This window comes from Anser cygnoides, chromosome 14, assembly GCF_040182565.1.
Source record: "Anser cygnoides isolate HZ-2024a breed goose chromosome 14, Taihu_goose_T2T_genome, whole genome shotgun sequence".
Lineage (NCBI taxonomy): Eukaryota > Metazoa > Chordata > Aves > Anseriformes > Anatidae > Anser > Anser cygnoides.
In genome coordinates this window covers 19,036,977-19,278,502 of record NC_089886.1, presented here as the reverse complement: position 1 = coordinate 19,278,502, position 241,526 = coordinate 19,036,977, and the positions used below count along the sequence as shown (strand labels likewise).

Sequence of the window (241,526 nt, the reverse complement as noted above, 5' to 3'; positions counted from 1 at the left end):
GATTAGCTGGTTCAGACAAGCCTGCAGGCAGATCCCATTAGCACCCACTCTTCCCCCACCTTGTGAAGCCTTCGTGTGACCTGCAGGGCTGGAGCTGAGACAGGCAGAGCCTGCAGCTGCAAGCACCCACGCAGGGCCCAACGGGCTCACCCACAGAGGCCACGTAGGTAAAGACAAAATACAAATGGCTAGGCAGTGCACTGCATATGTGCCCCCTCGTCTCTTTTTCTAGGATGTTTATAACATCTATTTCCCTTACTTTTAGCAAATGTGACGATACATTACATGTCTGATAATTCTTTGGAAAGTTCCTCATCTAGTTACTAACATTTTTGTTTCTTTGAAAGCTTGTAATGAGGCCAGCTGTGTCCTGGGGTGCATCAAGAGTGGCATCGCTAGCCTGTTGAGGGAAGGGATTGTCCCACACTGGTGCAGCCTCACCTCGAGTACTGTGTGCAGTTTTGGGCACCACAACATAAGAAGGACATACAGCTATTAGAGAGCATTCAATGATGGTGAAGGGTCTGGAGGGAAAAGCATATGAGGAGCGGCTGAGATCCCTTGGTTTGTTTGGCCCAGAGCAGAGGAAGCTGAGGGGAGGCCTCATGGCGGCCTGCAGCTCCCTCATGAGGGGAGCTGAGGGGCAGGCGCTGAGCTCTGCTCTCTGGGGACAGCGACACGACCCGAGGGAACGGCATGGAGCTGGGACAGGGGAGGGTCAGGCTGGGTGTGAGGGAAAGGTTCTGCATGAAGAGGGTTGTCAGGCACTGGAACAGACTCCCCATGGCAGGCACCAAGCCTGCTGGAGTTCAAGAACTGTTTGGACAGTGCTATCAGAAGAACGGTTGATTTTTAGGTAGTGCTCTGTGGAGCCAAAAGTAGGACTCCATGATCCTCGTGGGTCCCTTCCAGCTTGGGCTATTCTATTCTATGAAGTCAAATACAACCTACAAAACCACTGCAAGGGACACTTTCTATTTTCAGCTGTGCCATGGGGGGCCTAGGCCTCCTTCTGTGAGGCTGGACTGCTCAAGACTCTCCCTTATAAATTATTAGGTCTAATTTAGCTTTTATTAATTTTGCTTTTTCCTAATTTTAATGTATACACCAAAGACACTGGCTGATTGACATGATGCTGCCCACAGCCAATCTATTAGCTGAAATCAGACTAAGTTTTGCTGGCCATCCTTCCTATTAATTCTGGTTAAGCTCTTCCATGTACAGAGAAAGCTAGGCTCCATCCAGGCAGCTCTGGCAGCAGTATTTCAATACGAAGTTACTGCATTTCAACACTAGAGAAACAGAGCCGTTTGTAGGAAGATGCATACTGCTGCTTGTGGCTACAGCTGGAATTAGGGACTGTGGTCAGCATTCGCAGAAGTATAATGGAGTTTTGGTGTAGAACAATGGCAGAAAAAGAATGAAAGAGAAGTAGAATCCAGCTCCTCTAGCTGAATAGAGAGTTTATGGTAAAGCAGCTCAACTAGAAGGATATATTTTAATGGTTTTGTGACTGTATTAACTCACAATACATCACACAGCTCTTGGGCGCAGGCAGTAGAGTCAGAAGGCAGGCAGGCTATGGTGCACCATGCGGTTCCATGCCTCAGCCTACAGGTGGGCTGACAGAGCAGGGCAGGTGAATTTACTGAAGAATAAGGAGTTGTACATACTAAGAAACATTAAATAGTGTGGGTGAAACATAACATAGGAATCTTTCCTCTCTGTTAATGTAAAAAACTAGAAAAACATGGAACTTACCAAAAAGTATAATAATAATATAATAGTATAAAAGTATAATAATATACATAGATACATACATATGTATATGTATATTAATCTTACATGTATGTATTTATATATTCCAAAGCAAAGATAGTGGAAATGCACACCATTGCTTCCAAGGTTTACAGTATTTCACGATTACTCAGCTTAAATCCTCGCAACATATAACAGCCAGGATGAGAATTATTTTCCTCCTATACAGTGTTAATTTCTTAATGTCAAATGTGATGCTTTTGACACTTATAAAAAGTACTAATTTGTAAATTAATTTATTTATAGACTTCTCTATAGAGTTCAGCACCATCAAGTCTGAATGCCCTTGAAAAGTTGCTAGGTGACAGTGTCATACCTCAGTCTGATGAACAAATGAGAGCTTGTAATGTTAATGCAGTGACTTTAACCAAACATTCTGCTTTCATTTTGATAGGTTTTTTTTTTTTAATCTTTGTAGGTTTGTTGTGAACTGCAAACAAGCTCAAATTATCCTTTTCACCAGTTATGACTTAGTTCATAACTAAATGGGTTCATAAAGTCAATGAAAATCTTTCCATGTTGTTTTTATAGAAATCAGAGCAAAGTCAAATATTTGCATAAGCAACAATATTCATAGCCCATTCCAGAAAAAGCAAAGAAACAAACAAGAATCCCACCAAACAAACGAACAACAACAACCACAAAAAACATTTTCATAATACCTAACTTGAATTGCATTTATTGACAACATTGCTAATTCCTTGTTTTCCTGCCTGCACTGGAAAAGTGGTACAAATGACCTGAAGAACATATCGTCTTTGTAATGCTCCTTCATGTTACAGAATCACAGAATCACAGAATCATCTAGGTTGGAAGAGGCCCCCAAGATCACCTAGTCCAACCTCTGACCTAACACTGACAAGTCCTCCACTAAACCATATCACTAAGCTCTACATCTAAACGTCTTTTAAAGACCTCCAGGGATGGTGACTCAACCACTTCCCTGGGCAGCCCATTCCAATGCCTAACAACCCTTTCAGTAAAGAAGTTCTTCCTAATATGCAACCTAAACCTCCCCTGGCGCAACTTTAGCCCATTCCCCCTCGTCCTGTCACCAGGCACGTGGGAGAATAGACCAACCCCCACCTCGCTACAGCCTCCTTTAAGGTATCTGTAGAGTGCGATAAGGTCGCCCCTGAGCCTCCTCTTCTCCAGGCTGAACGACCCCAGCTCCCTCAGCCGCTCCTCGTAAGACTTGTTCTCCAGACCCCTCACCAGCTTCGTTGCCCTTCACTGGACTCGCTCCAGCACCTCGTTGTCCTTCTTGTAGCGAGGGGCCCAAAACTGAACACAGTACTCGAGGTGCAGCCTCACCAGAGCCAAGTATAGGGGGATAATCACTTCCCTAGCCCTGCTGGCCACAGTGTTTCTTATACAAGCCAGGATGCTGTTGGCCTTCTTGGCCACCTGAGCACACTGCTGGCTCATATTCAGCCAACTATCAACCAATACTCCCAGGTCCTTCTCTGCCAGGCAGCTTTCCAACCACTCATCTCCCAGCCTGTAGCGCTGCTTGGGGTTGTTACGCCCCAGATGCAGGACCCAGCACTTGGCCTTGTTGAACTTCATACAGTTGGCCTCAGCCCATCGGTCCAGCCTATCCAGATCCTCCTGCAGAGCCTTCCTTCCCTCGAGCAGATCGACACACACACCTAACTTGGTGTCGTCTGCAAACTTACTGAGGGTGCACTCGATCCCCTCATCCAGATCATCGATAAAGATATTAAAAAGAACTGGCCCCAGTACTGAGCCCTGGGGGACTCCACTAGTGACCGGCCTCCAACTGGATTTGGCTCCATTCACCACAACTCTCTGGGCCTGACTACCCAGCCGGTTTCTAACCAACGTAGCGTACGTCAGTCCAAGCCCCGAGCAGCCAGTTTCTTGAGGAGAATGCTGTGGGAAATGGTGTCAAAAGCCTTACTGAAGTCAAGGTAGATCACATCCACAGCCTTTCCCTCATCCACTAAGCGCACCACTTTGTCATAGAAGGAGATCAGGTTTGTCAAGCAGGACCTGCCTTTCATAAACCCATGCTGACTGGGCCTGATCGCCTGCTTGCCCTGCAAGTGCCGCTTGATGACACTCAAGATAATCTGCTCCATGAGCTTCCCTGGCACTGAGGTCAAACTAACAGGCCTATAGTTTCCGAGGTCTACCCTCCAACCCTTCTTGTAGATGGGCGTCACATTTGCTAGCCGCCCGTTGACTGGGACCTCCCCTGATAGCCAGGACTGCTGATAAATTATGGAAAGCGGCTTGGCCAGTTCTTCTGCCAGTTCTCTCAGCACCTTTGGGTGGATCCCATCCAGCCCCATTGACTTGCATACATCTAAGTGCTGTAGCAGATCACCAACCATTTCCTCATGGATTGTGAAGGCCACAATCTGTCCCCCATCCCCTTCCACCAGCTCAGGGTACTGGGTATCCAGAGAACAACTGATCTTGCTAAAGACTGAGGCAAAGAAGGCATTAAGCACCTCAGCCTTTTCCTCATCTCTTGTCACTAAGTTTCCCCTGCATCCAGTAAAGGATGGAGATTCTCCTTAGTCCTCCTTTTGGTGTTAATCTATTTATAAAAACATTTTTTGTTATCTTTAACAGCAGTAGCCAGATTGAGCTCCAGATGAGCTTTGGCCTTTCTAATTTTGTCCCTGCACATCCTTACAACATCCTTATAATCCTTCTGAGTGGCCTGCCCTCTTTTCCAAAGATCATAAACCCTCTTTTTTTTTTCCTAAGCTCTAGCCACAACTCTCTGTTCAGCCAGGCTGGTCTTCTTCCATGCCAGCTCGTCTTTGGGCACGTGAGAACAGACCGCTCCTGAGCCATTAAGATTTCCTTTTTGAGGAGTGCCCAGCCTTCCTGGACTCCTCTGCCCTTCAGAACTGCCTCCCAAGGGACTCTGCCAACCAGTGTCCTGGACAGCTCAAAGTCTGCCCTCAATGTTGAGGAAGGCTAGTTAAAACAAGTACAGTGGACCCAAGGTCCTGCACACAAAGCAGAGGCATATGTGTGCATGTATGTGCTTGTGAACACAGGACAGGGGAGCCAACTCTGCCATCATAGTTCCTTGATCAGACCAAGCATAATTGCTCCCAGCTCCTTGCCAGGAAGTACAAATAGTACAGCTTTATGGTAGGCAAGAGGATGAAAACAGCCAACACCCTCTTATTGTTTCATATAATTTTCCTTCTTTTCATTTTTTTTCCCCTAAAACAAGCAAGCAAGCAAACAAAAAAACAATTTCCAGTTTCTTTCCTCCCTGTTTTGAAATGATGCCACAGTGACTCGAAGTGTTCACAAGGTGTTTCCATTTACGTGGGATTGGTGAGAAATGTGTTTCTAACAATTTCCCTGCAGGTAGAAACCTACCGAGCTGGGAAATGTCTCTCAGTGGGGCTTGTCTGCAGTGAAATTGTGAGTTTGAAAAGGGACTGTTGATGGGCATTCAAGGTTTTGGCTTGGCTCTCTCTAGCAATATTTTTGTGATCCAAATTGGCATTGATTCGAGCTGTGTTCCTGTGCAGGGTAAACAATAGCTTAAAGCAGCTGCTAATTAGCTCAGCTCTGTTCTGTTCTTGCTTTTCATGTCTAGATACCTCCTTCAGAAATAAGGAGCAGAAGGAAAACATCCAAGCAGAACAATCAGAAAGCAAAGAAAAGGAAACGGATGGGGATTGCAACTGAAAAATTAATGAGAGACCTCATTTCACAAAGCTTATATAAAGTTGGACTGCATCTGTGTGAGGAACAGTGACCCAGAAAGAGAAATCTGTAAAAATTCAGGGCAAGGTGCAAAAGTTGGTACCCTCTTTCCCTCTGAGGCACACCTACATTCCATTCACACACAGGGATCCCTTGCTCACGGCCACTGCAAGCTCATCTGTGAAGGTCCTACCTCGTCTTCCCCTCCCCTCCACCAGGTCCTGGCTTAGGAAGCAGCAGAGCTTGCTCTCAGTGCTCACTGGGGTTGTTGCTGAGTCCAGACTGACTTTTCTGTGGGCTCAGAAGGGCTTGGCTCACATTTATTTGGGGATATTAACCCCCCATTATGTGGCTTTTTTTTTTTTTTTCTTCCCCATCCAAGCAGAATACATACATATTTCTCATTAGCTTCTGAACAAGATGAAACACTGCTTTTGCCTGGCTGGCTGCCCGACAAGAATTCCCTTTCTGGCTTTATTTATTTATTTATTTATTTATTTATTTTCTCCAAGCGAGCAGGTAAAAAAATCTCTGTTTGTGTGTGCTAAGAGCTGCAGAAGTCTGCAGAAAGTCACTTGCTCTGAAAAAAATAAAATCAAAAAATGGCACCTAGATAGAGCTAAAAAGAATGGGGAATAGCTCTCACTACTTTACAAATGAAACCCTCAGTTAATGAGCATCTCCTTTCATAGCCAAACCCGTCAGAAAACAACCTTTTCCACCTTGCATGCCACACCTGAGATTCTCACCCCAAACACTCGCTCCTTAATGTCTGAAAAATAGGACTCTTCAATGTTTCCCTGAAGGAGAGAGGGATGTCTCCAACTGTGCCAAATCAGCACGCTCATTTGAATTTCACCCATTGTTTGCTTGCCTATTGCCTTGAGTGGAAGCTCAGGAGAATTATTTAAAATGAAGACTGGTTTCTATATTAAAAACATCTCAGGTAATACCGAGTAGTTCACTCTCTGCTATTAATAGGTCTCCAGGTATTAACACAGCACTTCTCCCTCCTGCTAATTTCTCCTGTCAATCTTTGCCTTACAGTTCAAAAAAGGGATCAAGGCATCATCTGCTATCATATACCATAAACTTTTTCTCTGAGCAGCATCATCCCTTCGCAGCCAGTCTAATTTGATTGTTTCCAAACCAGAAAGGACAGCTGTCACCCGCCTCCCCAGAACGTACTCAAAGGCTATAATCAAGAAATCTTCTCCAAGAAGTTGTTCAATGCTATGCTTATCACTCTTCAAAAGACTGTTAAGACAATAAACTAGTCAATTTACTCTAATGGACAGGTGCAATCTGAGCATTTAGTGTCTCATTAATGTTGACTGGCAATACTTAAAAGAATCTGAATGTCACGGATGTCAGCTGCTAGACTGGCAGGACATGAAGCACTGATGATAAATATTTGTACTTCTACGGGAAGCTAATTCCAGTTTATTTTTTTGAGGTGTTAACTACTGAAATTGGTAATGTTTAAAACTTACAATTTGTGAATCTGTTCAGATTTCCCTTTCAAATGATCATTAGTTCTCACAAGGAGCCACCATACCATAGCAGGGATTTCTACTGAAAAAGCTCACCTGGGTCCTCCCTACATCTGGCACCAAAATGTCCTGCTCCCTCCTGACTCCCCCACTTTTGCCAGCATCAAAATGTAAAGAGTTCTTACTCTCATGTCACTTGTGTGAGGTAGGGCAAAGGATTATGACTTCCACTTACAGACTGGGCGTGCAGCCACAGAGGCTGCCCCACACATCTTCCAAGGTATTTGTCAGCATCCCCAGCAGCACCTGCAGCTGACAAACCCCAAAGCAACACATTTATTTTCTGGATTAAGAGCTTCCCAGGGGCAGAATCAGTTGGGGGGCAGCCTCACTCAGGCTGTTTATTTGTGTGTTTTGGTTTTGTTTAAGAATGCTGTTTCATACCGACAGCATGACAGGGTTATTTGGCCCCTCCTTGGGCAGTAAGAATAAGGAAGGCTTGGGTTGCGTGCTTGAAGCAGTCTCACAAGGCCAAGGAACAGGTTGTCTGTCACCTCTTAAAGCAGAGGGGAGGGGCTGTTATACCTTCTGTTTCACAGCTAGGTCTGGAAAAATATACATTACCCCACAGTCTATTTTCTTCCTGTTTTAGCAGTACATTATCCATTTTGCTGTTGGCTCCTGTATCATTCTGACCCAGGGAACTCTACTTTAAGGGAAGAGCATCCCTAGGGACTGGCTCAGGAAAGCCTGGGCAGCCAGAAAGTGCCTTCTTAACCTCAGGACAGTGATTAAAATCTGCCCTTGAGTCAGCTCCAAGTCAGGTAACAAAACAAAAGGCCTCAAAAGGTCTGCGGAGGGATGCTCAGTAAATAAGAAAACCTCTAATAAGACCTTACTGTTGGTGGCAGGCAGGCAGTTTCCATATATAAAACTTAAGTCTTATTGAAACTTATTTAAAACCACTTAAGTACAATTTCTTTTTTTCAGGAATACAGGGGAATTGTTCAGTTTCCTCTTCCCGAATATCTGATTATTTAGCAGAGTTGAACTATCACCAGCTTAACAAAGAACGAGTTGCAAGCTAATAACAGTATTTTTGTAATAAAATCTATGTTTTGCCTTTTGTGAGCTGAAAGAATCCTTTTGATGCTGACAGGCAATTGATTAGAGCTGGGTAAACACTATTAAGCAGACAAAATATTTCTTATATCTGAGCATTTAGGGGATTCTGAATAATTTCCTATCCCTTCTCAACCTTTAAAACAATTTTTATTATTCACTGAACAGCAGAGATGAAAAAAATAAGTTGCAAATCAGTGGTTTGCCAGTAAGCCTTTGACTATCTGCTTTTTATCAAACCCAACTAACCTGCACTTTTCCTGCTTTTCTTGGGTGACTATAGCTTTCCAGTATGAGAATAAAACATTATTATATGTAACAAGCAAAGCATATCTAAAGACATACTTTCAACAAAATAGATTTCAAACTTTTGATGTTTATGGTCATTATCATGAAGGTTAATGATGATAGGAATAATAGCAAGCAATAAGTACTGAAACTTCTACAATAAAAGAGCAGGAAAATTAATCTGAAGCTTTAGTGTATTAGTGTTTATGTGAATCTATTATCCTAGCTTTTGACTAACTGCAAATTCCTTTTTTTTTTTTTCATTTTTATACCAAAAGCTTTGTATGGAAAGCTGATGGTTTGAAAATGGACTGAGCTCCTGTTAACTCTGCATCATGATAAAAATTTTGTCATAAGTCACAATGTCTGCTATGAAGTACTTGTTTTCATTTCTGTTGATACAGAAAAAAATGATCAATTTCTTTACACTGGGATGATAGAGAGATCCAGAAAATGTCAATAGTAGTGAAAGTAATTAGAAAAATTGTGAAAAATCTCAGATGTTCCCATTTCTTAGTACACGTAAGACCTATCTCTTTGCCACTGAAGGCAGTAGGAGCTTTGCGATTGATCCCAGAGGAGCAAAGATCCCAGAGGAGTGCCAGCACAGCACTCACCTCTCTGTTGTCTCTTCCAACCTGCAGTGTGAGCCTAGTATGTGCTAATAATATTGCTCTAATAAATTAGTGATTACCAATCCAAATATAAAAACGTGACCCCCATCAGTAGAAACCAAAAATGAAGGGCCACATAAGGAAAAAATCCTGTATTTTCAGATGCTGTGGTTAAAGATCTCAGAAACACATAATAAATGTAAACCTCAGATGTCTCTTAAAGATGGCCTATAGCTGATTTCCCTGTATAGCTCGTCTTCTAGTTTCTTCTGTTGCTAAGATACTAGCAGCACTGCTTTTCACTACGTCTTTGGGATTTGAAGATTTACATTCCCTTACTGCCTGTAAAAGTCTCCTCCATGTACTGCACTCATACCTTTACCTGCACCTTTCCTTTCGAAAAGATCAGGTGGAGAGTGTAGGTGAGCTTCTCCACTGACAGAAAGCCACAGACACCTGGTTACTCCATTGGAGCGCTCCTACCTTACAACCACTTACAATCTGGCCTGGTGAATATAACAGCTTTATTTAGCACTTATGGCTTTGAGGTTGTGTCACACATAACATAAACTCTTCTGTAAATGCAAATAACTTCACCTAAAGATGACAGAATTATTTTGTCTGACAGTTCTGCTTTTCAAAGTTAGCTTTAAAATTCTATGCTCAAATACCTGGTGGCCTCAGTCAAAATAATTTTGATGTCTAAGTGGTTTTGTATTTTAGTGCACTGCCATCAGTCTTGAGCCACCATGAAACCTCCAGGCTGGGGAAGTTACCTTTAGCATTTTATAAATGATGATGTCCATTTCCAGGAGAACTGAAGATGGAGTGATTTGAAAGAAATTTGTTCTTTAAAGTTCATCTCTCTTACTAAGCATGATTAAACACTATATAATTTAACATTATTTGCTGATAGAAAATCAAAGCATTTGCCCCCAGCATGCTGACATTTACAGCAGTGGAGAACATTTGCACATTTTATGCTTATAATCACAGATGAGGTATGAAATGGATTGTGATAATGCTTTGAACACCATGGAAGTCTTGTCATTTATCGTAATGTGAGGTTGCTCTGGATCCCTATCATTAGTCTGTGATACATTTCTATACAGTAGAAATAAATAAAAGCTTTACTTTGATGACTGATGGTAGATGAACCTTCAAAAGTCCAGTGAGCAGGTTCTCTTCAAGGAAGCCCCATTGTAGTTTTAATCTCATTTCTTGCACTTTTTAAAAAATTATTATTATTTAAATGAAGGCTTGGGTAGTCAAATACCTGATGTAGATTGTCTACACCTCCTTAGTGCAAAGAGATCAGGTTCTCTCTCGAGGTGCTCTCCTGTCCAACATTTCTGTGAAACTGTGAAATATCACAACTAACCAGATATGTGGAGTAATCTCAAGAAGCTGCAAACCAGTCTGATTTAAAAGTCAAATGCTCGCCTGGTGCACAAGTTGCCTTCCAAATCAGTATTAGGATTCTAAACATTTATTTGGTGTGTGCTTTGAGCTGTACTTTTTTTTTTTTTTCTTATTTAATCTAAGAGGCAAGATCTGCAAGCACAGTTGTGGCTCTGAGATGTTTTTTGGGCTGCTTACTGTAAAACTGTAACAAATTCCCATAATATATATGTTCAAAATTTTTGAGAGGTCATATTTCAACCTTTACATTACCTCTTCTCAAAACAAGATTAAAAGCAGAAACATTTTAGCCTACTACAAATTTGGGGTCATTCTTAGTCCTCCACACATCCCAAACATACACAGATGCATACTTTACCCATTTTACTCATAAAATATGCTAGACAGACACTTCAAGACATGAGAAACCTCTGAAAAATGCCTAAAAGTAGTTTAAGGACTTGGGAAGTCTCCTGAAGGCCCTAGACATGTTCATGTTCCTCCTTTGTCATTAGGATGCGCTCCTAATTTGGTACTTAGGAGTCCGTCTCCTGCTCTGTCCCATGTACGCAATAGGAAAATGACGAATGTGCTCTCCTCTTCAGATGTTCATTTAGACCATGACATTGCTGGGCATAGGCTGCCTAAACATTGTGAAAGAGGAACCATTCAGATCAAGCACATATAGATGTTTATTTTTCTTGGTAAAAGTCTTCACAATTAAAGTATTAACAAAAAAAAGATGGGCTCTAATAAAACCGCAGTTGAATCCAGCTGATTTTAAGTGAGCTCTATTGACCTGTTTGCAGCCTGCTGATTTGCATTTGTGCTTTTTTGAATAAAACTAATAAATGTACAGGAGTTTCCAAGCTGGTCTGTTTGAGGTTAAACAGAATGATAATACAATATGGAGCAATACCAGCATAAAAAAGGAAGGCACCAGCTGTGTTTGTATTCACCTTCCAATGTATTGGCTACTATTTTATTTTATTTTATTTTATTTTATTTTATTTTATTTTATTTTATTTTATTTTATTTTATTTTATTTTATTTTATTTTATTTTATTTATTTCAGTGTTCTGGAATAACAACTTGTTTCCATTTGAGTTTCTGTGGATGTTGACAGGTGCTGCATAGGCAAGGGTAGAACTCAGGTAGGCATAGCCCATCAAGAAGGAGCTGCCTCTAGGGTGCTCTCAGAGGGCAGTATTCACGGCTACGTCATGACGAATTACTACACCATGTAGGTTGACACAAGTCCCACCATGACAGACTGTGGCCTAGTGGTTTCACCCTTCCCCCAGTAAATTTTTTTGAAATATGAATGACAATACAGACTCAGCACATAGAGATAAAGGGAGTGGATGAATGCAAGTGTTGTACAAACTCAAGGATGGTGATATACACTAGCAACTAATGGGAACGTGAGCTGAGCATGAGCTCATCACGAGCACCAAAGCTATGTTTAATTTGTTTGACAGGACTCACAACAGGGCATAAGGAAAGGCACAAAAGAAGCAGCCATGTATTCTTGGTGTGGACTCGGACTCACCATCAGCTGGCCAGCGGACCAACAACCCAGCCATCAGCAGGGATGCCCCTGGTACTAACTGCCAGGAAGATTAGATTCAGCTTGAGCGTGTTGAAAACATTCTGGGGAAAACTCTTACCAGAGGGCTGGCTGGCTGGCTCACAGGAAATAGGAGTGAGTGATAATCCATGCACCCGAGTTATTAAGGTCTTAGACTCATTGAGGCCTTTAAGAATCAATTGTAAGGTCTTAAAGAGTTAATAGATTGCATCTACTGATCCAACTGCAGTAGAGAAGAATAGAACAATCCTTTTATCTTTGCTTTCCAACTATACATTTTTTCTTTTTTCTTCCCTGTTTTTACTTAATTTACGTTTAAGAGTGATTACTTAATTAGTTCTGGAATCTAAAAGAAATCTCGGATGCCCCCCCCCCACACCACTGGTGTGTCACAGATGTCCACCATCACGTGCAAAGAATGATGCCCTTGAAGACTAAAGTATCTGGTACAGCCCATATGTATAGCAGCTATTAAACCAATGCATTCAACTTCAGAGTCCAGCTTTGCTTTCCTGTTAGCTTCAAACTCTTGTAACTCCCCTGTAGGGACTGCATGCAAAGAGAACAAGATCTGAACAGCTGAAAGCATAACTGAGGTCTCTGATTCAAGTTTCTTGTCAGGGTTATCTGAAGCAGTTGAAGAGATTGTTTGTGTTTGCTGTGCTGCCCTCATGATGAAAGCAATAAACTGCAGCAGTGAAATAGCACCCAGGGTTGGCAGCAATGGGGTGTTAAATTGCTGCTCCCAAATCCCGTGGAGATCTCAGACTTAGCTTTGTGGAGTTGAACCGATGGCAACAACAAAAAAGCAGCAAATAACTTGGTTTCTGTGAAGTCAACTGCAAAACTCAGCTTCAGTGGAGCCAAAACTTGATCTTTTAGTTACAGTGATGACCATTTACAGAGCTCTGCTCACCTGTTTAAGTACAGAATAACCACACAAGTTCTTTGGGCACTAATGTGGAAAGAAACCTACAAAGTATGCCTGCAGGTGGGAGTTTATTTCAGTAGCTGCACTGGGGAAGGTGGATAACCATCATCTTCAATGCCTTCAGACAGCAGACAGCTGCCCCTCTGGTGTTTTTTGGAAAAATAACTATTCAGACTTCGTATTCAGTCTCAGTCTTGTTTATGTAGCTGAGAATTATCAGGTGTTACATTATAGGAACCAGGCAGCAAGCTCTGTTCACAGTTGTCTCATGTCCTGATAATTGCAGCAAGTTCCAATCACTGGCAATGTCAAAAGTACTTTACAGATCTTCAGTGTTATTTGGTCAGCTCTCTAAATCCCACCCTCTGCGATCATTATCTTCAAGCATCTCTTGTTTCTGCACTTATGTTTTTATTCATCAGTGCTACTCACAAGTACCTAATCATGCCATGTCCTGCCTGCAGTCACCTTATGCCTAAAGCGAATAGCTCAGTACTTGCACGCCACCTCAAACTGCAATCAAATGAATTTAAACAGTGTAGCATCAGCCAACAAAGTGGCAAAATATACATAATTCATCCTTGGGAAAAGCGGTATGTGTTTTTCTTTTCTTTTCTTTTTTTTTTTTTTTGTACTGCAGCATTGTGCACATCTATCTCTACAGAGTGTTAAAGGCTTTTTTTTTTTTTGAGATATATAAGAGAACAAAATGGATCCATCCCTCTACTTCACCTGATTAATTCTGGATTTTAGACTGAAGTTATTGCTGATATCAAATGGATATCGGTTGTAACTGTCAAGGACCACATATCCACCTTGCTACGCTAAAACAGACATGAAAAAAGTGTAGAGATAGGTGTGCATTTCTTAGTCCTTGTATTAAAACAAACAGCTCACCTCTGTTGAGAACATGATGGATGACTCTACATTGACCATTGCAAGCAGCCTGGGATTGCATGTTACTCCACCTCTATAAGAGATGTCACTTTCACCTTCAGTTTGTCACATAGGTATAGCTCTGTATAGCTCAAAGCACTGTTGCTTATTCAGCATCGTTATTACAATGTGATAGACCAAAATAAAAAAGTATGCACTGATTTCACAAAATACATCGATTTTAGTATTTTACAGTCCAAGCATATGAAACATTGAATATCACCAGAACATGTATTAAAATGCGAGACACTTGTTCTATTGTGAAGCATTCACCTTAAAACTAATGAAACATATCTTGACAGTAATACTAAATGCATCTGAAACAAAAAGCTATCTTGAAATAGATATTTAAACCAGTTAGGTCTAAATAACCCATTTAGTAAACACACTTCCTCTCTTGCAAACATACATTGGAGGGCTTGTTTTCTCACTGTAGGCTTGCATTAATTGAAAAAAATATATAGTGTTTTATATCTAGATGCCACTCCCAAAAGGGATTGATAGTGTCAGCTAATTTATCTCATGATCAAAGGGATGTGCCTGTTCACTGTCTTCCTAACACGTGACAGTTCATGATCACTGCTTACCCAAAAGCACAGGAGAGATCACACTATTTAGCAGTGAATACAGGTCTTGAACTATGGCAGTACCTGCTTCAGAGGAGGACTGGTGGCATTGTCACCCAGCAGGAGATGTATTAGGCGAGAGCTTTACAAAGCTGCAGAACCAGATGGGTTGCAGAGGCCAGGTCTTCCCTGATGCTGCCTTTGCTTCTGGTTGTTTCAGCTTTCTCCCTCCTTGGGGATCAGGGATGTGTTTCCTCTATGTTGCAAACTCTGCAGGTGAATGAATCTATTGGACCATTTTGTTATCATCTACCACACAACAGAAGTAACAGGCTGTACATCCATCTGTAAAACTATTTGAGGCATCTATTCAAATTTTGCTCCTTTCCATCTTTTGCCTGAAGTAACTATTTTTGCTTATAGCCTAGAAGCTACTTAAAGATGGACTGTTTTCCACTTTGTTCATCACTTGAAGCAGCACAGACTCCATTGCTTAGGGCTTTCAGGGACTGTTTTGATGGAGATCATAAGCAACCCTTCCTTCCTTCCCCTTCTTTCTAAAGAGGAAACCCCCTCAATTATACACTATTTCTGAATGTAAGACCAGCTGTCTAGGCAAAATGCATGGTAGAATAATTTTGCAGAAGCAGTATTAAGAAAACATGAGATTAATTCTCAGCTTTGATTTCAGGAACCTCTACAGGTCTTCCAGATGTGATTAAACATAACTTGTCTGTCCATGGCCCCTTTCCATATATGCTCAGTCCTCTTGCTTTTTGATAAACACCCTTATAGCATGGCCTAGTAGATAGAGGAGTTGTCATTGAAACATTATCTTGCCACTCCTGGGTGACAAGAGGAAGACTACTCCTCTGCTTCTGTTTTAGTGTAAGTCTCACTCCCAACAACACACCAAGTCAGACCATGTTACATTTTATTATGATAAAAAACCTTCACATTTTGTAATAAAATATATAATAAGAAACAGGCATCTTCTTTAATTTCAGATGAAACGGACCATTTTATGTAAAAACATGGCTGCGAATCATAAAGACTTGATCTTAAGTCATGTCACCCAAGGTTCATTACCAGCTAGTGAGCAAACATTTGAGCAATCTCACACCCCATTAACAATAATCTCAGCTATGCCTAATTCCCTTCATTTGTACATCATGCAAAAATCTCTTTCTAAATTGCTTTACAGCTGACAATTAATACTTTATCAATTACAGTTCTATGTGTGCTCTTGCTCTGGCTACCAGAAATCCCAGTGGTGGATATGCTACTCAGTCTTGCCTGAGTTGCTTTAAAGTAACATCTTGAGGACTCTAGTTACGGTATTGAAGCATACAGAAGGTAAATTAGTATTTGCTAAATAGGATATTAAACAAACTTCACACATTGTGATAGGTGGCAAACAGCTAAAATAACATACATATAAAAAGCTAAACACATACTTAAATCAGAACCAGTGGTAGACTCACAAAAGTATAGATGGCTTGAGTTTAAAACATGGTTAAGATTTTACCCCACATTGTGAAGAAAAACTTGGGATATGATCCTAGTAGTCAACATTTCTATAAGAAATACTAAAGTCACCTTTAATAATTGCATTGCAATAGGTAGTGGTAAGGGTGACATTTTATGGTTTTGTTTTTTTTTCCTCCTTGCACCTTGTTGCCCTGAGATAATGAAAAGGATGAACATGTTATGCATATTTTGGTCATTCTACACCATGTACTTACTGCAATGTGATTAATGAACCTTCATTAACTGCTTGTTAAAATATCTGTCATTGGGATCTCCATCAACTACTGATTGTAACTCATTGTGGGGAAGAGCATATTTATACTTGATTGAATGCAGCAACACGTTCTAGATAATGTAGGGAATGAAATGAAGAAACTGATTTCCAGATGAAAAAGCAAGGAAAATTTTAGGATTCTGGAACATAAATACTCAAATCAGACTTGTTGTATCTGTCTGCTTTTGAAGTTGAATAATTAGACTCCACTTATCCTTAAGTTATCCTGTCAGTTCTTGTAGTTCTGTATTTGCATTCTATTTCATAAACTGCTTTCTCGTTTTCTTAAAAGTATCAGGTCAGAACACTGCCTTCATAAAAACACAGAGTTTAGTGTGCAGGGAAAGCAAACTATAGACATGATATTGTTTGATATTGTTATGTGAATAAAGTCTGCATATTAAAAAATGGAACATTCTGTAGTCTCTTTCAGGTGCTGTGATTCTGCAACTACCTGTAGCACCAGGAGACTTTTTTTTTTTTCTTGGCAAGACCATAATTTTTAAATTAGCAATATCATTTTAAGACTTTGATATTAAAAGTTAGAGTAGTATGTGTTGCTCTAAAACTTGGCTTAATGTTGAATGGATTCTCTTTCTATTACCTCAATAGCAGAACAACATTGAAACATCACTAGTGCAATTATTCACTATTACCGTGAAAGAAAAATACTCCTGGATGAAAGAAAGTAATCGTGGATCTCTCGGCAACTGTGTGAAGCTTCTGTATCTTTTCTCTAATGACACAAAACCAGAAAGATCAAAAAGTCATTGAATGACAAACCCCAACGATATATGCACTTAGGAGAAGCTGCATATTAGACATCCTATTGCACTACTCCAGCAGGTTTGTAAATCCACATGCCTCTCTCCTTTTGTAGTGAGCATCATGATTAAGTATAAGTGGATTTTTTGTTTTCCCTATGCTATCTTTCTCCACATGGGCTGCACAGCAGAGATACCATATCCAGAAAATGAATCCCATTTCTGAATGCTTTTTCAGAGTGTCACTGCACTCACAGAGCGTCGATGGCTTCCATGGTTAAATTTTTCACCTTTATATTTAGTTGGTTTGCCACTGTCCTGTCCAGGAGATGTTACCCTACTGGGTACTAGGGGGCAATGACCAGTGAAAGGTCCTGCTGAAGATTCTGTAGCAGTGTATTCTTCCTCTGCCCACCTATTAAAGAAATAGTAGCCTTCTTCAGGTGTCCATTTCTTGAGAGGATTCACTTCAGAGGTGGAAAGTCCCTGACTTTCCGTGTCCCTATGAGATACAGTTGCTGCTGCTGGATGTAAAAATGGTGACAAACATAAGTGGCTGATGTTTTGGTCGAGATCATCATTAGATGCTGGTGATGCTACAGGTGCATCAGAAGTTGTTTGTTTTCTTGACCTCAGTTTCTGGATTTCAAGATCCTGTTGCTCTTTAGAAAGCTTATCTAGCTGCTGAGCTTTCAGTATCAGAGATGTTCCAAAGGTTCCTCGCAGAGCGAAAATAAAGAACCTAATGAAAGAGGAAGAGAATGGATTGTCTTAGCAGTGAGTTTCTCCCGTAATCTGCATCATATGACACAAATCCTGTTGCTAATTTTCCAGTACTCTAAAGGCATCTGATAGACACCTTATGCCTTGTAGGTGAAAGCTGGCTCCTGGATGTTAATGCAACATGTAACAACGCACTTACCTTGACCTGTATTGAGTCAACTACAAGTAAATAAATGCAAAATGAATGTTAATAGAACCATTTGATTGCTGATCAGCACAGGAAAGATACATAGAAGCTCACTGAGAGGTTCTGTATTTGTGGAGATTGAGATTATACTGCTGGAACAGACTAAAGAAGGGACCTTAATTTGATAGAAAACACACACACACAAAAAAATTAAAAACATCATCTTTGCTCAGGAAGCATTAAAAAATATGTCCAACTTGCCAATGCAGGACAGAGAACTTATATAACTATATATAGTGTGCAGTGAGTGACTACAAACCTTTGCTCCATGTCATGTCCGTCTTATCTGAAAAGCAAAGCCTTTTTCAGGCACCATTTCTAATAGGGTTTGACCTTTACATACATGGCCTTTCTAAATACTTAAAACAAACATGAAATTTGTTTTAATTTCTCTCTGAAATTGCATTAATAAAGGTGTCATCTTCACTTCTTGCTGCTAAATATATGCATAAATAAGCACGACAACATTAAAAACACTAACAAGCTAGACTACACACAGAACGGGCTTTTAAAGGAATGGACTTCTCAGGTCTACCTGCGTAAACAGGAGTGGAAAAACATGTATTTACTGTGCCCATGCTCAGGCTGCTCGAACCCAGGACTGGGAGCTGTGCTGTTGCTAGTTACAGCTGGGCAGCAGAGCACAACTACTGAGAACCCAAGGCCATCCACAGAGAAAGGAAGGAGAACTTCCCATAAACTTCCATCTTCCATCTCATAAACTGCTCTTGCTTGCTCCCACCCTTCCCTCAGCCTTGCAATGGGAGACTCAGCAACCTGTTGGGACTCTGGGCATTCCTGGCAGACCACAGTCTGCTTCCACAGATGGAGAAATATATCTGGTTTGTACGCTGAAATCCTCCACGAGGCACAGTGCTTGCCAGTGAATGATGATGAATTTCATATCCCTCTGCATCTTCTCAGACTTAGGTATTTTAGTGCCTAATGCTGTGCAGTCTGTGTCCCACTACCTAGTTCAGTGGCAATGTTCAGATGCAGATGCACACTGCAAAATGCTGCCAGACAGTGCTTCAGGACAAGCATGCATGTAGGCAGGGTGCAGGCAAACCACATGGAGCACCTGCAGTATCTCAGAAATGTCAGCTAGTGCAGGAGGCAATCGTAAAAGGAAGAACTGAGGACAGCAAGGATTTTAACAAAACCTCTTAGAAAGAAACCAGAATCTCAAGGCTCCAACTGCTTTCTAAGGGAAATGAGGAACAGGGAGTGTGGTGAGATGAACTAGCTGAAACCCAATTTTAAGTGCAGGACTATATTTAACAAAGGGTGGTTTCACCATTGCTATCATACGTTGACACAGCCAGAAACTGTCAGCCAGACATAGTAGCAGAAACTGGAGGCTGGGTATTCTTTGAACTAAGGGCTCAGCAGAAAATAATCTGAGTTACCTACATGATGGAACAGCATTTCTCCAACTTTGAAGGTATCAAGATACAAATCTGTAAGCTCACTATCCTGCTGAGGCACCACCAATCTTCACCTTGCTGAATTCCCAAGATGGAATTATGAATTCTTAACCACATATTTGATGCAGCCCTGAGTAGAAAACTCAGGGTCAAAAACGACACTGTGAATGTGGGCTGAAAGGAAGAAAAAAATCACACGGGGAAAAAAAATATCTGGAAGAACAATGCTCTGCCTAGAAGACATGAGACCTCACTGAACCACGTGTTGTTTATCCTGACCTGAAGTTACATAATCTAACATGAAATCACAAAGAAATCTCAACTCAACTGGGGCAATAAAAATAATTTGAAGAGAAATATTAGTTGGTCTTGAAAAAATACTTTTTAGACAAAGCTAAGGCTCAAATTATAATACTTAAAAGCATTTACAAAATCAGATGATGAAAATATTTTCCTAATTCTTCCAATGTCAGCGTGCTGCACTACTTCATGACAATTAGGATGAGAATGAGACTAGCAAGTTAGTCAAACAGAATCATTTATTTAATTGTCTAAGCAGAAATAAAATTTTAAAATTTTAAATTAAGTTTTAAATTTAAATTTTAAAATTGGTGCAAGTCAGACAAAGCATACCTGCTTAAAAGAATGGATGAGGTATTAAGCACCGAAGTAGTAAGGCTACTACACACGTATATGCGAACAGGATCATGTTTTTCAAACCAAATTTTCTCAGGAAACTACCAGAACAATTCTCTCTCCCCCAAATATTATTTAGTCTCAATTAAAGTTATCATTAACATACCTGATTTGTCACAAAGAGTAAAACTAAGACTCTGGATGTAGAAAAGTATTTGATATAGAGGTGTTCTTAAAGTTGGCTTAATAATACACTATAATGTACTGAAGAAATGGAATATATTTTGTAACTTTTAAATCATACAGGCGTATTTCAAAGACTAGCTTTCTAGTTTTGATCTGCTCTACTACATTGTGTTTTTCATAGTGAACATTTACGTAAAGGATTTGCAGCAGTAAACTTTGAAACACCCGAGAAAGTTTTTTCTGACTGGAAAACAAAGGCAGTATATGTATAGAGACTTATCTAGGCTTATATGACCACATAAACTAATGATTCATGAACAGGAAAACTGAACCCAGGCTTCTGACTTCCAGCCTGATTTCTGCACAACATATGTGCCTGACAAATCTCACATCTAGATACATCATTATTGTTATTTCCCTCAAACACCTACAAATTCCCCAAACGAAAACTGAGGAAAACAGTGCTTTGCACAAACCTTGGCAAGAGTGCGATGACTGGGGTAATAAGACAGAGTAAGTAGAAGGTGGGTTCTGAAAGCTGTTTCTCCATGATCCAGTAGGGGCTGGTGGGAGGGTTGCAGACCACGCAGGCAGCATTGTAGATCAGAGAGAAGATGAAGTAAATCACCACACTCCCAATCATCGTGATCCAGTGGAACAGTGTCTGTAATCACCAAGAGTACAAAATGACCATAATGCATCTGAGGCCCTGACTCTGGGTGCAGGACAGAAGGACAGAAAGAATAACTAGAAAGGAGGCATCCAATGGATCCGTGTTACTGAAGAGGGCAGCTGGAGAAATACCTGGAAATTAACTTACAAACCAACAGTGCCAGTGAACACAGTTCTTGAAGTAATATGTTCTGCTCATATACTGAAGTATATAAAAGTTGTGTACTGTCCAGTCCAAAGGCACGGTAGAAGCAAATTTTGTTTCTGTGCTCACGAAGCTATTACCCTGAGGCTAATAATAAATTCTAACATATTGTGAAATCTCATTGTAATTAAGGTAAATGATTCTGAAAGAAAACTCTATGGCTATATGGTATGTTATGTGCAGAAAAAGAAAAAAGTTATGTGAATGGGACAGACAAAACTCATACCCATGTTTTCATTTCTAGAGCCTGGTGCAAGAGGATGGTCAGGAGGGAAATGGTATTGATGGGGTTTCCAAAGGAAAACACATCTATATCGGAGTCCTTGTACATCTAGAAAACAGGCAGATAGACTGTGATGAGCCTTGACTACTCGGAAGTGATTTTTTTTCTATTTTTTTTAAAGAGGATTGGAGAATGAGAATATGAATGACCCCGTACTTACCAAATAGGGGACAAAGAAGCAAATAAGACTCTGATAGAAGGCGTCCAACATTGTAATAATGAACGTTGACAGCTTGTATATCTGTAGGAGTTTACAGATAACAGTCATTATGATGGCACACACATCTCTGATCTGTCCTGCAGAGATATTTGCTGTTTGTTTTTCTTCTGCTCAGACTACTCATTATAGCTAACTAGCCTCTCTTCACGAACAAAAGCCCCTTGAACAGCTGATTTAGAACACTTATCCCAGAACAGGCATGTGTTAACTAAAGACAGTAAGATTTCTGGGAAGATTAGCCCACTAGCTAGGGATTGTAAAGCTCAATGTCACAAATGCCTCCGTCCATACCCGAAGGGCCTCATTCCTCAGATTCTTTTTCAAACACAGATCTTCCTGGGGCTAACAGGGTTGGGCAGAATTCCTTTCTTTTAAGGTTCTTTTTTTCAGTAAAAAAAACTTATCCAGAGACCTGTGATGCCACAGCTCTGGTGGAGGAGAAACATTACAGGAGTGACAGAAGGGTGGGCTCCTGTGGTTTCAATGCAGACATAATGCCAAAGCAGCAACAATGACTTCTTCAAAATGATAAAGAACATATATGTGAGGTTCAAGAGCTCCTCCTAAGAAAAGGGATGGGAAGTCCTTCAGAGAATCCTCAAATTTTGCACTCCTTTGACTAGATTTTTCAAAACGTGACTAAACATGATGTGAACAAAAACAATTAAACCTTCTTTTTGTGGACATCAGCAAACTAGAAACCGTAAATAGATCATTTGGTTTCAGGTGAGTCTGAAACTCTTCTCTTCCCTCCCTCCTCACAAACCCAAATACCGTGGGGTATTACCAAGCAGTTACTTCAGCAGTTAAGACATACCTCTGAATTTTGCCCATTCTTGTACAACTCAGGCAAACCCAGAAGTGTTTCTGCAGAAACATCTCTATCCAGGATTCCAAAGACCAGAGGTGGCATCGAGGTGAAGAAAAGATTGAAAAAAATCATCTGCCAATAATCTATCATTGTGTTGCCTGAGAACCCACAGAAGAACTGGTACCAGAAGAGCAGGTTGACGTAGCTCTGTGGGAGAAGCAAAAACAAACCCAATGTTGTGTTACAGGCTGAACTGTCGTTCCCCATATGTGCAAAAGCACATCCCTCATGCTGATGTGATCTCTCTTTGGGTTGTGCAGGCTGTGGAACCACACATTTCCTGTGGCTTCTCCTTTATGTCCTCTTCCCTCCTCCACCGCATCGTTCCCTATTATGAAAGCTGATGTGGACCCTTCAGTTTGCAATGCATAGATAGTTTGTGATTCCCATAGTTTCATCTAAGAAATTTCTGCAGTACATTGGTTATTGACACAGTTTCCCAAGAATTCATTATTTTGGTTAAAGGTACTTTCAGTAGACATCTCGACATGTTGTTCCATAAAGCAGTATATCTTAAGGGACGGCTTCACACTGATCCACTGTGATACAGCTGCATAAAAACTCTTAGGTTACTTTAAGAAAATATAACAGAATAAGTAAACAAATTGTTCACAGCTCTGAGCAGCAGATTTTAAAATCCTTTTACAGGTTTGCTGTCAGTGTGGAATCAAAGGCCTCCTGCTCCCTAATGGCACCAGGGAGATAATAGAACAGCAGCACCCCAGTCTGGAGAGCTATTTCATATTGCAAATAAATATTCTTTGAACTCTGAAAGGATGCCCAGTTAGTAAAAAGAAAAAGAAAAGTTTCAATTTCTATTACAAATGTTAACACAGATAAGACATAATCCTTATTCAAAATTATATAAAAATATAAAATACGGATACTTTGAATTCTAAGTAAATAGTCTTTCATGCTCTGAGTATATTTCATGTCAAATTGACTTGTTTGCACAGTCTTGCAGACACTACTGCTATCAGTTTTATCCACTTTACGTTATTCTTCAATGCATATGCTCATTTGCATATACATTACATTTTTAATAAAAATGCCAGATGTGACTGCATCATTGATTGCAAGTGGCTCCTATCAAATTAAATGCAAAAAAGCAGGTTTCACTGGCAACCAGTTCTTTGTGTGTTGTCGTCTTCTGTATTCTATCACTAATAATCTGATGCTTCTAATACAAATTTTATTTTGAGACTCATGGGTATTATTAACAAAGTTTCTTGAACAACCATATAAAAAGTTACTAAACCTTCAGTCCCTTTTCCCTCCAGGATAATGTTATTTCAAAAGATGTTTAGATCCCATATTTTCCTCAATGCTTTATACAGTGCATTACTAAGAAGGAGGTAGCAAACTTGCAAAGTGCAGAAGCAGGAATTGCAGTTTCTTAAAAAAGTAAGAGAGCATAGGAAACAAAACTCAGAAAAAAAACCTGTCCTGTATTTAGCTCTTAGTAGGATGTAAGCTTCCATAATTTTAATCATCTTACCACATTTTTGTAGAAAAAGTATATCACCATCTTTGCCAGGCGAGTGTAACACCAATGTCCATGGACGAGAAGTAGTTTTTTGAGATGCTTAAATCGGGATACTGCAAAGTCACTAGCCATCACAGCCTTCAGTAAAAAGAACAGAAGTTACTTTACAATTTCTTTTTCCCCACTTTGTATGACGGAATTTGAACATGGACATTGAAACAATTTTCTACTATTGCATATTGTAGGGAAAAAAAAAAGAAGCTTTCTACAGTGGACAGACATCTTTTTCCATACTTATGAGAAAACACTAATTTGTCCACGCATGCTAATTGTTGGGTCAAACACTCCTTTTTGGCTGGTCCCCTAATTATGGGGATAATATTCTTTTCTCTGCATATTCTTTTATGACAGTAATGATGCCAACCTGCTTCTTTAAGGTGACACTCAGGCTATACAGCTGCTATGAAACTTATTAAGCAGCAAGAAATCATGTGACAAAAGAGGAGTGGAAGTAAACTGAAATGATACCTGCATGCCTTCTTGGCCAGATATTCCAATCCCAACATCAGCTGCTTGAATCATACTTACATCATTTGCACCATCACCTAGAAATGGGAAGACAGAAATGAACAATAAAGACCCAAGAAAGGGTGTTTAACATGCCTATACTAGAACTAAAAAAAAAATAATAAAAAAATATGCAGCTGTGCTGTTAAGCATGGGCTATTCTGCTGTACCATGCACCTCAGTTAGTGTAACTGATAGTCAGCATTGAGCAACCATGACCTCTAGGCTCTGATCTTGGTTGGAACATCCTCCTTCTCAGAAGACCTGGATCCACCACTAAGCCTGGCATTGGGATCAGCTGGCTGGTGGCATGGACACCCCGACACCATCCACATCTGCACTATTTTGTACATTTCTGCTCGGTCAACTTCATATGCTCAACAGCATGCTTTGCAGAATCCTACTTCACTGAACTCTCCAAATTATATGATAAATTTTACTGCAATTGACAATGTAGCAAGCCAATTTTAGGAGTTATTTTGCTCCTTTCAACTTTTAGCAACATGTTGAATAAATAACAAAATTTCTATGGAAAGAACCATCATGGTTGCCTGCAACATGGAGATTGTGAATTAGGTTAACTGGTAAAGCAAAAGAAATGAAGCAGAAGGCTGTGAGTTTATGTTTTCAACTCTAAGGCAAAGCGAGAAATTTAATACATCAGACTCTTCCTTTTCTGATATGCCTTGTTTGGTCCACATAGACGTATTTTTTAGTTTTAAATAACAAAAATCAATTCTGCAAGGATTTTACTGGGATCGCTTAACAACAGTGAGCTGGAAACTCAAAGCATTTCACATTATTTCGAGGTAAAAAGCAAAGGAGCTGGTGCTTAATGCTACTCTGGGGATAACTCTGGTTCCACCACTTGGGAAAATCTGACAGGAAAAGGGCTTTATGAAAGCACAGAACAGTAACTACTATCGACTGCTTTCCTTCCCTAAGTGAGGGGATTCCAGAGGGAACACGTACGTGTGTTTGTACTTGTGTGCTTGAAAGGGACTACTGGGAGATACTGAATGTGGAGCGTCTTTATCTTATTTAAATGGGGGGCAGACTTGCTCACTGAAAGCTGAAGGAGGACTTTCATATGGCTGTTGGTTAGGAAAGACTATTCAATGCTAGTTTTTCACTGTATGTATCTAAGAGGAGGTGTAATAAATAGCTCATACAATGTATATATTCCGTACATTTTTAAAACTCACATTGAAAGAGCCTACTGCCTATTTCTCCTGTAAAATTCAAAAGAGAGGTACCTATCGACAGGGTCATCACTTTTAGCTGCCTCCGAACGAGCTTGACCACCATGCTCTTCTGGAGGGGGGTGGAACGGCAGCACAGCACCGAGCGGCAGTGCCTCGTCAGCTCCAGGAACTTCTCCTCCAGGCCCCCCTGGAAGATGACGCTCAGCGTTCTGCCATCAATCACCAGTCCAAACTCAGGACTGGGCACCTCAGAGGCTGATAAAGATGCTGGGATAAAGTCAAAAAATTTCCTCCGTGGTTTTTCAACCTCGTAATTCTTTCTCACTTCTTCCAAGGTTAAATTCAAGAGTGATTCACAAGTTTCCTGTGAGAAAACATAAGTGGTTCTAGAAATAGTTATCTCCATCTCCCTTTACAGCACAGCACCTTACAAAGTGTATGTTTGTATAATCATGCCAGTGGGTTGAAGCCTATCAGATGAACATTGGGGAAAACTGACTGAGAAAGACACTAATTCGTCAGACTGGAGATTATTTCAATGACGACATCAAATCCTTCAGTGAAAACAACACACATTTTATCAGTTAGTTAACTGCAATAAGAAATTATTTCAAAGAAAAAAAAAGCCTCGCTTCAGGAGGATATACTTGTATTTGCAGTGCTGAGAGTTCAGAAGGAAAAAAAAAAACAACAAACTTTTTTGCTAAAGGACATTTTAAAAACTACCTATGATGTGAATGATGTGAGATATTCCAGCCTTTGCTTCCCTTGGAAATAAATTATGGTAGAGAAACAAGAGGTTCAGATTTCCAGAATTACTCAGTGACTTTGACAGTTTGGCCTTTTCTAGGTCATAAATCAGGTGCGTGTCACGGGGACACAACTAAAGCTTCATATTGCCCATCTCAGTGCTTCAAACACACGCTAAACCTTTCCTCATTAGCAAATTTGCCTCATTTTGGATGAAAGTCACCTTAGTATCACACAGAGATTTAAGAGGGGCACTTTTACCTCTCCCATACAGATCTCCTAAATTGGCACACCACTATCAAACAAAACCCAGAATGATCTAAAAGTTATTTTGCTGCCTGTTTGTACTAAAAGTCCTCTTTCTGTAGCATGGCACTGAATACCTGAGGAGCTAATCACTCCTTTTTCTACCTTTTCTGTCAGCCTTATTGAGTGATGATTCAGTTCTGAAATGTTATTTTCACATTATGTTGCATAAGGTACATGTGTAGGATGTTTGCAAGATTTAAATTACACTTCAGTGGGAGGTTCTGGAATCAAACGTACCTCTGACACCTAATAGAAAGCTGCATCAAGCCTGCACACTGAAAACCTCCAAAAAATATTGAAGCAGCAACATCTTTCTGTGAACAAAACAAAAATTGTATTGGAAATTCCAGGCTTGCATTTTTAAATGAATCCCTCCAAACTACCTACTTGTGTTGCCTCTTTCTGGAAGGTACGTAATTTCCAGCATTTCAATAAGCTGCTGGGCTCAGGGGTGGAAAGAGAGTCCTTTCCCACTGAAGCCAGCCACCATAGTTCCCTAACTGCTGTCCTTACAATTGTTTCCTCCTGGTTTTGAGCTTCACCTATTCCTCAGCACTGGAAGAGGTTGGGTAAAAATATTGGGGATGGAAGAAAAGATTGGGATTTCTTAATACGGTGCTGAAAATTGAATTGGACAGCAAAATAAAAAACAGGCAAAGACACTAAAATATTTCAATGACTTGAATTAAGAACTGTTCCATGCTCAGTACGTGGCCATGAGTGAAGATGAACATCTGACAGAAAGCAAACTTAACCATAGGTGCAAAGAAACATTGTGGTATTTCCCACCTGGATTCACTTCATTAGCTATTACCCTTTATTAACCCTCTGTCAAAGGCTTTATCTTTTGATGGATATTTAGTTTAAGGGTTAACTTTGTCAAAATTAATGGGCTTTTGTGAAAGGAGAAACCCTTTGTATTATTTGTTTTCCTTCACTGCAGCCACTTGGGGACTCTTCACAACCAGTGTCCTTGGCTTCACTTTGAAAGGGAGGGAGCTAAACGGCATTGAAATATAAAGCTAATGCCCACCAAATGACATACATTCACACAAGCACCTATATGCACGCTGTGTGCGCCTGAGTCCAGACTGACGGCCACATAGGGTGCTGTAGGTGAGCACATCTGCCTGTGTTTCCTGGAGTCTAGGTGGTTCTGCCTGTAGCATCTCTTCTCTGACAGGAACCATCTTCTAATTTCCATCCTAAATATATTCATTCTGCCTCCCGTTAAAGCAGATATGCGTATCGAATGAAATTACACATCGAAGCAAGGAATGTATTCTGTGCTGAATTCCATATCATCTTTGCATGTTTCCCTATTTCCGTGACACTAAGAGAGAGACATTTGCATAGCATATTATTCCTGTTTGGAGAACTACTAGCTGCAGACAAAAGAAGCTAGAAAGTAGGCCATCTGACTACTCTATACCACTGCCTATCAAAAGAAAAACAGTCAGTATTTTAACATTACTTAATTAATCCTCACAACAGTTTTACAGAGAAAGACAAGCTTGTAATGGGGATAAAAATGGAGGCAACTGAGACAAGTGACTTGCCTAGTCCCAAAAAGAGGCCCAGCCTTCCCCCCTCAACCTCCCATCTACCTACAGAAAGGCCCTTCTCGTGACAGTTCCCCTTACTGCTGAGTACAGGTCACAAGTGTACGCTGCAAAAAGAGAACAGAGCAGCACCCTGGTGACCTCAGGGCCACTTGGGGCTGTACAGTAAGATGGCACTGACAACAAAACAAAAAAGAGGACAGCTCAGCTGGCATTTTGGACATTAGAAATGATCAGGTATGTTGACTTTTTTCAAATGGGTTGAGCTGTAATGCCTAAACTTGCACTTCCCTAAAACTGTCTCACAAAGTCATCTGCACTGCAAGGATGCCTGGAGCAATGCCACGTGAAGCTGTTTGCTCCAGCGGACATTCCACTTTCTGAGAGCAAGGCATGGTTTCCCTGGTACCATGTTGCTTCACAGTCTGCAAAAGCCAATGTTGCTTTTTTAAAGCTTTTTTGCCTTCGCCATCCTTAATGGCATTTACCTTCTTTGAAAGTTTGTTTCTCCCGTCTGTTCAGATGGTTTCAGGAATAGCCATGGATTGCACCACAGATTGTTCACTGAATTTTGTGAGTCACAGGAGCTGACAGAGATGCCCATCAAGTGATTATTTTCATTTTGGAGTATGTTTGCTTTATCTACCACCTGACCTTCTTGTTGACTACAGAAATTCAGGGAATATCTGTGCACATCTACCACTATGTAGGCCACCATGGAGTGTCAAGAATGTGACTGCATTTTTAACCAGCCCACAGGAGCTATATTTAGGTTTCTGAGAAGGAAATGCTGCTTACACAAAAAGACACCAGGTTAAATTGTTCACACTAATAAATTTCTGATTAAGCCTAATCCTATTTGGGAACATGCAACTAGAAAGTTCTGAATTTAATTAAATCTACACCTGCATTTTATTCCAGACTGACCCATATAATACTTTCCAAATGTCTTCCTACAGATATCACCCGGATTTACAATACCACTGTAACTGAAATTTCCATTGCAAGTGAAAAAGCCAAACACCAATATTATCAAGGAATCAGGCATATAAACTGCATATTATCTTTTTCCTACAGCTCACCAGTTAGGTCATTTAAAAAAAAAAGTTTATTTTTATTTGGAAACTTGTATTTTAATTGAATAAAATTCTACATAACTGTCTTGTGTTCAAATTCATCCTGTTACATGTGGTCTAAAGAATTTATGGCCTAATGTTGCTATGTGAACATCTGGTTAGCTGTGTCTTGTGGTGAATGCAGCCTAAAGCAAATCAGTGTCAAGCTGAAAGCTGTGAAGAAAGGGAAAGACAGAAAATTCTGTGCATCCCCCTGTACTCACCTTATTTTCTGTGTTTATGGTGAAGACAGTGTCCCTTTGGTTCAGGAGCTTACAGGAATATGCAATGTTAACTGCTGTTTCCTGTTTGTCTCCTGTCAACACCCAGATCTGTATCCCAGCTTCTCGAAGAGCTGCGATAGTGTCAGGCACTCCATCTTGCAGCCGATCTTCAATCCCTGTTGCCCCTGGGCAAACAGGAAAAGACAACATGAACTAGTTTTCTTTCATTTGGAAATATTTGGAAATCATCTTGCCAGTTCTTTTTTTTTTTTAAGAAAAGGTCTTTGACTTCCAATCATGAGCTTATCAAGAATTGTGCCAAGGTATTGTCCAGCAGATAAACACATGGGCACAAAATCTGCATTTGGATTAAGACCTAAATCTGTCATCAATCAAATTCTGACTCTTCATTTTCGTTGATGCTAGAACAATGCATTTCGTTTCTCCCTAATAATCCAAAATGACAATGTACTGGCAGAGGAATTATACCATATGCATTTTTGAAGTATTGCATCAAGCCCCATCAAAGCAACCAGAAAAGATGAACTTTGACTATTTAAATGAATGCTATCGTATTGCCAAGTTAGATGCTTCACTCATCAAAGGGAGAAGAAAAGATACAGGAAGCATTCTTTTTTAAAATGTGCCAACTTATAAACAGATGGACGTAAGTCACCACCTGAATGTTACAATACTTCTTATGTCTTCCACTAGAGGTCAGTTTGAAGATGCTGTAAATGTGGTACATTAGAGATAGATATTGATTTAAGCTAAAATAACAGTTTTTGTGAAATGAAGTATGAATGCACGCAGTGCCTTAAGAGTTGGCAAAGATAACATTCTAACAAGATCTGTGTTATTTCTTATATGCTTGTGCTTATGGTATTTACTGTTATTACTCTATTTTTTTAAATAATTGCATAGATTATGAGAAACCATAACGCTAATAGCTTGCAATCACAGAAATTCAGGATAACAAAATATGGGCACAGATTGTATTCACAGAAAGATGAGAATGGGATGACTCTGAAAAACAAAGTCTTAAATACCAAAACATTTTGAAACAAAATAGAAAAGAAAGCACTGAAACCCTCTGTAATTTAACAGAATAGTATTGTTAGATACTATGGTGATGGATGATGTGCAAGTACCAAAGAGGTAAGTTTTAACATGAAATATCAACCTTTTACAAAATATAGAAAGCAAACATGACAGTGTAACAGGAGCAGGAATTCACTAGCAAGAATGAGGACAACAATTGTAGTTACTGCTTTTTATAATACAGTTCTATAACAGAAATTCCCTTGGATTTGTGCTCAAAATTGAAGTGAATATATACTGTTTTATGGGTTTATCTGAGGACAAAGATATGTGACTGAATTATGGGAACGTCATTATCTACCATGTCAGCTGAGCTGCAGTTAACAGCTGATGCACATGTTCTTTGCTCATGGCACACGAAAGTTTCGGTACACTTTTTCAAAGTTACTGCTGCTCAAAATGCAATAGAAATTGTTTAAGCACCGTCATTGGACTGTGTACACTTGCCCTGAGATTTTCAAACCTCAGAGGAAGCCTTTTTGATATAATTTAATATAAGCTGTTGTCTGTCTGATTGCCAAGAATATCACAGGAGAGCAAGTGATACTTCATGCAATGACAATTCTTATTTTAGCTACCCAGCAAGGTGAGTTTGGTCTCCAGATGCTGTGCTGTCTCCATTAACAGATCCTCTCTGTTGTCAATAGCAGCTTCTGCCTCTCGACGAAAGTTGGCCCATTTTTGAAAGTCATCCTCATTCAAGACCTGCATAACATAATTTAAAAAGAGCTCTTTTTAAATTTAAATAAGAGGAGAAGAATGCCAACATTCTGGATCACAGAGGCTTAACTCCTATCTGGGTTGATAAAGTACTGTGTTGCCTTTAAAACAACAGAAACTTTTCCATGAGAAGACTGCAGGAGCTGGTAGCAATGAGAAAAAAGAGATGTGCCTTCCTGTTTGTGGAAGCTAGGAATTAAAAACATGGCCTAGAGAAACTCTCAGTCCCACCGCCTTTATCTGGGAGTCTGTACTGGAGCACAGTTTCTGAAAGTTGCTCTGCAGGGTGTCTCACCACTTCTGCACTAAGGTATCAGGCTAAAATGCACTATCCCAGGCTGAAGGTAGGATTTTTGAAAGCTGAATGCAAAGTAAAACAGAAAGTTGGCTTTCTATGTCTTGCCTGAAATCACTGTAAAGAGAGCAAGCCAGAGCTGGCATAGGATAAACAGAAATCAATATTTTGAGGTTGATGAAGAACCCATCATTTGTTCAAACTGGATAAAAACTGCAGAAAGAGAGGAGAAAAAGACTACAAAACAATCAAAGAGATGGATAGAAAGATGGTCTGTATCTGTCTTGTCCTCTGAAGTACAGAGGATTATAACCATTTAATTTTTTCCTATAAATATATTGATATATATAGAGCAAAGCTGTAAACAACATTAGGGTAGTGCCCTCCTACCTTCTTAGCTATGCACAGAGTTCGGAGGCCATCTCGGGCATAGTAGTCCAGATGCTTCTGTGTTCTGTCTTTTATTCTTTTCCTTCTCCTCTCTGTGTAAGTGTCAGCTGTGAAATACAAGGGAAAGATTCTACATCTTAACCACAGATCACTTCAGACCTAATGACCTAAGATTAAAAAAGAATGGGCAACTGAGTGAGGATTCCATTGTAATAGCAATCTCTTTCAAAGTGTTCACTGTGTGTTGCATAAACTTAAGATTGGTAAAGGTTCTTGTTTCCTTTAAGATGATATTGCTTTTTCTTGTTGTTATTGTTGTTGTTGCTGTTGTTTTTTAATGCTACAGCACTCTTGCTGACAAGCTGAAATACCATGGTCAGGCCCGTATGAAAGTATTACTGCAGAGTACACAACCCACATGGGTTAGTGCTGTCAGTGAATGTTAATTAGCCCATTCCATATTCTCAGCACTACTCAGGTTAAACAAATACCTCAGTTCTGATCTGCAAGGATAACACTATGGAGAGCTTGTTCCTTATCTTTATACTCCTGATGCCTAGATATTATATTTCATGCAGAAGAGAGTACTGCAAACTTCTTGTGCCTCTTTGTAGGAGACACAACAGGAATAGCTCATTGGCTTATTACCTTTGCCAGAGTCTTCCAGCAAGTCCATTATAACAGAGTCAGCTCCTTTTGTGTAGACAATGACCTCCTTGGTTAGAGGGTGTCTTACCACTACAGACATCCTTTTCCTTACTGAGTCAAATCCCAAAGTGTAGAGGATATCAAAAGTCAAGAGTGTGCCTTGTGGCAACTGTACGGTCACCTGCTCAGGAGTCCGGGACACTAAAGTAAAACTGTATGCCTGGGCAGCATAGACAAGTGCTGCCTCATCTGGGCTCTCAGCCTCGTAACAGAAGTCTGTTGGCAAAGAACCGTGAGTAACAGACTTAAAAACCTCATCCAAGGAAGCACTGCCAATATCTGTGCTGCCCTTGTCCTGGAGCCCAGCGCCCCTACTGCTGTCACAGCAGTCGTTGTCCTCGTCACAGCAATCCAGCGCAGCAAGGTGCTCCCCGGTGTTCTTTGCACTGAAGCTAGCTCCTAGCTCTGAACTAGACTGAGATGATGAAAAAGACTGGCTGAGGCTTGCTAACTTCAGCCGATGAAATATCTGATGAATCTTCTCCAAGGTGATTCCTGAAGGTTTTATTGGTGGTGGGACTGTAACCTAGAAATATGAGAAAACCTTGGGTATAATATGGTTAAAAATAAATGAATGTGAGCTACAAGATACTTTCCAAAGCCTCAGTATTTCTCTTTTCTAAATGACAATAATAAAAAATGCAGCTATATTTTTTTCTCTTTAACTGTGTTAAGGGAATTCAGTAGAGGAGTCATTGGAAAATTGGCATCCGAATTTGATGGTGATTTGTGTCTCTGTTTCTGAAACAGAGATGAAATCAAGGCCCTTGTAATTCTGATAATGGCCTGAGAGATCAGAGAAAACCCTGTATATTCAACATATTTCTTACAGTAAATGTATTATTAAATCTAAAAGGAAAAGCACAGATACTGCGGTAGTCATATCTATTCATCAAACATAAAGAGCCTTGTTAGGCAGGGATATACACAGGCAGTGAAACAGTAGACATTACATAAAAGATAAAAGAACTAGAGGAGAGCTCCCATACAAAACCATTTCTCACCACCTCAGGTTTCCCTGAACAGTGCTCCGTGTTGTTATTGTAAGCATAATCAATTTCCTTTGAATACTTAGTTTAAACAAAGTTAGATTACCCTCTGTCTTGGCTCAGTAGCTGTGGAGACCACGACTGTATTGCAGATGGCAAGGGCAAGAAAAAAGTCAGTAAGGGATGTGGCAGTCTGCATATGTATAAAAGGAGAGAGATTTTCAGTCTGGAGTGCAGCTTCTCTCACTCTTCTCAGCAGCCTGCTGTCTGGAGTCACATCCTTTTCCTGTAAGAGAAATTAAGGAGAATTATTCTCATTTATAACTGTGCTCAAGGAAGAGCTCTCAACTCAATAGTCTTCTGTTGCCTCTTATTGAATTCACACCTAGAATTATGTAAGATAAATGCCTTTTGTACTTAACATCTGGGGAAAACAGATGTATTTCTAAAGGCTGCATAACTAGATTATTAGGAAGAAATGTACCTTAAAATCGAAGAAGATTTCAGAATTTTATTTCTTTTGAGATCTATCTCAAGAATAATCTATACTGTGTCCCCAAACTTTGAAACTGCTGACTAATGAATTAAAGGTCATTCCAGGTGGAAGTGGATTTGGGATCGCCCATTTCAGTGATGGAGCAGCAATGCTATTTCAACAGAGAACGCACCTTGTGTTTATAGCTTGGTTACAACAAAAAAGTGTTTTCAGAATCGTTTTGCTTTGTACCTGAAAGAGAAGCTGTCTCAAATTGCTCTTCCTCAGCTTTACAATAAACAGGTAAATGCATACGTTCTGCATTTGTTCCTGAAACAGTACTGTAATCTACTACCACACTCTCTCTAATCAAATCTAAATTCATAAGCCAAACTACTTAACAATGTTACTTATCTACAATTTAATCTGATGTAGGGCTACGGAAATATGACTTTTAATGGAAATTTCATGTTAGCAGAATTAGGTTTGGATTTAATTCAGGGCCATATTTAACTAGAGCTTCCCAATTTAAAAGACATCTTCTGTGAGCCAACACTTTTGGATGCCTTCTTTAAGGAATTGCCAAAGTGATTTAGCTGCTTTCTAGTTTATCTCAGCTACTACACTCTCCTCCTTCAATTTGGCACAGTTTTCTTAAGTTCCCTAAATATGCAACAGCTATCAATCAACCACCTTCATGGCTGTGCAGTGCTAAGCTGAATATGTTATGTTGTAACTCCTGCTTGCTAACATGAATACTGGTTCTTAAATTATCCCAATAATTGAAAATAAATCTATTGCTCATTCTGCAGCACAGAATTCAGCTGAGTTTCAAAGATAGAACCAGATAATGCGCTCTCTGCAACAGGAGGTTCTGGTTCCTCTGGCTCAGTGCTTTCATTCTTTTTTCTTTTGCATGTGGGCAAAAAATTTAAGTGCAGATGTAGTCCCTCCTCTAGCAAATTGACACATACTGAGGACAAGCCTTATTTTCAGGTATCTTCTCAGGCCTCTTAAAAGGAATCAGACATTGAAAAAGTAAATTGGTCATTCTTTAGAATCCGTTTCACAATGTCTTACTGCAGCAGCTGATAGATACCTGTGTGCCTGTTGCCTACAGTGCTCACTATTTACAGCAGTCCCAAATAGCTGAACTGGACAATTCCCATGTAGAACATATTATGTGCAGACATAACTCTCAAAACAGTGATGTTGGGAATTATATTCAATTCAAAACATTAACAATTAGAAATTCTTGTTTGCCCAGCTATTCATATAATTTCCTCATGCACTGCCACAATTAGAATGAACCTCACCAACCACAAATTACTACACATGGATCTCAGCCTCTCCTATCCGTCACCACCCCACTCAGTTTTGTTTGCACATATATATCCACAATATCTGCCTCTAACTTGTGCCAAAAATAACAACACACACATAGGCATTCCATTTCAACTGAAACTTTCTGAACTCAAAATTTTCCTCTGGAAAAACGGAAAATTGTCAGGTCAATTGTGGTCTCAGAAACAAGTTTTAAATATAAAATAATACAGAAATCAATATTTTTCTCTCTTCTTTTCACATTCAGTGAAAGCAGGGCTGACGTGAATTTCCCTATTTCTCTAGTTTCAGCCTTACGGAATACCAGCAGATAAAAGAATTCAGACAAACAAGTCTGTTCATTGACCAGCCTGAATAAAACTGAATGAATAAAACAGAAAATGAAACAAAACAGCATTGATGATAATCAATTAAATTTACCATACTTTCAATGCTATGTCAGTAAAATGCTGATGTTATAAAATGGCTACTGCAATTCAGTTGTTAAGATCTCTGTATTAGTTTGATAGCATTTCTTCTACTTGATGGTGCTAAAACCTGATGATAATTGGACAATTGAAATCTTCATGAAATATTTCTAATAGCAGGGCACTGTTTATTACAATTAAGTCTAGAAGAAAATGTGCTGTCAAGATCTTACTTCATAAGAACATCTACAGGTATACAGAATAAATGCTAATGCCCTATCTTGTTCCAAAACTGATTATCATTTTATATTTTTCCTACTCTTTTAAATTTCCCTAAGTCTTGCTGTCAACCATATCTCCGTTGTTTATAGGACATTATTTTAATTTTTCCTCTGAGAAGTTGCAGCAGCCACAACAAATCAAATTAATTTGTCTCTTTTTGAGGTACTCAAAGAAACCAGTAAGGTGCCCAATGCCACCTTCAAGGCTCTGAAGTGACCTGGTGTTCTCTTCTTTGGCTGAAGGCTGTCCTCTAGAGGGCGAGACAGACAGGATAAAAATTGGTTTCCATTTTCATAAGAGGTGTGAAAGAACAGGTGAGTCTGTTCTTTTCCCAGTTGCATTAGATATATAGACATATCCTTCTCCCTCCAGATTTCTAATAAACGTTTATGAAAGGAATAAATCAGACACCGTATTTTCTTCTCAGACTCCTTCAGAGATTTCTGAAGTAAAGACTACACTGTTCTTCTGTCCTTTCCATTCCACATAAAACCTAAAACATACACAGACATTACACTTTTTTACGATATCAGCATAATACTATAGAACTTGTCAACAATTCTCAACTACAGACTTTGGTAATAGCGTGAATATCAGTTCAAACAGATTTGTACAGCTCAGTCTAATTTTCTGAGTGTAACTGTTAATAAGTTGACCTCTATCTTTTTGTATTTGCATCTCAAGATAGCAAGATGAGTGCTAACAAAAGTTAGGAATTTGCTTTTCCATTATCCAAGACCTTGTCATGCTCTTTACCACTGAACATACTTTGACACTGAATTTTAGGGGACTGTAGCTGGACACAGGATTCATCTTATCTTATGAACTGCATAAATGACATACAAAGAGGCTCCCCAAACTCTCAGGGATCACAAGGACTACAGACAAAAATATTGGAGGGGATAAAAACAGAAGGTAAGCCCTAGGATTTAGGCTCTGCAGAAAACCTACACTATTTTATTCCAGAAAAGAAAAGCAGTGCTATTTAGTTATTCTTGTAGGATTTGCAGTCTCCAGTTTAATTAACTTTATCAAATGCCATGAATTACCCATCATCCTCATCTCAAGCTCAGAGATGCACTGAGATGAACATGTTAATTAATAAAAGCTTTTTAAATTTCAGGAAAACATCAAAACTAGTCGAGCTGAGAATGCTCTCACAAACAGGCAGGCTGAAATACATTTTGTAGCTGCGGAGCTTTCTAATTGCGGAACTGCTCAGAATACTGAGACAAAGTCTCAAACATGCTGATTTGCAGGCACAATCAATTACCACAGTACAAATGCACTTAAAATACCATATGCAACCTGGTTACCACTGATTTGCATAAGGTTGATTGACAAGAGAATTTTGTGATCACTGCACAGATAATGCTCCTTTAAAAACTGTTCACATATAAATTTGACATTAGTAAGTGATTATTGTTTGTTTGGCATAGTTATTTTCCAATTAAATTCTACATTTTGTAGGATACTATAAAGGTAACAGCCCTCCTTCTTTAAAATGCTTTTATTGGCAACAGTTCTGATATGCAGGTGCTCACAGCAGATGCTGTACTAACCCTTACCCAAAAATCACTGTCTTCTCAGCAGTGCAAAGTTCTTCAATTTTCCCATTACCTGAGGCTACCAGTTTCCATGAGTAGCTTTCATGTGGCTGGCACATCAACCCTTGGAAACTCAGCATTTATTAAGAAAAAAGCCAACAACAACAAACTGTGTAATCTCAACTGCTGGCCCTTGGACTTTGTTTATTGTAGAAAGCAGGGCATTGTTTTCTCTTGTGTTTTGATGATGAGAAGAAGCTGAGTCTCATGATTTCATAGTGAGTATCATATTTGACAATTGTTGACTGCCACTGAATACTTCAGTGCTTTTATTTAAACAGAGACATTCATCCAGAAGGGCTCTGCAAGCCTTAAATTAAGCAATATTAAATGTGTGACTCAAGACACAAAAGATGGATTTTTAATGAGAAACTTTGACTACTGAGATCCATTCAAGCCCACAATACTATCTGTATAACCATAGTTATACAGATGTTCCAGCTGTTCTTAGCAATGTACAAATGCATCAGAGAAGGTGATATAAATACCAAAGGACAGAAAACATATAGAGACAGAATTTTTTTTATATCACCATTTCATAAAAAGGAAATTGGTTTGGTAAATGAAGATACTACTGTGCATCATTTAAAAGGTATCAATATGCAGGACAATACACTGGGCAATACCTAAGTGTCTTCATTTTTACCAGGTCTTCACATTTGTCACAGAGGTTAAGCAATTTATTGGGATAGAGTTACAGCAGCTAAGGCTTTTTATTTCCAGGAGAGCAGCATAACCTCCTTCTAAAAAGCAGATGTTTCATACTAGTTCCTCAGATGATGCTTTTACAGAGGGGAAACAAGCAAACAAACAAAGGAAAACATGGCATTTTATTTCTGAAAGAAACTGAAGAGGCTTGGCAGAAAAAATATCACTGAGGAAACATATCTGGCAAGGAAGTCCTATATCACACTTCAAAAGTCAAGACCCATAAAACAAACAGATATAGAGAGGTTCTCAATACTCCATGAGGACTGGGCTGGAAAATGTGAGGACAACTGACAACCCCCCATATTCCAAGAACAGGAGGAACACTGACCAATATCTACTACAAAACAGAGAAACTGAATGAGACAAGTAGGATCTTAAAATTAACCTAAGCTTACATCAACCAAAAAAATGTCAGCAAGTCAAAAACTCTGCCAAGAAGAACAACTGCAGAAAATAAAGTTCTGAGAATCCTCTATTTATTAGAATTTCTTACAATGAAGATTTGGAAGGGTTTTTTCCAGGCGTTTAATTTTAATTGTAATTCTGATTTTGAAAGTGTTTCACCTCCTGGAGTGCATAAAAGCTTTGTCTGAAATGTCTCTTAAAAAACTTTCAAGGAGAAAAAACCAGACTGACCTTAATTAGGTTGTGTTAGATTTTGGGAAGTTTCAGATCTAAAATTCAGATGAGTCTAAGGCTTTTCTAGAAGTGCAATGAAGATGACTCAAACTTCCATGTCAGAACTCGAGGTGAGGCAGAGGCCACCGAGCTACTGAATTGGGACAAGGCTGTTCAGCATCTGTTCAACATCTCACAGGGTCTGAGAACATAATCTGATAAACCTTTCTTGCTTCATTTATATTCTCTACGTGAAAAGTGTTGGGATTTTTATTTTTTATTTTTGTCTCAAAGAAGTGCAACACTTAGCTTTTGACACACTAACAAACCATACAGAACTGCTCTGGAGAGCACAGCTTTTGCATTTGGCATGCACAGCTCATGGGTGGCTAAACTGTTTATCGGAGACAATATGTTGCAGTGCTGATAGCAAAAGTAGTTTGTGGCATTCTGAACTGTGTTCAGACTCAGACTTCAATCCCATAACCTTTTCCCAACCATCATCTTCCAGAAGGACCTATACTGCCCTTTTCTGCAAAGCCAGGCTCCAGGCTCCCATCTCTGCTCACATCCCCAACTCCTCTTGGCACAACCCCAGCCCAGCATTCCCATTGCAGTCTACCTCACCTTCCTGGCATGTCAGTGTACCAAAACAGTACAAAAAGCTCATTCCCCTCTATGCGAACTACATATCTTGTAGTTAAATGTGCCAGCTCGATCTGTTTGTACTCACAATGGTGCTGCTGAATGCCACTTGAGATCGGTTGCTGTCACGACGACCAAGTGACCTATTCCGTGTATGCCCCTGAAAATGAGCTCTAGCGCTCTGGCACCTCCTTAAGGGTCTCATGGTCCTTTGATTATAAGTGCCTGGTCTTTCAATGTTCATGGAAGGAAGTGTGAAGTGTTGAAGTTTTGCAAAATCCGCATCATCTAAATCCAACTCCTTATGGGTTTCCAGGCGCTTGGCTGTAAACAGAGAAAATAAAACATTCTCTCTTATACTGTTCTTTGCATGGCTTAGGAGTAATTCCTTGGTTAGTTACAAAAAACCTGAAATAAACTAACCCAAAGCTAAAACAACTCAAAAGCCATCATCAGAAAAACCTTCACTATCCACTTTATTTTCTGGCAACTCCCTCTCTGCAATATTTATTATTGTATGAAATCAAAAATGCATTTCAAAGTGATCAGTCATTTTTAAGGATTTCTCCTAAATGCTAAGAGCTGCACTTTGTAGTTGTCTGGAACAGGAGAAAGAAAGAAGGTAATTCACAGATTTGTTAATGCTCTCTGTCACAAAGCACAAGCATCTTTTCAGCAGCTTCTTGCCAGCTAAATTAAATCCTTTGTGCTATGTAGAGAGAGAAAGTAGCAACCAAGAAGGGGTCTGAGTAAAGATGTCCAGATTTGGCGCTGGATGCCAAAAGATTTCAGATACAGACTGCAGCTAGGGTTGACTCTAGAAGATGTAGCTGCACCTTCTTTCATATTACACAGAAGTCTATGGCAATTACTTTTGGACCCACTGAGTTTGATTAATAACTAATTTCAGTTTGTGAGCCTACAGAAGATTGCCTAGCATTTATTTAGAAATGAAAATGTTCTTTTTGCACTATCAAGAGAGTATTCAATGCAAGGCAATGGGAGGTCTGCAGAAGGAACCAGAAAACCTTTCCTATCTGTCCTCCAAATGAGTTAAAACTTCACTTTAGGAATCTCCATAACAGGAGTCCGTCACAAAATGGAGTCAAAACCACAAATTCAATCAGAAGTGTCAGTAGGTTTAAATATTATTATTTAAATTAATAAGATTTACTAGCTCAGAGAAAAAAGAAAGTTTAAAAAAGTCTCTCCTACCATTTTCCTGATGTGAAAACTCATGTCCATCAACAGTACAGCGTCGGAATACCATTTTGTTTTCTGTTAGTGTCCCAGTTTTGTCTGAGAAAATATACTGAATTTGTCCAAGATCTTCAGTAATATTTAGGGCTCTGCACTGAATGGGCAAATCTGCTTCTTCATCATAGAGGTCAATGTCATTGTGAATTAAGAAGACTTGGCCCAACTTGACTAACTCAATGGACACATAAAGAGAAATGGGGATTAAAACCTGAAAGAGTGATGAAAATCTCAGTGAGGTGTGAGACAAGTCTTATTGCTTTCTGTCAACAGTTTCCTGGCACAAGTATACTAACATTTTCAGAAAAAAACAGTTCTTCCTAGAGATGTATTGTAGGACCAAATAATAACAGTTCAATAAAAAAAAAAAAAAAGAAAAAAAGAAACCTGCACACAACAGCAATGGATAGCTAGGGACAATAAGTCACAAATTTAAGACAAAATTATTTGAACCAAATCCAGCGATGAGCTGATGAGTCTGAAATTGGATTCTTGGCTCTCTTACAAAGCACATTTTCTGGTCCAAGGTACATGCATGCCGTTCTTCCCTCCTGAAACTCTGAGATGATGCACTAGCATAGGCTAACTCTTAATGTAAAAAAGTTTCCCAAGCAATGTCTTTGCATGCAACACTTCCCATCCACTAACTTCCCTGCCATGAAATAATCCTGAATTCTTAAGGTGCACAAATGTTCTGTTTAAGTAATGAAGGATAAACCCGTAACGAATCTCTGAGCAGCTCAGAAAGTTATCTTCATATTTCATTCATATTAAAGAAATTCTGTTCACTTAAATCTCAGCAGATAAGTCAAGAAATCAGAAAAGTATGATTTTTTCCCCCACCCTATAAATTGTTCTTCACAATTAGGTTTAGTCAGACTTAAATATGAGTATCCTACTTTTAATTCATCTTATTTCCTAAACCAGCAGAGCCATACCTAGCTATTATTCCCCACCGGCAAAACAATTTTTGTTTCACTGTCTTCCTGAGATATTAAGTGGCATTCTTATTTAGGAATGATGGGCATAGGCAGAAAAAAAACCCAAACAACTGATATTTCGATGTAAGCATCCTCTTTAGTGCATATCCTAGAGATTCTGGAGCTATTTAAAGATATAATACATGTCCTTCCTATCTATAACTCTGCGACGTTTCAACATCAACAAAAAAAAATGTGTTTTGAAAGAAAAAAAAGTATATGTCGCACTTCAATGTTTTGAAACACTCTTTACAATATTTTCAAATAGGATTTAGAAGGTACTGCACAGCTATTACTTGATACTAATTTTTCATTGTTGATTATAATCAGTTATGAATAGCTTCTTCCTTGAAGGTAACAGAGAAGTGTTCGTCTTTTACCTGCAGTAGGATTATCATAGTCAAGAACAGGTAGAAACCAGCAAGAACTGGAGACAGAAAATTGCCATTCTCATCTGGGACATCATAAGGTGGATGTTCTGAGAAGCTTCCAGCCCAGACGCCATGACCTGTTGGAATACGTATGATGTTGAAATATACTGAGCAGGAAGGTGATTATTTTCATCCACCTGTCCCACAAGGCTCTTAGCTCTGTATACATCTCTTCTCACTCTACCTCTTGTTGCTGCAGGATTCCATCTCTGCCACTAGCTTTAAAAGTCCCCAGTGTTGAAGACTCCCATTCCACTTTCTAACAGAAAGTATGATAGCTTTTATAGAGAGAAGCTGAAATCTTTTTCATCCTTCCTGACCATTCTCAACTTCCACCTCTCTTTGTTAGCACATGCTTCCTATAATTCAAGCTAGGCAGCTCTTTTTTACTTTTCCTCCATTTCCCATCAGTTAAGTCACACCCCCAAACTGCTTCTTCCCCTGTACATTAAATATCAGTAGATTTCATTGCACTACTACAGCAAAGTCTCCAGTTCAGGACTTACCAACATCCCACCTGGACTATTTTACCATCTTTCATATTGCTCTTACTGACATAAACTTTGCTTAGGAATGTTACTAAATTTACATATTCAGAAACTTGACACATAGCTAGGACAAACAATCCACAGTGTATCATTCATTGCTCCTGATGCCTTTTTCCTGCCAAAAACCTCTATTAGTCCACTCTGCATACCCAGTTCTGATAAAACTTCTATTAGCATCAATTAAACAAGTGGTTGTTCTGCAGCATCTGCCTACTAAAATGCTGCCAAAGGAATTAAAATTATTTCAGCAATATTTTATGGCTAGAGACCTCAATCACAACTGAGGAAGGACGACTATAGTTGACAAGTCACTTCTTACACCCATTTTTCACTCTACGCAAGAAAAATACCGATTGATCCATGAGAAACATTTCTTCTTGTATAACAGCCTTACGTTCAGACAATGTTGCAAAGCAAGAACTCACGATAGAGCTATGGGACCATTTTATTTTTTTAACCTGAGCATATAAATTGTTTTCTTTAAATGCCGGCTTTTTCATCTGAGACTACCTTAAACCTTAAGTTAAAGGACTTTATTACTCAAGGGCCCCTACACAGAAGAAAAAGACAAGTCTCTAAATCGACATGACAGCAGCCAGGGAACAATGAAAATAAAGTCTCTCTCTCTCCCTCGCATAGAGCTTAGTTGTCAAACTGAAATCCCATTTCTGTGCCAAGAAAGCCCACTGCAACATGAAGCAGCAAAATTAAAAAAGTGATTAAGTCAGTTCTATCGTTCATCTTTTTGGATGGCCCTTACTTCTAACGGTGTTACACTGATGACTGGCTAGTGGGTCACATCACAGGCCTCTGGGGAAGGTTCACGAGAACTTGACAGGGGCACCAGATTTGACTTTGTCTCTACAAAACTAAATCAAAGCAGTAACACTAAGCAAGTTATCACTGAGATGAAATCGATTAAAAAGAACAGGGGCTTTGAACACAAATTGTTCATGGGAGCCTCTGTTATGTCTTTAAAGCAGTGACCCATTCAAAACTCAGCGGGCTTAAACTCTGGCCCTTTTCCTCAGGGTTAAGAAATCCCATTAATCCTGACCTGCCTGGGACAGACTGCAATCAGAGCTGGAGGGCAAGAGGGTGCTTACCTGCAATGAAAACAATGTTTTTGAGATCTGCAATGTAGTAAACTACTGTCAGATAACCGCAGCCCACCAAGTTACCATATTCAAGTGTGCTCACATGAAGGGAGGCACTGCAAAGCCCCCAGAAAAATGCAGACCGTTCCTAACTAAACACTTAATTCATCTCAGCCTGCTAAAGGGGCCATTGGGAAAGAAGGTAGCTGTGGAGATTGTAAACTGAATGAATTACCCATGTGCAGCTCACGGGTTGAAAATCGGATACCTCTGGCTAATATCACCCTGAATGGATTCGAGGAGAATGTCACTGAAATGAAAGTAAAGCTACATCATTTTAATTCTGTAGTTATACATGGAGAACAAACATCCATTCAGGAAGCATATCTCAATTTGTTAGCACCGATTCCTACAATGCATTAACCCAACGGCTTTCACTTGCCTGCTTTACACATATTCTGCCACAGTGGAGATGAGTCTTATGTGAAATATTTATAGCCATGGCTGAGTTTCCTTCCATCTGAATTGCTCAGATTTGACATTTTAAATTGTATATTGGAAGACCAAAGAGCCTAAAGACTCCAAAAGCATTGGGCCTTCAGCTCTAGATCTGATCTCACTCATGTCTATAAGACCAGTTTTAATCACCATATAGAAAAAACCAGTCAAATAGAAAGAAGATTTTTATCAGTGCTTCACACCTATGGCTCCAACAAGGCACATTGCGAACAGGAGTCCCACACACAAGAAAATATCCATATTCATCCGTCGCTCTATCTTGCTGCGCTTATAACGAGGACCATTGTTATTTAGCATGGCCTTGGTTTCGTGACCTTCAAAACACAAACAGATATCATATTTATGTAATATATATATTTTAAAGCATTTCACAACGTGGGAGCAAGATGCTCATGACTAATGCTAATTTAACTTTAGTTTCATTCAGTAATTTTATTGCCCATCTTCTCATTTGACTGTACATCAGAACATATGATAGACTAAATCAAGGGGTTTACAGAAGACCTCCATTATATTACAGCTTTCAGTTGTCATATACATTTTACTTCCCCAAAGACAGCAGATTCAACAGGAACAAAAGGTTTGTATCAATATTCAAATATCCCGAGATTCAAAAGCACAGATGTGCTTCTACATAACAGTCAAGTCTCCCTGAGAATAGAAGGAAAAACAACAGTAATATTGAATTTTGGTATTTTATAATCAACATGATTAAGTGCTATACTGATTCCCAAAACCTACATTTGAAAAATATTTTAAATATTTTCCATCAGCTATTTAGAAGCCACTAGGCATATTTCCTACATTAACTTAAACAGTATCTGACGTCAGATCCAGCAGTGAAAGATACTAACGTTGCTTAGTTTTTCACTATGTGGATGTTAAGTGCTAACAAAACAGTAGGACAAGAAATAATAATAAAAAAAGCATACCCAAATCATAAAACTTACTGAATTAAAATTGAGTTGGTATATTTGTAATGGAAAAAGAGGAGTTCTGTAAGAAGCTAACAAGCAAAAATTGCATTTTCTATTTTATTAATATTATCTAAACTGTGGCTCCACAATTAGCATATTTGGATACCATCTGTTGCTATATTAAATAGTATATTTTATGTTTATTCCTATAGTCCTTTCCCTGGAAAATACAGGCCATGCAGACTTGTATTTTACTATTATTTTGTGTGTGTGTTTTTTACATGTGTGTTCAGCATGTGAGAGGTACTGTTTGCCATCTATCTTTTGGCTTTTCCTAGAGAATTTTAACTGAAAGCTGGAAGTAAGGTATGATTTAATCACTCCTATTGGATTCATTCCAGCTTTACATCAAAAGTTATTAACTGAGGGAGACTGCAAGACAGAAAATTACCCTCCAGCCTTATGTTCAGGACATTCACCCAAGAGCCAGGACTCTTGGCTTCCTATTTCAATGAACATTCAATTATTTACACAACTCGGAGCTATGCCAGTGGGACCAGTTTATACCACCAGTGCTCCTCTCTTTCCAACTCATGTATATGTACACACCTGCTTATTCCACATAGGTATTCAGGATACAACTTGTGAAGCAGGAGGTGTGTGTTCACTCCCATGTAGGCAGAACTGAGAATGAAAACCAGGTCTTCCCTTCAGTGAACAAATGATCTAGCCACCGAGTTACACAGAAATGGAGAGTACTACTGCCTGCACTTCTGTTCCTCCAGCAGCTGTGCGAACCTTGTTCCTCACTTTTCTTTTATGTCCGGCTTAATAGAGTTTTTTGTGTTGAAAAAAACAAACAAAAAACATGACAAAGCCAGCTAGTCCACGCAGAAACCCTCAAACGAATGTTGATGGATTTATTTCAGCAAGAAAATGTGAGGAGCTTTATTTCCAAATTTCATCTCTGTTATTCCCTTCCACTTCAGCTGACCAACAGGAAAAGGAGTGTTCTGCACACCTCTAATAAGGATATCACTTTGCAAAAAATGTAATGTCAGAAATAAGAGAAACTACTCTTTTTTTTTCTCCTAGAGTCCTCATGGTTTTGTATGTCGTGTAAGGCAGCACCTCACCTATCACCCCACTGGTACATTATCTATCAATTTCTGGATGCTAATGGGCTCATCTAAAACTTGTTTTCATTCTGGTACTTTAGTACTTGAAAAGCATATAATTCTTGCTGCTGTCCTCATTGCAATGAGAAAACTATGTTGGCTGTTGGTCTGTAATTAGGTTTTGGTGCATTAGCGCTATTGCTTTGCGTAGAACCATTTCGGTTGCCATGAAAAGCAAAATCATACTTGGGTCAGATGAGAACTACACAGGCTAAACAATCACATTAAGTGATGGCTCGGCTCTTCACAAAGGCTTCCATTAGATAGTAAGTTTGAGGAGTAATAGGGTTATAAAAATAGAGAACGTGCCATGTTGTAATGTGACTGATCTTGGATACTCAGAAAAGGTCAGAGACCATGATTAAAAGCCAGAATATAATCAATGTCAAAGAAACCTAGAAATGAAGCAGGTACTGGCTCAAGTGAGTCTAATTTTAGAAGAAAAGGAATAAACTTTTATACTGACATTAACAATAAGATGACAACTGGAAATTGAGTTGAAGACTTACTCAGACCAATGAAATCACATCTTGAGAATCACTTTAAAACTCCCAACCTTTGCTGCTGGCAGCTTAAGCAACATTAACAGAGACCCACATTGGAATCTGTGCTGATGTTGAAAGGAGCATACTGGGAAATGACTTGACCAAAGAGAAGAAAAATAGAAATCCTTACAGAAGAAGATAAGACCTGTTAAAATGGGTCAAGAAGATGGCCATGGAAATGAACAGGGGGTTTGAACACCTCTCCTATCAAGAAAAGTTGTGAGAGTTGGTGTTAAGCTTGGAGAAGAGAAGACTCCAGGGAGATGTTATAGTATATAACAATATATATATGTAAAAAAATAAAACAATATATGTATTTTAATATATATAATACATATTATTACTATATATATACATATATAGTTATAGTTATACATGCAATATATAAAGGGAGCTTATTAGAAGATAGAGGAAGACTTTTTACCTGGGCCTGCAGTGACAGGACAAGGGGCAATAGTTTTAAACTGAAAGAGGTTGGATTTTGATTGGATGCAAGGAAGAACATTTTTTATGGTGAGGGTGGTGAGACAGAGAAGTTGTGCCCCTGAGGCATTCAAAGTTGGGTCGGATAGGACTTTGAGCATCTTGATCTAGTGAAAGATTTCCCTGCCCACAGCAGGGGGGTTGGACTAGATGATATTTAAAGGTCCCTTCCAACTCAGACCATTCTATGAATCTGTGAAGTTACTCCCATGATTCCTATAGAGACTTTATATAGTAGGTCCAAAAAAATGAGTGATATCCTCCTTTGTCTGGCACTCCTCCTTGGTCTGGCAGGCACCATCCTCATTTGTGATGTTCAGAAAGACAGGTGTTGAAAGACCTACAAGGTGAAGGCTATTTTGGAAACATCTGGGAGCTGTAGCCATTTAAAGTCTACTTCCATAGCAATGAAATAAAATGGCTGATTGTTAGGTAAAATATTATGAATTGTGGAGGTCAATGTAAGGTAAATGACTCTTGCAAAAATGGTGACTTATTTTCTCTTAGGTATCTCAGCCTTGAGGCCTTCCAGGCTGCTGGTTAGACATACAACAGGTGACATGACTTCCAGAAAGGTAAATATAACCAATAGTGATGTTAATCACTGTTTTTAACCTGACTTTTATTTCATCAACAAATAAAGAGGGCATAAGGAGTTGATACACTGGTAGTCAATAGGCTGCTTCTGGAGCAGAAGAGGGCATGGCCAACAAAGTCAATGATAAATCGTGCTCACTGAATAGAAGTGGTGGTAACATTCCAAAGGCAAAAGAAGCTGAGAAAAAAAATGAGCTGACCCACTGCTGAACCTGGCACTGCTGCGCTTGATCTGAGCACTGTCACTGTCTTGCATGGTTCATGTAGATTACTGCATGAAATGCACAGTTGTAAGGACACACACTGTCTGTGTCAGCACAAACCTGTGGGGCTGCCACCTCTTCTGTAACCTCCAGCTGCTTTTCTACTACTTCCCATGTGCTGGCACTGGCACCAGTTGGCTTTATGATGAAAACTAACCTACTTTTTTTGCTGGGTGGATCTTTAACTGCATCAGTTTCTGCCCTGAGGAGCCAATGAGACACCTCTTAGGGCAGCAGTATAGATTTTATAACCAATGAAATTATCATTATAATCAGAGCTGCAGAGCTGAGAGTTAAACTCACCTTATCAAATTTGACTTGACCAGACATTTTTGCATAAGTGTAGCAAGATACTTGACATACGCAAGGATACTGTCACTTGCCAGAGACCCAGTACAGGACTTGTTGGCTTTGGAGATGGATGAGTAACACCTTTACTTCAAAAGGTTATGTATTCTTCCCTCTGTACTACCAGTTCTTAAAATGTTAAATTGTGGTGCGATGCTAGACTACGCATATTTACTTAAGGATATTTACAAGGAAATTCTATGAATACTATAGAAAGTACTTTTTACCTGCATATATAACAATTCCTACTGCAACCTCAGTGTTTCTGATTGTACATCCACGAAGCAAAAGGCTTTCAATGTTAAAACCAATCCGTTCGTTATTTGGCTTTTCCCTAGAAAAAAAAGAAAGTAAAATAAAGCTATGTCCTTCTCTGTTCTGAAACAGTATTAAACAAAATTTCTGCATGCATGTCTAATTCAAGTTGAAACCAAGGAACTGCGAAGGCCCTACATTGCTTGTATTTCACTCAGCTTCAGTAAAGACTCCAGTAAGAAGTTACAGAGAAATTTAAGCATCTCTAAAAGCCCATTGACATTTTGTATGCATTATGATATCAATAGGATGAAATTTGGCTTTGACCTAGTACCTTACGTGATGAATTCAGTATCTCATAAATGAAACCAAGATACGTTGTGCAACCTAATTCAGTTTAAATTCTGTCAGAAAGTGGAGCAGTTTTTGCCTGCTGGTAGAAGTTCAGATGAATGTATCAGCACCCTGCAAGAGGTCTCTCTACCAACCACCGCAGGGCTTCTCATCTTTGAACCTCAGTTCACTTGAAAAGTATCTAGGCTGAGGCTTTCTTCCTCACTCTCACGCTGTTTATAAGACTTTTCATCCTGGTTGAAGATGTCCCATTACATACCAGATCCTTCTGATAGTAGAAGAGAGCAACAAAAATTTGATGGAAATTGTAAGGCCAGCACCCCATCAGGCAGGCAACTTGTTACTTCCCTCTGAAAATGAAAGCTACTTCTCATCACAGTTTTTTGTTATGCATTCTGGTAGGCTTCTCCTGAGATCTCTACAGAAACTGAGATTTTTCAGTTCAGTCACTCCAACTGGTTTTGTTATTTAAGTACCAGCATAAGAAAAGTCTTATTCCAGAATATGTATCTTTTCCTACTTTCTGTTGGATATTTAGCATTGCATTTACCAGTAAACTGCAGCGTTACTTAAATGGGGGGCAAGGTTAGGTGCTTTCTCAGGGCTATGTACAATCCTATGCCTATTTGCAGCTGCACGTGACATGACATAAAATGAGAGGAGTAAAAACGTTGAGGTGCCAAATACCTACAAGCTGGCAGAATAATAGGTTTGCTTAAAGAGTCTGCAGAGGAAGATTGTAAGGCAGCTCTGGCTTGCAGTGTTAAAGAAGGAGAAGCTCACTGCTGTAAGCTGGAGTGGAGGCGTATGATTTCCAAAGCACCTTCAAATTACAGATGCTCAGTTGTCTTCACTGGCATTTGAACATAAGGGGAGTGATGGAGTGATTACGGAGTATTTTGTGTATATGAAACCCAGGCTTTGGTGCAATGAGATTTAAGTAACCTATATGTGGAGTTCTATTAGTTAATAAATTTTAATTCAATTGTCTTTGTTAACACATTTTCAGAAATAATGCCAGAAACATCTTTCTCTGGAAATCTAGATTTAGCCTTGGTGAAATCACTTAACAGAAGCCTTCCTGCATCCCCTTGAGCAGAATTTGCTGTGGCCAGGACATGTCAGATGGACATCACCAAGTTCTTATCATTTTTAGCAGAGAGAGTTCTGTACTGCTACAGTCTTACAGCAGGGAGGTAGATGATCAATAATTTATTAAAAAAGACCAAAGAAAAAAAAATGCATTTTCCAAGGAAAATTCTTTCATCTATCCCTGAATCAGGGAGAGAAAGGTCCTCTATTGCACCAAGCAGGTGAGATAATATACATTTCCAAAAGAGATTTCTGTTATAGGCTTTCAACAGAGATTCGAAGATTTTGAAGCCAGTCCTGGGTCCTAACGGTGTGTTTTTGTGTTTTCTTGTGACATATTGCCTACATTTATATAATCTCAGTGCTCTTGTGCTGTATTACAGCAGGCTAATTGGAACGATTGCTTCGATTTAGATTATACCCAGCGGTCCTCAAAGCCAGCAACTACAGCCAGCAATCAATACAAACTTGACCTGTTTTTACGTTTTAAGATATCACAGTAGAGGGGAATGACATTGCTATTAGACACATCATTCTTACAGGGCATAAATTCTCAAGACCAGGTTAGGAACAGTCAGGGCTGATAGGCGAGGATCTGCTGGTTTACTGATGTCAGAGGATCTGGCCATTTGCAGCTATGCCAGATGCAACGCTCTCTACAGTGCCCTGGCAGAGACATTAACTATTAGTTTAGCTACTAGTAAACCTAAAAAAGTCAGGGCGTGTACAGGCATGCTGATACATTCATACAAGTTAAATTCTTTAAATTTGTTGCATGATGTGGAGAATGCATTTGGTCTGGGGCAGCAGCTTATTTCAGACAATTCCCTGGTGTGGGAATCAGCATGGATCAAGGATTATTCTGGAGAGGCCCTTGGGAAGCAGCTGCCCTGTATTCGAAAGTAAGAGAACTTTAGGACACGAGCAGTACCATACAAATTGATCTTGTAGCCTGGGAAATATCTGCTGAATTTGCTAGTATAGATTTCCCCATTATGCCTATCCCAAAATTATTTAACGAAAGAAAGAACATGAGGAACAGAGGATGCAGCTTTTTCCTCACACAATTATGTTTACATTCAAAAAAAAGCACTTTTTTTTAGACTAATGCATTGGCTCATTAGGATTTTTGGTGATGTCTTTTGCGTTCCGTCCAGAAGAAAATCCGGTTTGTTTGTTAGATCCTGGATACCCTTTCCCTGTGGCCACAAATATGAAGACATCAGAACCCATGCAGCCAGATATCTTTACACATAAAGAAGGATTTAGATTTAACATCTAGCTTAGCCTAACCCTCAGGTCAAACATAAATGCACATATATCTGAATTCTGAAAAGAGCTGAAGCCTTGTGAGAACAATTTTTATAAAACAACTGCAAATTCAATGTCAAGCCTCAGTCCTGCCTTGCCTTAAAACCCAGATTCCAGTCTACATTTTATATTGACTTCTGAGTTCAGGAATAGATAATAGCGATGTCAATCAATTTCTGCAAAATATGTTGCTTCCCTCCATATCTCCCCCAAGTGAAATATTAAAGCTAAGACACAAAATGAACTTGTGGGTTACAGATACTTACATGTACCCTTTGAATTTATTGAGATCATTGTTAGGCATTTCACAGATGATGGTGTTTTGGAAAAATTCTGGTTCAAATAAAGTATTCTGCAAAAGAAAACACACTGGGAGTGAGCATCAAATACAAAGAGTACTTGAAATGCTAAACACTAACACAAATGGGCTTGGTAAATGCACTTCACCAAACAAACAAATAAATAAATAAAAGGTAAAACCCTGCCCTTGGATTCATACACAGCCAGACGGTGCAGCCAAGAGCGAAAGCTGCCTATAGTTTTAATTTTTAAATTCTCAAATAGCACACAAATAAATTCTTTTTTTTTTTGTCAACAAAAATCTATTTCACCATAAGCAAACTTAATTGCAAAAAATAATGTAAATTTTTTTTTTCAGAAGGGCATTATCACACTATAGCAGATCTCCTTTGCTGGATTAACAAATCCTTAAATTAAATTAAAAAAATGCTGTGTATTGGACAAGACAACACAGATGCTGGTTAGTAAATGCACCTGTCTTCATTTAAGGTAAATGTAACAAAGTTCAAATTCCTTATGAAACAAAACAGTCTTCAGCCAAAAGCAAGATCAGCTGAAAATAATTTCAATGTTAATATGGATTTTGAAATATATTAGAAAAATTGCTTTACTGGTAAGGAATACATGATCACAAAATAAGAACTCGCATACTTGAATAATTTGAATACAGTCAAATAAATAAGACTAAAACAGACTAACAGCAAAACAAATAAACAAAAGTCCCAAAAGAAGGAAGGGGGGAGAAAGAGTCCTAAGTGCCAGGAGAGACAAATCAAGAAGGAGCTTCGTAGGCTAAGTGCTTACTGAAAAAGATCTGGGAGCTGAAGCAAGACACACACTTTTGCTTGATTTCCCTTACTCAAGGAAACCGGCTTGCTTTTCGGCTGCGTGAAGCAGTCCAGAAAGCTGACAACATGAAAGGTACACGATTGCCATAACTTTTTCTTTCTCAGCTGAAAAGATACAGAAGACTTTCATTTTAGATCAAGAACATGTAATAAGAATGGGATGCGAGAAACATGAAAGAGAATCATTATTGCTGTGTAATAAAAGCGTTAAGAGAATTAAAAACCACTTGAATCTAAACTCCTCCCATTAGGAGATTCAGAACTGGAAATCAGGTCTGCTGCTGTGCTTCCCTACCTTCTTCTAAAGCAAGAGAGAATTCCAGAAGTTAGACTCCTTCAGAAAATTCAAATCTTAAGAATCCTTCATTGAAATTCATAAAAGCTTTGGCAGACTGCAAGAGCAATTCCTCACAGTGCTAGTTCCCAAGTCTCTCTTTTTTTTCTTTACTGTGCTCTAATTCTTAAATTATTTTCTCTCTCCTGTTCTTCTTTTTCTGAGCAATACATAGATTTTATACATATACATACAAAATAAAATGTAAGCACAAACAAGTAGAGAATCTGATCTAAAAAATAAATTTTGGAGGAAAAATAAAAGCTTGATGATATCAGGGCATATTGTATGCCTTCTGCCCCACATGGTTGAATATTTTTACAGTCTCTTTTAAGATCATTGCTGAATCTTATTCAACTCAGTAAACTCAAGAGAAAAATCAATACTTATTTGGTTATCCTATAAATATTTGTACAACAGGAGAATGGCAAGATGCAAGAGGAATATGGAGAGCTCATTACTCATTGAACAACCTAATAGGTTTCTAGCTAGAAAGGGGTAGAGAAAGATGATTCTTCTCAACACATTTTCTTCTGATGACAAGAATTTTACTATAGAAAATTCAAGTTAGAAAATGGCTTAAAGAAAAGAAAAAAAACCAACAAAACAGCTTCCTTCATCTCTGTCTTTTAAAGTTATGTGAATTCAATATTCCTAAGCATATCCTAAACCAAAGAACTAACCTCAGTTCATACGTATTTCATTCCTCCTTAAAGAGTCACACTTTATAGATGTAATTAAATCTGAGAAGTTTTATGGAGCACTTAAATCACAAGATTAAACAAAGCTCAAAGAACAAGGAAGTAGTAGTAGACAGGCACGCTAAAACCAGCTCGTATGCTATTTAGCACACTGGGTTTTTTTAGTCAACATACTGTTTACACTAATAATTTAAAATAACAGGGTAATATAATGATTATTTGAGCTCTGACCTTCCTGAGCACTGGGTATCACCATGGTCAGAAATGCATTCCACTTTGCCTATGTAACAAGACTTCGTATGTATAAACAATTCTGGGCACACAGTTTATCTAAATAATGACTCCAAAACTTAAAAAAACAAAACAAAACAAAACAACAAAAAAACACGAACAGTTGGTCTGAAGCATAATACAGCACATGGGTGTTTTCTGATTTGAAAGAAGACTTCTTCATATTATAAACGACTGAGGCAAAAGTTTGGATTTTGTGTAACAGCACAGCCTCTAAAAGAAAAAATGGAAAACCTCATATATAAAGAATGCCCACATGAGATTGGTGCAGTAGCCAGCTGAACAATCAGCCTGTTGAACAGCCAGAACAATTCCTACCTGTAAGTGTACCTGCCTGGTGAAAGAGCAATAGTACATCAGCTGCAACAGGGAAGCAAAATCCATAAAGAAGCATACAGCCACTCTGGAAGGGCTGCACAAGCTGTCTTCCAATTTCTATGCAGAAATAATTCACTCAGTAATAGCAGCTTTTCTATGGGATGTGCTCTGACTACTTGCAGGGTGTGGATGGCTTATGCATAGGAAAGACTTGCTTCAGTAGCAAACCTGAGTACTGTGTATTGTCTCTTAGGAATCCATTGATGCAGTTTCCTGCAGGCAACTACCGTCTGAGGTAAATCTTCCCTTTTATACAGCTATCCCTGTCCAAGAATAACAGAGAGCTTTTGGGACAAAGTGCTGCCTTCTGCCCAGGGCATTAGCAGTAACAGCAAAAAATTTTTGCAGGTGTGTTGAAGAAACCAGCCCATCAAAACTGCTGCACTTTGTGGCTGCAGCTGCGGTGCAAACGGGCTCAGACCAACCCCTGTCTGCATGGGCTGCATTTTCAGTAGACTTACCTGGCCAGAGAACCCCATCACGACTCGTCGTTGTTTAAGGTTTGTCTCCCCATCAAGGTTTGCTGTTTCCAAATGGCAGATCCCATTTTGATCAGAGGAGTACAGCAAGAGGATATCAGCTGGGATGGTCTCATTACACTGCAGCTGCACAAAATCCCCCACTTGTACATCTTTCCAGCACTTTTCAACATAGGCACGGTCCTTCCTGTTGGATTAAAAAAACATCATGGGTAAATGGTGACATCAGGAAGGCAGGCCCCCTGGTTAACAGGGCTTCAATAAAAGAAAACAGGCCAGTGGTGGCACACCGTTGTAATTTTTTAAGAGAGACAGCAAAACACCTAGAAATTACTGCTTTAGACAGTTTCATAGTACTACTTTACCATATCTCTCATTCAAAATAAAATATCTACCTGAAATAATAAAAAAAACCTACAACAAAATTTCTCGTTCTAGTGTTAGGCTTACATTCTCCACCGTAAAACTAGAAAGGTGCTCAGACAAAGAGGTATTTTAAAGTATCTTATGCAAGAAATTCAGACATTTCTCCAACCGTATTCATTGGTTTTGACTATGACTAGGTCTCGGATATTTTCCATCATCAACATATAGACCCTGAAAGAAATAAACCAGTATCACAGCCATATTTGCTTCAGGTCTCTTCAATTTGTAATTCTCAAAAGCTAATTTCGAGTCTTGAGCTTAGGACATAGAATCATCTTCAAAAGGTAGAACAGCATGCAAATGTTCCTTAATATTAAGAGGAAAAAAAACAAAAAACAACTGGAACTCAAGTTTAATGGAAAAGGTAAGGGCAAGAAACAAAGAGCTTCTAAATTTAAAAAAAGAAAAAAAAAAGAAAAAAAGAAAAAAAACAACAGCCATGGAGTTCAAGGAAAGGAAATTACTATTTCATTAACAAACTAGTGTTCAATGGTTTGGGATATAGCATTTTCTGACATTACCTTTCCAATAATTAATCTTTCAACTGCTCTTCATCAACTAAGCAAACTGAGAACTGCACAATAAGCTTTAGAATTAGTTAGTTAGAATGAGAAAACTGCACAGGAAACAACAGCCCAGTTCCTCTAAACTTTTGAGAGTAAATTATTTTTAATACAAATAATTGAATCATCTTAGGTCTTCCCTCTGTAAGACCGAAAATGCTTATAACACAAATGCTCAAGATGCACACTAAAAGGCTTTTTGTAATGACTCAGTCTCATTTTTACATAAGTTTTGAATCATCCTCATTTATTGCCTGAAGAATACTGTCTTTCAATTAAGTGCTTGTTTCATGAGCATTGATACAGAAGATAAAATGTTTTGCTCCAATTCAAAGGCACACATCCAAGCATTGCTTCAGAGTCAGGCCAATACTTCCTGCTAACCTACTTTCCTGGTCTTCTGTAAAGGGGAGCCAGCCCTAATGCTGTCAGGCAATCCCTTGCAGTTGGCTGACATCCTTATCTGTAAAGCAACATGAAATAACAACTTCCTGCAAAGGTTATGTGTACAGTTAAATTCTGTGCATTTCCCAGTGGCTGAAAAACAAACAAACATACAAAAAAACCCCACAAACCTAACTGTATAAACTGATTTAGTGGTAGATGTGAGATGCACTTAAATATTGCTAAGCAATCTTGTAGCAAATACTTTTTCGTTTTTACATTAATTTTTCATTCATGAATTGTTCATTTTTCTGCCTTTATTTATATGCATTTCATTGTTTCTTTTGCTCAACAGCACACATAAAAAGATCACACTGATAAACAGAAGTCTGCTGTAAGCTAATTTGATATTGCTGCTCTTTCAAAAAAAAATAGAAAAAATAATTCCAGACCAGTTTCTATTTCAAAGATATTTGAGCAGGTACATGTTGAATATTTATTGCTCTACAAAGTGGACAATAATGTTAATATAGTAAAGCCACTAAGCAACTAGGAATCCTTCCTATATCAAATGCTTTTCCAGGAGAACTTAATTTGTTTGTTTAAAACATAAAACACTCAGAGATTACAGGAACAGTTTAGTACAAGCAGATGGGTTGCCTTGCTACCCTAGATATATGGCTGTCACGTATAGTTTGCATATACTGTTTGCTAGAACTTCTGCAGGGCAATCCTACTTTTCTCTACGTCAATTCTTGCACAATTCTGATATTTATGGAACACGCTTTTGATTTTTTCTGCTCACTGCTTTCTGCTATAGAAAGGTCTTTCCTAGCTGACTATCTTCTACATCAACCTAAAAAAACAACAAGTTAATAAAAATAATCCATAGAAATCATAGATTTGTAATATTTTTTCAATAATCCCCTATGAACCTAACGTTATGCACACAGCTTCAAGTTCTGTCCGTTCACTAATTACAGAAGAGACAATGAGTCAGAAAAGCCAAATGACTTCTTTCAGATTAGAGGAGAAGTCTTGTTTAGCTAGTATAAATTGCTAGTATTCCATTCTTGTATTCAGGTGAACAGCATCCCTCTCTCCTAATGAACATCAAATTCGGTGAAGAAGCAGTTTCTTTGTAGAGAGCTCTATTTCCTGAAAGAACTATTTAGCTGGAGCTGTGAGAGTAAGTTTCCTACATTATAAAGGTATTCTAAAACTTTGCCAAGAATTACCAATGAATAAAAGAACAAAAAATACTTCACAAGGAAACTCTCACACCCCACAGCAACATTGGCCCAGTTGCCTAGAAAGATTTTTCAAATGAAGCAGTTTCCTTTCAGCAATTCCTGTAACTGGGAACACTGCCCATTTCTCTCTTCTTTGATTAAAGTTCATAGCACATGCTTCGGTTGCTAAATAAACAGAAGAGCTTCATAAATCTAAGATGGTCTGACAAGAAACATATAAAAGACAAACACATTTATGCAATAAACCAAACAAAACGTGGTGATTTTCTATAGGCAGAGAGCTGAAAGCCTGAATCTTATTGCACGTGGCATCAGGGCTGTGGGACGTCAGATTTATGATCTAGGATGAAAGTTTCCCATTACCTTCTTTCCTTTACCAGTCAATTTATCAACCACACACTTAAAAACAGTTCCCTTGCTTCCTGGTATAATGGGTAGCATGACAATATCCCTCACAGGGTAACGCAGACAAAAAGAGACAGCCTTGAATAGTCACAGCAGTCTGCCAGAATTTGGTGTCGGACTCATCATATATGACCAGTAGGACCGAACTGAGCGGACTTTATGAAAGCATTTCTGGGAAGAAAGGATCATATAAGAAAGCCTGCTGTAGTTAGATACTGTGGGGGAACATGAATAAATTATTGACTTTGTGTCAACAATATCATTTTACATTCTTGAATTCAATAAAAATGAACTTCAAACAAAAACTGGGTCAAGCAGGATGGTGAATAGGAGGAAATAAAGAAATATTGTTCTGCTCTGCAGAGGAGATTAAATAAAGGTATTTTTTCATATGCATCCCACAGGATGTCTGTGAGTCCTAGACTGTCTGTGAGAAAGATCTTCAGAAAGCTTTATTATGCATAACTATCATATCATCAAATTAGTTCAGTAAGTTTTATTTCCTTGAATTCCTAAAAGTTGCATGTGAGTTTCTTTTGCAGCTTGAAGCAAAGACATTATTTGCTCTACCTTTAACCCTGTACATTGCCACTAGATTATAACACCAGCCACTCTGGAAAAAAAATTACTGTCACATATAGACAAAGCCAATTGTATGTTTGTAATTGTATGTAAATTCTCTACAATTGTATTTATTGTATATAAATTCTCTAGAATGTTATATTCTCAAGTATCACTTTATCAAAAAATGCTAATGCTCTGATGTTCTCAATGTTACACAGTAAACAGAATTACACAGAAATTTATACTTTACAGATTATTTTTGCAAATAGAAATTGAACACACTATCGAAGATTTTAACAGCTTTTATATGGAAATCCCCACAACATGCTTTCTAGCACCACTTCATGGCCATGATCTCAAGGCTAGGAGCTACTGCCGTAAAACTTTGAAAAAAGGACAACAAAGGAGCAGATCTGGGACTTGAGGAAGGCACTAGACTGGAGGGAAACTGATTCTGAAACCTGCCCATAGGCTAGAGTACAGCACAGCTTGAATTAATAACTCCAGCTCAGGAATACTGTATCTGAGCAGAAGTATTGTTTTGTCCATGCAGATTCATCACTGTCTTCTGCCATGTTACTATCATTTGTAGATGGAAAGGCTGATTTTGTGACGTGGACATCAGCCCAGCAGCATCAATGAATCATCATTTAGCAGCAGTCAGTCCTGTAACAAGACCTAGCAATCTGTAATAACCTTTCCCCTCCATAGCTGTGGAACACTCCCTCAGGATTCCAGTAATGCAGTAAGATAGCAATGAGCATCTTTTAGAGATAATGGGAATTAAATTTTTCTAAAGTCTAATAAAATACATTTTTTAATTACACCAGTTTGGTGTTACAAATTCCTGTATGCTAGCAACAGATACTAACTTTTTGTGTTAAAACTATCTATAGCATCCTACTATGGATGTTATTATTTCAATGATAAAAGAAGTCAATATTCAACTTCTGTAATCATTCCAAGATCATGTGGAATGCTAAAGTAAAGCAAACTGAACTAAGTGCCAGAAACTTAGAAATGTATTACATGTTCATACACAATGTTCTGCCTTTCTTTTAACTTACTTTTTTTCCCATCTCTATCTCGATTTTATAATGACATACACCAAATGAAGAAACACAATCAAGTAGAAGTCAAAAGTATTTTGAGAACACATTTGCTTAGTCTTTACTACATTCTTTTAGTAAGCTATTGATTAATGTATTTAGGAAAATCTATTTTTTTCTTTTTGAATATTTCCTAGAGCAAAATGCTATTACTACAATTCTGCAGGCACTAGCTGGAGTGAATAGGTAAAACCAAGATCTGTTACTTAAAAACCAGTAATCACTGGCATTGGTTTCTGAGGACTCCTTTAATCTTACCAAGTTTCTGGAAGCCACAGCCTAAATCAGCTTTTCCAATAGACATCTCCTTACATAACCATGTAGCATCTTTAAGTCACATGGTAGGAGCCAGCTGCTCTCCAGGATTTAATTGTGTTTTAAAAATTAAGATAGGTAAGATAGGACTTAATGCTACAATCTCATGATTCTGCAGGTATCTGAGCCAAAACAACAGATTCTCATTTATTTCTGCTTTGTCTTTAGTAATTACCTTCAGCTGCTTTTGGTTAAACCATTGAGCATCTTTTCTGTGAAGCACCTTTAAATGCCTAGGCAGGTAATAGACCTCAAAAAAAGCTCTAATAAAGCAATATACGAACTTGTGGTAACATTAGTTATATATTTATGGATTTTCTTCCATAGAGCCCAAGGATCCTTACTGTAGCGATATGCAGTGACTGATAAGATCCACTAGCTCACTGCTCTTTGACCAGTTACTTAAAGACTGCTAATCACTAGCATTAGCTTCTGAGGAAACTTTTATCTTAATCTTGGAAACTAGACATTTTTATTTTGCATTTTGTCAGCTCATTACATCGCACATCTCTTCACTACACAATCACCATGCTCAGCATAAGACAAACTCACGTTTTAACTATTTCTTACAATTTTGGTACCACCGTTTTCAAGCAGTTGCATGGTGGCATATAACAAACTGGAGCATCCTCTTGGTTGAGACCAATTTCTCAGGTCACTGGAAGCCGAGAAATTCATCAGCCTGCACAAACAGAAGGCACTGTTTACCTTCAGTTACACCCACTGTTAATTCAGGTATCCACTGTTAAACTAGATACAAAAATTCCATACTACTTGGAGGACATGTAGAAGCTATACGGATGACAGAGCACAGAATGAGTGCCTGCTGCCAGTGGTGGTCCCCCCCCACAGAATGATATACTCATTTTTGGCATTAAGCAAATGAATGGCATTGGATCTTTGCTGAAGGAAAGTGAGTTGCAGTAATATAGCAGATAATCATCCTGCAGTTATTGTAACTTATTTATATTTCTACTTCTATATGAAAAAAAAAGTTTAAATTGATCAAGTTCTTTCTCTGTTGCTGTCTTAGGAATGCATCTTCAGCCATGTGGAAGACGGGATATGAAGCCAAATCTTCAGCTTCCAGTTGATTATATTCATCCGTCATTCAGAGGAGGAACCACTGAGGTATAGAAGCCTTGATGTTGCTGTGCCCAAGAAAATCAATTGAAATTTTGCCTGAGGGAAGGTGATAGGACTTCAAGCAGACCAGAGGCTTGAGACTCTTTTTTTTGGTGTATAAAATGAACCAACTAAAGCCTCCAGCAGGCTCCTAGTCTTTAAAGTTATGCTTTGTTAGAAACAAAAATAATAAAGCAGAAAGAAAAGGTTCTTTAACAACTGAAAACTCAGTGCTGCTGAACAAGACTTTAAATGGAAGTGTTGGCAAAAAACCTCTTTTTGCTTACTGTGCCCTTGGCAGGATGGTGTTTTCCTCTCATCCTGCTTTCTTCTCAAAAAACTTTTGGGTTCACCCTGGGTTGAATGAGCTGCATATGATGTTTCCTGGGTCCAGAGAAATGTTGCCCTTTTTTCTTTCACTTCTGGGATTTGACAACAGGCCTATTCCTGTTTGCAAGCACATTCCCTGCCATTCTCCGCTATCTCCCAGACTGTACTTAAGCTTGCAGACCTCTGTGTTGCTGCTTCCCTGGCCAACCACACCTTCTTTCCTGACATGGGTAGCATCCAGGAAAGGTGCAATCTCTGTTCCTTTCAGGTCTGATTGATCAGAGCATATGAAGGAGGTTGAAGGCAGCCTTCCTCTTTACTACTCAGCTATCCCAAGTTTAAGAAAATATAAAGTATGCTATATGTATTGTAACTGGTAGACAAGCAGGTCTTCATTGCTGTCAGAGGCTTCCTATACAATGAATCTAACATTTGCCTTATAAATTACAATACTGAATTATGAAATTTAAATCAATTGCAGTATTTTAATTCTCTTTAAAACTGGTGAATCTAGCTCAAGTCATTTTCAGCTTTCCAGCTGCTGGCCTTTCTGACTTTGTGCATTGCAGCGATGAGGTCTCTGTTTTTCTCTTATTTCAACATCACTTGCTTTAGGACTAATCCAGAGTTAATGGTGATGCAGAAGTCTTTAAATGTTCTAAAACCTTATACTAAGCAAATAAAGAATAACAACAAAGGCCAGACTGACTTTTTATTGACACAAACACTAGGTGGGCCTACAATGGAATAGGAGATTGATGCTTGTGGGAGCTACTTGAAAACCACACGGTCTGTAAGCAACCGAAGAATTTTTCTACAGTGAGTACAATGGGGGTCTCTCAACATTTAGTATGCCTGTTGCCTTAACTAGTTATCTGAGAACACCACTAGATCATTCAAGGAACATACACTAGGCTTCTCTGAATCACTATTTCAGATATCTGAGTTTATGTGCCTAAAATTAAGCAATCTGAACAGCTCAGATAATGTTTTTTTACAGGTGCAGCTGCCAGATGAACGTGCATTTAGTCAAGCATGTAGCTCTGACATCTTGCACTGTGCAAAGTCCTTGCATTTGCATTTGAGTGTCTATTGATAATAGTCAGAAAAATTTAGGTTTAATTTTCTAAAGTGTGAAATCAATTTACAATCCTGTCTGGATGCTATGGAGTATTTGGAAATTATTACGGCTTAATCCTAGAGGTATATCACCCCCAGACCATAGGTTAATTATATATCAAGTAGTTTCTTGAACATTATAGAACTCTGAAAGAATCAAATAATAGCTTTTAGTAACTGTTGGCTTTTAGTCACTTACAGGCTTGTATACTACATTAAGTGCTGGTCCCTACTGTTAGTTAGTTAATAACAAACTGGAGAGAGTTCAGAGAAAAGTAACCAAAGTAGGTTTGGAGGGACTGACTGACAAAATGAAAAGTATGATCTATATACATATCTTACCTAAAAAGTGTCTGGGCGTAACAAAGCTAACATGTTAAAAATTACACATATATTAAGACTGTAATTGTTATGGATGAAGAATAATTAGGGTTGCATGAAGCCAGGTCACTTGAGGAATTTTAAAGCAATTAAAGAGGGATAACAAAGCAGAATATCATAGAAGATGCTTTGACAATCACATTTCGTAATAGTGGAAACCTCATTGCTAGGAAAATTTAAAAGTAGACCAACTATATTTTAAAGGATACCACGAGAAAGGAAACAATTAAATATAAGTCTGTACCATCCACAACTGAATTTTTAGTTCTCTTCTTTTGGTATTGTGTGATTTATTTTGGCAGCACAACAGCTTGTACACAATTATTATGCTTCCAAAAACCTTTGATTCAGAAAGTCCACAATCAAACACCAGATCTAAGCTATTGCATCTCCCCAAGACACTCTAATATTACTGTCTCCACTTTTTTTAATTAAACGGTCTTTAAGTATGCTACTTGAAATGTCTTTTCCTTCATTTAACTAGCAGGCTAGATTACCCATTCCAGCTGATCTCTGTGAAAAGAAAATGAGAAGTAATGTGTTTACAGGGCAGTCTACTTGAATTCAATTTTCTTCGCTCTGTGCTGAAGGAAGCCAAGTTACTGCATTTGCCCCAGTCTTCAAGAAAGTTTTGGAGAACATTCAGTCTTCAGAAAAGAGAGCTCTCCCTTTGTATGTCTTTTGAAATAGGAACCAGAGATCTTGTTACTGAAATATACTCTGCAAGACTTCAAATCTAATTAATTTTCCATCTTAGGATGGAAGATGAGTTGTTTTATTAAAAAGAATTCTTAGTTGCCACAAGATTAACAAGATTCACAGTGCTTTGAAAAAGACTTTCACCTGTGTTAAAAAATTACCTACAGCAGATGATTCACATGGAAGAAAATTAGAAGAAAACTCTTCCATGACTTTGCAGCTAGCAAGAAGAACAAGAAATATCAGCTTCCCAAAGCACTACAGAAGCCTGATTAAAATTATTCATGATATAATAAGCTGTAACTACAGACGTGATGGCAATTGCAATTATCCATGATTCTTCCAGACAGCATAAATGGTACAGTCTGAAGCCCTCCTTATTTTCCTTTCCCTTACAGCACTGGTTTTGACCATAAAACTCTGGTTAAAATACAAGATACTACACAATATTTCATCACAGATCAAAGTCCTTTTTATGGAATGGGACGATCAGTTTTAAGATGGGCCATGTCAAGTTTCTGTATATAAAAGTACTCATGGCTACAACTTGAATCTGGATCTGTATGTACATCGTAAATCCATAATAGACATTTTTCTCTTATACAAACAATTTTTTATCATACTCCCCACTTCTCACATTCCTATGGTAAAAATCTTTTAGATATAAATTAGCATGGCTGCTTTATGTCAAGAGGAAGTAAGAATCCCATGCAGATCTATCCATTAGTACCTACTGTACCACCTATTATTCTCTGTCATACTGGTCTTAATAAGAAAGGTTAACAAATAATCCATTGCCTCATGGATTAATGAAACACTGGAAAGATTAAAAATTCCAGCTAAATAGCAACCTGAAATATAGGAAAAAGAGGTAATTTTAGCACCCAAAGAGCAAGAATTATTGGTAGTTTTCATGGTGGAACAGAAAAGAAATCTTAGATGAACAATATTTAGAAACTTGGAGAATGTCTGCTTTTCCAGACTAGTTTGCAAAAAGAGGAGAGACTTTGTTTCTGACAAATCATTATCTATATGTGGGGATAAGTTTAGCCACTGAACAAGCAAATCCATTATTTCCCTGTTTAACCAGCAGGGTATAAAACCAAAAAAACCCCTGGCAAACACATGCAAGAGAAACAAACAGTAATGACAGAAGTAGGTGACAAAAAGCCAGAGTTCTGCAAGATACTGCTTGTAAGAATGTACATTATATAAAATACTGATGATTAATGTGAGGGATGACAAGCAACGTTCAGGGAAATGGAAAGTTTTGCTCTTCTGACAAACTGTTGTGATATTTTAACAAGAAGAAGTCATTTTCTACTTTGCAGAGAGAACAGTTTTGATACATTAAAACGTATTTTTCAAACTCCTTAATGTCCTAAAAGAAAGAGGTCATGAAACATTTTGAAGAAGGCACAGATGCTTATAGATACTTCATTTAGAGATGACCAGAGTCATACATTACTATCTCCTATCTTTAAACTGTGTTTATACACAATTTTTATTTTACGTACAACCTAATAATAAATGAAATACACCTGAAAGCAAGCCTACAATTCGGAGTATAAAATTCAAAGTAGCTCAAAGGGCTACAGTTTTCAAAAGTTTCTTGGCATATAAGGATGCAAATAAGGACACATTAGCTTGACAGATCTTGTTCTGTGCTACTGTTGTGTACTATATCGATCTTGTTTTGTGCTATATTGATTGTGCAGATCTTGTTCTGTGTTATATTGATAAAATTAAGCTCTCCTGAAAATTTCTTAGAAATCCAGGGCTTGGTAGTTATTTAAGCACCTGTTTTCATTGCACGCTATGTCTAAGAGGCCAATAGCCACTCCAATACCATGAAACTCAAGTTTTCCTTCCCAGTCTGAACACCCGGTTTAAAGAAAACAGAAATATCTTTCCCTGTATGAAATATCAGGTGTTATCTAGTTACCAAGACTTTTCTCCATTTTCTTAATCACTGTGATTTTCTAGCAGGCATTTTTTAATAGTCTGAAGCAAACAAAAAACAAAATCACCATTGATAAAAGATCTTAAGCCAACATTTTTCACAATAAAAGCTGTACAAAACCCACCTGCTGTAAATGTAACAGCCCATATGATTGATTTCTTTGTCTAGTTTATACCGCCGAAAGTCCTCCCAAGCATCTTTAATGGCTGTCATGGCCATTATAATGCAAATCGGGATCATAGAAACTTCTGGTTGGAAAGCATTCACCACCGGCACAAAATTCAGCAGCGCAATGACCACAAAATAAATATTGGCAAAGCGGTGAAACTGCTCATAGATGTTTTTAGGAAAGAAAGTCAAGATGGTATACTTTGTTGTCTTGATTTTATTGGAGTCATAGTATCTGTTTGGATTTTCCTTCCACTTCGTACTTCCAAAGGACAAATTGGAGATGATCACTCGTTTATATTCATTTTTCTTCTTTCTTTTCTTTAATTTTCCTCTCTTCTCCAGCTCTTCATTTTGGATTTCTGTGTCTGAAGCAGCACATCGGCAGCAGGTTTCCTTGAAAAAGTGTTTTTTCCAAATCATCCTAGAGAAGCAGCCTGGAAAACTTTTCCTTGACATCTTGTTTTCCTCTCAAAAAGTAGCCTCAAGTTAAATACCAACAAAGTTAGAAGAGTTCAATAGTCCAGATAAACTCCAAAATGGCGGAGAGAAGAGTTAAGCTGTCTGGAGCCCACGGCTGCCTCTCACTCGGCTCCAACCTCCACCTGCCCAGGGACAGGTATCATCCTGACCCAGCTACACTGGGTCCTAGAGCCTGCCGGGAAGCCTGCACGTCATACACGACAAAAGCATCCTGAATGTTTTGTTATTCCTGTTACAATATGCCCGGAGGCTCCATTCAGAGCATTTCCCTGGCATCATGTGTCTGCTCACATGAAGTGTCTCTGTTTTAACACAGAACAGGGATGAGCCTAATTGTACATACAATTTTCACGGTTCACTCCAAGCGTTCCTGAATCACTTTGTAAGCCTGTGAGCTGCCAGGAAGTTCAAAGGTAATGGGCAGAGCTCTGCGTACAGAAGTCAACAGAAGCCAACTATAAGCCTCTGTACAGACAGTATTCCTCTCTTCCACCTCCTCTATCTACTATTTGTTTTCACACCCATAACATGGATTATTAAAACAAACACATTCCCCCCCTTAACCAACTAAACCTAGTTGTGAGAATTATAAGTATACATAAACGATTTAAGGGCAGTTTACCTAGATTGCCCCACAGCCTTATCCTTCTCTGACAGACCCACCTCTGGACTCCGAAGTGTCCCTTTCTCACCCAGTAACCCTTCCAGCTTCCCATTTCTTTTTCCCCATTGGACTCTGTGCCACTGCCACATTAAGTGGTCAGCCTAGATGAGATTTAATTTCCAAGAGAGCTAATAAATGTGTACTAGCCATAGTAATTTTTCCTCTATGGCTTGAGCTTAAGAAGAAGTGAAAAAAGGAAGAGACCCAAATATTTAAACTTCTTTTAAAGCAAAGCACTATTGCATTATGTAGTGACAAGCTAGGCAGTCTCATGTCAAGTTATTACTTGCACAAGAAACTCTGATGAAATCAAAATGTTGCAATAAGAATTGCGCGTGAAAATATTTCTTCCTTCTGAGTCAGTACTGGGCAAACATCATAGTTTACTGCAAGTGGGTGTTGTACCATCTCCAGAGTGAAAACGTGTTGTATTGATCACCTGTGTTTACTGGAAATGCTATAAATTTTTTTTTCAGTTCCTGGTTATGCTTCACCTTGAATGCAGTTGATTATTAATTTTTGTATTAATGATTTTAGCAGGAAACTTCTGAAAGACATTTTTTCAATGTGTTAAACAGCCCCAGTGATCCTTTCCAGACTTGGATACGTTTCATATTTCCTCCAGATCCTTCTGCAACCTGGAGAAGACGTGTGTGTTGGCAGACTGGTTTGGAAACTTGGAATGAAAACCTGTGTATCGCACACAGTACTGTGATATGAAATAAAACTTCAATGATATCAGGATGACCCTGACTGAGTTAAACGAGGCACTTTCAAAAGCAGAAAGAAACTCTTCTGTATCACCTTTTACAAACTTACTGTACTCCAATGAGTCAGTAAGGGAACTGCTGCAAAATCAAGATGAGCAGTTTCCACCACATCAAAAACAAGGAAAATAATTGGTGTAGTATACTTACTTGTCATAGACCTTGGTTTTAGAGGAGTTTATCATCTTATCAAATCGGTATTTTCTATAGTTTTCAATAGCATCCTTAATCAAACTGGCAAGCAGTACCAAAATCAGAGGCAGCATAGTAATCTCCCTGTGGAAGACTTCTATTTGTGGGAACCAGTTTACAACCAATAGGAAGAGGAAATAAAGATTAGCTAGCCTGAAAAGGTACAAAAGAAATTAAAGTGGTCAGAAATGAGAACTTCTATTTTTCTTGATGCAATTCCCCCATTTTGTGTCAAAGGAATATTAATCGTTTCACATCTCTAACCTCCTCATCCTTTGCCAGAATAGATTAATCAGTTATTTAACTTAGATGCTTATTTTTTCTTTAGAAAACGCTGAGTTATATATTTTCATAATATTATACATACATCCAAATTTCCATGCATTATAAACACTTTTATTTTAATCTCTAGGAGCTGAAACTTCTTTAAGGATCCCCCAGCACCTCAGTCTTGAAAATAAACACAAACTCAAAAGCTAATTAAAAAGAGAGAATTAAAAAACTCCTCCACCACCACACACACAAAAACACAATACAAAGCAACAACAAAAACAAACAAACAAAAAAAAACCACCAACAACAATGTAAAAGGGTTGGTATAGAAAACGTGTTCAAAATTGTGGAACTGCCTGCATCAGGAATCCATAAAGGATTCCACATGTGGAAAATGGAAAGATCAAATTATGAAAGTATAAATCTAATATAAAGATTTTAAAAGTCAGAGATGGATATGACACTACTATTACTATTTATCTTGAAATGAAACTTGAAATGTTTACAGATAAACTGCTCCAGCATTCAAGCAGTAAATCTGGCCACAGCACAGGTTAGGGTACCTAGCATTTGTTTGCTTTAAATCTTCATTTCAGTATAAATCAGGTGACATTTGTTTCCAAAGAATCATCACCTAAATTTTAGAAACAAGGCACCTACAAAAGCAGCCCTTCTCTGTCATGCTCCAATATCACTGTTTCAGAGACAACTCTTATATGCCATGCATCCTTGAATGATTTTTTTTTTTACCTGTGAAATTGCTCAAAAAGATTTTTGGGCAAAAAAGTAAACCACGTGTATTTTGTAGTCTGTATCTTGTTTCCAGAATAAAACCTAGAAGCTTGGTCCCAGTCTCTCTGCTGTCTCCCGTTGTTCGGAAACACAACCCTCCACTTGTTAAAGTTGACTTTTGATTTATCTCTGGCAGAAAATAGTAGTGGGGTTGATTCTGGTACAGTCTGGGAGAGACTTATGGCTCCTAGTCGCTGCCAACGGTACAAAGCCGAGTCCACAGACAAAGCCATTCGCAGCAGGGATGTCAGGCTGAAAGACAAATGCATGACAATGACTGAAAACCAATTCCATTCTGGTAGAAAATTCACTTTGTGTCTTACTAGCAGAGGTTTAAAGCAGCAAATGGTACTACTGTTCAGTCCATTACATGTTCAGTCTTTGAGCTCAGCACTTTCTACAGAGAATGCATAGAATAAGACACAACAAAATCTTCAGCAAGGAAAAATCCATTTCTATCTCTGGGAAAAAAAAAAAAGAAAGCCCACCTCTATTTTCTTTGTGTTATAACAGCAAACTAATATAGATAAAGCCAATTTAACAGATGCGAACAATGGCTTTTCCACCACAAAGTCTGTATCATTTTCTTCAGTCATAAACTGCCACCAAATCTATTCGGGCATTTTTCTTCTAAAGTCTCAGACTTTCTTATATTGCTTTTTCTATTCACACTTACTTACAAAGGGACCAGCTCAGGTGTTGAATCTCAACAGCTCAGATAATAAAGAACTGCAACATCAATTTAATCTCATTTACATTCCCATAACAGTTTTCTAGAGTCTCCATAGAAATCTGATTTAAATGAAAAAATGCCAAACACCACTAAAACAATGGGTGTTTTATTGGGTCGTGAGATAAAGGAGCTCAGCCTCCTAATACTAATCCTATTATTGTTGAACACATGTCTTCTGACTTGTTCACACATTCACAACTGCAATTGCAATCCAGTGACCAGGACAGTCAGGCTCCAGCAGCACAGGTGTGTAAGCTATTATGTTCAATTTTAAACACCGTAAAATCCCAATTCAAAAGCAGGAGCTTGTGGACCAGAAGCTGCCATATAGGTGAGGCAGTACACATGACAGAGCAAATAAAGAAACACACTGACCTTGTGCAACTTTAAAGTTCCCCTAAACAAAACCCATGAACTGATCCTACCTCACCTAGGTTGTGCGGCTAACATTTTTTTATTTAAGCTTGGACAATGGCCATTTAGATTAGTTCATTAAAGAATTCGCTTAAACTTTATTTGATAGCAACCATGTTTGAAGCAGATTGAGAAGATCTGTACACATTTGTGCAAGACTAAATGAACCCATCTCAAACTGATACTTTGAAATGGTTTACACCTTTATTACAGGCGGGTCCTTTTCTTTTTGCTGTCAGCTTCCTCTTCCAAAATGCCTTTTTTTTTTTTTTTTTTTTTTTTTTTACTGTATGCGGTATGTGATTTCCTTTGAAAAACAAACCGTATTTGAAATGACATATGCAGTTTAGTCACAGAAGGGGAAAAAGTAGACTACTGAATTTCACTAACACACTTGAAGCACACTGTTTTAGCAGCAAGCAACAAGCAAGGTTTATGCACTATCACTAGCTGCTCAGAAAACCAATGCAGAGTTCAGCTTGCTCAGCAGTGCCTTGGGATCCTCTGTGATGAGAGGAGAAAGGCTAATTGCCACCTATCAAAACTTGGAAACACTGGCTTAATTACTCCAAACACTCAATGAATCCAGACTTAATGCCGTGTTATCTCAATAGGGAATGATGAAACTATGAATTACTGGGAAGATGCAAGGGAGGGGAAATATCAGAACAAGCAAGGGAAAGGAGTTTTTAACAGAACTCGCTGTGTACCACATACTGGAATTCCAGCCTTCAGTCCTTCCTTGATTTTAGATGACTTCACTGTGTTTGCAGTAACTGTATTCATCTGTGAAAAGATTAGCTACTGAACGGGAAAGCAGCTGCCACTGTGATAATGAGATCTGAATAGTGGCAAAGTGGTGATCTTTGGTGGCTCAGATACACACAGTACTACACACGTCTTTAACCACATAATATATATACACTAAGACTTATATAACAGTGGCATATATGAGCTACACATAACCTGCCAGAGCACCAAATTATTTCTGTACCTGTGATACATCAAAGTAGGTTAAAACTAATTTCAAATTACAAATTAAAAATGCAACAGTTTCAGGCATATTACTAAAAATAAAAGGAGATATAAATATCCTGGAAGCACAACACAGCCCAGAGAAAGCAGTCTAGGAGGTTTCTGGAGAGCGTGGAAGATAGCTTCCTGACGCAGCTGGTTAGAGAGCCTACCAGGGGAGGTGCCCCGCTAGACCTTCTGTTCATAAACAGTGACGGACTGGTGGGAGATGTGGTGGTCAAGAGCTGTCTTGGGCAGAGTGACCACAAAATGGTTCAGTTCTCTATTCTTGGCGAAGTCAGGAAGGGGACCGGTAAAACCGCTGTCTTGGACTTCCGGAGGGCAGACTTTGAGCTGTTCAGGACACTGGTTGGCAGAGTCCCTTGGGAGGCGGTTCTGAAGGGCAGAGGAGTCCAGGAAGGCTGGGCACTCCTTAAGAAGGAAATCTTAATGGCTCAGGAGCGGTCTGTCCCCACGTGCCCAAAGATGAGCCGACGCGGAACTAGACCGGCCTGGCTGAGCAGAGAGTTGTGGCTCGAGCTTAGGAGAAAAAGGAGGGTTTATAATCTTTGGAAAAGAGGGTGGGCTACTCAAGAGGACTATAAGGATGTTGCAAGGCTGTGCAGGGACAAAATTAGAAAGGCCGAAGCTCATCTGGAGCTCAATCTGGCTACTGCCGTTAAAGATAACAAAAAACGTTTTTACAAATACATCAACGCAAAAAGGAGGACTAAGGAGAATCTCCATCCTTTACTGGATGCGGGGGGGAACTTAGTTACAAAAGATGAGGAAAAGGCTGAGGTGCTCAATGCCTTCTTTGCCTCAGTCTTTAGCAGCAAGATCAGTTGTTCTCTGGATACCTGGTACCCTGAGCTGGTGGAAGGGGATGGGGAGCAGGATGTGGCCCTCGCTATCCATGAGGAAATGGTTGGCGACCTGCTACAACACTTGGATGTACCCAAGACGATGGGGCCGGATGGGATCCACCCGAGGGTACTGAAAGAACTGGCGGAGGAGCTGGCCGAGCCGCTTTCCATTATTTATCGGCAGTCCTGGCTATCAGGGGAGGTCCCAGTCGACTGGCGGCTAGCAAACGTGACGCCCATCTACAAGAAGGGTCAGAGCGTAGACCCGGGGAACTATAGGCCTGTTAGTTTGACCTCAGTGCCAGGGAAGCTCATGGAGCAGATTATCTTGAGGGTCATCACGCGGCACTTGCAGGGCAACCAGGCGATCAGGCCCAGTCAGCATGAGTTTATGAAAGGTAGGTCCTGCTTGACGAACCTGATCTCCTTCTATGACAAAGTGACGCGCTTGGTGGATGAGGGGAAGGCTGTGGATGTGATCTACCTTGACTTCAGTAAGGCTTTTGACACCGTTTCCCACAGAATTCTCCTCATGAAACTGGCTGCTCGTGGCTTGGACTGGCGTACGCTTTGTTGGGTTAAAAACTGGCTGGATGGCCGGGCCCAAAGAGTTGTGGTGAATGGAGCCAAATCCAGTTGGAGGCCGGTTACTAGTGGAGTCCCCCAGGGCTCAGTGCTGGGGCCGGACCTCTTTAATATCTTTATCGATGATCTGGATGAGGGTGTCCAGTGCACCCTCAGTAAGTTTGCAGATGACACCAAGTTAGGTGCGTATGTCGATCTGCTTGAGGGTAGGAAGGCTCTGCAGGAGGATCTGGATAGGCTGGACCGATGGGCTGAGGCCAACTGTATGAAGTTCAACAAGGCCAAGTGCCGGGTCCTGCACCTGGGGCGCAACAACCCCAAGCAGCGCTACAGGCTGGGAGATGAGTGGTTGGAAAGCTGCCTGGCCGAGAAGGACCTGGGAGTATTGGTTGATAGGCAGCTGAATATGAGCCAGCAGTGTGCTCAGGTGGCCAAGAAGGCCAACAGCATCCTGGCTTGCATAAGAAGCAGCGTGGCCAGCAGGGCTAGGGAGGTGATTGTCCCCCTGTACTCGGCTCTGGTGAGGCTTCACCTCGAGTACTGTGTCCAGTTTTGGGCCCCTCGCTACAAGGAGGACATGGAGGTGCTTGAGAGAGTCCACTGAAGGGCAACGAAGCTGGTGAGGGGTCTGGAGAACAAGTCTTACGAGGAGCGGCTGAGGGAGCTGGGTCTGTTCAGCCTGGAGAAGAGGAGGCTCAGGGGAGACCTCATCGCTCTCTATAGGTACATTAAAGGAGGCTGTAGAGAGGTGGGGGTTGGTCTATTCTCCCACGTGCCTGGTGACAGGACGAGGGGGAATGGGCTAAAGTTGCGACAGGGGAGGTTTAGGTTGGATGTTAGGAAGAACTTCTTTACTGAAAGGGTTGTTAGGCGTTGGAATGGACTGCCCAGGGAGGTGGTTGAGTCGCCATCCCTGGAGGTCTTTAAAAGATGTTTAGATGTAGCCCTTAGTGATATGGTTTAGTGGAGGACTTGTTAGTGTTAGGGCTGAGGTTGGACTAGATGATCTTAGGGGTCTCTTCCAACCTAGACGATTCTGTGATTCTGAGATTAATTGAGGTAGCTTTACGCATAAAAAGTAGCACGTCTTCCACAACTTCCCCTGGGAAACTTTTTCTACAGCTTCACAAATCACAAATTCATAACATGATCCACACTAAACTAAGGTACTGTTATATGGGGGGTATATTCTGTAGCTGGATGCTTGAGCAAAACAGCAAGCTGATGGCTTTCTTGACATGAGTTTCAGCACTGGCAATGAAAAAGTAGGAGAATCAAACATAATACTTAGAATTTTGGATCAGTAAGAACATAAAGGAGCCTGAAATTGCCATCAATGTTAGGCTGTGACACAGTAGGAAAGAAGTAAAAAGATGCATTCTGTAAAACAACAGCTTTCTTATCTCAGCCAGGTGCTTACAAGAATCTTGCAACTTAATGGCACTTCGATGTTTTATACCAGTTACTTTCTGTATGGTAGGAAATCCATTAAAAATATTACATTCTTCTGGCAATATATCTAATGTATTTGTCCCAACTCTTTCTAAATGAGCTTCATAAAATCCTTTCTCTAGAACAGAACCTTTTCTAGAATTATAAAGTATTTTAGAGGTACACACCCATTTGATATGTTTTTACATGGAGCTGTCACTGAAAGAACCCATGAAGTGTGGATTTTTTCAACATGTATTTACTGAAACAACTTGTTTTCTTCCATCTAGGTAGTGAAGCCTGAGTACTGCAACACACATCCCAAAAGATCCAGGTGATGTAGACATTTCCATCACCATTACATTTGGGATTTGGCATCTACTCCACTCCAGCATAGAGATTACAAGAAATGATAACTCCAGTGCTGGCATCTGACAGCTATTACTGTTTTGCTTAAACTCACCTTTGTCAGCCACTTCAGAAATACTTGCCTTCAAAAAGGAATTAGCAAATTCCAGTGGCCGGCTTCATTTCCAAGTGGGATTTTTCAATAGATAGAGACCAGAAATGCCAGGGAAGCACTGGCCACAGCTGCAGAATTTTGCATTATACTCAGTTACGCTGCAGTTGCTCAAGGTGTAACATGATGACAAATACAAGGAAAGTACATGGCTTTGCTTCAGCTCAGTGCTTGTCAGACTTTGAAACAAGGGGACTAAAAGAACCCCCCCATGCCCTTAAACTCCCAAACCTACTATATAGGAGGGAGCCTGGAGAAATGGTTCAGGAATACAGAGGAATATCCATGACAGCCTGCCTTTATTGCTATATAATCACAGCAGCATAAGGTTTTAGTGTCTCATCATCTAGACTTTTCTGAAGTTGCTGTCTGTTAATACTGTTACCAGCGTTCCTGTGGAGGCCTAAGAAGCCTCAGTTTCAAGAAGCTGTTTTCCCTCTTCCTTTTCATTCCATTACTCATAGCTAAACCTGTGGGCAGCTCTCCACGGGGCAAACACATTTTCACCCTGATAATTCCCAAACGGTTTTCCAGGGGACATCCTGGGGACATCCTAGCCTGGGACAAATCCGCTCCCTCCTTGTGTACATACCCCTCAAGGTTCCCACAGCTACAGACATACATTCATTATATGAAATTATGATGAATTGTTACCTATCTTATTCTTCCTTTTAGGAATAGCACTCCTTTCCACAGTCCAAACTATTGTCACTCTGGCCTTCACATGGAGATATTATGGTCTCAAAAGACATGCAAAATGTTAATGCATATTTAGATATCTCCGTTTCTGAGTTCCTGCATTTGGGAAAAAAAACAAAAACACCAACACAACAAAACAACAAGGCAGAAAGCAATACATAAGTGATTACACTAGAATCTTTTTACAGCAAAGGTAACAACCATACAGAATGTGTCAATCAGACACCAAATTACATTCAGGTGTGAGATGAGAAATGTGTAGCTGGTGCTAACATAGGAGGTTAGACACAGTGGTCACATTATTTCACAACCCTGCCTCAAAGTTTCTGAAACATTTAAAGCACTAAGCAAAGCATGAAAGCCTTTGCACATCTCCCATAAAAATATGATAGAATGTAAGTTTGAGAAAGTTTCTTATGTTTGATGAAAGACTGAAGTGAACAATACCCTATAAATTGAAATGGTATCATTCACACTGTCATCAGGACTTTTTTTTTTTCTTTGAAAAAAATCAGAGTTTCTTTGCAACAAAAGGAGGACTGAAATCATAATCTTTCTGCAGTATGTGGCACAATTTGATAACATTTATCAGGTGATTCAAAGGGACAATGTCATTAAATATTTTTTTCCTTGCCATTTGGCACATAGATTAAAATATCCAACTTCCGGTAATTAAAAAAGAGTGCTCCACAGTATTCATGGAAAAGAAACGTATTTTGCCTAACAGCTTTGTAATGGTACCCTGAAGAAGATACTATTTGTGAAATGCTATTGACTGCTACTGCTATTTACTATTTCTGCCTCAAAAAGAGGATTTTACATACGCTGTAAACACTACAGCAATGTATTTATTACAATAAGCAGCCATTAATTATATCTCATACAGCCTAAGGCCATCCTTCATGTTTTGAAAGGCTCATTTATTTTATTCTTGCTGCATTTCATCAGTGAATGAACCTGTCCCCATTGTTAAGACTAGTGCTACGTTTCTGTCCTAAACAAATTCTGGGAAGTCAAAGAGTGCTCACGATTTAGCTTACATTGTGGTAATCATTGAGAGATAGCCCTTGCTTGTATCTAGCTTGTATTATATCTAATGTATAGCCATTCTTGTATCTAGAATGTAAGGTATCCAGGGATCTGAAAGTATTTCAAATATAATTATCTTTTCCTTTTATTGGGAGGAACGAAGAGCTGAAATTTGTCCTGGGAAGGAAGATACGCAAGGATTGCTGCTGAGTCCTTTCCAAGTGCAGAGTTCAACATGTTCAAATGATTCGGTGTACCTGAGATGAACTACCATTTACTTATCTATATCAAGCCCTCTCAGGCAGGCCTATGCTTATTTTTTTAATATAGTATACTACGGTGGGAATATGTAGGCATTCGTATATCAGAGGTGAACTTTCCAAAGAAGAGACATATCTTAAACAAGAAACAAACAAGAGGGAAGATGGCACTCCAACATCCAGCACGCACTTGGTAGAATTTGCCATTTTTCCTCCATGTTTCAAGTCTATCTTCTATTTGAGAGTGCTGCAATTGCAGCCAGCAAAAACATTTGGGAAATATTTCCCTTTACCGGAAAAGAGATGCTACAGCCCACTGATGGCAAGTGTTTTCCTCTTGTATCCTTTTGCTGACAATAGGAAAATTGCCCTTGGTTTTTCATAGATAGCCTATATTACTAGCAACCTCTGTTATTGTTTAAACTCATTCTATCTTTATAGGATAGAAACTGACTGCATTAGAGAGCCATGCCAATGCACTTAACTAGGATGGATTAGCTGTGACATAGTTTAGTATCACAGTATCACAGTATCACAGATTTCTAGGTTGGAAGAGACCTCAAGATCATCGAGTCCAACCTCCGATCTAATGCTAAGTACTCCACTAAACCATATCGCTAAGCTCTACATCTAAACGTCTTTTAAAGACCTCCAGGGATGGTGACTCCACCAACTCCCTGGGCAGCCCATTCCAATGCTTAATAACCCTTTCGGTAAAGAAGTACTTCCTAACATCCAACCTAAAACTCCCCTGTCGCAACTTTCGCCCATTCCCCCTCGTCCTGTCACCAGGCACGTGGGAGAATAGACCAACCCCCACCTCTCTACAGCCTCCTTTAAGGTAACTGTAGAGAGCGATAAGGTCGCCCCTGAGCCTCCTCTTCTCCAGGCTGAACAGACCCAGCTCCCTCAGCCGCTCCTCCTAAGACTTGTTCTCCAGACCCCTCACCAGCTTCGTTGCCCTTCTCTGGACTCTCTCGAGCACCTCCATGTCCTTCTTGTAGCGAGGGGCCCAAAACTGAACACAGTACTGGAGGTGAAGCCTCACCAGAGCTGAGTACAGGGGGACAATCACCTCCCTAGCCCTGCTGGCCACGCTGCTTCTTATGCAAGCCAGGATGCTGTTGGCCTTCTTGGCCACCTGAGCACACTGCTGGCTCATATTCAGCTGCCTATCAACCAATACTCCCAGGTCCTTCTCGGCCAGGCAGCTTTCCAGCCACTCATCTCCCAGCCTGTAGCTCTGATTGGGGTTGTTGCGCCCCAGGTGCAGGACCCGGCACTTGGCCTTGTTGAACTTCATGCAGTTGACCTCAGCCCATCGCTCTAGCCTATCCAGATCCTCCTGCAAAGCCTTCCTTCCCTCGAGCAGATCGACACACGCACTTAGCTTGGTGTCATCTGCAAACTTACTGAGGGTGCACTGGACGCCCTCATCCAGATCATCGATAAAGATATTAAAGAGGACCAGCCCCAGTACCGAGCCCTGGGGGACTCCACTAGTGACTGGCCTCCAACCAGATTTGACTCCATTCACCACAACTCTCTGGGCCCGGCTATCCAGCCAGTTTTTAACCCAGCGAAGCGTACGCCAGTCCAAGCCACGAGCAGCCAGTTTCTTGAGGAGAATGTTGTGGGGAACGGTGTCAAAAGCCTTACTGAGGTCAAGGTAAACCACATCCACAGCCTTTCCCTCATCCACCAAGCGCGTCACTTGGTCATAGAAGGAGATCAGGTTCGTCAAGCAGGACCTACCTTTCATAAACCCATGCTGACTGGGCCTGATCGCCTGCTTGCCCTGCAAGTGCCGCGTGATGACCCTCAAGATAATCTGCTCCATGAGCTTTCCTGGCACTGAGGTCAAACTGACAGGCCTGTAGTTCCCCGGGTCTGCCCTCCAACCCTTCTTATAGATGGGCGTCATGTTTGCTAGCCGCCAGTCAACTGGGACCTCCCCCGATAGCCAGGACTGCTGATAAATAATGGAAAGCGGCTCGGCCAGCTCCTCCGCCAGTTCTTTCAGTACCCTCAGGTGCATCCCATCCGGCCCCATCGACTTGCGCACATCCAAGCTCCGTAGCAGGTCGCCAACCATTTCCTCATGGATAGCGAAGGCCACGGTAGTATTCTTTTAAATGTTATTTCACCTGAAGATTTTTGTAGAAAAAAAAAAAGTAGTCTTGTTGACTAGAAGAGAAAGCTCATCAGAAAGTCAGCAATAAAAAAACAACTTTTTCTCTTTTGAAGTTACCTCATTCCTGCCAAGTGACAGGCTTAGCTACATATGTACATGCCCCAGACTTCTGAAGCTGGAGACAGGAATCCTGTCTTTCCGGCATATGCACAGGAAACTTTTACACAATCTCGCCTCACATAATTTTTATTAAAGGAGATGATAGATCCACCAAAAAAAAATAAAATCCTACTTGTAGGCGTATGTAAAAAAATGCCTTCAGAAGCTATCAATACAAAGCAGCAACTTGCAGAACTATCAAAGCAAGATGAGGTCTATACCTTGTATTCAAAAGTTGGTTGTGTATTTCTGAAAAATTGACTTCAGGGCAAAATTTCAGACAGGGTAGAGCTTATTTCTGAAAAACAGTACTGTGAGAAAATGCAGTGATAGCACTTACATGCAGATATGTGCCCTATCAAGAACTACAACTAAGAAAACGTCCTTCCAAATTTTCACCTGATATTTTCATTTTGACATTGCTTGCAAGGCAAGGAGGCATCAAATAACACAAATCCCCTCTAATATTTAATTCTGTTATTATAAAACTTTTTTTTTTCCTAATTGAAAGCAGCAGCAGCATTTTTTCTTTTTGATATCCTATATGGACAATGTGGAATTCACTGATTCACTGAAAAGAGCCATTCCAGGGAAGGTTTGACTGGGGAGATAAACATTACGAAGTAAACTGAGTATTATGGAAATCTCAGTCACAAAGTTCGTTATCTGCTTTGTAATTATCTGCCAGGAAGTTTTTTTTTTTTTTTTTTTATGGTGATACTGTACAGAAATTCCAGCTCAGTCACATCAGTTCAGAGAAAATATTTTGTGGTTAACATGAATGGAAAAGGGAAAGGAGACAGGGAGGAACAAGGAAGGCAATTACATTGATTAGCAGGATATGGACCACAGCCTAAAATTATGCTGTAACATTTTATATCAGAGAAATAATGCTTGCAGTATGAAAGAAAGTTGCCAGAAATGGAAAAGAGAGCCATAAAGACCTGCTTCATCCAAAAAATGCTAGTCACTGCAGATCGCTCTTTCAACTGACAAGATAAATGTATTATGGATTAACAGTTATATAATGTTTTTGAGAGCAAGTTTGTGTTTGTATCAGATAAACAGAAAAGAGCTTTTCATAAATCTAATGCATCACTGGACCACAGGGCTTCACTATTATTATATTAGATTGACACGTTTTTCATGTCTTGACTAGATTCTCTTTCCTTAGGGAAGAAATCCAAAAATCTCGCAATAATAGGTTAATTATAAGACTCTTTCCCCAGGTCAGACTAGATTTTACTGCTTGCTGCAGAACTTTCCTTTAGCTTGAGCAGTGCAGAGGCATGTTCAGGCAGCACAATCTTCTCCAGGGCTGCAGCTGTGTTATTAAGACTGGTTTCAAAATAGATGTGCTCTCAGCATATGCTGACATACAGGTCACGCAGACAAGGATGATTATCAGATGTTATTCAAGAAGGAATTTGCCAACTTGCAAATAGTGATGCTGGATGCTGTGTTTAGCTTCACTCCGTGAGTAAGGAGTTTGCTTTGGTCCCCCAGATTACATGCTCATTTAAATGAAGAGTTAGACTGAAATTATCTGGCTCACTGGAACAACGAGCATTGCTGCCAGCATGCCCAAACACTACAGTGATCTACTTTTATTTTGTTTGGGCCCACTGCACTTTCCATGAGTGTAGGCAGAGGTAGATTCTGCATCTTTACCACCTTCTAATTAAGTTTGCCCTGTTAACTCACACTTTCAGTTTAGGACATACTGGAAAGAGACACCTGCACAGAACTTTATATATATCAAGTCCCTAACGTCTGACTTGGAGACAACAGATTGAAAGGGCAGGTCTGTGGTTTTCATGACTTCAGAGATGTTCTGGAGGTTTCCCTTACAAGTTGGTGCCCAGATATGGGCAGTGAATGCCATTATATCTCCCAGAAATGTTTTAGGTGCACATATCTTTTCAAGCAAGTAAATACATGAGACACAAAACTGCAAGCTTCAGCCCAGTGCCGAAGTGAAATTGGTTAGAAGCACACATCTTGGCACGTATGTAGTTTTTAAGGATACACATGAAGGTACCATATCAAATACAGATGCTCTCTGAAATCAGAAAATATCTTTTCTTTATTCCTCTTATCCAGAAATTACGAAAACCAGAGTCTAGGAAGTCTTAGTCTAGCTTACAGTTCACTTTAAACAATAGAAAAAAAAATAAAAGATTCTATACCATATGACCATACACTGGCATAAACAGAACTATATACAAAACAAAGTAAACAAAGATATGTACCCATACCACTGTCCTTTGGACTCAGCCTCTATGTAAGTTCTTACATACAGGCAAATATTGTTTGTTCACAGGAGAAACGGCAATTTATAAAGCATATAGGAATTACTATATTAAAAGTTTTCTAGACCTACCTCCTTCCTGAGGCCTAGAAACCTACAGGTCCATTCTCTCCATTATGTGGTTATCAGAAAAGAAAACCCAGGTAGGAAATGAAAAGATGCATACACTTCACTGCCTCTCATTTGACATGTCATGCATCTCCAGCTCACCTGTACTTCTTAGCAGACAGCAAGTTCTGCATCTGAGAAGTCTGCTTTATTTATCTATAAAAGCACTCACTACGCCCTAATATGACCCCAGTAATCAGATAAATCAGCAGCAACCTGTATCACCTGGTTTTACAATTCTGACTTGTCCATGGTGGGGAAAAGTCCATCTTCAAGGATTTAAAAAGTACTGAAGAATCCTGGGCCCTGTTATTCATTTTCTTGTTGGGCCCACAGCTGACAGTAATAAAAAAAGTAGTGGGGTAATGGACCTGACATCTCCATGTGACTGCAATAAGACCTCTAAAACATAAAATTAAGCATGACTACAGAAACTCTGCTAGCAAAGTAACTTCTATGGCACACACGACCCAGGTGGCACTTGGCATAGCCAGCGCAGCTTTCCTGGAGGAAAAGAAAGCGTTGGGCAAAAATGCACTTAAAATATGAATGGGCAACAAGAGATGTGTATGCTAGGTCTGGGATGCAAGTCAAGGTTAGGGTAAGGTAAGGTGAGGCAAATTTTACACCCACTGTACTAGAAGCTCACTTAATCTGAAAAGGCTTACTTGGTAAACTGCAAATATTCACATCCGCACCTGTTGGGGGGGGGCTTTTTGCATAGGTGTCTCTCCTTTTTCTGAATATATCGCATGAGAAACATTCTCATTGTCCCAAACTGGGGAAATTCTCTCTTATAGTCTCACTCACCTAATTCAGAAATCTTTTGCAGTTGCAAAAGAGTCTGCTATGTGTTTCAATCCTGTGTATGCCTCTACCGCTAGCTCTTTGAGTGGTTCTGCATACTACTTAATTAGAAGACTATGCATTTCAAACCCTGGCAATAGCAGAATTCACTTGCATTTTAGCCCAGAAATGAGGACACTGAAATTAGAGCAATTGTCTGAATAATATATATTTTTTGTTTGTTCCACTTAATATTCAAAATCAAAGTGAATTGGCCTTTAAAAAACAATCTAATATTTATAGCATGTATGATTATACAGCACTTATGATCAAAATTATGTTGCAGATGTTCATGTGGGAACTCAGCAATGCTGAAAAAGTCCAAAAGGAAGCAGAAAAAAATGAAGATAAACTGGAAACTGACCAGAAGATCCTTTATATGTAAAAACTTTTTATGCAACTATGTTTTTGTCAGAATGTGCTGACTCTAATTTCAGTTCTCCAAATCTGAATATTAAACTAAAGTGTCCCAAAGAGAACAGTTACTTATTTATACAAAACGGAAAGAAAAACCAGAAAGCCTACACCAACTGCCAATGCATTAGGCACAGCTCCACATCAATCGAAGATCAAGGGAAAGCTTAACCAGGATCTAATCACACAGGATTGTTCAAGGAATGTCCAGTGGCACCTGGTGAATCAGGTGTGTACGCAGGATAAAGTTGTTCTGTTTCACTTATGAATAATGCTCTCTAGGCCTTTTTTTTTGGACAGAAAAATGTGAAAATGCACTCAGTCTAAAAAAGTAATCCTGGCAGCAGTGCACCATGTCAAGAGCATCAGGAGAACTGAGGGGACCATGCCAGCTAGTGGAGGATGGCACTGTGTTACTATGCAGGAAACCAATCTCCCTTTCTTGCTCAGGCACAGCTTTCCTTGGCCTCAAACAAGACTGAATTTCCATACAAGAATCTGAGCATAATAGGCATAACTCAGTACTTCTGAAATGCTCCTTGGAAACATTAATTCCTTTTCTTAAAACAGTACTAAAATTCCTTTCAGTCCTCTCTCTCTTTTTTTTTTCCCCTATTCTCTTTCATCTTCCCCCAGACTAAGGTAGCTGATACATACAATTTGCATTTAATTCAACTAGATAGAATAGGATAATACAATGATTTTTATAAGACCACAACAAAGTATTGTACAAAAGTTAACTTTATGGGGTATTTCCCTTCAACCTCATGTTAATAAAATCTAAAAGACTAAAATTTACAATACGTCAAGTCAAGGCTATTTTTAATAAAAGGTATCTTTTTAGCAAACCACCATGTTTTATCTGCAGTTCGTTTCCTCTGTGATTTTTCCCTTTCCTCTTCCTGCCAGGTTACAGTGATATAACATCAACCTTGGGAAATGCCCCCTTGTCCCAAAGAAAATGAGTCACTTCTGATAGGCAACAGTGATGAGGGAAAATGGCGGAGAACAGGGTAGGGAGTAACCGCTGCTGCACTGCCATTGCAATTTATTCCAGGTGCCTAAAATGAGTTAAACTATTCTGGTTCTTTCCAAAGCAAGAAATCAGGGAGCAATGGCCTACAGGCAATGTTCCATGGAGACGAAAGAAGATTACATTTGTACTGTGACTCAAGCCAGACCTTTTGCAAGGGAACACTCATTAAGCAATCTTGGGAAACTTTACATTGTACTCCTGCAGAAAAATACATACCCAAAGCAAGAGAAAAGAACCCAGTCACTTCAGAAACTATGCATTTACAGCATATCAGATGTACTGTAGCGAGATAGCACAAATAGAGATTCAAATGTACATAAAAGTGAACTCTTGAAAAATTAAAAAATGAATTTTATTCCATTTACTTAGGTGACATATAAAGAAAATGGTGATTATATTTAAACATCAGCACTATTAAGCAGAACTGTGACAAGCCCTATGAAGCAACTGTTTGCTTTTCTGCAGTGCAGTTTTTGAAAATTAGGCAAGGCAAAGACTTGTCAAGAAAAACGGGCTGACGGGAAATGTAATGCCGTAATAGTCCACGCAGTGACTACTTTGGGCCTAACAGAGGCAAGCATCCTGACTGAGCATCTCCTCTTCTGGGGTACAGGTTCTTCCTAGCCAGAACCCCTCAGGAACACAGACACAGAATACAAACGTTCTTTCCCAATTTACATTCAAGTTCTATGCTTCTAGCAATGTTTAACACAAAATCTGGTATAAAGGAATAAACAGTAGACTTTGGAAAACTCTGAAACCTCATGTGTTTCATGAAAAAAGCATTCATCCTGAAGATTTCCTGGGTTTGCTTTTTTGTTGCTTTGCATCTTCTGCAGTCATTTACGTGAATGCAAAATCATTATGATAATGAGCAATCAGTTGACTGGTTCCAAAAAAAATGAGAGGCAGAGCAGGATACAAATGATGTCAGAACAGCAAGTGTGAAGACTGAAACCACAAGGAATTTAAGAAATCTAATTCCAAAGGTGAACTTCACTCCTTGTAAAACCTCCCTGCTACTAGTTGCAACATCAGAGACTAAATTATATTCACCTGTGCTCCTAATTACTACTTAACTGAGGAAATTTTAGTTCTGCTGAAGATTGCCTAAGTCTGAAACGTACCTGTAAAGCAGAATGATATGTATCAGACTGTGACAACGTCCTGGAGAAATGCCTTAAATGACTTCTTTTTCCCATTATTACTGATTTATTTTCTAAGGTATCCAAGATACTGTTAGAATCTAAATTGTTAACACATGAAAAGCTGTTTTGTTCACCTGTCCTGATGTCCTGAGGGCTATTTGGTTGTTGTATTTAAGAACTTTATACAATCATAAATACCGGCATAAAATTCAGGTTGACAAAACTATGCAATTAAAAAACAGAACATGAAGTATACAGTCATTGTGATGATTTATAGCCAAAGTAAAAAGTTTTTTCCTTGCCTTTAAAGTATGACTGTGGCTGATTTCTGATGTAAATTGAAAGACTGGTTATTCAAAGCACTCCATTTATTTCATTATAACCCAAACCATATGACATTCAAAGTCAAACACAACAAAAAGTGTTAGTAAGCATAAAGGCTGTTTGAATCTGATGTATAAATGACTTCACTTCTTGGCTTTTTACATACAATAGTTTCCATTGAAATTGCATTAGAACATGAGTCTGTTTTTGAGTCAGAGGTCAAAAAGCTTTTACCTTCCTCCTCTTGCTACACTGTTGGCTCAACAGAGACTTGAAAACAACTCTTAACAAAATCTGAAGTGTTACAACTGGTAGCAGAGTCTGTGAAAGAGCTTCTCCACCACTGCATCCAGAGACTGTTTTTGTCAAAGCAGTCAGCTTGCTCATTACTAGAGTGATTTCAAGCTGACTTTTTCTACTTTTAAAAGCATCTGAATGAAATTTATAACTTCACTCTGAAGTTGATTACAACCTGTTGTTACATGTGGTACTTGACTCAGACATCTTTCTCCAGTTATTAACTGAGCTACTTTTAGTTATAACGTGGATGATAGAAACTGGAATTGTTTATCAGCTTAGCTTTGAACACACAATACTACCAGCCTATGAAGTAGTCAGTCTAACTTCCTGGAATCCTGCTCATTTATTAATCTTCCATAAGCCCAGCTGGCCTACTGCTGAAATCAATGGAATTTATTTTCTTCCAAATTCAGAGAGACGGATTCAAAATTGTGTTTCTTCTTATTTTCTATTTCTTAAGAATTTTCTATATCTTGAGTGTCACGCATGTAGATCCTGTCTTTTATTACATCAGCATATGGTGAAGTTTTAAATATCATAGGATGCTAGGAGTTGCATTTCCTAGAATGAAGGTGTGACATTCACAGGCTGCATTTGGTGACTTTAACTGACACCATTGCTTGAATGGGTGAAGGTTATAACATAACCACTGCAATCTGTGGATACATTGTCCTAAACCAGAAGCTACTGCAGAGCAAGTTTACCATTTTCCTTAGCAGTTACAAGACAAATTCTTTTGGCAAAATCATATATTTCTGAAGTTAGCATGTAATCTTTTCACTCATCACTGTACTGCAGTGCTTCAAGACATAGTTTGTTAGGTATCATTTGAATTTGATAAAAGATTTTCAGGAATAAACTCCCCTTCGCCAAAACCCACGGGTCAAATTGGTCAATCTTGCCATCACACAACAGACCTAACCTGTAACATTTCAGCACCTTTTTCAGGGAATACTAGTATGAAAGACAATACATATATATCAGGAAGCTTTATGAGGAGCTGTATCTCCCTTGGTAAGAGAAAAGTGAGTTGTTTTTAAAATAAAGTGTCAAAGTTTCCAGTTTTGAAGCTATCTGGGCCATAAGATTACATAGCCTGATTTTCTATTAATATTGGCGAATACTTTTATTAAGTTGTTCCTGTATTGAGTAAAATTCAGTGTTTAATGCAATTCTGGATTTGATAACACCAATAAATAAAGCATGTTTTTCTCCAAAAACACATTTTCCTTAATTCCATAAAATATGGGTATATAACACATAATAATGGGATACATTCAGGGAGATTTCCTACAGCAATTTGAAAGGAACAAACACAATTTTAAGACCACTATGTAGGAAGCTCCACCTTTTGCTGCCAACAAATGAAGAGCATTGCCAGCTGGTGGTGGTGGCTCTTGGGAGTAGTCATGCAACATGAGGCAGTTCTCCTCCAGAGATGTGTCACACAAGAGAAGCAGTGATTTTGGGTACCTGTTCAAATGAAGCCTCTGAGAGCCTGTTACTGGATTAGAGCTATGAGTCCACAACTGAACTGGTAACTAGTGACAGTTCCAACAAACAGGCAGAGTAGTCAAATCTTAAACAGTGCACACAGTGCACACAATGCATTCTGGCTCTGATCAACAGAAGAACAGAATAAGAAATAGTTTACCACTTATTTTAAAGCCCTCTGTCTATTTTGCAATCATTAACTTGGTAGCCGTTGTAAAGATTTGATGATGTAAATGAGCCACCCATTTTGTAAATAGGAAAATGGCTGTTAGTGTCACAGCAAGAACAAAACTTCAGGAATAACATCCCACCAGGACTTCACTGTAAATAGACAGATGCAAAGCAATTGCCTGTATAAATGTAGAATTACGCAGAATATGTTAGGTTAACTCACATCAGCTAGATTACAGAGAACTGCAAATTCAGGGCTGCGTTCCTAAAAGGCACTATGCTTTAAAGGCAAATAGAACACAGAGAATGTGAATTCAAGGTTCTATTCCCTATAATATATTTTTTCAGTGTGCACAGATTTTAGCTTTGCAGGCCACTCCCGTTTTAAAAGAGAGATTAATATATTATTTTGTCCCAGTCATGAAGGTAACAGCATTAAATAAGGTCAGTGCCATTTATTAGAAACAAATGAGTGATTTAGTTCAAACACCTTTTTTTTTTTCTTTTTTTTTTCCCCCAGGTAAGAATCTTACAGATTTTAACAGAAAAAAAAAAGCCGCTTCTTGACTGATGTAGGTTTTGAACATAAATTTATTAACATCTTTCCTTTTTTCCTAATTGAACTATAAGGAGCCCTTCCTGAACTATAGAAAAACAAAACAAAACAAAACAAATTTCCTGAGCTATATTGTGTTGAGACAAATGAAAAATAGTAAGAATTTTTCCTTTTATACAGCATGTAAGAGAATTAGAATTAGACATATCTTTGATGAATTTATTAGTTGCTCAAAGCCCAAATTCATTTTTTGTTATGCAGCACTGTAGAGGTTAACAGAACAGGCAAAAAGGGAGTAGATGGCTGACATGGCACATAAAAGAAGAACAGAAGAAATGTCTAAGTAAAAGCTCCCAGGTACCCGCACTGAAAATATTTCCACTCAGTCTGTATCAGGCAGCAAGTGAGGTATAAACTGAGCAAAGACAACTTTCTAAGTAGCAATGTATTTATTTTACAACCTGCCCACCCTGCCTGCCTGCTCCCTCTATTAGAGCACTTTGCTGTACACATGAAGAGCTCTCCTGGAGGCAGTTACATTTATGAACTGTTTGCTCTCTGCTCGCCTTGCAGCCAGAAGCAGCACAACCATCATTCACTCTGAGGAAAAGAGAACCAGGTGAAAAAAAACGACTCTTCCTGAATGCCCTCATAAATTTACACAGAAAAATAACTGCACAGTACTACCCCAAACCTTTAGTTATATTAATGACAGGATGGTAGTATTTCCATGCAATAAATCTCCTTGGCTTCACCTATGGGTCAAAATGGAAGATGCACAATTTTGGCCACTTCTGCTAGCCTTGTTATTACAGTTCCTGCAAAATATTAAATCATACAATCTGGTTCACCAAACAGCCTGCCAGCAGAAATGCACTCTCAGAGAACAGATAAGTAACGTGGAAGATTGAACACCAATACTTCTCCCCATGTTCAAGTACAACTCCAATGGCCCTGAGGAGGGCAATAGGATAAACAAGTGAAAAAATAAAAGAAATCTAAACGTAACCTAAATGAAACCTAAAGTAGAGTGGGTTATAATCAAATGACAATAGTGTTGAAGCACTGGACCAGAATTCAGATCTTGATAATACATATTGACTGAATGGGCAGTGTACTGTGCACTGTTCCTTTCTGATGGATAATTTTCCCCATCATATTTAATAACATATTACTATTAATAATGTTTACAATTCCATAAATGTGCTTTGAGGCTAGCAATATAAAAACAGTCAGATGATCTAAGTATTATATGAACAAGAAGAATAACGAACTGGCAGTTACTTGCTTGTAGCCCAGCTGGCTTCACAGCAACTGATTCATCACTAGGGGAAATTAGCTGAACTGTCCACATTTAATAATAAATAAATCACTTGGCAGCTGTACCACAGTGCTAACTGTAGAGCTGAAAGAGATATCTCAGCCTTATAAGAGAATGTGTGTTGTTCTTAGCACGCTTGTTTTGCAGATATGAAATGACTGACGTGAACTGCTCCCTGTACCAGGAGTCAGGGAGAGCACTGCCACTGCCTTTTGCAGTTTGTCTGAAGAAAAAAGAACATACCATATTTAAACCAAAGTTCAACAAATTAATGAGTCAAGCACAAAATATTTTAGATTATATAAAATATAACAGAGTAGCTTATCAAAGATGAGTGTAGATGCTGCAGTGATTTTTCATCTCTTTTGACACTGCATCTTCCTGGACTTCCAGTCTAACGCAAAGGCAGTTGCACCTTTGGACTAAACCACACTGTAAAGAGGACAGGGGCAAACAGTAGAAATGGCACTCCTCATAACAAACATAGGAATGCACAAGAACAGCAACGCAGCTCAACTTTACAAGACTATGGTGTAGGCACCATGTTTCTTTTAGTCTGAATGCAAAGGGAAGCATGTGCAATTATGATGTCCCTTATCATTTCCCTTTTCCCTCCCCAGCAAGAACATTTGGGTCAAGTGAGTTCAAATTCAAAGACATCAACGCCCCACAACTTTTGCAAAAACAATCAGCCAGACTACAGAGAGACCCAAGAGAGCCTCCCCTGAATGAAAGGCTGCCACGCACATGTGGTCATGTTACTCACAGAAGAACAGAACGGTTGAGGTTGGAAGAGACCACTGCAGATCATTTAGTCCAACCCCCCTTTTAAATCATCCCATCTGCCCCCCACCTACAGCACATTGCACAGGATCATGTCCAGATGCACAGGAAGGTTTTGAATGTCTCCAGAGAAGGAGACTCTACAACCTCCCTGGGCAACCTGTTCCAGTGCTCTGTCACCCTCACAGTAAAGTTTTTCCTCCTGTTGAGATGGAACTTCCTGTTTCAGTTTGTCCCTGTTGCTTCTTGTCCTATCACTGGTACCACCAAAAAGAACCTGGCCCCATCATCTTGACACCCTCACTTCAGGTACTTACACACAAAGATCAGAACCCCCCTGAGACTTCTCTCCTCCAGGCTGAACAGGCCCAGCTCCTTCTCCTCGTGTGAGAGAACCTCCCATGCCAACACTTTGGTCGCCCTCTGCTGGACTCTCCTCAGAAGCTCCACGTCCCCTCGCACTGGAGGGCCTGGAGCTTGGCACCATACTCCAAGCGAGGCCTCGGCAGGGCTGCCTGGTGGGGTAGGATCGCCTCCATGACCCGGCGGCCACACTTTTCCTAACACAGCCCCGGATACCAGCAGCCTTCTTGGCCACGAGGGCCCAGTGCTGGCTCGTGGTCAGCTTGGTGTCCACCCAGACCCCCAGGTCCTTCTACAGCGGCTGATACAACCGGGAGACTTACTCCTTCCCAAACTAGGCTTTAAAAGTTACACTGTTCAAGCAAAGACTTTTTTGTTTTTATAAAGTCTTCAGAGTGTAAACACTATGCAGGTATTATCCAGGTTACTGAAATGTGGTGTTATTAGCAGGAACATTACTTTTTTTTTCTTTTTTTTTTTTTTCTCCCAAGTACAGATCCATAAGTGGGAGGCTCATTATGGTGTTGTTTTCAAAAGGTGAGAACAAGTCTGCAACTCTCCAGTGTGCTCCATAGGCTTTGTTCCACTTTCTTTTCTTTGCCAGTGAGCAACACATTCTTCTAAACTGAGTTTTTTTTTTCTTTTTTCTTTCCTTTTTTTTTTTTTTTAGAGGAGGCTTCAGGAAAGAGGATGGAAATGTTATCTAAACACATGGAGTTTAAAAATTTATGCAACAATAATACAAAATCTACCTTGCACAGCTTAACATTTTTAGTCATTTCCATGTGCATACCTTAAGTGAAGAATAAAGTTAGCGTAGTTTGCTTAGTGAGTGATGGCAAGTGTAAAAAAGCACAAACCAGATGAGTGGATGCTCAAGTAGTCTGTTTAATTACAGTTAAATATAGGACAACATGTATAATTCAGCCTTCACTACCTGCACCTGGCACTAGCCACTTCAGAGATTTCTCTGATAAGTACTCTGAACATCAGCTTTCAAATAGCCCTGGAAATGTCATTCACACATAATGCGAAGGCCCAGCCACTGAGTTAATAATATCCCCTACAATATGGGAGATCCTGATACCGTCTATCTACTTCTGTACCTCTTCCTCATGTCTGATTAGATGGTACGATTCAATATTATGTTCAAATTCTGGATGTGTGGTAACTTCTCCAGGGGGTTTCCAGCTCTTGAATCACCTCTTCTCATTGCTGAGTTTCAGGTCACTTTAATCACAAGGGACACAGGTCAGTGATGCCTTGTACACAGTGAAATAATAATAATAATAATAATAATAATGTAACAGAATTATTCCCCAAAGTAACTGTATGATAATACAGCTCTGATAAGGGGATATTTCCAGGTAAACTGGAGGTGAGTACTTTACAAGTACTCTTTGCAGAAATATATCATTGGAGAGAGAGCAGCTGGGATGAGGGGTGCATGAAAAACTACATTTTTTCCACATAGATTTATCATGGGGAAACAGCAGTACATAGCAGGTCACCTCACTTGTCACTGAAATACTGTCTCCTGTAGAGTAGAAAGTAGTCACCAATTAAGAGCCAATAGCAACATTATAATAACAGCTTTGAGCAAGAGATTTTGAGAAGTCATAAGGGGGATTTTAGGTAGGCAGAATGTAATTATCCATTTGGAATTCAGCCAGATACACACAAGTCTCTAAACTCTGCATTTGCTGCCAATCTCAGTAACACTGCATCACCACGATTTACAACAGCAGTAATTGCTAGGCAGATCACAGATTAACCACTAGGTACCTCATGAGCTATTTGCAGGATGGTTATAGCAAACCCTGCTGTCTGGGAAGAAGAAAGACAGAGAAGCATCAGGCATTGTGACAAACTCTCTGCTACTTTGAAGTCAAGGGCAAAACCTTTTTCACACATTAGATATGTAAAAAGTTATTTGGCATATCAACCTTCTTGCAAGCAACTGCAGCCATCTGGCTTCTTTTCAAACCTCCCGCCCAGACAGCTCCTTTATTTATATAGCCCCTGGGGAACCTCACACAGCTCCAGCAGACTGACAGGGTACTTTCCCCTCTCTGTTGTGATCAGCCTATATCTGTGCTTTGGCTCACAGTAGCTTTCTGTTTCCAGACATGCTGCTGAAGCTGGAAACAAGTGCCAACTGAATTGGATCTTTTCAACAAGACACACTTGAAGCTACATTCTCTGCACTTAACAGGCCATCTACAATCCTCTGGGCAAACGCTCACATTCTGTTTTCCTGCTACTACCGGATTTTCCACGCTGCTATTCACTTCAGAAGACAAGCATATTATCCATACTAGCATGATGAGTTGGAAAGAAGCCCTTAGAGTCCATCCAGATCACTTTGCCTAGTTAGTGTTGTACTCAGTGATGTTCTTTTCATCCAGTCTGTTCAAGCACTATTTTGAAGAGAACAACATAGTAGAAAGTGCAGCAAGTAAAACCCTCCCCAGGTCCTGAACTCTTTTCCCTACTGACTTACTAGACACAGCATAAGTGATTTCTGCTTCTTTCTCAATATCTTATCTCTCAAGGAATGGTTAGAGTTTGAAGACTGCTAGTGAAAAACAGAGATTCATAAGAGAAAAGGTACAATACACTGGGAGCACTTTTCTTACAATTAAATGAGATTTCTAATCATTTATAAACATATAAGATCTGTATGATTCGTTCTGTATGTCCTTTATTTTCACGCTTCAGGGGATGAGCTAGTTCTGAATTGAGAGAGTAAAATTTTGGAATCTCTTGCAAGGTTATGCCAGGAGGTGTCACTTTTAGACTCACAGAATGATTTAGATTGGACAGGACCCTTGAAGGTCCAAACCCCACACTGAAGAGCAGGGCCAACTTCAGAGTTAAATCAGGTTACTCAGGGCCTCGTCCACACAAGCTCTGCATATTTCCGAGGACAGAGTCTGCACTGATATTTAAGACATTCGAAGACTTGCAAACCAGAGATCTGACAAGGACAGTGATTATTGTCTGTGACTGTAATAGCTCTAGGGATACACTCACAGCCAAAATACCTAAACTCAGATTCTAATCTTCCTTTAGCTAAAAGGAAAGGTTCTGCAAAGGCTGATTTGAGAGAATCTATACAAGAAGCCTTTCTCTTCTAATTATGTAAGCTGTCTAGGGAAATAGGCCTACCAGCAAAATGTTTTAAATTAAGTGTACGTTTAGGAAGTGCAAATGTACAGCAAAGGACAAAAAACAATTTCTTAAATATCAAGAAAACCTTGGAAAAATAGCACCCTCAACTATCACTGTAGCACTACAAATGTCTGGAGATGACACTGATGAACATATTTAGAAATGTCCCCAACAACACATTGCCCTCTCTGCCTCAAAGCTAGTCACACACAACATAAACTGCAAAATATGGCTGATCTGGGAGAGGTGGGCATGACCTGAAAGTTATCCTCTTATAAGCACTTTTACTAGAGTGAAAGAAAATTGGACAAAGTAGAAGAAAAAGGAGATGAGGAAAAATAAGGTACTTTTCTCTCTGCATTGAGAATCCATTCCATGCTTCAGAGAAGCACAGATTACAGGGCAAACATTTCTGTAGCCAGATTGCAACATGACTCTAGTTTATTATGGGTAGGGTGCTCTTCTTTTTAATTATCAGTGCAACACACATTTTAGGCCTGTCAACCTTGACAGAATGTCTTTAATTAGCTACCACATCAGAAATGGAACACCTAGGTTATTTCCAACACAAAGTAGTTAAGCTATAGCAGAATGATTCAGCACAGTTTAGTTGGATTCGAGGATTTACGCAGTAAAAAATTAACATCCAGGAAAGTATATTTCTTTTCATTCAGAAATTAGCTGCAGAAATGTCTTTAGTGCAACTCATTTGACAACATTTTCATTTTGATTAACTAAAAAGATTCTGCTTTTTGCAGGAGGCTGCTAAATTTTTAACTCTGAGTTTAATCGAAAGCTCAGGTAATGGATACAACAGATCTCAAACTATATACTCAGATCAGGATATGATCAGAATCAGATTGAAGTAGAGTGCAGGTCTGACAAAACTGGAAAAAAATCAGAAAAGTCAAGACTACATTTTGAGGCTGAACCTTCTTCTGTTGTGCCACATTTCTGTGGTCCTGTAATGACGACTGGTGAGACCGGGCCTGATGAGAGAAGATCAGAGGAGTTCCAGTCACACCAACGGCATCCACCTTTGGCAAAGAGCTTTGGGTAAGTGTTGCAAGAGAGATGCCAGAGCTCCAAGGGGAGCTTGAGGGGAGCCTTACAGCATAACGGCTCTAAGCTGTATTACAGGTGTGAGCTGTTCCTATGAGACTGTAGTAAGGATAAGGATTAAAAATGAAGTTAACCCTCCCCGTCCCTCTCCCCCATAAGTGCACAGTAAATAGCTTGAAGTTTTTTAAGCTATTATTTGACTGTCAGCAAACAAGAATCACAGATACATTCATGAATATTAGATAAGTTATTTGAAATACAGCAGCAGTACATTTGTTGTTTTCTGGCAGAAATCTTTTCCCTTGCTCCTTGGACAATTCCAGCTAGTTGAGCAGAAAACCAGGCACCACCATCTCCTCACTGCCCACCATATCTCTGATTGAAATGATTTATTTTATTTTTTTAAAGGAAGCTCATGTTTGAAAACTATGAGTGCAGAGCAAGTTTAAGGACAGCAAAATGTCATACTGCAGTTATGTTATGTTGTTTACCTGGAAGGACTGCTATTGAGTCCACTAACACCGGCAGTGTTCATACCACTGAAAGAAAAAAAAAAAAACATGTAGAAAACTTTCCTATGTGGTTTTCTATATCAATCATCCCAGCTGTCATTTATTATTAGATTTTATTTAAAGGATAGCATAAGTGTTTGAACAGGCTAAGTGGAAGGAAGCAAAGCATTATAGGATATTTTCATTTTTCAGACTTCTGATTGCAAAGTAATATATTCGTTTAGCAGCCAAGACTGTCACAGAAGTCAGGCTAAACATTTTAGATTTTTTCTGTGGGCTTTCAAATGGAAAGAAGGGCTTGCAGCCAAGCAAAGTGTTTGAAAGACAACAAAGGATTGCTGGTAGCAATGCAAGATAAACATTCCAGTTGTTTCTGGTTTTGGTTTGCAGCTTTTTCTTTTTCTTTTTTTTTTTCTTCCTCTCTCCCCCCCACATCAAGCCCCCTGGACAAAACACTATATTAGCACTTGCTATCTAGAGCCCTAGGTCAAATATTGCTTAGGTCACTCACTAAGCACGACTGCACAGAAGCTCTTGTTTACAAACCTAGGGAACTGGGTCACCAGATGGCAGCATCATTCGGCACGGATGGAAGTCTGCGCTGGGGATGAGCTCCAGATGTCATAGGTCAGCGTCAGAGCTGCTTGAGAAGTTCACAGGGCATCTCTAGGCCTATCTTTGGCTGCTGTACTGGTTGTAGTGTAGGTTCCAGCAGAGCCAGCAGAGCCAGGCATTTGAGGAGACCAGCAACCTATAGCTGAGGCTATAGCTGAGTGTTCTTGGCAACATGTGGCTCTTGCTGAGAAACCAGACAGATTTTCAAAAGAGCCCAGAATGGAGTCTAAAACAAGCTCCTGACACTCTGCTAGTTTCCCAAGGAAGAGAGTTTTTCTGAAAAGATTTGTAATCCCTTAGTCAGTCACCACCATCCACCAGAGAGCAGCCCAAATATGCTTAGAAAAAAGTTAGAGAAAAGAGTTTGGGTTTCCAGAAGTTTTTCTAGGTTACACTCTGCAGAGAACTGATGACCTGTTAGGGATTATTCAGAATTCACTCCTGTTTTCTCCAATGAGTTCAGAAAAGAGCAGATATGAGAAACTAACATGCAGAATGGCAACAGCTTTCCTGACCTTTTCCTATTTTCTCTGTGAAATCTGTGCTCCCTAGTAGTTCCTTTAGTACTCAAGCTCTCCAGATGCAGAAGATCAGAGGAAGAAGATGCTTCAAATCAATAAAAGCAAACCTGCAAACAGGATAGCCTTCCAAGCAGCTGCCACTTCATTTTTGTGGTCATCTGTTGATGTATTAATCTGTGCTCCTGTATTGCACATACATACATATATATATATATTAAAATATATATTCATCTGAAATGTGTTAATACAAGGCTCACTAGCAGCCTTTTTTTTAATTTTTTTTTTTTTAAGCAAAAACCCCATTGCATGTGCTTAGGTAGGAAGAAAGATGACAGCAGTGATGCTCCTTTGTTTTTCTGACACGAAGATTTGTGTCTCAGTAGATTTATGTCATATGGACACTGTTCATCCTCCTGCAAAAAATACATTTTATTCATGTTATCTGGCATGACTGTCCTCAAGCTCCCTGACTAAAATAACCTGAAAAACACAATCACAGTTCTACAGGTGCAGCTAGAAAAAGGCACTTATCAAAAAATACCAGGTTAGAAGACAGACTGAACAGTTTAGAGAGGCTGCAAATTAACAAAAAAAAAAAAAAAACAGGTTAAAAGACAGACTGAGCAGTTTAGAGAGGCTGCAAATAAGGTTGTTTCAGAGTTACAGTTCATTGGATTTGTTTAGAGAAAAGGGATCTTATTCTTAAGCAGCAGATTTAAAACTTGTGGCTTAAATCAGAAGAAAAGTCTCAGGCTCTGTGTTCATCCCTTGCACCATTTAAAAAATGAAGTATTTTAAAATCAATTTTATATTCTTAATCCTCAGACCTCTTCAAAACATCCCACAGCAGAAAGAGGCAGCAATAACTTCAGGATTTCTGTGTCTATTTGGCAGCAAAGGAGATTTACCCTTCAAGCTCTAGCAGCATACCTATTCCACCATTAATTGCATAATGATTTTCCTATGAATGCTATTCCACGGGAAAAACAGCAGGTTTATAATTATTAATACTCTACCCTTAATTTTAGACAAAATTATCAAAAAAGGAACAAGCTAAAGTAAAGTTTACCTTAGTGTTTCTTATAATTGTTAGCCATCTTTTCTGCCTCCTGCTAAAAGGTGGATTTTTTGATAATCCATCCTATGCATGTTCTAACTACAGTTACAAGTACCTCTCTTTTTTATTTATACAAGCCTTAAGCAATATATCTCAACATTGGGGATTTGATTTCCCTTCCTATTTACCACACCTAGGAGGTACTGCTGTACCACCTTCCCATTTTCACCTTCAAACCTCCTCCCTTTTTCAAACCTCCAGATAAATCAACCTTGCAGCATGCTCCAAAGGCCGCTAAACTTTGGTTCCAACAATTTTGCTGTAGCAGTAGGAGGAATGTAGTCTCCAAGGTTACAGGGACACAAGTAATTTAGGAATTTCAAGCAGCTCATTGAATTGCACAGAGATGATATGTTCCCTGCAGGAAGCAGCACTGTGAAAGCAGACAGACATTGTCTGCATTAACTGAAATCTTCTAGTGCTCTGCAGTGTCAGCCCCATTCAGCAATGCAGGCTGGTGGCCATGAAAGCCCGGGTTCCCGCTGTGGGGTCTATGGACCTCTTGACTTGTGTGGATGGGAAAAAAAACAACATGTTGCCATCCCCATCTTTGGGGTTCACAACGGCTTCTGAAAATCCAGACTCAGTTCAGACACCCACAATGCTGTAACTTGTTTCTGTCCTTGCACGACAGAATTTGCAATTAGATGCAGAAGCAAAGGGAACTAGCTCCTTGCTATTCCAGTCATACACAGGTCTCCTGTATAAGGGATCAATAGCTTGATCATTTTCTCTGATGCATGCACTAGGGGCACGCTTAAAGATATATTTTTGACCTTATCTCCATAAAATAGGGTGGAGACCAAATATCAGAATTAGTGTATATTCCTCCACAGAATGATCCAGGTAAAGGTCTGGTCGTGGTTACCCAGGCAACTGCCAACAGCACAGCCTGCCTCAAGCTCATTAGAAATACTTTTTTTTTTTTTTTAAAAAAAAAAAAAAGCATTCAGTCCTGGAGTCTGCAGTGCTTCCAAGCAATTATATTCATATGGTGTATATATGCTGCAAAAATAGCTTCTTCATTTTCTGCCAGCCAAATTAACCATGAGAACAGACCAGTTTAAGAATGTAATTATTATAGACTAATTTGGCAAACTATGCAGTCAGTATTACCTCAACCTGAGCAGCCCAATCTCCTGGGATTTCACTAGCCTGAGGCTTATTACAAAGAGCAGGACAGATGAGAGCATGCACGAGGCAGGGAGGCAGGAAGAGTTCCTATGGAAGGGGCTTTTCTTTGATTTTCATTTTTTGCAGACACTATTGTAAACCTTCAGCAAAAGCTCAGCAAATTTTCAGTATTGGGAAGGGGAAAGGATAATCACCCTCACAACTGGGAATAGGGAGTAAACATCAACACGGCTTAAACAACTAGTTAATGATCCAGATCACCACCTAAGCAACATTTTGAGGAGAAGGAGTCTATTAACATAAAATGGGACAGTCGGTGAATGTAAGGTATGACACACAGGTAAGCATGTGAGGAAAAAAAAAACAAACATATTTGCTGTTCTGGACCCTCAAATATTTAAGATGGAGCAACTTCCATAGTCTGTTGTTTAGACAGATCATATGAGGGTACATCACTCCCATTTTGGTCATGCTGGGCAGGGAGCAGTTCTGGTAGATGCCATCAGCACAAATCAGAGCTGCATTCCTCTCCTGCAGCACAATGCTTTCAGGACCACTGCTGAGAGGCCTCCCAAGGGATCATGGAGAACAGGCTACCTTGTTGCCTCATTCCTCGTCAGGGTATTTGACAACTTGTCCTTGAGACTGAGCAGCAAAGGCAAAACTAGAATGACATTGGCAATGACAAAGGCAAAGAATGACATCGGCTAAAGGTCGCAGGCCATGGTTAGGCTACCTGGAGTGCAGGAGGGGATAAAACAGAAGCAAGGGAGGTGTAACAGAAGCCTTTGGAGAGAGAGAGATTTAGTGCTTCTGCCCTGGAGCATCAGCAGAATAATAAATTTCAGCTAATTTCAGTTCCTCTATGATAAAAAGAAGTAATAAACTTTAAGGCAGAGAGAGACCTAAGAACATGAAGCCATTCTTTAGATGAGGCTTGGAAGACAACAACATTGAAAGCTATCAAAACTATTGTTGGATGGCCCAAAGATAAAGACAAGTGTGGATTTTGGCTTGTAGGAGTGAAAAAAAGACACCTCAAGAAACACAGTGACCATAAGTCAACATATACTATCCCAGAAAACAAGAATAGGCACAGCGGACAGGAAAGGTGAACAGCAGCTGTTGGGACTGTTAACCAGGGCACTGCCAGCTATTTCTCCACTTTTTGTGTGTGTCACATGGAGTGACTGTCACAGAAGTTGGTCACTGTTATCTTGACTAAAGACTCTTTCTCTATAGGAGATTTATCAAGGTGGACATTTTTAAGAAATACTTTTAAAAAGAAACAAAAAAAAAAGACCTGTTTTATTATTTTTCACAAAGTGATGATAACTTGACAAGAACCTTTCAAAGTGTCTGACAGTGTATTCTGATACAACACACATATTACCTGTAAAACCTTTAATACAAGATAGATCTGTTAAAATATATTAGTATAAATCCATATGAAAACCTTCATATTCTTTTTGGGGAAGAACCTGTTGTTTCCCGTTGAATGTTCTCAGTTGGCAATTATTATTATATGTTTTACCTTTCATGTATTATGAGCTAGGTGGGAAAAAAGTCTCTTACATCAAAGAAAAAATATAAAAATAGGTTTTAAAGCCTTGTAAAGAGAATGCTTTGCAAAGCACATCAGATGCCATTCTAATATCCAAGTGAAGTAGCATTTATTAAACCACATCTACAGTTAGAAAAGAATGGTTCACTCTACAGGAAAAAGGTGAAAGCCCCCTAGCTGTTAACAAAGACAGTAAATAGCTGTTGTCATTTGTATGTATGTGAACGGTTACAAATGAATGGCTGTTATAACTCCTGTGCACTGGCTAAATGTGCCCACCTTGTTATTTTTTGTTACCTCTTTCCCGTCAGCTTCTCAATGTTTTTTTTTCAGTTATGTTCTTCCCACAGACTATTTTGCACAGAACATACCTGGGTAACGCTTGGTTCTGAGGTAGAACTTTAATGGCTCAGAGAAGATGACTTCCACCTCTATGAAAAGCTGTTTCACGTTGCTTTTCATGTCGTGGCTGCACCCTCCCTCAGGCCAATTCCACTCACTTTGGAGGTGGTTTAGCTCTGCAACCTAACATCCTTGTGAACATGGAGGGTGAAGTTCAGCTGCCTTTCTGCAAAGCAGAAGGCTTTTATCATCTGGTGCACTGTTTTTTTGTCTTTAGATAGACACATGAATCAGGCCATTTGTTTATGCATTTACTTCTGCTTGCACTTCAGCCATTACTGCCTGATCAAAAAATGAAGAAATAACTGATTGGTGGTGTCAGCTGAGAAATTATTTCATCAGCAGAAGCGTTTTATAGTATAAAGATGTTTGGGCCAATTCAAGAACAAGTACAATAAGAGTGAGAACACAGGGAGGATGTGACTCTCTCTACCTTTATAACTGTATACAACATTACCCATTTTACCATAACCTAATGACATTTTTAATCAGTCCAGAAACATGCATTCAACTATATTGATATCTAGAATTTTCAGCCTTTTAAAGACAAGTTGCACAGCACACAGAACCATTAAAATTATGTCTTTATCTATGTCTCTTCAAGGCCTGAAGTCAGGTTCTTTAGTCAAAAAAGCTACACTACAATTTTCATGAGATCTTTTATTTATTAATTAAATCCTTTAAATCGATTTAAGGCTCCACAAAATAAAAGCCCACTGAACTTTCCATTTATTACAGCCTAGCTCTGACCCATCCCTTCATTTGACATAAGTGATTCATCTTGTCAAAGCCCCCGTTTAAAGGTTATGACAGTTTGCACAGGACACGATAGGACTTGTAATGTCATCACTGACAAGGCTACAACCTTCACTTGTAGACATCTTATCAAATAGTCTCATTCTTGTTCAAATCTTGGCCTGAGTTACTTAAAATGACACTTCTCCATTGACAGTGACTGAGTCAGCCAGTAATTGCTGCCTAAAATAATACAAATTCATAAAAATAAATGATAGGAGATAGTTATTTTTAATGTTTGACTTGGTTCCTGAAATATCACTCAGTGACACAGAAGGATAACTCACACAAAGGGTGAACTAGCTAGAAAGCTGGAGTGGATTGACTCAAGGGATTGACAGTACAGCAAGAAATGACACGGGAGGCTGTGCCGCCTTTTCCCTCCTTCCTGCCACTGCTGTGTTCAGCTTTACACAGGACCTGTACAAACACACGTTGTGCAGGCCATGTACCTGCCAAAGTCTGCCAAACTGATGGAGGCCTTGAACTACTTGGTGAGGGAGACAGGAGACGAGATGGCGCATTTCTGGGGTCAATCATGCCAGTTTCCATTTGCCCACCTGACCAGGATTTTAAAGGGAGGAGGAGGAGTTAAACATTTTAACTGTTAAGCACCTTTTCTCCAAAGCACAAAGTTGCAGCTACTAACACAGGTATATGCTTAAGAATACTCTGATGTAGCACACAATAAAGTTAGACAAAGTGGATTTCTATCTCACAAGGTCCACGAATCCCAAGTCAAACCCAGGTTTACAGCTGCACAAAGTATGTTATGTTAGCCAATTACATAAATGAACTTTTCATTACTGGTAGCCAGAGGCTTCGCATGTTCTCACATTAGCATACACCATAGGTCAATGCTCCTGTGGAGAAATCACTGACCTGCAGGCACTCAGCTGGCCAGCCAGTTATTTTATAGCAACCACGACCCTTCAGAGCTACCGCTAATCCAGAGGGTGAAAGAAGTGCAGTCTTACAGAAGCTGAAGGAAACCAGAGACCATCAAAGCTTCTAGTGATGCTGAAGCTGACATTAGTTACAAGTCTGCATTTAGGCTGGGAAAGGCAGACTCCCTCAGGGGAGGCAGAGCGACACAGAAGGTACAAGTCTAGTCTTTGAAATGAAACGCTAAACACGTTAATAAAGTTGCTGAGCAGAACTGATTGTTGGGAATAGGAAGTTTGAAAAAAAAAGAAAAAGATCTGAAAAATAAAGACACAAAACATTAGCAAGAATTGACTTGGTTTCTTCTCACAGCCACTGACTCTAACATCATTTTTTTAACTCTGGGTTCCCATTGCCAGCCCATTTATTTTCCTGAAATAGTTCCAGTTCAATGGGAGAGAGAAGCAATGCATTTGTAATTAGAAGATTTTTATTAATACACGTGAAAAAAAAAAAAGAATTAAGTTTATAAGATTTAGAGATGAGTATAGGTTTCCTTTATCTTTTCTGTTCCCAAGGGGGTGATCTAATCACGAAAACATGCACCTTTTTTTTTGTTAATGGCATCTTGTTCTCACGCATACCTCCTGGCAGCAGTGGGAAAGTCAGTGTAAAACTGCTGTCTTCCCTAGGTTCAATCTGGGAGACCTTTTCTAGGTTTCATTCTGCCACAGGCTTGTGACATGACCTGCATCCATTTGTCGTGTTTTTAAAGCTACCTATCTAGATTGTAAGATCTAGGCATGACTTACTATTCCAAGTATGCCAACAGGGACTAATAACAAATACACTTATTGCAACCCTTCCCTTAAAATTCTAGAATAAAAAAAATAAACAATTTAACTGGTCATTAACTGCTGAGCATCTGTTCTAAGTTTATCATGACTTATAATGACTTAATATTGTGTTATTACAGACAGTATTACATTGCAATATCCAGAGATCACAGAGGGCTTCCTTTTTTCTCAGTAGCTCATTACTTGCTTTGGCAACAGGATACTGCATTTCTCTTAATTATTCAAATGGGTATTTTTCTTGATTAATCAATTATTTAATCCATAAGTGTGTGATATGCCAGGAAGGAGTTACAATTGAAAGATCGACGAATCTTGTACAATTGGTTCTGAAACTCTGCTTTGCTTGTACGTGTGTGGCTCTGGCTTACAGCACTTGGTTTGACAGAAACTGAAACCAAATTATACAATAACAGACAATAAATCAAGGGCTAAAGTCAACAAAATCAGATATATTCCAGTTTGCACTCCTACATCTACCTCTACTCTTCCCAGACAGATCTACAGAACAAGTTGACTGACCTGGTTAAAACTGCCCAATTAGCTGAACAAATGACAGGGTATTGAAGAAAGTGAAAAAGAGCAACACTCTTGGAAGGGAGCTGTCAGGGCCTCTGCTGGGGGTGGGGAGGATCATCCTACCTATGATGAGACAAGGCCTAAGTTCCTAATCTTGTTACGCTTTCTTCCTGTAGATATAGGTAACATAACAAGGAGATCAAAAGACTAATAATGATAGGTGTATTACTTTCCTATGGATGAGACAGTTTGTCCCAATACTCAAAGGAGAAAGCCCAATGCTTCTTTCTGATGCTATTATAAAATACAGTATCTGGGAAACAAAATAAAACCAGAGTTTATATTAATTCTTTTTTCCACATTTTTCATTGACAAAAATACTAGTTTTCTCAGCAGTATACTTAAAATCATTGTTTGCCAAATGGCAATCTGTTAGGAAACAGGTAACAGTTTGCTTCTGTGTTAGGAAAACAAACACTTTTACCTTTCATTTCCCATTATTATACTCAAGGACATATAGTTGTCACCTAAAGATAGCAGAGGGCAATCATATGAAAATGAAGAAATGATAGTCATACAATTTGAATAAGGAGAACGGACCGAATTCTGTTATGCTGATTTCCTTTGACAGCAGTTCTACAAAGGCAGCAGAACATAGTGGACTTGCAGAATACAAAGCAAAGTCTCTCTCAGCACGTCAGCCAAGTAAAGCCTTCTTACTTGATTACTGCAACCATTTCAGTAGTCTTCAAAATTTTGAGGGGAAAAAGAAAATTCTGAGGGAAAGTTTGATCACGACATATTAATTAATTAATTCAATGTAATTGGAGAATCTAACACTATTGAAGAAAGGGCAAGAAACTAAAAAGGAGTATTTACCATTCATAAATGTGTAGGCAAACAAAATGAAACAGAAAGAATTCAATGTCACTCAATCATGTCCAGTGGTCAAACAGTATGGCAAGATTTCCTTATTAACCAGGCACTAATGATATAGCATTTGCGTGTGTGATTAACTGTTATTATAGTGAAAGGCTGTACAATATTCTCCCAGTGATAGTGTTGCCAAATGAACAATTATGAAGCAGTGTTTAGAGTCATTGCTTTTGACCAGCAATAAAAGTAGATCATATCTGCTGGGATGGTAATTCTTCAGCTCGGAACATGCTGCCAAGACTGGGGTCCCTCCAAATCTTTTCTATGTGGTCTGCACACATGTGATGTTATTTGGGTATGGCACTTTTTTTTTACTATTCCAATCCCACTCTTGTCTCTCCTACCTGTATCAACTTCTCTAATTCTGATGCTAATTTATTTCAAGATTCACATCATTTGTCCAGCCAAATTACTTCAGGGTTACAAACTCATGACCCTACTGCAATGTGTGCTGTATTTTTTTTTTTTTTCAAGCAAACAACGAGTCTGCAAGTAGAATGGATTTTTCTTGATAAAGAGGCTAAAAGCAAGTGAACTAGGGAGTGGGTATAAGTCCTTCCAGATGATACAAAGCTAGAAAACAGGTTATACATTTGAACTGCCGACATATAGGTTGTTGCTCTGCAAATCCAAAAAAATCAGATGCTCATGGGTGAGCAAATAAACATGCAAAGTCCATACCAGATACAGAGAACTATGACTCCAAGGTAAAAGTGCTTCAGGCTACCTCCCAACAGCAAAGTGTCAGATTTTGCACAGGGTATGTACACACCAGGAGGGAAAGGGTCTTGCAGTGTGACATAGCTCCAGTAGTCACTGCTGCTTACACAGAGCTCCCTCTTCATGCACTGCTGGAGTAGCTGAAGGAGAAGCACCAGTGACTAGGTGCTTGAGATTAGCGGGAGCAACAAGGAAGCTATACTTTACAAGGACAATGAATACCCCCCACCACTTAAGTTGTAGCATTTTGGGGAGAAAGTCACTTTTTATTCTTCTTCCTTGTACATAATTAAGTTCTGTCTCACGTTTCTGGTTTCAGACTTTTCCTCTACCTTAAAGCAACAGAACAATGAGAAAAATGAGAACACATACTTGTGACTTAAGACAGGAGAAGCCACTAACTAAAGGCAGAAGTCTTGTTCCTGGTCCTCATTTCCCAGGAGAGAACTTTTCTGATATGGGAGAGTGGTACAGAATGACACTGAATCACACATTCTGGAATACTGCTACAGCAAATTGGTAATGCAATCCTTAACTTCATGATTCTGTAATCCTTTCATTCAGTATTTAAAAGTAGGCTAAAACAGTATTTTGGCAAGGCATGGGAACTCTTTTTAATTTAAAGTCTGCAAATTAAACTGAACTCCAGAACAAACAAGGTCATTATAATAATTATGAATGTTGAGTGAACTTCTCTCTCCTCAGGCCGTTTGATGTGAGATTCCTCACGTATACCTTAGGCATGCTGTACAATATATTTGCTTCATGGGTAACCATTTCAGTCCTCTCTAAGTCTAAAATGTTATTATAAATCAAGAAGGGTTTCAATAAAACTTTTTCCACTCTCCAAGATTTTAATATTGCCAGGCTTATCCCTTCACCTTTCAGTCAATTATGAAAATCAGCAGAAGGAGGAAAGTGTTGTTTATGTAATGAACAGCTTTTAAGTACATAGAACCTACGTGGCATACAAATATTATAATACTTACAAATTCAATACATTCTGCACACAATTGCTATATTAAATTAAATCACTAAACTCCATCTGCAGTCAAATTCTCCAGATACTTTGGGTCTCGTCATATCAAATAGCCTGCAGGTGTACAAATAAGCATTCATAGTCCATACCAGATGTCAATGTCTAATTACAATACATAATTTTAAAGGGTATGCTCTTGATGCTATTTGCATTTTGACAAAAGGACTGCCACTGTCTGTACAGCATGTTGCTGCTTTTCATTATCAGTATGCAACAAAAAGATTTATTGACAGAAACTGATGAAAAAAATATTAAACTACTAAAATAACTTCTACACATAAATATAATGTAAGGACTAAATTAGATCCAAAGATTGCCACTACTTTTTCAAATATCAGAACGAGCTATGAATTGTTGCTGTCTCTATCCTCCCTGGATATGAAAAATGCAAGACCAAATAGTACTTAAGTCATGCACATGATTATCATGGACAGTGGGAAAAGGAAACACATCAGTCATGCTCTACGTCTGATGAACTAGTCCTTTATGAAAATTCCAGTATTTAAAAGACTGAAAGCACTAAATTTTTATTTTTATTTTTTTAAAGAGAGCTGGTTTAACACAACATCAGTTAGCTCAGAACAGGACAAGCACTGTTAACTGTTTTTAGACAATGATGAGCAAACAGTGTAGCATACCCAAGAAATATACTATGATAGAAGAGTTCTCCATTCTTGATACAGGGAACCTAGTTACTCTCCCCAGCAACATTTTAGATTTCACTCATAATTTATTCTTGTAAACAAAACAAAACAACCTTAGAAATATAAAGGTCTTTGAGCAAGCATTGAACACTGAGATGTATAACAACTCTGGAAATACCCCTCTTTTTTCATCTTGCGGAAAGACACCCTTGTTCCTACAATCTACATGCTAATGAAAACTGCATTTGGAAATTGGGAGGACTATAGCCTCAAGTGTCAATGTCGATATCAAAGACAAAACTAAACTTAAGATCCTGTCTCTGCAGCACAAGTAACAGACAAAAACATGTGCATGACTAACTGAATATACTTTAAACACTGAGGGTGCTGAAGAGGAGCTATTCCATAAAGCAACAAGACCTAGCGGGACTGGGTATTCTATTTTCTCCCCTTCTATTTTGCAAGTCTCAATCAGGATTTTCTATATTTTTATTCAATTATTTTAGCCAGCTACAGAGATCAGTGCAAACAAATAGATAAAAGCAACACAAACCTGATAATTTTTTTTCAATTATTTTAGAGTTCAGACAATTTAACTACCTTTATTTTCAGAGCTTAATTCTGTTACGGTGCTGAGACTCATGCATTCACATTCAATGGGGGAGGACTTGGATTAACATAAATACATCTTTTCTGCCTGTACCAACATCTTTGTTTTAATCCACAGTACGTTTCATCTGGCAAGAAGAAACTCTGTTACCAGTCTTAGAAGTTTATCATGAGGCACAGTACAGGAATTGAGTGGTTCGAAAACATCCCCCAAATCTGTGTAGTTCCAGGAAAAAAAAAAAAAGTCCCACAACTAGTGATAAATCATTACAAAACTGTGAAATGTCATTAGGCAAAAAAAAAAAAAGACAAGCACCAATGCCTATTCTTTTTTTTTTTTTTTTTTTTGACATGGAGGCTGTTTAAAAGTTGACTCCAGTTGAAAAAACCACAATCAACAACACATCGATGAGGCAGATTCAATACAAAATGCAGTTATAGTGTTAAGTTTTGTATAGCAGCTGCTCCTTTGTGCAGTAAAAACGATTATAGTATCAAGACGAATGGATAATGTTTACACTAGTAAGACTAAAAGCAATTAATCAAAAGGCAATATGGTGGCATAGAATGGATTCTGGCTTCTTGTCACCACTAGCGAGAATGGAGTTCATCCAAATAATAATAATAATTGTACAGACTTTTTTTCACTGGAGTGGAACTTTCCATCCCCTATTCACACATCAAGAATTGGGTCAATGAGCATTTGAGAAAAGTCATCTTTTTTTCCTCTTGGAAAACATGCATGCACTTACACAACTAAAGGACAGGTTTTGCATCAGCCGAAAATGAATACAAGCATTTCTGCAGTCCTGTTTATGAGGCTAATAATTCTTGGCATTGTATTTCTACTGCATTAATGAATAAATAGTGACAAGTGGTATCAGAACATGCCACCATGATCTGACTGGTAGAAGGTCTATGAAGGCAAATCTAAAGAGTGCTCTGCAGACTGCCTTTCTCAAAAACTAATTTCTTGCTTATAAATTAGAACCACGGGTCATTAAGCTTTCTGCACTAAGCATAATGCTACCCAACTAGTCAACCAAGGCAATGAGCCATGAAGGACAAACTGCGTTATATATTTTGCTAATTTCAGTCTGGAAAACAAGAGAAACCTTGCTGACTAATAGTGATTTTGTTTTGTATTGATCTACAGTCATGCAATCCAGCTATGACACTGAAGAGAATGTTCCTTGTTACTTGAAAAAGGAAAATCTCCACATTTTCTGTGCAGATAACCTTACACCCATTTTACCCTGTCCTCATTTCATCATGGACTTATGTGCATTATTGAGTGTACTCGTTTCAGCTGAGATAGAGTTAATTTTCTTCCCAGTAGCTAGATATGGTGCTGTGTTTTGGATTTAGGATGAGAGTAATGCTGATAACACACCGATGTTTAAGCTGTTGCAATGTCCCAAAAAGCCAAGGACATTTCGGCTCCTCCTGCTGCCCTGCCAGCAAGGAGGCTGGGAGCACACCAGGAGCTGGGAGGGGACAGGACCAGGACAGCTGGCCCAGGCTGCCCACAGGGACATCCTGTACCATGTGGCATCATGCAGGACAGTAAAACTGGGGGGAGCTGGGGTGAGGCGGTGGCTGCTGCTCAGGGTCTGACTGGGCATCAGCCAGTGGGAAGTGAGCAATTGCTTTGTGCATTGCCTGGTTTGTATTTTCACTTGTCATAATTATTTTCCCTTCTTTTTCTGTCCTTTTGAACTGTCTTTATCTCAACTCATGAGTTTTACCTTTTCTTTGGGTCTTGATTCTCTCTCCCAACCTACCGCATGGTGAGGGGAGTGAGTGAAGGGTTGCATGGTGCTTAGCTGCCTGCCACGTTAAATCACACCACTGAAGTACCATGTACCCATCTGAAGGACTGCAAACATTCCAGGAAAATGAATGTGTAATGATAAGAAAGAGTTTGTAGTCTTATTTGAACCTCTTTGCAACCCTGTGTCTCTTCAGAATATATTCTAACTCTTATGCTGCCTACAACAGTCCAGAACTTCCTTTCTATGTAACCTTTTGCTAAGTCAAGCTTTGCTTGCAGCTTTTCAATAGTTACTCTGGCATTTTCATTTCCGTTTAACTGCTTTCCTCACCATGACATAACAACCTCATTCCTACCTCCTTACCCAAGGGACATGCCCAAAGTGTCTGTCACAGAGACTTGAGTTCTGTTCCATACTGTTCTAAACATCTCTTTACTGTCAGGTGATGGATAAAACCCACTTTGTATTTTTATAAAATCTTGTATCCATCATCACTTTCTGTAAACTGAATTATTTATTAAAGTAGAACAACACAAGCACTATGACAAGCTTTTGAGGAACTAGATTAACTATAAATTTTTAGCATGCCTGAGGGCTTCCCAACTTTTTTTTTTTAGGGGTCAGCATCATTATTTTACTTTTTTTTTTTTCCTCCTGACAGCAATATATTCATCTACATTTAAACTTTCCATGATAATTTAAAAATATTTTACAGTATTGATTTTTAAAGGGCCATTCTGAGCACATTCAATTATAATATTCCAAGTCCTACCTTGTTAGATTTTTTTTTTTTTAAATGAGGACATCTTGACATAGTATACAAATTACAGGCTTGTCTAGTCTCCATCCTTCATCATGTTATGCTGAAAAAGACAATAAATTCTTAAAAAAGTTTCCACACAAACTGTGATAGAGGGCAGAAGAAGGAATTGCTTGCTGTGGTAATTTACTTGAACAGGAGAGTGAATAAAGTTTTGTTTCAGATAGTGTTTCTGTGTACAAGGTGTTCCAAAGTGAATTATGAATTACTGGGTTATAAAGCAGCCTGACAGAGGAGATACTGTGAACTGGAAGATGCATTATAAAGGCTCCAGAATGTTTTGAAAACTAGACATGGGAAGCTAGCTGCAAAATTGGAAATGCTCAGCTTGAAACGGAAAATGAGGAAAAATTGTGGAAAGCATTAGTGAAGAACTACAACAGGGCTTGTTGGATGAAGGGTCATCTAAATGTCAGTGTAGGAATGGAAGAGGAACTTTTAGTTTTAATATTTGCCTAATTACCCCATTATGTTGACTGATATACCATATTCAATTGAACCATCAGACCTTGAATAAATATCATTAGGTTTATAACATTTGCCTTGAAGTAATGCCAATGGGTTCATCAGTCTTGGTCTGTCTTGGAAGACCATAGGGCAACTGCTTACTCCAACCTGACCGCAGAGAAGTGGATTAAGTAACACTGAAAGTCTGTGGCTAACCTCAGGTAGCTTACTTTTGCCAGAAAATAATCAATATATATATTAATAATAATAGTAGCGTATTGTTAATCAAAACTGAGGTCCCTTAGAATTCAGAAGGCTACAGAAAGTTGTTTTTTTTTTTTTCCTTCTGGAAAGGAAAGAAAAAGCAGTATGTTAATGTATGTCAGTACACACATGAAATCTTTCACACTATTTTAACCTGCATTTTGATCATTTTTCTTTTCCAGGCCTAAAAAGATAAAAGGGAAAGCTCGTATTCACACATTTGAGATGTGACCATGTACTGTAGCCCCAAATTGAAAGCATCTCTGTTGAGATCTTCTTTTGAATAACCAATCCCAGAAATCTCACCACATCAAAATCAGCTCTTATCTCCCTGATCATGCAGTAGTAAGCATGGAGAAGACAAGAACTGCCTCCTACTCAGCAACCAGCAAGAATCCCGCACCACAAACCCAAATCTTTCCCCACTGCCTTCCCCAAGCTCCCATGGCGGGGCCAAAACAGCAGCCAAGCACACCTTTCAGTTTGTGGTCTGGAGTCTAGGACTTGAAGTGTAAGGTCTGCCTCCCTAGCCAGCTCCACAATGCATGAAGACTATGTCATGAAAACGGAGGCTGAAAAATTAACAAGAGATATCACATGGCAACAGATTTAAGTAGTTCTGAAAGTTAATTTAGTCCATTTTTAGAATCCCAAATGCATGTTAAGCTATAAAGAAAAAGTGCACTAAAATAAAAAAAAATCTTATTTAATAAGAAAATGTGATGAAACAAAAAAAATTCATCAGAGTTTGTTTTTTATAAAGGAGGAAGAATTTCCATCTCAGCTTCCATGAATTGGACTTCCAGTATTTAAAAACCTTTCTTTGCTTATAATAAAGACATACAATAAGACTGTAAATGGAAAACTTCTTGCAGGAGGGGAACTTTTCTTTCTGTCTGATCCAAGTGGTTGAAACAGTGATTAAAAACTGCAAGGTTTTATAGCTGTAACTGAAACAAGCTGTCAAATGTGAAGGCTATTTTACGGAGATTAATTAATAATCTAAATGGATGTATGGGGTCTTTCACTACCCTATCTTTGGTCATAAGAAATCAGAAATGCAAATAGTATCCCTGATATCTTTTGTTGCAAAGTACTGTTCCCTTTGCAATCAACATTTTATAAAATAAGTACAGATATTCTATCAAGCACCCAAAGGAGAATAAATAAGTCAACCTGAAAAAACATATCTGCAATACAAGGAGGAGATAGCTGAGAACACTGCATTGCAACAAATTTTTTCTTAAAAAAAAAAAAAAAAAGAAAAAGAAAAAATTGATCTAGAAATGCTTCTTTCAAAACACCACAGTTTTGTTTTCAAGAATAAAGTTTTGGTAAGTGAAAGAGTAACAAACATTTAAAACATCATCTGACTGGCTTTTATTTACAGAAATTAAATGTCAATTGCAAAGTGCATTCTTTGTTTTTAAAAATCACAGTAGTCACCATTCCAGAGACAATAAAATCCATAGCTGATGTTCCCCTGCTGAATCCCACTGCCAAACACTGAATGAAAGTATTTCATTTTCCTTAAAAAAAATAAGTGTATTGTTCATAGTTAAGTCCATAGAGACAAACAGGACAGTGAACTCAGAGTGGAAATATAAAAGAAGAAATTTTATTGTTAAGCACCATTTCCTGCCTTCAACTTCCAAACATTACTGGAGAAGGGATTTAAAAACTTGCAAAGACTCAGAGTTTGCTAGTGTCTTTTAAGTTTTTCTAGCTGGGATCTTACTATTATGGTCTCAGACAATCAATATTTTGGGAACAGTTTTCTGGTTAAAAAGCTGAGAAGCACCTGAATGTTCTTTAAGTTCTCTAGGATGATTTAAGTACTCTTTAGTCCTAGGACATACAAAGAAAAGCTCCCAAAATAATTGTCTCACTTTAAGAATCAACATTTGCTTAAATAGATAGCAGCAGTGAACTATCAGACTTGGTAACTTTTTCTTACTGAAGTCAGCAGAGCATCATAGTCTCAAAGATGAATGGTGTCAGACATGCCAATGTTGCTCTGTGGTTTGCCTACTTATTATTTTGTCTGCAGACATAAGTTCACTCAACCCATATTTTGAGCTGACTAGATGCGAATCAACTCCAAAGCAGAAAGCTGTGCATCTGTGGTTAAAAGCACCGAGCCCGAGCTAATGAGCCCCTTCGAGACATGAGATTTAATGGGCTGGACTCAGTGCCTGCTAACATGGCTGTGATGCAGCCTCCGCCTCAGACAGGACTCGTGTTGAGTTGTATGCCAGCCAAGGCATACCAGCAACCTCTTATGAACCTGTGCCATTGATTTCAGAGAGAAAAAGTCCCAAATAGGTACTTTGATAATTTTACTCACATATCCTAGCTGAAGACTGATTGAAAACTGGCAGATCTTGCAGTCGTGATTCAGCAGGTCACATCCCTGAGCTCTCTGCCCAGCTCTTCTGCCAGAGGTCACCTCTCCCCATCACTGAACACATGCCTGTGCCCACACCTCCAGTGCCTTGGGGCACTGGCTTAGGACTTGGCTCCAACCAGGAAACTGCTCTGGGGCAGCACCAGTGAGCCTCCCTTCCGACTCCTTTACCCTCCAGTGACCCGGAGCTGAGGTTAGCAGCTTTTAAAACTGGTGTAATAAAAGAATCACTAGCACTCATCTATCAAGAATGACTGCACAATCATGTGCAGTAGTAGGATAAATACGTTGGGTGTTTAAATTATGTATGGCTTACTTGGTTGCTGTGGACAGCACTGAGATTTCAACTGTGTTCAGAAACTGGACCTTCAGAAACCACCCCACTCCTTGAAGAGATTCACAGGTAGCAAAGGTAGAAACTAGGGACAAACAGACTGGACTTTAAAATAAATAAATAAATAGCTTTTCACATCAAGCACAAATGCCCTCAGCTACCAAAAGCTTCAGTTACAGAGAGGTAGAAAGCTTGGCTGAGAGGATCTTCAGGTAGCTCCAAGTTAAAACAGGAGCTGGTGGCAGCTTGTATTATAGTCCTAATTGGCTTGTGAGAGACCAGTGTTACTGCAGGGGTCTGGGGCAGCTTTTCCTGATCCCTTCTTCTGCTTCTCTTGTCTTTACTCTTTGTTTGGTTGGTTTTGGTTCTGCAGCGCGGGATGAAAGAGGGTATCTTCAGTATTAAAGAAAGGGTTTTAATAAGAATTAGATAGTCTGAAGAAGATATTGGCTCTATTACCAGAGAAGTCAAATTCTTTTCTCTTTTATACTGCAAAATGATTATTTAGCAACTGCCATGGAATTTAAGGTGAAAAGCCACAGATCAGTTCTAGAGCGTAGCAATCGATAAGCCTTTCGCTTGGGAGCTGTATTCTCTCTGGTCCATATTGTAGCGCTGAGAGAAACAAAAACCTTCTGATCTCATCGAACTGATTTTATTGAGCTTTTAACTGTGAATCAGAATGTAAGGAAAAAATCCAACTGCAAGGAGACAGTTTGAAAATGCTTTTGCAGGAAACTATTTCATGACTTTTACCAGGCACATGAAATGCACAATTTTCTCAGAAGACCCTCTTACCTCACTTATTAAGACCAAGAAAGCTAGGAAGAATAATTCTTGAATACTATTTCCTCTGACAAGCTCTTTTTTATAAGGAATTATCTTCTCTTTCTTCCTGTTGACTACTTCGCAGTGTTGGAAACAGTAAACCAACAGCAAGTGCAACACAGGCACTATTTCAGCCTAACTTGGTTGGAGCCCCTCAGCACAAACCATGGCTGTTTCAATACTAATGCTGCCCTAAGACAGTACAGAGCCAAAAATTTTTTTTTCTCCTATTAACAGGAAAGAATATTCACAAGTTGCTGCTAACCAAAATAGCAAAGCAAATAAAACACACCATACAAGAACTTTAGGTATTTGTCATTTTAGTTAGTCTTTGGGGTACAAAAACCATTAAACAACTCAAAATAGTAGCCTATCAGCTCAGAATGTGAAGGATGCTCTTCTAGAAAAGTCAGTCCTCAGGGTCAGATTGCACTACCAAAGACTTCTTAAATATTTTATTAAACTCATCGTTAACCTGACTGTTTTGTCTGCTATTGCTTTGATTACTCTCAACAACATGCTCACAATAAGCAGTAACAAAAGATTCAGACTAGACTTCTGCTACAATACTGCTATTCCTCATAAATATAGTCAAAACATGAAGTTTTTTTTTCTTACAGATCCCGTGTCTCATGAGATTATCATATTACAAAGTGAGGGAAAATACTCCTCTTTTCCCAAGTGGTTTTACTTTGACAGCACTTTCTACTCAGCCAACATCATTGCTTTTCTTGTATTCTCACTTTTTGTGTCTATGTCAATTTATTTAATTTCCTGGCACCATCAAACCACTTGTGGGAGTAACATAGCTGTCGCATCACCTACGTTTTCTCCCAGGTCAGGGAAAAATGGTGTCCAAGGTGTCAGCTGCTAGTCAACCACAGCAGATGCAAGAGAGGGAGAATGAAGAAAAAGGGACCTCTGCAGAGAAGACCTACATGTTCTCATTTCTTTCCCAGACAGGCCTGACACAGGAACACAGAAAAGATACAACCCTAAAAAGATGTCAAAGAGGAGCAGTTTTAAGGCACATAAAATAACCTGATCTTCCAACAAGAATAAGCTTATGTTTGATAGGAAGTCATGTTAATTTCTTTCCTGTTTGCTTTCATTTTTCAACAAAACAAATTTAACTCCACATACCTTGAAAAAGGTGAACAGTTTAATTAATGCTTGTGAATGACTGAGAGCTTCTGACAAGACACCATGCAAGTACAAAGAGCAAATGAACAACTGTAAGTCAAATAATAAAGGCTGTGATCCTGCAAAACTACCATAAGAACACCTTCAGCTTCTGTACCTATTTGATTTATGTACTTTAACAACTATTTAAGGTCAAATTTTCAGCTGCGAGTAATATGTATTTTCCCCAGAGGTGGCTGAAAGTAGTGATTCATGTCCTTCAAGTGCTTTGATACAAGCTTACTCAATGTGCCAAAAGGCTAATTAAGAAAGAAGAGGTGCATGTACTTAATAGGATATTTGGCCTTAGTATTTGCAACTCTTGCCAACTCCCTTCTTTAAAATCAGAAAAAAAAAATCTGACTAGAAACCAGAGAGGAGTTTGGCCTGAAACCATGTATGCGCACACACACAGATGCCCAGACTCTACTGGCCACGCTGCTCAGAAAGCTGCAGAACTCCCCAAACCTCCGTCTGACTAATTGAATTCCAGACAAGGTAGAAAATTACTGTATTAGCTCTCTACTCTCTGCACTGGCTGCTTTTATAAGCAATTCCTAGTAGAATTACCTAGCAGCCTTTTGGCAAAGTAACATATTAAGTTGGTAAAAAGCAATAATGAGGAGCAGCCACCTAGGCACATTTTACTTTACAAACAGCAAGCCTCACATGTCATATGGAAAGAACGCTTCTTAGGATAGCAATAAATCATCTTCTAAGGGATGCTGATGAAGAAGTGATTCACTGCACATGGAGGCAGGACAAGATGCAGAAGGACAAAGCACAGGGACTATGGCTTGGGAAAAAGACTCCATCCTTACCTGCTCCCTAACATCTCTTCAGTAAGTGTTAGCAGTTTGCTGTCTAATCTGGAATAGCCTATTTGCAAGTTTCCTGCAAGACTCAAATCCACAAATTAATTTCAAATAAGAGGCTGTAAAATTGTTTCAGTGTGACAGGAACATTAACACTACCCAGTCTATGCAAGTATTATCTTCATGAATTTCTGCTTTTTAAATGTATTTTTAACTATTCCAGGCTAAAATATGTATGCTGCATGCTCAGGCAAACCTCCAGCTGCATAGAAATGAAATATTACTGAAAGAGGTTGTTTACAGGAGCCGTCTGGAGCAGCTAATACATATTACAATATGCTAAGCTCTGATAGTCCCATATCAGTTGCAATTACTTAAAAATGCAGTAGCTTTGAGATTGAGGCAAATTAAATTCTCTTTATCCATGAAGTAACTAAAACAATGGGCAGGGAAATAAAGGAATACCTGTGGTAAAAGGTACCAACTGGTAACAGACAGACTGCAGGCAGCAAAATATACTTGTTGACAGCGCCCCGGAGAATGCTTAAGAAAACACCCAGTTTTGTTTAATTGTTTCTTAATTACATTGTTTCATCCAGGCACATAAACTCTATTAAACCAATAAAAACAGTCTCCTTGGGTTTACTCATTACATAAAGTTTATTTCAAAATGAGACTCTGGGTACCTAGCAAAGGCTTTAAACTTGCCTAAAGAATATCTCTGAGAACTGAATAGACAAGCACAAACCCAACATGTGCACGAGTGGAGAGAGAGGTGCAGCTCTGCACCTCTGAACAACTGGGACCACTCAATCACGTTATCTACACAAATAATTAAAATGCATACCGAAAGCAAGAATTGAGGCAGAAAAATGGTGTTGATTGGTTTGTTCACAGTGATGCTGCACAGAACTCGAGGCAGGAATAAATGCATCACCTCCCAAGAAAAAAAGCATTTGTCATTCTGCAAATTTAAGGCTTGTACTCTCTGCTTATATATGCAGAGTACCAGCAAAATGTCGCCTTTGTTAGCCCTTACAAGTGGCTAACAAAAACAAGTGGCAAAAAAAAAAAAGCTGGATTACTTTCAATTTTGTAATTGGAAGAAAAACTACTTAAAGCATGCTCCCAGAGTTATTGAGACCACTCAGAATTAGATAACCTCAAATTAGGGCACTTGCATGGAGAGACTTGCCTGCGAGCTTTCAGAGAAAAATCTGCCGAAGTACAGAATAACTCGAAGGTCTTTGCAATCAGAGGTGTGGGAGGGCAGGAGAGTGAGCACTGGCTGCTGAACCTGAGGTTGGCACAAGCTGAGGAAATGAGAAGAGGCAATTCCCAAAACAACATTATCTCAGTGTTGGCACATCTCTGAAATAGGAAGAAAAAGTTTTTCAGCAGAAAATATAAACGTGTATGCTTATTAATGAACAAATCAAACCTCACTCTTCAGTAGAGCCCAGAGGTCTCCATTATAAAATATAATAGCAGCAATCTGACAAGATTAGCTTTGATTCAGAACAGTGACGGGTGTAGAGACCATGGGGTATAAGGTCTTGGTCTGTGAAATACAGGGGACGTAGAGACTTACAAAAGGATATGGCTATTAGTATCATTAAATAATTTAGAAAATGGTTCTTGGGGTCAAGAAGCTTTGTAGCCCCTGCCCTACAGCTTCACTGTCTGCATTAACCAGTGCTCAACGGCTCAGAAGCTTAAAACCCATATAAGATTTGCAAGGAACACTACCCACAAAACGTGGGAAGAACAATCAGCTGTGCTAGTGGTCAATTTTAGGCCTCAGAAATGCAACAACATTCAAATATGGGTACATGTTCCTAGTCCACACCACACTAATCCTCCTGAAATTACCATATAAATAAAGTGTCACTGTGGATTTAGCAAGTTAGTGATCACCTGCAGGTAAACCTCATTACCGGTTACATTAATAGGAAGATTGCAAAGAGATAAGAGAAATAAAAAGGAAAATAGAGTCTCCTGTGATACTGTAAAAACAGTATTTAAAATGAACCTTTCAGAAATCTTATCTTAATAATATTATTGCAGAGATGGACAAAATATGGCATTAATGTACTTATCTTTCTGAAGCAAATTACCATTAACCATCACAACCACTCCCCCACCCCACAACCTATACCCACAGACAAGCCTGACAGAGATTGATTTTTCAACTTGTCTAATTGGCCCGAGGGTATAGGAAATTAACTGGATCCTTCTCTGCCTGAGCTAGCAGCTTTTCATTTTGCGAGAAACAGAAAGCAAGTAAGATTACATATTACTTATTGTTATATCAATTTTCTTGCTAGAAGAGATTAGAGATAACTTTCTTTGCTGGGTAATTATTTCCTTTGCAGAGACGCTTACAGTTTTTGTTTTGTTTGACTGATACAGTTTGCTTTATTTATTTAATTTCTAAAAGTTTTTTTTTTTTTTTTTTTAAAGACTGGTATTAAGGAGATTATTCCTCTGGAATGGGGAACGGGGTGAAGAATGATTCAACATGCTCACAGAAGTAAATGCAAACACATTACTGCTCTTCTCAAAGTTGACACAATAGCCCTGCAATGAAATAGCTGAGGGCAAAAGAATATGCAGAGTGCTGACGCAGCAGCATTACTAACATACCACGCATTCTTTTGAACTCTTTTTTTTAGACTTGGCAAGAAGTCCATCTTTGCATTATTTTTTTCCCTAAAAATTCATCTTTCAGTTCTTGAACTAGAATCAGGAGGCAAACTCTGTGAAACACTGCTCTGAGTGCCCCCACCATAAAGCTCTTTCCTGAGGCTGCCTCCCAGTTAGACTTGGTGCCTAACACAGGGACTGAACATACCCTGCAGCCTTGCATCAGTGGGGTCTCTTACTCTCCACCTTCCAACCACATCCTCCCAAGAAAAAAAAAAAAAGAAAAGCCAAATTTACCTGAAGCTATTTCAGATGATACTGGAATACGAACAGGACAACAGCCAATGCACACAAATGCATGAGCTCCCCTCCTTAACTACTTCCCAAACCAGATTTTCTTTAAAACATGAACCAGATATAAAGCTCACAAAAATTCCCAGTGCAGTATTCTCTTCTTGTTTTGTTAACAAAAAGATTAAATTTCTTTTCATGCCTCTATGAAAATTCTATCATTTTCATATTTAAACTTCTATATTGCTTTTCTGAATCTCCCTGGAAAAAGCTCTTCTACAGTCTTCCATGAAGTACTACCAATATTAGTATTCTGCTAATTCAGTTCCTCTGCTTCACAGCCACACAGCAGAGTACCTTAACGTAACCGTATTGTCTGCTATCTACAGCAATAAAGATCTTTTCTGAACCCCCTCGCATATTGGCAGTCTGTGGTTTAACGGATTACTCTTCAGAGAAGCCTAAGTATGCATCTTAAATGTAAAACAGAAACATTAGCCTCAAAAGTCATCAAGGCAAGTTTTCTGTATTAAAACTGAAAGCTTATACTTCATTTCTTTCTAATATAGATTACGTGTCACTCAAAAAGTCTCTATTCTGTCTCTTCAATAACCTGGGTGATTTTAAAGACCCTACAAATATTAAAAAGTCAAATCAGCAATGCTTATTAATGTTGCTTTTTGTATTCCTGAATTCTGCAGTAATGTTTACTGTTTCAAGGGGAGTTTATAATTATGCAAATTGCTAAGCAGTCTGCATAATGTATAACATGTTTGGGTTCACTGACTAGAAGCTGAGATACATTTCTTTAATGCTGCCTGTATGCTATGCAATTCAGTTTGCATTTCTTACGCTCCACTGCTCTGTACCTGTCTCCAGCAGTATCCCTTGTGTTTCAGAATTTATATGCAACCTCAGTACCTTTGCAGACATTTGGCTCTCAGAAATTATCTAAATAATTTATGTATGCCAACTTAACATTTTGCAAAGCAAAGCTACATTTTGATAGCCCCGTGATTGTTGAATCCTAGTGAAGACTTCCACCTTTTTCATTATAATCTTAGTTGTTCTCATCATAGTTGTAACTTAAACATTGTGGAAGCTGTTCTAAGCTGCACGTATGACATTTTATTAAAAAAAAACACAACGATGTTGTTAAATGTACTCCACTACTTTAAATACAGCATACCTCTTTCATATCATAAACATCATGTCTGCAGTCAGCAATAGGCTGTTTACCGATCCTGTTTTCAAAGGCGTCCATCATTCTGACCTTGCTTGTGCAGGAACTTCTGAACTCATGTGTGTGTGCTGCTCCTGGTGTCTGATCATAGTACCTGGTGCCAGAACAGTAACAGAATATTTAAAACTGAGATGTGCTGAAAGGCCTCCATCATCCTGTTGAAATATTCTACTTTATGTGAAAGGTTGATCCACTCGATCGCCTTCTTAAAATACCATCTAGGCAATGACCAGACCCCTGAAAGCCAAACTAAAGTGACTAAGTACCCCTACAGACAAGGGCAGGCAGTTATCAAGCTCTTGTGGTGTTCCCAGCTATGACTGGCTGTCACAGCCTCATGAATCGTCCATCCTATAGTGTTGCTCATGAGTCAGGTTCCCTTGGCTTCGAGACAGAGATCAGCTTTTGGCTGTAGACCAAGACCCAGCTAAACACCCCAGACTCACATTGCCAGCCCTGCTCCAGCACTAAACTTCTCACCATACCCCAGGGTCACCTCAAAGGAAGGGGCTGGGGAATAAAATGACAGAAGCAGCATCAAGTTAAGCATGGAAACAGCTGGAAAATTTTACTCCATTCAATATCTGTTGCTTGTTGCAGTGGCCAAACAGTGCTTGCTCTCTCTCAGGATTTGCCAGTGCTGGCCAGCAAAGCAGGGTTTCCTATTATAATTTTAATAGCAGCCTCCCAGGATCGGAGTGAAACACTGGTTTGTGCCCTGTCTGCTTACATCCCCCCCTGTCCCATGCCATAACTGCACAGTTTTAGTAGGTGATTAATTAGGCCAATTATTAACTTTGGCCCAGCCTCCGGGTATGAACCATGCTATGCAAACCGATAGGCTCAAAACCACAGAAGGTCTTTGACTCAACTCTGGTTATGCTTTTATATGGTCTCTGTGGGACTGCAATGCTCAATTAACTTATATTACTGTCTACAAACTTAATAGAGTTTTTATAGCTGGAAGAAATCTGTGGCTTTTTTTTTTCAAGCTCTCATGTTTCGAATTAGCTGAAAAGGGCTTTTGTCCTGCTGGTACAAGTCTACAGCAGGTTACACCAAGTAAGTGTAGGTCTAGGCATGGGAGAGGCCATGCAATGCCTGTCTTATTTTCCCTATTCTTCTCAGCAGTCAGTATGAAACCCAGTCTTATGAACTGTTTCTGAAAGAGAGTATTCAATCCACACCCACCCTTTGAAATAAAAGCAGAAAATCTGAAGAGATTTTTTCCACCTTGTATCTGCTTTCCACATTAGTTATTTTTCATCTACTGTTCAACTGAAAAGGATTTTATAATTTTCTTATATCCACTTATTTAAAAAAAAGGTATTTCTTTCAGCACTTTCTAAGCTCCCTTGTGTAATTACATGAGAAATATAAACCATTCTTCCTTCAGGGAATAAGCCAGCTCATGCAGTTAAGAAGAAATTTTCCTTAGAGACTGATAATTTCATAATTAGTCACTACAGGATTTCTTGCAGCTTCCAGCTATTACGGGAGAAAAGATATTCGACCATCCTGAGTCACTGGCCTCAAAGAACATCACTGTCACTGTGTTCTGATACAAGTGGAGTCAACAAACTCTTGTTAAAACAGAACCCAAACAAACAAAAAAGACCCCCAACAACAAAACTAGACTGCTGATGCCAGCAATGCCTTCATTTTATATAATACACACACACACACACACACTACTACTACTCTCTACAACTACCTCAAAGGAGGTTGTAGCAAGGTGGCGAGTCAGTCTCTTCTCCCAAGCAACAAGCAATAGGACAATAGGAAATAGCCTCAAGTCAGGTCAAGGGAGGTTTAGGTTGGATATTAGGAAAATTTCTTCACTGAAAGGGTTGTGAAGTATTGGCAGAGGCTGCCCAGGGAAGTGGTTGAGTCACCATCCCTGGAGGTCTTTGAAAGACATGTAGATGTGGAGCTTAGGAACGTGGTTTAGTGCTAATCAGTTGGACTTGATGCTCTTAGAGGTCTTTTCCAACTTAAAAATATTCTATGATTCTCTCTCTATATCTTTTCCTTTTGATTTTTAATTTCAGTTAATTTTATTTTGCCTACCACCAAGTTTATGTTTAATGAACAGAACATAATTTGTATTGGTTTGGTCAGAACACGAACCTTTTACATTTACTTCTTGGTAAAGTGCATTTACTTCTTCTCTAAAAGACCATTCATCTGCCATACTAGATGACACTTCTGCCATGGATTTTCAAAGTCCAATGCTGAACATGCATGTGCAAGATTCAATGACATAATGGTATATGGTTAAGCCAGTTGTTTCTTTGCAAGAAACTACAACAATCAGATCTTTGTGTCAAGATGTGTAACTTACAAAAATAAGAAAAAGTTACTGTTTGAGTGTCTAAACAATTTCACTGAACAAAATAATAGCAATAATGGAATGAGAAAAAAGGATATAGAAGGATAGTGAGGAAATTACTTCTCCAGCGCTATAAGAGACTTATGCCCAAGTCAAGATTGTCAAGAGCAGATCACCTTTATTCCTCATTCTGAAGGTGCTCATTCTCATCTAAGAACACAAACCACTTCCCAGCTATATGACATGTATTGCAATGAAATAGGTGGTTTAAAGCTTATTAACATCATGGCTTGGACTTCACTGATCACAGTCACTAAACCAGATATTTAATCTCCATTTCTACTTGTACATTAAATATCTTTCAGTCACTGCTTCCCTTTTAAGAAAGTTCAGATCAGTCATACCCTTTAAAATGCCATTCAGATGACTGGTGCCCAGTCAACTGCTAAGCAAACAGTGCTTAACTAGTCACATCAGTGAATATGGACAGCAAGAAAGCTTGAAAGAACACTTTGGACAAGAATAAATTACAATGTTACATCTGCATTCCAGCCTGAGGAATAACAATCAAAGAATAGCTCTTAAAGGCTGAGAAGATGAAACACAATGATGGATGGATGTAAGGAGAAGGAAAAGCATAACCTGAAACAGATAGAAGAGAACCATAATTTAAATACATTATTTTTAGTTCAAGTTATTTCTCTGATGCCTTCTTTTTATTTTTTGTTTTGTATATATTTCCTTTCTCTCCTCATATGAGCAGGGATCTGCTTTGCTTCTTCATCTGCTTGGTATCATCTCCCTAATGAGGCTCAGTTGCTGTGAGAGAGGAGCATAAGCTCCTGCCTCAGTTGACAGGAGCTTGCATCTTAGCCAGAATTGACTCTTGAGCTCCTTGGTCACGGCCTTTACCTCCCTGCAGAGCCTGGACTGTTCACCCTGTATGGCCTTGGTATCTAACACCACCGTAAATACCCAAATTAATGTAAACCAATACCCTTGTATACTAATCTTCAACACAACTTTAATACACATTTCCCTGCTGTGGAAGTGAATCAGACTACCTATTATCTATCAGTTGAGGAAAGGTTTGAAGTTCAAGTGATCAAATACCTTTAAATATAAATCTCTCATTGGGACTACACTCATATTGTCTATTAGTTATCGACCCATGGTACTTTTGTATTTGAAGGCTCCTCAAGAAATGAACACAAACCAGTCTGATTAAGAAACACCAGTGTTTTAGCTCTGTACTCCAAAAAGGAAGAGATGAAGCTTCCCAAGGAAAACAAAGACTTAGCAGGCAGCCACACAGAAATCCTATCAAGGACCTTATCTCGAGCAGGATTGTCAAATTGGCAAGCAGATGAAAACGAAAGATTGGGTTTTAATTTATGTAAGCGAAATACCACAACCTCAGTATTTCCAAGCAGAAAATGATTCCCCAAGTGACTGATTACTATGGCTAAGAATTTGTAGACTCTCACAGTACAGTGGTAACTATACTAACACAGTTGCACCTTATGGCTGTTTGTCCAAATATGTTTATATAAGAGTCTGTAACTGTTATTTCTGATGGAAGTCTACAAATTAAAAAGAATAAAGTTTGCGAGAGGCCTACTGGGAGTTCTGCTTTTTACTAAACTAAGCAATATTCAAAAACAGGGGGCAAGACCACCTTAGGACTACAAACACAGTGGTTTACGGGTAAGAAGAGTGATTCTCTTGGTAAAAGAAACACCAGCCTGACAACGTATGTAATATGCTAGCTTGAAATGGGATGAGGACATATGCAACGGTAACAAACAAGTGAAAACAGACAGTCATCATTTAATAACACCATGATTTTCACTGATGTAAGTGCAACTGTCTGAAAAACTAAACTTATTCAGAAGTTATTGCGAAGGACCTGATCAAGAAAAATAGCTTGCAAAGACATATGTAAATTGGACATATTAACTGATGAAAATAACGTGACTGAAAGTTCAGTTAAAACATTGAGATCTCATGCATTTGCAGTCCTTTCTCCTCACCTTCAGAAACAGGTAACTGCTAACATTTTACTTTTCTAGAATGTTATTCAGAGTTAACAACATACAGTGTCAACCTATATTTATTTTTTCTGTTGTGAAAGAGTAAGAGTGGTAGAAATTTTTACATGACTATAAAATAATGAGCCTCAATAAATAACGAATATTTAACTGACTTATTTTTAACAGCTAGCCAGGTGCATAACAATTGCTCATTCCTCAAATGGCACTAACATTTACTTCCTAGAGGCTTATTATTTTTAAACACCTGTACCTATGTTAAAATAGCTTTAGAATGTTTTTTTTTGTTTCCATTTCAGAAACAATGAAAAAAATATTCTCTACCGTCATGTAGAAAGCTTTTTTTTTTAGACATGAAATATGACAAGCAAAAAGAAAATAAAACATTATGAGTTGTTTAATAAGTAATTCTAAATTATGACAAATTATATAAAAGGAAATTTGGCATATAATTTTTTTGGGGGGGAACAGATTTTAAACAGAGATACTGCTGTGACCAACTTGTAACAGATATTTACAAAACAAAATAGCTAATCTTTTTTTTTTAAATATAAACTACTGTGTTCAGATTTTTCATCATAAAGAACCCTGAGAAATAGATCAAGTCTAACCACAAAAGTAACAGATATTTTTCACTAAATGTAGACAATGCAGTATCTGTTTTATCTCTGTATACCTTTCTATATTAGGTTTTGATTGCTTGATGATATTCAAAATGATTTGCAATTCTAATATCAGTTTGTTTGGCACTAGAGAGGTGAATCTATCCTTCCAGAAGTAAAAGTATAGAACCTGTAGCAATTTCAAGAGGTGAAGGGCTAATTCACATGCTATTTATTGTGTCTTTGAATGCACCAAAATATGAAGGACTAATCTTGCTCCAGCTCCATTACATATCGATTACCAAGCAATGCTACTGAGACGATTGCTTTTGGTTTACTGACTCATCTTGTGACAGAACCTGGTTATGCATATTAGAGTGCTACTTACTACCCAAGTCATCTCAGTGTCTTTAGAGGACTGTTTTTATATCTTGGTATTCCTGAGAGCCTGGCAGAACACAGGCATGGCTGGCCAGCTGTTTCCTTGCTCTCTATGAATATTACTTGAAGTGGGCAGCACTTGCCTGAAAGAAAGCTTCCTTCCACTTATGGCAGCATGAAGTAAAGTCCATGCAGATTAGTCACAAGAAACAATGGAAACTCCAGTTTCCACAGCTGAACTCCCTGGCTGTAATGTTTCTCTGAACTCTGATACAAAAGCTCTGCTGGCTGATATAACCCATCTGATACACATGCCTTTCTTCCACATGAAATTTGAGCCACTGAGCCCAGGGAACCTTTCTGTCCTTTTAAAACCTATGACATACATGGATGATGAGCTTTATCTGAGCTCACAGCACAAGCCTATAGCTTATAGGGGTTTAAACAACTTTAAGCCTGACATAAAGGGCCTTGGAAAACTTTTACTTCTGGAAGGATAGATTCACCTCTCTAGTGCCAATGCCTGCTGTTAAAATGAGAAAAATAGAATAATTCTCCATACGATGAGGCATTGAAGCAACTTACAGTACAGAGGAATGCAAAGACTTAATACAAGCTATTAATATATTCAAGGAAGTCAACAATAAAATATTGCTTATCAACAGAAGTTGCTTCCAATTCAGTTAGACCCAATATATACTTTCTATGCCAAATAAACATATTTTCCTTGCAAATCAGAAGATTTGCAAAATTAATTTGTCCATGCTCCTGTAATATATTCATATTACAACTAAGCAACACTTGTATGTCATCTAGAAATTAAATATTGTAGCAATGAGAACCTACAAAATGATACTTGCTTAGAAAAAGTTTCATTAGCTTTCACAGAACATGAAACAAACGGGGGAAAAAAGAAAAAAACAACCACCAACAACAAACCAAACCAGAATTGCTTTTGTCACGCAAGCAAAGCTTACAATGTGATTTAGCAATTCTGAGTATCTTTAGGAATTGTATCATTTCATTAGGCAGGAATATAAACTAGAAACAAAACCCACATGAGCACTGTATAAACAAGACAGTAAACATAAAATATTCATTGGAGCAATTTATAAGTGTTCAAAAATCTGTAGAGAAATCAGTAGAGAAGTGAAGTTTCTCTTAACTGAAGAAATGCACAGGCCTAAAGGCACATTAACCAAACCTGTCCAATTTATTTCCTCATCTCACAGCCACACAGTTTAAAATTCTTACACAAAATTTCGAAGACTGAGAATGTATTAAACACTAACAGCCACTTGCCAACTTTTTTATTTATTTTGTTAAGGGGAACCCCAGAAGGCTTCTTGGGCATCTCTTGACCTATGCTTGTGTCAAGATTGAGAAAGTCTCCTAAACATTAAAAAATATTAAGAAGTATTAAGATGTCTCCTAAAAATATAGGCAAAATACATTTCCCTATAGCTCAGCTTCAGAAAAAATAAAGTTACACCAACCACATATGATCACATTGCAGATCATGACTATGAGGTCTTCTACAGTTCTTCTGAAACACTCTAGTAATTGGAGTCTGACCTCCACACTTACCACCACACCGAGCTCTGCTGAAGCCCTGCAACGGGTGGACATGGGAGCTGGAGGGAGAGGCTGAGCTAAAGGTGTCTGGCTGGCACAGGCTGCACAGACAGACCGTAAAGAAGGGGTCTTCGAAAGTGAAGGTGGTTAAGGTTCCTTGGCTCACAAGGAAATTCTTTGCATTTGTGTTTGAAGAGAGGAGGAAAGAGATCGATAGCGGGAATGCGTGCAAGGGAGTAAATCATGGGGGTGCAATGGAGCAGTAGATAAACACGCACTCTGACAGTCTGCTTGGAGCTATCAGGCTGCAGTTTTGAAAGAAGCTTTCTGCGTGACAGTTCATTTTACTTAAGAAGTGGATAGACCTAAAATCAATGTATCTTTCAAAGAGGTACATCTACTATTCATTATATACTCTTAAGTGATGTTACAAGCACCTAGACTAGGAATGGCAGTACACTTAGCCTGCTTATTCTACCACTCCACATGCAGGACACAAACACAGGGCTGTGGACAACCAGCTTTCTGCAAGCTCTCAGGGTTTACTATTAAGAAATGGACTTCCCCAACAAGACACAACTCTTCTTTGTATTCAGGAGAGAATTCATAACACAGCCTATGGGTAGCTGGAGCTGCTAGACAGTTTTAATATTTTCCCCTGCAATGATGTGACTTGCATTTCAGTGCATCTACATCATATTGAAACTGTTAGAAGATAACAGCAGTTTTGCATATAGATAGAAATTTATTCTTCTCAGTGTCCTGGACACGTTTCTTAAAAAAAAACAAACTCACCAAACCAACCAGCCAAATAGAACCCCACAACCAACCCCAAAAACAGGGCAGTAACAACATGTTTTCTTGAACTGCTGAGATATCTTGTCCAGTTTTTACAGCTGAACCACACTTACGGTAGGACATTCATTTGGATCAACTCAAGCTGTCTTCAGCAGCTCCTAGCAGAACAGAGAGGGACTGCACGAAGAGAGTTTTGAGCTTCCTATCACTTTTCACAGTACTGATCACAATCCTTCTGAAATTGCACAAAAGCTCACATTCTCAACATCAACACCAAGCACTTAATATTGATATGATGTTAGGCAAAAAAGTTATTCTTCTGAGAAAAAAAAGACTAAAATGGAAATATTGGAAACAAACAACATTTTTATCAATTAAGCATCTCCAGAGTTATAAACGATATTCCCCACTGTTATGAGAAAGGCTATATCTGGTACCACTGGATTAAAAAAGTTCATATAGTCCAGTATTCGAACACTAGATGGCAATGTTCGATTTTATTTAGTCATGTGATTGAAACAATGATTACATGGAATCTTCTAAGAGAAAAAAAACATTTTTTGGGGGGTTAAAAAGGAGGAAAGGACTGTTTGATCTAGCTAAATAAGAATAAGGATCTGAATCTTAATAAATAATCCATCTAAAATCATGGAAAAATCAACAAAATACTTTTATCCGAGATACAAAATAGAAATAACCTGGATACAGTCATCAAGTAGAAGATTAGGAAAAAAAGCACATATTTTGGTAAGAGCACAATGTTCAGTAAAACCATAAGGTTTTATTATTATGTCTCAAATAACATTTTATGATATAGTTTCAGTACTTCAAAGTAAATTATGATCAAAATAAATGTAGATTTAACAGTCCTTTGGCAAATTCTTCTCTTATCTGTATCGAGAGACGATAGAGAGAGACAACTGAGTGTTGAGACAACAGAGGACGACAAGTTTGCTACAGCTGCCATAAATATCTGCTTGAATTCCTCTACAGCTTTGGACAGCCAGGTCTGCTTCAGTAAGGAATAGTAGTATTCATATTTGACATAAAAAACTACAAGGAAAAAATGTTTTTTAGGGGTATTCCTGAGACAAATGATGGCAGAAGAAAGATGAAGAGGAGCTGACAATACATTTTCAGGATATGCAGAGATCCCAGACTTTTCCCAGACTATCTTTTAAAATCTGATCTGTTTCACAGATATAAGGCTTGAGTCTTTCTCGCTACAGAACAGAAAATAAATAAAATAGAGGTAATCTCTTATTTCATCAGACTAACTACAGTACCATTTTCTCTTTGCCTTTCTTTCAGAGAAGACCAAGAGTCAGGCAAAAGTTCTGAGATCAGACCCATTTCTGTTTCCCCAGCTCTTTCATCTGCTCCTGCTGCAAAGCACCCTGTTAATCAAACCTACTTCCTGCTGAATGATCAAAAGGCTTAGTCTTGAGACTAATCAACATTAACGATCATTATAATAATTCTGACATCAGAGATTATTTTTTGCAGAGAAAACCAAGCCTAAGGTTACATAATTTCAGAAAGAGGTCAGGAGTAGTGATCTAAATTTTACAACAAGTTTTCCATTTTTCTTGTCTTAGGGTCTGCTGCTCTCTAACCTAAGAATGGTAAGCAAATCCAATCTGTTGGGTAGGATGCTATGCTACTGCCTTTCCAAAGTCACAGGGACAAAAATACTTGGATGTTAATCTAATTATCTTGTGGAAACACTTTAGATGGTGTGGTTAAAAAAGGAAAACACAGCAGAAGATACAATACAATTGCACTACTGAAACCAATCACGGATGTTTTTCTACCTGTCTTGGCCAAATTCATCTGTCATGTCTCATTTCAGCAGCTCTGCGATGGTTCAGATTTTGACTCATTTCCCTAAGTACAACCATAAAAGAAACACAACAAAGAGCAGGAGGAAATAGAAAAGATGAAATTTTATTTTTATATTATCTTTTAGATTCAATGAATTGCAGATGAACACTAAGTGTTCAGAGCAACTTGGCCTTGGAAATGCAAATAAGTCACAGAATCCGTAGACTAAAATATTCCCTATATATTGGTTAAAAGAGATGAATAAAGCTGAAAAGAACTTTTCTATTAGTGTTTATGAGGCATAATTCTCTCTCCTCTGTTTGTTTGTTATTTATTCCTGGTGCAGCAATGCCTTGAGGTCTCAGTAAAGTTGAGGCTCCCTAATACAAGATGACATAATTCTTGTCCTAAAAGAGACAAACCAAGTGATGAAGAAAGTGTAGAAACAAAGGGCTGACACAGCTAAAGGACTCTCCTAAACGATAAAGAAAGAAAAATAGATTGAGGTTTCTGGAGCCCTGGTCTAGTGCACTGACCTCAGGGCCTAGTCTCAAAGCTTGTCACCATCATTTTGTTCACTTCAGAAGTACCACATTCTGCCTACCCCAGGCTTCTGTCTCTCCATTAAAATCTCTATGTGTAGTTAACTGGTGCTTTACAGTTGAGTTAGCTGGGCTGGCAATGGACATAGATCCAAAAATCAACCGTAGGCAAAACTACCACTAGAAAAGTGGGTGATAATGCAGTTCATCATTTACATCAGTTCAGATGAAAGTTCTTTATGAACGACTAATACAATTGCTCTGTGAAACCAGTGTACAGCTCTGAGGCATGGCTCACTTGAGATAAATGAGCTTGAAAATAATTCAGGTATATTAATTTAAACAAGCTTGCGTAGCAAGGACAAGTGCTTAGTTTCACTTAGAGGAGGACAACTCCTGATGCTGGTTGCCATTCTCTTTTTCCAACATGTTTGTTTCATATAGAGAATGAGTGAAGGGATCAGTGAGGAGGCAAAGTATTCCTGGAGGAGCTATTTTTAGCCATTGCAAAGGGATCTCAGGCATAGCATGGATTTCCTCAGGACTTGATGCTGCCCTTTTTGGCTAGACAGAGCTCTGAGGTGGGTGCAAGCTTTAGTTCTACAAAGGCAGCAAGCTCAAACTCTTACTTCTGCACAAATAGAAGGATGTTGCTTTGTCACAATACTGAATGGTAATAACAAAAAGTATGAAAAAAATCTACAGCCTGCATTAAAGAAAGTTACTTTTTTTCTACATGTAAAGACTGTAGATGTCACAATACCAGAAGCATGCACCTAATCGTCATGTAGGTTTTCCTAATATATCCCATAAGTGCCTGAAGAGTTGCAAGAACTCTTCCACTTTCATGATTCCCTGAGACTGAAGTGAAATCCATAAAACCCCAAAGTTTAGTTTGGATCTTTGCTCTATAAAAAACTGTAGAGCTTATCCTATGAACTGAAGGTCTCCCCAAAACATTACTTTTAAACTACATGATTAGCTTAAAAAAAAAGGGAATAAAATATTTTTTAGATTGGAAAAAAAGAGATTGACAATGCCAATTTTTGAAACATTTGTAAAGATGCAATGAAAGTATATCAGGATATAGATAGTTCTGAATCCACAAGAGTTCTGAATTTATGTTGTTCCTTCAGGTGAATGACATATTGCATGCACATCAAAGATCAATAGGAAGAGAAAAGCGAAATATCCCAAATACCGCCTGTTGTTTTGTAGGGATGTCTTTGCTCTGGGTAGTCTGGAATACCAAGAAATATCAACAGATTTTGTCAAAATAAAGACTGCATTATATAACAGCTATATAGCCTTTCTACTTAAATGTATTTTGCCTCCAAAGACTCGGTCTCTCTGAAGTTCAAGGACAGTACCACATCACGCACAGCTGGATGTACGTTAGAGGGTATTTTGACTTCACCTCTGGAAGTCCCTCAAGTTTCTAACAAAATCTTCATCTTGGATTTTTCATTCTAACTGACAAGCAAAAAAAAAAAAAGAAAAGCCCATGGTGATTTTAAAGAGTTCAGTGTAAAAACCACAAAACGGAGCAAAAGACCAAAGACTGAAGTCATTTCTTTCCACTCTGAATCAAATCACAAGCCTTTGAGCCTTTTTTTTTTTTTTAATGAAAGTAAGGTTTTAATCAAAACAAACAAAAACAGAACACAACCAACTGGTTTTGATATTCCACTAATAAAGGCTACATCATTTCTAAGACAAACACCTCATATTTTTCCCTAAAAGATCTAGTACTTACATTAAGACTATAGTTCCAGTGCTCACGTAGCTTTCAAGATTTAAGTGTGTGAATGAGGACATATTTATAGGGAGTTATACTTTTTAATCAGACCAACTGATGGAGTGTGGGGGAAAAATAGATAAAAGAGACACACACAAAAAAAGATAATCTTTCAGGCAGATGTAAACTGAAGAAGTCCCTTTGTTACTTAGAACATAACTAGTGAAGAATGCTATAAGATTGTCTTATTACTGATAATCAAAATAGTATAACATTTATTAACTTCTTTTTCTCTTTACATAATGCATTCTTGTTTTTGTTGTTACTCAGAGGGTTAAATCTGGATACTCGAATACTTTCATATATTAGTTTTACTTGACCAATGAAAAGAATTTTCTGGGATACTTAATAATGAGAGGTTAGAAGTGAAGTAACACTGAAAAAAATCCTGGGAAGAACACCAGGGCCACAGGGAACAGACAGTCTTCATAACAATTGCTGCAGATCTTAGAGAAGGCTCTAGAGGCTCCTTCTATTCCTACTCTGCATTGCATCCAAAAACTAATACCTGAAGCATATGCATTCGAGGCATCAAGGCATCTGGTAGGTCAGAACTCCTAAAGGGCACATAAGTAACACAGCTGTTTGATGAGGCACTTTACAGTCAAGGGCTAGCTGTTCAACGGACTCTTGTGAGAAGAGCTCAAGTGTTTTTTTTCTGATTACTGAGATAGTTCAGCTAAAGGGACTGCAGGGATAGGATGCTTTTTATGGTAAGGGAGCAGAGGAAGACAATGAAAAGGTAAGTATGCAGGATGTTTAGGTGGATGTAACAGCTTTTCTTGAGTTTGGGGTTTGTGTTGCTTTGCAAATACAAAAATACATGTTGTTGTCCACATTGTGGTACAGACACAAAGTACAGTGTCATTCTTTTTTGAGTCGAAATATCCAGTTAATCAAAACAAGAGCTTTATAGGTAATGAGACTTCAGATCAACATATTTGTTTGTAAAATGTACTGAAAAACTAAACTGCACCATTATTCAGAATTTAAGATATCAGTGCCTTATCAATGCTCCCTGACAGCTTTGTGTATAGACAAAGAACATTTCTGAAAAGCTCTGAGCCACCATGAAGCTAACACAGCAAACAACAGCTAGCAAAGAAGTGGTACATTAAACACCATTTGTTGAAAACAAGCAATTCATACTCCAAGCAGTATCATTCCAAGGAAAAAAGATAAATTCCAAAAATACAGAAAACAAACCAAGTTTGGTAAGTCTCATGGCTACTCCATTACAATAACCTTTCTTAGAGACATGGCTTTCTTGGTGACAGCAGTTTCAAACGCAGTGTTAAAAGGCAGCAATGAAGGTACCAGACCTCGGGCTAAGCTGAATTACATTCAGGATAGAGGCCCAAGGAAGAATGAAAGTTAGTCACCCTTTCTCTGAGTGACGACTGATCTCTTTGAAACGCAGACATGCCTAAGACATAAAGCAGCCTTTAAAATCCACTTCAATGAGTTTCTGAAGTTTTGCTCTACAACTCTTGCAGGCTTACTTTAAATGGCACAATACTAGGGCTCAGGTCTAGAACAGATGAAGCAGATATAACACACAGCTCAGAACTGCATGCTTTTATTTCCATTTTGAGATTAAAAATATTAATATGCTAAATACCAATTGATTATCCAAACCATTAATTCAGGATTAAGGAATATTAAAAACGCACATCATGCATAACCGCTAATCAGCAACAAATCCAAACTTAATAAACTGGTATTTAATTGTATCTTGTTAACTTTAACAGTTTTCTTAATCATAATTAAAAGCAATTCCAAGATGCAATTTAAATCATTACCAAAAACTCTTGCCAGTCCATTTCAAAAACAAAAATAAAATTATCTGAAGCTACTCTTGATATTTTTTTCCTTCTCCAAGCTGACTATAGTAATTTATACACAACCTTGCATCTGCCCCAATAACTATGATTAACCCATATCATCCAGAGCCAGAAAGCTGTCCAAGGTGTCAGCCAAGACAGACAGGACAATAAAAATATAACGACACTACCAACAGCAACAAATTGCTTTGCTTCACCATACTGATTTCTTTGGAGTCTCATGTGGCCAGCAGCATGAAAGTCCTTTGCAAGATTATAAGGGGACCACAGAAAAAACAGGCTACATCTGTGCATGAACGTACAATGCTCTTATAGGTTACTGTGTAAAACCAAAACACTACAAAATGAGGCCTGTAACTCAGAGAAGTCAGATGTAACAAAGGGAACAAGGATCTTGGACTTAGATTCCTACATCCCAGTGAGATGAAGGATGGCAAAGCCCAGCTATGTTCTGCCGGCTGGATTTAGGTAGCAGGAAGCTCATATTTTCTCTGTTGTCTTTCCGTCAGAAACAGGGAAGAAGTTTTCAGGCAATATACACGGTGCTCCAACACATGGATATTTTCCCTTGTCCCCGGGAATGGTTTGAACATAACCCACACATCTACATGAGAAGAGGGGAAGAGGCTGCCTGTAAATTGTGCACATAGGCATGGCTGAGGACAGAGCTGGGAACTGCTACCAGAGCCCATGAAGAGGGTCCACTTTTGGGATCTGAACCCCATGGCAGAAGAGGCTGGATAGACTAGTCTCATATCTCCTGTATATCCTCACATCTAGTCTTGTATCTCCTGTACATCCAGCAGCACTGGCACAAGTGGCCATGCTTATGTAATCCACCTTGAAGTTTTTTGGACACAGTCTACAACTGGATGGGCAGCAATTTGTAATGCATTTACATTATATCCGTAGCCAGGAAAAATGGAGCTACAGTGAATTAGAGTGATAGAGACATACTTTAATTCATCTGTAGATACAGTTTGAATATAGTGAAATAAAAAAACCAAACATACCCCCCAGCACAACACGTGTTTTTACCAGAGCCACTTGGATGTACAGCACCACTGCCTGCTATGCAGGCATCCTAAACTTTATGATCAGTTACACCATGTCCTTGTTTGTCCTAAAAATGAATTAACTTTGCCAAAAAGCACAATACCTGGAGAAAAAAAATTGCTCTTTTACTTCAAATCAGTTTTTACCACTGAATCACCCCAAGTGTTTGTACTGCTTTGGAACTTTAAAATCTGTGGTTACAATTGCCTCACAGTCCAATTCACTGATACAATGAAATAGTTGCAGAAAAAAGATTAAGAATAACCCTCCGTGGCCCAACTAATCAAGTATATAAATATAGAAAAACAAAAAATTGGTGCTACTTATGTGAATTGGCAAGTTTGTGGGTAACAATATAAGTAAAGATGTGTTTTCTGCTTGCTCTTTGCATTCTGCTACTTGGGCTGTAGAAATTACAGCCATGGAGTTTTATTCTTTTACAGTTTAAATAAACTTGTTCTCTTTTGAGCACTTTGCCTGTTTGCTCTATCATGGTATACATCTGTCTGCATTAAAGCTCATTTAATACACCAGGGCTCACACTTCAGTTTGGAATCCTTTTAAATCTCCCTTATTGTTTGTTCCATAGCCTCTGCTGCTCCAAATTTAGTTTCATCAGCAACTAACTACTTCACTCTCCCTGTCAGTCATGTATACAGATTAGGCACCGTCTACGTTCAAGGACTACCCCTTTGGGAACCCTTCTTAATACTTCTCACCAATTTAGAAGAGTTTTTTTGACAAGCAATTGCTTGTTCGAATTTTTTTAGCTACTCTTTATCCTCTGTATCCACTCATGTCCTCCCTTGGCTAGATGCAGCTTTCAGCTTAAGCAGGAGTCTGTGAAGTGGAACTTTTGCAAAGACTTTCCTCCAAATCCATAAATTAAGCCACATACTGTGCGCCATGAAGGCTGTTGCTGCACCTTCAGAAGAAACAGCAAGAAAGCTTGGTTTAGTAGGACCCACACTGCTCCTGCAACGATGCTTCTGCAGTCATACTGGCTAGTTCCTCTGAGATTAACATAAAAGGTGAATGTTCCATCGTGCATTTCATTCTAACATGTCAAGGGAGATTCTGCTCTGGGTTGCATCAAATTATCCCTAGAGTAACTTTACAGATTTCAAAGGTTTAGTGTGTCCTGCCCCTTTCCCATAGTGTAGATGTCAAAACTCAACATCTGGTGTTACAGATTCTAGCATTTAGCACAGTTACAAACTAATATGCCTCCTAACAGATTCAGTGAGACTTCTGTGAAAACAACAAACAAACAAAGCAACTCCGAGATTGATGCAGTTCCTACGTATGGATCAAGGGCATGACATGTTTGAGATTTTGCCCTTAGGGCCAGCTACTATCCTTAATCTCTGCCTACAGCTTCCACCAGCATTACTGTAAGTATGAAGCAGTTAGATTTTTAATAAGCCTGCATCCAGCCAACCTTCATGGCTGTTTAAAGACTCCATAAGGACTCTTATGATTTGTAACCAGAACATCTGCCATCTCTTGTTCAGTTGTACATCTTTTCTACAGCCTCAGAGAACATCCTTATTCTTTGCAAATACTGATCCTAAATGCACTTGTAAAGATGCTGAAAATTGTTCCCCAAACTACCAAACACTTAACTCCCCCCTCTCTCTGGGCATCTTAATGGAGTTGCAAGGAACTAGCAATATATTTGCTAGTATTTTGCCCAGAAGCCCATCGACATGGAAGTAATAATCTAACACAGCCAGCCAATGCATGAGCATTTAGGAAAGTTGTTTCAGCACACTTTCCCTACACTGGGAGATGATGTAAAATCCTTCCCATTGTGTCAAACCCTGTATCATTCAGAAGCCAATACAAGTATGTACAAGAGTGAAATGAAGGAAAGAATAGAAAAAAAACTGATCTGGAAGTATGAAGTAATTCTTCCTTGCTTCTCTTTTTGGACCTCCTAATGCAATCATATTTCTTTGCAGAAGAATGTTTCACAATTGATTGAAGAAGGATGGAAACTGGATACAAGGAGAAGATATCATACCATGTATTCTGAACAAGGAAAATCTTGTCAAAATAAAAGGAAAAAAATCAGGAAAAAATGCATATTACAAGCTAGGGTGCCCTATCTTATCTGTTGAGTAAGAATTCTCTCTCTTCCTTCAAAAAACTTTCCTGCAGAATCCAGCCATATCCAAACAATTAATCCCCTTAAGTTTTTGTTTAGCCAGTTTTCTAGCAGTTGAACAGGAAAAAAAATATAAATCACTAAGAGGTCTCTGTGCCATTGACAGGTTTGTTGCAACTTATATATTAAAAAAAAAAAAAGTGAGTCAAATTAAAACTGCCAATGGAAGGCACATCTTAGTTGTTAAAAACGGACAGATGAGTAATAAGGTTAGTAAAATGAGAAGACAACATTTCACTCAAAGAGGTGGAGGAGGTCCTCTATATGCATTCTGTTCTGAATCCCAACTCTGTGAGGATAAAGTGCCTGTGGGGAAGACGAAGAAACAAGGCACAGATGTCCACCCTGGGGCTGAGATGAAGGACTGCGCACAGACGTCCAGCCTAGGGCTGGAATATCCCCTTCATTATAACATGTTTGAAAATAAAAGTTGAAATTATACCTTCTGTTACAGTAAACAGCAAATAGTAAATATTCATTACTGTTGTTAACAAGGACATGGGAAAGGTGGGCTGCCACTAGAGCTGCTAGACTTTCCAGGTAGACTGACTGAGATTAAGGGTCCTAGCCATGCTAGGGACCCCTGCTACAAGTTATGAACTGAATAGAAAATGGCAGCCTACCAGACATCATGCAGAGACGTTAGAAAAACCTCTCTAAAAAGTTTGAGGCTGAAATAAAATGTCAGAAGGTTTTTCTGAAGCCATTCGTAACCCCTGTTCCAAATTCTCCAATGAAGATTCAGTACAAGATTCATTTCGTACTTCCAATACAGTTCGTCATTCCAATTTTCAGGCTACACTATTACTTTACTTCAGTAACATGAGCATACATATCATTACTAAAAACTCCACTTAAATGCCCTAACTAATAGAAAACTCCTACTGTGCCATGCATCATAAAGCAGATCATTTTTGAAAAGAAATCACAGTAGAAATAGGTAGCTGTTAACTTTATTATAGAAACAGAGGTAAAATTGAACCGTTTGTCCCAAATCCCACAACATTTGAAATACTGACAGAAATCAAATCTGCTTTGTCTAAAGACTGTTCTTGTGCCCTTTTTCAGAAAGCCAACTCTTTTTCTTAGTTTTATTACCCTCTTTCATACATTTCCAACAGCAAATGAGCTCATGTTTAGTTCTTTCATAAGGTTCTAGATATGAAGTTTGAAAAATATTTAGTCTAAAATTCTGAATGAAAGGTGAAATGTAATTTCTTCGTCAAGCCTGTAATTGGTGGTGAAAGGAGACTTACTGTTTTCGTTTAATGGCTACAAGCAATCAGATATTCAGCTGACTATTCCAATAACTGCAGTTTCAGTTTTTCCCATCTCTTAGATTCTCCTACTCCTTTGCCTGCTAAATATAAAAGACACTTCCGAAACTCAGTCTGCCTTCTAACCCAGGATTATCTCCAATAAAATCTATTTCAGCCTTTCAATAAACGTCTTCCATATCTCCAATTATTCCTGCAGCATTTTCCAAAACCCTTCTCAAAATTTCCAGTGTACTCTTTGCACTATAGAACAAAGGTAGCTGCTTCTGATAGGAGGAATAAGCTCTGCACAGATATGAAGTCAAGTGAATGCTAGGTACATCGCCCATGAGAAGATAAGCAGTTTTGCAGTGTTCTTCTGAACTTATGGATAGGCTCCAAATTATCACCAATAGCTAAATTATTTTGTGAGGTTCAGTAAATAAACAAGAAAATACAACTACATCATTGGATTTCCTTTATTTAATGCTTTGAACAGATCATATTTATGCCAGCACCAAGTAATTATTTTCTTTATGTAACCACAGATGGAACTCTCATGATTCAGTGAAGAATCTACAGCATGGCAAACAGTGTCTGACATTTATTCAGCAAGTTGCTTACTTCTGTTTCTCATACTCATCACTTCTGTATGCACTGCTTATACCCAGGTGTTACATGGCTCAGCTATTGGCCTCCACCAGTGCCCCTGAGCCAGCTTCCTATAACCACTGTCTTTTCCTTTTCAGATCTATGATCAGTTATCACAGAGATCACTAGTGACTCAGCATTTAGCTACTACTGTATTGCAGAAACCTTGTTGGACCATGAGCACAAAGAGGAGTAACTGGTCAAATATTGTAAGATGGATTAAGAAAAGCTGCAACATTTTGAAAACTTTTTCCCTATTAGTAAGAAAAATAGTAAGCTCAAGGCACTCATATTTCACAGTAAGCTTTTTAGCTTATATTCAGGAGTAGCTGGAAATGCTGGATATGCTCCATTATATCCATCAGTCTCTTTTCTCTCATTTCTTAAAGTTGCTCTGAGCTGTACATTTGCTTTTGTAAACATACCCCTTGTTGTGGTTTAACCCGGCTGGCAGCTAAACACCACACAGCCGTTCGCTCACCCTCCCCCCTCCCTCTCTGGGATGGGGGAGAGAAACGGGAAAGTGAAGCCGGTGAGTTGAGATAAAGACAGGAATATAATAATAACAATAATAATAATAGTGATAATGATAATAGTATTAATAATAATAATGTGTAAGAAACAAGTGATGCACAATGCAATTGCTCACCACCCGCTGACCGATGCCCAGCCTATCCCCGAGCAGCCGGCCCCCCACCCCGGCCAGCCACCCCTATATATTGTTTAGCATGAGGTCAGATGGTATGGAATACCCCTTTGGCCAGTTTGGGTCAGCTGTCCTGGGTCTGTCCCCTCCCAGCTCCTGCTGCACCCCCAGCCTGCTCGCTGGCAGGACAGAGCGAGAAGCCGAAAAGTCCTTGGCCTGGTGTAAACACTGCTCTGCAACAATTAAAACATCAGCATGTTATCAGCGCTCTTCTCATCCTAATCCAAAACATAGCACCCTACCAGCTACTAGGAGGAAAATTAACTCTGTCCTAACTGGAACCAGGACATCCCTGTATCTGCAACTGTAGAAAATGGCTAAGATTTTAATAGAAATTTCTGATAAAATACTAGAGACTTCCTATTGACATGACTGATCTCATCAGTCAATTGTTTCATTTGTTTTATAGAATCTAAGAAATATCACCAGGACCTCAAGGGAGAAATACCACATTTTTGCTTTTACACCAAGCACAGCCAAAGAAAACCTGCTATACTGAAATGCAATGCTTGGACAGGCATCACACAAAAAAAGCATTGCCCATGCATTGTAAAAATTATGCAAATATGCTAAAAACATTTACTGGAGGTCCTTATACAGCTACTTAGCAATTGGCAAAATAACTGTGCACAGGTTTACTATCCTTTATACAAACTAATCAATACATAAGACAAATATTGTACAGTTTCATGTGGAAAAAATGTCAGTTTTCCCACAGAGTAAAAACCTGTCCCCAACTCTCTCACAGTTATACATACACCCCTCACAGAGTTAGAATCTTTATATTCTCTAGGAATGTAGTAGTGTTTGACTGAACTTTTCAGACTGCTCAGTTATTACATGACATTTACTTGGTACTAGAAGATGAAACGCTTTCTTCATGCTGTAAGGTAATGTACTAACAGTTCAAGAAGAAAGCAAGAATCAACACAGACTCAGTCTACTGCATTTATTTATACCAGATATTTGAAACAACTGTCCTAAAAATGTCTGGTGACACATAGTTCAAGAGCATCAGTAGAGCCTTAAATATTAAGGGTAGGATTAAGATACTAACGAATTTACCTCTGATTGAAGTTTAATGACAAGAAGCAGCAGCACCAAAGCACACATCACTTCCCAACTTTTTACTCTCATTTTAATGCAGTACCTGCATGAGCTGCACATTTTAGGAAGGCAGGCAGCACCACCTGTGTCATCATTCCAGACTCCCACAAAAGCAGACACAGCAGGGTATCACAGTATCACAGATTTCTAGGTTGGAAGAGACCTCAAGATCATCGAGTCCAACCTCCGACCTAACACTAAGTACTCCACTAAACCATATCGCTAAGCTCTACATCTAAACGTCTTTTAAAGACCTCCAGGGATGGTGACTCCACCACCTCCCTGGGCAGCCCGTTCCAATGCTTAATAACCCTTTCGGTAAAGAAGTACTTCCTAACATCCAACCTAAAACTCCCCTGTCGCAACTTTCGCCCATTCCCCCTCGTCCTGTCACCAGGCACGTGGGAGAATAGACCAACCCCCACCTCGCCACAGCCTCCTTTAAGGTAACTGTAGAGAGCGATGAGGTCTCCCCTGAGCCTCCTCTTCTCCAGGCTGAACAAGCCCAGCTCCCTCAGCCGCTCCTCGTAAGACTTGTTCTCCAGACCCCTCACCAGCTTCGTTGCCCTTCTCTGGACTCGCTCGAGCACCTCCATGTCCTTCTTGTAGCGAGGGGCCCAAAACTGAACACAGTACTCGAGGTGCGGCCTCACCAGAGCCAAGTATAGGGGCACAATCACTTCCCTAGACCTGCTGGCCACGCTGTTTCTTATGCAAGCCAGGATGCTGTTGGCCTTCTTGGCCACCTGGGCACACTGCTGGCTCATATTCAGCCGACTATCCATCAATACTCCCAGGTCCTTCTCTGCCAGGCAGCTTTCCAGCCACTCATCTCCCAGCCTGCAGCTCTGCTTGGGGTTATTGCGCCCCAGGTGCAGGACCCGGCACCCAGGGTACCGCTGCAAGGCGGACTGCTCTGGGGAGTGTACAGAGCCAGGGATTAACCTAGTGAAGATATCAGCCTTTGCTGGGGACAAGTCATGTAGACTATGTTGGACTACATTCCATCCTGTGCATGTGAGATGGGAGCTGTTTCTGATTCTCCTGTGTTTTGCATCTAATTTTATAAATATGCTGAACCTCACACATATTAGAAATTCTTCAGATTCTTTAAACATAGAGTGCTCCCAAAACTCACTAAACAGTAGATGCAAGCCTTCCTTGGAAAGAACAAACAGTAACTGTTTTAGTAAGAAGACAGTATCTAAAGAGCCTGGCTGGATTTACCTGCTTTTCTAGCCAGTCAGAAATGTGTAAGTGAAATTGCTTGGTGTGGCTAGATATGCCATGCTACACAGCTGCCACTCTTAAGTATAGAGAAGTCCATCTTCCTGGGAAAATGGAATAGAAAAGAAGGAAAATAAGCATGAAAAATAAAATTAAATTTTAAATAACAAATATACAGCTGAAGTATTCATGAAAAGACTACTTATGAGCATTTATAGCTGAAGAGAACAGGAAGTGTTGGAACAAAAGCTCTCCACTACTCCTGACATGGTACAGCTACAATGAACGATAGCGCAGGACTGACGAAGCCCCCAGTTGTGGCTGTGCTGTCCTGTAATGGATTGGCCACCTTTGCCAACAGAAAAGGGGTTAGTGAAAGATGATATTTTAAAGGAAAAGGAAATGTTTGTAGTTTCTTCCAGTTGATTTTCTGGCAGGTAGCAATCACCAGTCCATTTAGGCCAAATCATTACTACTAAATTCAGCGACAGCTGGTAGAAGAGTAAGGTTGGAGCTAACTAGGGAGAGCAGTCTACAAATGAAGCAGTATGTTTGCATCTTGTTTATTACCAGCAACGGGCACGTGGACTGCCAGATGCCAGCAATGACACACAGATGCTAAAAGTGAGATCTTGTCTCCCTTTACTCCCTTGAGAATCTGAAGAAATCAGTTGTATTCACAAAATATAGTGACAAATACGTTCCCCCACTCCCATTTTTTTTTTCAAATCAGGCTCCAAAGGGTTTAGTACAGTAGATGACAGAATCTCTTATAACATATGTTGTCAAAAGAATTAATAAAAACAAAGAAAGAACTAGAGCTGCACACTAGACAGCAAGCCCCTTAAGACAAACACATCATGTCACTGGGAAATGAAACTCTAATAATGTGAAATTTGTATTACCCTTGCAGAAAGCAGTTTGTTTAACACAGCTGTTGCTTCAGACATGGACTTCGGCTGTTTTTTGCCTCATCATTGTGCCTTATCAGAAAACCTATCACATCTAACACTATGACGCCCTTTGTGGTGGACTATTCTGGCTCTCCAGTGAAAATACCTGCCTTTATCCCTCACTCATCTGTTGTCAAACAACCATTCCCCTGTACAGAAAAGACCTTTAGAAATCACAGCTACTATAGGATAATATAGGAAAAAAGGAATAAGTTTCCGATTTTCACTGCCCTTCTCCTTTCCATTTCCTCTCAGCTCCATAGTTTGCCCCTTGCTTTCTACCTTCCTGGTTTATTCAGATTACATAGGCTAAATATCATCTGCTGGCTGAGAAAGGAGAGGAATATCAAACCCTTTTTCCCCCCCTGTGTTTTAAAACCCGGTTCAATATGTCCCTAACAGTGGAATACACATTCAATATTCCAAGAGATTGAAAATTAATTGAAAAGTAAAAGGTTTAGGAACCACAATTTGATGAAGCTACAGATAGAAAAATAAGAACTATTTACAAATTAGAATCAAAGCCAGAATTTACATGAGTTCCTATGCATAGAGAGGAAAAAGGGCCACAAATTCAAACGAAATGAAACATTCAGCAGATGTTATTATGGGTAATTACGGTAACATTCAGAAAAGAAGAACAAAATATCTGATTTGTCTGATTAGTAACTTAATATAGATTCATTTATTAAGAATCTAGAATCACCTGTTAATCCTGGCTGCATAAATTCCAGACTTTAAAAAAGTGGAAGATTAGACAGAGCTTTGTGAGTCCAACCTTCCCCTCATCTGCATACAAACCTCAGCTTTCTTACATCTAAAAAGGTCATATTTACAATTTCAGAGGGAAATCTCCACTTTAAGGTTGTAATGATGAGCCAGATAACAGCTTCAAATAGATTCAAGTAAATAATCCTAGCAAATGATGTATAAATGCCCACAAAAATGTGGATTTTTAAAATGGCCTTGACTACACATACTCTCATATTGCAATGCCTCTATTATCAGATACAGATGGGATGTAATTTGTATGTTGCTGTACAGATGTAATTCTAAACACAATTTACTGTCTGCAAGGGAGCATTAATATAACAGCAGTTTGCCAACTGTGTACTACAGCGTCAAAAAGGAAGGAAATGCTAGAACTGTTCTCTCACAGGGTACTCGCCTCCCACCTGAGGAATCAAAATGAAACTTCAACAGAATATGTCATAATATCATCATACCTGTCAAACACAATGCAGAGAAAAGTGGAGACTCCAGGCAAACTGTATGAACCCTAATTCACCTTGCTTTATTAAAACGTACAAAGCTGGGCTAAGAATACATTTAAGAGCATAGGAATCACTTTTCTCCTGCGTGCATCTTTTCCTTCTCTTCCCTCTGAAAACTCGGAGACTTGTCCATCATCTCCCTTGCCTACATTCCATGTCTTTTATCCAACACCAAGCTAATATTTTTGTGGCTTAAGTTGAGGTGTATCTATAGGGATCAACTGAGACTCCTGAGGGAGATTATGCTAAGATAATAAAAACAGGTAGCAAAGACATATGGGCTAAACGAACACAATATTATTACCATGAGTCTGCAGACTGTCTGAAACAATAGCCATAAGAAAAATGGAATTTGTCAAGATGTGTTTGACTATGAAGTCAGTCAACTTTAAGTTTTTCACTACTGCATAAAGCACTGAGAAGATACAAATTTTAAAAAGTCACAGACACTAGAAAACCTTTTAAGTTACTACACAGACCACAAACTGTAAGTTGTTACCGTAATGTACAAATTACTGCAGCAGGGGATGAATACCACAGGCAGAGTTACAGAATCAACTTGTGAGCAGACTGCCTTCAAGCCCCTTTTTTGTTCTTTGCCCATTATGAAGCAAGAGGTCCTACATGAAGAATTGCCAAAAGTCTTGTTTTGCTTATGTGGTTGTAAAAATGCAGAGTAATCATTTTTCTGCAGCGGTAAGGACAGAAAGTGGAAAAAGAATTAAGTTTCCTCACGCTTCAAAGGGGGTCTAGACCATGCCATTCATGTCACTGCTCCCCCTGCAGTATCTTTGGTTTAGGATTATTAAAATGCATTTACTACTTTGTGGTATGGAAACTGATTCAGTAGCTATGTCTCAAGGACATTTGAGCATAAAAGTAAAAGCTTTTCAAACTGATTTTTACGTGCATATTGGCTATTACACTGTGACCAGGGTCTATAAATCTCTTAGCTGAAAGAATAATAGCTTTTATTGATTACAGTTTGATCATGCAAGATAAGGCAAGTGGGAATAATAAATCACCTTTAAGGATTATTTGTGTACATCTGCAAACGAGACTAAATGCATGTTTCATTCATTTGCTGATGAATCCGATTTGTATGTAACTAAGGATGTTTCCATGTATAATCTGTTAATGAGCAGTCACATAGAAATGGAAGAAACATTTTCAGTCATTTCAAAGTATCAGTCATCTCTCTCGAGCAAATACACTGGGAAGGCAGCACTGGGAAATACTGGCACATAAATCACCTTATCACTGGTTCTAAAAACACAGCGTTACATTAAGATAATCAAATGGCTGCATGGAACCACCACAGAAATTCACTAAATTGAGGTAGATATACTGGGAAAATTACCTATACCTACTGTAATCATGCATACAACAGCTGTTCCTTGCTACTCTTAGGAATTAAACCCTTAAATTACAGTGACTCTATAATTTAACTAGATTATCTGAGTCACTCAGGAGATATCTGTCACTTGTTAGGAAGAGTAGCTCACCACTGGATTCTCCAGTTTTGAAAATTATGTCAAGATATTCTTTTTTTTTTTTTTCCCTACAAAGATAACCACTTAGGTAATTTTAATTCTGTGAATAAACAGATTGTACAAATCCCAGAAAAAGAAGACAAAAATTCCTCCTCACTCCTAAACTTTTCCCATTACTAGTGAAGTTAAAGGGTAAACTATATTTGCAACAAACTTTCATAGGTGATTAGCTGAAATTCAGAATTTTGGTGAAATGCAAGAGAGCACATAACACAATAATCTTAAATCTAAGAAATTTGGCATTACCCTTTCCTGGTTTTCCCAAACTGGCCTCCCATTCATGAATGCCAGCTCTAACACTGTTTTCTCTCTTACATTTGGATCTCCGCTTTTCCTGCCTCCCTTGTTGCTTTTTCTTCCTTTGCTCACCTGCTTCATTAAAAGAATGAAACATGGTGTTTTACTTAGCCTATGCTCATTATGCGAGCAACCAGAACTCCTTAGTCTCTAGTAAAAAACAACTACTAGGTATTGCATGGGGAAAAAAATAAAATAAAAATATCAGATTTAAGTCCTCAGTTACAGGATTTGTAAGAATGCTAGTCTGGGTATGCAAATATGCTTTTTAAACTTGTCAGTATTGGTCAAAGGATCTTGAAATGCTTTAATAGCATAGAATGGTTTAGATTTGAAAGGACACTAAAGACCATATAATTTCAACCCTCTGCCATGGGCAGGAACACCTCCTGTTACACCAGGTTGCTCAAAGCCCCATCCAGCCTGGCCTTGGACATTGCCAGGGATGGGGCACCCACAGCTTCTCTGGGCAGCCTGGGTCAGGGCCTCACCACCCTCACAGTAAGTAATTTCTTCCTAATATATAATCTAAATATCCTCTCTTTTAGTTGAAAACCCATTACTCCTTGTCTTATCCCCACACTCCCTGACAAAGAGTCCTTCCCCAGCTCTCCTGCAGGACCCCTTTAGGTACTGAAAGGCTGCTGAAATGTCTCTCTGGAGCCTTCTCTTCTCCAGGCTGAACCACCCCAACTCCCTTAGCCTGTCTTCATAAGAGAGATGCTCCAGCCCTCTGATCATCCTTGCGGCTGTCCTCTGGACTCTCTCCAGCAGGTTCGTGTCCTTCTTATGCTGGGGACCCCCGAGCTGAATGCAGGGCTTCAGGTGGGGTCTCATGAGAGTGGAGCAGAGGGGAGAATTCCTTCTCTCACCCTGCTGGCCGCACTGCTTCTGGGGCAGCCCAGGGTACAGTTGGCCTTCCGGGCTTCAAGAGCACATTGCCAGTTATTTTGTTATTAGTTATCACAATATTCAGTGTGCCAGAGGATTGTTTCTCCCATTTTACAACCTGAAGCTGAGGCACAATGCACACAAGCAGTTAAGTAGCTGAATTCACTCCTTCTAGCCACATGCCATTTACTATGGAGTGGCAATAACCGCTTTATCTACTAGTGGAACAAAGTGTCGTCTCAAGGAGAGTTGGCTGCACAATAAGATTATGTGGAGTGAGAAGGTTACATTCCCTTTACATTACAGACTTCAGCCTGCAATTACATTACTATGGTAAAGTCATGCTGGACAGAACACTAAAACTGTATTATATCTGGGACACAAAGTTAAACAGACAACATAGCACGAGGTAGCAAAAGAGAAGAACTGAACAGCCACCCCCTGCCTGACAGTCAAAACCTAGTTTCTACGGAAGAGGGAGATTAAGGTATATATGAAAAGAAATCCAGAAATATCATGCCATCTGTAAACTAAATCATGTCATGTTCCTAATTCTAACCAGGACGTCTCAGACCAAAGCTTAGGTCAAAATGCCATTTTATCAATGCACTGAAAAGGTAGACTTAAACAAAACAAAACACAAAACACACTGTCAAACCAGGATCTTTGATGTTTAGAAAGAACAGCACGTTCAATAATTTTTAACTGATAAAAACCAATTTCCTTTCTACACAGTAACGACATTAAAACTCAACATCGGAATCATTGAAATTCAAAGCAGGTGTGATAGAGTATTGGTAAAAGTCATTACACAGTTGTAAGGAAGAGCCTGCAACCCCTAGAATAACAATTAATTCAAATCAATATAGAAATTAGAAGGAAAGATTAGAAACTGTTGAAATCTACTGAGTGAGAACTAATTTGTATTTTTAGCAAAATGAATCCCAATACATGCTCAAGTAAAGCCTCTGTTAAGATTCAAACTGATGTTCTCCAACCTCTTTATAAAACATGGTGTTAACATACCAATCGTCAGCAAGAAATGCAGCCATCACTATAGTTTGTAATAAACAGCTGTAAAGGTTTGGGATGTGGGCAGCTCAAAGCCTATAATAAAGAAATTCAAGTTTGGCAAAGCACACAAATAGACAAGGTAAGATTATTTAAGAGGTCTAAGCTGCCTTTTTTTTTTTTCCTTCTGTAAAATATGCAACCAACAGACTGTAAGACTGTACTGTGATATTTAAACCTGACAGAAGAGTCAGTCACAGTGTGTTGGAAAGAATCCATTTATTTTCAGTGATCACTGAAAAGACAGACTGGCCTTACACACGCTGCAGCGGCCAGCTCTCTCTGTAGGCACAGGTGTGGAGGACATGGTCACCGCCTTGCTACCCAAGTGCTACCCATTTTGCCATTTTGGTTCCAGTTCACCATACATGCATGCATTGAGCCACCATCCATTCAAACAGAAACAATACACTGTAAAATGCAATACAAGACTTGAAAGCAATTTTCCCTCTGGATGTCTACCAACAAATTCTGATTATGTATCAAGGCTGACAGGCAAGCTTTGCAACATTCTAGATAATTATCTGGACTTTCCCCTCAACAAATCAAATAAATAATGACTCCCTACTCATGTTGCAGTCCTCCTCCTCCATTTATTTTCTCTTCTCTTGACAACAAAAGAACATTTTGATGTTTTGCTTTTTTGCCTCTCTGTGGAAAAGGGCAATAAAAACAATGGAAAACGCATATGCACACCAGCAGATGACAATCTGCCCTGTCTGTGAATTACTTGAGGAAAGAGCTGTTTCTTACAGTTCTCCTAAAAGCACTTGACATATTGTTGGTATTTTGAAAACCAGCAAGCAATGATTTTGAGTAATGATAATAAAGCATCTTCCCTACATTTTTTTTTTTCCCTCCAGGGGACAACATTACTTACTGAATAGGGCTTCTTGCCTCTCCACTCATCTCATTTGCCTAAAGCACCACAACAGTGAATTAATGAAAGTCACACTATCACCTCTGGTATAAGAAGTCATTGCTGAAAGCACACTTCTGTCACACCTGCAGCCTTTTGGAAAGAAAAGTCCTGAGGGAAGTGTGCCACTTTTCATTTCTACATGTCTGAACAACCCCAATAGGTCTGCTATGACAAAAACAAGGGAAAATAGAATTTCTGGTAGAAGACTGCTTGTGGACCCCACCTCCTAACTCTGTACATTTCATTAAGAGAATTAAAGCATTTTCATTACCCTTCAGTGAGGGTATCTGAAAGAGAAGTGCCTATACATCAGCAGCCTGTGACATGTAGAGGAAGGACACTACGTTCAGGTCAGGCTCTTCAAATGGCTTCATGGCACTTGAGAAGCCATCTGCTTCCAACAAATGCATTTGTGCAGACACTGATGTTAAGCTGGTCAAGCCTTTTGTAGAACCATAAGTTAACTGAGACACACAGCAGAGGAAAGATGCCTGCAGGATAACAGCTCATCCCACCTCTTGGCACAAGGACCAGAGTCACACAGCAGGAGGCTAGCATTGCTGAGACTACTTGGAGGCAAGAAGCATTATAGGTGATCCTAAAAAGAAGCACTTTCAGCTCATTAGCCTGCAAAACCATTACAATACAAACACCTTCGGATTGCCCAGTTCTCACTATTTGGCTGTTATATCCCAAGTCCTGCTGCAGGCCTCCTTGTGTGTATGATGTGCAGAGCCACTGTCATCTCCCCATGGAACAGAGGTGGTCATGTGTCATGTATCCTAGCCCAGAGAGGATCCCACAAGGACACACTTCCCTCGCTTTTGCTGGCCCTTCCCCATCACAGAGGTCTCTGCCAGCTGCATGCTTCTGCACAGGGACCTAGCCTGTCCCTGACCAGATGCCCATCTACACCTTCCACTCTGAGAGGTGCCAGCTTGTAAAGTAGGACAGTTCAAACCCTGGGGTTGAAAGGATTCTCCAGGTCCTAGGTAAAAGCAAAAAGGAGTTTGCATGCCATAACCTGGCACCGGTAAACGGCCTGTGTTCTAGTACCCAGTGAATTATTCAGCTTTGTGGATAAAACCCTTCAGGACGTGAGAAAGAGCAGAGTAGGAATGTGGGGCCTAACAGCCTTACTGTGCACCTACGTTTTATTTTTGTGGCCCCTTTGGAGGTCATTGAACTCAGTGAAAGAGCCTGTTATTTCTGAGGGAAAGCAAGGGGAGGAATTGTCAAAAGTATTGGCCAGATCTTTCAGGATAGTTCTTTTCAAGACCAGCCGCTGCTCAGCTGATCACCTGTCTCCCTGCTGCTGCTTTTTCAAGTAAAAGCTTGATCCTATCAGCTCAGACGACTTGCCTGATGATTGTTGAACACACCCATGGAGAGGAGGGAGGGGAATTAATCAGCGCCCACATGAAGCATGCAGAGGCATTGGGGGGTGGAATATATAGCTAAGATAAATAAAGGTTAGGGTAGAGTAGAGATGCAGGTGAAGGGAAGGAGATGAAGCCATACAGACTGCAGAAATCTGGTCAAGAAAACCAAAGGCAGAGCATAACCTTCCTGCTGATGATAGATGGTTTGGTTAGACAATAAAAAACATGCCGTATTAACCTAGGGTGTGGAGTTGTACAAAGGCTCACCTGGCTTTCAACATGTATTTGTGCATCCAGCAGGACCTTCTGATGAACAACAGTACTGGAAGTTATTCAGCAACCAATTATAAGGTGTTTTTATTTTCCATATGACTAAGTCACTGAAGTCAAACTCCAGCCAGAAATGCATCAACTCACATTTCATAACCCACAAAAATACCATTCCAGCCAGTATAACATAGGTTGTAACCCAAAGCACCCATGTTTCCCTGCAATTGAAGAAAATAAGTAAGTCTATGGACTGTAACATGGAAACTTTAAAACATCCTCCTCTTCCAGTAAAGTTCTCTGTGACATGGAAGTAAGTCGCCCAGTTCTATGAGCCCACCACATCTGCATAATAGCATTTGAACAGAGAATAACAAGATGCTTTCCTTTCCCTTTTAAGCCTATCTCTAATTAATGACCTCTTCAAAGGATTTACACTTCTTTTCTCGCTCTTGCAACTTTCATTAAATCTGGCAGACTGGTTTCTTGCGCTGTAACTCATGAGAACCGGACTGCATTTAAAAATGGAAAAACATTGTCAGCACATTAAGCCCTGAGCTAGACTTGCTTTTCAGTCAGCAACTGGAGATCTTAATAAACCCTCTATAGCAAACTTTCTAGAAATTTATGAAAAGCTGCAGATATACTTTGGTGTTAGAAACTCAGTGAGGAGGATGGGACAGAGAATATCATCATGACGGTTGTGCAACTACTAAACACACAGTGGTGTTAATAATCCTACCATTTAATAAGTATTGAACAATATTATATATTAGGAACATATTTAAGTTTTATTCCTATATTTAAGTAACTTTTAATATAAACTACACAAAAACAATTTTAATCTTTCTGCAGGCCTGCATGTCAGAAAGACTATGTCATCTTAGGCACTGTGCAATGAAAGGCACTGACGACATTCATTTTCATTAGTATTTTATCTTATACTTTCAACTTCCTAGCTTGTCCCTTTTCCAAGGAAAAGGGAAACTAGCTACAGGACTTTTTAATATGAAGATTGCATTGCTAACATATTTCCAGGCCTTCTGCGCCTTATCTTGCCCTGATTGTGGTAACTAGCAATCTGCTGTTATGAAGTGGCCTCAGCAACGATTGTAAAACCACATAACCCATGAGCCAACAGTCTCCAAAAAACATGGATGTGACCCTCTTGATCAGTGAAGAACACATTGTAGGCTGAAGGTACCAGGCACTTCTGTACCAACTGTGTGTTCACAAAATTCTACAAGCCTCTGTCCTATAGCCTTCAAGATTTAAAAGCCTCAAAGAGAAAAGGGAAACTACAAAAACAGGAAAAGTCTTGATGCCAGGTGAAACTGATGAATCATGTTAAAAGACATCTAAGATACTAGTCACTGCCTCATTTGTCATTGTATTTTTTTTACTGTCTTTTAATTTCTCAATAGCTGTCAGTATTTAAATATTCAAAACCTCAATATTTCACATATCCTCACAAAGAACAAAAACCTTCACAACAGATGACATCTAAAAATCAACACAACAATAAAATCTGTTAACAAAAGAGCTTTATAAAAGAATGGAGGACTGCAGAAAAGTAGTAAGTTAAATAGTCCTAGTAGTAAGTATAATATATCAGATGGAGATGTAAAAACCAAACAATAACATTTATGAGCACCCATTAGACAAATTTAAGACCAAAGGGATTGAGCAGGGCTGAAAGTGTTTTACATTTTTTGCACTGATTTTATTACTTTCATCTGAAACCTCAAGAGGTTAGCAGATCATCAGAAATGGAAGATATAAGATTTCAAGAGATGACGTGAAATGTTGCTTGAACTTGAAAAGCTAGAAAATGTGCTACCTGCTTATGTTGTGCTTTATGCAGAACTTAAGAAACAGTTTTAATGCAGGTTTTGAAAACAGAAGGAATTTTGGTATTATTTAACGGTAAAAGCCCCTTTCAAATCTAAACAGGAAGATATGCCAACACCTGCCTATTTGGATTCCCATCGTTGCCAAATTGGAACCAGGCACACTTGTGGAAGATAGGCACCTGAAGACAGCTTGAGTAGTGTCAAAGCATCAACTGTGTCAATTGCAGCAAGAGATCTGTATTGAAATAAGGCAAAGAAGCCAGAGCAGATGTGAGCATGCCATCATAAATATGCTAGGAGCAGTACTTAATTAGAAGATAAGGAAAATGTATTAGTACAGGAAAAATAATGAGCTCATAAAATTAAGTACATTTGACAAAGAAGGATCCTGGGGAGAATACCAAAGGTTACAGGAGGAGCAACAGCAATTTCCAGCCTGAACAATATCTAAGCTTAAGATTTGAATAGAGTTTTTGAAGTTCCTTTACTTAAAATTTAAAACAAAAGGCTTCTTAAGAAGTTCAAGCTATTTTGCTATTCTTCACGTGCGCACTTTGGTTCTTTCTGTTCATACTTTGCTAACAACTCTAACCCTGACTGTCTCTGTTCAAAATTAAAACTCTACCTCTGAAACTCACATTCTCTCCTTAAATTCTTTCCCCAGCTTGTCACAAAGACACTTCTTGGCTTTGGTATTTACTGCTTGGAGTATTACCCTGTATAGGTACTTTATAAAATTGCGCAGCTCAACACAGGACAACTACAATCCACAAAGTCAAGAGAAAACTGAAAAGTCAAGGATGTTATTAGCCACTGGAATTGGTAATAAATATTTTTCATTATTACAAATATTATTTATTATACTTCTATTCCCAGAAAGGTGGAAGACGGGCTAGATCTGACAACATTGATAGTTAAATATTTAACAGTTGCCATGCTTTAAAGCATTTCATTTTTAGTCTTTGGTTGAAAATGCTAACAAATCCATAATATTTTATAGGAATTTTATTCCTCAAAATGGAGACACTCTTAGGAAGCCAGAAACTTCCATCTTTGGTGTATGACATTAATTAGCTAAGTGCTTACCACATCACGATGACAACAATAAAAAAGGTTGATAACATTTTCAGAAACCTGTTTCTGGTCATGCTTGCAAGGCCCACCTTTTTGCCTATATTTTTGGAAGGAGTGGGAGTCCTCTGAAAATTACCTACTTGTTAACTTTTGTTGACATAAGCAGTCGTTTGTTATCATGTATAATTATACTGGGCTGTCAACACCACTCAGAGTCGACAAGAAGCAAGAGGTATTTCTCACAGGGAGGTGCAAGTACTGAGTGTAAAGAATTCATCAAGGAAAATATAAAAAATAAGAAATACATATTTATTTAGAAAGGAAAGCAGAGCTGGACTGTTTCAGCACTGGATTCTGAAAGAACCTTAAAGTGTGTCCAAAACCCTCCGGATGTCAATAAGATTTGGGAAGCAAGATCCCTTCTGTATTCGTGAAAATTCTCAACTTATAAAGCATTGGCTATAAGTCATAATGATCTCAGTGAATTGGATGTCTTTTGCTTTGATCTTTTGGGTCAATCCAAATGCCAGAACTGAAGCCAAATATGTGGCTTGGGAACCTGCAACTAGCAGAAACAGAAGACAGTTTACAAATCCCTGTAAAGAGATTAGTAAAGCCCTGTGTACTTGGCTCTAATCAGAAAGGAAATGCAAAGCCATGATATAAATTACATAGACCAATGGCTTTGGTTAGAAAAAGAGAAAAATAACCCCTGGATGTTTTCTATGAAGGTGTTGCAACCAGTGTGCTCTTTGAAGTTAAATGAAAAGCAAAAACTTTTAATCAAAAACTCAGCAGCATACCATAATCAAGTTACTGCAAACTTGGTCATGCCTGTGTTTTTTGGCTACACAATCTTTGTCCATTGACAATAATGTGAATCTCAACAGTTTGCTGTCAGAAAAAGAACACTGAGAACCAAACCAGTACCTCATTATCACACCCACGTAATTACCCACCAGCATTTTGAAAGCACCTGCTTGCCCTCCTGTGCAAGCCAGCTTCCCAGCTAGACTGAGCAGCATGCTCTGCCCAAAGCTCTCCCAACACTGAAAGGACAAACACACTTGAAAAACACACTTGCAAAATTCCCAACAGTATTTCTGCTTGACCCCTTGTATGACAGAATTATAGCCTTATTTTCCTGTGCCCAACATCCATATAAACTGCTAACAGCAAATCACAGAAAAAGTAATTTTTACATCTGCACTTCCTGCCTTAAATTTTTTACAGTATTACAGAACAGTGACATTAATATTTAACAGTAAGCACTTCTAATGGCACATTATAGAAAGAGACCCTGTCCAACAGAATCCTTTGCTGCAAAACATCTGAATAAGAGCTCAGAAGTAAATTTGCCAACTGCAAGCTAAGACCATGATTTTATTTCCTTCAGCTATTATTAGCAGATTAAAAAAAGCCACCATACACCTCCCTCCCAAGAAACCAACGAACAAAACCCAACAACCTTCCACCCTCAAACCTAACACATTGATTTCCATATTTCAGGATCAGTTACACTGAAAAATTTGGCAAGTGCTCCACGAAAACAGTAACTAAATTAAATATCCTTACTATGCTTGAAAATATTTATTTTATAACAACCCATCTGTTTCAGTTATGTTATTATGAAGTAAGGTACCACTCAACAAGTACAGAGTAGCAGCATAAATCCAATATTTGTTTAGAATTTCACTCAGAGCTGAAGCCTGCAAATGTTTTATTCAGCTAGTTCTCAAGGCGTGTTCAGATAAATGGCTAGTGGAATTGTAACCATCCATTACATGGCTCAGTCTTTTGGAAATTTCCTTCTCTAGAAAGCAGTAGCTTAAACCACAGGGAGACTGAAAGAGTAAGGGCATCTCTAAGGGGAGCTTGATCCTTGTGTATCTTAGAGAGGGAGATCTCAAGCCGCTACACTGCGAGAACAGCATCAGCCAGTTGCCTCCAAACATGGGTGCATGCCTAATTATGTCACTGTTGCAGCTTTGTGTTTTCCCAAAACCTTTCATTTTATTATCTGTTAAAAACAACAACAAAAAAACACACCACAAAAACCAAAACATCAGAGCAGGCAGATCTGTTCTAGCTTCAAGTCTGTTTAAAAAAAGAATAAAATTCACATCTTGTCTATGGCCTGCCTGCTTGCTGGATTGATCTTCAGTTTTATGCCTGTCCATTCAGCATCTTGCATGTTTGTAAGCAGCAGAGGAATGGCTCGTCAGCAGATCCCTAGCTGCATGACTCAGTGACAGCTAGTAACAGGGAGGAACGAGAACAGGACTTCTGTGAAAGTTTCCTTAAAAAACTGAATTCAGCCCAGGGTGAACTCTCTGCAAAACTCACTTGTAGAGAAAACAAATACTCCATGCAAGGAAGGCTGTGAAAATCTCATTAGCTAAGCCAAGCACAGCATCAGCACTTGCAGGCATTCACTGCTGTATCTCCAGCCACTCTAATCACTGAGGCTTCACACATTTGCACATAGGAAGCCAATTTAAATTCCACTGAGAGTTGGGCCAGGAATCAGATATCAAACCTGACTATGGAGCTATCACACTTTGCAGGCAGCACTTACTTTTTCAACAGTATAAACACAAGATTAATGAAGATAACTGCTGCAGGTGAATCCAGGCCCTGACACAACAGACTGGAAGTTGCTCATGTCTCTGCTTTTTTGCTCAGACCATTAAGCAGGGCAGGGGGCATCTTATGAGAGGCATTTTCTGATCTGAACATTTCAGGGATTCTTAGAGACTGCCGAACTTAACGCATTAGCTCCATCCTCAACACTGGGAAACCTTTAAATAGCAAGTTCACCAAACAGTGCAAAAACCAGTGAACACTGCAGTTCCCTCTACCAGTTCATACTCTGAAATTATATAAGTGATCTGAATTAAACGAGAAGCACAACCCTTGGGAACAATTTCCAACAGCACTAATGAGAGCACATGGAGTTCTTTATGTCCAGAAACTGTCACTGTTTGCAGCAGCATTTAGAGCACATCTTGATGCTGACTTGCAGATGCCAGCATATTATATCACCTTTCAGTGGTTCAGTTAAGTCAGCTATAAAGTTCGGCATCTGGTTCCCATTTGGGGGTTTATTTATATAGAATGCCTACTTATATTCTACACATAGGAGATGAACTGTAAAGACACAAGGACTGATGACTAAATGGAGCATTAATGCTGATACAGAAGAACACATTCAGCTATATACATAGGACCTGGTCCAAGGAAAAAAAAGGATCCAGCTGACTTGATAAGTTTACTCAGGTGTTTCAAGTTATGATCTTCAGGAGCCAGAATACTTAAGTGGTTAAATTATCCAGGACAGTCATAGTGAAGATACATCCCTTATTCCTTAAATCAGTTGGAAGTTTTTAAGGTGGCCTTAAAAGTTTGTCTCATTTGCTGAGTATTTTCAATGGATAAGTAAAATTGAAATACTCTGGTATTAGTACTCTCTTTAAAGGGGACAGTGAATGATCTGACTGGAAAAGCGAAGCTGTACTATTGTCTCTGATTCTCACCGAAAGATTGCAGAGTTTAACAAAAAGACTTATTAACAGACAACATTAATCACGCTCAAGTGTGACCCCCCCCCGGTAGGAAGCAATGTTTCCTGTTTCTCATCACTGTGCACGTAAAGATATGAAATTAGGTTGGTTCTGGTCCATCAGAGCATTCACTGTTGCAACAGGCTATGAAAAACAGTCTATGCAATATTATACTTTAATAATAATAATAATAAAGAACGTTAAAAATTGCCTTTTGGCATCCTTCATTTTCCTATGCTCACAACATCTGTTCCCCAACAATTTGTATTTGATCTTCAATTTTGCTAGAGACTATTAAGTTTTCAGACTAGCGCTTTATGCCACGTGAAAGTTTGGAATCCCATCCTTCAGAGAGTGCTGCAAGAAGCTCTATTCTTGCTATCTTTTTCTGAAATAGTTTCAAACTGCAAACCCCAGCTCTCAAACCAACCTATATGCCATTCTCTTGTGTCAAAGCTAAGCCCCAGAGAGTGAATAGGCCTTTAAACTTTGCATATTTGTAACTGTAAGTATGCTGATTTCAACAGAGCACCTTGGGATAGACTTAAAGGTTTCTTTTATTTTTTTTTTCTTCACTTCTCCACCAGCTGTGATGTGATGGATATTTCAGACATTTGCCACCAGAGGGAGATGACAAAATCCCACAAATGCAAAAGGATGGGAATTGACTAATACTGGTAAAAATGTTCCTCTCCTGCCCCCAATGGCTGGAAATCAACTACATTTCACAGTATAAACTACACTCAATGTGCATGCCATATCTGATGAACATGTAAACTTAATTTACTATTTATTTAGAACAAGAACAAAAAGGAATAAAGGATCTTCCTATTATATAACATTATCCAAATGATACATTTTAACCATTAACATTAATTCATTCTCACTTTTATAGAAGTATATTTTTGATTAACTGAGATTCTGAGAGGTTGTCTTTAATTCATATATAGAAATCTGTGAGAAATTGAGTTTTTCCTTGAAGTGTTCAAGACATTAGTTAAGCCAGAAATGCTCAGAGGAAGTGGAAATCTATAGAAGTCCTTTGCTCTTCTTGAAAGGGATGGTGACGACAAGCACTGCTGATGGCAGAGGCTGGGATTCAGCCCCAGGTTCTGCACAATTCTCTGAACTGACGCAGCAAATAACTGAGACCCCACATCCCCACAGGACTCACTGTTGAATCAGCAACAGACATACATACAGTCTCAATCAGAAGAGTACTGGAATAATCAAGTATAAAGTCAAACAAAAAGCCTACCTATGCTAACTTATAAATTTCTTCCATCCTGGCTTGAAACACCAAAAGGGAAACAGATTGTATTGTGGATTTAAAATCTAAATTTTGATGGCAAAAAGCAGCTGATGGGATTCTCTTCACAGGAGAGGTCTCAAAGCAAAGTCCAGCTCAGCTTTTGGTCCACAGCACGCAAATGTTCCTTTGATCGGTTTATATTTAGCACAAGCCTCGCATTCAACACTACCTTCCACAAGATCTTCAACATTTTTGCTTCTACAAAGATCTGAGCTTGAGGAACCTATTCTGTATATGGGTAACAAATTATCTTTCCAAAAAGCTTTGCTTATTATAAAGAAATATAATAGTGGGAGAAATCTGCTCTGATTTTAAGTTTGCTTTTCTATTCCAAGGGATTTCATAGCCTCTCTTTCCAAGCTGTAGGATTTATTCTGAATACAATTTTTATCTTTTGTAGCCAGAGGTTATATCTGTAAAATGCTCTCTCTTCATACTCTGCTCTTGCCACTTCTCCAGATTACTAATGCTTCTAGTTTCTGAAGTTATATTTGGCAATTGCTGGACTACAGTTATACCTGCTGATGCAAGTGCCTGGAGGGGAACCCACTTGGCCCAATGGCTCCTCACAGCTGTGGCAGGAAACCTGCAGCCCCTCACTGTATGGCACAGTGGAGCTCAGGACTCTTTATATGCAAACAGTGCTGTGCTGTAGGGGTAGAGTGACCCTGCCCATGGGCCTGGCCCACTGAGGATCCCAGACCACACAGCCACAGTCCTAGGGCAGAAGCAGAAACAACACTGAAGGAATGATGAAAGTCAAACCAAGAGCAAGGGGCAGCTTCTGGGGTTTCTTCTAAGCATTTCTTTTCATATTGTTAATATTCAAAACTGAGAGGGATTAGTATCACCTTAGAGAGAAATTGAAAGAGGCATATGAAAAAAATTATATTCTGTGCAGGCTGGCTTAGACAGGTGAAGCAACCAGCATAATCAGAACTAACTGCTTGGAGCTGTACCAAGCAAGCTTCCTCGAGACTGCTAGCTTTAAAAGAATTAGATGGACCTTTCCCCAAGTAGGATTTTTCTACTGGCTTCCCTTAAAATAATTAGCTTGTGACATACGGATGTCACAGACATTTCTGGCATTTGTTGCAGTATGATGCACGACACACTTTAAGACTCCAGGTGCTTGTCAGGCAGGGTGAAATACTGGACAGAGAGGTGCTTGATGCAGTCGTGCTTGTTCTACAGTATGCAGCATAGGGCACAGTAGGAGGCAAATTATCAGACTGAAGGGATCAATGGTACACTCTGTTTTTCAATAGTTATCTTTTTAATAAGCAGGGCCAAATTTTTAACAGAATTCCCCTTTTAATTAGCATAATTAGCTCCGCTATTTTTTTAAAAGTCTAATCAAGTAACAAGACAACGAAGAGCATTGTGCTGTAGTTTCCTGTGCACAGAGAACAATGATAAGAATGGTTCAAACGCCCTCAGACAAATCTGTTAACTAAGGCATTTTTTTCAGCACCTATCCTTTTCACTTCTGAGATATTTCTTTCCCTTCAAGAGAGAAACTAAAACCCCTCTGCTTATGTTATTAACCAAAATTTCTCAGTCACCAGACTGAGTTTTTATTTGAGTATACAGAGTAAAAATGCACACCATATACTTTAACAATAGCAAAGCTCTGTTTTGAAGTCTCTGCCATCACCTAGGACCCTTATTGATCCTATTTAGGATTCACCTGAAAAATGTCTTCTGCAAGGAATCCAAACACATCTTGAGCTGCATTTTGTCACAGAGTTGCACCAAAGTCTCCAATTGTAAGTCAGGAGCTTTCCTACTGTTCCTAGCTATTCCAACGAGCACTACCAACAAACATACCTGGCTTCAAAGTTTGTGCTCTAGAACTACCTGTGGCAGACAGAAAAACAAAAAGCTTCAGAGGACTGTTTCACAGAAGAAGCTGATTAACCTATCCTTTAGATTACCCAGTAAAACCACTTCCGGTTTGTTTCTTTCAGCAAAATACTGTTTTCCAAGAATGGGTATTAGAAAACAACTTATCATTTGCCTATTTTTTTTTCTTCCATTGAAAAAGAAGAAATTTTATTTCAAGGGAGGCAAAATTTAAACTCCCTAGCAGTTTTATTTTCCTCCCTAGAATTGCAGAGTTGTTTCAGTGTAGGAAAATTAATGAGAAAATTATAGAAAAAACGCTAAGCTAATTCCACTCCCATTACAAGCCCTGCTTACCAGAGAAGTGTAACTGGGTGAACAGCATTCAAGCAGCCAGAGATCACACCAAACGAGTGAGGCTGGCTGGGTTCCTTGGCTCAACAGGCTTCAGCTGGAGGATTAGCTTGGCCCAAAGCAGCAGAGCCTCTCACCCACAGGTTCTCACCATGCCCCAGCTGCCCCAGAAACCCCCAGCCCTAATGTGCTCTAGGGTATAGCCACCAACAGAGGCAATTAAGAGCACAGGTTCACCTCCTGCTCCAGGGCTACATTTCTAATTAAATGTTGTTCACAGTCAGCAGCTTTCCAACAACACCCTCTATTATACACAATGACTGCCATTAAAATAGTGCTTGCTAACTATTAGGGTGTTCATCATCACTTCATTAACGTTTTTTTCTTCCCGTATAAGATAAAATTATAGGCATTGGAATAAGAGATGGAACATGATTAAACTTATAAATAAATCCATGGTGATTCACTTCAAGCAAAGACAGCAATCTGTTAATGACTTGCAATTCTATGCTATGGATTGGGAATAACCTCTAAGTTTATGAATAACTATATAATAACTGAGAAGAAAAGTTAGCTGCTTTTAACTCTATAGCCAAATCCCTATTGATAGACATAACTTTTGACAATGTCTTGAAACCTGCCTTCTTAGGAATATTGCAAGTAATTTTTTTTAGTAAACTGAGGTTGCAATTAAAGAAAAAAAGAACAAAATATCTACAGCTTGCATTACAGAATAGCTTTTCAGACAATTCAAATATTTGTTTTAAAAAAGCAAACTGCACTATGGCTGTTTGTTACATCAACTAATAAGTCACCACATCACATTCAGTTAATTACCAATTGTTCATTTTCCAAAGCTAAGTTTGAATTAATTATCAGAACTCTCATTAAACTGTGTCTGTCACATCAGACATCACATTAAAAATTACACAGGAGCAGGAAGGGATCCACTACTATCGGTGGATCAAGCGGACAACCAGACCTCTCCCTGTGCACCACAGGATAGAGGCAGCATAAGTCAAAATCTCCAAAATAAAAAGCAGATCATTTCATAGTTTCAAATACTATAGATTTTCAGTTGTGCTCATAAACCTTTCATGTTGTAACCTGTGTGAAACAATTTCTCTCTCACTGAAAAATGTGATTTTGAAGTCTGTAGAGCAAGATGATAATATTTAAACAGAAGATTTTAAAACAAATACAAGACAGTTACAGTTGATAAAGTAAATACCTATTTTATGTATTTATTGTTATAAAGTTACAAACATATGAAAGAACTCCCGCCACTAGAGTTGCCTGGATATTTTCTGCTATTTTTTGAATTACTACTCAGAAATCACAGGTTTTTCAGACAAACTGGTAAGATCAGTTGTGATAAGCTTTCAAGCTCAATATGACTACAAAGTCAAAATTCTAGGCAGCATAATAAGATATAGAACTTATTTAAATGATAAATTTCAATTTTTAACAACACTTTGCAATTTAACTTAAAATATACTTTGAAGGTACAGCAGAAATGTCTAAAAAACCATTTTAGCTAAGCCTATGCAAGTTTACAAGGTTTTTTGTTTATTTATTTCTGATAATTTTCTGCCCCACTTCAGAATGAGGAAAATATTTCACCTTGTGATGCTAAGCCAGCTAGTCCCAAAGTAACCTTTAGATGACAAGCACTACTCTAAAGCTCCTCCCTTGTTCAAGGTGAGAAAACTGGAAAGAAGAAGTGTTTTGGCAAGGTGAACTGCCGAAACAGCTTGAGGCAGTGGCAGCTGCTCAACAGAACACAGCCGTATTCATTTCTGCTCCCTGCCAAATATATCGGAAGAAATAAAGAAAGATAACAGGACAGAATGAATTAGTAGATCTAAACAAACAGACTTACCCCACTCTAAACACTCTTCAACTTCCCTCGACAGTGTTTTTAAAATTAAATATACAGAAGTCAAACAAGCAAGATAGTAAGTAGCACTGTCACAATAACAGACACTGGTGTGGGCAAAGAGGAGATCGAGATGATGGTTTGATTTAGATATTCTTGGTATAGAAACTTGAACAAATCAGTATCAAAAATACCGAGTAAGCTAGAGTAGGTTTATTTATTAGTTATTAATCAGCTAAGTTGCTTGCTAATATGCACACAGAAAACTTAACTTTGGCAGAAGGTATTTGGAATACAAAACACCTCTCCCCAAAGCAAAGCAAAAAAAAAAAAAAGAAAAAAAAAGCTTAAAACCATTAAGTGTTATGATCTGCTCTATACATTGCTGAAATCTTTAAAAGATACCTATTTTTAATTCTAGCTAAAATTCTTCAGATTTTTAATTTTAAGGATTTAATATCAGTGGCACATTCAGCAATAACGCAGGAAACAATTTCAGATGAACATAATGAACTGCAGACTCTAAACAGATAATAGAAATTGAGGACCCTATTATCAGAAAAGTTAAGCCCAAACCAATGTAATACACAGTTACTTATACGTAAAGAACTGTTCTACCCTTGTAATGAAAATTTTGTTACAAGGCAACTTGTTGTGCAACTTTATGCACCGCCTCCCAAATATAGCTCAATGCAGAGCCTGAGAAGCGTGTATCATATCATTGTGCTGCCAGAGAATAATACAGGAGGAAAACCTCAACACCATCATAAACATTAAAATAGACCATATTTGTATACTTGATCATACTGGGGTCCAAGTCAGATGGTAATTTTGATACCCACCGGTCAAAATCAAAACTGGTGTGCTACTGTATAACAGTATAACGTAGTTCAGTCTATACAACAAACTGCATATAAACTCTAGACAATTACCAGGAGTTTGATGGCAGAATAAAATTGAGACTCAAAAAGAAAGTGACAGCCAAGTCACTGATGAGAGAAAAGTGGAAATGGAAGCCAAAGACCTGAACTTTCAGATCTTCTTTAGAGACATTTTACCTTCAGATCAACTTAGGGTCAAATTACTACCAATGTTATTTGTAAGCATAAAAACTGAAAAAACATTATCAGGTTGTCCTGGATAAAGCTCAGCTCTTCCTGCAATTTGGAAACTCTCTAAGGGGACTTTATAGTTTCCTGCTCAATTCATCTTTTTGGATTTTAATGAGCTTTGATATGCACAAAAGTAAGCATATGCTTTTTTGTAACACCAACTGCAATAACTACAAATACAGCCTTTGTCAATAAGCCAATTTAAATCATTGCATAAATATAGTCTAGTTGTTGGGCTTCATTTAGCTTCCCATTTCTAGCGAAATAACTGCCATGCCTCCTTCAAGGAGGCAATTTGCACCAATTTACCCTGAAGGCTGCTAAGGAGACTTCATCATCCCTCTAACTGACTTGCCAACTCTGTCAGAGTAAAACACCATTTTTCTATTCTGCAAACGTAGAAGAGCACAAAGAATAATTTGTTCTGAGAAACAATTCTCCAGGACATTCCAAGAATGTCTTGTTTGATATAATATAATTTGTGCCCAAAGGAGCAGAGGGTAAATGTCTTTCCATCCAATATTTTTAAAACAAGTTTTTCTCTGCGAAACACATCATTGGTGGCAGCAAATGTAACTCATATCCTCCCCAGCCCAAGAACTATTTTCATTCAACTACCTCTATTCCACCTAAATATCATATTAATATAGATCAAACTGAGAAAAATAGTATGTTAAAATCTGGAGAGGAAGCAGTTTCTACTGTTCAGTGCTGCTGTGAGTTTCTTTGTACAAAGAGCTCAAATAGAGCTAACAATTTTTTTTTTACATTCCCTGTAATGTAAAAAAAAAAAAAAAAAAAAAGTGATGCCCATAAAGAGAAAGATGAAAGACTAAGAGCGAAGAAATGACTTATTTAGAACACTACCCATGTTTTTCCATTCAGTTAAGCACAGTTGTGGAAAGAGTCCAGCGACCCAGGTTTTTGTCTTTTAGTCATGACCTCTTTGAAGACCTCCCAAACAGAAGAAAAATCCTCATACCTCAGAAAATGTGGACATTATCAGAAGATGAGTGAAAAGAGGCATGGGAGGAAATCAGAGGTAGGGACATACTGACAGACAAGAAGAGAAGCAAGAGTCCTGTCAGAGTAAATATACCATACCATATGCGTGTTTATGATGACATGTATCCTCTGAACAGGGCTGCTGAATCAGTGTGGAGTAAGGAGTGGTGTTTAAAAAGCAATAATCCTGGATTGTGTGTGTGAGGTCCTATAATCAGGGCAAGTTTTCCCTGAAGACAATATAACCCATAAATGTTAACAGTTTGGAAGAACTGGGTTCTAACTTTTTGGAGTGGCTCAGCATGAAGCCGTAACTGCTAAGCATGACGTTGTTTGGAAGGATCTCTCTCAAATGAGTGCAACTCAAAATCTTTGATTTTTCCATCACAAAGCAGTCAAATTACATTGGAATAAACATATTAGTCTGTGAATTTGAAAGCTTGAGCCACACACTAAAATTTAGAGAAAGAAGCAAAAATATTTGTGCTTAGATGTTTTGAAAGTGTGACTCAAAAATTGATTTCCCCAAACTGAGTACCTGAATTTGGTATTTCAACACTCCCATGTTGCCTCAGCATTTTTTCCTGCTAATCACTAGTATTAATATAGAAATAGAAATAATAGAAGTATAAATTTTTATAGAAAAAAAATTTCCTATGCAACAATAAACCTATTCATTTAATGTTTCAATGCTAAGACCCACAGAAATCTTTTTTACAAGATAAGCTAAAAAATTCATTAGAATATACTTGACTGTCTTTCAATTATTTTCTTTCAATTTTGCTTTCAATTATTTTGTCTTTTCTTCTCAATTATTTTTTTTTCATCTAATCACTTAAAATCAGGCAAATAAGATCTATAAAATCAGTTCTCGATATAAGCATGCCTCAGTTATTTAATTCAGGTTGGACAAAATCATTGTTGCAAGTGTTCCCTCCCTAAGTCATACAGATTGTGGGCACTGCAGGGGTCAAGCAGACAGGAAAGGTATACTGGCCATCCATCCCTAGGAGTACAGAAGGTAGACTTTAAGCACTTTTTAAAAAAGTTTGCCTGTTAATGTTTGTAGCTTAGCCCCTGTATTTTCCATTGACTTTGTCACTTCTGTGCCTATGCAGTGTGTACATAGAGCAAGACAAATTGCAGTTCGGCTGTGGCTTCATCTGGGATGGAAACAAATTGGAACTCTCTCACGCTAGTGAGTTGCTGACAACAAAGCCTTCACAGTCAAAGAGACCTGACTGTTTATATAACAAACATATTGATATAAATGTAGGCACCAAAGTAAGCCAGAATAAATCATTCATCCATGAAATAATGCATCAGAAACACACTAACAACTAACCTAAAGAAATATTGAGAGAAGCTTTCTATATTTAAAGAATGTGCAAGATGAATGTTTCAATTAGATTAAAACCAGCAACTATTACTCAATTTATCATATACAGTGACTACTTAGAGACTGAGTGGATGAGAAAAAGGACTGATCTTAAAGCTAGTGTCATTTAAAGCTTATCTGTTTTTAGGAAGATAGTGAAGAGAATATGCTGTTTTCTAGAAATCATTTTAAGGTCAAATAATTCTGGCCACATTTTTCCCAAGAGTAAATGCTCTTTTCACTAGAAATGCACCAGAATTGAATTTGGCCTACAGGGCCCACTGATGAAAATAAGAGTATTTCAACCTGACTTACGTGGACATTATAGAAAACCACCTTTTTATATACACAGCAGAGAACTTCAGCGAACTTAATCCCCATGGAGATTACATGGAGATAGTTTATTGCTATAGCAGGTGCTTCCCCCCTGCTCCCCCCAAAAATCTTCCAGAAATCAATTACAGCCATTGAAGAATAAAAGCATGAAACTCTCATGTGAAACAAGCCTGGAGAAATTTATCCCTCTAAAATTGTTAGGCCTCCTTTTTGTTTCCATACATCCTTAAGTGTGAAACCATTCCAGTGAGTCACTATAGAAATTTGGCTTTAAGGAATTTAACAGAACATCACCAGAATGATATATATCTTAAAGGCCCAACCTACAATGTGTTTTATAGATAGTTGTATCCTTTCCACATCATTCTATCTAAAGAGCTTAAGAAACACAGAAAGACTATTCTGTAAAAATTTAGAGAAACTAAGGGAGTAATTTCTATAAAATTAAACAGAGCACTCAATGGAGACTTTATGCTCATGGCAGAGAATAATCAAAATGTGACATAGCTATCCAGTATAAAATAAACCCATCACATTTTCTGAATGAGTCTGAATGACCAGAACCATTCATGACTAGTGCTGCTGTCAGTAGGCTATAACGTTTTTGATTCCAGGTGAAAGATTCCCAAAACAGATTTTTATTTTATTTTATTTTATTTTATTTTATTTTATTTTATTTTATTTTATTTATATTGTCTAACCACAGTCTTGTGTCTTGCATACTTGTTTCTTTCTTCTTTTTTTTTTTTTTAAATATATTTTACTTGACTTTAGCCAATAAGACTGCTACAGGGAAGATTCCTCTTCTTTTCTGGATAATCTTTTCCATTACTTACAGCACACAGACAGGGGAAATGAGACATGAACATCATAGTCTAGGTTTGCCACACATTTAAGGTAAGTTCTCAGTAAACTAACTTGCACCAATGTCCCTGACTCACTGGCTAGGCCATTTCTGGAATCAGAGATGCATCAGGTATTTCTACACTACTATGTCTCCACAGATACAAAACAAATGGACCTGAAATCTAGTCCTTAAATTATGTATTTCTACGCTTCTTATGGGAGGACCTCAGATGGGGGGACTGCAAGAATGCCTTAAGAGTTGCACACAAACCACAAGGCATGCTCCAGTATAAATCATTAGTGTTATCTTATTAGAGGCATAATCACAACTTCCCAGTAAAATCTGTTCTCTGGTTTCTGCTCAACGTGTCATTGTCATCACTGGCAACCTTTATAGGTTCTTGCCAAGGGTGAATCAAAGATTCACGGTGACAGATACTTCACAGTATTTTGTCTTAGACACTGCAAAACCACAGAGGCTACCATTGGGCAAAATGCTACCTGACAACAACCTAAGCAAAAGGTGAAAGGAGATTTGTGATGAGTATAACTTGGTGCTGCTAATACATATAACGCTGTTTGTGAAGCAGTTTCAACGGTATGTTTCAATTGGTGGCCAAAACAATTCCGAGACTGGAATCGTGGCACCACATTCAGAGACACTGTAATGCATGTCAAAGGCAAGTGGTTTGTGCTGTTTGGATTCACACTGAAAGCAGCAGAAATTATACACTTGTGCTCATTTGTGTACAAAGGCATCCATGATCCTATATCTAATCATTATGTTAAAATTAAGGGGAAAGTTATCACTGAGAACAGAGCATAAAAAAAATGAGTCACATGGAAAGTTTAATTCCAGTAGTGTCTCCAAGTGCAAGACAAACAGGAGACTGCTCTGAGCCTGATCAGCTGTGAGAAACCAGTGACTGAAGGAACATATTGAATGTCTATTTAAGGTATCATAACGAACTCCCAGCTAAGAAATGATCAGACTTATACTGAACAGACACTAGCTGTCAGCATGAAATGAAACAAAATGATGACTAGTATTGAAGAGATGCACATCCTACTAGGAATGTCTGAACGTGGGGAAACGAGTGTGAATACCTGGTCAGAAAGGAAGTCGGACAATGGGTCCATTTCCCTTCTGTCAAGTCCAATCAGCTACTACTATACTGTCAGCATCCAAAAGGTTTTAGCCTTGAAAGAAAATAATGTACATATCAAGTAGTAAGCTTATCAAGAAAAAATACCTGTGTTCAAATATGGAAGAATAAAGGAATGTGCATAAATACCAAAACACAAACAGGAAGTTTGTCTTTTAGATGTGATTAAAAACTCTTAATCAGGTTCCCCAATGTTGCTCAGCTATTTTCCCCTTTTTGTCAGCAAAAGCTGTTGATCACCTACTTATCCCATAATTTAAAAGTCCCAGGATCTGTGACAGAAAGACAACTTACCGCTTCATCTGGAAACCTAGCTTTAAATATCCTTTAACTAATTTACAGGGAAGAAAATTCCTAATAATAAAGGGTATATGTATATTCTTGGAACTCCTGAAAGAAGTAATTAGTTCAGCTGTATTTCAGAGACACTGATTACTACTTCAGCAGACTGTACAGATTACTGAGGATGCTCACAGAAAAATACCAAGGTAAAATTTCTTGCTTAGCCATTGCAATGGCAAGTACTTTACTTCATTGCTCAATTAAAATCAAGATTTCTGAGATTTTCTTTTGCTGAAAAGTATCATTTCTCAATTACAAGTATTATGAAATATATCACATTAAAACCTCCTAGTTCTGTCTTCAAAATACAGCCAATTATTCATGTGCTTGTGCATATACTGTTTCACTGCTCATGAACATTTTCATATTCAGGTGAATATTGACACCTAATGCGTATTTCTAAAACAGGTTACTTGGAAAGAAGCAAGTTTACCTATGAAAACCACAGCAATGTTGTATTCTCCTTTTTGGAATTATATAGAGTAATAAAAATGTACTGAACAAAAAGCAATGTCTTAAATGCTAGGCGATGGTATTTATAAGCTATAACATCTGCAAGCTATATCATCTTCCTTCCATCTTCATGTTGCTTCTACTGCATAAAAATCCTTCCTGTACTATGTCTTTATGCATACTCTCAGTTTTCAGTTGGAAAAGCAACTTCTTGCTATAACATTGAAACAAAAAGTAGCTGTCATTACTTCTTCAATGCTCAATGTCTTTGCCCCACTGCATTTCTATTTTTTTTTCTCTTTATTACTTCTCTAAGGTAATAATTGAAGAAAAAATCAGTAAATTAACATGTGGCTTGTCATGTAATAGCATCTGTGATGCATGAATAAAAAGACACTTTTGAAACAGACTAAATTATATTTCTGTTTGCCATTTGTTAATTTGGATTTATTAAAAAGTTGCTTAGTTACTACAACCTGTGCCACATAGTCAAGGTGAGATGTGCTCCATGTACCTCACTACTTACTGAAAATAATTTTTGTTATCAGAAGTGGTTCAGTGTACTGGTAACTGCTTATAGGCCTGGAAGCCCATCTATAGGGCATACTTTTCGTAACCATTTTTCAGGTTACAACTTATAAAGGTGAATTTTAAAAATCAAGCTTCTAATCTATAAATAGTGAGTGAATTGCCTCTGCTCTCACCTGTAAGATTTTCATCTTTAATAGTGGAAATGCTAAAGGCAAGCAAGTATGCCAGATATAACCAGCAGAATCAGGGATCTTCATTCCTCAGCCTTAAGCAGATTTTCAGGTAAGGGTTTTCACTTCTTAATCCATTTATTCAAATCCAATTGAATTCAAAATGCAGAGTTAATACCAGCAAGCTGAATGCTAGATGTGTCCTGAAACGCATATAAATGTACTTTGGATGACAAAAATGAAATTCATGAATCTCACCCGTCCCCCGGAGGGGGGAAAAGAAAGCCAAACCAAATTATTTACCATCTAATAAATACTGTTTGGAGAAATCTAAAGAAAGCTTCTACAAAATCATTTCTAAGCATTAATCAGCTAATTGTTTAATGACAAGATATGTGAAGATTCCCCTTGGAGATAACCACTAGCATCACTGAAAGAAGCTGTAAGACAGTAGATACTCTGCTGACATTGAGAGGCAAAAGTACTATACATTTTACTTCAGAACTCATATGTATGAAGCCACCCTGCAAAAACTTTTTAAAGACAGCAAGCTGCAGAGATTTCAACAGAGCTACAGTAACTAGAAGTGTGTATACTCCAGTTTTAGGCATATCACAGAGCTGGCAAGTATGCTCCACTGTAAGGTGGGGTACTTACTCATCTACTTTGGGGAGAAATCTGTGATCATTGCTTTTGTGGGTATAATGCGCTTCAGAGCGGACAGCATTTATGCATGCCCTAAAGATGAAAGGCTTTTTTTTTTTTTTTTTCCCCATCAATTCCAGAGTTGCCTGAAATCAAGATTATTTAGAAAGAGCCTCAGACTTGTTTGAGACTGAGAATGGAAAGCATTCAGACTTGTGGCTAGCAGCGGCTGTGGTCAGCAGCAGTACCCTTCTCGTCATTTGCAAGAGACATTAAGGACCAGGTTTATGAAAACATCATGCTGAGATGTAAAAATCTACAAAAGTAAACTTGCGAGGAATAATTTCCACCATAAAAGAGAATACATTGCAATTTTTTTCTTATTTTGCCTGACAATTTCTTAATGATCCTGAAGGTCATTAAGCTCAGATATTGTTAGAGAACCCTGTAAACTGGGAGAACATCATGCCAGGCAGTGTGCTTTGACATGTGCTGAGTCGAGACTTGTTATATTTCTCCATATATCTAAGCAGCAGAGATTCTGCATTTCATTGGCACAGTCCCCCTAGTACATTATGCTAAGTAGACTTACAGTGCTGTATCATTAATAATGTTTCTGTAGTAGGCACTTATGCTTCTCAGCACACCTACCATTGGGACATATGGTTTATTGCATCAGTCTTATTAGGTTCCAACTTTTACCTACCACGAAAATACCTATTTCTTGTGAATCCACAGATCACAACTTTCCTGTCATTTTTCCACAAGTAATTGCCTGAAACACCACAAGGTACAGTTAAGTATCAGTGTAAATCATCCGGTGGGCAAACTGAAGGAAAAAAGTGGCCCATCTCCTGGCCTCGTCCTGAAGCACAGAACATCCAACACCAGCTGTTTGTTGATAAGAATCAACGTCAGATTTCCCTCAGTCCCTTCCACTTTAACATCATGCAGTCAACTTTCTAAAATTGACCTAAGACTTTAGGCTTATGACCGTTGCCGTGTTATATTGCTACCACAATTATTTCCTCTGTTGTATATTATTTCTTCTCAGTGCATTTAAAAGTGCATTCAAAAAGAACAATAAGAGAATTATCCTACAAAATAAGAGGTCACAGAAAAGTCTAGCTTCACTTCTATCAGTATTTCTCCCTGAAATTCTTTTCCTATTGAGATATTCATTTACCAGTTACAAACATGGGCTTAGCCCTTTGACAACAACCCAGCTCTGATCAGTGGAGGCATTTAAAACAAACAGCTCAGAATACGGCGTGTGAAAGCAGCCAGTTAACTACAGTAAGATCCATTATACTTGTTTTTTTGTTGTTGTTGTTGTTGTTTTTTTTTTTTTTAATATGAACCCTGTATAAGAACAGAACTTGGTACAGCCAGAACCCTTGTCATGAGGCACTTACATATCCATCTCTTTACTTAATTTCTTTCTGTTAAGATATTGATTTCTATCTGAAAGTACATGCAAACTGGCGGTCCCAAAACAGTGAGAGCTATACAGTCAGGGAAACAATTTTGTTACAGTGGAATTGTCACAGCCCTGTGTTTTCATTATTTGAACAACAATGCCAGTTAGAGATACAAAAATAGCAAGCATTGTTTAAGTTTTGATGTTTTATTTATTTTTAAATTACCAGAGTACGTTAAAATTGGACTATGGACACTTAAAAAATGGAGAAGTCTGAAATAATGCAGAATTTTAGTTGGAATATATTGGGTTATTTTTAACACAAAATGTGTCAGACTAATAATGATATCTTTATTTTATTTCATCTTTTAAATAGTTTAATTGCCCCAGAGAATATATCTAGGAAGTTATGAAAAAAACACCACCATGCAAAACACAAACAAACAAAAATACACCCAACCAAATATATCTTCCTGCTTTCCTACAGACAATTGCGGGTTTCCAGGAATAATTAAAAAAAAAAAAAAAAAAGGTTTCCAATATCATCTTAGTGCTATACTTTATTTGAACTTTAAAATAAGCATTTTTTTTAAAAGAATACTTATTTTGTGCCATCAGTCCAAATGCTTATATGCCTAGGGAGGAAGCATTAAAAATCTTTTAATCCTTTTATTAGTATATGTACATATACTTATACATACATATAAATATATAAAAATATAATATATATAAATATAAATATATAAATACATATATTTATATGTATATTAGTATATGTATAAATTAATATATGAACATATATACATGCACACACTACTACAGCCAATTTTAAAATTTGAAGTTAAAGAGACACTTTCATAAGCTGAGTTAAATCCAGATCCTGCTGACTGGGTCATGTTCTCAGGTGACAATTTCCTTGAATGAGAGAAGCTCTCACATACTCTGATCTGTAAAAATCTTCTATTTTAAGTAACATTAGATTTTCTTCAAAAAAATAATTGAACTTTTTGATGAAAGCACCCTTTCCCTTTTTTAAAGGAATCTGTTTATACAAGTTCCAACAAAACATCACTATTAATAGCAAGGTGGAATATCTGTCCTTATAGAAAGAAGCGTCCTGCTGTGACACACTATCTTGTTTGCCTTTCATGCCTGAGAAAATTAATCTCTATGCAGTCCCTGCTGGGGTAAAGATTTATGGTTTCTCAGGTTTTGGAAACAGTTAATTAAGCAGCTACACTGAGTTGCACTGAAAGTAAGTCCAGGACACTTTGTAAAATGCAAAGTAAAGCTCCTTGATTAACTTTCTGGTTCTAAGTGAAGCAACAAGAGCAGCCTGGAAGGAAAAGAAGCCCTTTTCTGGACATGAAACGATCCATATATTTCACAGTCTGATGCACTGGCACTTTCGTAGTTAAATATTAGGACAAACAGAAGTAAGACTGGAACAAAAGAAATTTCTTACCTCCTTGGAGAATGAGCTTGGAAAGAAAAGATTCTGCTTGGAGAGAAAACCTTGACCTGCAATTAGCAAGGGCAGGTTAGCTAGATTCAGAGCTTCTCTCTCTTTTTTTTTTTTTTTTTTTTTTTCCAATTTGTTGACTATTGGAATCCAGGAAGAAAGTGGGATTGGAGAGGGCTTCACTGTCTGTTCAGAGGTAAGAGGAGATCTTGTGTTCCGCTGAGAGGCTCAGAAGTAACTGTTGGGCTACAGATGAGGCTGTGAATACTTTTGTGGATACAAAAGTTCTTTGTTTATAAACTAGTGGTGTATGGTGTCTGTGAGGGAAGAAAGGAGGAGGTGGGAAGTTTGATATCTTTAACCTCTTTTTTTGCTTTGCTTGGTAGCTAATAGATCAAGGCTGTTAAACGGACCAAAGTCCTTGCTTATCGCTATAAAAAAGGCTTCTGCTGGAATTCCCCATTATCCTGCAAATAAGCTCAGAAGTCTCTTCACTGGTTCATCTCTATGGATACTTGGCCCCAAGTAAAGAGACAAAGGAGGTGATGAACCGCATGGCTTGTTAAAACCCCAGCAAAAGGGCTGACTGTGCTCTCCCAGATGTCGGAAAGGGATCAGCTAACGCGTGGGCTTTGGCAGGAATGTTGCACTGAGAAAGGCTTTTTTTTTTTTTTTTTCTTCCAGATATGATACTGGAGTTTTCACTCCAAACCTTGTAGGTGGAAGCAAATACCTTGGTAACAGCTGGCCTCCTCACATTAACTTGTTAATGTTAGCTGAGAGCCTTGAGTAACTTACACTGTTACACAGCAACACCCCGTTAATCTTGTAACACTCAAACAAGCTCCTGCTCCTTGATACTAAATGATATTTTATAGACCTAACAGTATTGCATAAAAAATAATGAAAAAGTAGTATTATTTCTAAATAAGAAGACAGTTTGTCTGAACTAGTAACATGTATGCTTAAAAAAATGAGAAGCTCCCCCCCACCCCCCAAATCCTGGAGATAATGTATTCTGTTATTAGCTTGTCTGGAGAGGAAAAAAGTTGAGAGGATTGTGAACGAGATTTGTCTCTCTAAGTTGGAGAAAGTCTGGGGCATGTAGGAAGAATGGCAGATTTTTAAGAACTGACAGCCTATCCTAAACCTTCTGTCATATAAGCAGATCCAGACTAGGGGGTTTCTATAAAAACTCTTCAGTTTTCACTATTTTAGGTTCCATTGGCAGTTTGTAAAGCTACCTGTACTGTAGACTAATCAGTTTGATTCTCAAAATTCAGAAAAAGAAAATGCACTTTACTCCTCTTTCTCCTCCCTTCTTGTCTCCTAATTACTACACTAAGGGGGCTCTGTTTTTATTTTGATGCTGGTGTTACACAAAAAATCCTATACCGTGGGATCAAGTATTTGCCTCCAAGACAAACTCATTTCCTCATTTGATCCATATAGCTTAGGAATGTAATCAGTGCATTTAGCTTATCTGCACCTATTTCATTTCTCCATTTTCTACTGCCATTAAATTGGATTAGAGGAATGGCGATTCTGTAGCCCCGCAGGAGAAGAGGCATCTCCTCCTTGTGTAAGCTGTGGTTCTGCTCCCTCCAGCTGCCGTTGGCTGCCTCTCAGCCCCCTTCCCACTCCTTCCTAGGGGGACCTGGAAGATCCCATTGCCCTCTTCCCATCTACAGCTCTCCCTTTTCTCCTATACAAAATGGCGCTCTACTGTCCTAAATATCTTTCTTCTCACCAGAGACATTCAGGGAGGTATATCATTGCAAATACCAAGGGCACAGAGCTTGGTATTTATTAGCAAAATAAGGCTGGCTAGATGGTATTTTTTCTACTTCTGCTGCAGTTTAAAACTTTGTCCACTGCTCTCATATCTGTGAATGACTGAGGGTGAGCAGGAAATCTATAGTACATCTGAAACACTCAGAATGGTTTTCATCTTTTTCAGATCTGCAATTAGTTCAAGACTTGCTATGGAACATATACAAAAAGGATTTTATATATAAATTCTATGTAAAAAGTAGGTATATAAATACACACACACATATATATACATAAAGACGCCCAAATGATTTTCCTTTACTAACTAAGCAAGCATTTTTACCTGTGGTCTCCACATCAGAGTTCAATAAATACATTCACATAAGTGCTGACTGAATTCTGAAAAGCCTTCTATGCATGGCTTATGTGTGAGTAAGGCTGCCTGTTTGGATCAGTCAATGCAGTTAATCATATGTGCACACTGAATACTGTGTTTGTACTGTGTCTGAGGAAGCAAATCCTTTGTAATAGACACAGAACATCGCATAGTTTTTACAGAAGGTTTACAGAACCTAAAAGTCATTTACTGACTGTAAATACCTTTAAAACAGGTCATGGTTTTAATAGCCAAGCAGCTTGAGAGTCAGTGGAGTTTTCTTGACACCAAAAGAGGACTGGAAAGCAGAATTTTCTCTTTGGGTGACTTTTTGGGCTTATTCTCACATTACTGTGACAAACAGGACCATTCAAAACCATACAAGAGCCACAGCTGTTTGTGCACGCATCAGGAGGGATGATTTTAACAGGCATTAAGCTTTCTGTAAATGCAGATGCATGGCCAAACCTGTAGAACAAATATATGATTACATTGCCTTGCATTTCCTTTGTTCTGTGAGAATCAGGTTGCTCAAGCATTTCACAAACTTGGCAAAATAAGGGCAAATAATTACTGAGGTTATTTGTTTCAAAAATTTGCTATATATCTTTTTGAAAGCTATGGCATACGAGAAAGATTTCCAGATAATTACTCATAACTCTTCTGATTTGATGTGGCCTTAATTAATACACTTGTTTCCCTAGCCCAAGTAATATTCAGGAGACAAAACCCAGCACATTTTCTCCTAAGAAAGACATTTTATCCTCAGATAAGCAGAGAATAACACTTCAAGAATTTATTTCCTGCAGTATCAAAAAATGACAGTTCCTTACTGTTCTCTAACAGCTTCTTCTTGATGAATTCAAAGTCATCTACAAACACTAATTTATCAATTTTCATAACAACTCTGTAAAGAAAGGAAACTGTCCCTGTTCCACAGAGGAACAGTGATCTTTGCCCCAGAACAGTTAAACCACAGTTTTTAAAGAGGAATTTGCTATGAAAGCAAATGAAAGTTCAAATATGCTATGATAGGAGATTATACAGTTAAAACTTTCACTAGAATATAACGATTAATTAGAGAAAAGGGGTGTTTCTTTCTTGTTTTTTACAATCTCTACAGTCTTCCATGAGCATAACTTTATCTTTAATTCTGACGTAAAGGAAGTACCTTAAGCTGAGCACTGACAAAAAACACGAAGTCCATCAATTCTGCTAGCCCCTACAAGATATACTTAGCAAATCTGTTTTGCAAATATTGATCTATTAAACCCTGAATCCACTGCAGTTCCCTGGTGTAGTGCCACGGTGCATTGTAGGCAATGTAGGAAATACAGCCCAACAAGGAAAGCCATCATCTGAAAAGAATACAGACACAATACATCCTCACATCATATATGCAATGTCTAAACCATGTCTTTCATATAGGATCGTAAGGGTTGGAAAAGACCTCCAAGATCATCTGGTCCAACCATCACCCTACTACCAATGTCACCCACTACATCTTGCAAGTGTTGAGGAAGGTAAGCTATTACTATGACTCTTGTTCAAGTTAGGAACCTACCACTGTTAATCACTACATTAATAAATCAGCTTGAGTAATATCTTATTTGTATATTCACTCTTAATCTGTGTATTTATTTCATCAGCCTTGAGCAAGTAGAAATTTAAGATAAAATTTCTCAGTGAAACAATGGCTAGTTATCTACAGATGATCAAAAATGTTTGACATTTGCCACAGGACTTCAGCATACGCCTAAGCGCTTTGCTGGAGCAGCGCCCAAATATGAAAAAAATCTTGTTAACCCTCTGATGCGTCCTGGCTGGAAGTCATCAGAGTGCCTTCAGAGCATTTACTTTGCATTCTGGCATGAGTTAAAGATTGAAGCATCCGATGCTAATTTTAGTTGTACTTCTGACTTTTCTGGGTTTCGTAGGGTTGAGTCAGAACTGCGATGCTATTTCAGGATAGATTTTTTGTAGCAGAATTCAGCTTGTTCTGTTTTACACAGAGGAAAATATTTAGTGCAGAACTTCTGTTTTTATGTGGTGAGAGGTAATCCTATTTAACAGAAGTTGTGTCAAACACAAATCATGAATATGTCTTAGGCTATGGATAACAAACAGGCTTCAGTGGCACCTTTTCAGTTGCAATGCAAGTGGCAGAGAAAAGTGTGAGAGCTCCTAACCCAACAAATGCAAGAGAACATCCATCCACGTACCATCGCTCTCAAATTAACTGTTCTCAAGCTATGCTTTATTTAAATAAATGTCTAGGAGCAAAACTACAAATGAATACCTGTTGCAAGATCTGAAGTATTGTGTTTGATATATGGGAGAGAATGTTCTATCCTTGCTTTCCCTTCTCAACACTTTGTTTTTCCTTTCTCTTTACAGATCAGGGAAAAACACCATGTCAATTTTGAAGTTTTAACTAATGTATCTGAAACTAAATCCATGTTGCACTTGGACAGGTGCTGACCTGACTAGCTCTTTAATTAAAACATTTCTCACAAGGGTTCCTAGATACAGAAGAAAAATAATAAGGCACACATTTAATTTCATGCAAGTTCTTCATTGAATTGCAAATTTATACAATCTGGTTTAACTCAGTGAAGGAAAGGAGCTTGAGCAACCACTCTTGCACGTTACAAATACCCCACAGAGTAGTCTGATAACCAAGAAAAGACTATCAAAATTATATTGCTTTTATTATTTAGAAATATTCCATAACACAATGTAATGCAATACCATTTCAGCAGAACAGCTAACGCCTTGGGAAGCAGAACAGTTATATCACAACAAGCATCTTAACAAGTATTTACATAAGCAAGGACTACAAGACGGTGCCTCTAAGCCTTTAAGCCACAGAGTCTGTATGGCCTTCTGAAATATTGTCTCTGGCAGAAGGTACAACAAAATACCATCACAGTTCATGTACTGGACATTTTTTCTCTGTATTTAGGATAAGACAGTGGCATTTTATTAATAAAGAACATCTTTTAAAGGAGGAAGCAAACTGTGTGTGGGAAAAAAAAGATTTCTTAGATAAAAAATTTAGAAGAATGGTGGTGAGTTCAGATGTTATGTTCAATGTTTCAGAAATAATATAATTTCTGACCAACTTTTACAGAGTTTAAAACAATTTTCACAGGATTCTGCAACATTTCTATCAACTATGTTGGTTATATATATTTTTTCTAAATACTATCTGAGCAACAGTTCCTCATGATAACTATTGGTGTAGTGTTATTTTCAATGCCTCTTTCTTGTGATTACTGAAGTGAATGGGTAAAATCTTACGCATAGTATTGGTGCTGGGTCACACAAACACTTCTGTGTCAGCTAATCCAGTAATATTGGTATAAAACAAAGAATTTTTTTGAAGTACTCTTTGTTTCAGTTTGTCAAAGGGGCACAGTCACAGTTACTATATAGTAAGGTAGATACCCCAGAATTGTTTAATCCAAATTGGACTTTTTCTGCTTCAGTGGCATATTAAGAAAATTTTAGCTTCTCAACTACATTTGCTGTAGAGGTTCTATAATTACCTCTTGATTTTGTGGAGTATATAATACATTTATAATCCTAATTTCTATAATCTCATAGAGATTAAATTGTGCAACCTTGCGATTAACATTAAACTAACAGGTAGAATCATATTGTAAGATATAACACAGACATAGAAGTGTTTGATTTCTATAACTTCTTTTGTTGGGTTGGGGAAACATTGATTAGTGCTTTGAACACTTGTGAAAAGAAAATATGAAAGGGCCAGTAAAACAGTCAGGTGATACGACTTAAAAATCAAATTACTATTAATGAAAAATGTTTTATGCTGCATTTTATTTCAGGTGACCTGAAGTGTTTCAAAATCATTATGTACATAATATATAAAGAAGTAAAGTACACCTGGCTTTGTTCATTAGGAGATGGAAATAAACCCCTGAAAGACCTGTATGCACTCAACTACTAAGAAAGTTATCCCAAGTATCTGCAGTAAAGCGAGTCTCTTAGATCAGGATTCCCTGTCCTCCTCCAAATGGGGTTGTATAACAAAGTTCACTTGCAATGCACCACCATTCTCAGGATGGCCATTAAGAGACTTTATTGCAAAATAGCCTTTGTGGGGCCCTGGCTTGTAAAGTATGGCACAGATCTTGGGCAGGATCATTTTTTTTCTGCACTAAGCTCCCTGATGCTATGGCTAGACTGATGCTAATAGCTGAGCTGCCATGCCACAACACTCTGGAATCTGCAGTGAACACCTGCTTGGTGTACTGCAAATCTTTTTTTACCTCTACTGCTAGTGTGATTGTCCTGGACATCTGAATCAAGGATGTAAAATGTAACAACTCAATATCCAAATTGTTTCTGGTAATATATCTAAAAAACTAACACGAAGATCACAATACTAATAAATATTTCTATACGCCTCTTTTGGCACCAAATTTACCAGACTTGGATGTAGTATTTTCTCCTCAAAAATGTGTTATTAACATGGCATTTCATTCCAAAGGGAGAAAGATAAAGTCCTTTTGGAATCCATGTGCAATTTTCTTTTCCAGTACCCAACTACGCACTGGAAATTCAACAGCAGTACCATTCAGCACTCTTGCAAAGTAGTGACAGATAACACCTGCAATGGAAATGGCAGAGAAAATTAGACAGAATGCAATTACTTGCATTGGAATCTAGCCAAGATATTCAAATTAGCAACAGGACAATGAGTAAAATATTGTAACTAAATCTGAAGCCAAATAACACCTGGAGTGCTCTTTTTGTTAGGCAGATGCAATATCAAACACTGGAGGATGGTAGCAGCAGCCAGAAAGTTAAACAAGACTGTGATTGGAACACAGGTGGATGCCACTTGCAAGAACACACACAGCATATCTGCCTGAAGAATGTGGCAAAGCTCCTCAAGGTGTTCCTGAGTGAACAGGAGGAAAATCCAATTCTGGACAAAATGCTTGGAACCCACTGGAACGTGGCTGCTGACGACCTCTGCTCCAGGAAGCAGAGGCAGAAACGTAACAATTGCATAACAATTTGAGTAGGGTTTTCTTGCATTAAGATCCATGTTTTCCAGGAGAGATTAAATAACCACAAAAGCTAGTTTGTTCACTATGACTTAATGACATTTATTTTAATATTGAACCCGTAAATTAGTTCTGCAGAAGCAAAAAGAAAGAAAACAAATCAGATGCTCTGAAAACTAAACACTTTTCAGGAAGACCTCTATTATAACATCAAGAAAAGGAAGCATCTGGAGCTATATTGCCTGCAGAGGATGCGAGTTTGCTGGCATAACAACACAAGTGTTTAAAAAGATTAGAATTTGATTCTAGAAACCGTTTATCTTCCCTTTTTCAACCCCTCCTCACAGTAAAGTGGAAAAAAAAAAAGTTTTTTTCATACAGGGAAATAAAGTTAGAAGAATGGTTTGTGATTAAAGACAACACCGAAAGATGGGGCCAGAATTCATTGTCCATGACTCAGACGCTGTATGGTTAAGAGATAGCCCTAGGATGCAGAGAGGTGCCTACAGGATTTTTGAAGGCGACCCCTTCCCCCTGCCTGAAGCTCCTTCCTATTCAATGAAGATAACAAGGCTTGTTTGCCTCCTGGAGAAAGCAAAAGATAAAAGTAATTGGTGTCAGTAACTGATGTGTGCAAAATGTTATGTTCTCTTTAGATAACTGTTGTTTGAACCAAGAAAATGAAGATGGAAAAATAAAATCTAAATTTGGGTTTATATTTTCTAGAAGACCAGAATGCGAGACTCCTATTTGCTACTGATTTTTGCCATCTTTGGGGCTTCTGGGAAAAATAAAACCACATTAAAAAAAAACCAAACAAACACCACAAAAGGAGCCCCCTTCATTGAAATGACAAATACAGTAGAAAAGAAAAAGTTTAACTTAAGAATTCTACTTAGCAGATTCCATTATGATTCATCACTAGGGCTAAGGAAATGCTCACTGTGATGGAGCATGGACAGAGCTCTCTTATCTTCCTCTGAATGTGCTGGCACATCCTCTCATTGGAGCTCCGTAGCACTGATGAAATACAGTTTAGTTTTTGGTTCCAAAGGTAACACAGCTGGCAGAAGCTCGGAGACCCTCAAGTATGTTTCATAGAGATGGATGCTGCTAAAGGAGAGGAGAAACACAATCTGTAAAAGAAGTTCCCAAATCTGAGTGTGGTGACTTCAAAAGTGCTGGGCAATTCTTTACTACCACCAGAAAGCAGAAGGAGAAAAAGAAAGGACAGAGTTTCACACAGCTACTTATTGTAACTACTTACTGTAAAAGAAAGAAAAAACTGCTGAGCTAGAAATTGCAACAAGAATCACAACAGTCAGTTCTAAAATAACCTCAAATCACCTTATTTCTGTGAAATGTTAAGGGGCTTTTTGTGAGACCCTGCGCTATATCATGTACATTCACCCCAGCTGTTAAAAACTGGTTCCAGCTTATTACCCGTCATAAGTTTTCCCACAAATTAGTATTTATTTTTTTTCTAAATCAAGCTCCCACACTTTTGAATAGTAAATTTTTATTTCTTTAATCTGCAGGCAAGACAACATCAGAACTAGCAAACAAATACAGATCATAGTCAGAGAAACGAGGAAAATGCAGTAAAGCTTTGAAAGGGCTTTGAATGTTAGGAAAAATTGACAATAACTAAAGTTCATAGTATTTTTCTGAATTACAGGAACCTGAAGCAGCACAGAACAGAACTGAACAGAACAAGAACTGAACAGGCTAAAAATAGCCTCAAAGATTAATGCTGCTTAGAAGTCATAGGCAGCATGAAACAGCCCACCAGAAAGGTACACAAGGTACAGCCTCATAAGCATGCTTCTGATTTATAGTCAGCAGGACAAGAAACGTATTATTGTGTCATCCAGCTGGGACAGTTTGATATTTTGAAATACCTCCCAAAAATACCTAGCATATTCCTTACAAAGTAAACGAAGAGTACAGATAACTCAGCAAACTGGCTTCAAATCATTAGAGTCCATATGTTTTCTAATGCCCGGTTGTATATTGTATTGTTACTGTTACAGAGCCAACTGAACTCTTTATATCCCTGACTGAGGGCCAAAAACTGCAGCCAGGTTCCCTGTGCAAATGGATTATACTGGGCAAGAGTGCCATGAGGTCCACAAGGCAGACAGTCTCCACAAACAGGAAAGCAATAGCTGCCTGCCAGCTACCTAATTGTGGAGTTGGTGTCTGCTGGGAAGCCAGCTGCCTTCCCAGCCTTCCAGATGGAAGTGAGAATGTACAAGAAAGTTGACAATGAAAGGTACTTAGAAATCAAATAAACACAATTTGCACTACAATTGTGATCTGCTTTGACCGGCCCTCTTTCATGAAAAGCACTTCAGGGATTTTCTATTTCTGCAATAATAAAAAAAAGAGGTAAGTTGAGTACAGAAGAAAGCAATGATGCAGAGGACCTAGACAATCTCTTACATTTGGAGCAGCTGTCTTCAATATCCAAGTACACAAGCACATTTAGCAGCTATGAGTGAAAAGTTCAGAGGTTCCTTTTCGGTTACCAGAGTTTAGAGTTTTACGTGAATCTTGCCTAAATCCTTTCAGCCTGCAATCTGAAACAACTGGCTTGTATTTCCTCCTCTGGCTGTTTCCATTCAGGGCAGTAATGCCAACACTTTCTTGCAGTCCTAATCAATCAGAACAAGAGACAGCAGCTTTCTGGAGCCCCAGAAGAAGTGGGTAGGTAACTTCTTGCTCGTACTACACTTAGATGATGCCTGAGATAAGATGAATGCATCGGAACAAGCTTCCTTATACAGAAAATTAGCAGAGCATTTTGGGTAGAGCTCCAGCTGGTCCACTGATATCAGTGATAAGATATTTATTTCAGTGGGGCATATTTATCCTTAATTACATAATCAACCATTTTCAACACTGTGAAATAAATATAAAATTAACACTTGTGTCCCTATTTCTCGTGCACAGTTATGACCATCAAGCTACCGCTGAAGAAGTCTGCGGAAATCTAATGAGGTCAATGCTGGATCAGAAATCACTGGAACATCATTACTGGCAAGTCCACCCAAAAAATTAGAGAACCCTCTCAGAGCTCTGAAAAAAACAGTTCAAGAAAAAAAACACATCTATGGTATAATGAAAACATTTGTGGCAAACTTTGAGAGATTTCTGGATTGCTAAGCTTTCAGCTTTATCCATCAAGACGAGGAATTTTCTGTACTGATCATCTGTTGCTTCCGTACTGAGCTCCTTAACTATAATACATGATAGAGAGGATAATGGCATAGTGGAACTTCCTCTGGTATATCTTTTTAGACAACAAAAGAAATATTAAGTTAGTAATGTTGGTAAATATGGAGTGTTACAGTTTTACCTTTCTAGTTGTGTTGTGTTCCAAAATTACATCCTAAACAAATATTTTCCTAAAATCCTACCTGGACATCAATTGTCTTCCAAAGCATAAGATGTAGAGAGAGCCAAAAGCCATTCTAAATATAGGTTCTTCATATTACTGTTCATAGAATTTCTTCCCATCAGAAACCCAGCTGTAAGTACTATTTTTCTTTAACATAATGATAAATATTGTTTTTCATTTTGTAGTGATGCAAAAGGTTAACTACGTGCCCAGGGACCAAAGAAAATCCACAGAAAATTGCCATGAACTTTGTAGAATCATGCGTTAAACCTTCTTGGATGTCTTCCTAACATACATGTTAGCAGGAATAACTCCAGGCCCCTAGAATTATACTGCATCCTGATCAAAATGAACATTAATTAAAAAATGAGTTTTCTTACTACCTTTTTATGGCTGACTTGCGGGTCCTTTCCACAGATATAGATTTGTCAGTAAAAGAAGCTTTGAACCAGGTTCACAATGGATGGAAATAATTTAAATGTAGTTCAGAGTTGGTGTGAATTAGCAGAGCCCAGCTGACCTCATTCTAATTTGATAGCTTCTACCACTACAGATTTGCATTTAGAAATTAAACTCATCAAGATATTCCAAATACTTTCAAATCCTCTCCAGTCAGAGTTCATGAGGAGTTCATGTTCTTTGGCCTTTCAAATGTAATTATCAGTCAGAAAAATACTCAACTTAATGTCTCCCTCTTGCCATCTTCCCCCTTTTTCTGGTCTGCTTTACAGCACTCCCCCCTCCCCTTCTGTGTTTCCCTCCTCCTTTTGTTTCCAGAGTTAATCTTCCTCTGGTACTGTTACTATTACTGAATTTAATTAGTTGATTTTACCATTAGATGAATTTACTATTAAAACTATGCAAATTTTTCCTTTGGCTAGTTTTGTACATAGCTCAGTTCTGTAAGATATCCAACCTCCAGTGAAGAGCCTGTCCTTTGTTCATAAGAGTTTCCTAAGCAAATACAAAACTTGCTCACTTGCTCAGAGTAGCAACAGACAAAAAGAGAGACACTAACTATATTTTTTGAGGATGCCCACTTGGTGACAAAAGACTTAAACAGGCAGTCTTGTGGCTAAATCATCTGGTAGAATGACAAATCTGCCAGGACTATGGCTGTGTCATCAATGAGTGGGTGTGGATGCCAACCCAAAGCCCCCAGAGATTCACAGGCCTTAAAATTCCTACAAATACTGTTTAGGTAGTTTAGAACAATCAGTTTATATTGCTGGAGTTAACCTCAGTAGTCAACATACATGCAACTGTCCCTGGACCAAGAAGAAGCTGAAGTTTGTTTCTTCCTTCTTATTCCCTCTGTGTTTATTCAGAACTATTTTATTTCCTCTTGACATTGTAGGAGTTCCTTTACTTCTTCCCCATCAAACCGATATTTATCAGGAAACCATTTTGGCACCTGAGACTTGCACAGCATCTTTGCTTTCTGTTTTTATCAAATCTATGACCTTAGAAAGCCTCCTGTAGCTTTTCCACCTGACTCTGTTGTAGCTATATGCCAGATATCTCCAGGTATAACAGATGGCAGAGGGACTGTCTGTATTTTCAGTTCAGAGTCAATCTTTTCAACAGGTTATGACAGTTTATACCACTATCTTTCTTCTTTATGCTTTTCCTGACTTTAAAAAAAAAAAAAGAAAAAAACACCCTACGTTGTGCAGTCAGTGTGGGCAGTTGGAATGAGAATAGTGTTTGGTGCTATAGGATTAATTACAGTTTTGAGTTGTGGGTAGATATGAAGTAGTTCATATTATCAGGATAGAGAAGATCTATTACTTTAAGCATCTTTGTAAAAGGATCTATAAAGATGGCTGTTCATCACAATTTCTGGCCTTAAAAGCCTTCTGTCATTTCAGAGTATGGGAGAGAGGGGAGGGGCAGAAATCCAACTCTATTTAGCGTCTCTATTGCTTTTTAATGATCTCTTCAGCATCTCAAATGATCATTTAATATCTTCTGTCATCATTTTTCAGAGTCCCACACAATCCTCAGCATTACTGTCTGTTTTCATGGCTCTTAGCTCTCTAGCATTGCAAGGCGTCAGCAAGCTTTTACTCCTGTCTAAACTGACTAGGATAATAGTCATATCCATCATAACTTCGATTCAGTGACAATTCATTGTGCTCATCCTAAACATCCTCATGCACTTCATCATTTGCAGTCCATAAAGCCTGTTTTTCCTCTACTCAGTGTCCTGTTCTATTTCCTTTCAGTCCATTGTCCCTTATACGTGGAATATCAAGTGCTGTATATTCCAGCTCAGTTACATCAGTGCCTGTGAAAAACTACTGCTTCTCATTTGGGCCCCTTGATTACAATCATCTACCTTTAAAAAGTCCATTATTAGTTTTAATATCTGGTACGTTCTATTGTCTTTCATTTTGTGATATTGAAGAAATATAAATGATTTTCATTTAATTCTTCTTTCAAAATTTATACTATCTCCTTAGTACCCTGTATTCTTGAATCATTTCCTAGACTCTCACTAAAATTTTGATGCATACTCCTGATAATATTTTTACTATTATATCTCCATTACACGCATCCATTCTGGCTTTCAAACATCTATTCTACAGCTAGTTTTAGCATTAATATATAATTTACTGGTATTCAATTTGGCTAGAAACACCTTGAATGTAGTTTTTGTGTTAATCTATGTTTCTTATAAGTTTATTTTAAATGGGAAAGGTATTTGTCCTTTTATTCTGTTCTTCTCATACTGCATGACAGGTACTCTTTAGAAAGCTATGAATTATTTATTTCCAAGAGAGTTCCAAGAAATTGTAGTGTCTGGTTAGATTTCTATAAATATGCTTATTAGTATGTTTGCAAAATCTGGCAAAGTAAAAAACAACTTATCAAAACTGGTGTTTTATTTCACCATTTATATCCTCTCAAAAACAGAAAGCATATACGAGCACTGGACAAACAGGCAAAAATTTTCTGCAACTACAGATTACAAACAAATGTGTAAATAACTAAGAGTAAATGAGTAACGCTCATTTTAGTAGCGCTGAAAATACATAATTCTATATAATACTGTAAATGCACATAGATATCTTTAAGCTTAGAAGCCCAGTATTGACAGTCTGAAAAAACATGAAGTGCAAACATTCTTCTGAGTCTCCCTGAAGATGTATTGTTTGTGTGCCTGTCAGGAGACAGTATGCTACACAATCCCAGATTGCTGAGACAGTTAGTTTGAGAAAAGCAAGCATTGTTCTGGGTCTTTTCTCAGTTAACTTCTTCTTTCCAAACAAGTTTTTCAGATTTAGAGTTGAGAGAGAAAAAAAAACAATTCCATATGGAGATGTGTTCAAACTAAGGTAAACGTGTGACTTTTTATTTACAGTGGCCATGAGACAGGCTTCCTCAAGATAAGGAAAGTTAAATACTGAATAACTTTTTTTCCTAATGTGAGTTTCTTTCTACTATATATATATATATTAAATGTACTTTCATCTAGTTTATGACTATTCAGGAAGTTAAAAGGAAAAAAAAGCAAAAGTATGTCAATTCTGCCTTCCTGTCCCTTAAAAAAAATTGATTTAGAAAATTTCAGAACCTCAGAAAACATCAACATGGATAAAACAAGTGTTGACAATGTTTATTTTTCAAATGGACAGAATAATCCAATGTTACTTTTTCCTCCAGAATGCTAATAGAGTAAGTGCATCTGAATGTCCTTATCTGGGGAGACTTGTGCTGATCTCTCATTCCAGGAGGATTCTTAGGGCAGACAATGCTCTGCAGAGATTGCAGAATCTTTTCCCCTGCTTTTTGTGGGCAGACTAGTCCTTATACACAAACCAAAACTGCATTTTTTTTAAAAAATCTTTTTAGAACACTACAAAGAAATTCTCTACTGTATGAATTTCTTGTGTTTGTTCCCCATTGCTCTTTCACTTCCTACATCAGGAAAAAGGCAGGAAGTATTCAAGGGCAACAGAACTGGGACTTGAAATGAAAGATATTGGTAGGCAATGGGTGCTAGGGGAAAAAGTGTCCAAAGGGAGTACATGAAAGAAACGTGGACCTTGAAGCATTGGAAAATCTTCTACCATTTCTTTTGCAAGAGAAAGATCGAGGATAAATACTAAACACACCTCTGAAGTCTAGAGACTCAGCTGAATTCCCCAGTTTTATGCCTACCCAGATAAATGCACCAAAACATAAAGTGGAAGGGCTTTCTCCCCTTCTCTAAAAAGGAAATAAAGATTGCAGCAATTCTGGCAAATATCAAAAGTTAGCTTTGGCACAAACTAAATGCAAAGCTATGTAGAAAAAAGAACTCAAAGCTCAAACCTACCATCATCTTCATTAGGAGGAAGGAATCAAATCAATACATACACCCCTCCCCCAACCCCCCTGGAAATTTAGCATTTGGCTAAATTTATTGATCAGAAAGCCTTTTTTCTCCCATTCTTCTCACCATAGGGGGGCAGAGGAGTTGGGAGGTGCTCAATTTTGTAGCAGAGGACAGCACTACTAGAAGAGAAGAATTAGATGATAACTGGTCTCAGAGGCACAATTCTTTAGCTGGAATATGGTACTTTTTAAGGCTTTGGATTAAAAAGTGGGGTAGGGGTGAGGGAGAAGATTTAAAAGGGAGACTTTGGAAAGAGTTAGAGGACAGGGCAGGAAAAGCAGCAAGGTCAGCAATATATATAGATTTCTAGGATCCTTTGTGTTTCCTGAATGGGAAGCTTATCAAAAAAGAGCATAAAGCTGGTCTGACAAGATAACACAGTCAATGGAAATGGAAAAAAAAAAATCTGTTATAGAACCTTACACATTTTTTTTGTGTTACATTATGAATGCCCCAGCACACTTAAGTGATACAAGGCACACCTCCCAAGGAGTGGCTGGAAGTTTAAATGGTTGGTCTCAGAGCATATGAAAAATGCTCAAGGAGAAGTTGTTTACAGAAAGCTAAAACTTTTCAAATGGTGAGATATTGACAGGCAATTCATTGCATGTCAGAGATATCAAAGTAGTTTTCAGGCACTTGTAAGGAAAACTTATCTCCTGTCATTATTAACTTTCTATCTGTGACTCTCAGGTTTTTAGTACTCTTTAGTTCTGTTTGAGCCTGGGAAACAGCAAAAGCAATTTACGTGCTCCATCTGCCCAGTGTAAATAATGTTTAACATCTTTATTCCCTTGAAATAGGGCTTCTGTTTTGAAATCTAGGTTGGATTATTGTTGTCTTGGGGTTTTTATCCACAAGTTTGTTTCATATAATAAAACTGCCAGCATCTTCTGCTAGTACTGGATATTGGGCATGGGGGTCTTATTCACACAGGCTTGAGAACCCAGGTTATGATGAAAAAGTATCATGTTATTTTTTTAAACTAGTATTGATCTCCAAAGATATGTAAGGACTAATAGGGTCAGAAATATTTACCTTGCTGTAAACAATTGCAGAATCATCAGGTATTCCTGCAGGCTTCTCCAAGAATGTTACAATTAAAAAATTCAGCCTATGCTCAATTTGAATTTTGTTGAATTTTGAAGTGAAGAAATAAGTTACTTGGAGCAAAAGGATACAAGATAAAATCTGGAACAGGTCCAATCCTAGTCTCTCCTGTAACGGAGAGCACGTGTAAATATATATATATATACATATATATTCTCATCCAAAGTTAGGCAGGTAAGAAAGATTTCACAGTTCACCTTATGAGAAATTAAACCCATACTCTTTCAGGAGAATATAAGGAATGCCCTATGGAGAAAGACATCATACAGCCTAGCCTGATATTCTGCTCTGGACGGTGGTATAAAACACAGTTTTAAGGAGAACAAATAAGCTTTGCCCTTTTCTACCTTGTTGTTTCTGTGCACCCACCATTACAGCACTACTAGTCCTAGAGCATACATCCCTGCCGATTCCCTTTAACTAGTAGTCACCTTGGTCATGTCCCCTGCTTCTGCCTCTTCTTCTCCAGACTGGAGTCCCAGATTTTTTAGTCTCCTTATAAAGATGTGCACAGTCTTAGGCATTTCAGTTGCCATTCTCTGCACCTTTTCTAACCCTATTACATCCTTCTTGAGATGCAGAAAACAAAATTACCAACAGAACTCAACACAAGGGAAATCCAAGGCTTCATTTAGTCACAAAATATCACCATTCCTTCTGTTCCCATGTCCCTCCCTGACTGTACCCTGAATTTTGCTGCCTTTTTTGGACTACCCTTTTTGACTTTTTTCCATCACACGTGATGCACTTTTACCCCATTCATTACTTCCTCTCCTTTAACCCGCTGGAAGGTCAATGGACATCATAATGTAATAGAATGGAAAACCAAAAGGGTGTACAGAGCATAAAATGCAACTAACACTCTCTTTTAGTCCTTCTTGAGGAAAGGTGCATATACAAAACTATATCAATTGGGCCAGGCTCCCTGCTTCCAAGGAAGAATCACTGCAGTATAATCAATAACAGAAATAAGATCACGGTTTGTAAACTGGTCCTTATCATCTAGCATATACGTTATGCCTGTCTAGCTAACAGTGTTTCCTCTGAAGTTTAACAGAAATTAAAGCTGAAATGAACAGGGAAGCTCTTGCCAGTTAATTAAGACCTGTCAATTACCATCTTTTCATCAGTATGTTACCAAAGAGCTGTTTGTTGCAGAAGACACTTGCAGACTTCCAGGTTCACACACACACACAAAGGATTAAAAAACACACAAACAAAACCAACCAAACAAAAACCCAATGCAGCTGCAACATTAAATCAAAGTATTTTAAATAGTTCAAGCTCTAATGAACAACTGTTGAAGATCAACAGATCTGTTTTCTCTGAATGACAAAATAACTTGTAGAGTTAGCAAAACCCTTAACCCATCATAACTTTTTTTCCCTTCAGATGTCATACAGAAATATAATCCCCACTGGGATTTTGAGAGAATTTTAAAGACAATCACTTCTAATACACTGTTTCAATTATCCGCACACAAACATAACTCTCACCCTACCTGATTTAAAAACAAGAAAAGAAAATCATATGCAAACTTATTTAAGACTTTGTTCTATTCCTCACATATAGCAATGGCTTGTTTATTTTTTCAATACTATGAAGATTTTCTAGCTAGCTCCTGTCATGCTGAGAGGAAAGCATGCTTCATCCATTATTTTCTCTTCAAACCTCCTAAGGAGATAATTAGGCATTGCAATTGATTGCAATTTATTAATCAGACAGTCTCTTATACTTTTTTTTTTTAAACCAAAACTTTATAGTTAAAGAAAAAGGTGTAGAATATCCAGACAGATTTCTGTAACTGAGATTCATTCCAAATCATTCTCATTTTCTTTTACCCATTACATCTTGTCCAAGACTTTAAATGGATCATGGGAAAGTGTTTAGTTATATAGTTATGGCACACAAATTTCTTTCATATGAGGAAACAGATAGCATTTGATCCACACATAGCATACCACCAATTTTCTGGCTCACTGTTTTCCTGTAACCACCACTACCAATCTGTATTGTTTATGATTGATTAAAAAAGGATGCTCTATCAACATTCATGCCTTACCATTACTTCAGTCACCTGCAACAAGTTGGAGTATAATGTTCCAGCTGTTGCCCAAACAAATACTTTTTTGGAATTAAGTGTCATTTAGCCTTATATAATTTCCTAAGGGAAATGCACATTTGGAAACAAACACATGAAAACACCGTTCACCAATGCTTTAATTTCTTTTGTTCTATTGACATGTGTAGTAGCATTGCTGAAGAATTTTCATGACACTTTTAAGGGTTACAATGCGGACACGCTACATTGACTTTGTACGTGTAGTGTTCCCAATGACATTCTAAAATCAAATGTTGATTTTGATCTCTCAGACCAGAAGCCCCCGGAAATAGAAGTATGAGTTTTAAATGGCTTTTTCTTTTCCTTTTTTATTTTTTTTTGTTTCTCGGGGAAGACGAAAAAAGATTGCAAATATACTAAAACATCACAGAGCTGTTAAGAGTTCTGCCATCTTTGTTTGATGTTTTGCTTTAATATTAACTCCACTTTCAAAATCTATTGAACCAAGAAGACTATAAGCTCTCCTTTTTCTCTTCCTTTCATAACCAAACACATCTCAAGATTAAAAGATAGTATGTAATGAATGACCCATCCTGAAACAGAGTACAGGCTTTGAAGCGTAGCAATAGACTCAAAGGGAACATTGTGCTAGACCTGGAACTTTTCAGGACAGGTAAGCTGAAAGCATCATATTTCATTTGTCTCAAGTTGCAGTTTTCCCCTTTTTTCACATGATGCACAAAACAGCCATTGTTTCATTGTTTCTTAATAGCACTGTTTCTTGCCAGCTCTCTTTGGAGCCAGCAAAATTAGAGTTTACCCCTTTGTGTTTTCACTTAGCTGGCAAAATTGTTAATTTCCAGACTATCAAAATTGGGGGAAAAAAAACCCAAAACTATGAAATACGCCCCCAATACTCCCCCCCCCCCCCCCCCCCCCCCCCCCCCCCCAAAAAAAAAACAAAAAACAAACCGAACCAAAAACCACAACAAAAACCACAACACATACAACTAGAGCAATAGCTGTTCATTTAGTTCCACTTTGGCATCTCCCAGATGAAGGAATGACAAAAATGAGTGCAAAAAGAGTAGTGCAGCAAGCTATGACTGGACCAGGCTGAGAATCAACACTCAATACTGAAGGACTCCTACCTGAGACTTTGCACAGAACAATGGATAACTATTTTATACCCCAGCCCCTCCTAACCACTATCTCTAAACAGAGAAACCTGGCAAAAGTTTACCTCAGAAAAAAAGCTAAAGTTGAAGAATAATGAACGTCCTTATAAGAACAGAGTTTTCTCTTAATCACAATAGACAGCAAGTGACTGGTAAACAGATTTCATTGCTTATCTGACTACGTATAAACCTCTGATATGTTTTATTTTTGTAGAGTGTCTCAGTCTAAGAACAGACACATTTATGACAAAGCACAGATGCAGAAGAGAAGATGAGCTATAGATTACCACATGCTTGGGATGGTCATTGTATCCACCTTCCTACTGTTTTGCTTTTATTTCATGAGATTGTTGAAAGCTAGAGTTCATGCTTGTGAAATATTCTCTATCTTCTGCAGAAATGAATAAGTATTATCTTCTGGCAGTTTTGTTGTCAGCACAGTTGCTGCAAAAAACTGTACAAATTTCTTGTTAAAAATACACTTTAGTTAGGAAAAAGCATGAATATGCCAGATAGCCACGTAAAAATGTTCTCAAATTAGGTGAAGTCCATAATGTCATGAAGCAAGATTGCCATTCTCTTATACTATTCCTTATTATAGTGTGGGATGGATTTCTAAGATCTAAGCAATAATCCCAGCTTGAAAATGGGGGAAAAAAAATCTTTAATTTAGAAGAAAGGATATGCCAATAAGATGTTATTTACAGGAAAAAAAAAAAAAGAAAAGATGAATTTTCCCAGCTCTAGAAATGCAATGATGTGACTGGTACTCACAGACTAATTTTGCCTGCCTGCCAGCATCTTTGCCATGAAGAGTTAGACAAATCAGTAATTTAAATGCAGGAGCCTAGCCCCAGGGAAGCAGTGCCAGTAGTAGCAATTACTTTTCAGAAGTAAAAAAATAAATAAAATAATAAAATTCTTAGAGTCTGCATTGGTGAAGTGTCTATGCCCAGAATATTTGACACAGAATCTAGAAGCCTAAACTGATTAGTGCTCTTTGTTCAGTTAATACAAGTAACAATATTCAAATGAAGTGTAGCAGCCTGACAAAAATGAGCCATTTCTAAAGTACAAACCATAATTCCCCTCTGTGATTTCTCTCATACACACAAAACCAAATTACAGCCTCCTTGATAGTACAGTTAAATACTTCCATTTCTGTCCTAATGGACCCAGAAACCAGTTTATATTCTGAACATGAAGAATTTTTGTTTAACATTTGTAAGCTCATCAGGCTGGCTGTCCCAGTGTACACCTATATAAGGTTTTCACTTGTTCTCCTGTGGGTTACCACAATACTAAATATGTTTAAAGGCAACCGTTCTCTAAAATTAAGCAGTTTCTTACATGAGATTGCCCAGGTTATCTTTAGTAGATGATTTAAAAAGTCATAATCCAAAACAGTGTTAAAGAAGAAAAGCTCAGTTTTAAACTACATATCCCTCATCAGTGACATCTCAAAATTGAACCAAAGGAGTTAAGGAAAAAGCTTGAAAACAAGGAGAACATGCAACTGGGAAACTCAATGATAGTTATCAGCATAAAGAAAAGAAACTGTTGCAATATCCGTGCTGGATTTTACTTGTTCTCCTTCCCCATCTCTCTCAGAGAATGACAGTAATTACTGCATAAAACAGATTTTGGTCACAGTACATAAAAGTGAGGAAGAGAAGGTAAGATTAGAAGCTTAAATCTAGCAAACCATTCAACCCATTTGCTAGAGTTCTGGCATTTAGGAGGATCAGGTTCAGTCAACTGCTTCAATTATCAACAACTTGAAATCAAGGTGTCGTGATGACAGTTAAAAAATGGAATCTCATTAAAACCTTATTGAAAACCCAAATTTTACCTCCATGAATGCCTACATGCAACAAATAACACTGAACCTGGTGAGCAAAATGAACTTGTGGCAGATGCCTTAGATGTTAGCATACGTTTATGCCATTAAAAAAAAAAATCTTTGTTGGGAGAAGGAGTCATGTTTTTATTATTCTCTGTTAACATGAAGAAATTATTCATCAGCATTAATCACATAAAATTCTTTGGACTTGGCTCCCTCCAGAGCTACAAAAAAAAAATAAATCAAAACTAACTTTTTGCTGCACCTCAGCTGGAATTTAGGAGAATCCATTTAAGAACACCAACAAAAAGGCATCATTAATAACTATATGATTTGTAAACACATTATCTGTGTTTGCAGTATTAGGGTTTAGTGGAGGACTTGTTAGTGTTAGGTCAGAGGTTGGACTAGATGATCTTGGAGGTCTCTTCCAACCTAGATGATTCTGTGATTCTGTTATCTAATGGCAATGACTCTGTACATCTGGATAAGCCCAAATTTACATTCAGGCTGTTGAATGTTTTTTCTAGGAGACAAAATGACAGTTGCTCATGGGCAGCAGATAGAATTTGACAATAAAGTGATAAAAGTTGCTAATTCTTCTTCTGCCAGTTGACATTGGCAAAAAAGTAGAGAAATTACAGTGCACTTGGACTGCTTGCTCCATTCCATACCAGTCACTTAAGCTTACTGTACAGTGTTTAAACAGAAATTTGGCTGCTAACAGGCAATGAAGGTCTGTCTTCCTTTCATCTCCCTCTCTTCCCCAATTTTCTCATCCAAAATATTGTGTAAACACTGTCAAATTCTCAGCATAGCAAGGTTATGCATTTTGTTTATTCTGCATTTTCTGTATTATTCCTGTAGCCTTTCTCAATGTATTATCACAACTTGGTTATTTTCCCTTGCTTTCTCTCCTTTTTGTTTTCTCTATGAGTCAAATAAATAGAGTTTCTTTATATGTGAAACCAATAAAATGGAAGAAACCTTTAGTTCTGAATTCACAAGAACTCTGTAAATAGCATTTCTTAACTATTTCTCTTCTGCACACTCATTGTTGCAGATCTTTGCAGACTGCATAAAATCTGTTTATCTAGGTGTATTGAATTCTGACGTGTATTAGGATAAGAAAGAAATACAAGGGATAAAATGTCTCCTATGCTCCCTTTTACTGCTGGATAACACTGCTATTTTTCAGTGGGATGCATTGCATTTTAAGAAGCTTACATATCACTTAAATGTACAAAAGCCTAGTTCAGAAGTCTCTGTTGCATGGCAATGAGGCTTGCATTTGGAAAATTCAGACCCAGCAATGTAGTTGCTGGTTTTGTCCAGATTGTGCCATCCACTTTGTCTTCCTCAATCTTTTAGTAAAGACAGTAGAGATTTACAGATCTATTCTCCTCTGGCTCTGATACCCTCAGAGCACATGGCACAGAGCAGCATGTTCTACTTTGATGCTGACCCAGGACAGGGTGAAGGATGCAGCACAAGCCTGCAGTGAAGTGTGCATGTTGCAGCGGTAGGCTCAAAGGAAGCCTCCAAACCAGCTCACCACTCTCTTGAGAGTGACCATGACTCACTTTCTCCAAAACTTAACCCTGCGGTTGGCTAAGCCATACAGAAATCTGGAGCAGGAGGTTTGATTGTACTCCCTCTACTGAGGAGTGCTCTCACTGAGACTGCTTGCTCCTATGGTTAAAATGTGCAGACAAGAATCTAATGTCTGCACTAAAAGCCAAGTGATGTACTTAGCAAATTTATGTCATGATTGCTAGTCCTAACACCTCCTTTCACATTTTTTTTTCCAGTCTGAATGCCTGAACGCCACTAATGAATGGTGATCAGACAATTAAGTTCTCAACAGACATTCTTCTCCACCACTAGCTTCCAAATATAGCAAGACCTTTGGAAACAGTACCTCTTGTAGAACATACCTGTGCCATTTTTGTATTTCATGTCATATCTATGTTTAAGAGGCTGTTGTAACGCACAGATGAGATATCAGAGACCAAGCAACATGCAGTTAATTCAGTCAGGCAAAAACAGAAGATCAGCAGTACCTAAACAATGATAACTTGTTTATCACATCAGGGCAAAACCAACTGAATACCATACTAAATGATGCAGATGGTGAAGCTATTAAAATTTATTGCTTGATATCCAGCCAATTTCTTCTACCCTGGATATAAATTGACATGATAATCAAATGTCATAAACAAAATCAGAGTGCGATGCAATACAGCATAATATATTAAAATTTCAAATCAGATGCCATATAAAAGCTACTGCTTTACAAGTTCAAAACTTTTAAAAAAAGTTATTTATTGGTAGAAATTACCCAAAGTATTAGCTAGATACCTTGAAATCAAAACAAACAAAATACACACAAAAACTGAAAATGCAAACACCCTACAATGCAGATTATTATTTTTTACCAGCATGAAAACAGCAGCAGACTTATTTTCTTTAAACTTTGAACAATGAAAACTCAGGCTTTCCCTATCTAATACATTGTCAACACATAACTAATCTGGTTTAATTTGGCTTAAATTAAATGACTGCAAAGGCAGTCAATGATCATGGAATGCCCACGACTCTCCACCTGAATACACTGCTTACAGAGTGCTAAGCATGTTTTATAGGATAAAAATCATGATCATGACTAAATTCTTTTTCCTCCTTTCTCAAGGAAATTTTGTGTACAGAAAGAATGGAAGGTCCACTTCAAAATACATTTATCACAACTCAGAAACATCTCCTGTCCTTTCACACTTCCCATTATATTAATCTTTTTCTGTGCAGAGCTACTCCTGATAGATGTGCAGCATGCTAGAGATGAGGTTAAACCTGACAAATTTGTTATTGTAATAGTAAACATGATTTGGACTGACTCAGATACTGAGCTCTCCTTTCTAGGGTGGAAAATCATTCTAGTCATCAGAATTTAGCACATGCTTTAATCTGTCACTGTCTACTTTTAAAATTCTTTTCTATAACATTGTGAAGGAACAGTATTAAACTGCTAGGAAAAGAAGCAAAGTTCCATAGAATCCATATAAAGCATCCTGTATTTCTCTGTAGATTTTGGTGAGACACACACTCGCATATTCAGAAACAAGTAAAACTAATAATCTGCTGATGACATCTGGGTGCCTCCAGGTAGATGTACTGAAGCGTAAGATGCAACTAAATTGGAAATATGAAGCATTAGACACTAACCTCAAAATGAGAAAGGGACAGCCTCCTTCCTCTACCACAGCAATTTATTCTTTTTTTTGGAGGGGGGGGGGGGGGGGTGGGGAAGGTGCCCTGGGTGCTTTTGTTTCTGCTGTCATTAGCTCAAATACTGGAGCAATTTTTGCTGTTACTTTATTGACCATTTCCAACTTCCGTCTTGTCTATGCAGCATCTGTATACATCCTCACCCTAAAGTAGGCACTCATGAAATGAGTGGAAGGGCAGAACTGATGAAGATAACTGAGAACATCAGGCAAAAAGACTGTTAGCAGTCGATTAATTCAGGTCAAGACTACAAACCAAGGCAAAAATATGAATAAATAACTAAATCAAGGCTTTCCCAGCCAAAAGCCAGCAACAAAACCCAGAAATACCTCATTTATTCTATGGTATTTCTCCATCTACCTTTTCTCTGCTGTCTCCTCCTTTCTTGACCAAACAAGAGTAAGGAAAAGGGACTCTGACATCCACTACACCCTAAAAGATTATGCCCGTGCTCTGCTGAAAAAACTTCAGTTTCTGAGGAGCTGGATAAATCCAAGATGGAGCAGATTTTATTTTAAGTTTTAATACTAATGAAATAATATCCTTGTGCTGCATAGCTCCTCAACTAAGTACTGGCTGATGAGGTTCCCCAGTTGGAATAGGTTGTATATAGTATATCACCTGAAATAACATAATAAATAACAACAAAAAAGAATAAAAAACAAAACACCATCAACCCAGAGGCTGACAACAGTGATTTCAGTGAATAAAGACTCTCTTCCATGCCAAATATTTAAGATAATCAACATTTCTGAGCTTCATTAATAAATCATTGCAATTTGTATTCCAAATTCAAACAAGATGCATTTCTCCTTGTTTTTGCCCCTAACAAAAATGGAGAATGTAATGCGTAATAGGAAGGATTAGGCATTCAGCAATTTACAGTAAAATCCTGTTTGCTTATCAAGGAAGAACAGTCCTGGAGAACTGGCTTGCATATGCTTTTTTTTTTTGAAAGCTGTCATTTAAGATTTCAGCAATAATAGGGAGCTAATAAGTGGTGTTTTCTTACTGGTAACTAGCACAACTAAGTATTTTCCGCTTGGTTCTGTCTCTGGGGACAAACAGAGTTACTCCGGCACTATTTTTGTAAATGAAAAAGGCTACAATATGGAACATTATTGTCCTAGCTGAAAATGAACAATGACAGAGTTGGAAAGATTTCACCTTAGACAACATTATTAAGAAGCCTTTTTGTCCTGAAGTTCTTGATAGGATACTAATCAAGCGGAACATATTTTCTGAAAGTCAGTTATTTTCAACTCAGAAGTGTGGTTCACAAAGGAAGAGATTAGCAGAGTGCCAACAAGGTCATCAAGGGACTGGAGGACCTCTCCTATGAGGAGAGGCTGAGACCTGGGACTGTTCAGTGTGGAGAAGAGGAGGCTCAGAGGGATCTTATCAATGTGTAGAAATACCTGAAAAGAGGGTGCAAAGAAGACAGAGCCAGGCTTTTCATTGGTTCCCAGTGACAGGACGAGAACAGGACAAGAGGCAATGGGCACAAACCAGAACACAAGAGGTTAGGTCAGAAAGCACTTTACTGTGCAGGTAAAGAATACTGGAATAGGTTGTCTGGAGAAGTAATGTAGTCTTCTTCCTTGGAGATCTTCAAAGCCACCTGGACAGGGTTCTGGGCAACCTGTTACAGAAATCCCTGCCTGAGCAGGGGATTGGACCAGATGAACTCCAGAGGTCCCTTTCAACATTAACTATTTTGTAATGTTAAAGCAATCCCTTGCTTTCATTCCAGTCTCATTTCTCTTACTACAGCAGTATTTAATTTCATTTGTCATCATAGGTAAACTGTGGGGAGAGTGATGGACAAACTTCTAGGCCCAATACATGGCCCCAAGATCATCAGATCTACTTTGTTCCTCTGTCCTTCGCCTCTATCCTTCCTGTATACATAAAGATCCCTTTCAGGAAAAGTGGAGTCAATCAGTATTCTTTTATTTACTAATTAAAAAAGGCAGACCTCACTAACTAAAGCAAGCATTTCATTATTAAAATGAAAATACTAAGACAACGGCATGCTTGCCTCACTTCACCGCTCAGTCATGATGGGAGAACTTTTTTCTTTTGGAGTTAGAAAATGAAGATAAAGGTTGCATCCCGATGCACATATGAAACAGATATAGAAAGCCTGGAGACTAGCCACAGACTCTTGATCCTGCTAAAATTAACAGCTCAGTTAATGACAGTGTCAAAATTTTATCCTGTATGTCACTTTCATTTATATGTGAAGAGATCTCAGAAGCTCAAGCCAGAATTGGGCTTCCTGACACAGGAGCATGTTCTGGGCAAACCTCTAACCTCTTCCTCTTACTAGGATCAGAGCGCATCATTAGTATTACACAGATAGAAACGTAAAATCTACAAACGTAGAAAAAACATGCTGTTTATCGCACCCAGACCCAAAACAGAAAATACAACCTTTGGTCACAACTTTTCAAGTGTTAACGCACTTGAACATAAACACTGCAAATAATCTACTCAAACAGACATTCCTCACTACCTCACACAATGTTTTACTTACAAATTTTTCATAATGTGTGTGTGATAGAAAGAGAAAAGACGATTCAGATAACTCAGACTTGCAAACATTTTAGTTACTGATGAGAAATAAAAGCTTCCATATCAAAATCTGTCAATAAGTCATTAATTTATATTCTCAGGGCAAAAGGACCCAGAAACAAGGCATGTTCACACAAAATAAGGACAAAAAAAACGTGACTCAAACTTTTCATGGGAACACAGGAAAAAGAACCACAAAACACAAACAACCATCAGTCTAGGTAAAAGTTGTCACTTTCCACTTAGTTCTGAGGCAACAACTCCAGTCTATCACTTTTGCAGGATCAAATATTTGAAGGGTTTCGGTCTCCCTTTCTCTGGGCACTTATTTTCACAAAATCCTAGGCATTTAATTTTAGAGACTCTAGAGACTCTTCTCTAATTTGGCTGAAAAAAAAAGTTTGTAATTAGATCTGAGTCAGACAAGACAGCATATAAACCTGGCATATTTGTGTAAGCCCATTTTCCTTGGAAAATATAACTAAGATACACAAACACCCATAAATGATCACAGATTGCCATCTGTTTCTAATGTAGCAGAGTGAAATGAAAGGATTCAAAAAGACAGAGAGAATTTCCAGGATGCAGCATTAACAGACATCTTTCTTTTTCCTAAATAGACTGTATGCACATATGGTTTTGGCAAGAATCTTAGACTTAGAATGAGATGTTGACTGAATAAACTTGGGCATAGGACTAGGAGAAATAGAATACAGGTACTGGAAATCAGGTCTTCCTGAACTTACATGGTAAAAATGTGGGGGAAGAGAGAGAAGGGGGAAGAGAAGACCACAGAAAACCCACACCAATAACGAAGTCTTCTTCAGTTCTTTCCTCCTGTGTCTTCTCTCTACACCAGGAGTTTTGCGAACTCTCCTTGAGAGGAAATATTGTGTAAACTGTCAAACAATATATATTTGCTGCGAAAATAATGCCTGTTACACTGAGCATCCTAAGGGATGAAGAACATGACAGAAACCAACAGTACTAATCCCATTTTCTTGGGAAAAGAAAAATGAGAGCTAGGTGTATTACAAAAAATAGCTGTTTTTGCCAGAGAGGGCAAACTGTTATAGAGTGGTCAGAGATGAACAATTTTCATGAAATCTAAATTCTGACAGTGGGTCACTACTCAGCCAAAGGCTTTTATCAACTTTTATGCTCAGAGAGTGACAATGTCCACCTGCCTTGGGAAGCGCGTGAAGATTGTTTCATGTTGGGAAACAGCTCAAAGATAAATTTATCTGTTCTTGCGCCACTTCTATAGAGTGGCAGAGTCTGCTCCCCTGACTTCATTGGAGGTGGGACAGGACTTGGGTCCTGAGCAATTTCTTTAGTAGAGGTGTTAGTAAATGAAAATAGCAGATGCCTTTGCCTAAGAACAGTGGTCCAGAAGTTCCCTGGAAATCCATTTATAAAGTAGCATTGGTTAGGCCTATGCAAGGCAAAGCGAATCCAAGGCTTTTCTGCCATGGAAAACATGTACTTCCTCAAGGAAAAATCACAGAGGGAGTTCATGAGCCTATTAGTCTTGACTGAGGTCCCTGAGGCAGATAAGTATAAAGAACCCTAAAAGAAATTAGTATTAATGGATCAAGAGCTCATATAGGTTCCATAGCACAATACTGAGCATGAGCTCTACAGAGTGTTCTGAAACTTATCTTTACTGGGGAAAAGACAACCTCTATTTGACCACAGGAACAGTTTTGTGAATATTCTGTAACTGCAAAGCGTATTTGTTGAGAGAGAACCAAGAGCTTTAATGACACAGGGCTGAAATTACATAGTCATTCCAAACTCTAAAATATTGCAGAAAGACACAAAATGCAAGAACATGAAAAGCAATACTATATCAGAACTAGGAAAGGAACAAAAAGGAAGAACAAAAAAGAAGGGAGTCACTGTTGCAGTGTAGAAAGAATGTTTGGAGCCATTACAGAAGCATGCAGGAGGCAGAAAATGAGCATCTCAAATACATAGTCCTAAACTGCTTTAAAAAAAGGGAGATGTAACTAAATAAGGCACAAAATAGGTCCATTTGAAGAGGTCAATATATTAAGACAAAATTACCCTGACTCTACATTATACTTACATCTTCCAGAACTCTTTTCCACCTGCAGTTTTCTGTTTTTAATAGAAAAAGTCTCAGTGCATTTTTCCTCAGTCATATGATTTAGGTATGGTTCTCTACCATTATTAGAATCTAGGTTCCATAGCCAAGATAGACTTTATCCTGCAAAGAGCAGAAGGAAGCAGCTGGCAGGTAGTTTCTGGACCTCTACTGATACCCAGTTGTCTAACAGTCTGTGAAACAGTTTGCTGTAACCTTCCCAGTTCCTTTTATTTTTCCATCCTCAAAACTACTTCTGCCACTGCCACCACTCCCTTTATCTGCTCCTTTGCTGCATGTACACCCAGTCTTCTATATGTCCAGTTCTAATACTCATTTATTCACCTCCCAGATGCTTCTGAGCAATCCTCTTTAGTATACTTCTAACATTTGGCTGTACTCAACAAATAGACAGTGGGAATTTATGATACTCTTAGCCTGTGTAATTGTGTCTGTGATTATTGCAATATAGCAATCTAAACACAGCATGGACTCTGCTGTTGCCTCAAGACTTGAGTCTAAAACAATCACACCGCTCATCCAGCATCTTAAAACTTACTCATATGTTAGCTGGACAGCTTGAAGTATTTGCAGATTCTTTCAAATTTTCCACTTACAGATTTCCAATTTTTTCCTCCAGTGTAGGTAAGGTATATTTATTGATTAAAAAAATAAACATCAATGCAGTCTCTTTAAACTCCTCAGTCCAAGAATTCTGTTTACTTATAAAAAATATGAACTAAGACATTTGCATTTTATTATTGGCCAAATGGATCTGTTTACACCCTATGTTATTGCCTGCAAGGCATATCAGATACCTCTGTGGGTCATTCAAATGACTGTTACCTTTTTAATAGATATAAACCAGGTTTTAGTAAAGCAGTTCAGTCAGTTCCAGAAAGCCATATCCCTCTAGAAATTGCTCGGTATGCTGCTGGAAAGTAAGGTTTCAGTCTTTATGATATACCTGTATCCAGAATGCATGTCTCATTGAAAGTAAGTTATCAGTCCAGAATAAGTTATCAGTCCAGAAAAAGAGATTTCAGGTTTGCTTCACATTTGGTATGAGCTCTAAGGTCTGTTCTAAGGCAATGTTCTGAGAAGGGACTGATGGGACAAAAGATAAGTTTTAGGTATGTGGCACAACAGGAAAAAAAACGAACAATTGTGTTCTAATAAGCACGTTGAAGAAACAGGCTCCTCCCCTTGGAATAATCCTGAGAGTGTAGTGAAAAGCTGTTGTCTATTCATTGCTTGGTGTTTGGTAAAAGAATTCATGGGGGTTTGCCAAAGTCCAGCACTTTTGATGCAAGTTTCTCCTGCATTCTACTAAAAGACCTCATAGGTTTGACCTCTGAATTTCAAGCAGACAAAAATATCAGTTCCAGTTCATTTGTGCAGCCTCAGACACCACTGCCATCTCTGCTTGTGTGACAGCAAGCACTGAGTAAATCAGTCTTCACTCTCATTAGAAGTAATATTCCAAGCAGTAACCTAAGTAGAAAGAATTAGGGTTTGTTTTGCAAAACATTTTCAGGTACCATGTGAAAACAGTAGCCTGAAAAGAAAGTGTTCTGACCAGAATTGTAAAAGGCTGGAATATGTGGTCACTTAACTGGAACAGTTCCAAACAGCAGAAAATGAGGAAAAAAAAAAGCAAATAAAAAACCCACAACACTTGCTTCAGATGATCATCTCCAAGCACCTTGCACTATTTTTTTTTTGATTGCATTTGCATCTCTCTTACCAGTCTATTTATCTAGAAAAGCACTGCATCTGAGTGACAAGTAACAGACCATCAAAACTCCTCTTTCAGACAGGCTGAAAATGGTCAGTCTTTTCATTCAAATGAGGACTCCAATCCATTCTACACTTTCCTTATGAACTGTTTAAAAGCTCATCATCGTCCTCCCTGTATTGGTGAGTGACAGAGAAATGGTGTTGTAAGGCAAAATTAAAAGAACCAAAAACATTTATTGAAGTGTTGAAGGTCAATACTGTCTAATAAAGGATTTGTTAGTACGTGAAATTGGAAAGGAAATTGTATATTCTGAAGCTATTTTCATACCATTAACTCAAGTTAGAAGGAATAAAATAAAACGTTGTTTAAAAGACTAGTTTAGAAATCTGATGTGCAATGAAGAAACATGACTGGTGATTCCCATTTCCCCTTTCCCTCAGACAAATTAGACTGAGCTCCTTCTCTTTCTCCATAGGAACCCAAGTGCAAAGTTATTTTTCACTTTTGAGCCTGGTGTCCAAGTGCATGGCGGTGTTGGTGGTTTTTTTTTTTTTAGACAACTAATTGAATTCACTGTTTCAGGAGTTTTCTCTAAGAGCATTTACCCTTTTCATTTCAGACAGGTGATGAGCACTATTTCCTGTGAATGGTTAGTCATAAACAAAGTAAGCATCCTGATTATTCACTTTATTTAATCTCTCTCCTATGTTTTTTTTTTTTTAAGCTATCAAATGATAGCTTTAAAACACTGCATTTGCAACAATGGAGGCATTGATCATTCTTAAACAGAATTCAAGTTCCCTCCGTGAGTCTAAGAAATTGTTTTTACAGGTGGTGAAAATTTCAGTACCTGCAAGATAGTACTTCTAACAATGAAAAAAGTATGGTAAAGCAAGACAGATACAATTCATCTGATCCTACTGGAAAATCATTTGACCTCACCTGCAGAAACAAGCAAAGCCAGAATGCATTGCATATAAATATTGCAAAAACCTAGGTTTGTTTAGCATTACAGTACCTGAGTTTTGGTAGAGGAAACCAGGGGAATAATAACCTCGCTTGTGACTGCAAACCTTTAACAGTGTAAGATGTTTTCTTTCACCAAATCTTGTACAAACCTGATGGCGGAGAAAAGAAAGGGAAAACTTTATTATTTTTCCCTAGAAAGAGAGGTCAGTTAAATTACCTAGTCTATAATCTCAGATTATGACAACTCTACAGTTTCTTCCTAACATATACACAGCAGTAGAAACAGTTGTAAAGTTTCCTGTACTTTATGTTTTCTTCACAGGTCTTTAATCAATTAGTTTTACTCTGCTCTCACTGGCAAAGATCAACCACTTTTTACCTACCTTTCAAAATGTTAAAAGAGCTAATGCTTCCTTAAAAACAAACATGAAAATAACCTCCCCCCCACCCTCATAACTGGAGGCAGTTCCTTATCTCCTTGATATTTTTCTGCATAATGGAATATGCCCAGTTCTAGAAACCTTACTTCAGTCCTGTCTTCCACCTTTTTGTTGTTTTATTGTAAATCTTATTCCTTTTTAAGATGTTAGCTGAAAAACAAAACCTTGGAGCTTCAGCTAAGGATTAACAACTTCCAAATAGAGCTGAAAAATTATCTTCCCTGTTTCGTGCGTGATATGTCTCAGCTGCATTCAACAAAAAAGGTAACGTTCTGTATGCAACATTTTTTTTGGCAAGGTAGTTATAAAATTTCTTAAAACATTGACTAATCAAAATTGCACCACAGAATTAACTTTCGTGGAACAAAATAATTTGAAAACATAGGTGCAAGATAAATGACATTGACAACACACAAGAATAGACAGGAAAGTGCTGAAGAGTTTCATGGGTCTTTTACTGGAAGTATGGTACTGAACACTCAATGAAAAGCTTTCCCCCAGCCCAGGATATGTGTCCAGTTAAAATTCAATCAGCTCATGAAAAAATGTTTTCTGACAACCTAGAAATTAATTCATACTCCAACACTTTTTGCAACCTTTAATTTCTTATCTAAACATGTTCTTGAAACACACACACAAAAATAACCACCCACAAACCCAACTGTCTGACACATTAGCGCTTGAAATACATCATTAACTTCTTAACTGTGAACTGTAACAGCTGAGGTACAGGATCCTTTTTACAACATGATATAGGAAATGTGAACAGAGATTTGAGAGAGCCAGGAAGTATAGTTTTTTCACAGACTAAGGCTACAGACTCATTCGAAGTTCTTTGGCTTAGGTTATCTCCTGAGGTGCTACTTGAACAGAGGAATAATGGATTTTTCTACTCATTAGATTAACTGAAGTGACAGAGTGAAAGAAATAGAAAAAAAAATGTTTTGGTTATTTTTCAGTGTTGGTCAACACAAAGTGAAATTCCTGATTTTGTTTCCATATTTGCTAGACACTGTTTCTCGGGATGTAAACTTTTGGATTATAGGTAGGGAGCTACAAGCATAAACTCAGTTTAAACCAAAAAAAAGGAAAAATTAGATGAAGTTCAACTTAGTTTTGTATTAAAGTTTTGAAACATTTAAAAATATATACCTCTCAGAAGTAATCAAACTATAAAATTTTTAAATTTAAGTTTGAAAAAAACAGCAATACAAGAAACCGAACTTCTTCCTGTAATGGATGCTCAGACATATACCAACTGCTGTTTCTGTATTAAAGCACTTTCTTAGAGAAAAAAACTTACGGTGAAAGATCATCCCCACTTAGAGTTAAATTCAGTAATCTTGTGGGTTTGTGACCAAAAAAGGCACCTTTGACAGAAAAAAAAGTTTGCAGCTATTTAGTTACTACAGCATGTTTTTCCGCTTCTCACTTAGAAAATCCTACAGCTCAGTTCGAGAAGATGCATTAAGCATGGAATCCAGACCTTGGGGAAAGTATTAGAAGTGTAAATATTTTGCGACAAAATTTTTATATGTGCAAAAGCAAGATAATAAAATGTGTCTGAGCTGGACCATTTACAACTAACAAGGTTCTTTTCTTCATGAAGTCTGTGTTATTCACATTTCAAATATAATTACACTTTCACTAAAGGCAGGCAATTTCTCAAACTTATGTCACCTCATCTGATGATCTGAATTTCAATTCCTCCTATTGTAATTAGCCACAATACTATTAGTAGGTATGTTGAGGACAAGACTCTGGAAGATAGCATGACAGTTTCCCCATTAATCCTTCCTATATTTGATATATTATGAGAAATAATAATCATGACTCAAACTCGAGCATTTGTAAGTAAAAAGACAAATTTCTAAAGCATGAAGTAACTTAATTTCCTTCTATTTTAGCTAAAGTGCTGAAATCTGGCATGGTACATTCTGCTAAGGACTCCTGATTTACAATATCTGAATTTAGAACCTATACATACATCACAGATTCCGTAAAATATCATAAACAACCTCTAAACCTCCTAGACTAGTCTGACGATCACAAGTAGTCTAGCAGTTCCAGTTCACATGGTATAATAGCCAACACTACAGGCTGTGCTGAGAGAAAGCCACATCCCTGCAGTCATTAAACACATCTGGTGTTCTTTTAAAAGGAGAAATGTCTAAAGGTATAGCACTATACAACAGTTAAGGTATTGTATGGTAAAAAAAAATTAAAATTTAATTTCTAGAGTTTTTTCCTCCATTACTTTCTGTCCCCTGCTCACTCTGTCTACTCTATTTTCCCGATTCTTTTTGATCTCTCAAAATAGTCTTTCTATATACCTATCTACTAAGTAGTAGATTAAAAACTAAAATCACACATTTTTAGGTGGATGTATTCCTATATTGAATCCACTATAGTTATATTTAGCAAATTGCTTCATCAGCAGAGTAAAGATTTCCATCTCAGTAGAGAAGGACTAGCGCTGACTTCAATAAACGGGTTCCTCAGCATCTTGGTTCACCTTGTTCAACTGTGAAGGATTAAGCCAGCCTCCAGGGAAACATCTATGTCATAAAGCATATAACATTAGAGAGATGCAGGTGACACCTGCCTGAAGACTGTGGGAATTGTGTCTCAACTGTTGATTGACCCAAGTTAAGGGTGCAAAAAGGAAGAATGAGGGAGAGCAAAGAGAGAAATGCAACTTGGACCCCAAATTCCAGAGAAAGAACACTAAGTTCACCTAATGACATGCATATTCCTTATTTACACAGGTTTTCTGTTCTCATTATTGTGCTATTTTTTAAAAAAATGCTGTACAGATAATGTATTTGATAACATTCCTCAAAACATTACTTAAAAGGTGCTGACTACACAAGATATAGGTAGAATACCCACTTCCGCTGTTTATACACACAAAGAAATTACTGAACACATCTGACTGAATTTTACCACACTATCACCACTTTGCACCAAGATCTCCCAGCTATTATTGGAAGACTGAGCTGAGCTAAACAGTCCCAAATAAATTAAAATTTTAACAGATTTGGTAAGTGGGTATTATTTCATAGACTTCTCCAACAAACTTTAGTCAGTAACTTGTTTGTCCTGTAGTTGCAAAAAGATAAAAACATCTTCTAAACATGTAATTTTGTTTAACACACAGCTGAAAATAACTGGACTGACAGCACTGGAGCTGAGAACATATGGAAAAAACTGAATTATGATCAAGCTATCTTTGCACTATCTCAAACATTATCCCTGACTATTCACCTGAAAGGTGATCACCATTTCCTTGGCACAACTGATTAAATGCTGTTACAAGACCTTTCTGTCCTAATGTCATAGTTTAAGACTACAGAGCCAGGGTTCCAATCAGTAATGATTGTGATGTTTATATTATGAAAGTACACTTAATAGGCAATAGGATACTTTTACTTATAAAGTAATTTCAGTTTATAAAAGATGATAATAATAATAATAGATAATCATTTAGGCATAAATACTGCACTTTTGAGTTAGATATGTGCAGAGCATCAGACTACACATTGGATTGTCTGCATTCAGGAAAAAGCTGAAAAAGACATGTTTCTAGATCTTAAAATTAAGTAATTGCCCCCTTTAAGCAAGGTTATGAGTGCTTTCCACCAATAAAGGAAGAATATTCTATTAGAGGATTAGTGAGAACAGCATTATTTTGTACCTTAAAAGTAAACCATGAATCATCCAGCCAGGTGAGCTGGCAGCCATCAGGTGAGAGTGCACTGCCAACAGTTCTAAGACAGGTTGTGGTGGTTTTACTCAGGTGGGTAAAACAAGTTGGGGAAACAAGGTGTTCCCAATAGAGATGTGGGGGATGATTAGAAGATTAAAAATTTGGTTCTCTGCTAAGAAGTCAGAGGTTCTACCTTGTGGTGGTTTTACTCGGTTGGGAGGCCGAGCTTCACCACAACCGCTCTCTCACTCCCCCTCCTCAAAGAGGAACGGGGAGAAAATACGATGAAAAGGGCTCAAGGGTTGAGATAAGGATGAGGAGATCGCACAGTAATTATCGTGATGGGCAAAACAGACTCAGTGTAGGGAGATAGTAAGATTTATTGCCTATTACTAACAGGCTAGAGAAGTGAGAAACAAAGGAAAGAAACCAAAAGCACCTTCCCCCCCAGCCACCCTCTTCCACCTCCTCCCCCCTGAGCAGCGCAGGGGAAAGGAGGTTATGGTCATTCTCCAGCACTTCTTCTCCGCCGCTTCTTCTTGGTCACTCTCATCCCCTGTGCTGTGGGGTCCCTCCCACGGGATGCAGTCCTTACTGAACTGATCTGGCGTGGGCTGCCCACAGGCAGCAGCTCTTCAAGAACTGCTCCAGATATGGGTCCGTACCACGGGGTCCATCCCTCAGGAGCAAACTGCTCCAACCTGGATCCCCCACGGGCAGCAGCTCCTGCCAGGTCACCTGCTCCTGCATGGTCTCCTCTCCACAGGCTACAGGTCCGGCCCGGAATCTGCTCTGGCAGGGGTCTTCCACAGGCCACAGTCTCCGTCAGTGCAGGTCCACCTGCTCCACCATGGTCTCCTCCACGGGCTGCAGTGTGGAACCCTGCTCCACCGCGGTACTCCATGGGCTGCAGGGGGACAGCCTGCTTCACCATGGTCCTCACCACAGGCCGCAGGGGACTTCTGCTCTGGTGCCTGGAGCACCTCTCCCCCTCCTTCTTCACTGACCTTGGCACCTGCAAGGCTGTTCCTCACTCCTCTCACTCTCCCAGCTGCTGTGTGGCGCAGCGTTTTTTTTCCCCTGGCTTAAATATGCTCTCACAGAGGCACAAAACATCACTTATTGGCTCAGCTCTGGTCAGCAGTGGGGCCCTTACCAAACATGGGGCAGAAGCCACCCCTATGGCCCCCTGCTACCAAAACCATGCCACGTAAACCCACTACACAGGTGCTACAATTTTTTTTGGGGGGGCGGGGGGGGGGAAATCAGTCACTGCCAATGGAGATAAACAGGCAGTTTGGGATGTGGATTGGTACAAGTGAAAAACGTATCTTCTACCAGAGACTTGCAAACACTATCGGATTACTCAAGAAACACACCCTCTTGAGGAAAGCCCCATTGTCTACTCTTCTTACGATCTACGGCCTGCTGCATTTGCCCAGAGGGTTCTAGACGCTGGGTACACCTCTGAGCAACCTCATGGTATAGAAATATAGAAGCTGCTGAGAATACTATGGTAGATATTAAGTGTAAGCAACAGTATCACAAATAAGAGTATGTACTTTTTAATTCATTTTAACTGTACTCTAGTGAAAGCCACTAAATCCCCCAATTATTTCACAATATCTGAATGTCAGTCTACAGGGTCTTGATCTTCACCACAGTCTAGGAAAAAGCTGATGTCAGAAATAGCTGCAGTCCAACTGAAGTTGGTCAGTGCCATCACCTGTACTCATTAAGGGACGGGAATGTTTCTCAACCAATCTAGTGGCTCATAAACTAACTTAACAGTAGTGTAAAAGATGGTACTGTGGGGCTGCAGGATCTGAATGCAGATCTTAAATGCGTAGAAGACAGAAAGGTTATTAATGAATAACTCTGGGACTCCATAACTTTCTAGACCAAAAGTGGATAAGACATTCAGGACAAAAACACTTAAGTCAAAAATTAACTTTCACAATGCATTTCATAGGGTCAGGAGCACTCTTCCCTTTCACTGTGAGTAGATTAATATTGTCTTTAACCTAACCAATTGTGTGCTATTTGCTTCACTGATAGCCTTGCATGCTCATTAGCACAGAATTGATTCTCTGTTCTGGCCTCTGTTATTCAATCACTTGTCTGCGTTATCTCAAGAGAACAGGTAATTGTTGTGGCTGAAGGGTCAAGTCTGCATGCCTGGCATATTTAAACATGCCCCTTGCAAGTACTGTCTTCAAGAACATGCAACTTTGAAGTGTTCTTTCTGAGATACTAGATTGTCTCAGGATTATCATTACAATGGCCTCCTCACAATCTGGTGGTAAATTCTGCTTTTGTATTGAAGTTCTAGGAGGGAAAAAAAACACAAAAAACAAAATAACATGTAAATCTGTGTTTGGGCCTAAGTTTTTTGGGGTCTTTTTGTTGTCCTCCTCCCACCCCCAAATAATTTGATCAACAAGGCTGTCCACACACAGACCTCATTGAAGGCAGTTCCAAAGTCATACAGTATTCAAAGGGGATAGAAAACAAGGCAGCCTCTCCACAGAGCACCTTAATTTCTGCAACATGGCTTCTCTAGCTGACTGCAAGGATGAAGAACAGCAATACTTTTAAATTCTAAACAGGGAAGAAAGAAGTTTAACAAATATAGTTATTACACAATTAATAAATGCCATTTTCAGTTTGACATCGGCAATTTAATTACGTGCCAGAAGTTGCATAAAATCCTAACTTTTTAAGAAAGTTATTTTGTTTCTGGTTCAACCTTGAATGAGAAGAGGGTTATGCACAGGCAACCTGTAGTTTATAATTGGAAAACTGCAGAGTATGCCAACCACCAGTTTCCCCACCTGCATCAACAGCACAAAAAACTCCACCCTGTACCCCCCCCAACACCTCATCCTCCTCCCTTAAACCCAGATGTGAGATTCTACCTTGTTTCATTTATTGCCTGGATACGTACATTTCCATGAGGCAGGCAGAAAGGGATTAATCATTTGTCATTCTTGATGTTTCCATAAAGAATAATAATTAAAAACCAAACAAAGTCACAGAAACAAGGAAAAACCCACCACCTACATACACAAACAGAAAAATGAAGCTAATGCAAATGATGAACTGTGCTAAAGGCAGAATGTGAACCCACAGTAAAACTAACTTGAAGCATTCATAAATTTATTCATATGGATTGTTTCATATCAACAGAACTTTTCCCCACTAATTCCAAAGTTCTTTGAAGGCTAAGAAGTCATGTCCTTTACTATACCAATTCTGTATCAATTTATTGTTTCAGATTTTCCCCTTCAAAAAGTTAATGCATAAAGATCATATGATCTGATAAAAGAATCCATTTCAGATGTCATTTCCCTCGATACCCTTTAATCATATTCTTATCACTTCAATCCTCATATGAATTAGCATAGGTAAACACAACAATGAGCAAAGACTGTGCATAGTGCTCAGACATTTTGGCTGCTTAAATTTGTCCTTCGGTAATTAACTCTTAACACCTTAGTTAAAAGAAAGAATATATTCACTCTCCAAGAACAATTTAATATTATACAGATGATTTTCATTTTAAAGAATTTGTTGTCCTTGACTAACTAAACAAGATACGTGAGCTTTTCCAACCAGATCCACAGAACAAAATCAATGGCCATTACACATAGGTTGTTTTACAGAAAACAAACTGTATGGAACAAGTTACATGAGACAGCTGGCCAGATCTGACAACTCACTAACATATTGATGGGGAAGACTCACTGTCCCTGACCCTTCTAGCCACATCTTATCCCAGCCACGTAGTCCTGCCTCATCCTCATGGTCATGATGTCTTACAACTGAGCTGATCCAGCTCATTAACCCAGAAGAAAATTCTCTAATTTGTTTTGCTGGTTTAGTAAGCCATTTCAGATCATGGAAAGGTCCGATGAATAGCTGAGCTGGCAGAACAGGGCACTTGAGGTTTTGAAAAAGACAGTTATCAATTATCCAAAAAAAACGACCCAAAAACAGTTCCTAATAAATCATGGCATATTTGTCAAGAGGTTGAGGAAAATAAAAAACTATTGCTTTTTAATTTTATGCATACATATTCTATTTTATTCAGTAACATAGCTCAAAAAATTTACAGCAACTTATAACAATGCAGATAATGATAGAAAAGCCTAATTATAGCTATCTCATGGAGAAAAACAAGTAATAACATTGTAGAAAAAACATACTAAATGCTTTCTTTAACAACAAATACTTAAAGTATTCCAAGGGCAATCTGGTCAAAGTAGAAATTTCTCCTATATTGTACAAGTCTAAGCAGATGCTTTCAAGACAGATATGTAAACTTAATAGACAGAGTAACATCTGGGCAGCAGAATCAATTCACAGCCATGTAGGGACATTACTGCTGAGCTAAAACATGGCAGTTTTTATTATGAGGGTGGGAACTTCAGCTGACTTTTACTTTGAAATTTTAGGTAGTATGAAGCATGGTTGTTGCAACCGCTACAATATTTGTTGGATAAACCGTTTAGAACTCCCTAATCGTCAACACTACCTGAATTAAAGAGCTGATCTACAGAACAGTAGATCTAGAACCGTAACACTACACTTGTAGAGTCCTAAACCCACACAGAAGTTAGTCACTTCATAAAAATAGGATTTTTAACCCTTCAGCAGAGCTTATTCTTCTAAAATTCATGGTTTAAATGCAATCCTCACTAGCTTCTGAGAAGTGACAAGACCTTAGACCGAAAGGGTAGCTAACATTATCAGAGGCACCTTGAAATCATGGTGAGCCTCATGCGGTCATCTATTTCTGCCTGAAAGATTTGTATGGGGAAAAACTCAGTTCGTCAAATCATGCAGCCCTTTGCTTTATAGGCAAGTTTAATCAGACATGATCCTAATGATACATTTCAGAATGTTATTTATGTTGAATATTCTACTGTTAGATCTTGGAGATAATAGGGCAAGCAACACATTTAGAGCTTTGTAAATTGTTTCTGTCACCCAGATTAATTTATTTGGACAAGAAAGCCCTTCCAGTGTTAGTTTTCAACATCAAAATGGCTAAAACACATCACTGAAGCCCTTGGTGTAAAGTCTGTGCCACAAAGCCAGATTATATCACTGTACAGTTATCACTCAGCTCTGGTATTTCTGTCGTGGATCATTAACCAGGTGCTAAGGGGACAAATGGCAGCATTTGTCACTTGATAGCTTGCACCGGTTTTGTGCAAAGAGCTTATTTTATCGAAGGTTCACATTCTACATGTTTATGACAATTCTGTAAACACATTAAAGTACAAAGTTTTAGTGGAGAAGAAATGACTATGTACAATTATCTCCAAGTTTAAAACCCTAATGGCAATTTATTTGCTATATTAGCAGTTTCCAGGTGTAATTTACTTTCCTTCAACCTCATCTTTTCCTTTTCATTATACTAATTCACTCATTCCGGAAGAGCAGTATTTTACAGCATAGCCAAACATTTTAAAGTAATAGCTGCTGCCAGTTTTCAGTGGCTGCACCAAAGTGCTTTAATTCAAAGCATTGTATGATAGCATGCAAGTCAATGCCAAAGTCTTTTCACTGCACAACCATTACAAACAAATGGAGTTAAACAGGCTGGAACAGAGAGAACTAGATTGGTTTAGAATGCCCAACACAGTGCATACTTCCAGGGGCATGACATTGTTACACTCTTGCACAAGAGAACTGCATCTACAGTCAGAAGATATTGGAACAATGTAATTTTTGTCTGAATTACTTGAATGCCACACAACTGGGAGAAAGCTGATCTAAGTTGTTTTTTTTTCAATTTATTTTTATTTTTAATACCCAAGATCATGATGGATTTTAGTTATACTTTTGCTTTATATATATTGCTTGTGTTTTTACTAGAAGAGAAACATCTCCCTTCTCTTCAAGTAAATAGGACAAGGCGTCAAAAACAAAACAAACCCCAAATATTTTATTGTGATTAAAGTAGCTAGCAGCTAGCCAGATTAAACCAAAATACTTTGAAGCAATTAATGTAATTGATTACTCAGAATCAGAAGACAGTAAATAATTACTCAACAGGTTCCAAAGGTGAACATAATTAGAATAATTAACTATGTCAGGCAATAAATTGTTCTGCTCAGTACTGGTCCAATAAAATAAAGAATCTTTAAACAACGACTAGCAAGAAAACTACTTGTTCCAAGTATTTTCCAAGGCCTGGACTATAGGAATGTAATGTATGAAAATGTTTTTTTTTGAGCAATATCTTTTTTTTTTTTTCCCTGAAGGTTACAAAATAACCTGAGAAATAAGTGGTTGCAACCCATGAGGATTTGAATAATTAGTTTAGGTCAGCCTATGTATTTGTAACAAGCTTAACAGCTTTCCTTCGAACAATCTCAGATTCATTAGTTAAAAGCGAATTTCTGGGATTCAATACAGAAAAAAATATATTCTACAATGGAAAAAGGAAAAGGGCAAATACATTCACTAAGGGGTTGACACATTTTTAATGGAGTCTTAAATAAGATGACTTAGAATGGTGGTCTACATAGGCACTGTGTCGAGCACATGCAGTGAAAATTAGCCTCTGTTTGAGCAGGAGTTAGTTACTAAAATGTAGGCACATAGTTGCCCATAAGTTAGCAAAGACAGCCAGATTTTTGAGGTGTACTCTGCTGTTCCCTCTGCATTCTGTGTGGTAAACACTACATGAAACAGCAAATAAATAGGAAGGTTGAACAAAATTTACCAGACAGTGAACCTAATGTAAAGAAGCTGTAGTATGATATGGTTATGATATCAGACAGAATCTGTAATTTAACATTTAATTTATGACTATATATTGAGATAATGAAATCATGTTAGTCTTGGGGTTTTCCTGTTGTTAATGTAAAGGGTATACCAGCAAGACTGAGTACAGCAGGCGTTGTTGTTTAACTTGAGATCATAAGCACTTGGAAAGTTTTTTTTCATCAAATAGCAGACCTACCTACCCCCAAAAAAGGATCTCATCTCCCTCCCAGGCCAGGTGGGTAAGAAATCTTGCTCTTCCACAATATTTTCTATAGCTGCTGATGCTTAGAACACACACAAAACCAGGTTGCATTGAGAACCATCCTAACAATCCCACTTTTTCTATACATCTCCAAGGTCCTGTTCCTCTCCCTCCCTAAGAGGATATTGCACAGAATTTAAATAAAAAGTTGGGAAATGGCAAGGTACTTGTCTCTAACATACTCAGTAAACTCTCAGATGGAGAGGAGTATTACTTGCATGAATTGATTTTAGCAGTCATGATGCAACTTTGACATTCCCCATGGGGAGACTGGGTTTTGCAAAATATGTGAGCTTTCATTCTCCAGTTAAGGTGGAAGTCTAATCTAAATAATATAATATTGACTTCACTTATATTGACTAGAACTTTCCTTACTGTGACTTGAATACATTAATTAAGCAATAACAGAAGCAGGAAAACCAAAATGAAACAAAAAACACCTTAAAATATAAATCATAAGTTTCCTCAGTGATCTAATGTGGACAATACTTGCAAGAGAACAAAGTTAACAATCAGAAAACATCAAATGAGTGAGTTCATACAGTGTATTTTTGTCTTCTCTTCAAGGCTCAACATTATTTGGGAAGAAAACAGGAATTTAGTAGCTTCTGGAGCAGCCCTGAGATGCTGAAAAATTGTTATAAAGAAAACTGAACACAGAAAATCCTTACAGAGGAGAAAGTCTAAGGACTACATTTTTTTTTTTCCTGCAGAAAATGGTAAAGGAATACCAAGGCAAGGTAGACAGACATACTGTACAAGCAAGTTCTGGGACAGACTGCTAATGGCTGACCTAAAGACGTGAAATTATGAGTAAGATGCAGAGGCAACAAGCAGGTTATGGGAGAATTGGCTTATTGAATAGAACAAACTGAAAAAGCAAGTACAATATAGCAGGGAAGTGCAAAAGGCATAGCTAAAATTGAGTGGGAGAGGGAGACAATCACACCAGCTTCACAGAAGAGGCAGGTCTATGAAGGTCCTACTTATGGAAATTTGAACGCTTATCAAGGAAACAGCAGCATGTGCTTTATGCCAGGTGCAGATTTTAGGTTGAAGGAAGTCTAAAAGAAAACACAGTGGGGGAAATGTCTTTTGTTTGTCATCAATAGTGGTTAACAGATTCCCAGAAGAATTTAAAGAGGATTATTGCAGGCTTGTGACATTCAGAAACGAAAGTTGTGATTAGATTCAGGGGAAATAGTTTGAAAATGTAAAGAGAGGATAATTGTCTACATCAGGGTTGTGCTAGAACACAAGAAAGGAATAAAGATGCTCAAGCATTCCTTACGTAGCATGAACATAAGTGCAGATGAAACATGTTGGTTCTGGCTCAAGTTATAAACACACTTAAGGAAAATGCTGCCTCAAGTTTTGATTTTGACAGTAAGGATTTCTTTGTTAAAGACAGATAATTAAAGGAATTGTGGTGTTATGGGAGTGAATTTCCAGATATATTTGGAAAAAAATTACACATGTTAACAGTAAAGTTGGGATACCCAACTGAATTATTTCAGTAAATTCATGGAAATAACAAGTAAAAGCGATTTCAAAGTTGATTTTTGATAATGAACAAGGAGATCCCCCCATAGCAAACTTTGGATAAAATAAATCTAAGTTCATGAGGGAAAAATTAAGGGAAGAATAAGCAAATAGAAGAAGCTAGCAATGAACTTATGTCAAGAGTGCAGAAAAATGCGCAATTAAATTAGTGCAATCTACTCAGAGACGTTTAATGAGAAGGAGATGGGAAGTTTCCCTAGAACCCCTAAAAATTTCACGTAGATTATGTGACACACTAACCAGTCAATCATCATCTATTATACTTTTTCAACAAGAGGTTACATACTATTCAATAGATCAGCTCTCTCATTCATGATTTCTTTTTGAATTTATGGATACCACTTCTAGCTACAATGTAGCTAGATGATTTGTACTTCTATTGTAAGGAACACAATAACTGTCAGAAAGTGAGACCTAGCTGTCCATCAGAATCAATAACAGATGGTAAAGAGCATAAACAAAAAAGCAATGGAGGAGTGATTTGTCTCTGGTACATTCTCACTCTGTACTGAACGCACAAGTCTACCTGAGATGGAAGATGCATTCAGATCATATTATAGCCATGGGGGAACACGTCTTGCATGAATTTGCCTAAGCTCATTTGAACTTTACTACATTTTTCTGACAATATTGTTTGCAATGAGTTTTACAGAGTTATGAATTGCATAAAAAACCAAAACAGCAACATGTTAAGATTCTGCCTGCTAAATGCCACTCAAAGAAACTAATGGGAGGAATAATGAATAATCTTTCTCCTTTTCATTTTCCTCACAATAGTATGCAGATATGAAAGTCATTTTCCACTGACTTTAACCCCATCCTTTTGTGGAGATAACAAATGAGCATGAAAAGAGCACTTGTTTGCAATGATCTGACTTACTGCACAAATAATTTCAAACTGAAAAGTGAAATTCTAGATAAAGAAATATGAGTTTACAGGTTAATCTTATTTATAGCTATAATTTGTAATGCCTTGTTGAGGTAAGTTATAACCTTTTCCATGTGGGTGTACTGAGGAATCCACTTGACATTTCCCATTTCTTTAAGTTGTTATAACAGTAAATTATCCAAATCCAGAAGTAGGATTCTGAAGAGCAGAATATACACAGTGATTCTAAATAACTGAGTAGTTTTCTTTGTTAGCGTACAACTTTTAAATTTTAATATTTCAAAGGCTGGCATAGTTTAATTAATATAGAAAGGGTCTTCGAAGAGATTGTAAAGAAAGAAAGCTTTACCCATATGCTGAATGTGCTTATACTAAATATGAAATATCTAAAAGTGTATAGTTTTCAAGAATTCTGGAAAATCCTATGTTCTAATAAAATGCAGTCTAATAATTAAGTCTAAACAGACAAAGTCTAGAGAAAAGCTGATGATTATACAACATGGCCCTCCAGTGAATTTGGGATCACAAGTAATTACTGTTATCAGGCTTGGCATTCAAGACAATCTGATAGGCTCAGATAAGATTGTTATCAGGCAGAAACAATCTGATAATTTGACTGTTGGATCATTGCAAGTAAACAGCAGAAGCCTTTCACAGGCATCTTTTCCTTCAGAGGTCTAATTCCAGAATAATTTCTCCAACTAACTAGAAACGTTTGATACTGCCTAAAGGTGCAACTCTAAAAATTTGTGACTTTCCATTATAGGGTGAAATAATCATTCTTCATATTTGTTGTCATTTAACAAATGTCGCTGATCAAAACAGTTATTGACATGGCTAAAAATTGCATCTTCTGAAATCTTTCTGAAGTGAAAACTGTAGTATATTAAAAACGGTATCTCTAATTTCAGGAAAAAAAAAATCACAGAATCATCCAGGTTGGAAGAGACCTCCAAGATCACCCAGTCCAACCCCTGACCTAACACTAACAAGTCCTCCACCAAACCATATCACTAAGCTCTACATCTAAACATCTTTTAAAGACCTCCAGGGATGGTGACTCAACTACTTCCTTGGGCAGCCGATTCCAATGCCTAACAACCCTTTCAGTAAAGAAGTTCTTCCTAATATTCAACCTAAACCTCCCCTGGCGCAACTTTAGCCCCTCATCCTGTCACCAGGCACGTGGGAGAATAGACCAACCCCCACCTCGCTACAGCCTCCTTTAAGTTATCTACATGTCAGATAATCCATAAAATAAAGTTAATGCAATATTTTCAGTGTTTTAACATCACTCAGTCATGTCTTCAGTTTTCTACAGGTAAAGTCAAAAATAAAAAATAAAAAATCAGCTTTCATCTTGAACTTCAAAAATTTTTAAGGAAGGATAAATATTTTTAGCATTCAAAAAACTCCTTTATATGTTAGTACTGAGCTTCAATGAGGAGTTTCAAAAAGATGTATAAATCACAGTCACCATGGAAAAATATAAGTTAATATGGCCGAGAGAGAAAAAAATAATCTGTATTTATATTCAGTAAAGGCAATCATACTGAAAAAAGAAAGTCTGTACATAATTGGGGACAACAAATCTTGTACCTATTTGCAAAGTAATATGCCTCAAAAAAAACAACCAAACAAACATGATTTGAAACACATTATCACCAAGCACAGAATATTTCTTTAAATTACTATAGAACACACTTCCATTATTTTTCTATAATATAAGACAAACAGGAGGAAAACTTGGGGTGAGTTTAGAGGAAAAAGGAAGTAAAAAACCCCACACTGTACTTAAGAGGTCAACGGAGTGGTTTTTTTTTTTTTTTTAAAGTTTGGGTAAGAGAGAACTAAGAATAAATAACATATCAGACAATAACATGTCTTTAGGCTATGAAATCCAAATAGGAATTAACACTTACTGTGGTACGCAATGCATAACTAAAGACAGCAGCATAAAATTATGATAAAGAAAATGCAGGCTATATAGATAGAAAAAGCTTACTGACAATAAAATATTATTTCCCAAGAGAAGCAATAGGAACTACATATCAAGAAATTTTAAACTGTTCCACTCCGAAATTTTAAAAGAATATATTACATAAGAGTTTTGCCTGATGATACATACTTATTAAAACTATACTTATTTTGACTAAAGTATAAAAAGGCTCCAGAAAATTATTCATTTAATTTATTTTCCTTAACTGAAATTAATTTCTTAGTTTTTAAGAAAATTATCTTGTTCCCAACTGGTTTGCTTCATAATCTGCTTAGCAAGACAGCTGTCAGGGTCTATAACAGCTTTACAGTACATCCAAGTCACAAATGTTTCCCAACAAAAACATGATCCCAATGCCAGTAATGAGTGAATGACTGAGTATAGAAGGGGCATCTGGACTTTTTCTGGTCCAATCTCCTGTTCATAGCATGGCCCACACTGAAGTTTTGTCAAGTTGCTCTCTCATCCAGTGGAGTCCTGAATATCCCAAAGGATGGATATTCTACAGCCTCCTTTGCCAACTTGTTATAATACCTCTTCCCATCACACTGAATTATTTTTCTGGTCATTATCTGACTCTCACTTGTTGCAACTTGTGTCCATTAACTCTTTTTGGAATCACACAGTGAAGGGACAAAAATCTCCTTTTGTCTCCTCCATAAACTCCCATTAGGTAGCTGAACTCCACCACTTTTTATTTCAAAGATAATATAACCCCATGTCAAAATTTCATTGCATGATAAGGAACCTCAAAGAACCTTAGCCCCCTTTTTGCAGTTGAGCTCCCAAAAGTCCATGTGTGTCAAATGGGGAAAACACACCTCTGCAAAACAAAATCTCAAGAAAAAAAACACACAAAAAAAAGAAAAAGAAACAACACCATCCCTGCTTCCATGACAGAATCCATGCCGCACTAGAGGTCTTAGGTACTCTGTCCCTAATCATCATTTGAAAGATTTACAGTTTTTATTTGGCAGACAAGTTTCCAAAATACCTGGATATATTCTTTTACCCCAGGAGTCATTCATCTTTTATCAGGGTGTATAGTAAACAGCGCATTACACACACCCTGAATAGAAAGCCTGGATCGATCTCCTAAAATCAGGATAGCCAGTTTTGTAAGTAACTGGAGATCAGAGAAAAGGAAAGCTCACAAAGCAAGATGTTTTCAGTTTTCCAAAATCTATCTTGCTAAAAATAAAAACAGATAAAATTCTAGACTTCTACCCACATGAGGTAGAAAATACCATCATTAAGAAAGTGAAAACATTTTTGGGTAACAGAAAATAAAGCTTAAATTCAAGAGTTGTTTAAACAGTTATTTTTCCAGAATACAATAATTGAAATAATCCAGTTAGGGGCCCACATACTCAAATATTTTGCAGTTATTTAGCAAATTCAAAAAGGCAGCAGGAGACAGAAGATTGGTGCATTATGAACTTACACTGTTGAATTTAATATTTTATCCTGCTGAGTGCATTGGCAAGACAAGTTATTTGTTCAACTACCAGAAGATAACAGGATGAAGTTAACATGAGATCTTGTGGAAACATTTATTGATTACAATAATTTGAAACTATTAATGAAGAGACTACACTGCAATATACTTCACTTCATAGTAATACTGGGCTAACTTATGACTCTACTTACTGTAGTATGGACAATCAAAACCTGGCAGCATTTTACTGCAACTTTTTGAACCAATAGCCTCATATTTTACATATAAACATAATTCAACGAATTAGTAACATAATTCCCTCCATTGTGATCACCTAGATTTTCAAAAACAGGAGTACATATAGACTTTTTCTGACAAGCTTTTGAACAAAAGTAGTTTTGCTTTTAGGTTTGACCAATATCAGCTTGGTATCAATTATTCATGATATTCCTGGAAGACAAACTGGATAATTGTGATTTGTCAGAGAAGTCCCATATTTTGACTGTTTTCTTCCCTAACTGGTTGCTCCTGTGCAACCAATGCCCAGTTGTATAACGTGAACTATCCTGCTTTTCTCAGGAAGATTTTTTTCTTTTCAATTTTATTAATGTTATTATGTTGAACTACACAAAGAGACAAGCAGATGATCAGACAAGATTCATGAGAGAGTAATTTTGTTGTGCAAAACATGATTGTGAGAGGAAGATGTGAGGAAGAACAGAAGACCACTGACTGTCCTGCAAAGAATAAGCACAACCTACAAAGAATCCTGCATAGCTGGCCTATATAGTAACCTCTGAAAAAAGAGAGACAAAAACCTGAAATAGCCATTGTATTGAACAAATGATCTGCCTATTTCTTGATTAAAGCCTACTAATAAAGAATGATTGATCTAATACTGAAAACATAGAGTGAATATTTACCTAATTATCAAAAGTAAATGATATCTCGTAAGTTCTAAGTATCTGCAACACATTGATTTAATTTCAAAATAGAACTATTAGGTGATTTTATAACTGCTTCAAAGGCCTAATCAGGTTTTAGAAAAATACATCATACTATTGTTTCCCTCATTTTTGCAGGTGAATTGTCTGTTAATTTTGTTAGTTCAACGGTTAGCTGGAACTCATTTTATGTGCCACCTTAGCAGATAAAAAGGAAAAAAGCCTGCTTCAAAAATCAGAGAGCAATTGACTTAAAATAATGAAATACTCATTAGGAGCCAGTGTTCAGCACAATTCACTGTATGGGAAATCATATTGGCGCATCATTCAAATGTCTTCACTGACTGACTGGAACACTAGGGGAGAAGGTTACTTACATGGATTAACCTGTTACCTGATTTCCTTAGGTTATCTCTAACTGTAATGCGAAAAAAAATTGCCTTCTTTAGGGAAAAAAGTCAGAACCAAAATTACTTAACTCTAGTAGAAGGAAGAGGGGAAGAGGGTGGTGGGGGTGTGGGGTTAGCTTCACTAGAAAAGCATTAGAATTGGCTTTTGCAAAAAACTCACCCTGCATTTTCAACATTGCTAGTACTGTGCAAAATAAATACTCCAGTGCCTTTTTTGAGTACTTGGTTTCCTCAATGAAGCTAAAGAATCCTTTTGTGAACATTTGGAAGAATTTGAAAAAATTAAAGTAACAATTACTTAATTACATAATTGATTTGTTACTGTTCTCAAAGTGAAAAAAAAGTACATGCTCACAATATGTAAAAGAACCAAATACTAAAAGATTGCCAAACATTTTGAGCAATACCACATATAGATAAAAAAAATCTATTATTCGTGTGGTGGAGCTGTATTTTTGATATAGGTTGTAACATTTTGTTTTGTCTGAGTATTTTTACTCAAACAGTTTGAACTTTCATTTGTCATCTGTTATTACATTGCTGCCACCAGTGAGCATTTCAACTGAAATATTCCAGCTTAAGTAAAAAAAGTTCAGGACAAACACTTATCCCAAACTATCAGTTCACAGCCACACTTTTTTTTCAATTAAATATTATTCCCATGATTTTTTTCCCCTTTTTTTCCTTTTTTTTTTCCCCATTATAATGGCAAAGATTATCTATAGAATATAGTTTGCACAACAGCTTGCATGGTGGTGTCTTACTAGAACATAAGTGGATTTCATGCCAGTAATGTAAAAATATCATGTTGTCGTGCAACAAAGCATGCTGTCCTTCAACTCTCATTGTGTTTGCACTGAGCAACAAAGTACTCATTTTTAAATAAGTAGCTTTTCTCTAGTTCCTGACAGGACCTGCTGAAGTTACTGAAATGCCGTGCCCTATGAGGGGCATTCAATTTGGCAATCTAATTTTCAGGTCAACTGGTAAGTTTCTCTAACCTTCCTTGAACTGTAATGACCTTCCATGACAACCATCCTGTAAGGATTGCCATAAATTCATCCTAGTTTAGGCTTGCATAACTGGATGCTCATTCATAAAAGGGAGAGTGTGCTTTGCACATAGATGATATTTGAAAAGAAGAAAAAGGTGTGTATGTACACAAAACAAATTCAATTTTGAACAGAACTATGATGAATAGAGGGTAGAAAAGGTCCAGGGCAATTGAACAGAAACATATTGGTTGTCATGGTGAATAAAGTCCTATAGTAAGCAAAACATACTTCATTTTATTTAAACAGTTATCAGAAAACAATTAATTTTTCTTCTTCTGGAAAAAAAGACCATAAAAATTAATTTTGTTGACAGGAATACATATGGTGTAATATAAATACCTTCTACCTTAAGGTACAGTATTTATCACAATATTAAAATAAGCTTAGGTAGAATGCCACCAACAGAGACTGCTGGCTCAGTATGTTAACTACAGTTAAATATAGCATGAGAGTCTCGTATATCCTAGGTAACAGCTATTAAGCCTGAAGCCATAATATCTTGCCATTCAAGTTGTCAGCAGAGAGCATCAAGCAAACCGTTTGTCTGACAGGTCTTTTGAAACAACACTGTTAAATGTGAATACCATACACAGTTCAGAACATTGAAAATAATATTATTTTACAGAGGATAATTTCATCAGGGCAACTACACAAGCAAATGATGCAGCACAACTGCATTCCGTATGCCCATAAGAGAGCTAAAGCAGTTTCCACACACTCTTACTCCTGTGCTAAGATGATTCTTGCTGCAATTCCTCTCTCTACTTTACCTTCTAGTTCAAAATGTCCAACAATAAAAATATTTCTCTTTGACAATCCTAGAAGCTAAACCAATTTTTAAAGTGCTACAAGAGTATCTTTTATTCCGCACGGTTTTGTACTTCAGCTTCATGCCTTTGTGGTCAAGAATACCTGTTGCACAAATGTCTCATTCTTCAGTTTCTTCCAGCTGTCACTTCCCAGACAGGAGCATATCAGATACAGTGAATGGCCAAATACAGAATACTTAACTAAATCTTTATGTAAGTAACATGCGTTGTATGAAGTCATTAATTCCCAGTATATGACAGCCATAAGCTTGCTGTTATTTTATACTGCAGCCAGGACATGACTGTGCGGAACATGAATTCATTTGAGTTCACATTTGGATAGTTACTCTAACTATGGAGGGTGCTCTAGTTCCTCGTGAAAAGCAACGCCTTGCAGGGGACTGGATAACAGGCTGTGTTTTAATCCAAGTTTTGAGAGCACAGTAGGAAATACAAATAAATGACTTAAACCAAAAACATCTGGAATGAAAGTTCTGAGCCACCATGCTCGGTTATCTGGCAGTGTTAGTTTTCTGTCATGTATGAGCGCACCAAATTACTTTTACTTTGGAAGAAACTGATGAAAATGTTAGTCTGTATGCAGTTATGGCAGAACTTTCAAAGAAGTCACTTGTGAATGTTGTTTGCATACCTTTATTTTTCCCCCCCCTCTGATCTGTGTTAGTTCTCTTTCACACTGCTAATTAATGGTAAGCTTTTACTTTTTCCTCTGGTCTTACTCTTTTTAGATTAGATTTAAAAAAGACTTGCAAAAGTACTGTGCAATACTAGTGGTGAGCACACGTTGTAAAAACAGACCATTAACAGGAGACGCACAGGTGCATTGCCAGTGAAAGTTGCACTGTAACGTAGCAACAGGAACTTCATTGGTTGAAGACATTTTTGACAGTAAAGCCAAAAATACAAAGGGTGAACAGCAGCCAGATGTTCAGCCAGAAAAGAGAATGTAACAAACACTGAGCAGACATTTTTTATGCTGAGGGGATCATGAAGGCAATCATGGTACAAACAAGAAACAGAAACTACTGCTAAATCCAAGAGCAACACTAAGAGTCAATGGTGTTTCTCCCTCTAAGTTTTGCAAATCCAACTCAGAGATATTAGACTTGAACATCGTTCAAATAAATTAAAATACTTTTTCTTTTAAGAAAGAAGACTCTCTGGCTGCCTCTTCCCTTTAAAAAGGAAGGGCCACCCCCAAACTGCCCAGGAAACATATTTAATGAAATATATTCTGGGCATGAAAGGGAATGAAAAAAATCTATACAGTATTTTCTCAGCCCTCCCCCTCCCCCCCCTTTTTTTTTTTAGACTTGCAGACATTTTAAAGTAGGCTAAGAGCTAAAATAAAAACAAAACCAAAAACCACATGAAGCAAGCAGTTGATTAGATTTGCTTGAATGGTTGAAGAATTAAGGTAGATTCCAGCCTATCATTTCATGTCATCCCACTGGCTTGTGAACCCCTGAGAGTAGAGAAAGAGGGAGATCTAATTTAATAATAACAGATTTGACACAGAGACACATGGGATGTAAGAGTCAAATGGCAAGACAACATTTTCATGGTGGCTTCTGATCTTAATATCTTTCAGACCTCTTTCAAAACAAGCTGCTGAACAGAGAACACTACTATCTACTTCTTTCTCCAAGTTGCACTTTAGTAGCTCACCAGGTTCTCAGATATCCTGCTCATACCTGTGTATAACAGCCCTAACTCTGTACATAAAAAATAAGAGTTTGGAAACCAACACCGTAACTTAGAGCCTGCCTGCTGAATTGTTAAAATACTATTCTGCTGCTACCGTAATTTCATTTTGTGGAAAAAGTGAAAATAGCAGATTTATTCTGAATATTGGAATACATATCAGTATATTTGCATGTTATTAATTTAAGAACTATTTTAAGCAATATAAAGCAATAGCAGAGTGAATGAAAACCTTTAAGGTGCTATAGAAATGGTAGAATTTATACAAGGCTGGACCTGCCAAGATCCACAGGCTTGGTTTGGATTTGCTCCTTTTTAAAGATCACAGATATTTTTTTCCCTGTTCCTGTAAGTGCCAAAAAAATAGAATCGGTATTTGCTTCTGGGTAAAGAGTTAAAAAAAAATAATAACTTTTATTGCAGGGTGAAGTTTTGACTCTCCCATCCTCAGAACACTGATTTCTAATTTCTGTTTAGAAAATAAGAAAAACAAGTGACATATAAAGCACTATTTTTGTCATTAAATATTTAAAATTCAGTCAATTTTTATCATCTACTGTCAATTATAACTTGGTGGAAAACATGCACATGCATCTTGACCACAGTGCTATCCCTTTTAGCAAGCTGCACTTTAGTCAAAGAGCTTTCCTCAGCTCTGTTGACTGAAGGCTGTGTCTGAGAAGTGATCATCTTCATAATCCTATAATCCTACAGACAAATGAGAAGCCATCACTTAGCAGGTAACAAGCAAAGCTTATTGAAACACAGCATGCTTTGGCCACCATCAGTCATAGATTAGAAAATACAATACTGAGAGGCACAAAGCTACTGCACAACCTTGCATATAGTAATACTCATACATCTCAGAGCACTTTTCAGCGATGAGCTTTGTTTTTCAGATCAGTGCAGATTAACCTAACCTAAACTTCAGCTTCTATTTAGGAGAATGGCTTTTTATTTTTACAAGTAGAATTCTATGCTCTGTACAAAAAAAATAAAAACTTCAATTTATGTGTATATACAGTACATTTAAAGCACAAATTGGAAAAGATAATTGACTTTTGTCATGTGTATTCTTGGGCCCTTCAGGTGACTGATCCAAATTGTACATTGCTAAAAGATTAGGTAACTAAGAATTCCCCCCTACAGCACCTCTTCTGTTCTACTAAATTCTGCAAACAACTGTGTTTTCTTCACCAGAAATATACCATTATTCTAGCCATGAGATAACTTACAGCTTCTGCCAACTGTAAACTCATTGAGGTACCTGTTCGAGATGAACAAAGAACATCTTCAAGAACTCACACCATACAGAAGAATTCAGGAAAACAGCACAAAACAAACTAGTCTGATGAATTGAAGTGTTACCTGTGGAAAAGAGATGTGCAGAAAAGAACATGAGTCCAGGTTTAGTTGGTCACTCAGGCTCTGAAAAACCCATATGCTCAAAGCAAAGCAAGGCAACCTCCAAAGACAAGTTTTCATTTCTTTTGTAATTCTTTTAAGTATTAATCTGAATTAACACCATCTTTCCGGTTACAGATAAGCCTGAGAACATGGCTTATATGTGAGCTAAAGAATTTAAAGCACATTACAAATTAAGGTTGGAATTTGCTCATCCTGAACTTATTTGGAAAGACTGTTTCCACTTTTCTACAACATATATTCTCTTTGGTTTTATTCTGTTCACATTTCATTTTCTACAGCACATACAGTTTAAGTCTTGGGGCATTCTTTTCGTGCTCAAGGACAAAGAGAATAAAATTTTATTCTTAGAGAAATGTACAGCCAGGTCGGTTGAAGTATACTAGCCCTCAAGCATTCAGCCCATAGTCTATGGCAAAAACATCTTCAAAGGAAACTGTGCGTGCATTTGCCAAACAGAAACAGCTAATGCTAGGAATTAGAGAGGGAAATTCAAAGCTATAGAACTTCATCCAAAAGAAACAAGGAAAACCAGATGTCTTTGATAAGATAAATGATTCCACCAAGAACACGTGCAAGCGTTAAACTTCAATAAAATTTAAGTTATTGTTAAAGTTACTCAAAATAGGATATGCAGTACTTTTATTAAGCATAGGTTTTGAGGATTGGATTTCAAAAGTTTTGTGAAGGAATGTAATAGCCACAGTAGGATAAAGGCTTGAGATTTTACAGTAATATAACTTTGCTGTTAGATTAATCCATTGATAAAGCTATTTTTACAAGAGGTTTCTGACTCAAGATCTTACTTTTCATCTTAATGTATCTCCCTGATGCACAAAAACTTGCTTGTTAATAAAGACAGCAAATAAATACCCCAGAACTACACAGTAGTCCACAACATACTAGAGGCTTGTACTTGTCCTACCAAACACTGAACTCAGGCTCAGCTCAAAGGGCGCACACCAAGCCTTGCTATAGGAGGCTCAGCTGGCCTAAGAGTCTGAGCTAATGCTGATCAGCTGCACCTATTAGGCAACACCACATTATGGAAAACAGGGGAGGAAATGATAGAATTTTTTTTTTTTTTTTAAGAGGGCATAAATTCAAGGCTTGGTCTAAAGGAGATCAGTTTTGATATTCAGTATCCACCTTTTTTTTTGGATCATTGCAATACCACAACATAGGACATACGTATTTTTAAACTATTCTCTGAAAATAAAACAGTTCAAAGAGACTACTGTCTGCATAAGTCTGGACCATAGCTCTCATTGAAACATACATAAGAATAGTACTTAGAAACTTCACAAGTAATAAACATTGTGCTAATAAGTTAAAAAACACAACAAGAAGGACCTCTGCGGACTACAGTCAAGGCCTACAAGATAGTACACAATAAAAAAAAAAAACCAAAAAAACATAACCAGAACAAGCCATTTCCCACAGGTTACACATCTGCTAAAGAAAATATTTATCCTTCTTAGTTATTAAAATACATACAAAAACAAGTCACCCAGATATTTCTGATACAAACATATTGTTATAATGGTACCCAAGGGCCCAGTAAGCTAAGATCTAGAGGTTGCAGTTAGCAAATGGTACAACTGAAAGTATACGATCACGGGGCTTGCCTTTCTAAGAGTATTCCACTGAACAAAGTGAACAAAATGCTCAGCTTGTTGTAGATTTAAAAAGTGGGGAAGTATAGTAAGCACACAGAACTCAGGAACCCACTTCCCTCCTGCATCCACCCCTCACTTACAGCTTGATCAAAACATTTAAGCTAGTCTATGAATTATTTTCCTAACCAAAACAAAAGAGTTCTTCCCTAGAAGAAGATAACCTCAACAACTCTATCTGAACATTTACAAGCAGTTCACACCAACCTACAGATCAGGATAATCAAGATGCTCTAATCACTGCACCATGAACAGAAGCCAGGGAAAAAAAGTAGCTTTTGACAACCTGTATCAAAATTTCTCAGAAAACATTGCCTGAGTCTTCTTACCTCTCCAGCAGATCACATACCTTCTATGAAGAAAAAACTCAGACTACACATAGCTCTTGTTAAGCTGGACTTCTGCCCCATAATATTAATCTTTTTGGTTGGTTGGTTTTGCTTTTTACCAAGTACAGCTTTTTCTTTAAAATACACCACCTTCATCTTTTTCCTTCTCTCCTGCTTCTCATGAATGTTCTAAACTAAGGCCTATGTTGCTTTTTAAGAGCCCAAGACCCTCCCGCTTCTTACTCAGGAAAGATTAATGGTTAACATGAGCCACCTGCTTGAATTGTCCCCTCTCATTTTCTCTGTCAGGTGTGTGAAACCCAAAGCAAAGAGCTTAAAGGATGGAAATAACCATGGTTATCCCAATATTCATATCTACTTCCGTAATAAAACACGTGACTCATAAGGTAGGAAGGAAAAGATCATCTTTTTAGATTTCTGTATGAACCAAAAGATGTTAATGTCAATATAAAGACAATTTGATTGAGATCTTGAAATTTGGTCAATTATTTGTCTATCACTTCAATGAAAACCATTCTATACACATACATATATTTTACTACACTCTTCCAATATCAGACAGTGCAAAATCTATCCTGTTTTTGTTACGTGTATTACAAACTCCAAGCAACTTGCAATAAACAGTCTTTTACTTGCTTTTTAAACTTGAAATTCTTTTAAGTGCTTCTAACTTAATTTTATTTATTTTTTTTTTTGGCAATAAACTCAATGAGTTCAGTTGTTCAATCTGCAATTGTGCATTTATATCACTGAATTTCAATTGAAATCAACATTAAACTCAATAAAACAATGAATACATCTATGAAGAGCAAAAGTAATTTAAAATCACTGAGTGTGAAAATAGAATAATTAATTCCTTGCTAACAAAAATAGAGGGATTCTACAAAATACAGTGTACAAAACAAAAAATGAAATGTTTCACAAAATAACCATTGTGCAAATGCAGAGTGAATATCAAGTTAAAGAACTGAACTCCATGGAACTGTGAGTATTATTTGCCTCCATCATATTTCATCATCAGGAAGAAAAGCAAAGAAAAAAAAAACAAAACACCAGCATCTTTTCGAGATGCTTTTTGCCTAATCAAACAATGAGAAGTCTTTTTTTTTCCTCTTTACAGAGAAAAGACTGGCCTAGTCTGGCAACAATCAGGCTGAGGTAAGTGAAAATTCTGTCCTTATTTAGAGCCAAATAAGTAATTAATTGAATTGGATCCACATTGCCCACTGTACCTGATTCATTCTGAGTGGAAGAATGCACTCTGTCATTAATTTGGATAGCTATTTATACACCACCATATACTTAAAAATGTAATGTATTCAATACACCATCCTCTGAGCCAGGCAGCTACTTTGTGTTTAGCTCAAAGCAGACTGTCATCATTTGGAAGTACTATAGCTCACATTCCCCAAAGCACTTGGCATGTCTCGTCGGAACCAAATTTTCAATAGACATAAGTCTGCTGTGAGAGAGTACTGTAAAGCTGCTCCCACACACAGTCCAGCTGGGAGATACTGTATCTAAATTCATATTCCACGTTTGGTATCTAAATGGAAACTCATTTGCTCTCAAAAGCTGGTCCCAAAGGGGAAATTAAGATGCTAAAACAAAACCTAGAGCTGCCTTGAAAATCTGCTCTAACTTTTTCTTTTCAAAGAGCTTTGACTCTCATTTAAAACATGTTTTAAATAAAAGAAAATTAAAGACACTGAACCAAACCATATTTTCAGTTTTGGCGTGTAAGTGATTAGCAGTTGTTACAACAATCGTTTAAGAGCTAAGTCTTTTGCCAGAGTCCCCTGACTCTATGAAATACTTGGAGATTGTAGTTTGATAAATGTATCTTTTGGTGACATTGCCTCATTCACACTCTTTTCCATTCATCCAGTCCCAGTCACCACTTCAGCCAGTAAAGCTACAAGTGGAACTGTGTGATGAACCAGACCATGAGAAATAACTTGTACAAAAGAAGAAGTGAATTAGCTTCACAAGTTTCACTATGAAATCTCACAGAAAGCTGTACTGAAGCTCTACTAAAATTGAAGAAATTAAAATTGTCATTGGAAAAGGGGGTTGTTGAGGGCTGCTCATCAGCTGGGATCCACAGCTTTGTGATCAGGCCTCAGATATTCATGCCAAAAGTTGGAGCTAATATTCTCTTGTACTGGATGCTTACAATAAAGTTAATATGATAGGAATGATAACTGGACAGTGAAGTTGAACAAATAAAGGGGCAAAACTGGCAGTCCATCATAAGACATGCAAATGGATCACAGCTGCCAAAAGAGAAATGGTCAGTTACACTCCCCACTCCTTCCTTCCCACTTCCTTTTGGTGGATATGGTACTCTTTTAACATACAACTCGCTAACCCATCAGAAAATGTACCCCATAAAAAAATATGAACTTTTCTGTCAGATTAATGAATCAAGTAGACTCAGCGGAGGGTCAAACACCCACACTGGGGCAGGAAATGGAAGAGAGAGGGTGTTTGTCCAGGAACAGGTAGGGGAGAAAGGAAGAAGTGAAATGCTCCTGTTGGCAGTAGGAATTTGTTTTGTCTGGCCAGCCTCTGTATCTTTTCTCTAGTAGTAGATACAAAGAAACCACAAAGTGAGAACAACTAGATCCTATTTTACCAAGTCAGAAAAAAAGGAAGAGGAAAAAAAAAAAAAGAAAGAAAGAAATATCTGGAGACATAATTTGCTTTTTGCATAAGAAAGTAGAAAAAGTCATTAGGGTAAAAGTCTAGTTAGTAAGCACTTTGCATTTTCATCCACTATAAACAAAAGATAGGAAACATAAAATGTTCCTAGTAAGAGAGTTAAACTGAATTTATACTCAAAGTAGGAAAAAAAATACTTCTGGTTACTTGTATACTATTAACAAGTTTTTTTTCTCAAAAATGTGGCATGGTGGATCATTTAATTGTTGACAACTACCTCATCAGTTCCAGAGACTTGCTGTCATTGAAAAATTGACTAAGACTAAAAGAAATTGAAGAGCACCTAACACATTCTTGTCTACCCTTTTCCACAGGTCCAACTTCAGAAATTAGTACAGACTGCACATTATCTACAGTGATACGAATATTTTTTGATCAAACAGATTGTCAAGAGAGGGTGATGAGGCACCTGCTCCGACATGCTTTAAATGATATCATATTAGTCAATGTGTCTTTAAAAAAAATACTCCAGGTTGCATTCTTCCACTAGGTCTCAGGTTCTTGGCACCTTTGCCTACCTCAGATTCCATGTTCTCACTAATTCTCCTGTTTCTCACTATCATCTACTCTAGTTTTATTCAATGCCTATTTCTAACTTAAGAACAACCTGTCTGTGCATTAGCAAAAGACACTGAGAAGATACAGAGAACACTTTTAACAAAATCAGTGGGTTTTCTTAGGCAAACAGGCTTCAAGAATGGTTAATATAGTTGAAACAAGAATCTATACAGTCTCTGGAGTAATATCTTTCTATATTGTTTAGACTTTGAATCTGATCCTCAGAGACGATAATCATATCACACGGTGATCCAAGACTCTATAAATAATAATGAATTTTCACAATACCCAGCGCCAGCCCTCACAGTATCATCCTGTCTGTGTATCCAGGAATGCTTCTTGACAGCTGGTTTCAGCAACAAATTCGTGTTATTGTATATAGAATGCTACAATGAAGTTGAAGATTTTTTCAGATTTTTTTAAATTTTATTTTTATTTTTGGCTAAAAGCAGATTCTTATGAGAACTGTTAAAAGAAATGCAAAATTTTCAAACTCTTTAAGACCTCTCAAGGTCTTGAGCTGGTTCCCATTACTTATTGCAAATCTATGCTATACTGAAAAACTGGATAGTGTAGCAGCATCCTGCAGCAGAAAAGTAGTGTGACTGCGTTGTAACCAGGGGAATGGACTTTACAGCTGTCAAGCACTAAATTTTTCCTTCGTCAACAGCTCTCAAGACATGCAAGTTGCATTTCCTGTGACTAAACAAGTATGCAGTGAGTGCCAAACCGGATTTTGTAAATGTAAATCAGCATCGATGCTAAATTCAATAGGTACATTAATTTAGCCAATGAAAATTTATCCCATAGGGAGGGCAATGAATCTGATCAAATGCATATTGCACATCTAAGTCAACTATTTTGTCACACTGCCAGTAAAATTTACAGGTTGGGTGGTAAAAATACCTTTTAAAATTATCATCACTTCAGAAAGGAAGTGTTTTGCTCAGCCTCTATACTATTAACACAAAACTTTTCATAAACTAGTATCTTATAAAAATAAAATAAACTGAACTTATGTGCAGGGACATCTCTGGCTTAATCAGTGTCTATTCTGATTAGACATCACTTCAGTCATACATTTCAACCTACATATTCATAATGTACTTATTCATGCTTTGATATTTCATATCAGAAATTTTATATTCTTTCCCATTCTTAAAATAGTATCTTTAAGCTATATTTTGCAACCAAAGCTATAGAAATTTTCCAGAAGAACATGTGTTTTTCTAATATTAAGATTAATAAACTCAGCAGAGCTTAGAGTATACTGACTTCTCAGTTTTAAACTAATAATGTTATTAATAATTCTTATATAACAATCTATTTTTATTAGATTGGCTTTCAGTGATGATTGATATTGAAGTTGAAGTAATCAATGACTTCCAGGAGGAGGCTATGGAAGTCCTCACCTGACACCTGAGGAATCCCAGCTGTCAACCTCCTACGGGCTAATGGCTATGATAGTATGTAGGTATTCAATTGCAGTCATTCTGTTGTCCACATTCATTTTTATCAATAACTTTAAATAACCAGTCTCTGAAAAAAGTATCTGATTTTGACACTTATTGTTGAAAGAAATGATTCCTCAGCAGTTCAGAAGCAATCAGCAGCACATTCTAATGCAACACAGTTATTACTGTGAGTGGAAAAAGGGAAACATCACAGCCACTTTTAAAAAGGGTTGAAAGGAAGATCCTGAGAGCTATAGACTGGTCAGCTTCACTTCTGTGCCATGGAACAGATCCTCCTAGAAGCTATGGTAAGGCTTATGGAAGACAGGGTGATTTGAGACAGTTGATATAGTTTCACCAAGCTTAAAAGTAATGAAGGACAGAGAGACAGTGACTGTAAATTACATCTTTGGCCTTTTTCAACCCATTATTAATTAATTCATGACTATTTCAAAGACATTAAAATCTCCAGGTTCTATTGGACTACGAACGAGCAAGACTATGTAACAAATACTTTTCTATTCATCTATTCAGAATCAGAGCTACTCAGGTTTTCTGACAGACGGAAAATGTTATTGTTGTTTGGACTTGTGAAGCCAACACGGCTCCAGTGAGGGAAATGGAATTGTGTTTCTAATCCACAAAGATGTTATGAATTACACAAGATGTTTTACTCTGAAAGAAATATTGCCAGGAATCATATATTCTGGGGGTTTTGTCCTCCAATAGGATTAAATTAGGATTAATCAATTTTTATTATAAATAATAAAGTAAAAAATCTTGATCTGAAACAATACAGCAGGAAAGATTTTGGTTATACATTTACAGAGCTATTTGCAGTCCATTTTAGTGGCAGTGTTTGTCCCAGCTGTTAAGCTCTGAAAGCCTGTTTCCCAGACTAGTGTTGCATGTACCATTTGCATATACAGTACATCTTCATCAATGTCAAATTCAAAACCAGCCTCCAGAATATATTTTGTACTTTATATTCTAATGGGCTTTAAATCTTTGTTTAAAGGCTTCTGTCTGTTCTTTTTATTTTGGGATTTAATTTAGTCATGGAAGGTTAATTAGTCTTCAGATTTATAATTAGAGCTGTGAGTCAGCTCTTCCTCACCACTCTTCCTGTCCTGTGGTTTAGCTAGTTCTATACTAGAGTCTCAAAAGAAGAGAATGCAATTCATAATTTTATGCAAATATACTATCAATGTTAAAGGAAATGGAGATGGAAATCTTTTAAGTTCATCTGTGCAAGAATTTTACTCCACAAGATTTCATTAGAAGCACTAGAAAAAATACAAAGGAAGAAAGAGGCCCTTGTTGAAATGTAACATCTCATTTATGGCGAACTATTCATATTAGAGAGGACTTCATTACTGAAGAGAGAGCAAGGCTGTGTTTCTTAACCAAACTGCTGTTCATCAGGAAGGGTTGATTACACAAACCTGAATCTTTCGTAGGAACACATAAACTTCATCAGCACTTGGTAAAGCCTTATGCCAGAGCTTTCCTTCAACGAGCATTTGTATGCAACTAATAATGAAGAGTTTCAATAAGTTTATTTTGCAGGAAATCTTTTTGTAATTTAGGTAGAAAGGAAATTGGCCTAATGTCAGAATTGTTCGAATTGAAATTCAAGATTCAGTCAGTTCGAGATATTCAGCTACCAACTCTAAAAAAGCAAAATCCTTAATTATGTTTATTTGCTACAGTCTGGTTTATATTATAAGAAGTTGCCTATGTGGCTTAGCAAAAAATTGCATCATCTACAGACAATGGATTGCTTTGGCTAGCTGTGCAACATATCAAATGGCACATATTCCTCATCGAGAATAGGCCAACAAAATTAAGTAAAATTATGGCTGTAACAAATAAATTCCTTAGTTAAATGCAATGTTATGAAAGTAAAAGAAACTATTTGCACAAAGACAGTTCATTTTCTCTCTGTATGGGGGGAAACATCTTTGGTTATCCCATTATTGTTAAAGTAACACCTGGGAATGTCCAAAGTAAAAAGATAGAAAAACCAAATGCAGAAGGATTTGACAAGTTTCAGTCATTGTATGCATGATGTATGTGTTCAGATTGGTAAAACCGTATTGCATTTTTATTATTTCCTGTAGTAAACTTTTATGCCACATCACTGTCCTATACCTTAAACAAAATAAAAATGCAGTAAGGATACTAATCTCTAAGCTGATCACTGTAAATGCCCTCACTTGGAAAGAAATAAGTGCTTTCAGGGGTTGTCTAATTTAATTCTAAGCTAGTATGCAAGAGGCATAGAACAGACTGCTTATGAAGGTACTTTGTTCTCCCCATTGATTCTAGTGGGAGCCTAAACTAGATGCCTAATTTTTGGATGTCTAGAAGAAACATTCAGAAAATGCAAACATACATTAAAAAAAATATTTAGGAACTGAACTTTAGCTAGTTCTAATTGACAATGGCTAAGTGTTAATGAGAGCTCTGAAGCTAAAGACACAACCTTGGAGATTATGTTATTTAAGCTTGTTCATAATTCCTTTACTTTTCTCTGCTCCTTAAACTCGAAAATAAGTCCCTCGTTCTAAGTATTTGTTGGAAAAAACAACAAACAAGGCACTGCCAGCTGGCTTTTAGATACCATATAATATTTCTTTAGATAACTCAATAAGAAATGGCAAAACAAACAAATGAACAACCTCATTAAAAAGTGGTTTGAAAAATATGAATTCAATTGTAAAAAGATTTTTCTGAGCCTACGTGAATAAATACGGACAAGAGTTAAGATGTTTGCACTTTCATGCAAAATTTCTCTAAAAGTTTACTTTAGATTAAAAGATTAAAAATTTACTTTAGATTAAAAGATTAAAAATTGTGACTGCTGAAGTCACTGCTGCTGCACAAAGGTGACCATAGCATACTGGACCCACAATAAAACATGAAGGTAAAGTTTCATCGTGTTATGCTTCCATATTCAGTGAAACAGTGATGGAAATGTTATACCTTCCAACAATCTACACACTGCGTGCTGACAATATTCTAAGATACTGAAGAGCATCATAAAACTTGATCCTGGCATTCAAGAATTAGACGTTTTGGGCAGAACACAGAAGCGTCTGCATTCCACCTTATGGTAATTCCATAAGGGGTTAACACCACATTCCTGTATCACAGCAGTGATCAGAGAGGAAGCTTGAAAACTTCTGTACGAAAACTTGTGCATTCCTTTAAAATTGAACTTCCTCTAATTGCCTCAAGCTACCCCATCTTACCTCTTACCTAAGATGTTTGATCCATGGATTTTATAGTATCGTTGCTGGAAATACATACTCTAGGTGATTTTAAACACCCATATAGTACATAAAAAACTGCTGGGAAGAGGAAAAAAGTATTTTCAGGTTTAAAATGTGTTTTAATTTTTGCCCATCTCTTCCTTTTTTTTGCACATCTCTTTCATTGAAATCTATTTCTTGTCTAAGCAAAATAATCAGTTGGGGAAAAATATAACTAATTAGATAGAATGGGCTCTTTGTGAAATAAATTGTGAATTTATTGTATAGATCTGCACATTTGTACCAGACGTTTCAGAAAGAGCAGTGATTTTCCTTAAGTAACAAACTGCATCCTTTATGCCACACTGACAATGGCCACATTTCAATGATTTAATGATTTTTTCCAGCCCCCTTTGTCTTACCTACACCAACAGTAGATTTAAAGTTTTCAGCAGTATAATATAGGTACTCTTTAATGCCCTGAAGCTTTTTCTATTCTATATAACTTACAGAAAGGGTTCTTACTAGAAAGAGAATAAAAGAACAATAGTAAGAACTGTTCAAAGTATGGGTATGTTTAAGAAGTGCACTAGTAATAGCATCTACTAAGGATCACAACAATTCACAGGATGAGTACATTAAAGTGGAAATGTAAATGGAAATACATTATCTGGATTAGTCATTCAGAAAGAAATAAAAATGTTGAAAATGCCCCTATACAAGGAAGCTTTAGTCACAAAGTGATGATGTCTTCTCCACTAGTGACAAGTTTTACATCTAAATGCAGTATTAAATGGCATACAAATGAAAGGCTCTAAAGTTGCAAAGTAGTTCACAAAAGATTCAAGATAATAATGTCAAAAGCAACGCCATTCTGCATTTTTTAAGTGTTCTGCTCCAGAATACCTCATGTTTCACTGATGGAAACCAAGTTCTTGCTTCTTCTGTTCTTCATGAAAGTGGAAGAAGTAAACAGCATGTTTGAAATGGACACCTGCAGACAATATTCACATTACTGACTTCAGACAAAATAAACACCCTAATAAGTACCTTAAAAGTTTTAAATAATAGTAATCATTGCTGTTTAGCAAAGACCTGATCTTTCCCAGGCCCTAGATGTAATGTTTAAAGGATTTCCTAGAGGCATTTTTACAGCAGATTTTTCAATGTGCTCAGAGATAAGTGTGAAGATCTTCACAGAGTCTCATTATCACTAGACCAAATTTGAGGAACAACACCACACAAACAAATTTATCAAACTGGCAGCTTGTTGCTGAGAAATGACCACTTCAAGGAGATACTTAATTTATCTACTATTGAAAGACTAACAACTCCCCTTCAGAACCTAAAATAATAGATTATCAAATAATGTGCTACAATCTGCATATAAGGTGGAATGAAATATATTCATAAAGATGATTACTGCTTTTGTCATTCAGTGACGTTCGTTCCCTGTGGTTTTTGAAATATAAATTATTTAAATTAATTGAGAGTAGCATGGTTTAAACATCAGATATCATCTAAATATTCACAGTCAAAAGCATTCATGTTGCTTAAAGTTTTTAATAAATGACATTATTTGCCATAAAGAGTCTACAAGAGGTAACAAAACTATTAACTTCAAATCTCTTTAGCTTAATATCATTCCTGCTTACTGCACAGAACACTAATAGACAATAAATCCTCACACTAAAAGCACTTGAATTTACAGAATAACTTACATCATAAGTCATGTAATCAACCCTTTTATTGTTTCACCTCTAACATTTTTTTGGATTTATCATCTAAATAGGTTTTAAGTAGTTTTTATAATTCTGTGCTTTGTTCATAGTTTTCTAAATGATAGTCAATCATTTCTGAATGAATTCAAGCATGGTTTATGGGTGAAAACACTCTGGCACATCAACAGATAATCATGCATGCACATTAAAAACAGACTAAATACAGCTCAACAATAAAACAAAACAAAAAAAAACAAACAGAAAATATAAAATCTCTAAGGGGATATATATTTTGATGTGCTGTGCTTTTAGTCACATTACCTATCCAGCCTGTGACTAAGATAGATTTGTCCTGTTCTGCTTCTAATAAATGACGAATGGAGTAATCCTTTTCTAATCGGTTTGTGGAACTGACAACATCAATAGTATGCCTGCTCTCATCTCTGCATAAACAAGAGCTAAAGTTGTCCACTTTTTTCAGAACTGTTGTAAAATGGACTTACAACACTACATCGATATATGAACCGCAACCTTCA

General features: G+C 38.1%; 1 protein-coding gene and 1 long non-coding RNA gene across 11 annotated transcripts; one reads left to right on the top strand and one right to left on the bottom strand.

Annotated features, from left to right (window-relative positions):
* Nucleotides 1-15,385: 15,385 nt before the first annotated feature.
* On the bottom strand, nucleotides 15,386-231,510 carry ATP10B (ATPase phospholipid transporting 10B (putative)). Of its 9 annotated transcripts, XM_067005484.1 has the most exons (27): nucleotides 231,276-231,510; nucleotides 229,093-229,193; nucleotides 205,849-205,948; nucleotides 120,617-120,764; nucleotides 75,715-75,855; nucleotides 69,456-69,749; nucleotides 68,391-68,585; nucleotides 55,505-55,709; nucleotides 52,458-52,543; nucleotides 49,407-49,513; nucleotides 45,031-45,162; nucleotides 42,634-42,761; nucleotides 41,232-41,484; nucleotides 40,105-40,340; nucleotides 34,034-34,213; nucleotides 32,879-33,464; nucleotides 32,231-32,337; nucleotides 31,404-31,530; nucleotides 29,725-29,909; nucleotides 25,816-26,128; nucleotides 24,521-24,597; nucleotides 24,005-24,130; nucleotides 22,453-22,653; nucleotides 21,576-21,656; nucleotides 21,359-21,463; nucleotides 20,732-20,919; nucleotides 15,386-17,778 (listed from the first exon to the last, which is right to left on the bottom strand). In XM_067005484.1, the coding sequence occupies exons 6-27, from the start codon at nucleotides 69,728-69,730 to the stop codon at nucleotides 17,271-17,273; spliced, it is 4,401 nt and encodes a 1,466-aa protein (XP_066861585.1). In that variant the 5' UTR covers nucleotides 69,731-69,749; nucleotides 75,715-75,855; nucleotides 120,617-120,764; nucleotides 205,849-205,948; nucleotides 229,093-229,193; nucleotides 231,276-231,510; the 3' UTR covers nucleotides 15,386-17,270. The 9 variants fall into 9 exon arrangements, with proteins under 9 accessions (XP_066861585.1, XP_047920639.2, XP_047920642.2 ...); XM_048064682.2 differs by lacking the exons at nucleotides 205,849-205,948; nucleotides 229,093-229,193; nucleotides 231,276-231,510 and adding an exon at nucleotides 173,950-174,087; XM_048064685.2 differs by lacking the exons at nucleotides 205,849-205,948; nucleotides 229,093-229,193; nucleotides 231,276-231,510 and adding an exon at nucleotides 161,205-161,386.
* On the top strand, nucleotides 173,999-185,723 carry LOC125182883 (uncharacterized). Of its 2 annotated transcripts, none has more exons than XR_007163570.2 (3): nucleotides 173,999-174,142; nucleotides 177,524-177,618; nucleotides 184,093-185,723. It is a non-coding gene; the product is annotated as an uncharacterized lncRNA (long non-coding RNA). The 2 variants fall into 2 exon arrangements; XR_010834949.1 differs by lacking the exon at nucleotides 184,093-185,723 and adding an exon at nucleotides 182,816-183,585.
* Nucleotides 231,511-241,526: the final 10,016 nt, after the last annotated feature.

Coding starts and splice junctions, on each gene's coding strand:
- ATP10B (XM_048064681.2), bottom strand. CDS start 66,785: ATGTCAAGGAAAAGTTTTCCAGGCTGCTTCTCTAGGATGATTTGGAAA. Junction 41,485..42,633: donor CTATGATAATCCTACTGCAG/GTAAAAGACGAA, acceptor TCACTCTTTCAG/GTTTTAATCCCCATTTCTCT. Junction 21,657..22,452: donor AGAATGGGCAAAATTCAGAG/GTATGTCTTAAC, acceptor AAACTCCTACAG/ATATACAAGCTGTCAACGTT.